The 282,802-nt window shown below is 42.1% G+C and overlaps 29 protein-coding genes and 1 pseudogene across 36 annotated transcripts in view; 10 read left to right on the plus strand and 20 right to left on the minus strand.

Annotated features, from left to right (window-relative positions):
- Positions 1 to 23,484, minus strand: part of abcc8 (ATP-binding cassette, sub-family C (CFTR/MRP), member 8) — a gene marked incomplete at both ends in the record, with an annotated part of 47,875 nt that extends 24,391 nt beyond the window's left edge. For 3 of the 5 annotated variants that reach the window (XM_079163118.1, XM_079163116.1, XM_079163117.1), the window contains 15 exons: positions 75 to 251; positions 468 to 582; positions 2,715 to 2,860; positions 3,311 to 3,351; positions 4,360 to 4,522; positions 5,925 to 6,059; positions 8,062 to 8,217; positions 8,304 to 8,468; positions 9,965 to 10,153; positions 13,195 to 13,437; positions 15,685 to 15,851; positions 17,062 to 17,183; positions 17,526 to 17,667; positions 20,296 to 20,458; positions 23,464 to 23,484. In XM_079163118.1, coding sequence (XP_079019244.1) covers positions 75 to 251; positions 468 to 582; positions 2,715 to 2,860; positions 3,311 to 3,351; positions 4,360 to 4,522; positions 5,925 to 6,059; positions 8,062 to 8,217; positions 8,304 to 8,468; positions 9,965 to 10,153; positions 13,195 to 13,437; positions 15,685 to 15,851; positions 17,062 to 17,183; positions 17,526 to 17,667; positions 20,296 to 20,458; positions 23,464 to 23,484 — 2,145 coding nt within the window. The remainder of the gene's footprint in view (positions 1 to 74; positions 252 to 467; positions 583 to 2,714; positions 2,861 to 3,310; positions 3,352 to 4,359; positions 4,523 to 5,924; positions 6,060 to 8,061; positions 8,218 to 8,303; positions 8,469 to 9,964; positions 10,154 to 13,194; positions 13,438 to 15,684; positions 15,852 to 17,061; positions 17,184 to 17,525; positions 17,668 to 20,295; positions 20,459 to 23,463) is intronic. The other 2 variants (XM_079163120.1, XM_079163119.1) reach the window with 1 other exon arrangement.
- A 1,082-nt stretch (positions 23,485 to 24,566) lies between these two features.
- Positions 24,567 to 42,520, minus strand: LOC306698100 (harmonin-like). Its single transcript, XM_079162272.1, has 20 exons — positions 42,432 to 42,520; positions 40,399 to 40,466; positions 38,573 to 38,716; positions 38,190 to 38,328; positions 37,440 to 37,548; positions 37,305 to 37,329; positions 37,136 to 37,193; positions 36,850 to 37,038; positions 36,700 to 36,759; positions 35,784 to 35,840; positions 34,706 to 34,848; positions 33,913 to 33,978; positions 33,663 to 33,811; positions 33,395 to 33,450; positions 27,933 to 27,974; positions 27,244 to 27,297; positions 27,008 to 27,107; positions 26,541 to 26,650; positions 26,279 to 26,334; positions 24,567 to 24,975 (listed from the first exon to the last, which is right to left on the minus strand). Exons 1-20 carry the CDS (start codon positions 42,465 to 42,467, stop codon positions 24,963 to 24,965), a joined length of 1,674 nt encoding a protein of 557 aa, XP_079018398.1. The 5' UTR covers positions 42,468 to 42,520; the 3' UTR covers positions 24,567 to 24,962.
- Positions 28,803 to 33,218, minus strand: LOC306698925 (uncharacterized protein; the record flags this gene model as incomplete). Its single annotated transcript, XM_079163425.1, has 7 exons — positions 28,803 to 28,820; positions 28,942 to 29,007; positions 30,969 to 31,667; positions 32,125 to 32,241; positions 32,481 to 32,645; positions 32,924 to 32,973; positions 33,197 to 33,218. The coding sequence occupies 7 exons, from the start codon at positions 33,216 to 33,218 to the stop codon at positions 28,803 to 28,805; spliced, it is 1,137 nt and encodes a 378-aa protein (XP_079019551.1).
- A 677-nt stretch (positions 42,521 to 43,197) lies between the features above and the next one.
- On the plus strand, positions 43,198 to 47,696 carry ccdc77 (coiled-coil domain containing 77). Its single transcript, XM_079163399.1, has 12 exons — positions 43,198 to 43,230; positions 43,850 to 43,898; positions 44,247 to 44,433; positions 44,529 to 44,671; positions 45,289 to 45,385; positions 45,524 to 45,614; positions 45,911 to 45,999; positions 46,090 to 46,238; positions 46,358 to 46,619; positions 46,740 to 46,865; positions 46,986 to 47,138; positions 47,411 to 47,696. Exons 2-12 carry the CDS (start codon positions 43,864 to 43,866, stop codon positions 47,555 to 47,557), a joined length of 1,479 nt encoding a protein of 492 aa, XP_079019525.1. The 5' UTR covers positions 43,198 to 43,230; positions 43,850 to 43,863; the 3' UTR covers positions 47,558 to 47,696.
- Positions 47,697 to 49,948: 2,252 nt separating this feature from the next.
- Positions 49,949 to 54,027, plus strand: hdhd5 (haloacid dehalogenase like hydrolase domain containing 5). Its single transcript, XM_079162937.1, has 8 exons — positions 49,949 to 50,232; positions 50,675 to 50,890; positions 50,974 to 51,086; positions 51,565 to 51,658; positions 51,743 to 51,776; positions 51,890 to 52,064; positions 52,150 to 52,338; positions 52,484 to 54,027. The coding sequence occupies exons 1-8, from the start codon at positions 50,122 to 50,124 to the stop codon at positions 52,869 to 52,871; spliced, it is 1,320 nt and encodes a 439-aa protein (XP_079019063.1). The 5' UTR covers positions 49,949 to 50,121; the 3' UTR covers positions 52,872 to 54,027.
- Positions 54,024 to 56,590, minus strand: rab19 (RAB19, member RAS oncogene family). Its single transcript, XM_079162938.1, has 3 exons — positions 55,931 to 56,590; positions 55,342 to 55,525; positions 54,024 to 54,577 (listed from the first exon to the last, which is right to left on the minus strand). Exons 1-3 carry the CDS (start codon positions 56,123 to 56,125, stop codon positions 54,303 to 54,305), a joined length of 654 nt encoding a protein of 217 aa, XP_079019064.1. The 5' UTR covers positions 56,126 to 56,590; the 3' UTR covers positions 54,024 to 54,302.
- Positions 56,591 to 57,666: 1,076 nt separating this feature from the next.
- Positions 57,667 to 60,196, minus strand: ccdc34 (coiled-coil domain containing 34). Its single transcript, XM_079163298.1, has 7 exons — positions 60,122 to 60,196; positions 59,504 to 59,776; positions 59,231 to 59,372; positions 58,896 to 59,003; positions 58,645 to 58,803; positions 58,423 to 58,552; positions 57,667 to 58,217 (listed from the first exon to the last, which is right to left on the minus strand). Exons 2-7 carry the CDS (start codon positions 59,767 to 59,769, stop codon positions 58,024 to 58,026), a joined length of 999 nt encoding a protein of 332 aa, XP_079019424.1. The 5' UTR covers positions 59,770 to 59,776; positions 60,122 to 60,196; the 3' UTR covers positions 57,667 to 58,023.
- A 2,663-nt stretch (positions 60,197 to 62,859) lies between these two features.
- On the plus strand, positions 62,860 to 65,611 carry slc15a5 (solute carrier family 15 member 5; the record flags this gene model as incomplete). Its single annotated transcript, XM_079162757.1, has 8 exons — positions 62,860 to 63,074; positions 63,712 to 63,881; positions 63,962 to 64,182; positions 64,283 to 64,469; positions 64,630 to 64,818; positions 65,001 to 65,132; positions 65,251 to 65,359; positions 65,470 to 65,611. The coding sequence occupies 8 exons, from the start codon at positions 62,860 to 62,862 to the stop codon at positions 65,609 to 65,611; spliced, it is 1,365 nt and encodes a 454-aa protein (XP_079018883.1).
- A 318-nt stretch (positions 65,612 to 65,929) lies between these two features.
- On the minus strand, positions 65,930 to 70,084 carry LOC306698698 (E3 ubiquitin/ISG15 ligase TRIM25-like). The gene is made up of 6 exons (XM_079163146.1): positions 69,498 to 70,084; positions 69,320 to 69,415; positions 67,545 to 67,790; positions 67,288 to 67,432; positions 67,097 to 67,174; positions 65,930 to 67,011 (listed from the first exon to the last, which is right to left on the minus strand). Exons 1-6 carry the CDS (start codon positions 70,080 to 70,082, stop codon positions 66,488 to 66,490), a joined length of 1,674 nt encoding a protein of 557 aa, XP_079019272.1. The 5' UTR covers positions 70,083 to 70,084; the 3' UTR covers positions 65,930 to 66,487.
- Positions 70,085 to 70,909: 825 nt separating this feature from the next.
- tbxas1 (thromboxane A synthase 1 (platelet)) lies at positions 70,910 to 78,919 on the plus strand. Its single transcript, XM_079163690.1, has 14 exons — positions 70,910 to 70,966; positions 71,597 to 71,733; positions 72,052 to 72,145; positions 73,338 to 73,390; positions 73,553 to 73,649; positions 73,755 to 73,871; positions 74,618 to 74,706; positions 74,784 to 74,932; positions 75,213 to 75,343; positions 75,439 to 75,771; positions 75,933 to 76,021; positions 76,576 to 76,713; positions 77,201 to 77,363; positions 77,791 to 78,919. Exons 2-14 carry the CDS (start codon positions 71,645 to 71,647, stop codon positions 77,902 to 77,904), a joined length of 1,656 nt encoding a protein of 551 aa, XP_079019816.1. The 5' UTR covers positions 70,910 to 70,966; positions 71,597 to 71,644; the 3' UTR covers positions 77,905 to 78,919.
- A 554-nt stretch (positions 78,920 to 79,473) lies between these two features.
- parp12a (poly (ADP-ribose) polymerase family, member 12a) lies at positions 79,474 to 84,829 on the minus strand. Its single transcript, XM_079162566.1, has 11 exons — positions 84,468 to 84,829; positions 83,455 to 83,590; positions 83,055 to 83,319; positions 82,796 to 82,945; positions 82,471 to 82,660; positions 82,159 to 82,327; positions 81,725 to 81,960; positions 81,515 to 81,602; positions 81,038 to 81,168; positions 80,443 to 80,594; positions 79,474 to 80,221 (listed from the first exon to the last, which is right to left on the minus strand). Exons 1-11 carry the CDS (start codon positions 84,785 to 84,787, stop codon positions 79,965 to 79,967), a joined length of 2,094 nt encoding a protein of 697 aa, XP_079018692.1. The 5' UTR covers positions 84,788 to 84,829; the 3' UTR covers positions 79,474 to 79,964.
- A 417-nt stretch (positions 84,830 to 85,246) lies between these two features.
- Positions 85,247 to 88,318, plus strand: cfap263 (cilia and flagella associated protein 263; the record flags this gene model as incomplete). The annotated part of the gene is made up of 9 exons (XM_079163532.1): positions 85,247 to 85,338; positions 85,777 to 85,912; positions 86,260 to 86,409; positions 86,493 to 86,642; positions 87,052 to 87,162; positions 87,337 to 87,435; positions 87,542 to 87,649; positions 87,825 to 87,980; positions 88,184 to 88,318. 9 exons carry the CDS (start codon positions 85,247 to 85,249, stop codon positions 88,316 to 88,318), a joined length of 1,137 nt encoding a protein of 378 aa, XP_079019658.1.
- An 820-nt stretch (positions 88,319 to 89,138) lies between these two features.
- srgap1a (SLIT-ROBO Rho GTPase activating protein 1a) lies at positions 89,139 to 164,708 on the minus strand. 3 transcript variants are annotated; one of them, XM_079163794.1, is made up of 22 exons: positions 164,140 to 164,708; positions 136,155 to 136,350; positions 130,257 to 130,419; positions 123,657 to 123,719; positions 120,326 to 120,505; positions 119,505 to 119,633; positions 117,609 to 117,830; positions 116,990 to 117,091; positions 111,465 to 111,662; positions 110,904 to 110,988; positions 109,866 to 109,893; positions 107,720 to 107,753; positions 106,409 to 106,469; positions 105,565 to 105,642; positions 105,282 to 105,416; positions 103,283 to 103,388; positions 102,849 to 103,073; positions 101,389 to 101,468; positions 97,359 to 97,539; positions 96,103 to 96,240; positions 92,530 to 92,914; positions 89,139 to 91,761 (listed from the first exon to the last, which is right to left on the minus strand). In XM_079163794.1, the coding sequence occupies exons 1-22, from the start codon at positions 164,201 to 164,203 to the stop codon at positions 91,354 to 91,356; spliced, it is 3,261 nt and encodes a 1,086-aa protein (XP_079019920.1). In that variant the 5' UTR covers positions 164,204 to 164,708; the 3' UTR covers positions 89,139 to 91,353. The 3 variants fall into 3 exon arrangements, with proteins under 3 accessions (XP_079019920.1, XP_079019918.1, XP_079019919.1); XM_079163792.1 differs by lacking the exon at positions 107,720 to 107,753 and adding an exon at positions 108,417 to 108,522; XM_079163793.1 differs by lacking the exon at positions 107,720 to 107,753 and adding an exon at positions 108,417 to 108,522 and having other exon boundaries at positions 91,658 to 91,761; positions 92,465 to 92,914.
- A 737-nt stretch (positions 164,709 to 165,445) lies between these two features.
- rxylt1 (ribitol xylosyltransferase 1) lies at positions 165,446 to 170,146 on the minus strand. The gene is made up of 6 exons (XM_079163604.1): positions 169,969 to 170,146; positions 169,642 to 169,830; positions 168,823 to 168,925; positions 168,351 to 168,665; positions 168,040 to 168,210; positions 165,446 to 166,630 (listed from the first exon to the last, which is right to left on the minus strand). The coding sequence occupies exons 1-6, from the start codon at positions 170,114 to 170,116 to the stop codon at positions 166,228 to 166,230; spliced, it is 1,329 nt and encodes a 442-aa protein (XP_079019730.1). The 5' UTR covers positions 170,117 to 170,146; the 3' UTR covers positions 165,446 to 166,227.
- A 308-nt stretch (positions 170,147 to 170,454) lies between these two features.
- On the plus strand, positions 170,455 to 177,153 carry LOC306699206 (cytochrome b-c1 complex subunit Rieske, mitochondrial-like). Its single transcript, XM_079163747.1, has 2 exons — positions 170,455 to 170,658; positions 176,431 to 177,153. Exons 1-2 carry the CDS (start codon positions 170,547 to 170,549, stop codon positions 177,039 to 177,041), a joined length of 723 nt encoding a protein of 240 aa, XP_079019873.1. The 5' UTR covers positions 170,455 to 170,546; the 3' UTR covers positions 177,042 to 177,153.
- Positions 177,154 to 177,672: 519 nt separating this feature from the next.
- Positions 177,673 to 184,491, minus strand: LOC306698820 (uncharacterized protein). The gene is made up of 2 exons (XM_079163301.1): positions 184,198 to 184,491; positions 177,673 to 179,489 (listed from the first exon to the last, which is right to left on the minus strand). The coding sequence occupies exons 1-2, from the start codon at positions 184,388 to 184,390 to the stop codon at positions 178,165 to 178,167; spliced, it is 1,518 nt and encodes a 505-aa protein (XP_079019427.1). The 5' UTR covers positions 184,391 to 184,491; the 3' UTR covers positions 177,673 to 178,164.
- Positions 184,492 to 193,225: 8,734 nt separating this feature from the next.
- Positions 193,226 to 193,824, plus strand: LOC306699032 (cytochrome b-c1 complex subunit Rieske, mitochondrial-like; the record flags this gene model as incomplete). The annotated part of the gene is given in 2 exon segments (XM_079163533.1): positions 193,226 to 193,274; positions 193,277 to 193,824. Coding segments are annotated over 2 exon segments (597 nt in total), but the record flags the coding sequence as incomplete, so codon positions are not given.
- Positions 193,825 to 194,722: 898 nt separating this feature from the next.
- Positions 194,723 to 199,356, minus strand: LOC306698294 (uncharacterized protein). The gene is made up of 2 exons (XM_079162538.1): positions 199,063 to 199,356; positions 194,723 to 196,123 (listed from the first exon to the last, which is right to left on the minus strand). Exons 1-2 carry the CDS (start codon positions 199,253 to 199,255, stop codon positions 194,964 to 194,966), a joined length of 1,353 nt encoding a protein of 450 aa, XP_079018664.1. The 5' UTR covers positions 199,256 to 199,356; the 3' UTR covers positions 194,723 to 194,963.
- A 4,039-nt stretch (positions 199,357 to 203,395) lies between these two features.
- Positions 203,396 to 207,568, minus strand: LOC306698429 (uncharacterized protein). The gene is made up of 2 exons (XM_079162727.1): positions 207,209 to 207,568; positions 203,396 to 205,079 (listed from the first exon to the last, which is right to left on the minus strand). The coding sequence occupies exons 1-2, from the start codon at positions 207,399 to 207,401 to the stop codon at positions 203,677 to 203,679; spliced, it is 1,596 nt and encodes a 531-aa protein (XP_079018853.1). The 5' UTR covers positions 207,402 to 207,568; the 3' UTR covers positions 203,396 to 203,676.
- A 1,851-nt stretch (positions 207,569 to 209,419) lies between these two features.
- LOC306699033 (cytochrome b-c1 complex subunit Rieske, mitochondrial-like) lies at positions 209,420 to 210,124 on the plus strand (the record flags this gene model as incomplete). The annotated part of the gene is made up of 1 exon (XM_079163534.1): positions 209,420 to 210,124. The coding sequence occupies one exon, from the start codon at positions 209,420 to 209,422 to the stop codon at positions 210,122 to 210,124; it is 705 nt and encodes a 234-aa protein (XP_079019660.1).
- An 825-nt stretch (positions 210,125 to 210,949) lies between these two features.
- LOC306698432 (uncharacterized protein) lies at positions 210,950 to 217,556 on the minus strand. The gene is made up of 2 exons (XM_079162730.1): positions 217,091 to 217,556; positions 210,950 to 212,404 (listed from the first exon to the last, which is right to left on the minus strand). Exons 1-2 carry the CDS (start codon positions 217,281 to 217,283, stop codon positions 211,248 to 211,250), a joined length of 1,350 nt encoding a protein of 449 aa, XP_079018856.1. The 5' UTR covers positions 217,284 to 217,556; the 3' UTR covers positions 210,950 to 211,247.
- Positions 217,557 to 218,428: 872 nt separating this feature from the next.
- On the minus strand, positions 218,429 to 223,771 carry LOC306699035 (uncharacterized protein; the record flags this gene model as incomplete). The annotated part of the gene is made up of 2 exons (XM_079163537.1): positions 223,367 to 223,771; positions 218,429 to 219,804 (listed from the first exon to the last, which is right to left on the minus strand). The coding sequence occupies exons 1-2, from the start codon at positions 223,557 to 223,559 to the stop codon at positions 218,429 to 218,431; spliced, it is 1,569 nt and encodes a 522-aa protein (XP_079019663.1). The 5' UTR covers positions 223,560 to 223,771.
- A 2,782-nt stretch (positions 223,772 to 226,553) lies between these two features.
- LOC306698435 (protein C19orf12 homolog) lies at positions 226,554 to 227,025 on the minus strand (annotated as a pseudogene). The gene is made up of 2 exons: positions 226,866 to 227,025; positions 226,554 to 226,788 (listed from the first exon to the last, which is right to left on the minus strand). The product of its transcript is annotated as a protein C19orf12 homolog (transcript).
- A 4,872-nt stretch (positions 227,026 to 231,897) lies between these two features.
- On the plus strand, positions 231,898 to 232,585 carry LOC306698436 (cytochrome b-c1 complex subunit Rieske, mitochondrial-like; the record flags this gene model as incomplete). Its single annotated transcript, XM_079162734.1, is given in 3 exon segments — positions 231,898 to 231,967; positions 231,970 to 232,282; positions 232,284 to 232,585. Coding segments are annotated over 3 exon segments (612 nt in total), but the record flags the coding sequence as incomplete, so codon positions are not given.
- Positions 232,586 to 242,068: 9,483 nt separating this feature from the next.
- On the minus strand, positions 242,069 to 246,241 carry LOC306698428 (uncharacterized protein). The gene is made up of 2 exons (XM_079162726.1): positions 245,882 to 246,241; positions 242,069 to 243,752 (listed from the first exon to the last, which is right to left on the minus strand). Exons 1-2 carry the CDS (start codon positions 246,072 to 246,074, stop codon positions 242,350 to 242,352), a joined length of 1,596 nt encoding a protein of 531 aa, XP_079018852.1. The 5' UTR covers positions 246,075 to 246,241; the 3' UTR covers positions 242,069 to 242,349.
- Positions 246,242 to 248,092: 1,851 nt separating this feature from the next.
- On the plus strand, positions 248,093 to 248,797 carry LOC306699037 (cytochrome b-c1 complex subunit Rieske, mitochondrial-like; the record flags this gene model as incomplete). Its single annotated transcript, XM_079163539.1, has 1 exon — positions 248,093 to 248,797. The coding sequence occupies one exon, from the start codon at positions 248,093 to 248,095 to the stop codon at positions 248,795 to 248,797; it is 705 nt and encodes a 234-aa protein (XP_079019665.1).
- An 825-nt stretch (positions 248,798 to 249,622) lies between these two features.
- Positions 249,623 to 256,313, minus strand: LOC306698431 (uncharacterized protein). Its single transcript, XM_079162729.1, has 2 exons — positions 255,848 to 256,313; positions 249,623 to 251,161 (listed from the first exon to the last, which is right to left on the minus strand). The coding sequence occupies exons 1-2, from the start codon at positions 256,038 to 256,040 to the stop codon at positions 249,921 to 249,923; spliced, it is 1,434 nt and encodes a 477-aa protein (XP_079018855.1). The 5' UTR covers positions 256,041 to 256,313; the 3' UTR covers positions 249,623 to 249,920.
- A 774-nt stretch (positions 256,314 to 257,087) lies between these two features.
- On the minus strand, positions 257,088 to 262,319 carry LOC306698430 (uncharacterized protein). The gene is made up of 2 exons (XM_079162728.1): positions 261,992 to 262,319; positions 257,088 to 258,471 (listed from the first exon to the last, which is right to left on the minus strand). Exons 1-2 carry the CDS (start codon positions 262,182 to 262,184, stop codon positions 257,186 to 257,188), a joined length of 1,479 nt encoding a protein of 492 aa, XP_079018854.1. The 5' UTR covers positions 262,185 to 262,319; the 3' UTR covers positions 257,088 to 257,185.
- A 3,098-nt stretch (positions 262,320 to 265,417) lies between these two features.
- Positions 265,418 to 265,920, minus strand: LOC306698434 (protein C19orf12 homolog; the record flags this gene model as incomplete). The annotated part of the gene is made up of 2 exons (XM_079162733.1): positions 265,418 to 265,683; positions 265,761 to 265,920. The coding sequence occupies 2 exons, from the start codon at positions 265,918 to 265,920 to the stop codon at positions 265,418 to 265,420; spliced, it is 426 nt and encodes a 141-aa protein (XP_079018859.1).
- A 13,663-nt stretch (positions 265,921 to 279,583) lies between these two features.
- LOC306698801 (protein C19orf12 homolog) lies at positions 279,584 to 282,028 on the minus strand. Its single transcript, XM_079163277.1, has 3 exons — positions 281,927 to 282,028; positions 281,380 to 281,540; positions 279,584 to 281,276 (listed from the first exon to the last, which is right to left on the minus strand). Exons 2-3 carry the CDS (start codon positions 281,537 to 281,539, stop codon positions 281,011 to 281,013), a joined length of 426 nt encoding a protein of 141 aa, XP_079019403.1. The 5' UTR covers position 281,540; positions 281,927 to 282,028; the 3' UTR covers positions 279,584 to 281,010.
- Positions 282,029 to 282,802: the final 774 nt, after the last annotated feature.

The raw sequence follows: 282,802 nt of genomic DNA on the forward strand, positions 1-282,802 counted from the left end.
GGAATATTTCACCTTGTTTCTGACCAGGTGACTTCTGGTGCAGGATGCCACATTTGTCCTTTTATCTTTCTCACCTTGATGCAGATGTCTTGGTTCATGTCCTGGTAGGGTCTGTCCCCCTCATGATCCCTTGGTGAGCTGTAGTTTTTCCAGTCGTCCCTCGGGGGGCGCTTCCGGTTCACCACCTTCAAGGGCTGGTGGTGTCGAGACAAAGAGGAGGAGGACATTGATGGGAGAGGTTTAGAGGATGACTAGAGGAGGGTTGTGTAACATCAAACACAAAGGACAAAGAGGTAAATGGTGATCTCAATAGGAAGACACAAAAGGTGGAGGAAGAAAACAACATTCACAGCAAAGTGAGACAGCCTGGACGCAGCAGCAGCAGAGGAAATAGTAAGAAGCACATTTTGTCTACTTTATTGCCTGATTGAATCCAACCCAAAATAAATGCGTGTACATGTACTTACCACGGCCTGGTATCTATTTTGGTTGTGATTGCTGGAGCCAGAGGTTAACATCACGCTGGGCTCTTGTTCCTCTCCAATCTCATCACTTGAGAAAAACTCGCTGAGCTTCTGAACACTGCAGATTAACCGGAGAGGAATCAAGTCACTACTCGTAAAAAATGAAATGAATCTGTAGAATAAATCTATAGAATATGTTCAAAACATGCTGATGGATGGGCCATACTGTATTCTAGTATAGCAGACAGGCACAAGCAAAATTGACTTTGAATGAACTCACTTATATTCATGCAAAGATAAGAGAATCCCTACTGTTTACTGTCATATTTCATTCAGTGAAACAGAACAGAACATGATTGGACAGAGGTTCACTACCAACAAGCTTTCACTGTCTCTCCCTACACACTCACATCTCTGAGTCAAATCACTTAGCTTCTACTTCACTACCTAAATAAGAACAAATGATTCCCCGATAAAGGCCATCTAAAGCTAATTATTAAATCTGTGCTAAATGTCAGAGCTGACACTGGGAGTCATTTCCTTTAGTTAATTAATCTATGCATCCATAAGTCTCACAGATAAAGACATTCAGTATAGACTAGAATTAAGTTTAAAGTTTAATCACCAGCAAGATTAAATGAGATTGGCACAGGAACATTGACTTGAGCTATTATTCAGCACTAAATGTCAACTTGAACAACTGAAATCTAATGAGATATATTTAAAGTTGCACAATTACTTTGTAGTCAACATATTAGTTTATTAGCTTTTTTTCTACAAAGAGACATTTTCTTATGTTGAGGTGTGAAGATAAACTGAATCTAAACTGTTAGTTTTTTTTATTTTTTATCCCTGGTGGTTGACAAATAGATATCTCAAAGGATCGCAGGCAGCTTCCACATTCAAATAAGAAAAGACACTCTACAGTTAAAATAAGGAGCTTACACCAGCACAGTCATGTCAGCTGGCCTCCTAAAGCCCCATATAAAAAGTGTGTGATGCCAGTTTCATCATCCCCACTCATTACACTCCTGCCCTGTGTTCACTTACAGTACGTGAAGCTGGAGATGATGCGATTTAAACTGACACGCTCTCATTGCCTGTACGATCTCAAGGAAAATAGATCAGCTTCATTGACTTAATGAGACATCATTAGAGGACAGTAAATCAATCTTCATCTCCGCCAGGAGAATAATGTGATCGCTCAAATGTATGCGTGTGTGTGTGTGCGTGTGTGTAAGTGTGTGTGTGTGTGTGTGTGCGTGAGTGCGTGAGTGAGTACCTCTGTCTAATCTCACATTCTGCTGCAGCAAACAGCATAACTTGGGTTGGTCAGTTGTGGCTTCATGCTCAAGGAACTCTTGTGTTTGCAGTGACTCACACTTTGTCAAAACAACTTTTTTTTATTCTGTCCTTGACTGTCTGCTAAACATTGCATATTTTTGTCTCATTTCACCGTCTAGTCATATTTGGAAAGTGAATACCTAAATTATTTTGCACATGTACACTCGTAGCTCAGGTGAAATGTTTCTCCCTTCAATATTGATCTTATAATTATCCCATAGTAGAGTACACAGAACAATTGTTGCTTTTTTCTGAACACCCAACCTTTAAGAGAGGTGAAAAAATGAATGAATTCATCCGTCATTCTCAGGTGCTCTTACTTTACTGCAAGTTATTGTCAAGACATCTTGTGCAGTTTGGCTCTCTGCAGTTATAATCAAGGACGTTTTATTTAATTGTATCCTAACTGCCTTGTAGGTCTGTAAAAATATAAGAAGTGTACACATCATCTTCATCACACGGTGGGTCATTAACTTGTGCAGCACCATTAACACAAGGAGAGAGACCTTTAACTCTGCAGCAGCCGAAACACAACAGATGGCTTGACTGTCAAACTAACTAATTGTGAAGATATTGCTGAAAATAAATAGGCACAACAGTGTCAGAGACAAGTGTGCGAAAACAACAAAGAAATTAAGCACTTTGTTACATGAACAAAAGCTGATCCAATAATGACTGCAGGAAAAGGTCAAGCATGTCATATAACGATGTTGCTTTTCAATGCTCTGTTCAGTGTTTCTGTTTCTGTTTCAACTACTAAACATTCATTCAAAATCAAACCAGTATTTCCTAGTTTATCTTGAGATCATGAAACTGTATTTTTGTTCATTTATGAAAAAGAAAAATCTGCAGTAGGATAATTAATCTGACGTTGCTCTCTTGAATGAAAATGATATTCTTTCTCACCTAACAAGAGCCTTCACGGTGGAGCGCACCACGCTGGAGAGCAGGAAGAGGGGGGTGACCAGGATGTGAAAGAGGGACAGAGAGGCAAAGGCCACAGCTGGGGAAAGATCGGCGTCCTCGGAGATGTGAACGTGAACCACAAACGTCTGCAGGATGAGAGGAAGGACAAAATGGCCGAGGTTAGTCTCAGCAGCATGGATTTAGATCCGTAAACCCTTGAGCTGCTTGACTGGCTGATAGACACTAACGGTATGTTCAAGGTGAAACCCCAGCAAAGAAAAACAGCATCGGCATCAAGTTGCTGTTGAACTTGAGTTGTCCTATGAAATGTTTGACGAGCCCGATAAAATCAAAGAAGAATCACTTGTCTTCGTCTGTTGTATAATCATCCCTCTACCTGGTATCTGTCGGTCTTTTCTCATTTGTCATCACTCAAGTCTACAACCATGAAAGACTTCTATCAATACAGGCATGGTTTAGTGTCAGAGAGCCTAACCGCTGTCCCTTTGAAATGTCACTGGACACTGTCTCTGCTCTGTCATTCACACTGGGGGAAGTCAACAGGAATTAATGATAGAACTAGAATTCAAACTCACCGTCAATACAGCTGCGATTGGAATAGCTGCATTCATGAAAACTGAAAGCAGAAAAGAAACAAACAGGAGGATGACCAAGCTTGATACCCAGTGAAAATAAACAATGTCAAGTAGAGAACAGCTATTTTTCTATGGCGTCCCTACATTCTCACTAAAAAGGCAGTAATGTGTCAGCTCACAGATATTCTGTTAACTATTACTTGGTTACATTTAGGATGAATCCTTGACTTCATCCATGACTTTATAGAAACGTTTTTGAAACCAATTAGACAGACTCACAAATAAGCGACTCATTTGTCCCGTTAGATGAGCAGTCTGCAAGTGCACACTGGGTAATCACAACATCCTGTGTAAGGACATCTGTTGCACGTCATCCCCTTTTTTTACTGCCCATTATTTTCTGTGACCCGCCGTTGTCAACTATGCAATAAATAAAAAAATGTCATAAAATATCTAAAAAAATCAATGGACGTTAAGATAAAAACAAGGTTGTTACTGTAGTGACAGAGTAGTCTCAGCTTTGCATTAATGGTGATTCAATCTTGGTTTCTATTACTGTCATAAAATTGTTCTGTTCCATTACTCTCTGTTGTCAGGGAGGAGATCATGATCGCTCACTCCTCTTCACTATGCAATCATTGATTTTAGATTTCCAACACAGTCTGTTACAGGACTGGAGCCGTGCAGCCACTGTTCACATGGAAAGTAAGACAGCAATCTGTAGAAAACAAATATGCATCATATTGTGCTGGGATTTCTTAGGTACTGTAAATGGAGAATGAATGGAAGTACAGTAATCCATGTCAGCCATGCCTCAAACATTAATTACCTTTACATCCAGTTATTTTTATACGTATGTGTTGAATTTTAGATGCTGACTGGAAATTGCGGGGTTCAATGAAGGTGGAACGACATTAGAAACACAATAATCACGTAAAAAGTGATGCACTGCAAAGCCTTGTGCCTCCCCTGTAAATGTTTTAATTTTTTGCACACACATTTCATAAGCTCAAGTGTAAGAGATCAAAGTTCAGAGCAAAGTGCTTTACTGGATATGGATGTGTAAAAAGCGAAGGCCTGCAGGTTGGTGAGCTCTTTGCTCCTGGTCCCCTCCACGCTGTCACAGAAGATGTGTTCCCAGGCGTACAGCTTCAGCAGCTTGATGCCCCGCAGCAGCTCGTTGGTCTTCTTTAGACGTTCACCGGAGTATTCCTGCAAGGGGAAAAGGGAGACTTTTATTAAACAACCATAATGGTTCATCCAGAGGGCGACATGAGAGTAATCACCTTTACATCTCTGGGTTTAATCCCAACACAAACAATCTGAGCCATCTAAGCAAGTGTTTTTCCCTGGTATAAAGCCACGCTTTATCACGCGCCGTAGGAAACAGTATCATTACGTATAGTTGCTTTGCAGCAGATGGAAGCAGCTGGAAGGCGTGAGGCAAGATGAGCATATCTTGTGCGATTGAAATTGTTGTTGTTGTTTCTTCTCTTCAAATCAAACAAATGTGTTTTTGTCTTCAAGGAAATTATTGTTTTGAGGTGTCCAGATGTTTGTGTGCCTGCGTTTGTGTGTATCTGGGTCCTTTTTTGTGAAGTCATTCATTGCCTGGTATGATGTGGACGAGCCAATATTGACCAACTCTGTTTGCAAAGTTCAGCATTAAACTGATGCAGCTCAGAGCCCAAACACATCGAAGACATCGTTTGCATTACGATTCAACGTGTGAATATATCGTTGGTAAAAACTAGGCAGTACTTTTAGTTTCTCCATGATGCATTTCATAAAGTTCACTTGATTTCAACATATTATACCAAAACAAACAGTCTGACGCTACACTAGCAGCTCATTGCAAAGTAAACCAAAGACAAACTGAAGTTTTGACCTGATGACGATGCTCGATGAACAGTTGACAAAGACCTTGTAAGTCTGCAGTAAATTGCATGGTATTCCATCTAATAGAGATTTCACTCTGAACAACAAATGTCAACCTCATGGTGGTACTACATGAAAAGTCGGGGGATCACCAAAATGATTTCATCCTCAGGGGTTGTTAATTTCTTTAAAAAAACGAATTAAATTCAGTTCAGTTTTATGTGTCTAGCCCAATATCACAAATATGCCTTAGAGGGCTTTATAATCTGTACAGAATATGACATCCTCTATCAGTGGACCCTCGCATCGGATAAGGAAAAACTCAATCCCCCCCAAAAAAAGCTTAAATGTTGAAAATCCCGTAAGAAACCTCAGGGAGAGTAAGTGAGGAGGGATCTCTCTTCCAGGATGGGCAGAAGTTAAATGTAGTAAAATTATGACAGAAATCCTACATGTAATGAAAGTATTAACAGCAGTAGTAGCACCAATAATATCAGATATAATAATTATTACTAATAATAATAACAGCATCAGTGGATATAATAGAATGTTGGTGATAATAATAGCTTTAATATTAGCATCTTATATTATTGAGACATTTCAGTCTGGACTGAAGTGTTGGACTGACCGCTTGAACGCCTGCCCGACCAAAAGATATCGCCACCCATAAATACTGGCATGGCTAAAATCATAATACGATGCTGCATCTCCGTAGAAGAACAATACAAGTGCTCACCAGGGTGCTCTTTTGTGTCTGGGACAGCTTGGTGGCCACAAAGTATTGTACAGGAGCTAACACAGCGATGATGGTCGCTCCAATCAAGGCACTGATTCCCAAGAGGTAGTAGAGCAGGATCACTCCCACGACAATCTGAGAGAAGAAAGAACATGTAATTTAACCTTGTGGAGAGAAAAATGACAAATAAAGGCAGTCTTCAGTTACACAACACAGACCATTTAAAGAAAATGTATTTCCACATTGTGAGGAGCAGTGACCTTGAGCATAATATCACACACGCAAGAATATGTCAAGCAAGGGACATACAGCTTAAAAAGAAATGTTTGATAACAACAGCCTTTGTAGAGACATCATTATTTGACTGGAAGTATACAATATGCATGTGTACAAGTGAAGGGACATGCAAAGCTACGCATCTCTATACACAACTCTAGATTTTATAGACACAACTCTTTATGCAAGCATCAATCAGCAAGTTGAACAATGAATTAAGAATTAAGAATTCGAAATGAAATATTGATGAAAGCTTTTATTCATCTTTCAAATATTCTCTCTCTCCCTCTCCCTCTCTCTCTCCCTCTCCCTGTCCCTCTCCCTCCCCCCATGTCTTTGGCATCACACTGAGCACATGTCGGATTCAGGAATCCCCAGGAGACACAGATCCAGATGGAGATGGACTTGACATTTGACATGCGCACACCCCCTCCTTCATCTGTCACAGGATAATGTGTGGGGGAGCAGGTGCGTGATGGGAAAAAAGAATAGGTTTAGATTTGAGTAGAGTCTGTAACCATGGCAATGCAAATGGTAATGTACAGTTGTGAAGCACCAACCCCCACACGGTTTCTGTCAGCTTCTCTCATGAATCCCTGATTTAAGTGCTTGTAATAGCAGGAAAAGCACAGGTGGAAGAGATAACGTTAAAAACAACTACATTACATTTAGGTGACTAATTCCAGGAATGTGGTACTGTGCATGCTGGCTCACTGGCTTGGCTTACTGGGACAATTGATGGAATTGAGCCATCGTAAACAACATGTGTTGTTTGTCAAATAAGCAGATTAGCAGATCACGTTTGATAAATTATGCCAATATTTGAATTTCAATGTATTAAGTGTTGTACAACCATTGTCCAACTGTTAAATATGTATAACAATAACGTCATTGATGTGTGTCAATCCTAACAAGCAAACTAAACCGGGGGGAACATGGCTAAAGTTAGTGAGTGAACACAGACAGATGGAGAGGAGTTGACATGTGACACAATGAAATGTGTTCTTTAAAGTCTCGTGGTCATTGGTATTTAGAAGATGTCAAAATCCTGGTATATTCTCAGTCATCTTTGCCACAGCTATGATTGTTGTGACAGCTATCTCTGGTTTCCCGGAGCTTTGATTTCCCTGCACCTCCCCCTATAATGGAGTGTTATTAAATGAACATGCAGCAGCAGCTGGTAAATGCAAATGTGGCAATTAGTGAAACTGTATTTCTGTTTCTATTATTTTACATTTGTATAAAATGAGAGAGGCTAGAGGGAAGAAAGAAACAGCAGGTATATGACAAGAACATATCTTGAATAGAATGATAACCAAATAGTTGCTGAAATTTAATTTGTATGAATTTACCATGATGTTTGGATTCAACTCTACTTTCTCCTGAGGACTTAATGAAGAACAACATTGAGTATACAGTACTGGGTCATGACATACACAATCCATTTATAGGACAGCATTACAAAGAATGAAGGTCACAGGCTTGAAATTGACTGGTCTCATTCACAATGAATCTTTTCTAACTCCCACAGGGGCTATAACACCTGACGCTCCTCTCAGCCTTCACATCTCTGTATACAATCCTTTATTTCCCACATGATCGTAAAGGGAGCTTCGCCCTACAAACCATGCGCCTGATGAGAAAAGACAATGGACGGCATGATGAAGAAATGTAGTGTCGCAAACAATTCAAAAGTTAACACAAATACAACAATGTACAACTTGATTCATAGTTGTGTGTTAAGGGATTGTGGCGTAGCTTTGGACCTTGTGAATGTAGCTGACGTGAAACTGCACAAGTCGGGGTAACACATGAATACTAAAAGAAGCCATTACTTCATGAAGTAAAACATGTTTCCTACCTGTACTGGCATGGCCCACAGGTTAGGACAGAGGAAGAAGAACCACATGAGCTGGTTGGTATCGATGGCAACCAGGTTACAGATCTGAGCAACAGTTAACTCGCCCATGGACATGTTGGAGGTGCACAGCCGCGTGATCTTGTTGTAGATTTTTGTCTGGGGAGAAGACAACCACATTCACATTCATGTGGACAAACAGTAGACCCTCAATAATCATATGTTCTATGGAATATTGCCTGTACCTGTATGGCCCCGCGCAGGTTGATGCCTGTTTCAATGGCCACATAGTAGGAGGCCTGGAGAAAGGTCCTCTGCAGGAGCAGGGCAAAGAAGAGCAGCACAGCCAGCACATATGCATTCTCTAGAAACTCCCTGGAGGATATGAAATAGATTCCCAGCAACCTCATCTGGAAACACGGACAGGTAGAGAGAGGGGGAGATAGACATATTGACCCATTTAGACAGGCAGGAGCCTCAGTAAGGTCAATCGCATAAGCTGACCTCTACAGGATTGGATTCAGCCGAGTCAGTGATGACATTCATCTAATATTGTTCCTGCAAATTGCTGCAAAAGTCGAGGGTTACCATATCCATTTAAAATGTATCATTTTGATTTCACAGCAGGCTAGAACGTTGCATATGAAACTCCATCAAACTGAAATAAAGAGGAGCCGTCAGAGTCTATCGCACAGCAGATAGTGCGGTTTGAGCTGGAAACCAAATAAGAGTCCGGCTCAGCTACCAGAGACGGATACAGTATCTCCCTCAAAGATGAATTAATTCTGCATCAAGTAGAGAGCATTCACTGACGAGGAACTACAAATTATTGATTAGAAATGTGGCTCCACTCCAGATCCAATCATCCTTGACATTTATCCGCCTTCCTTCTCATCTCACGGCCAATAACAATTTGTGACCTATATAAGTCCCAGAAACGCTATGCTGCTGCAATCATTGGCTCTATGTCACTATTTCACAAACAAGCCTATTTTCAGTCTTCTCTCCAAAATGACACACAGTCGAGAAAATGTACTTTGAGTGCATGGCCATTTCCAATTCACTTTTGATATTCCACTGGCTTGTTTTGGATGTGACTTTCAAACTAATAATTAAAGAGTTATTCTTACAGAAGGATGCCGGAGTGGAATTTAAGAAACCGAGACAGCTCCGCCAGCAATAGGTCTCATTAATATTTAATGAGAATTAAATTAATACAGGCCAGGTGAGGGCATCATCAAACTGTAACAGTGACCTTTAAGAGGTAAAACGAAGCCTTGTGATGTGTCTGTCATGTCTGCTGACGCTGTGTTTGTCTGTTTCTGAGTTCTTAAGCTCTGAATATATTATAACTAAGGATTACTTTTTCCCAAACCGTGCTGCTTATTTATTAACGAGTATGTAATGTTATACAAAAAATATGTTAGTTAACGATACGTTTTTTAATGGAAGAGATGTAGAAAAAAAACTCAGCAGCTGAGGAGAAACTTTAGACAAGCAGGTGAAACTGGTTTGTTTTTGCACAGAAAACAATAGAAAGTCTGACTGCCATTCGGTGAAAGACAATGAAACAAAGCTGAAACCGGGTTGTTGCATTTTCCAACAAACAAAAACTGATGCCATCAAATAATTTGGGCGATGCGATAATCGTGTAAAAATTCTGGGTGTGATTTGGCAGCACACACACAAAAATCTACATTTTACCTCTCTATCACACATGTGTCAAAATATTCTAAACTCAAAGTTAACTTATTAGCTCTGGAGCTTATGACCGTATCCCACAGCCTTCTTCAGGGAATGGACCATATTATGCATTTTATCACAAATCACAGGTTAGGTTAGGATAGATTAGGTTAGGTTAGGTTACGTTACTATTGTGTGCATGGCAGTATGGTTGACCCCTCACCGGCTGCTGAATGGTGCGGTTGTCCTTGCTGATGTGGTGAACGATGCCGGAGATGCACAGAGGGCCGGCGAAGCCCAGCAAGTCGGCCAGGAAGCGGAATGTGATGCTGAGGATGAGAGGTCTGCCGAATGCTTTCCTCAAGGCCTGCCAGATCAACTTTGGGCCCTGGGGAGTTGTGCTCTGAGGCCTCTGAGGGAAGATAAAAAGAAAGAGGGTCAGAGTAGGAAATATATCAGCATGCTGAGTGAATATGATTAGGGAAATGAACAGCATTCAGAGAATGTCATCAGCTGAATACAGCTTATCAGCAGTAAAAGGATAACAATTTCATCTACATTACTATAAAGGATTTTGATTATGAAAATCAAAATCACACATATAAATCATCATCTATCAGAACATTCATGTTGTTTTATTAGTGCAAATTGGTTTGTTATTTCTTTGCACCAAACAATATACACAATACAGCTTGCTAGAAAGTTATAACTTGAACATGAAAGCTGACACCATTAACTCAAGAGTCGCTCCCCCACTGCAACAGAAACCTGGAAAATTAGGTCAAGTTCGGGGCCCCTATACTGCACGTTGCCGCTGCATCATGGGATGTGATGATTAATGGTGATTTTCGCAGTGGAGCTCAGCCAGTCATGTTTAACTGCTCTTAAACTAATGATGCTAGAAAACCCTGACAGTGATGCAGAGGACGAGAATTAAACAGCAGGTCAAAACAGGCAGAGGGTTTTTTAATGACAAAAGAGAAGCAGACTGGAAGAGCTGCTGATCTTAATTAGCATAGATATATACGGTTCAAAATATATTAACTTCCCAACAAGACAACAGCTTGGTTCAGTTAGTTAGCAATAATCAGAAGAACACATCTGGACTGTCACGGTGCAGTAAACAATCCCAGAACATTTAGTGCGTTTGTGCATTTCTGCGAGCTTGCCTTATTCATTCACAGAACTGTGAGAACAGACGTGACTGATAACATGTGTCTCTATCTTTCCATGTTTTTCATGAACCTCAGCCTTCACACGGAACCTGTGTCACTGTGCGCGTCACACACGCAAATACACACCCACACATCCTTTCTTTCTACCTTGGGTTCAAAGAAGGAGGACGTTTCTTCTCACACATGCGGAGTGATTCTAGCTTCCCATGAAGCGCAGTGCTTTCACCCCCACAGGGGTCGAGATGTCGCCTCGTTCACAGTAGAATGGGAAGGATCCGCCGCCACTGGGCTTTCCTCTAAATGCCCCACCCCCCCACCACCTCTCCACTGGGATCTCTCAATCTATCTCATCCTTTGCTTCTACCGGAAGGAAAGGGGGGTTGTGTTCACATCGGACGCATATGCAGCAGTGACGAATCTCTGTGAGCTTCTAAACACTGGAAAACAATGACCTGTACAGGAGGCCCCTCACCTCTGACCACTGACACTTGCGCAAAAAGTGAGAGAGAGCGGAAAAAAAGGAGAAATGATAAGTAACGCAAAAGAAAGGAGGAAATGAAAACGTGTCAATGTTTCAATTCATAGGAGGAAGCGCTGTTTGATTTTCAAAATGCCATCTATTGCATTTTGGAACAATACTCTTCATGTATAAGGTGTTTACATATGAGGATACGCTCAGTGAACAAAACTCTTTTAAGCCTTTTTCAGTGTGTTGCATTGCATCATTTTTGTCGAAAGTGACTTTTCGTTCCATGTCATCAAACCAGCAAATCCTTGTTGTTGTATTGAACATCATTCATCCACCCACCCACCCACTTTCTATTCCAGCTTAAAGTCATCGGGTGCTCAAGTACTCCAGCATGCAATGGATGAGAGCCAACGGTACTCCGAAGACAAGAGAGTCTATCACACGTTACAGTTTCCAGTTTATTAAATCTGCATGTCTTATGACTGCAAGAGGAAACCCATAAAGTTGCAAGGACAAGATAACAACTATTACACTGGAAAAACCCCGAGCCGGTGTCTAATATTCGGTTCACCTTCGTTACATACATGGAGGACAAAACATTAGAAACACCTCACAGTACAAAGTGAGACAAAACACCACCAAACACAGCAGATTTAAAAAAGGCAACTAAGTCAACACGTCTCTGACACAACACCAACAAAGATGTTTCACAAAAGTAGTGCTAAAGGTAGAAAGCGGAGGAACCACATTCAATTTTGTGATGTGGAAATATATTTTTCAAAATAAAAGACACCTTAACAGAACCAAGATAGAAAGAATAAGCTTGAGTAATAAGCTTGAGCCTGTGTGCATGTGTGCATGTTTAAAGGCAGTGTGACATTTCAGTGTTTATATTATTGACTAATCATCTCTGTGATGTCTGAATATAGTTTGATGGTCCCAGATCAGCCAGGGATGAGTCATCACAGGACAGAGATCAACGTCTTTAATGAGAACAGCTGTATAAAAAAAGAAAACACACGAAATCTTGTAGGATTCCCAGATCCCTTCATGCACATGTCAGGCTGACTAACAGACAGCAATTCAACATAACAAACACAAGATTTATTAAGACAGTAAACTAACAAATGTGCTCAAAGTGAAGTGAAGTGGGGCCATAAAGAGCCAAAAAAGCTGCACTCTTACATAAATAATTACATCCGTATTCGTGACTGTGGGAGATCCAAGTAGATTCCTTGATGAATCACCACATTCAGAAAGAGATAGCAGTTTTCTCCTGTTTCGTGATCTGGTTTTCAGATTATGTTTGCTTAAATTAAGATAAGAACCCTTCAAATGCAGACATTTGCTGTGGCATTTGCGTATAAAAATCTTCAACATTTCACTTCTGACAAAAGCTAGAAGTCATGGGGGAATTTCCTTCCCAACATATCATCTTCTGTTACTTTCAGTTGCCATCTCCACCAGTGCTTGATACATCCATGTTTATTTATTCAGCACCAATGACGCAAGAAGTGATGCTTTTGATTTCACATCAGTTCCAAGACCTCAGATCTCAAATCAAACACATCTCCCACAGAATTCTGCAGAAAATATCAAATATTGCTAACTCTATTTCAGAAAGAATAGCGTCCAATCACTTTGGAAATGCACATGGTAAATGACACAGCATTAACTCACGTAACATTTACGTATGTGATACTCCAACGGTCTATGGGCCGAGTTGATTCCAGCATTAGGCGGCAATCCCATGTTTCCCACAAAGGAGTAAAGATTAACAACACTGAACCATTCAGTCGGTGCACTAACCTTCTGGTCTTCGAAGGCCTTCCGTAGCTTTATGTAGTTGGTGAGGGCTCTCATGGCGATGGGCAGTTTGCCGATGACTTTGAGGTCGATGGGTCGTCTGTGAGCGGCGGTAATGAAGGTGTTCATCCACCAGTAGGTGGCTTTGGACAACAGGTTGACGAAGGGTTGCAGGAAACGAACACCGAGGTCCTGGAGGTCCTCGGGGGGCTTCACCTCTGTGGGGTCGGAGTAACACATGTAGCGCTGTGATAAAAAGGAGAGAAAGACAAGTTTGATTTATTATTGGACTATCGAGGGTGAATATAAAAACATGCAACTGCTGATTAGATAGTGATTAGATTTCCTCAATACTCCATAAATTAGAGTTACAACACAATAGATATGCCAGTTTAAAACACTCTTCAAACATTTTCATCTGTTCTCCTTTCACAACCATTTGACTGGACTGAATAAAAGAAATAGAAAATAAAAGAAGTGATGCAGTAAAATGTAGCCTCACAATATAATATGAAAACAGTGAAACAGAGTCAAAGCATGTTTTTAAGCTTTATGGAAACTAGGTCAGTGACTGACGGATGAAATACAGAATATGTCCAAACACTGGTTACTATTTATAAACACAGACACAAATCACATTATTTCATTATACTGCAGGTTTCTTAATATTCTGTTTTCATGATGTTGTTGTATCAGTCAAGACAAGAATAATATTCACCAAATGTGTTTTGCAAATTCATGTCTTGTTAGATATTAATTACAATCGGAAGGATGAGCAGTTTTTGGGGATGGAAGCCAATCAAACACAGTCAAAAAGAGGATTATTGAAAATGTGATGATTGAAAATCACTTAATAATCAGTCAGAGACATTTAATCATAAAAATGTAAATAGAAAGCAACAACATGTTTTGGACTGTACAATTGAATTCCTATTAAAGAGCGTATTTAAATGTAGTTTTATAAACTTAGTTCAGGAACAGGACCACGCCCAGAACACACCTCATTTCCTCCGCACAGAGTATTTATTCCTCTTCGACTCTGTCTTCACATCCCTCACCCCCATCCCCGTTTTTTGTCCTTCTATTTTCTCTCTCTCTTGCAGGATTACAGGAACAACAGGAGACTCTGCACCACCAGAGCTTCTGAAGAGACGGCCCCCACCCTACAGTCTCCGTTCCCCCCCGTTCCCGCCAGCCGCCGGACATCAACAGTCCCTCATCGATCGCCTAACCTCCTTTCTACAACCCTCCTCATTTCTTCTTCCTTACATCTCTTCATTTCTTTATCCCTACCCTACATCCCTCTACCTCGACTCCTTCATCCCTACCCTACATCCCTCTACCTCGACTCCTACCCTACATCTCTTCATCCTTACCCTACATCAACTCCTACCCCGACCCTTCATCCCTCTACCCTACATCCCTCTACCTATTCATCCCTCGACCCCTTCCGCTTCTTAAATCTAACAATCATTTCATTAAGCAATAAACCTCTCGAAACTCATACTGTTATTGGCGTGGTCCTCGTTAGTGAAAACATACTGCTAAATGCTGCTAAAACACAGCTATGATCCAGAAAAACACTACAAATAGATAATGCTGAGTGTGCGCTTCAACAGACTAAGTGCAAAGCATGATGGGAGAATCCCTTTCTTTGCTGTTCACACCAGGGAGTTCGATTCAATAAGAGATCTGTGCTTAGTGCAGAGGTTAACAGACACAAACACACTCTAGATTGTCCAGGGGAAAATGTGTACACCAGTTTGACATTTTCTTTGTTGTGTTCAAAAAGGGTTGGATGACTGAAAATGTCAAAAAGCGATGACCATGATCGACTTCTTGTGCAATTCAAACAATACAGCCAGACAATTGATAAGTGAGTAACATGAAGCTCATGAACATAAAGATCCAGTTTAGTGTGGCAGCAGACAGGAACACCTTTGAACCTCGACTAGTACGGCAGCGGCAACTTATTATCGGTTTCATAAAGCTGAAAGGATCTGGCCTTAAACTATAATGTTGATTGTTTCATTTGTCCTTGCTTTGATGATGATTCTAGGTGTGTTTTATTTTTGCTGTGTTTTTCATGAGAAGTTTGTGCTTTTGTTCCTCTAAAAATGTTGTTAGCCATGCCAGCAGCACAGCTTTAGGAATGGCAATGTCCAGCCAGTCGGTTCACCACTTTGATTCAGACTGAAATATCTCAACAATTATTTGATGGATTACACTGGAATTTTGTATAGACATTCATGGCCACCACAGGATGAAGCCAAAGGACTTCAGTGATCCACTGACCTTTCATCCGGCACCACCATGAAACAAACAGGCAGCATCATTGCATCTAAACTGATTGTATCCCGACCTAGACAGATTTACTGACCACTGGAGCCATTTGGATTTCCGACTAAAAGGAGAAGTGAATGGAGCTAAAAATAGGCCACAATCCGCTGGATACATACAACTTAACATACAAGACAACGCACACAGACTCACCCTTCCCATGATCACATTGATCTCCACAGCCAGTAGGAGTCCATACAGCAGCACCAGCAGTCCGGTGATGCAGAAGCGTAGCTGCCTGGGGCCGATGCCATGCTCAGTGTACTTGGCAAACTTGATAGTCTTCATGATGAAGGCCAGCACCCAGTAAATCAGCAGGGCTGAGGAGATTTAGCAGGGATCAGAAAAAGATGGCAAATCACTGGGCGACCCAAAATTATAAATAACCCGACTGCAGACATGCAGACAGGTTATATTAGAGCGGGAGTTTTGTTTTGTCAGTTTGTCTGAAACTAGATTTGTTGGATTTGTAGAAAAAAGCAATATGTAGGTGTGCTTTGTCAAACTAGTCAATATGACTAGTCAAAAAAAAAATAATATATATATATATATATACAGTATATATATGTAGCCATGGCTCAATGTTTTCTTTCCCCCTGCTCTTCTACGTTTCCTCCTCTCGGCAAATGCCAACAGCTACACATCACCGATTAGAGCTGCAAGATCAACACCTTTCATCCACTAAATAGCAGGTTAGTCAATTGTCTTTACTCCAAGAAGATCTTCAATCTTCGATAAGGGAGATTCATTTCTGTTCAGGCAGTGGTGAACCCAGCACTGCTCCACCACTTTTGTCAAGACAATGACTGTGATGTCGAGATTGAAAAGTCAAAGGTGGCTGATGGACTTGATGAGAGTCGCCAGTAAGGTATTGTGAGCTGCACACTTAAGTTAATGGTGCAAGAACAGTGGAAGAGGAGCACTCAGAGTGAGCATTGCAGAAGCAAAAGATGGGACCAAAACTAATGGACTAAGGTGAAAGGTAATATTGACATGAAATAAAGTGAATTGATGTATTTCAAATGGGTGACATGAAGAGATATATCAGCTGACCAAGGATACAGTGTATGTCTTACTGTATCTCTTTTTTAACATTAAAATAACTACGTTGTTGCTATGGGGATATCTTATTACGGTGTATTATTTATCACAGGTCGTAAAGGGTCGCCATGATAACAACAAGCAAAAATATATTCTTGTTAAAAACACAGAAAACTGTGTATATCTTTCACCAAAGTAAATGTACGAATGAAAAGGGATGATTAATAACTAGCAGTGCAATTAGACTGGACGATATTGTCCTCATTCATTTTCCAGTCCTATTTCTATGTAATGACCCATTCATCAGGAAATGGTTGCACTGACCCAGTTTATAATTATATCATCTTGAAGAGCGCATGCAGTTTGAATCTGCTGTTGTTCTGACAGTAAGAGGTAAACAACATAAAAAGGGTCCGTTTTATATTATTTGTGTAATTTAAGGCAGATGAGAAAGAAAACAAAGGATAGCTGAATTTAAGAATACTGTACCCAATAGTAGTTTGGGGAAGTTGGAGGTCTCGATGTTATGATAGTAGATAATAGAGGTGATACCAGCCATGAAGGCCAGACCTGCGGGCATGTACAAGTGAAGATGGGGGGATTCGCTGAACCTGCAAATGAAAACCAGATCGGAGGAAAAAGCTTAGAGTAAGCACAAAATGATTTTTACTAATATGAAAGGCTGTCAGCACAGCACAGGCGCAGAAAAGCCTGGTGAAGAGTTGAGCAGAGCTCCTCTATTCACTTCAGTAACTATCACTGTAGTTACCTGCCTCAAGTCTGCAGAAAAACTGTTGCTGAGTTTGTGAGTTTGAGGTGAGTAAATGAGAAAATAATAATTGGAATAGTTATTGCTAAAAGCTAATAGTCACACCATCAGAGTCGGATGTTCTTGACAAAGACGTCACTTACACTTGCAGGTTAGATTAGTTATTTAGATTAGTCAAACATACCCATCGGAGACAATGCCCTCTGCAATCTCACAGACGAGGATGAAGAGCAGGACGAAGGTGAGGAGCCAGCGCAGGTTGTGACCAGGAAAGTGAAGCCAGGTGCTGTGGTGGATGTGGACCTTTGAACTCTGGCTGCCCCAGCCTCAAACACGAGACAGCAAATAAAGTGTGTCACTTTAAATACACAGCCAGAGACAGAGAAATAAAAGACGGACACCAGCAGACGGACAGAAAATGTAAAGAGAGACTAAAATGACAAAAGTTGTTTTTTCTTAGCTGTATATGTGCACTCAATAAAAGTCTTTATATAGTGCTTTCTACTTCCAGTACCACCTTGAACATCATGAGCTGCATAACAAAGTGTTCTCATACTAACAGCAAAGCTGAATGAAAAGTACACTAAAAGGAACGGTTTGCTGGGGGTAATGCCGACCAGCTGGGGTTGGGGGTAATGCCGACCAGTTAAGTTTCCCGAGTTCAGGAAACTTGTATTATTATCACATTTAGCACATCAGTCGATGTTTGGCACATAAGCCAGCTAGAGTTGCCAGATGGCTGCTGGCCTAAAATCCCACAGTAAATTATTGTAGCTCGTATTGTGTCTAAGGCTTCTTTGTCATTAGTCCCTTAAACTGATGTTTGTCTCAACTCAGACTATTATATAGCAATGATTATCGTCAAAGTGCAATTCATGTCATTAATGTGAGTCACTGCTGTCATAAAACACATCTACACATTACGTTAATGACTCCTCTGTTGTTGGCACCTTAGCTGTTGGACAGTTTATCTTGTTGAGAAGTGTTGGCACAAGCTAGCAAACACAAATACAAACACGCACACCCCCAGCATTCCAATGTTGTGCCTTACATCAGGGACATTTTCTGAGATATAAAACTAAATCTCCTTAAGTAATTCAGTTTTTGATTATAATTTACATGGACTTATTCGTATGGCCAACAGCAGGTAATCAGGAATGTGGGTTGTTCAGGGTTGTTGGTTTTGTTGGTTTGACAGTACAAAAAAGCTGAAACGATTAGATGATCAAGAGAAAAATAAATCATCAACTATTTTGATAATCAACTGTTTCAGTTGTTTTTTAGCACGAATGTCAAGGATTTGCTGGTTTCAGCTTCAGAAATGTGAAGATGGTTTTCTTAGTTTTATGTGATAATAAATGAAAAGTCTTTAGGTTTTGGACTGCTGGTCGGACAAAACTAAACATCTGAATATCAGCTTCCTCTCGCTCTCGCTCTCTGAGGTATAATAATCCTCGTCTCTGAAGGCTGCTCTTATAAAGGTGTTGGCGTGCAATTATATCCACAGCATTCCCTTACTTAGGTAACTTCGATGTGACTGTGACTCATGAGCCAGCACTCTAAAGAGCAACACTCTAACAGTACATAGCTGCAGGGCAGAGCGCAGCGCAGAATACAGTTTATGAAGGTGGACAGAAAAGTTGTCACACCCCCAAGGTTTTTCTTTGGTGACAAAGTTGTAAGTGATAGCCGTATTGCTCAAGGTGACAGGGCAGCGCGATAAATCACTGCGGCAACCTCAACTGATTTTTTTTAAACAGCTCCACACAAGAGACAGCGGACCAAAAAAGGACTAATAGTTTATAGCCAATGCTAACATGCTGACAGTTAGCAGGTGCATGACGTTTACCATGTTCACCGTCTTAGTTTTGTATGTAAGCATGCTAACATTTGTTATATAATGATGGGAAAGTCATTAGTTTAGCAGATCTTTGGTCAATGTCCTTGTATCCACAATGACAATAAAAACCTCTTTATCTTTATCTTTATAAACTATAAAATAAAGTATCGGACAAATTACATTTTTTAATTGATGACAGTTTTTTATTTTTTGACAGTTATTTCTCACCGGGAGGTTAAAAAGATTATTTTCCACCACAAACAGCATGAAAAGTAAAGGAATCCCCAAATGTGTTACAATTTTGGCTGCTGAAAATATGAACGTTAAAAAAAAGAGTTCTAATAATGGTGACAGAAACGACACTGAAAGCTAAAGTATCAGAGAATATCTTACTACAAAAACATATAAACAGGAAAATAAACACAAATTTAGAAATGTGGTATTATATGGAAGCATGTATGCATGCAGCACAAAGACACATTGGAATGAACTGGGAGTGTAATGTGTCACTGAGGAAGACAATGTCTCTGTGTGTTAGATATAATCCGATAGGTTGCATATCCAGTAAACAACAGGATCAACGATGAAGCGTCTGTGTGTGACTGTGTGCGGCGATGCAGAACTCTTACACACCAGTAATGACACTAATAGAATGGTCAGGAGCAAAGGAGGTGTAACCTAACGCCAGCATTATGGCATCTGCTGCGTCTGTACATTCATCAGGGGAGTCACATTTGCTTGCAGCTCAATAAAATGTCCTTACCACCTTCTACCATAGAGAGACTTGTATTTCTGACCTTGGCTAATGGGACAGCCAACACCCAGAGAGGGTGTTTTAACTCAGGGAATGAAAGTGTGTGAAAAGTGTTTCATTAGACTTTAGACCAAAATGAGCACTTGATAGTTCTCTAATCACATGTAGAAGTAAGCTAAGTGATATAAGCAAGAACTGAGAGAGACATTTAGAGAGCATGTTGAAGCTCATCAATCTTTGAGTCATCGTTGTGTGTGTGTGAGAGAGAGAGAGAGAGAGAGAGTGTGCTGGGTGTGTGTGGTGTGTGCAGGGGGAGGTGATGTAAAAAAGCTGAGGATCTCACCTCCCAGCGACACTCACCGATGAAGAGGATGGGGAAGGTGATGAAAAGGAGGAAGACATGTGGCACCACATTGAGTGCATCCAGGAAACAGCCATTATTCAGAACCCCCCTGTCCACGTTATAGGCCACCGAGTTATTCTCGTTCCCGCAGAACGCCAAGGACATGGTGGAACCGGGACTCTGCTGGGAACCGGCCCGAGGAGGAGGAAGAGGGGGAGGAGGGGAGGACCAGAGACAGCGGAGAGACAGAGATTTTAAATAGAGACTCTCAGAGCATGACGTCTTTTCAAAGGGAACACTGTTGGCTTCTTCAGCAGATAATTCCCAAAGTGACCTCCTTCCTGCTCCTGCTTGAATGCAGCTCCCAAATACCGGCTCCGATGAAAGAGAGGAGACAGGAGGAGAGACGGAAGGAGGAAGATGAGGGTCAGAGGGAGTCACAGTCCAGTGCAGCAGCAGCAGCTCTCTCTCCTTTCCTGCAGACTAAGCTGCTTTCCCGGCCATGCTGGTAAGAAACATCTGTATCCCGTCTGCCTGCAGTCTTCAGACATCCTCTAAAACTGAAGCTTCACTCGGCGCTGCAAAGCTCCACTAGAATGCATTCAGACACGCATACACACACGCGCACGCACACACAGCGAGAGCAGCGGTGGCATTCTGCAGTGCACCTGCTATTCTTGTCTCTATGCAAACCAGAGCTCAAAGTCGACCTTGGCAGACGAGAGCAGAGGGGGAAGACTGTGCAGGCGAGCTGGAGGACTGAGCTAGAGAGCCACTGACGGTAGGGGGGAGCCGTGAATGGTAGAGAGAGAGAGAGAGAGAGAGAGAGAGAGAGAGAGAGAGAGAGAGAGAGAGAGGAGCAAGGAAAGGGGTACAGCTGCTGAGTGAGCAGTCCAATCGTTGTACACGAGGTGCGTGTGAAGCATGAGCAAGAGCTCTAATCTAAATCCCAACGCCACGTTTTAAGCGATTACATAACTCTGCTCCCTCAGTGTATTACTTTAGTTCACATTATATCTTCAAGAGCACTAAACAAGAAAGGGCACAGCCGTGACTGAATACATATGCCACATATATAAAAAAATAGAAACATGAATTATGAATGAATTCCTGGGACGGATGCAGAGATCTCGCTGCAGCCAATGGCAGCTGACCTGCTCAGAGGGATCAGCAAAAAGCCTCATGGGATCACATTTTGATAATCCACTATATCCACGGGGACAGACTAATGGCCATTTCTTACTGGTTAAAGTGATTTATGTTTCCACGCCATCGCGACCTTCACATAACAACAGGAAGATTCGCTTGAATGTAATGAGCAGTTTACATGAGTGTTTACACACACATATGTGTGCTGAGGTACATTCAGGTCACCACTAAAAGATAATGTAGTTTTTGAGTTGTTATCAAAATGTGGACCTGTGCCTGCAATATCATTAACTAGATGGAGAACACAGATTCATAAAAGCAATAACAAATAAAAAAAAGGTGTGCTCTTGATGGGGACCCACTTGAAAGAGGCGTTTAAATGTTTGTCCCCCATTTAAACGTCTGACTTCATTCTGCATTAGATGTTATTAAATGTCCCTGAAAGACATACGGCTTTCATAGTTATTGTCATATAATATAGTGTGAAGCAGCATATCTATTGCCTTTTATCCTCAAAATGATACTTTTCCATTACTGTGCACTGTAATTCTAGTAGAATTGAAGATATAAAGCACAGCATAAATGCATGTGGTGTTCGCTTTATATTTAATCCAAGCAGAATGAAAAGGTTTTGATAGAATTGCTTTAATATTGGCTATTCTGAAATGATCTTCATGTTATGAAAAAGGATAATATGTAGATTTAAAAGCTGGATTGTTGGTGGGAATGCTGCCAAATGTCTTTGCAAGCTGTTCTCGATGGAGTTCGAAAACCAGAACAGCCAGATTTCTCTTTTAAACTTTTATACCGAGTGAAAAGAAAAAACTCCAAAGTGTTATCTTTTAAGAAGCTGGAAAATATGCAGTTCTGATATACATTGACGGTTAATGTACATCTAAGATGAGTTCATAGCAACTGCAGCCACGTCCTGTATCTTCCTCCTGTCACCCATTAATTATCTTCTTCCTCTGAAGACCATACTTACACCAGCTGACCGTAAACAGTTGAGCAGTACATGGGGGTTAGGATCAATTAAGGAGAGGGGTATTTTCCCAAACAACTGCTATCTGTTAATTGAAATGGTACAGCACAGCACAGACTAGATGACATGTCAGCAGGGGTTTTATCAACTAAATGAGAATTGATTTAATCTTGGAATGAATATAATATCAGCATCAATGCCTCAACTAAAGATAACAGTTTTATCATGCACTGTCTGTATTATCCTTTTTTACAGCTGGGAAAACTGGCTGAGCTACAGTTCTGTGGTGGCCTACATCAGAGATAAGACCTCTCCATCACTAGATTGCCTGGGGAGAGTTGAGGCTTCAGTGTGTGTAGAAAGAACAAGAATTAGTAGAAGAGCAGCGACCATTCAGATACCCTCAGAAAGAAAATAAAAAGGTTTTAGCTGGGGGGCTGACAGCAAAGATAAAAAACAATGCATTCCTAAAATCATTACAGAACAGCCACAAATATGAACTCTGCCATTTTTATGTGGTGGCATATCTTTGTTACAGAACCACAGATACAGAAAGATGCCAACTAAATATAACATGCTCTATGTGTTATGCTCTGTGATGATTTTCACTCAAATTTGTATAATGACAGAAAAAGATGGGGGGGGGGGGGGGGGTTGTCCTCCAACTCATCTTTTAGAAAATGTTCTCCATCTGGCTGTGACAGCACATGAACCACACTGTCACAGCAGCCACAAAAACCAACACGTTCAGTATTTCACACTCTCCCATATTTCGCCTCTATGAATAAATCCCAGTGATGTATTATTCCGTTACAGCAAACACGGGGATTCTTCAACCAACTGTGATGAGTAACACAATATGATAAGCTGGCCCTTCTGTAAAATGATGTATGCAATGCACGCATGGAGGTCCCAGTGGCCTATGTGTAATTGAGAAATACTTCATGATGCCTTCAATGCTATATGCTGTGCAAGAAATGCTAACAAAGCAGTGCAGCCTACTATTCAAAGTGAGAGATCAATGAGACCAGGTGACACAACCACCAGCACTTACCGGTTTATATCGTGAGATCATTGTCAGCGGCGTTTTTTCCCCGACCCACAAAGCACTCTTCAATACCGTCACATCCGTCGCTTAGATGTGAAATAAAGAAAAGAGGTAAAAAAAAAAAAATCTCCCAAATTCCTGTCTCTCATACGTTCGAGTGCGGCCGACGTCTCGCTGTCCCACTTTGTGTTTGAGCGTCCAACCACAGGCGGCGGTTTATGAGTGGAGGCAAGTAGCTGTCCACGGTACTGAACCCGGGTGCCGACGAGGAGGAAGAGGAGGAGCAGGAGAAGGAAGAAGGAGGCAGTTCCTCCACCCAAGGCCACCTTTGGTCTCGGTCATGAACCGTCGGACTGGCGGCTTTACAGGAACAGTTGGCGCACAACCAAACGCACCACAGCGGTCAATGCGACGCTGGAACTCGCAGCAGACAAGAGTCACGTATCTCATCACGGGAGTGGATGACTGCACGGAGCGCTTATGCAACAGTGAAGTGGGACGCTCCACAGCGATGCAACACACATATATTACATGGTGCCTTGCTCGGCTTTAGTGGTTTTTATTTTTTATTTTAGATAACCTAAACTGTACATTTATCGCAATGTACTCTTATGGATTAATTTTAAATCGTAATCAAGCCTATCTAATGGTATTCAGCTTTATTAAAATAATATTATATTAAGAATTATAAACACGGCTGGGATCCCCTCACTCAGTGAGGGTCGATATTCAAGAAGGCACACTATTGACTATGGACATTTAATTTAAAAAACGTATGGCTCCCCACGCTCGTAAATCGATGCAGAGCTGGTGAAATCTAGCAGAGGAGGAGGAGGAGGCGGTGATGACGGAGAGCACTGTTTATCTCAGGCTCCTTGTAAATGAGTAGCATATTGTTCAACTTTTAAGTCAACTCAAAATGGGAAAAATCCATATAACTTGAAACCTAAGTAACTCAGTGTGTCAGTTGTGGACATATAATCATGAGTTGGATGGAAATAGATTCTATTAGAATAGAGAACACCAACCTGGTAACGTCATGTTGAACAATGCAAAGTAGAGGGAGCAGAGAAACTGTATGCACAACAGAAAATCAATTCTCTGATCATGAGCAGTCCTTTAATTGGCTTTACAAATGTAGATTGGAGTGCTGCTATTGATTGCAGTTTGCCTGTTTTTCTGTGGCCTTTATTGTTATTCTGACAAATGAAACGCAGGTCTGAAAGAAACAATCAACATGGCCATGCAAGGTCAATTATACATCGGCTTGACAGAGTGGAGGAAAATGACTGAATATTGACTGGATCATCCTTTAACAAATCAAGACAGCGAGGATGCTTATTAGCTGTATGGTGTCAATATCTTGATACATGAAAAAAGAGCCTTTAGCAATGCTAAGTAAAAACAAAAAGACCATCGTTAGCTCGACAGTGAATCCTGAAGGAATCATCAGCTATGAAAAGCTTCTTCATCAGTGTGGTTTTCTCGGCAGGCTGTTGACGAGACTAGAAGAACGTTCTGCAGGTGAAGAAAGAGGAATTAACATGTAAGATAAGAATGACAGTTGCACCAAATAAATGCTGTTAAACCAGCTGTACTTTGTTAACTGGACTGCTAAGAGAGGTTTCATCAGGAAAACCTCGTTTTATACTGTGCTTGCTTCAATCACTGCACAATAAACACAACAGACCAACACACATGCAGGTGAGTTTTAGAAACCCCAAATAATCAGAGCTTAGACTAAAGCAAAGTGTTCTTGTCTTTTCGTTTTTTGGGGCTGAGAAATTGGATCTGGAAAACCCACTTCTTGTTAATCTTTATCATGTCAACCTAGAAGATAACCCTGATCAAACCCTGGGAACATTTTTACTGTAGCAGAGGAGGAACCCCCCCCCCACCACCCCTCCCTACAGTACCACCCGGTGTCACTTAATTGTCTATGGTCGTCAGAACATGTAACAGTCCTGGGGAACAACATCAATCAGAACAACTGCTGAAGGCTGGCAGGAGTCCTAAGCTGCTTTTATGAGTTGACCGCGACCTGACAACGCAGGACAATACCACAGAGGCCACACATGTGTTTATAAATGGCTCACTGGGGCGGGATTTGGCAGATATATGGTGGGATGGGTCACTGATTGTAATAGCTGTTGTCTATTCACTCGAATAGCATGGCTGTATCGCTGTAGAGCACATGTTTCAGCAATAAAGAACCATCGCCCTGAGGCATTCTTCAAATAGAAAACCCGCATACTGTATAGACTGTATACACCCACTGTCACGCTAGCTTTTCTTTGAAATAGCCAAGCTGTGACAGCAGTACATAAATCTGACAGTTTGACAAAGATGAGGTGAAACAAATACCAAAATACTCTGCTAGTTTCTTCTGATTGACAGGGAGACTGTCGCATGTGCTCAAGACAAAATAGAGGGGCCAAACAAAAACAAATGCCACACCAAGCATCCCCTCTGCAGTGAAGAGGAAGTACAAAGACTAAGTCGATTACCAAGTTGAGGGTGAGGTAGGAGGAGAGGGAGGGCTAGTGCTGAAGTAGGTAGCCGTGTCTGTACAGTGTTGCACTGCCCTCAAACACCTTTGTGTTCACAGTGGGACTGACTGATGCTGACTTAGGGCTGCTTACACATGCACACATACACACAAGCCACACGGTCATATACTGTAAAATACTGGGCCAGTTTCATTAGATTATGGCCTAAATTATAACAAAAATGTGCCAGATGTGCATTTGAATAATATACATATGATGCAAAAATGAATTAAGCACGGACTAGAAGATAAATAATGATCAGGAATACTTACACTTCATCTTCATATTGTTTCGGAGGGGAAACAGCAATCGCAACATCAATCCAGTCCTAAAAAGGTAAAAACATTTACTTTCATTTTTTACTTGACTGAATCAACAGATTGTGAAAACAACAAGCATAAACATAAATTGAGGTGGAAGTGGTTTAAGTCAAATCAATAAAACACCCTAATGTTGTAGCTACTAGGGTAAACAATAGCTTTCTTAAAAAAAAGGGAAGAATGGCATTTCAGTTTCCTCTAGTCTGAATCCTACCCCTCCACTGTTCCAGGCCCGACCCAGCGAGTGTTGCCCCTCAGTCAAGGTGGCATCAATCAGGATCTTCCCATTAACAGCCATAAGTTCATCCCCGGGTACAACGCCACCTACAAAAGACACACATCAGAGATGGCTCACTGTCAAACGTGAATATTCACAACAGTGAGTGCCAGAACCAGCTGCAGAGATAAATATAGTCCACCTGAAGAGACGCTCACAAACTTGAATTGACTTCAGTAAACAAGTTAACCCTTAACATGTTGTCCCTCACAGTGATGCACTGTTGCAGTGCGAGTCAATTTGTCCTAAAGCTTGTATCGTAACTGTATGCACAAAGGTAGGTCAGCAAGCTGGCACATTCATATTTAAATGTTTTCACTTAAATCAAATGGGCGATTTTTGCTGTTTTTATGGATTTAAAGATAATCATTAAGTTAATATCTGAAAATAGAAAATGAACTGACCGTGCTTATCTGCAGCGCCACCTTCATACACAGAAGATATCACCAACTTTCCCAGCGGAGAGTCTGCGCCTCCCTCCAGAGCCAGGTCAAGCTGTCCAGTCTTAAGAACAATGAACCAAAAGCATCAACACCACCAGCCATGATTTAGAAGATCACACTTTAAATGTGATTAGCGAGATTTTTCTCATCAATAAAGTGAGTTATCTGAAGTGAAGGCAGAAGATGCAGTGCAGCACCTTCTTGATTCTCAGCAGTCTCACATCTCGCCCGTCTATCTGGTCCGAGGAGAACTAATAACAGAGAAAGGATTGAAGAGGGAAAAAGACAACACTGTTGCTTAAAAGGAAGTAAAATAATAAATAGAGGTGCCGACATAAAGAATGTCTTTCTACTCTGAATATATGTGTATGGCAAAGCTCAGTAAAAAAACAAGAGATGTAAAATACCCTTTGGGGGTTATTAACCATTTATAACTTATGAGGAGAGAACTGCTGCTCGACAATTGTTCACTTTAGGAAAATTATTGTTCTAATAAAACAAACTGAAAATATCCCTTATTCACACAAAAGACAATTACAAAAAGTAAATTTGACTATATCTGGCTCGCTAGCAAGCTACTAGAAGTTAGCTAATTTAGCATCTAGATAAAGCACTTACGTGTAATTATTCTGTAATTTGTCTAAATTGTTGTAATGCTAGTTCTAAGGTATCTTTGATATAACATAATTCACAATGACTGCCATGGAAATCAAACATGTTATAAGATAATATAAAATGAGCTATAATGGTTATTTAATCCTAGCAGACACAAAAGGTTTACATGTATAGTTAGCTGGAGCTAAGACCTGCTAAATACCACTTTCATTTTAAACTGCCAAATATCGTTGGCATCGTTGTAGTGCGAACACTATTATGCATACGATACCATGGAGTGGGGATCAAAATCGTCCTCGTATTTCTGAAATCCCTGAAAGAGAATTAACATGTAGTTCATTAAAACGGATCAATACGTTAATAAGTGGTTAACAAACTAGACAAGAGGAAATATAAAGAAACTAAGAAATCTCAGTAAATGTCAGCAGGTCAGATTTCCTTTGACAACCAGTTTTATTATAACATTTCCATACCACCCTGTTAAATGAAAACCATGACGACAAAGTGGCTTTCAAAGCCTCCCACTTTCATTCAATAACAAGCATAGTTAACAGGAACACAGGCTCACACAGAAAATCAGTCCTAATCAGTCCTACCAAAGCCAGCAGCAATTTAATTTAATCGAAGGAAACAGAACAAAGGACATCACATTAATCCAGCTACGATGACTCGGAGAGCCGTTCCTCTCCTTGAAAAATAAAACACACATTCATTTAAATCCTCATTTCCTGTTTTGACGCAAACATAAAGAATGAACCCATTTGTAAACTTTGTTTTTATTTGTTGTGGCTAGAGAAGGCAGTTAAAATCAGCCCAAACAATCTAACTGAAGTCGTATTTGGAATAAAAGATACAGTTAATTTAAGGACACTGATGTTCTCTGTCTCTGAGAAAAGTGGAGTTACAAGAAAAGGTAAAACAACCAACTTCCTTTCTTCTAGTATTGCAAACTGAACCAACCAATGTAAGCAGACAGATTACAACCACATGGAGTAATTGATGTACAAGCCATCTGTTACCAGATCAAAACCAATACCAGCAGTGAGACTGTGACATGCATTCCCACACTGTATGTTCACAGTACTATTGTGTGCTCCAAATCAATAAAAGTGCACGCATGTATAAGCTACACAACTGGACCTTAAGGCAGTGATGCAGCCTAAAGAGAGGACAAAATCAAAGGAGGCGTAAGAGATGCACGAGGAAACCTGATGTGTGAGCATGAGCAGAAGAATAAGAGAAAAAATAAATCAATGGAAGTGGTGATTGGTATGGATTACTTGTCGTTTGCTGTTTGATTTAAAAGACGAGTTGAAAGGCACCATCCGTTTCAGCATTTCCGGAGGCTGAAACACAAGAGCAGGTATCAGCTTTAGCGAACAAATAAAAACAAATAAAAACATCCCTCACTACGATGCTGGAATTGTGTTTGCTTCGCCACTCCCGGCAACAGTGATGGCGCAATCAGCATTGTGTACTATTTTACCTGCTGTAACCACATTCAACAGTGATGTCACGGTGTACCGCCACGCCATAGAGTACACTGCTACATCACAAGGTGAGAAGTTAAACCATTCGAGGGTGAGTCAACCACGCTATGCTACTCTAGGTATAAGCAAAGAGATTTCTTTAAAAAAAAATAATATCATAAACATGCAATGTTTTGGTCCAATTCACTCAGATAAAAAACTAAGATAAGTATTGTGATGATGACTGAGACCGCCTACTTTATTTTGTTATTGTCCACAAATCCCATGAAAAGACCAAATACTAGTCTAGAAGACTTCCCTTTCATGTCTGTGGCCGTGATCAACATGTTAGTATTACAGCATACGGTACACCACAGTCCTTAAGAATATCATACGGCACAAAACATTATGTCAATACTTTCAAGTCAATATATGAAATACACCACAGTGTATTGTATTGGCACAGTCGTGTGCTGCAGCAGTGTAGACTGCTCGACTGACCATTGTGGTAAAACATATTAGGGGAAAGTGATGATGATTTGTGGCAACCCTTCAGCTCCTACAGTCAAGTGTGTGGTTGTGTTCTCAGGTCTATTAATGCACGGCAGGGGGTTACTGCAAATGGTTTCTCCAAAATAAATGCAGTTTGAAAAATAAAAAGTTTCATCAGAGCTTTTTGAAAGAAGGGATAGATGGCTTTCCCGTGTGATCTAATAACCACAGATTGTCTTTCTGTGAAACAGCTCAAAAAGGATTCAAAAAGAGGAAGTGATTAATCTCTCACCCAGATGATGGCAAGCTTTGTCAGATGTCTTAATGTTTAGTGACTCTATTGCATTGAATCAGGATGGATGGATGCAAGGCGCAAATGATTGCAGTGTGGCGTGTTTCATACCAGGCCATCAGAACGGAGTGCAGGTCTGAGTGGATCTGGTCGGTGGGTTTGGGACTGTGGCAGCATGACGGGTTTAGACATGACAGGGGCCATCTGACGCCTCTGGTTGGGGGGACTAGGAGCTAGTTGCTAGTGGGGAAAGACCATGATTCCATGCAACAGCCGAGTTCAAGTTTGGATTTAAACAGTAAGTTATTTTACAGAAAAAGCATCTTGTTTTGGGAAGATTTTTACAAATGTCTTTTTGTTTGCAAAACTTCAATCAGAGTTTTAAAGAAAGACACTCACCAAGGCGGTGCTTGAATTGGAAATACGACTGGCATGAGAGGATTTTCTCATTACCTGAACCACAGTAAAAACAAAATGAATTTCTCAGCCCCCTGGCATAGACAGAGCACTGCAGGCATATCAGTGCAACACACACCCAGATGCACTCCCATCTCTTGAGATATCACAGCATGGCTGCAGTTTCAAAAGCATCCATTGCATAACCCATTGGATGAAATGCAAATGTCCTAACGCAAGAACACACACTTTAAAAAAGAAAAGAATCAGCTCCTCTCATGAGCAATAACATGCTACTTTCATCACTTCTACACACCATGCAACACTCCACTCAATAGGACAATCCACACAGCTACACGCAAACATCAATAACAAACTGAATCTTTGAAAGTAAATTGTAAATCAATGACTGCGTAAATCAGTCATCCTATTACAGTGCGTCGCTCTCTCTTCATGCATAAAACATCCCAACACATAAAACTGAACACACTCATAAGGCTCTTCAATAAAGAGAACCGAGTCCTGCAGCTTTGAAAATGCATTAACTTTATGTGCGCCCTTCATATTTCTTTTCATAGATGAGAAAAAATAATCCTTGCCATCGATCAGTTCAACACAGCAATCCACACATCATCTCACTCACATGAGAATCTCTAACCTTTGGACTAGAGGGGTAAGACATTTCACTGGTGTTTGACGAGTAAATTCCTCCTCTTGGCAGATAGCCACCAGTCTCCCACTCGCTCCTGTGCTCTGGAGGACTGGGAGGGTGTTGGAGGTGATGGTGATGATGCTGGCGGTAGCCGCTGTGGGTTCCTACTCGTTCTCCTGAGTGTTGTGGGGGTGGGGGCGGCGGGGGAGGAGGAGGAGGAGGTGGTGGTGGAGGAGGAGGAGGGGGTGGTGGCGGAGAAGGCCGTGGAGCAGGCTGAGGGGAGGATGGAGGCCAAGACGACTGAGACGGAGGAGGGTAGTGGGAGGAAGGTGGGCGAGGGGGTTGGGGAGGCTGAGGGGGAGGCTGTGGTTGAGGCCTGCGCCCCTTGTTGTTCAAGGTAGGAGCAGAGGGAGGTTTTCTAGCGTTGGTAGGAGAATAAGGCCGCCGCTGGGGGGATGCTCGAGACGAGGGAGGGGAGTAATGGGGTATCGTGGGGTTCAGCTTGGGTGAGGGTGGAGGGAGAGGCAAGGGAGGGGGAGGCTGGCTAGTGCTGGGCTGGGTGGGGGCCAGTCTCTTCAGAGGGCCCCTCAGGCTCTGATCCACATCATCCAGGTTAATGTCATCCAGATCCGTGGTGGCCAGGTGGAGGCCGCCGGGGAAACGCTTCACCTTGGGCACCGAAGCAGGAGAGCGCGGCGGGGAGAGCTTAAAGTCACAGTGACATGAAAAATGACTCGTTTCACCTCGTGTCAATTCTCCGACACACACATCTATCCCTCCAAAACAATGTAGAAATAAAAAAAATGGAATAAGATAATTATTTTGTGGTATTTCAAAATTCATACTCAAAAACTTCCATTTTCACACATCTCCTGCACTTTTCTACTGATTTCACTTCCTGGAAATAAGCTTTAGTGGTATGAGCATCACACACACAGAAGACTTTCTGAACTGTCCTTCCTCACGTCATTTCACTCCATCACCAACTAAAAACATGGCAGGAAGGAGGTGCTTTAATGCTATTATCAGGAATGCTATGCTACTGTAATAGAGCTCTACTCATCTCCTTGCAACAGTAAAAAAGAATTGGCAGATAACTTTGTATAATGTTGAGGAGCTCTGAGTGCAGAGAGGTTTTGACAGAGGAGGTCTCACTCTGTACCTCTGGGGATTCATTCTCCACACAGGATATCTGCTCCAACCGAGTCTGACAAAGACGCTCCACCCAGTGTTGCACTTTCTCCGACTCCTCAAGGTCTTCTCTCTCCGTCTCTGAAACCTGGTACAATGGGGCAGCATCAGACAATAGGAATCAGCCCGATATACACACATTTACATGTTGAGCTTTAAAACAGCCTTTGGTGCATCAAAAACCCACAACTTGACACCCTGAGAGTTAACTGTGTCATAAAGTGCATCATAAATATTGAATGTTTTAATCCACATTGTCACTTTGTTCAGTAATTAAAAGAACAAATCCACTCCACAATTCACTTTGGTAAGCCCTTGTTTTCGTACCTCCTGCACCAGACGATTGATCTTCAGCTGCTTCTCTCGTTCATACATTTCTTCCTTCTCCTTGGCGAGTTTCAGCTCAAACTCCATCTCCTTCTTGTTCTTTCTCTGCTCCTGCAGTGTGTCCGTGTTGGACACTTTCTTCTTTTTCTTCTTCTTTTCTCCTTTCTGAGGTCGCATCAGTAAGTCAAAATAAAAAAAGCAGGGGGCCGACAAATCTGCCACTCCAAACCACGCAGCACGACATGCAGAAATAGCTAGCGACACCACACCGTGTTTGATGGATAAAAGCCCAACCAACAACTTTAAGACTGATAAATGTTTCTAAAAACAAAAGCTCTGATCTTGAATATGTAACAGCCACTTTGTCATGATGACATGAGAACTATTTCTCTTTCCTTTGTAGCCACTCTTTCACCACACTGAAGTCAGGCAGCTGACAGTACCTTGCGGAGTGACGGCAGTTTTCCCTCATAGCGATAAAACCAGCCAAATGCTAAGGATGGAGATGAACACAGGTCACTCAAAAATGTGTTAAATTACATCCAAGGTTAAAACACAGACTCAGCAAACTCCAAGCAGTGCATCTATTAAAAACAACAACAACAACACCCCAAGAGAAAAAAGAGACAAACAGATTAAGCCTGCTCCATTTAGCCACTCTGAATAACTACATGGAAAAATGCCTTTAAGTGATGCAAAAAAAGACAGCTGTCAACAGCTGGACTGGTTGTGTGTCATCATTTGCAGCAGCATCTAGCAAAAAAAATGCAACTAATTGAAATGGTACGGAAACCTCTCCGATGGTTACATTCTGGTTGTCAAAGGAAATCTAGCACTAGTCTCTGTGTGCGCTGGTTTGAACCAACATCCTCCGACAACAGCTGTGACACTGACAGCTGAGGCTCCAGACTCACTTGTCTGTCCTGATCTTCCTCCTTGTCTTCCTCTGTGAAGGAGCCGGCTTCATCAGCTTAGAGGAGAGGCCATAACAGCAACAAAGCACACAGAAGTGAGAGAAAGGGACAGAGAGAGCATGCGTAAGAAAGGAGGGAAAATGGGGTGAAATCCAGGCAAGAGCAACTTCTACAAATCTAATGGTTAAAAGAAAAGCAAATATGTAGGTTCAGGAGTAAATAGAGGATTCATGCATTTCAGGGTGAAGACTCATTCAGGTGTCCTTACGAGAACTCTTGGCTTTGGTGGTTTTTGACTCGGGTGGGGCGGGGGATGGGCTCTTTGGAGCGCGAGGGCTCTTCGGACTTTTGGGCCTGTCTTTGGCTCCCCAGTCCTCCTCCCACTCTCTGCTGTGCTTCTGCTCCACAGCCTCAATCCTACAAAGGATGACAGAGCAAGTGAGAGTCGGAAGAGATTTACAAAACAATACTGAAATCGGCACTTTAAGGACATTAAAAACACAATATTAGTTGTATACTTGTCCATCTCCTTTTTATATCGCTCCTCTTCCTCTGCGGCTTTCTGAGAGATCTCCATCTTTCTCCTGTTAAAACACATGATAGAGTTACAAAATAAAACTCTGTCAACACAACATGTGGCACAGGGCTATAAATACCATGGCCAGCAATCGCTAAAGCACAGGGCTATAAATACAGAATATATGACTTTAATCCAGTTTATGACGGCTATTAAGAATGTCAGCCTTGTTTTATCGTCTGATATTTCTGGCATCAAAGCACGGAGAAAACTGAGCGTGTCCTCCGAATTTACAAACACCTGCGAAGGATGTGCAAAATATTTAGTAGTATGAACATAAATCGATATAGTGATGTAACAACAGAGCAGCATAGGGTCCTCGGTTGGATGGAAAATCAATGTAGATTGTATTTACTTTCTGCGCAGAGTTCTCTGTTTCGAAGTAATGTCAGTCAGCTTTGTCTTGGTTGATGACTTTCAGTCTCAGATTAACCGCATGTCGGTATTTCTCAAGGTAATTAGACAAACTGAGCCATCCAGCTGGAGGAGGATTTTTGTTAAAGCCATTTCAAATGTCGGCAAAAGGTTTTTTTAATCAGTTCCTGATCTCAATTTCAGGGTAAGGATGTAGTCTTACTGTACATTTCAAGATTTTAAACCATATGTCTCCCATTCGTCACAATAGAGACACTAAAATGTCTTGGGTACAGGTACAACAAGACGGCTGTCATTTTTCTGACATGCAACAAAGACGGGGTGAATTTTAAGAACAGGAGTTTTGGCTGTTCACTCACTGCTTCTCCCTCTGCTGCTGCTCTTTAACGATTTTGTTGGTCTCCAGTGCCACCCTCTTCTGGTGCATCAGCTCCTGCCTATCCAGCTCCCTGCGGGCCTCCACTGCCAGACGCTCCTCATCTGTCATGAACAGCTCTCTGCCCTGAGAGGCGACAACAGCCAGAGACAACGATCAGGGAAAGATTTTTTTGTAGAGCAAGCATCCCCAAATGTTTTGGGCTCTGGAGACCGGCAGGCAAGCCCAAAGAGAGAAACTAAGGCACAACTTAAGAATCATTGATTCATTGTGTGTGTGAACAATTTCTAATTAGTATACAATTACTATCTATGTGCAGGAACAACAATTTATAAAAAATATACAATAAATACTGTACTGTATACATTCCCAAATATTTACTGTTGCAGGGTTCCCCGTTTATGCAGATGAAAATAAAAGAAATGCATTACTCAGGCATCAATGAAAACTATGAATCAGAGACGACTACTTGTCTCGAGGTAAACAACCTGCCGAGTGACTTTACTGATGATAAATGTTGCTCCTGCAGACAGCCGGGCTGAGGCACAGGCAGTGAGGTAATGTCATGTCTCCAAAGCACACTTAACACATTAATCTGTGCGGCGCAGGAATGCAAAGGGTAAAAGGCAGAAGTTTGTGTTCCCGCATCCAGAACAGATGATCCCTAACCCTCTGAGAGATCAAAGTATCCCAATCTACATATTATTCTACGATTCCCAACGCAATACAAACACCAATTCTAACCATTTTACTATGAAATTCCTTTTGATTTAACATTTTTAACTGGCAACACATTTTTTTTATCATCCAGACACTTGAAAATCTTTGGGATATCTATATATGTAATAAAAACACTGTTGCATAGGTGTCACTTTATCTAAGAGTGTCTCATATGCAGATGTAATCATATGCACTGTATCTTAAAAGTAGTGTTTCCTGTTGTGTTTTAGGGTGAATCTAATAATACTCACAAGAGTTATGAGTTCAAAAAGACAAGATGATATTGAATGCTCTTTAAATGATCATTTCTTTTTGTATTAAAGGTAATGCAGTGTACTTACAGCTCCTGTCAGAACAGTAATAGTCAAACTCCTGCTGCTCTTCAGGACTCTCACAGCCTGGGAATATAATAACAGACAACTTCAAAGAATGCCTTTCATTTTGAAGATATATTTTATGAATTATATTAACAGTAACAGTCTCTAAAAAAAAAATGGCCTGTGTGAAGTGTGTGTTATGTGTATTTATTAGGGTGTTAAATGATAAAAGACAGCAGGCTTTGTTTTCTCCATCAGCCACTTTGGGGAAAAAACATCATTAAGGACTCTTTTTTTTTCTACTGCAAAACCATTTTGGCTGGTGACACGCTGTTCTGGCTGGGATCAACAGAACAGCGTGTCACCAGTGTAATGGTAAAAAATATATATCAGTATCATGAAATGGTTAGAAACATTAGAAGAACAGAGTTAGACATTTAGCTCTGTCCAAACATGGGGTAAGAACAGATAGCTCTGTGTAAACATGATTTATGATCAGATCAGGAACTGAGAGTTACTGTTTACTTTAGAGGGCCGTAAAGAGAGACACAGGAAGGTCAGAAAGGGTCACACTGGGGGTTTGTTCCTGTCCTGGGGATGTTTAGGTTAATGTAAATTAATCTGACAATGAGATCAATGGAAAATGGGAGATCAGATCAACCAGCGTAAGACACCTTTGACCTGTCTAAAGGAGGAGACTGTTCCTGCTTTAGTATATAGTTTGTGAAGGTTTGAACTGATGTTGAAGAATGCTTCCAGCAGTCTCTGTGTGAAGAGCTGTGTGAAGAGAATAAATGGAACAAGACAACTTTGAATGATTTGGAGACTTGGATTATTTTGATTTGCGAATAACACTCTCTTCTCCCGATGGACATAGAAATATTCTACGACACCAGCCAAAAGTGGAAATGAACAAATACTTAAATTGTGCAAAATTCACCTCTTTGTGATCTGCATTGGTGAAATCCACCCCGTTCACCTCAGCAATCTGGTCTCCAACCTACATTTTAGGATAAGACATAGATGCAGTTTGCAGCAGTAGGTATACGATTATCACAGTTTAATAGAGGTATTCCGTTTGTGCAATCACCTCAAGTCCAACTTCTGCAGAAAGGGAGCCTGGCTTGACATTACTGATGTAGATACCAGGTTTCTGGGTTGGACCACTGGAGATACTGATGCCCATACCCTTGGTACCCACAAGGCTGAGAAAAACCTTCTTCTCCTTGATTTCTTTGCCTCCAATGGACGCCAAGCCTGCAATGCTGCCTTTTTTCTCCTGGCGCGGTTACAGAAAGTCCATAAGCTGTCTGCTAATGTGATACAACTTCTTAAACTGATAGCAACATGAAGCAAAAACTAAATATGCCTCCTACCCCAGACTGAGACACAAACTGGTCGACAAACTGCCACTTGAGTGGTTCATCTGATGAGCTGGAGGAATTAAAAAAGTAAATAAGAACAAAGTAATGTCATTCTAGTCCATAAACTCCTCATTTCACCATTCAAACAGTAGATAGAAACTGTTTTAATCAAATAAATTACCTTTTCACTGGGATCATCCCCACATCTGCACAGATGGAACAAATAATTAAAATAGAATTAATTATGCCATCGCCGTTAAACAATATTCGTCAATCCTGCTGATGTTGTTTGAAAATGAGTTTGTGTTTGACGTACGCCTGACTTTGAGTGACACAATCTTCTTCGTCTTGATGAGATTGATAACCTCCTCGTGGATACAGGAGGAGATGGAATATCCATTGATGCGCACAATCTCATCTCCGACCTATGAATCAAGACAGGATGGGATAAAAGTCATTATTTCCTCCCCTCACATCTCCATCATACCAGCAGGAATGTCGCCATGTTTTGCATTGACTGTGTCTCTCTGGGTTTAATCCAGATATTGGACAGCAGACTACCCTCACCTTGGATGTTATAATACACAATGACCCACAGCGGCCATTCAGTCTCATACGTATTAAGGCATCAATCTTTAACAGGACATTACATTTGTTTTTCATGACAGGGGTTATTTCCTTTATTTAACGTCCATCTGGGTGAAACTGGACAATCAGTGACGGACACGCAAGCTCTGTAAGAGTTTTAAACACGGTGCTGTGCCCCACCTAGTGGGTCCTGGTGTTACAGAGACACATGGCCACAGAACATTCATTTGACTGACTCTACAGACACAACAATGGCTCCCTTGCCTAATCATCACATTAATAAATATACTGATTAATGGCATATTATATACAAAAATACACTAATAACATACTAATATATATATATATATATATATATATATATATATATATATATATGCATTATAACTAATATATATATATATATATATATATGCATTATAACATGTAACTGAATAGTAACATACAAACAAAAGCCAAAACACACACATGTGCATACCTGAAGACCGACATTCCCGGCCTGACCGTCTTTGACCATCTGAGATATATAGAGGCCACTGCCAAACTCCAGCCCTCCCCGGACACTCAGACCCAGTCCATCACGATGTGTCCGATCCAAACGCACCTCTTTCAGCTTCCTACACGATCAGGAGGGAGAGGAAGATGTAAGACAGGATGTATGAGCCATATTAGACTTAGAAAAGGGAGAAGGAGGATGGTTTCAGTGTGGAAACAAGGAGAATACAGAGAGAGTGGGGATGCTCAGGGATATTATGGTATAAAATTGTCTTGGTGTTGTGTTTTCATTACGTAGGCACATACATTTGCGATACAGACCAGATGTACACCAGTACCAGGACATGGAGTCTATGCTGTACTCACCGTGACCTCTTTGGGGTGAGCAGGTCGTACTCCACCTGGTGTTTGAGTGGGATAAGAGGTCGGATGGCATCAAACAAGGGCAAGCGCTTTGGTTCGTTGATGACCAGCTTCAGGTCCCCCACCAACACCGCCAGATCCATTGACCTGAAAGAGGAGGGGCATAAAAACGACATTTTATAGTTTACGTTTTGTATGTTTTTTATACACAATGACTTCTACCTTCTGTGAAGGTACGATCCAGTACAATAAAGGGTTTCTAGTAGAAATACAGTATGAACTGCAGTTGTAAAAATTAGGAAAATAAAATGTTTTGGTATATGTTAAAAACAGAATTGAGATATATTGAGTTAAAAACCTGACAATATAATGAAATCTGATACAACACTGGAAATTGCACCTCAAAATTGACCGGAGAAATTCTTTGCTCATTTTATTCATTTGTTTATTTACATCTGATTATTTTTTCTGTAAATTAATTCTACACTTAAGGGACTACTGTAGCCCAAGGATTCCTCCACTCAAGAACACTGCAGAGTTTTAGGTCCCCCATGGTATTGTTTCAGAGGCTTTTGTACCCTGACGAGAATGTAAGTCTGGAGGAAACATTCACCAATTGTTTTTAGCGTGCACATAGCCACGCTTTATAATGCTGAATGGTCGGATTCAGAGATACTGAATGGGACATTGACTCTAGTTGAAAGTACAAGTAATTATAACGGACCTCTGATGATCTTATCTGCCACAAGATGAATAAAGTCATAATGCAACTCAACCACTGACAGCTTGGTCAGGTATTTTAATCTAGCCTCAAGCAGAGATGGAGAACGGGCTACAGAGGTCTGGAAAGCTCACTTTTTTTCTAACTCCACATCCCCAGAGGTTTTACTTTTTCAAACTTATACTCTTCACACCCAACGAATGCTGACTCAAGTCACTTGTTGAGGCAATTTATCACACTTCACACAGCTCCACTCTGGAGTGCTTTATAGAACTCTGTCACATATGCAGTATGTAGCACAGCCCCTTTAATATTTAATTTTAAACAACAATAGAAGTATAGGACTATAATATATAATTGCTGATGGAAAAACATCCAATTATCTTTCTTTCACAATTCAAAAGGAAGCCAAAAGGCAACTAGAACAGCAATTAAAGCAACAAAGTAAAAGCTACTGTGTAAAATCTGTCCACCTGGCCTCTTTAAATTATTAACTAGTGTCATTTCAGTCCTGCTTGGAGGATGAACATAAAAAGAGCTTTTGTGGGTAACTGGCCAGGCTTGTCGGAGCACAGTGGAAACTGATCAGAGGCGGCGCCGGTGGGGACACAGAGCTCTGGCTTTGTACAAAGATTAATTGAAACCTAGACCTGTAGCCCCCCCCCCCCCCCCCCCCCTCCCCCAACCTAGACCCTCTGAGACCAGGCTGTTATCAGAAAGCCTGATGCAGCACACAGTTTAAACTGGAGGTCTGTGTGCATCAGAAAGGTGTGTGACAAGATAAAGAGCTTCTAAAAACTAAACATAGTAAATAGAAGTTACGGCATTTGGGCATCATTTTTCCTGCAGCTGTCATGAAACAATTACAGCATATGAGAACAAATGTAGCCTTTTATCTATTGTTGTTTTTATATTTGCATATGTAACATGCCACAAGTATAAGGTTGTGTTTTAAGGACACAACCTATTCAATAACCATCAACATTGTATTCATATAGAGGTGTGAATATACAGATGTGTGCGTGACAAGAGATAAAACAAAAAAGTAAAAGCAACTTTCTCGCAGAACACACAAACACAACACTGACAGGTGACAGACGGTACTCACTGGTGATACATGCGAAGGACATCATACAGGTAATCCTTCTCAGCTTCATTTTCAATCAGCAACTCCACCTGCAAGAAAGAAAAAACATCTGGTGCCATCCTTCTTCTCCCAGCTGAATCATCGAACATGTCAGCCCACTGACACACACACTGTACCTCTCTCCTGTGGTCCTGTCAACGCTACAGGGGGTGAGCCGTCAGTGTGTGTGTGTGTGTGTGTGTGTGTGTGTGTGTGTGTGTGAGAGAGAGAGAGTAATACAAACCTGATGGCAGCTCAGCTGCAGCAGAATGGTTTTGAGGAAACGCTTCGGCCAATCACCGATACAACACATTTCACTTTCCCCCCCCTCGACTAAAAATGTCCCAAACTACAAGCTGCAGGCTTCAAAACCCAACCTGAGTCGCTCTTTTTGTCGGAGAGGTAGTTCAAACTATAGGCTTTGGGGATGATGAGGCTCCTTGGACTAAAGCAGGTGTCTTCTCTCACTATCAAACCACTGGGAGGGAATAACGGCAGCAGAGCTGAGGAAAGGCTGCAGCAGGAAGGTCAGCAGTGTCATCTTACATCTCAGATACAAACAGAGATGAATATTCACACCCAACATTCACACGCACCTCATCTAGAGCAGCGTGTACTCAAAGGTAGGCTAGGTCTTAAAGAGAGAGAAAAAACACATTCAGACACTACAGCCTTTTATCTAAGGATTAAAGCATTGGTACACTCACTAAAGACCTTTTTATAACTTGACAGCAAACATCCTAAATGGACCCTTTTTGTATTTCCTGTTGCAATGTTTGTTAATTCAGTTGATGACAGGAAGAAAACTTGAACCAAAGCTGTAGTCCTAGCAACAGAAAGGTAATAAAAAGGTCTATGACTGCACTACGTGGACCCTGCTGTGAGGGCGTGTCTTTATAACTGTCATAAACGTCTCTTGCTCAGGGCAGTTACGCAGTCAGCCACTGCTGCAGCCTGAACTGCATGCAGACTTTGGCACCATATACCAAAGAGATCGTTGGTCGGTCAGATTTTTTAAAAGTGCACTGTCTAGTTTAAACTTTCAGTTTCACAAAAAAAGAGCTTATATAACTTTGTAGATAGATGCAGTATGAACAATATACCCTCAGAGAACAAGACACCTGGCACTTTTAAATCAACATAACAGATAATTATGAGACGCACACTCTCAACCAGAGAGAGATACAGAGACTATGATAATGGCCCACAAAGAAACAAAGCCTGATTGTGCCATGCTGGTCCCTCAGCCTCTAATTAAACCCGTAAACTGTCCCATCACTTCCGCTCAGCGGCTCATCTCTGACACGATCTGCACGATATAACTCTAGGATGCCCTTTGTGAAGAGCCTGCGATATGTGAACACTGCCAGTCTGTGTGCAGCACAGATGGCTGCGTGGTGATCTCATATGCTCTGGGGCTGAAAATGCCCTGAACAGATCACGTTCCTTTCCTCTGTTATTCTGTATTCATAGTTACCCTTTCAGGTTGTCCTGTCCCAACACCAACCACAAAACATTGTATAACTGGTGCTCAGTTCATGGAGCCACATACCATGGATTCACATCTATTTATCCTGGACCAAAACCCTATGATAATGATGTCATCCTGGACAATCCATGAAAATAACTTATTTCAGCTGAAATGAAAACACATTCGTCTATTAGCACCTCTAGTTTTGTTTATTATTTCTCTATGGGCTGTAAATTAGGGATCACTAGTAATACATTGTATTTTAATCCTGAGGCTACTGCTACACAATTTCTAATTTGTGTTTGATTTATATAAATGCTTTGTGATTTACTCTAAGAAAAGGATTATATTGAAATACCATATTGAATGATTTTAATGTGTTGTTTATTTCGTGCGGCTGTCGACCAGGCCTGTGTGAGCGTAACGTCCCACCGACAGACACCTGAGCCAGTGAGGTGACAACCAGGTAAGGAAAAAGCTTTTTAAAGACTTACGTTTAGAGAAATGTAATCAATATCACTAGAGGACAATGGTTGAATCTTACCTTGTGCCGAAATTCCCGAGCAACTTTACGCTCCATCGCTGAAAGGCAGGAGCAACCGGAGCGACGTGAGTTCCCGGTGAGGGTGAAGTTTGTCAGGAGTGGACCAGGGTCAGCGCGTCAAGCTGGTCGTTGGAAAACGAGAGCTTCCGGTTAAGATTTTCATGGTAAGACAATGATAACAGGATACAATAGTTGGGGTAATGAATACGATCAATGAGAACATTTATAAAAACAGAACTCATCTTACTTTCAAGTAACTACCGTTAGGCCTATCATTTTTTGTATATTTCTAGTTATTTACACACTTCCAATTCAGGCCTTTATTATGAAGGATGGACGTTTACCTTCTGTATTTTAACACACTTAAATAAAACTGTGGACAGTCGCTGCTTTGCCCGTCATTTGGACAATTAACGCTAGTTATTTAAACGCTTGGTTAAACTAGAATATATTTGTATCACAGATACGCATTTTAAATCGATATAAATCACTGGACCCACAAGGAGCGCCTTTTTAACCAGAACCCTTCCAATGTTTCCCTGACCATCATATATAATGAATAACTGTTGCTTTAATCGTGAAAAATATCCAACACCACTTAGCTTAAATGCCTCATAACTGACTTTAATAATGGTGTGGTTGCTTTATTAATTGTTTCATGACACTCCACAACACCGCATGTCGCTGGTGGGAATATTAACATAAAATGTATCAACGAAGAAGACAAAGAGGCGGGACTTCCGGGTTTCAAAAGCTCGATAGTAACGACCAAACAGTTGTGCGTTTAGAAAGACAGAAGGTATGTATAATGTGTTAACGGTAGTGTGTTAAACAAACACGCCAGAGAAACATTTTTTGTAGCTATGTATCCTGTTATGTGTTGACTTTATTTTAGCTACATCTGAAGTTTCACCGGTAAATATATCAAATATGAAAGACGTTGCAAATTTGCTTTGCGACGGGAATTTTGTCATTTTGTTTTTCTCATTGAATAACGTTACAACTTCAGTCTGTCCACCTGGGTCGAGTTGTATTATGTCTGTGTGTTAAAACGTGAATACGTTTAAGCATCACGTTAGTAGACTTTGTTTTCAAACGTCCCGCTCCCCCTGGCGCCCAACCCACGCACACTGAACCACACGGTGGAGCATTTCTTTATGTCAAAGTTACTGTTCACTTTTACATTATACTAACAGTTTTGGAAATAGCATTTGCTTTAAATGTGTCAGTATTAAGCTATATAATGATTGCTCATAGGTGCTCTCCAAGCTGACGTCTCTGTATTTGCATGCATTTTTTCAAAAGCTTTGTCTGTGTGGCCTCTTTCTGCGGAAAGTACGTTATATCTAATCGTTACTACAACAAACCATGTGTGCACTATTGATGACAAGTCACTATTTTTTCGCTTATGTTGTCAGTGTTGTGTGCTGGGATGGCGTCGCCATCAAAAGATGCAACGCCACACAGGTAAGCTCCTATAGTCAACAGGAGGACAGACAGAGGAGAGAAACATACTGAGAGTGTCCATGGTGATAAAGATGTAATGCTTCTAACTGTAATCTCCCTGAATCATGCTTAGACTGATTGTGTCAGTCTGGTCCCCCACTGTTACAGTCCTAAGTCTTATCCCACATGGAATTAGTCTCACTCCTTAAGTGGGTTTAAATGCCTGGGTAATCATTTATTTAATGTCTTGCCGTTTCTCAAATATACCACAGACATGTACTGAACATGCACAGGATAAAATATGTTAAAAGATACCACGGGCCTTATAGTTGAGTCTTAGTAAAGTCTTCTTCTTTTTTTTCACTACAGAGCCAACATTCATACCCCTGGTCGAGAACCTGACTCCCCACTTCCCCCCATCCATGAGCGGCTAGCGTACCTGCGTCCTTCCAGGGAGCTGCTCGAGTTCTACAGAGAGAAGATTGCCCAGTTTGACGGAGAACACGAGGACCTGCTGCAGGTGCTCGACAAGTACAAAGGCATCACAGAAGACCAGGTGAGGCACAGCTCGGAGTCGTGTGTGATGTCGTTTTTCAGGTGCACCAGAGTATGTTTTAACTGATCCTCTCTCCAACCCGGATATCCTCTCAGCATAAATTGCAGTGGGAAGTACGACAGCGTGAGGGAGAGATTGCGGAGCTGCAGAACGCTCTGAGTGACATGCAGGTCTACCTCTTCCAAGAGAGAGAACAGTCTCTTCGGCTTTATGCAGAAAATGACAGACTAAAGATCAGGTTGGTGCACGGTTGATGATGAACCCGGATATGTAGACATGTGAATGAAGGAAAAGCACGGGTGTAATTAATACCATAAATGGGGACTTCTTTCCATCTATGTGTTCCAGATCCACGACCCTGCTATTGTGCATGTTTGATTACTGTCAAGGGTTACTGGGACACTTCAATAGAGCCATCATTAATCTTAGTAGTTATCAGGGAAGTTCCCAGGAACTCCCATAAAAAGTTTCCACCATGAATATTATTGCAACCCTAGTAGTTATACCTGTGCCTTTCCTCATATGGCAAATAAAAAATACTTGCTGTTTAGAAAAGGCCTATGAGAAGTTAAAAGTAATAGATAACTGGGCTATATGATTGGCTGCCATTGGACATACTGCTGCATATTATTTCAGATTATTTAAAGCCTGTACACACCCATGATTCATCCATGCATGTGTTTTTCTTCATAAGACACACAGTCATTAAAACATGTCATCACTGCCCTCTGCGCCTTCTTATGTAGCCTTGAACAAGCCATGTACAAGCTGAGGTGTAATCAGCCAGATTAATATCTGTCTTCAGTATTGCACTTCTGTACACACAACTATCTTACCCAACTTACTGTTGTACAGGGAGTTGGAGGACAGGAAGAAAATCCAGCACCTTCTTGCCCTGGTGGGTCCTGATGCAGGAGAGATCACATATTTCCACCGGGAGCCTCCTCACAAGGTCCATGTTTTCTTCATCATAGACTTTCCTCACAGCAGACGTTTTGGCAGTTAATCACCTTAATAAATGCTGCATTGGCTGGCACGCCTGAATGGAACAGAGGCATTGTTGATGTGATATGTGATGACTATATTTCAGGTCACTGTCACACAGAAGAACGCTGAATCCCGATTGGAGGAAACTCTCAACCTAAGGCCAACAAAGTTGAGACCTGCTGCAGCCAGGAAAGGTTTGCAAATGCTTTTCTTTATTTCATATTTTAATTTTGTTTAATGATTTAAGAAACATTTGAATATGATTTAAATATTTTGTTGTGTTCCTTAATACAAGGTATCAACAATGCTGTTGTACTTTTTTTTAAATGTCAGTATCTGATCTGTTAATGTTTCCTGTTTAGTGAAACTCAAACACAGGAAGCAATGTTTCTTGTGAAGTTTGACATGTGGGCCCTTAGTAGACAAGCAAAATGATGAGTAATTGATCCAGACAGACTGTGCCACCCTGATTTCATGTCTGTTCAAGCAGAGAGCAGCAGGAGAACAAAATCAGGAGACGGGCTAAATGGAGAGAGCCTGGAACAATACAAGAATGATAAGCAGACGTTGTTGCTACAGGTGGGAAACTTTTTGCTCCTTGCTTCTCCTGTCTCTACGTTTTTTGTGATGAGTGTACCGGGCTATTATTTGTGTGGCTCATGTTTCCAGGTGGAGGCTCTGCAGGCTCAGATGGAGGAACAGACCCGTTTGGCTAAAGAGCAGATAGAGTGTCTGCTGGAGGATCGACGGATTCAAACAGAGGAGGCACAGGCACAACGGCAGAGAGATCAGGAGCGAATCACAGCTACGACTGACCAGTGCGTCTGCGTTGTTCACCACGACTAAACAACCTAGTGTAATTTAGGAATGATGCGCCTTCCACTCCCTTTTCCTCTCAATGTATAACTCGCACCTCTTCTCGCATTTGACACCTCAGGCTCCAGCGAACCCAGAACCTGTTGTATGAGAGCACCAGAGATTTCTTACAGCTTAAGTTTGACACACGGGCTCATGAGAAGGGCTGGATGGTGGAGAAGGACCAGCTGCTGAGGGATCTGGACTCCTGCCACAACCGTCTGAGGAAGACTGGATCTGCTGGCGCGGAGCTGGGCCGAACGTGGCAACCCAGCAGCAGCACAGCCCTGCTCCTCTCCCGGACTCAGCCAGAGTTACAGCAGACACACAAGGAGGAGCTTAAAGTAATATTTCTTATTCTAAAAGAACTAAAAACATATATGTAATGTAGATATCAAAGCTCTTTTTGTTTTGGGTTGTTTGAGGTTTTTTTTATTTACCGTATTTAAATTAACCATCATCAGGCAATGCAAGAGGATCTGAAGCAAGCCCACCGACTGGCAGAGATGTACAGAGAGCAGTGTATTACATTGGAGACAGAACTGTCCCAAATCAGAGAGGAAGGGGATGTGGGCAGGGAAATATTTACGGTACCGTGGTTGGACAGATGCTTATGTCTGTAAAATCCTCACACACATCTCTGATTGTTCATATTTTATTAAGTTTCTTGTTATTGATGTATTCGTCTTACTAAATCTGAATGTGTGCAGGAGCGTTCGGACAAAATGGCCAAGCGTCTTCAGCTGATGACTCAGCGCTATGAGGCGCTGGAGAAGAGGAGGGCTATGGAGGTGGGGGGCTTCAAGACGGATCTGAAGCACCTCAGACAGAAATTCAAAGATGTAGAAAAACAACTCATCAAGGTAAAAAAAAAGACTTTCCAAATAGTTAACTAGTGTCTTAATTTGTTCTGACATTACATGTGTTTGCCCTGGTCATGGGTAAAATATTTTGTGATTTTAACACATGTGGTTTGAGCTTTTTTTCTTTCTTTTTTTTAAAATAATGAACACCGAAATATGTTATTTAAAGAAAACAAAATGAGAAATAATGTCCCTATCTTCTCCTCCAGCCTTGCATACTGCTGATATCATAGTTAACGTGTAACCTGGTGTTTATGTATCCACTGTTTCAGGTTACTCTTAATATCGGGCCCAACCAGGACTTAGCCATTCTGCATGAGGTACGCCAGACCAACGGCCGGACAAAGAAGGTTCAGGGTGAGCTGATGGCGCTGAAGGCTAAGATCTATGGGCTGGAAAACGAGCTGAGATTCAGCTGAGGACTGGACTGTAGTGTCTACTGTCTACCTTTCCAGGACAATCGATGGGAGGTTCATCGCGGTCGAGAATGTTTGTGTCACTGTGTATATTACTGAAACTTAGAGTTAATGTTATTTCTATTTTGTTTTTTGAACTAATAAAGAGGTTTTGCTACAACAATTTTGAATTAATGAACGTTATTTACAGAATGAATTCTGTAAATAGCCTAAGGCTTCTTCACAGCAGACATCTTGAATTGTCGCAGCAGGAAAAGCACAGGTGTTCTGAATACCGTTAACGATGGCTCTGTTCTATAGTGTCCCACTAAGACATGACCGTTTGATAGTGAGATAGCATGCACAGAATCAGGACCCTTAAACTGAAGCAGCTACATGCTAAATTCAGCCATCGTGCATTTTATTATATTAGCGTGTCTATTAATACTTTATTTTAGTTCATTCCTGCTCCAGTTACATTATATCATGGTGGTACCTGTAAAACTAGCACTACTTCTTCAGTGAAATAACTCTGAATTAGTTTTTTCTTCATAAATTAAAGTGTTTCTCTTATTTTAGCTCCTGTTATTCTGTGAAAAGATCTAAACTAAATATAATTTTTGGGAACTTAACACATTAGGTAAATGTAAGATGGTAAGACTCTTGGCTCAACATATTAAATAGTCCTACAAGCTACAGTCAGAGAAGCTACACGGGTTAATTGATACTCTATCATACTGTAGTTAGTAATGTATTGTGATTATTAATATGCAGTGAATTCTACATGCCTCGCATATGTTTATGATTAACAGAATGGTGCACATATATTGTATTTAACAAACTATAAGCGGTAACTGCTTACCCTCTTTGTTTTTCTTCTGTGTGCTTCTTAGTCATTGCTAACAAACATTTTGTTTTCTCTGGAAAGAAACAACATAAAATCTGTTGTGATGAGCAGTTATAATATGGTAGGGCATAATTCCTTTGTTTTCTGTACTTTAAACTACTTTTTAAGTTGACTATAAAAAGCTAATGAGTATGCTACCTCACTAAGGTGTTCTAAAATCCTTCTGAGGTGTCATTTTAGTACTAAACTAAACATATGCATTATATATGGGGGAAAACATCGCCCACCACTGAAGCTGTCAAATCAGCAGTTTCAGTTAGAAACACTTTATAGCTGAGTTTGGCTTGACAGCTTGTACAGGAATACCCTTCATATAGTTTGTGTTATGAGAATGTGTGTGTGGTTTCTGCAAAAAGAACATAATAGAAACATGCATTGGGAGGAACTGAGCGATGCACCGCTATGCATAACACTGCCACAAGGTGGAACTAAAGGGCCACAATGGTGCCAGCTACACGACATTATCCCATTAAAGGGAATAGCAGCGAGGCATCAACTAGAAGTCAAGATAACTAGCGTTAGATATAAAACCCACAAGTAGGATACCATAGCTTGTGAATATAACATGCATGTCATATTACCTGACAAAGCTTAGTGAGCATGATTATAGCAATACAACTTGTGAGTTGCAAATGAATAAACACAGAAACACAATGAATGGAGTAAGAACAGGCTCTACACAGGTGGAAGCTAATTAGTGACCAGCAGCAGGGGAGATGAGCCAGATTAACCTAAAAAGGATGAATATACTGTACATTATTCATAGTAACATGTACCTTGATGTACTTCCAGTTCAATGGTAGTAAACAACAGCCATTCAAAGGCAGTAACGTACGTTTTAGGCTTAATTGGCCTAACTACTTGAACTCAGGATAAACTCCTGTGATCTGAACTACACTGGGTGGTGAAGGTGGAACATACCACTCTGAGAGGAGCGGACATGGAATAGTTCAAGTGTTGCTGACCATTGTAACATCAAAACCTGATCAAAACATAGTTCCATTTTGTTATAACCCAAGAGTAAAACAGTGCCAATAGAAGGCACAGTCAAATTGCATTAAATCAAATATAAAATAAAAAGGAAAAAGGCAATAAAGGACAAAAATAGTAAATAAAGGAATTAATTAAACACTGAAATAGAGGCACATCGTACTATGTTCACAATATAGGTAGTCTATCATACCTATTTATGAATTATATATTTTATAAAAACATAGGACATCTTAAGAAAATTTCATTTGTGAATAAAAATGTAATCTGACTATTTTGTCATTTATTAATATTGCTACGTCACTTTACACACCATATGTTGTACTATGACATCCTACAAAGAGTCTTAGATTCTGTTTATAAACTAAAATGCGTGTTTCAGTTGTGAAGGTTGTTAAATGAGTCACTTTCATTTCTGCAAAAACTCCGATCACACTCAACGTGCAGTGTTTCCGGTAAATAACCGGCTCTGCGCATGCTCAGTCGTTGTCGTCAGAGGTTGCTGTTGAACGATGGCAGCTACACGTGAGGAGATCGCACAGAGTTGAATAGAGACTCTTACTGTTTAAGATACCATGACCCATTTCCTCCGTCGTAAGTAGACAGTTACCAGTAGCTCGGCTAACGCTAGCTCAGCTAAAGCTAGCTTAGCTCTGTCTTTTGTTTACCCGCCTGCTTGAAAACACAAGAAATGCAGAGAATAAGGACTCTGAGAACTGGTTGGCAGCTGCTGAAATCAAGCTGTGAGGGAGCAGCGAAACAAGTAAACACCTCGCCTTCGACCTCGCGATATTATAGCCATGTAAGTGGACGCTATTTTCAAACTTTATTCAATTTACGTTAAGAATGAATGAAGAAAAACTGCACTGTAACTCTTTTAACAGCCGTTGTACTTGTTTGTTTCCAACTTCAATGTTAAAAGGTTGAGACGTGTAACAGCAGGAAAGACATTTATAGATCAACATGATTAAAGCGAATCACAGCGGCACACACATGGTTACATGGTGGCACACCACACATTTACAACCTCAGTTATTACTGTCCTATTCATCCGCTCATCAATGAGTTATCTACCCCAATAAAAGTGTGCTGTGTCACTGACACATTCTGGGAACAAAGTCTCACGCGGTCCCCTGTGTCTGAAATGTCGAGATAACGAGGAGTGCTTGACCTGTAGTGTAGCAGCACGTTAATGAGCAACCCCATGTTTTCATGCTGCACATGGGCCCCCTTCTCTGGCCCAGCTCCCTCCTCAGGGCTCCGGCTCCTTCGGGCTCCTCTTTGACATCGATGGGGTGCTGGTGCGGGGCAGGACGCTGATCCCTGCAGCCAAGCAGTGCTTTAGGAACCTGGTGGACAGCAATGGGAAATACAAGGTGCCTGTGGTGTTCGTCACCAATGCTGGGAACTGCATGAGGCAGACCAAAGCGGACCATCTGTCCCACTTGCTCGAGGTGGAGGTAAATGTACATTTAAAACTTTCAAACTGTCATTGTACGTGTTTTTTCTTCTCTGACATCATTTTTTAAAATTAATTTCTCAGGTGTCTCCAGACCAAGTGGTGCTGTCCCACAGTCCTTTGCGAATGTTAACCCAGTTCCACAAAATGCGTGTGCTGGTGTCGGGACAGGGCCCCATCGAGGAGGTCGCACACAAGTATCCTGTCTTAAAATCAGGGAGTCTGCTTTTCTGCACTGCCTCAGGATGTTGACCTCAAAGTGTGCATGTTCTGTTTATTCAGTGTAATTTTGTTCATGCTCTATTTTGTTATCAGTATTTAATCTTTGCACCCTTTGTTCTCTTTGTTGTCCAACCGACTCAGTGAGGCCCTTTCACATATTTATTGCCTCTATTTTGTAATTTGTCATGACGGCTTGGTGGAGTTTATTAATTCAAGATTGGATATTAAAAGCTTTGGATTTTATTCTTACTTTCTTTACTAAAGAAATCTGTGAATCACCCAGTGGTTTACGTCTTCCTAATGTATGAAGACATATAGTAAATTATACCTCAGGAAACAAATTATAGAATGAAAATAATCCTCTTATGTTAGACAGAAGTGTTTCCTTCATTTGTGATTTGGGGCTCATCACTCTGGCTCATCTGTGTTTGACTTTAACCCACCAAACTTCAGCCTTGGCTTTCAGGATGTTGTTACCATAGATATGCTGAGAGAGGCATATTCTCTTCTAGATGTCGTGGATCACGACAGAAGGCCCAAAGACAGCGTAAGAAGTGTTAAATGTTGAAGCCAGTTTATGTTCAGCTCCGGATGACTGAGTCAACTTATCAGTTGGTATAATGTCTTACAGATTCCCTTCAGCAAAGGCTTACCACCAATAGACGGTACGTGTCCACACACAGTCAACAAGTGTAATACGTAATAATTGATTATCACAAAAAACACAGGTGTGGCTGTCTTTTATGTTCTTTCTTTCTTTGCCTGTTTGTTCCCACAGCTGTCATCTTATTTGGTGAGCCAATCCGATGGGAGACCAACCTCCAGCTTATCGTTGACGTGCTCCACACCAATGGGAACCCAGACGATGCCTGGAGCTCGATGCGGTACCCTCACATCCCGGTCCTGGCCTGTAACATGGACCTGCTGTGGATGGCAGAGGCCAAGAATCCCAGGTACAGTATTGCGTGTGTATCAAAAAAATACACGCTCTGAAACAATGTTGAAAGTGTTATTATACTAAATGTCCCCGCCTCATAGGTTTGGTCACGGCATGTTCCTGGTGTGCTTAGAGAGCCTGTACAAGAAGGCCACGGGCTACGACCTGAAGTACGAGGCTCTGATCGGTAAACCCAGCGTGGTGACTTATAACTACGCTGAGCTGCTGATTAGTCAGCAGGCCGAGAGACTCGGCTGGACCACACCTGTGAAGAGGCTGTACGCAATAGGGTGAGGGACTCGGCCGCCTCTTGACTATTAGACACACATTCTACACGTCAGAATCGTACCGTTTGTCCTTTTGTCTAGCACTAAAAGGTTGATTTGAAGAAAGAGCTCCTTTTTAATGGTGTTGTCACTCCATCTCTTTTTATAGAGATAACCCCATGTCTGACATATACGGCGCCAACCTCTACAACCACTACCTTCAGGCTTCCCACCGGTCCAAGGCCCAGATGCAGGCTAAGAGTGGCGGAGGAGGTGTAGGTCCCTTGGCAGAAACAAAAATGACATCGGCAGAACTGGGCGGAGCGTCGGTCGTGTTCGGGGCAGAGGAGGACCTCCCAGAGGGGTGCAGCTCCATCCTGGTGTGCACAGGCGTGTACAGCCGAGACCAGCAGGAGCTGCCCTCGGAGCAGCGCGTCTTTCACGGGCACAGGGACTTCCGCTTCGACCCCAGCCTCACGCAGCCGTCCTTCGTGGTGCAGGATGTGAAGGACGCGGTGGAGCTGGTGTTTCAGCAGGAAGGCTGGCCTCTGGAGTAGGACTTGTCCATGCCCCTGGTTATCTCAGGGCAGATGGAGCTGTTTCAGTGGCTTGTTCTATGAGATTTTCACAAAGTGCCATAGACTCAGTGGCAAAATGCAGCAATATGCAGTTTTAACACTAAATATATTAAAGTTACACCCATTTTAAGCCGGTCAGGCATGGTAATGTGTCTCAAACTGCTGCGCTATTTTTATTTGTTTTGTTATTATGAACCACACACATCACTGTTTCTAATGGCCCTACTTATAAACTGTGTGTCAAGGACTCAAGTTTATCAAGAGGGACGTTGTGTACTCTCTTGCCTTTTGTACGACAGTTTTCTCTTCTTTTTTTTTAAGCACATGGATTGTGAAGAAGTCTAGGTGTTGAGTTACATGCGTTTTTACTGCAATCAGACTTTTATATAGTATCGGTCAGTTCATGGATGAGAGACATAGTTCAAACATAAACTGGATGAAATTCAGATTAATCCAGGAATAGCACAGGAAGACACATCTGATGGTTTGTCTATGACACATGTTCTCTAGAGAAAAAGATAGATTTTATTATTTGCACAACCGTCTACCTAACTGGGTCATCTTGCCTTTGGAAAATATCCAACCCCCCCCCCAGCAGGTCTTCACCAGACCTGCTGTTTGTTTTTACTGCTATCATATTTCAGCTTGATGTGTTTTTAAGATGGGGCGAGTGCGTAACCACTAATGCGGATGACGTTAAGTTGCCAAGTTTCAGTTCAGTTTGGATTTAAGCCTCAATCAAGGGTACGGCCTTTTTAATTTAATTTTAATTTGTGAAATTGGAAAAAGTACCACACTTACACCACAAATTGAAAAAGGTGCTATTTTTCTGTCAAATGTTTAAAGTAATGAAAATGTTATATAGTTCATGTGAATGTAATTAAAGACTTATATTGGAGAAAAAATGTACTTACAGTTGTAGCGCCAGTGAAAATGTCTCACGGTGCAGGTTTGTTATATTTCTAACTGACGGGTATAATAACAATGTAGGATTTGCAGGTGATTTAAATTGCAGGATAAAACTGCAGAACTCTGATAATGTACTGGAAAAAAAACATACTGAATGAAAGAACAATTAAAAAGGATAAAAGACACCAAACCTTGTTATGTGAAAACATTCTGTATGTTGTAGCACATCTTAGCACAGAGTCCTCCAGCAGAGGTGCGGTTTGTAATGCTGGGGTCGCTATCACATTCAGCAGCTGTTATCCTCGGGAGGATATCACAGAACACGTTTGATGAGCAACCGCCATTTAAAAACTGTTACTCACTCTACAAACTGTATAAATATTAAAGGCCAAAATATGTACAAAACATTCACACACACAATGCGACATGTATAGTTTCTCCTAAACTGCAGACACTATTTTTCAAACAAGTCTTTAACAACACGCTCCTACTTCAGTCCGCTCAGCAACCGCACTTTTTATCCGAAGACGCGGTGCCGTGGACCGGGTGGGAGCTGTTACTCAGCATGAATTGAGGCGAGTTTTGGGAAACCTCGTCTATGATGGTCATGCCATTGCGTGCCAGCAGCTCCCGGGCCATGAGGATGAAGGCCGCATCCACGTTCTGGGCCTCCTTGGCTGAGGTTTCCAGAGCAGCCAGAACACCGTTGTTTTCTGCCAGCGTGCACGCATCCTCGAACAACACCTGCCTCTGAGCTTGAAGGTCTGACTTATTACCTGCAAGGATAAAGTTATCAACCAATATCAAAATCTGACACTTTCTTAATTTATCGTTCTGTCTATAAAATGACATAAATCGTGAATAATTATTTCTCAATCTACCAACATTTTTCACAGTTTAACAGATCCCGGTGTGATGTATTGATATTGCTTGTTTTGTCAGACCAGCAATACAAACCCCCAAATTATTGAGTTCACTCTCATATATGACAAAGCATCAAATCCTCATATTTGAGAAGCTGGAACAGATACTGTTCAGCGTTTTTGCTTGAAAAATTACGATTAATTGATTATCAAAATAGTATCAATAATTGTCTGTCTATTGACACAATTTAATCCAGGGGTTCTCAACATTTTTAGGCACAACATTCTTGTTTTATTGGTGCAAATGGTCCCGATCTGTAGATATGCACCTTTTAATTAATAATAGAGCGTAATTTCACAGACCCCCGACAGACTGCCACAGACCCCTGGGGGTCCCTGGACCCCAATTTGAGAATCCTTGATTTAGTCCACTGATTGTTTCAGCTCAACAGACCAACAGTCCAAACTCCAAACATATTCAGTTTACAATTGATGTAAAGGATGAAACCATTGAATGATCAAGCAAGTTTTTAGTTGATAAAAGACACTTTATAAATGGTCAAAATAGTTGCAGACTGTCCGTCAGAATAAAAAGGTTGGGAACCACTGGTGTATTGTGTCCTACAGTCTAGGATTTAGGGTTTACTGGCCGACCATCTTATTTTCCCTCTGCTTACCGATGAGGATCAGTACCACGCTGGACGCTCCAAACTGCTCCACCTCCCTGATCCATTGGGAAACAGATTCAAACGTGCTGCGGCGCGTGATGTCATAGGCCACCAAGGCCCCGTGGGCACTGCGGTAGTAGCTTTGAGTTATGGTGCGAAAACGCTCCTGTCCTGCAGTGTCCCACACCTGCATCTGCAATAACAACACAACTCAATCCAATATGAATTAAATGGTTACAAAGTGTGTGTTAAGTGTAAGTTATTCAGACATGCTGTGAAGTCGTTTTTAAACCATGCTGATGTGTACAGAACTCCAAAGTATTTACCTTAACAACACATCCATGCACTTAACAAATGAACACACCCAGAAAGCTAACACACAGATGATGTCAATTGAAGGAAGCAGTCAACCACTCCTCCTTCTCTAGAAGAACTGCTGATCAACTGAAGCAAGAAAGGGGAGTATATACTTTAACATAAGAGAAAGTACATAACACCTCTAATCATGCTTTTGTTAATATATAAAAAACATAACCATGATTATATTCAATGATCCCTAATGTATGTGGAATGCAAGAGCAGAGTGCATGTCACCTACCTTCACCTTCTTGCCATCAATGTCCAGGGTGCGAACAGTAAAATCCACACCGATGGTGTTTTGCTGCTTCGCGATGAATATGCCAGATTTGAAGCTCTGGACCACACAGGTCTTCCCCACATCTGAGTCCCCAACCAGGATGATTTTGAAAAGGAAGTCGAACGAGTCCTCAATCTCCGGCCCTGCAGGCTGCATGGTGGAAGGAGGAATATGTATACACTAAAAACACACAAAGAGGCTGAAATACTAGATCCAAGACCTTTGTGCCTCTGTGCGACAGAACTGGTTCCTTTTAAGTTGTGTCAATAAAAAACTGAGAGCATTTACAGGAACATCATCCTTGTCAGAGAAGGAGGCTAATCAGGTTTACAGCTGCTGTAGTATAACAGTTCAGGTGAATATGTGTGATCCGCAGGTAGTGGTCCCAGTCTGAGATTAAAAAAACACTAAAATTCCTAAAATAATCTCACTGTTAAACCCACTAAGTACCCCATTGCAGAGGATTCAAATCCCTTTTTTTTCCTGGAAGTAAAAGTCAGCATCCAAAAAGTAGTGTTTCTTCATCCTGTGCTAGTTTCCATGTCAACGCCACACAATCGGACACAATCGGACACAATCTTAAAGTCTTAAACTGAAGTTTAGTCTGCACTGCTGCGCTGTAGACTGTCACTCGTTCTGCCCTCTACACCTTTCACCTCCATTCTAAGGATATCATAGATAGACACGCCCCTTACCTGTCTTGGTAGGTGTGATCTCCAACTGCCAGCCCACTTGCACCACTGCATCTTGGGATATGGGTTTTTGGCTTTTTCTATTCAGGCTCCTTAATAGGACACAATACCTGGAAGAGGCAGAAATAAAACTCAATGACCTGAAACATTGTTCACTACCAAAGTTACTGGCTCTGGAATGTAGATGTGATAGGGTTAGATAAAGTTAGACACTCAGCTCTAGTTGGTTTTATAACTAACTGGTTATGACTCACCATTTTAGTTAGACCTCTAACTCTACCAGTTTAGAGTTAGAGGTACCCAGACAGTGCTGGAGGCTGACTTTGAACAGTTTCGTATATCTTTATGAAGACAGGTTTTGCTTTCAAGGCTCAGTGTGCAAACACCCCCCGAGCAAACAGCTTAAAGTGCTCCTGCAATTTAACTTCTCTTGACAGAATGTAAACACTTGACATTTGTCTTAACAGCTGCCCTTTGGACCCTAGAATGTTATTTGTACATTTAAAAAGGTCCTTCACTGTTAACCCCTCACTGTCAACTAACACATTCCACAGCACTCAACAACAGAAAGGGGTTAAGCGTCGCATAAGCACGAGCAAAACTCGACAGACACATTGAAAGAGTGTTGTAAAGACAGGATAAAAACAGTGTAATTTAAATCATTTTACCTCAGGCAGCATACATTGATATCACAGTATGATGTTAACACAGAATGAGCTTACTGCTCTGAATCTGAATCAGTCTCTCTCTCTCTCTTTCCACCCCCTCACTTGTTGTGTCGTCATCTCGGCCCACAGAAGAACAAGGCACAGCTGGACACAGAACAATGTGTGAGTGTGAGGGGCACTTGACCAAGCTGGGTCTATCTTTGGCTGTGACCACCAGCCACCTTCTTCCTGTTGTGTGGGCGTTTGTGGCTGATGCCTTATTAAATGCAATGAAATGTGGTTTTGTTGACCATTTAGTGATGGAACAAATGAGACGAGCACAACAGGGACAAATAACTCGGAAAACGCATTTTTATCCAAATATTAAATTGATTATATGTACAGGATAAAACAAAATAAACTCCAGGCTTTTTAGTGTCTAGCAAAGACAACATGTATGCTAAACATTGAAAGCTGACTTTATCAAATTATAATCATCTTTGTAAATTAATTTAAAAATCCCACAAAACTATAAACAATATAGCAAACCAAAATATAGATATGGTAGCTAAATTACCATATTCATATTAGAGAACAGAAATATTGCTGTGATTCAACAGAGTCTCAGCTCAGGAGCTGCGGTGGAGAGGATGAGTGGTGATGAAATCATATTAGAGCCGTAACTAAGCTACCGCATCAGTCGCAGACTGCTGTGTCATCTTCTCTGCGCTGCACTGGCAGAGTTCCTCAGTCTTAAAGCGGTGCTGGGGCTTTGTTGCCATTTTCGTTGTTTCTGAGGTTTCTTGACAGATGTCTTATTCTGTGTTATTTCCTGAGGAGGGACATGAATCGGCTTCCAGGGGATCGGATTGTAGAAGCTGGGTGATGAGTAGGATTTGTCGTAGGGACCTGAAAAAAAAAAAATCAATGCAATAGAATACTGATACATAACAAATATCAGCTGGGCAAATTAAATAAATAAGCCACAATGACATCTGATGCAGTCTAAGGCCAACGTTAAACATATTATTGCTGCTATCTATTATATGGTGCGAGTTAGTCTAAAATTATTAACGCCTAGTTAATAATTCCCAGATGACTTAAATGACCGTACTTGTTGGGTAGCAAGGTGATTTGGGATCGGCTCGGCTTTTTTCATCGGCTTTTGCCAGCCAGTCCTTAAACTTCTCCTCTGCCCTCTTGTGGCGCTCCTTCTCCTGCTCCTCCTTCAGGGCAGCTGCCTCCTGTCGAGATAAAGGGATCAGAATCTGTCTATTTCTGCTCGTCACAAATAATATTTAACAGAATAACTTAATAATAAAAAGATCCACATTACTTTGTTCTTCTTCTCCAATTCTATTTTCTCCTGGTTCTTCTTCTGCAGCCAGACTTTGTACTTTTGTTGCGCTTTCTGTTCAGTCTCCCTCTGCTTCTCCCGCTGCCTCTGGATCTCCTCCTCCTCCTTGCTCAGTTTGATGAGTTGCTCCTGCTTCTCCTGGGATCGCATGAAGAAAACAAGTGACAGACATGTCAGCATTTGATAGTGTAGCATTGCTGTGTAATTAATTTAATGTAGCAGGGGCCTACCTGTTCTGTTTTCATCTTCAGCCAGTCTTGGATCTTCCCTTCCATGACAATCTTTTTGTGTTCCCGCTCCCTTTCTTCTTGTTCTTTTCTTTCTTTCCGTAACTGCTCCTAATTTTTTAATAAAAGGATACAAAACATTTTACAACTCTGAGATTCAGACCAAACGCAATAAGAATGTATGCCTGGGAGTACGAATAAAAAAAGATATATATATTATATTTGATGAAAAGGAAAAAACTATGGCTAGCCGTATGGAAACCATAAAACATACAAAAAGCAAAGTAACAACGGCTGCAGTTATACAGTGATATAAATGATAATTAACTGTGGCTTGCCTCCTCTGCTTGTTTTTCCAATTTGAAGCGATCTGCTTTGGCTTTGTTCACCAGCCACATTTCCCATGCACTGAGAGAAGGTGCAGCTGCTGGCTTAACAGCATTCAACATCTGCACTGAAGGTGTTCTTGGTAGCTCACATCTAAAACAAAAACAGGTGTAAAATGAATACATATCCTACTGTACACTTACATTTGATCTGCCTGAATCGTGCAGTCTTTGGCCTTTAGCACGCTTCGTGAAGTAGCTTAAGCTTGAAGAAGTCCGCAGCACCTGACTGGTGAAACGCTGAGTCTGGAGGTGTCGCTCTGTCTGGGTGAAGTCTGCTGAGATGGGCTGGGCTCCAGCTCTTCATCACTGTCAAAACTGTCGTGATAGATGGGAGAAAGCAGAGAGAAGGTGTCTTCGTCGTCGGATAGGACGCCGTCGTCAAAGCCCTTCGGTGTGTTGAAGTCTTTCCCCTGGGTTGTTTTGACCGGGGTCGAGCTGAAGCCCTCGGTAACAGAGGCAGGACAGCTCGGCATCCTCCCTCCAGACATTGCTAGCCTACAAACACAACACATGAGAATGTTTTACATACGTTGTCTGTTATCCAATGTCAAACAAACATATGTAACGTTTCAGTAACACAAACTACACACACAAACACTTACTAACGCTATTGTTAGCCGATGCTCAGTTCAACAGCTCGTTTTAACAGTTAGCAAAGTGGAGGTTAACATTATCACTCACAGGAAACTAACAGCTAGCGTGGGTTAGCAAACTTAGCTTGAATATTATCTAACGTGCTGCGAAGGTTTAATACTAAGTACTATGCAAGCTAACTCCACAGTGCATGTGTGCTGTGTCTCCTGCTATATCGGAACGAACTGTGAACATTTCGTAACCCACCGTTTTGCGTATTTTTGAAGAGAAGTCTCGTTGTTGTGTTCGTCTTTTTCCCCAACGCTGGAACTGATTCGCAAACAGCTCTTTTCCCATGATACACCGCGCCACAACGCTCAGCTGAACGCAGCCTCTGTAACCATGGTGACGCTTACACGCAACACGTATGTCTCTTCAACATGTCAGGTTTTTTACGTAGATATATCTTTATCTAGAAACAAAAATTAGAATAATATTGTTTTGTAAAAATGGCATAATGTAAAAAAAAGGAATAATATAAAGGGGCTAAATGCAATTTGTTGCTGTTGCAATATATCTCATTATTTACCCTCTTCTATTTTGATTGTATAATTGGTAATTTCATATTGTACATTTGTATTTATCTGAATGATGCCTGATTGGAGGTGCAGATGCAATATTGCTGTTGGAGACAATTACAATAAAGCTTTACATTGTTTCCTCAATTTTACCTCCAATTATGAATTATTTCATTCGATTAGAAGTATAGAAGAATATTCAGGCCTTCATAAAAACAATCATGTTACAATTCATAAGCAAGGCCTGTGATTCCTCTTGTCATAGATTGTAAGATGCTAATTTAACTGCAGCTCATGTCTCTTCATGAAAGAACGCTTTAGGACATTTAGAAGATAAAAAACCTTTATTTATACTGAGGTTGTACTATATTATTCAGATTTGCTAAAATTATTTATTTGATCTTATTTTGGTGATAGTTTCTGAGTGAAAATATAATATTATTATCCCCAGATCAGGTACTGTTGTATTCCAGTGTTATGCTGTTCAGTCCTTGACTGAGTTGTGCTTTTTTGTTGTGCTTCAGACAGTGAGTTCACTCCCTGTAATAACAGGCATGTTATTCTTTGTCTAGCAGCTCTCATCCAGTTTAAGTTGACCTGCCAGTGCACTCTGTCTCACTCCCACTCAACATTATCAGTTTAATTACCAGCTGGCGTTCTAATTTGAGCGTGTACACTGAAGGGCTGCTTTCACAAAGACATGCGGCATTTTGTGAGTGTTTGTAATTACTTGCAGCACAACATGTATTTGTTGTCTTGTTCAGTGTCTCCTAATGTTAAAGCCTACTACGTAGACAACATCGTGCAGTGTCTCAGAGTTGTTGATAATCATTTAACCAGCGACTTTGTTCATTGCAAACAATTATTTAGTTTGATTAAAGTTTCAAAACAAGTGCCAGCAGTGTCCAGCTTTAGTAACTCTGTATCAGTGGTCGAAGAAGTAAAAGTATCAATACCACAGGGTAGAAATACTTTGTTAGCATTAAAAGTCTGGCATCCAAAACTTCAGTAAATTAAATGTACAGAAAGATAAAGTCTACAGACATATCTAAAGTAAAAGTACGGATTATGCATTACGTCTATTTCAGATATTGTGTATTTTATGTCAATGAGTTATTGATGCATTTATGTGTGGGGTGAATTTTAACTATGCCTCTCATGATTTAATTGTTGACAACATTTGTATTAATAATCTGAATCTGCAAAGTTACTAGTAACTAAAGTTATCAAATAAATTACGTGGAGTAAAAATGTACCTAAAATATTTACCTCTGAAATATAATGGAACAAAAGTAAAAAGTACCTGAATATTTGTACTTAAGTACTTGTGTACTTAGTTACTCTCCAGCACTGCTCTGAATAAGTCATTAATGAAAAAAGAACAACAACCACATGTCTGTATCTTGTCGGTAATACATATTTCTAGGGCGCTCTCTACATCGCTCCCATCCATCACTCCTCCTGGATACAATTTTCTATAACGAGTCACTTCCCTGTGAGGCGTCCACAGTTCTGAGTAAGATCATGACACAGAAGGATAATCAGCAGCCAGCATGAGCAGAATGCAGGTAGGTGTGTCTGATCCAATGTGTCTCCAGAGTCACACCAGGGTGAGGGATTCCAGCTCTGGCCTCTGCTGGTCCTCTCCTCGAAGGGTTCTCATTCAGAGCTCTACATGGTCCCTTACTGACTGTATCCAGCCAACCGAGCAGCCCAGCAGCCAGCTCACTGGCCAGGTGGTATGGTGACAGGAGACCCTCAGAGACTGCCAGAGCGCAGAGGGCGACTGCGTCGACTCTCTCAGGCCCCTCTTCCAGACTCTGGACCACGAAGGAAGTCCCGCAAGAAGCTTCAAGTTATCATCTGTGTACTGCTTGTGGAGCTGTGTGAGAGATTCACTTTCTTTGGCATTGTATGCAACACGATTCTCTTCTGCACCGTGAAGCTGGGCTATGATAACTACCTGGCTGCGACAGTCAACCTGTGCTTCATAGGAGCCAGCACCCTGACCCCTGTTCTGGTTGGGTGGTTTGCAGAGACCTGCCTGGGAAGGAGCAAGGTGCTCTACGTGTGTGCTTTCCTTCATTTCTTCGGTAAGACACAGTTAATAGTTAATTCATGTTGTCTGATGTGATTCAATTTGTGCTAAAACTGTAGTTTATTTCTGTTATGTGATTAGACGTATTATGTAATGAGGGTCAACTCTGCCAGTTAGACAAAATGTTATCTGTGACATGAACGAGACAGTTGCACAAATATGTGACACATTTCAACCTTTTGTGTGAGCTCATTTTATGAGCGTTAGTAATTCTATTAAGGCGCTTAGTCATGGATCTGCTTCTGTGAAGTTACACTCCTGCTTGAAATCTATAGCTGCAACCACATACCATGATCTTCACCTGTCACTTGTGCTTTCTAGGCACAGCCATGCTGCCCGTGGTGGCATTCCCGTTTGAAGATTTCTACATTGACACTCATCACATGACGCACCAGCTGGATCCTCGGGAGCAGCAAATCTTGTTCTACACCGGCCTCCTGGCTGCTGCACTGGGCATCGGCGGCATCCGGGCCATCCTCTGTCCCATGGGAGCCTACAGCCTGCAGTGCTACAATCAGCACCAGCTCCTGTCCTTCTTCAACTGGTGAGTGGTGTCGCCGTCTGAATACAAGCATTCACTTGGTTAGTCAATGATCAGACTCCAAACAATCCATTGATATTGTCACATGAGGTTCTTTACAGTTCAGTTATTCTGCATGGAGACAAGAAACAAGCACACCTTGCATGTTCTTGGTTGATTATGACGAGCAAGCAAGAACTCTAATGCCCCATAAGTGGCGCTTGGGTGATTGTGGAGGTCATTTCACAGTCATTTTGACATTAAAATCACCTAATGATGGTGCTAGACGAAAAGTCTGTAGATCATGCAATTCATGGTTAGGGGAACATGAATGTTTGTACCAAATTTCTTGAGAACCCACTCAACAGTTGTCAAGATATATCACAAAAATGCAACATCATGGTGGCACTAGAGGTAAAGTCAAAGAATCAGCAAAGTCAGTGGGGTTCCTCTTCTGGGGATCATGAATGCCTGGATTGTTTCACGGCAATTCATACAATCGTGGCCATCACTATAGCCACGCCACTAGCATGGCTAAAATGTGTCTACTTATGAGTAGATGGAAATAATGTTTCCATCTACTCATGTGTTATTTGGTAACATCTGCAAACAGTATGTTCAGGAGGGAAGTGAGAGTGATATTTGTTTTATTTATGTTTAGGTTCTACTGGCTGGTCAACCTGAATTCCACTGTTGTGTTTCTGGGTATCGCTTACATCCAGCAGTCTGTGGGCAAAAATCTGGGCTTCCTTATCCCCTTCACCTCTGTGCTGCTGGCTCTAATCGCCATACACATGATGCGGAACAAACTCACCTATAAACCAAATAAAGGTAACGTACATGAAAAAGACATACAAACTGGTATACCGGCACACTACATACAGTGCCACACACACTTCATTCTGTTCCAGGTGGATCACTGTTGACCACACTGGGAGTTTTCTTGAACTCTCTCAAGATGTGCTGCCTCCACTATCGTCACCTGAGTGGAGATGTGGGATCTTGGCTGGACCGGGCCAAAGAGAACAATGGCGGGCGTTACAGCGAAACGCATGTCGAAAACGTCAAAGTCCTGGCCAAGCTCTTCCCTCTTTATGGCCTTCAGCTGCTTTACAGAGCCTGCATCACACAGGCAGGTCACTGGGAATATTATGGGTCTTTATTATAAAGCATGAAAAAGGATCATGTCCATGTTTTATCACATGAAGGGAGACTAAGAATGTTTTCTACAGATTCCCTCAGGCTACTACATACAGACGATGAACTCAAACCTTCACCTCACCAACCTCCTGTTGCCCATCGGCGCCATGAATGTGATCAGTATCCTACCTCTGCTGCTCTTAGCGCCACTGATCGAATGTGTGACCACTTGCTACCTCTCCAAGGAAAAAACTCCTCTGGCCCCTGTAAAAGTCATCAGTGAGTATCTCCACGTGCACACACGCACACCCTCACTAATGCACACATAATTCTAATGTCTCTCTTGCTCTTCTACCTCTTTCACCCTCCCTCTGTCCTCCTGTAATTATTCTGCAGCCCCCTCTCTCATCACCCCTCCCTGTCCATCCTCCCCTTCCAGCTCTGGGCCATGCATGTGCCACCCTGTCGGTCCTGGTGGCAGGTTTGTCTGAGCTGCAGAGAAAGGCATACCCGCTGGTGGAGCAGACCCTGTCTGGAAAAGTTCTGCAAGTGTCGTCCATGCCATGTTTCCAGCTGGCTCCTCAGTACATCCTGCTTGGTCTCGCAGAGGCTCTCGTCACTCCTGCATGTATGTGACAGACTCAAGGTCCCCATAATTTCACTTGATGCCGGTCTTACATGGTGCATCTTGCCACAAACTGGCACTAAAAGGCATTTGACTTTCCCCGGTCAGAAATGCTGCCCTGTATGTCACAAATAAAGAGCAGGAAAGACGATCTAACGCTTATGCTGTCACTTCCTCTCTGGCAGGTTCCCTCATATCTTTCCAGCTGACCCCGAGCCACATCAGAGGGATCTCCCTGCACTTCCTCACCCTGTCCTACGGAGGAGGCTGCTTTCTGGGAGCCTTCATCATTCAGCTGGTGTTCTTTCTTTCTGGAGGTAAAATTAGTACAAATACTGCATTGCCTGTTTTCTATCAATAACAAATTACATTGACACGGGAATTTGATTGAAAAAACGATGCTACTGATGCTGATATGACCACGTTGACACACAGGTAACTTCTACCCAAACATATTGCATGATGGGAATCTGGAGAGGTTCTTCTTCCTCCTGGCCACACTGATGGCTGTAAATACCTTTGTGTTTTGGAGCGTATCTAACAGGTAGGCCTACAGATCATATAATACATAAAAACATGTGGAATACAAGTTAAATTAGATTATTCATTTTGCATAACAAACACTGTCATTCTCATCTCACTGATGCTGACCAGGTACAAAGACCTGACTGTGCAGGGTAAGGCTCTGACCATCAGCCCTCTGACTGAGAAGCTGCTGCATTACAAGGCCTGTCTGCGCTTCTACGACACTGTGGATTGCTCCTACACAAACCAATCTGTTGAATCTATTTTATGACCGCCTTCATTATTGTATCTGCTGTTAGTGGCGCTGGCGCTGCATGTTATTATGTTAAAGTCTGTGACTTGAGAAATTGTGAACTATATATATATAGTATTTGGAATGAACATCATTATGTTGTTTGTACAATCATAATGTAATTACAGAATTGATGCTTATTATTGAACATGTCCCAGACTGTAACTGTGGACCGTTATTTGAATTTTGTGAAAATGACCTGTAAATGAGTGAATTATGTTGAGATACATTTGCAACTCATATTTAGAACACTGAATGTCAATATTAGCACATTAGATCAAATAAATGACAGACATGTCATTAGCATGGTCCTTTATTTGAGATTGTTAAACTAGAGCAAATACACTCTGCTTGATTTACTTGTTTGATAAGTAAAAGTACAAAATAAACATCATCAATGATTAAAACAACAAATCTTAAATGGCTTATTTCCATTGTGGTCCTCCAACATACAACGAGCAACATGTAAAAAACATGAAACTCAAAGACAAAACAGCCGATATGTTCCAAGACATTTTCATAACTAAAATCAGGTTACACGTTACTGAGAAACAATCTTTTCACGGCCCCTTTGAAGATGTGCTGTGATTTGTGATTTGATCAACTTAGGCTTAAGGGAACATTATTCCATTAGAGCATAAAGAACAGAACAAAGACATTTGGTTTATCCTCATATAAAAAAGTTGTCTTTTATCAGTGATAAAACAAGGTATTTTGATCATGTATTTAGGAACATTTAAGAGGCAAAATATACCAGAAGAAATTTCCATTTTTCACTCTTTGATTCACAATAAAGATTCTCATATACTGTACGTTGTTCTTGTGGCTAACATGTTTTTACAAGCTGGCTTAGATTTAACATATTTTCAGTGTTGAACCTAAATCAACAGAAAACCCAGGATAGAGAGGTTCAGTGAAGGTGGTCTGGATTTGGAGCAGCCGTGTCAAACTGTCCGAGCCAGAAACACCGTAGAAGCCCAGTGTTCCTGCTTCGTAATCAAGGTGTATGCCCACTCTGCGAGAGAGAACCGGAGGAATCTGGCCTTTGTGAAGATTATTGTGCCAAAATGTGCAGCCGGACGAAGAGCAGGTTAATTTCCAGGAGAGCTCATTGTGGCCGAAACAGCAGCCGCTGCCTGAACCCTTTCTTTCGATGCCTCTGTAGGACAGGGCCAAGTCCACAATGCCACCATCCCACTCCACCTCCCAGTAGTGGCTGCCGTCAAGGCCCACTTTGCACAGCGCCTGGTGATAGAAGGTGAATCTGTCGGAGTGATCAGGATGAGCCTGGTCACTGTCACTCCACGATATCGCTGCGTTTTTGTCGGACAAGCAAAGACATGCAGCCACTGTGTTGGGATCCACCTCCACTGTGAAGTCTGCAGGGAAAGATGAAACATTCATTTGGCTGGGGAATCTCTTCATGTTTGATATTTATGCAAAGTGAATTAACATTGTGCTTACTCTTATATCTGTTCAAAAGGTATGTCCTTGATGTTGGTATGTCATTGATGTTGTCACACAACTTTGGCAGGTTTGACACTGAAGAAACAAAAACAAAAAACTGATGTTTCTGTCTATACAATCACAGGAAATGCACAGACTAGACCAAACTCAATTACAAGGTTTAGGGATCCGATTCTGGTCTTACTTACCCAGATTTTCTTCACAGTGACTGAATAATTCTTCTTTTTCTTTGCTGCACATATTTTTCAGTTTATCCGTTTGTGCGGAGGTAAACTCTGTCAGTCGTTCATGTGAGTCTGTGAACACGGGGAGGTCACCCAGAGCTTGGAAACCCTGCACAGGGCCAACAAATACATTGTGTGACTAAAACATTTTCTTTTAATTAAGCGGCAAAAATGAGATACAAATTGTGAGATACTTTCTAAGACTGTAAACATGTAATCACCAGCAGAAACTGAATGGGGTCCTCTGTCAGTGAGAGCTGGTGGAGTTCATCCTCTCTCCTCCTGAGCTCTAACACTTCACGCTCCAGTTGGCCGAGATGATTGTTGGTCCAGTCCACTCCAGCTTTCTCTGCTTCTCCAAATTTCTCTCTCATCTCAGAGCGCTTCCTCTCCACAGAGCGGACGAATAAACGGATGCGCTCAACACACAGTCGCTCAAGGTCATCACCCGCCTCCCATGCGGCATCCTTGTATGGGAAACAGTCAACATTTGTCCTGTTATGATTGATGACTATTTTGAGTTACAGCATATTTACAAAAACCCGGGCTACTTTAAACTCCCTTAAGTTATTATGCAGCATATCATAAGTAACTGGAATTCTGTTACAGTTTTTTTTTTGCCATTTAAAAAAAAAACACATGTCAAACACTTGACATTTTTTATAGCCTGTGATAGTGATCTAGGTCAGTGGTTCCCAACCTAGGGGTCTGGACACTCCAGACAAATATTTGTTTTACCTCCTCAGGTCAATGATGATTATTCAAAGTATAAAAATCTAAAATATAAATATATAATTTAAATGGAGTAGTTTGCATTATGGGGTGTACACTTTTTAGCCTGGAGTTAAAGGAGAAGATCGATACCACTCGCATGTCTATTTGGAAAATATGAAGATACAGCCAGGAGACGGTTAGCTTCTCTGTTCCTCCATCACTGTGTGGTTTGGATCGGCCACTAAACAGGACAGAAACAGACTACAATGGATTGTCAGGTCTGCAGAGATGATCATTGGTTCCAGCCTGCCCCCCATCCTGGACTTGTACACCTCCAGAGTCAGGAAACGGGCTGGAAAGATCACTGCAGACCCTTCACACCCTGGACACAAGCTGTTCCAACTTCTCCCCTCTGGTAGGCGCTACAGAGCTCTGTATGCCAAAACCACCAGAAAACAGGAACAGCTTCTTTCCAGTGGCTGTCACTCTCATGAACAAGTAAACAGACATATTGCATCTTCATTTGCACTACTTGCACTATTATCACCTTCTGCGCTAATATCCCGAATCCATTGTCCATTGTCATTGTGTTGTTCTTTATGCTCATATATTCTTAGATATATATTTATATTGTACATAGTACTTAAATGTTAAATGTTTATGCTTAGTTTCTCTGTTCTACTTGTTGTCTTTAATGTCCTTGTTTTTATATTTCTCTTGTTATTGTATATATTTCATGTGTGTGTATGTACGATGACAGTAATGTGTAACCGGGGTCAAATTCCATGTATGCGCACACATACATGGCCAATAAAGCTGATTCTGATATATCTGCTGCACAAAGGATTGTGGGTCAGAATAGCCAGGAAAACATGCTGGATTGCATACTGCAAAAAGTCCTGGTATTATACTATGAACGGGGACATACTAAATCTTTTTCTGGTAAACTGAATAATGTGATATATATATAAGTACAGGTATTGGAATGGTAAATATACAGTCAGCATGCACCAAGCCTGTTATTTTTTATTTTTTATTATTTCATTTTCCGTATTCATATAAGTGTGTCAGAGGCTCAATATCGTCATCATTCTTCGCTGTCAAACATATGTGCACAAAAGAGAAGTGAAACTCCACTGTTGCCCACAGTTCACACCCTTTTTCTTGTATCTTTATCTGTCCGTTAACAGCAAATGAGTACATTGACTTTCTTGTATCAGGATTTTGAAAGTAAATACATTTATTTATGAATAGTAGTAGAAGTACTTTTGTTTGCACTCACTCTTATAGAGTCTGCAGACTGCCTCAGCTCTGCCATTTTCTTCTCTGAATTCAGCACTCTGTCTGCAATTTCCTGTTTGCCTCGCTCCAGTTGTTTCTGTTGAAACACAAATCCAGGATCTTTTTCAGAACCTCAATGACATTAAAGATTACTTGAGCATGGGGATGAACTGAATTACCTGCATTTCACACTTCTCTGCCGCAACTGTCACCGTGTCATGACCTTTGTGGTCATCCATCATACACAGCAGGCATACGAACTGCTGATCTGAGTGGCAGTAGATCTCCAGAGGTTTGCCATGACGGCCACAGATGCTGTCTTTGATCCATGCAGAGGCTTGAATCAGAATGTGTTTCTGTAGTGGTGGCAACTCAAAGTGAGGCTTCAGGTGAGTCTCGCAGTAAGAGGCCAAACACATCAGACAGAACATCCAAGCTTTTCTCTTTCTCTCTGTGCAGGCGTCACATTGCACGTCACCAGGTGCAGCATAGGTGTCAGCAGCAGCAGCAGCATCATTTTGACTTTGTTTCCTCTTGTGTTCCTCGAGCAGGGCAGCCAGAAGTGTGTTCCTCTTCAGGACAGGCCTGGGGGAGAACGTATGCCTGCACTGAGGGCAGCTGTAACTCTTTCCGCTGTTACTATACACATCCCAGAAGGCATTGATGCATTGTGTACAGTAACTGTGTCCACAGGCCGTCGTTACAGGATCATCCAGTATCTGTAAACAGATGGAGCAGTCGAACAAATCCGGACTGTACGCCATTGTTCTCCCGCTCAGACTGACGGAGTTACTTTCGCTTTCTCTGAAGGAGGAGTGGCTTATTGGTGACTCACATGTGCTGACTGGTCTGTGAGTTACAGAGTAGAACAAAGTCCCTGCACTATCAGAGTCAAACATTAAGAGTTTCCAAACTTGAGTCAAAGCAACTTTACTCAATGATTTTTTTTAAACACACATAATCAATATTTCCATATTGACAATGGATTAATGAGTACTGCAATGAGGTCATACATTGTGATGAATCCACAGTAAAGTATTTGACTACTGTCCTTTTATGCTCCACAGAACATGTTGGTGACTTTCAGCTTTTTGTTTTTGTTCAACAACCTGCAACTTTACTGGCATGAACTTAATTTCCAGCAACAGCAGCTGTTTTCAAATAAAAAGTTAAAAAATGCAGGCTTTCTGCTGCCTTTAAAAGAATAAACTTCATAATTCTCAAAATTCTGACGCTTTGCTTTTTTATTAACAGCATTTACTTGTACTTTTACTTTCAATACTTAAGTACATTTAATATCAGAAAATTACTTTTGATACTTAAGTACAATAAATATCAGATACTTTAAGACTTTTACTCAAGTAGTATTTTAATAGGCGACTTTCACTTTTACTGGAGTCGTTTTCCAGTAAGGTATCTTTACTTTTACTCAAGTATGGCTTTTGGGTACTTTATACACCACTGTTTATTTGTTTCTGTATTCCTGTTTACAAGCCCACACAGTACAGGCACCAGTAAACTCGTGTTGGATGCTGTACGCTCCCATACAGTGGGTGGCAGTATGCGCCTCAGCTTTATTTTGGGTTGCGACCTACTAACAGCACGAAGAGGACATCATGACAACATGGACAAGTGAAGAGACTATTTGGTAAGCGCACTCACGTCCTTTTGTTCCAGTAACAGCTCTCTCCAGATCTAATAAAGGCGCTGACATGGTACATGATCATCATATTACATGGCGGGCAGCAAAGAGACGAACAAACGGGAGTAATAACCTGCGATACGTTGTCGTAGCCTGCGTTAGTAGCCGAGCATCACAAATGACCTACAGTCTGTGTGTCGGGGTTTTAAATACGCATTTCAACTTGAATAAATGGTAGGTTGTATGGTTAGCTGTTTAAGAGTGTGTCGTTTAGGTAACGTTACTGTTAAACTGTGGCACGTTAAACAGGTTTAAGACGCAGCATCTGTGCCAAACACAGGAAAAATAGACATGCCCCCATTGTTCAAATGAGGGGAAAGGTGAACACTCTTCTTCTCCTCTGTTTGAGAAACTTTTGAACACAACACTGTCCTCTGTTGAACTATTATGAAAGATGTGGTCTACATGTTCAGTCATCATACTGAGAAACTACAATACAACTAACTCACAGCACAGGTTTGTCAGAACAGGAATAGTTTGTAGATAATCTACTTGTACTGGTGACTAACGTCTCGTAAACAGCAGCTTTTACACTGACCTAATCTTTTTCTGTTTTATTTATTTTTTGTCTTTTAGGAGCCTTGATCTAATGCTGGCAGTGGAGAACTGAGGAGTTTTTACACTATGGAGGCTTTAGTTGACGTCCTAAATGTGGCCAGCGGACTGTCTGTGACACTCAGCCTCTTTCTCGTCTTTCTGGGTCTTCTCTACTGGTGAGTAAATGCTTCTTATCCCTGTTTGTGAAGATGCATCTGTTGTGTAAATGAAGTTATGTTATGTACTAATATATAGCACAATTCAGATATTCATAACAGTCCTCATTCATCAGAACTGACGTTTACGGTTTGGCATGTTGGGCTTTTTGATAGCATTTTATGGGGAAGCCCTTGAAGGAATATCTCAAAGTTTTCTAAGCCAGTCGGGAACAAACTAAGAGTGTTGATCATGCACCAACGAAACCCAATCAGTCAGCATTTGGAGAGCTTTTTTCCCCCTCCCCCATCAACACAACTCTACTCTTTGTCTTCAAGGTATTCAATTTACCCCTATTCGGTCCTTTCTCGATGTGGAATCAAACATCCAAAGCCAGTACCTTTCTTAGGCAACATATTCATGTTTCGCCAGGTAAGACATTGCTGCAATTTCCATCAAACTAAGAAACACCTCTGTCTCTAACCTTTTTTTTTAATCTTTAACTTCTGTTAAAAACTGATTTTAACAAGACATTTTACCCACTGAACAACATCGTTTTACAGGAATGCACTGAACTATATTTAATTGCTGTGAAAGCAGAAGAAGAAACATTCAGCAGGTTCCATTTGAAAGCATCTATTCTCTTTTCACATTCACTTGAATACAAAAATCAATTAATAACTGTATTAAATCGGTACATCAATACATTCCTAATTCAATAAATCATAATAATGTCATTGGATGAACAACTTTACAAAGTAAAAATGACTTGGAATGTCAAATACAATGGCACAGACTACTCAATCAGGGACAAAGGGAACCTCGTCAATCAAAGTGCAAACAGTGAATGAACTCGGGGCAATCAGTGCACCTGTGTCTACTGCCCAATTAGCACACCTGTGGCTGCTTCCATGGAGCGTGCTCCTGTGCGCCCCAATCCAGCAGTCATGTGACCTCCACTTTTCTACAACATGTTACTGCACATAGATCAATGTGTTAATGATTGCATCGTGTTTTAGTTTTGTTTCATATCAGCCTGTTAAAGTGATAAGGTCATAAAGTTTGTGCTGTGCTGTGTTTTACAGAGGGAAAATATAATTGTACTACTTTATCAATAATATATGTCTAATGGATGAATAATATTCTTATTTTTCATTTTTCAAGAATATAGAAAGCTGAAAGAGAATTACTTCTTAGTTAAAGATCATCTCTGTTTTTATGTAACATTAAACACTGATATTCCAGGTGTTTATGGTATACAGATGTGTCTCTGCACAGCACATCCTGATGTGATTTAGTCATCAAACAATGTTTGTGATAAATGTCTGTAGCTCCCACTACAGACATTTATCAAGCAAGTTTCAGTATCTAGAAATAAGGCAGGGCTTTTGATTAACAAGTAAGCTAACAAAAACTAGCATATATGCAGCTCCCACAGAGTCATACAGCTGATTGACATACTGTTACCTCGTTCTATAATTTACATTAAGACAACAGCTCAAATACCAATCAGTTTCTAACATGGAGTTATTTCTTTCTTTTGAAGAGGTTCTCTGGTTCCTTTCTGATGTTTTGGGATGTTATTTGTCATATGTTGTGATGTTGTTCTTTGTTTCATTTTCAGGGTTTTTTCAACCCTATCAACGACCTCATAAAGACTCATGGCAGAGTTTGTGGGTAAGTAGAAGAATTATTCTCTGCATCAGCATCTGATGAAATGATGGTCCGAAGATGTTGTTGGTTCTAATTCTTCCACACTATAAAATGAAATAAACACTTGTTTGGTAAAAACCTATTATAGCAACACTAAGATTGTTGGCTCCACGTGGTATATTTTAGGTATTATCTGGGCCGGAGACCGGTGGTGGTGATAGCGGACCCTGACATGCTCAGACAGGTGATGGTCAGGGACTTCAGCAGCTTCACAAACAGAATGGTGAGGACATTAACCAAGGCATGCACATGCACACTTTCAGTATAAGCCCCAATGATGTAACGATTACAGATGTTTGTGCATTGACTCTCCTGTCTATTTGTGCAGACTCTTCGCTTCGCTACCAAGCCCATGACTGACTGTCTGCTCATGCTGAGGAATGAACGCTGGAAGAGAGTGCGGAGCATCCTGACCCCGTCATTCAGTGCTGCCAAGATGAAAGAGGTGAGACATGAGTGGGTGCCAATTAGAATCAGCAGGTATTCATTACGAAGAATGTTATTTTGCGGTCTTAAAATTTGCCAATTAGAAAGGAGCAGATGCAAGATAGAGCTACATTCTTTGTCTAATAACTTACTGTCTGTCACAGATGGATGGTTAGAAGTGTGGAGTTGGATGATGTATTGTAAACTATTTAAATTCGGTAAGGCAAATTTGAACTTGCACAATATATAACATGATTATAATGAATTAACAGTTTCTTATATAACTAAAGCCCCAGTTTGGTTTAACTATTGAGGTTTCTTTTGGTGTCCTGGTTCTGCTGATAAACATGTCAAATTAATTTATAGTGGTGCTTCCCCACTGCTTGCAACTGTAGTAAATATCAGACCTGCATCAATTTAGAGATAGCTTCTCAGTCCAGGTGCAAGGAGGACGTGAAGGACTCCTTTGTAGAAATGGGGCATATTTCCAAGGCGTGTTGAGTTCATGGTCCATTTGTTCAAGTCCAAATTCGCTTTCCTTTCAAAACACTGTTCTGACTTTTGGAGGGTCTCTCATAAAGTTCTTTCTTGCCTTTATTAATCACTCAAAATATTGAAACATCTTGACTTTACAGTTCAATTTCAATGACCACATTGCAGTTTTTAGGTATTTATGGACTATTTTTTCGGATGTTTGTGCGTCTGTCCTTTCCCAGAAACTCTCAGCAGCTGTGACGAATATCACTGTCTTATATTTTCCTGTAGATGGTTCCTCTCATCAACACAGCCACCGATTCCCTGATGAGCAATTTGAATGTCTCCGCTGAGTCAGGAGAGGCCTTTGACATCCACAGGTAATTAGGCATGCAGTGAACAAAGGCTATTGGTATCATGGTGTAGTTTTCTGTCCTCATATCTGTGTGTTTTTCAGGTGTTTTGGCTGCTTCACCATGGACGTTATTGCCAGCGTGGCATTTGGTACCCAGGTGGACTCTCAGAACAACCCAGATGACCCGTTTGTCCGCCATGCACAGATGTTCTTCTCCTTTTCTTTCTTCAGGCCCATCATGCTGTTTTTCAGTGAGTCAAATCTGTTGGTGTTGTTATTTATATGTATGGATTATTACATGTCAGACATAATAGGAATGCAATGAAGGCAAAATAATAAAATATTATTAAAACATAGACTAGAAACGTGAGGGTTTACTATCTTCTGTTAAATAGATACGTTACGGAATAATTCATTGGACAATAAATGTGAAGAGAATTTAGCATAAAAGATGTATTTGCAGTCATATTCGAGTGTGTAAATGTGGCATTTCAAGTAGATTACATGAACAAATTTGGTTTGTGCGTCTAGTTGCTTTTCCATTCATCACGGCTCCTCTGGCGAGATTCATCCCCAACAAAAGACGAGACCAGATGAATAACTTCTTCATCAACATCATTCAGAAGATCATCAAGCAGAGAGAGGAGGAGCCTGCTGAACAGGTGAATCTCATGAGCATCTAATAATCTTAAATACAGTACAATTTATAATTTCCCATTATGTTTTTTTATTTATGTATTTTTTTTTTTGCATGTAGCGGCGTAGAGACTTTCTTCAGCTGATGTTGGACGCACGAACCAGCAAAGAGTGTGTGTCTTTGGAACACTTTGACACAGCGAGTCATGCTGATCAGCAGACACAGCACTCGTCGGATCAGGACGACCGTCTTCAGCCACAGGAGCCCTCCTCCAGGCGTCCACAGAAAAAGATGATCACTGAGGATGAGATCGTGGGACAGGCTTTTGTCTTTCTTCTGGCGGGCTACGAAACCAGCAGCAACACGTTGGCCTTCACCTGCTACCTACTGGCCATCAACCCAGAATGTCAATGCAAAGTACAGCAAGAAGTGGATGATTTCTTCACCAGACACGTGAGTGTGTCACGTTACGGTTTGATCTGATCTCATTTTCTTCAGCTACTTATGACATACGATTTTAGTTTTGGACAGTTTAAATTCAGTGCACATGGTTTTCATGGTTCAAACTTTAACTGAACTATGCTGGATTTATTTTATTTTTCCTTTTGTTGCAGGAGTCACCAGATTACACTAATGTCCAGGAGCTGAAATATTTAGACATGGTTATAAGTGAAACATTGCGCCTCTACCCTCCTGGATTCAGGTAAATTAATAACATTAAATTATAAAAGGTGCATTTTTATTAGATGTACAACAGTCACAAGGAGCACGTTCATTTATTTATGTACGGGGTGTAGTGGAGGACTCAAGCGCAGACCAGGCAGAGTAGCGTGAAGCAGGTATTTAATGAACAGAAATAGGAATCGTTACCAGAACACAACAGGGAGTCCAAGATCAAGACAAGAGACGACGGGGGAAATCCAGCAGGAACGAGACAGGGCAGGCAGACGGGGAAACCGGGAACAGCACGAGCAAAAACGGGCGGGTAGACATGAAGATGATCTGGCAGTGAGTGACTGAGAGGCAGGGGTTTATAACGTGGCTAGAACAGGTGAAGGGAGTTAGGCTGATGAGGGAGTGACTGACAGGTAGAGTGAGGAGGGTGTGGAGCTACACAAAGACACACACAGAACACAGCAGGCAAAACCTAATTGTGACACATACATACAGTAGATTACAGGAATCACATGGAGTAAAGAAGGGAAAATGAGTTCCAAGTTTATCAAACATACATCCATGGCATTATTCCCCACAAAGGTTTGCGAGAGACATCGACCAGGACTGTGTGTTGAACGGCCAATTCCTCCCTAAAGGAGCGACGCTGGAGATCCCAGCAGGCTTCCTCCACTACGACCCGGAGCATTGGCCAGAGCCTGAGAGGTTCATCCCTGAGCGGTAGGAGACTGTTCTCACTCTAAAGAAGCAAAACTAACGTGCCTGTGCTTTGTGTTTAATTATCATCTACATTTAGAAGATGGCTGAACTGGATTTGCTAACAAGTTCATTCATTACTTATGTATTTCATGTGTCTGTCAACACCTGCAAATAACGGAAAAGTAGTGTGCAGCAGCCATTCAACATATTGATATTTTGTTGTGTTGCATAAATCAAACCCGAACATTACTCATACAGCTCAAAAAATGCCACCGTAGGAAAAGCACAGGTGTATATAATAAAATTAAATGTTTTCAGTTCCTTATTGTAATACCTGTCAATGTCTTTAGCATTAACATGTAGAGTATACAGCACCTTTCTTCTGTCACTCCTGTCTACAACGGCTATAACGAAGGTAATGAAGTCCCTGTATTGTGCTAAAGGAAACCCACTATCTCGCTGATTGACTCCTGTTCTGTACTGCTTTTAATCAATCCTAAATCTCCAGATTCACACCAGAGGCCAAGGCCAATCGACATCCATTTGTGTACCTGCCGTTCGGGGCCGGTCCCCGTAACTGTGTGGGGATGAGGCTCGCTCAACTGGAAATCAAAATGGCTCTAGTGCGTCTGTTCCACAGGTTCAGCATAGTGGCCTGCTCTGAGACCAAGGTGGGTTAGACACTTTAAAACACTAAAGACAAACGATCTGTTTCAAACTACTAAAAGGTTTCATACACAGAAGATACATTTAATAAAATAAATAAAAATAAAATGCAACTGTCTGTGTATTTTACCACTGGCCGGTCACATTTAGTATTTAATCTGGTGAAAATGGAAAAATATCTGTTGAGTCAGTCCTACAGTGAAAGCAACTGTACAGTTTGCATTTATTGTTAACATCCCATCATCATGAACTCAATGGTTATATTATGATAAAGAAATTAAAATGTTAAAGCTGAAAATGATTTATGATAGTGGTCAGAATTCAGTGTGTGTCTGTCGGCTATATGTGGTTATGAACATAATCCTTCATTTGTAAAATGTAAAATATATGTAAGATGTTGCTTTTACATATAGTGCTCTTTCCTTTGTGCAGGTTCCTCTCGAGTTGAAGTCGTCAAGCACTCTAGGACCTAAAAACGGCATATTTGTGAAAATTCAACGTAGAGACCTGAGAGAAGGTCGAGTGAATTCTCCGCCAGACAATTAAAAAACTGACCGTTCATCATCATGGACGGTAGAAAAATCCTATGAACAGATACAAAGCATTCTACAGGTCCATGTTGTGACACACGTGTCAGCGTTAAGGATCTGTTCCTTTAAAAAGTATTTCATAGGTAACGTGATGAAGTAACGTGATGAAGTATACTACAAGTTACAATATACCTCAATTAAAGTGCCCGTCTTGTGCTTTTATTCGAGCTGGAGAGTGGACTGACATGAGTAAATAGAGGAGCGAATAAAAGAATAAGTGTGCATTTAGCAATATAGCTTTTTTTAATATATAGATTTTGAACAGGTGTCTGTCATAAAAAGGTTATTCATTAATCAGAAGAAGTTGTCGCACGCACTGTAGAACAAATCTGTCACCTGAACCTGAAGGTTTGCACATTCCTTCATTTAATGGCAGTCTGTTGTTAAACTGTGCTGCTCTCTTTACTACTGCTTCCTCCCATGAATGATGGTTAATTAACCTCCATGCAATCACAGATTACCACGGTCGATATAGACGGAGGTACATATTTTGGCAAGTGTTACTGATTATATTTGAATAGACTGTGTTTCATGATGCCCAACGCAGTGCTGTCGTGCGTCTGCGTCTTTTAATCTCCTCAGATGAAAGCTGCTAGTTCAGCGTGAAAGAGGTTGTGACAGGATAGGAAATCCTCATGTTTTTATTCCTGATGTCCTGAGTCAGGGTTTATCTAATGTCTCAGAACAGGAAACTGGACTTTAGTCGGCCAACTTTCTCAGGGCAAATCAAGTTCGACCTCAAAGGGTGGGAGTAAAAGCATTTCATCCCGTTTCCCTTGATGACCTCATTCATTATCCTTCAAGGAGAACATCTGCACTGTACTGAAAGGAAAACAATTGCATAACTATGTATCATGCAGGTCGATACATCTTACTTAGAATTTCAGCCAGTGTTTGGGAGTTATTCTAAGATGCTTGAGAGTAACAGCCCTGAATTATTTTTTATTATGAATGTATACAATAAAAGTGATTTACCGACGATTAATTCAAATGTATCCAAGAAAGAAAATGTATATTTCAGCAGCTGGGATTAAAGGCCTGAAAGCTCGGAGACGGAAGCGGCTGCAACTGGAGGTCGCTGCCACTCGGAGACGGGGCTCCGGGGAACCGAAGTCCATAGACTGGGGTTCAAGGGGATGGAGTGATGGCCCAGCGGGGTAAGGAACTGAGGGAGGACGGAACTCTAGAGGCTGGGGAACCAGAGGGGAACTGCACTCTAGAGGCTGGGGAACAGTATTCAGACTTCTCCGCAAGACAATTAAAAAACTAACCGTTCATCATCATGGACGGTGGAAAAATCCTATGTACAGATACAAAGCATTCTACAGGTCAACGTTGTGACACTGAAAATGTCAGCATTAAGGATCTGTTCCTTTAAAAAGTATTTCATAGGTAACGTGATGAAGTATACTACAAGTTACAACATACCTCAATTAAAGTGCCCGTCTCGTGCTTTTATTCGAACTGGAGAGTGGACTGACGTGAGTAAAGAGAGAGGAGCGAATAAAAATAAGTGTGCATGTAGCAATATTGATTTTTTTAATAGATCGATTTTGAACATAACATAACAACCAGATCATTCCATATCTGAACACCAGATTATTTGTCCCCCTCATCATCCTTCACTTGCATTAATGACCTGCAGCAGACAACATCCTAAGAATAGACATTGGCCAAGGAAAAGCATTATTTTCTTGTTAAACATTCTGCAATGAGTATTTTCTGACACAAATTCATCAAGACACACCGTAATAATCACACAGACAAATCCCATTCAGTATTTCCACTTCCAACTACTTTGCACTTCTAGTGTTAAGATAAAATATTGCAACAAAATAATGAATTGTTCTATTACTTAAGTAAGCTTTTGAATGCATTTATTTGTGGTAAAAATACTTCTCCCACCACTAAAAATCCATGAACCTTTAAAGCCACTAATTCTAGTCAAAGTGAAGCGCATCCCATAATAGGTTTTACTGCTGACCATTCGACACAGGAAAACAACAGCATTGTGACTTATGAGTAGTCGATAAGATACTCTGGATAAATCTGTTGCTTTTCAAAGATAACATAGATGCTGGGGTCGCTCTCGCTGTCAACACAGCTGTCGTAGAGGGTTTTGCCGTTTCCTTTTGTTGGGGGCCGGACAAAGCTGCTGTTCCCCTTGGTGTACTCCCCCACCAGGACCAGGGCAACAAACATAATCTTGCTCAGGCTTCTTTTGACCTTGGCATATCTGTTTGAGTAGGATGCGTCTCTGGCAAAGTAACTCCCTAAAAGAAAACAAGACAGTGTTAATACTGACACAGTCAGAGTGTGATGTCCTCTTTTCTACTGCCATGGGAAAGTATGCTGCTTTTTTTTCCTGTTCTAAAAGCCTGATGAACCTGGAATAAGAGTTAAATGCTCTCATACCAAAATACAACACAGTAAATTTGTGTAAGACATTGTATATTCATCACATGGAATGGCTGCTGAAGCTGTTTTACTGTACCTTTGCCATAGGCCGTGCCATGGACACCACACATCCTCCAGTCAAAGTTTTGCTCACAGATGGCCTCAATCAGGGACTCATCTGTCCCGTGGAATAAGTACAGCTCATTCACAGATTTAGCTGCGTTCCTCTCCTTCATCTGCTCTTTCTGCCTGAACACAATACAGGAAACATGAACGTGATGACATGCGACTGGTTATTATTTTCGCTTGATTAAATCTAAAGATCTTTTATGCTTTGTTGATTAATCTATCAGCTCTGTTTTTGGTCTACCAACATCTCGTTAACTGCTAAATGCTGCACTACGTTCATCCGCTAACTGCGTCTGTCTGCTGCTTTAGAGCATGTTCCACTGAAAACGTCTCAAAATGGTGAAAAGAGCGGTGAGAGTGAACCAAAACCGTAAAGTTGAGGGCCAGAACAGAAATGAGCTGAAAGCCACTATCAAGTTGAGGGGAAACGCAGATTCAGGTGATAATTCTCAGTAGGTTCATGACTACTAGCAGAGCGCCATCTTTCACATCGCTGTTTGATACAATGTTGTTATAAAAATGTTGATTACAGCTTCAAGCCAAAAAGGCAGATCAGGATTTACCACTGAAAGACTTTCCACAGAGAGGGGTTCTGGATCCTCTGGATGTTGTTAATTTTACCCAGGGGCATGGTGCGCTTAAACAGCGTCTCAATCATATTGTACTCCCTCACAGATTTAGAGAGAAGTACGAGCTGAAAGATAGGAGCACAGTGCAGATAAACAGGTCATTAATGCATAAATTAATATCTAATGTTCAAAACAAGAAAACAACTGAAATATTAAGCACAGTGCAGTAAAACACACACACACACACACACACACAACAGGGTGAACCCCTTTAAAATGATCATAATCCTAAACAGCAATATAACTACAAGCTTGTGTTTTTTTCTATAATCTCATTGATAATTTATCAAATAAACTGAAACATTGGACTGAAATTATTAATTAATTAAAAACAGACACACATAAAATAAAAACACTGTTATTTTTGGGGCACAGGGAGAAAGGCAACACAGTAATACATGCTTTAGAGACCTTGCATCCAAACTCCGGTTGGGCAGTCGTGTCCCAGTGGGATGGGAAACTTTCAGCTGTGGAGGAACTGGAGCCGTGTGATGATGCACTGTGAGGAGACAAACATAAGAACTGTTTGACTAGTGAAGTCACTTGAGACACAGAGACATCCATAACAGCAATGTTAGAATCCATCTTAAAATCTCCATTGAAAAGTAAATAAGAAAATACCTCTTTAGCTTCGCCTCCACATCATGAGCGGACACTAAGCGAGGCCTCCTTCTGACATCTCTCTTGGTTTTGTATTTTACATTCTGCTGATACATCTTCTGTGTTCCCGCTGCACCTTTGAAGTGGAGGATATACTGATGTTTGCCGGCACCGAAAGGAATCTCTGTTTCTCTGTCTGCCAGGTACACGTTCTCCAGAGTTAGAGAAGTGATAGAGGCTGGTGTGCCATCGTCGTTCTACAGAAAAATAAACAGAGCCGACCGTATTCCATTTAAGTTATGACGCAAGATGTGCCAGTGATAAAATGGGGGGGGGAAATCAATCAGTGAAGAGTGAAGAGAAGAGAGTGGCAAGTCAACATGTACTCGTTAACTCACACAGGTAGGATAAGAACAGAGACCCATAGCTGCATTATTGGTACTTGTCTGACTGACCTGTCCGAACTCCAGCCATTCCCCTCTGTCATCCTTCCAGTACCACAGCCACTGTGTTGTAAGAATGAAGTGAGGGGGCTTTGAGACAGAGGAGGCAGTGGACAGCCGACGAACTGGAGACCCTCCATATGTCATTGTCACGAAGTCAGCTGAGGGGGGGGAGGCAGAACTGAAAGCAAGCAGTAAAAGTAAATCAACCATTCCCTCATCCTCTAAAAGACTTCAACTACTATTTTGTTTTTGCTCTAGAATAATTTCATAAGCCTAAGAAGTGTCTGTATGTCTCTGCGGTCTGTTTCTTTATTCATGCACCTTTGGAAAGACAAGAGTCTGTAAATCCCCAAGGTGGGCGACGGTGGATCCGTGCAGCTTGTGTCATTTCTTGGGTCACAGTAGGCTTTCTCAATGTCTTCGTTATTAGGCAGGTCCTTCCATTTCACACCATCACTGTCCAACACCTGCCATCTGAACGGCAGATGCCAATGGACACGGGCACACTTGTCTGTGGAAACAAAACCCAACAATGACACAGAGGAAGTGGTATACATCATCTTCATCGTCATCTTCTCGTCACATAGATCTACACACGCATTGAGAAGAATGTATTGACTGCAGTTGTGACTAGTTTCAGTGTTACCCTTGAAGCTGCAGTGTCTGCGAATGTTGAAGAGGCAGATTTCATTCCTCTCAGCGTCGCTCATGGGTTTAGATGGTGCAGCAGAACTGGTGGGGGATCCGGGCTTTTTTTGGCAAAGCGGCTGAGAGAGGGGTCTCACCTCTGGCAGCACTGCAGGAGAAAAAACACACACACATATATACAAAATCTACCGTGTAGACTATCACTAATTTAAGATGAAGTTTTAAAAGTTCTCTATAAAATCGTCCTTGTTCTTTACCGGGAACAGCAATGGCTCCTCTCTCCCGTTGACCCAGGATGATGAATTTATTTCTGTAGATCTCCAGAAGGTTTTTAATATTCTCCTGACTGACTCCTTTGAGAGCCTTTGTTTCTCGCACATCAACAGAATGGGATCTCTTACACGAAGAGCCGAACTTGCAGTCACCCTGGAGAAAGTGCTGGCAGAGGTGAAGCTTGGTGCACGAGGTGGTGAATTTGCAGGAACCGTGCAAACCATTCCCCTTGTTGTAATGTGGGCAGATCTGGGAGGGGGTGTACATATCATTACGGCAAACATGTTTGTCAGTTCATTCAGGTAGATGTACATCACTCTCTACACAATATCAAGAGATTGTTAATTTCCACCTCTGCCTCCCAGTGTTACCAGTACAACCTACCTCAGGAAGCAGATAAGGATCATTCTGCAGTAACAGCTGGAACAGCTGTTTCTCTGTCAAATCGTGAAGCCCATTTCTTTTCAAAAGCTCTGCATTGTATTGATAAACCAGACGATGGGGATTTTTACACTTGTCTCTGAAAAATGAATAAAATATGATGTCAGTGAACGGTACTAGTTTTACTGAATCAACCACTGAATAAAATACACAGTATACATTTGGTCTCTGTAAACATGGAGGCCTCTACAGTTTTGAAAGTTAAACATTTGAGTTCTTTGAGGATCTAATCGAACTTTTCCTAGAAGCTAAATGTGGGTCATAAGCCGCTTCACTCCATAAAGGGTTATATAATGCAGCACTCTGCACTCTGCTTTTTAAATTGTCTACTTGCAGTACACTGTTAAGAGTGAGCTATTCAGGGTCATAACATGATGTGCGTCACTGCCATCTTCTGGTCCAAAAAGGACTTGCACCTAATGTAGGCTATGCACAGCCAAAGTTTGTTTTGTTTTCCGCAGAGGCCCAAACAGACGCTTTTCCTCGCACTTGATATAAACGTTACCATGTATATATAACTATAGGCCAATAAGGCCATAGACATACACAGGACCCAATGGCCACCAAACTCATTGAACCAATAACATGACAAATGTGCCCAACGGAGACAAAGCTGTCAGGAGAGTGAGAACACGCCCAGATAGTCCAGAGGAAAGAGATGACGTTAATCAGGAAACAGCAAACACAGCTGTGTATGTGGGGCTTTAATGTTTAAAACGTTTAAAACGTCTTAGCTTCTACTGCTCTTACTGCAGCACTTCTTCCTGTACAGTTGGTTTACATTTAGCCTACTGAGTCATAAAGCAAATAAAAGCCTTTCAACTTGAACAATTGTTTTAATTTGTTGTTATATACAATCATACGCAGGGCCGCTTACTACCATTAACTTTGAGCACCACAGCTTGATAAAGTACTTATAAAACCTCCAAATGTACCGTGAGCAGTGTGCTACTTACCCGAACGTGCAGTCTCCGCACACATAATACCTGCACAGGTGTAACGCATCGCACTGAGGACACTCTCCGGGTTTCCTCTGACAGATCCGCAGACTAGTTTTAGCCACTACCAGACTGTCCTGGCTGAGGACTTGTTTACCGACGACCTTCTGTCGGCCTTCCTGGATGGCTATTTTACCGTCGTCGAAGAGGACGCCCTGGAGGACGGTTTTCGCTACAGTGAAGTTCTGCGCGATCTTCTCGTCCAGCTGCTTGAAGTCCAAACATCCCTGGTGGTCGCACAGGGTCTTGATGACAAATTTAGAGATGACAGAAGTCATCCTGAAAAAGAGTGTTAACCAAATCACCTCCGCTGATGCAGAGGCAGGGCTGACTCGACTAGAGCGACGCCTAATTTCAGAGAAACGAAACTGAAACTTAAGAAGAAAGCGAAAAAAAAAGGGATGTTATGCCTGCCTCTAAAATACAATATAGTAATCTAAAATGCTTTGTTATCAACATGCTTCTTTTATATTTCAAACTGTTAGTTAAAGGGGTGGCATCCAGATGAGGTTATTATTGTCGGTTTACGCCAATATTTCCATATTGTTACATTCACATCTAATAACACACAGACACTAGTCCTCAAATCAACGAAAGACGACAGAATGCTGTGATTAAAATCACTCTAAACAACAACAGAGGTCATCTGTATGACCTCTGTTGTTGTTTACAGAGCACGTGAAGGCAACACAAGCCCCTAGCGACCGCAGCAAGCGTTTCTGTGTACCGTAGCAACCATGGAGAATGAGGTTTCGTTGGCGGAAGAAACAAGGAAAGAGATCACAGGAGACCAAAGAGAAGTCCTCTACAACCAAGTCGAAGAACTAAAGTAATGGAAATAAATATTCACAACCCTCTATGGCTCAACCGTGACGTGTGTTAACCTAAAGATGGCTTTATTACCTGGGTCGGTGCAACCTGCTAATGCTAAACTAGCAAACTGTTAGCTCTGTTGAGCAATATGCTTAAAGCAGTATTATATATATATATATATATATATTATAGCAGTTAAAGAGCTCTACTAGGTAAAGCATCACTAACTCAATCCTATAGACCATGAGCTCGAGTAACATTTAAATTAGGCAGCTAGGTCACATGTTGAAAATACCGTTTGTGGAGGCCTTTTGCATTTTAATATCAACTGTTACACAATAAGGTGAGCTCCTGTTTCCCTATAAAGGTGATCAGAGGTTAGGTTTACCTTTTAGCTTCAGGCATCTTCTTCGGCTGATTTTGAAGTTGCTGATATTCACTTCTTCCACCCAAGATGTTCCAATGCAGCCCTCCTGGCAGAGATCGACATGTTTGACCGGTTCATCGGTCGCATTGATCCTCGGGACATGGTGTCCCATGCCGGGGGAGATGGTCCGGGGGCAGCAGGAGCCTCCAGCCTGGAGGGTGGGGTAAGTGCACCCAGTGACTAGACTTCTTTAATTAAATATACAAAACTCACTCTGCACAAACAGAAAGACATTATGTAGATAAAGAGATAGACTTTTTTTCCGGGTTTCGATGATTCATTTTGCTCCAAGTCACAAAACAGGATTACAAAATCAAAACACAACCAGCTCAGAATGAACTCAAATACTTTTGGGGTTGAAAGAGTGACAACATACTGTTCCATATTAGCAATCCTTTGTGTGGCCTGCCTAAATCCTGATTCAAATTCTGTTGCCCGGACAGAAGACCTCTCTGCACTGTACTCCTGAACGCCCCACATCATTTTGTATGTGTGTATGTGTCTTGTCAGGTGCGTGGGCGGAGGTCCAACATACCAGAACCCCTCCAGCAGCTGACCTTGGAACAAAAACTTTATGTGGCGAAGAGAGAAGTAACGGAGACACAACAAGGCCAGGAGAAACTCAGACAGAGATATGAGAGAATTCAGGACAACTACAAGGTAACATACCCATGCACAAGAAACAAAAACAAACGCACACCTACAGAGCATTTCTTCCTCAGTGACTCTGCTTCTCTCTCCAGGCCTCTCTGAAAGAAGCAGAACTGAGTCTTGCCGAAATCAGTAAAGCTAAGAACAAGTTTGAAAGCAAACTGCTCAAACCTACGAAGGACAACAGGCTGGAAATGAAGGAGCCTGAGAAGGTGCTTCGGTACATCGGAGACAAGTCAAAGGTAATAATTAGGTTCGGTCTTATGACATGATCCTGTGCAAAGTATAAAACTAGACTTTAGTTTGTTGTAAATCTGTAAACATATCTCATTGTTGTCAGCTCCTGCATTAGCCTTTCCACCTTTAAAATGCCACTTTAACATTATTAATCCATATTCCAGTTTTTTGGATTGTCTGTTTAATTCACAAGTTGTTTTAATCATACTACAGAAAAAGTAAGAAGACGTCAAATATATCACTGTTATCCTGTGCTTTTGTATTCTGATGCTTTGATAATATAGTTCTTGAAACTCTCACGCTGAATTTGACTAGGGTATTTCTTGAGTAATGTTTCCTGCCTTCGCCAGTGCTCTCGTAACCCCTACTCATCTTCATCATCTTCCTCCCTTTGTCTGCTCTGTTCACAAACAGGTCGCCCAGTTGGAGAAGTTTAAATTGAAGCACCAGACGCTGAAGGCCCACGAGAAGAAGCTCCAGCAGCAGCTTCAGCAGAAAAAAGAGACGGGAAAAGCCGAGTACGAGGTAGAGCAAAGTGTTCAAGTTTTATCAATTATATCTCAATAGATTGTCAGTTGATTGTGCAGTTTGTCAATTAGACTGCTATGCGAGAGAACAGTGAATCAGTCTGCGATCAGATTTTATTTTACCGCTTGTTAGTGACAGCAACAACGTATTGGTACTGTGTGTTGTTTCTAGGACGTTTTCCAGGAATACAACGAGGACAGAATTGTCAAAGACCTGGACGAACTTCAAGTCAACAATTCGAAAGTGCTACGTGTCCTCGGTTCACACAAGGTAACTCATTCGAAATGTGCGTGCGAGAGAGATCATTTTCTCAGTGTAATTTAGTGTAGATGGGTGAAACCGCCGTTGCAGTGTCGCTTTTTGTTTGTGTCAACAGGAGGAGCTGCGGAGAGTGACATGGGAGGCCGCAGAGCTGAGCAGTGACATCACCAACAGGAAGCAGATGCTGGCAAACATTGAGGAGAAGATACAGCACGCCGAGGAGGTTTGTCATCCAAAAATTATTCAAACTTTAAGGACCCAACTCAAAGCCCAAACGCATGAATCAATTAAAACTTTAGCTCTCCCTCTTTTTCTTCCTTACACCATACTCATCTCCTGCTCTTTAAAGTAATTCAGTTTGTGTTCTTCATCCCTTCCACTTCATTTTCTCTCTTCAGGAGCGTTTAAAGGCAGAGGCCCTCAACCAACACTTGCGCCGCCAGCTGACAGATTATCAGGCTCCTGATATCACCGAGTACATGCGTGTCAAGGACAAACACAAGAAGCTGCAGCGGAGCATTCACACTTGGGAGAGAAAGTCTGGGATCGCTGAGGTAAACCACATTTTATTTCCTCAAATACAACCAGCTCTCTGCCGGATTCTCTGTCCCTGGTGTCAAAATGGGATAACATTTTGAAGTGCAATATCTTTTTTTTTATACATCGTTATTATGACACGCCTCAGTCCAGCTGCAGAAGAAAACGGTTGTGTGGCAGCATTCGAGACAATGGGCTCCCTCTTCTCTGTCGTCACCAGATGGCATTGAAGACTACAGCCTGGAGCGCACAGAGAGCCACTCTAACTCCTGCAGACAGAGCCGAGGCTGGAGCTAGAACTGGGGAGCACCAACTCACCGTAAAGCTCCCGCACATCGCAGAAAACTGCAAATAGAGAATTAGAGAATCAGCAAGCCTCCGGGATTCATAAAAAAACACATTGTGTGGCAGAAAGGAACATTTGCTACTGTTGCAAACACCCTGTTTCACAATATTACAATCACCCAGCATCTGATGTGACTATACACGGTTAATGCTTGTTGCCTTGAAGCTTTAATCCTTATCATGTCTGAGGGTTTTTTTTCACTCACTCATGTCCTTGGGAGATTTTTTACCATTCACCATAATGAAGAATGAAATGTACATCTGCGAATGTAAAACCTTGCTCCCATGATCCTTTTATTTTTTTCACACTTTATTTTTGTTGTTCCCTTACTCTTTGTATACTGAATTATGTTGAATAATTAAACTTTATGCCCAATACTATGTTGGTTAATATGCTGGCACTATGGTGTACTCCATTCAATGTTATGTAATTTATGCTCTCTTTATGATTTAACAGTTGCTAGAATTATGTTAGAATTTGGAATAAAATCTCTTTTCTCTGGTCCATCATAGTTTCACTGACTGAACTCCACAGCTATTAGTTACTTTGCAGCATTAGATTTTCAGAACCTACGTATGATTGAAGATTAAATTACAATATATAAAGTAGCTAAGATGAACTTCACTGACCTACAGCATTAAAGCACAAATTCAAGATGAATATGGCACAAGCATTTTACTATTAAAATGTAGAATTTTTATATTGTGCTTTTTTTTAAATTTCAACTTTTAACCAAGTAAAATGATCTGAATACTTCCACCACTGTCTATTAATAAACAAAAGTTGAAGTTACTTGATATAAAAAGCGGGGTAAAAAAAAATCCACCTAGATTGGACAAACTATTTCCTTTATTAGAAAGAAATCCTTGGAGGTATAAGCCCTCAAAGAACTCTAAATGTTATGATGTCACATGCCATATATACAGTTATATACATAAAAGTGCAATGTCACAATGGGTAAGCTGTTTATTTATTATTCATTCTCTCGTATAACTGTCTGGAAAATGGCATCGTTACTTATTCATGTTCTTCCTGCACTGCATCTTCTCAAATAAAAACACAGAATCCGACATGAAAATGCAACAGTACAGAATGTCCCAAGTTCCTCTAAAACATTTTTCAAAAGGCACTTTCACAAGTACATACTACAGATGTACGGGACACCACAGAGTAGCTTAAAGCCTACAGACGGCATAACTGAGTCCTACTGTTGATGATAACGTAACATAGTGACAAAAGCACTTTTTTACAACTGGATTTATACTGCATCTCTGGATATTTATTCTACATCATTTCTTCCAAGTCATTTCTACCCAGAAACAATACAAACATAACAAAAAAAAAAAAACATAAAAAACATAATGAAAGTTAGTAAGTCAGAAATTAATCGTCTTTTGACTATTATACACACAATATCTGTCAAGTCAAAGAAAGTGTAAACCTGCTGTTAGAGAGCATTGCTTTCTGTGTGTTATTACGCTAGCCAAACATTTCCAGGACATTTCTGTTACTTCTACAGTGCCGACCTTGTTTTGAAAGACAGTCGAGCTGTGCCGTCACGCGGTTGGAACTCTGGCACATACGTTTAATGGGGCTGTTGCATTCGAAAGCATTACTCGACCTGCACTGCGCGCACACACACACACACATACACACACAAGCCGTTTATCACAGACTTCCTCCAGTTTTCTGCCACATGTCGACGGAGAACGCCTCGATATCAGTCAGAGAACAATACAAAAACACATCGCTGACATTCTCACCTGAAACAGACCGGAGGGACACGGAGTGAGCGGCTGTTTTCAGAGAAGCATAGGAAGCAGGGGGCACATATTAAGGAGGCTTTCACACTAACAGTCATTAGGTCCATGGCTACCGGCAGCACTCCCACAGGGCGCTGCTATGAGTCTATACACATGAAGATGAAATATGCCCACATCATATCTGGAGGTTCACATCACACAGTCATGTCTTTGGGTAGATCAAAGCCAGGCAAGGAGTAAAAAGAAGCTGTGGCACGTCTTCCACACCGTGTAATATAGCATTATGTGTCCTATATACTGTAGGTAGGAAATGATTGGTCATAATTTTTCACACTGCTCCACCATTCCTTATACAGATGCAAAGGCATACGTTATTATGAGGCATATTTAATGCCTGCATCATGAGTTATTGATGCAGGAATTCAAGAATGCATCAAGTTCATAATGAAGTAGTGGTTTTATCCAATAGTCGTATCTCATTCCAGACAATGTGGAAGCATGGTAAAATAACTGAGTGAATCCAGCACAGAGGTGATCTTTGTACATTTCTGAGACACAACAGATGGTGTGCCTTGCCAAAGAAAGTTGCAGAGTTTACACGCTAGTGAGGAAAGCACACTGCTAATCAGCACTATTATCTATTAAAGTATTGGTAGTTGTTAGGGGCTCTTCAGGCCCGTAGTCAGTCCGACCTTCAAACCTTTTCTGTCCAGGTAGTCACAGCACCTTAAGAATGTTCTAACATGTGAAATCAGTTACATCTCAAAGTCGATAAGGCCGTACAACCAGTTCACAACACCTTAGATGGCCGTCCTACGTAAGAGCAAAACAAAAAAGAAAAGTACATCATTTAGTTGTGTGTGAGAGAGAGAGATAATGCCACTCTGGTCACTACAGTTCTCATCAAAAAGCCTTTCAGGTTCAGTGGTTAAACAGTGGAGCTACATGCAGCGTGTTTTGTTCAAAGTTACAGTTCATTAATGTCTGTAAACTAATCTAACTCGTGTACGTTTTTCTAAAACCTTGAAGGAAGCCTTTGTGATTTGTTGTTTGAATTTCTTTGAAAAAAAAAACAGGAGATTTGTTAGATAATAAACTAAGCATATTAACACATAACTGTGCACGCTATTGAGACAGAAGATTTGTCCGGCTGACAAATCTTGTCACCGCTGTAACGCTCCTACATGTTTCTAAATCTATGAAGACTCGACACTGGCGGCATTTTGCAGCCTCCTGGAAGTTGACAGGTTTTGTTTTACATCTCTGGTTCCCTTCCCAGAGTTACATGGTGCAGGACTTGTCCAGAGGGTCCTGAGCAGATGTAGCTGGAGGCTGTGAGGCCTGGTTGGACTTGGGCAGGAGCATGGGCTTGGGCCTCAAAGCCGGGGGTTTGAGTTGCACCCCCATGCGGGGTGCTACCAGAGGCTTGAAGGTGCTCATAGTATCGCTGGAGGAGCTGGTGCTCCGGCGGATGGGTGGCTCAGTGTTGGCGGTGGACCTCAGCATGATGCCGTGGATGGGGCTGAGGGACTCGCTGGAGCTGGCCGGCGTGGGACCCCCGCCGCTGCCGCCGGAGGTTTGCCGCTGCTCAAGGGTGTCCAGCACCACGTCGGGGGCGTGCTTAGCCGAGCTCTGACGCTCCAGCTCACGCAGCTCATTCAGAGCAGTGTTCATGGTTTCTTCTATGTCCTGCAGGAGACAGAGAGAGTGAGTGTAAGAGAGAGGGAGGTGGGGGGTGGATGAGGGAGATGAGTGACAGACAGAAGGGCTGGGATTCAATATGAGAGGAAACTAAAAGAGAAGGTAAGAGGGAGAAATGAAAACAGTGAGAAAGAATGAGAAAGTAGAGCACGGCACAAAAAGCGATGTTAACAGAGGACCACACTGACAGTTTGTTTTAAGGAAACACCAAGCATGCATTATACATGCAGAGTAAGTAGAGAGTATTACTTCGCACCGGCACCTCTCCCTCTGCATGCTAATGACTTTGGATAGCGTAGGAGATGCAGAGATGACAAGATATGTCCATCTGAGCATGCTCCCAGTAGGCAGACAGACAGCCCAGCACAGTGCAAAGTGCTCTCTGTGACCTCTGCTTTGTAATCGAGCGGACGCTTTACTATTACATGCAAGTATGTGATGCAAAAATGGATGTCTGCTTGAACAAAAAGTATTACCAGTTAGGCAGCGATATATTCTGAAATAGTTTTTCATATTTTTTTATTGTTTTTGGCATGCTCTCAATCAAGACTGCAAATATACTGCAATGAGTCCCAGTGTCGAGCTATGCTCCCTGCTGTCTGCCTGTGAAGCTAGTCTTTTGCGTGTATTTAGCACACGGACACAGCTGCAGCCAGAGGAAGCAGAGGACAGGGACGGACTATGTTTTTACAGGGCGGTGCAGGGCTTTGATGGTGGAGGGAGCTGCGGTCGGGTCGCTGCTCGTCCCGCGCTGACCTGTGCGATGGTCTCCGGATCCAGGGGCTTGCCGCCATGGTGATGGTGGTGGTGGTGGTGGGGGTGGGGGTCAGGGAAGCCCGTGTACTGGCCCGAGGAGGTCGAGCGGCGGATCGGGGGGCTCTCAATCTTCTTCAGCGACTCGTTGCGGCTGATGTTGGTCAGACTGCCGAGGCCGGTGCGGCGGCGGCGTTCAGGGCTGTCCATGGGCATGTGGTTGCGACTCCGCAGCATGTCCCGTGGGCTGAAGTGGCCGATGACTGGGGAGCCCATCTCCGGGGTGTGTCCTCCCTGACCATGCTGGGAGGGATGCACCATGCAGTGGACATCACTGGGGCGTGCAGGGGGCCGCCGGGATGGTGGTTCTGATCTTTTCTTGTGCCTGCTGGGAGAGACGAGTGGGGGCGGAGAGGAAACAACAAAGTTATTATTATTTAAAACTTAAAATTATTTATTTATTCCATTACAGCTTCCATCTTTTACCCATACATTGCACCTCGAGTTAAGCAGCTTGTCTTTTTACTCAAAGCTATTGTGCCACTTTACATCTCCCAAACTTTTTAGGAACTTAAAGAGAGGGCGGTCTTACTCTGAAAACACAGTAACCCTTCAGGTTTTCTATAATACAATATGTGGGCATGCATCCTCAAACATTTTCCACTGCTGGAATAAAACAAAACAATCATCAGTGGCGTGATAGGAACCCTGATGTCAGTGCCCAACAGCTCCGACCAGCTTATTTGGAGAGCAGGTAGAGAGAACCTGGCTCCCAGCCAGAGCAGGGAGGCCTGTGGGTTGTCAGAGCACCACTACAGGCTCCCTGGGAGAAGCTACAGCTGCCTCAGGAGTACAGATGTCCTCTATCTGCACCAAACACACCTGATATGACACACACACACACACACACACACACACACACACATTTTTAACGAGAAACAGCTGAACATGAATGCATATGTCGGATCAGACACGCACTCCGTCATACTTACACAGAGACACGTGCTACAAGTTATGCACAATGTTTTACCACAGTAACGTCTACTCCTTCGACGTGGTTCTATTGCCCCATAAAAGGTCAATACAGCACCACGTCCTCCTCAGTATGGCTCTAACAGGCTCTGCTCTGCATAATTATGACTAAGCAGGTAGCATCACTTTCAGTCTATAGCAGGTAGATGACTAAAAATATAAGTAAGCATGACTGGAGGCAAAGCAGTTCATTGAGAGAATCTAATAATAGAGTTACCTGATATTTCTTACATAACATCTCATTAAAGGTAAAAAAGAAACTGTGTATATATAAATATGTCAGTATCATGCAGTCACTCTTTCAGTTGGTGTAACCTTTTTCTGAAATGGCGACAACATGAAATCAATATCATCTGAAGGCTGATAGATGCCAGATTAACTATTTTCATTCTGCATTATTGGTTCTTTGTGACGCTGAACAAGCAGTGACGTACTCATCCTTTAATCACTTCTCCGGGGCAAATGGCTTCATCTGAGAGTTTGCGTCTGCCTAATGAACGCCATCTCAGCCATGATCATTAAGACTTACAGGCAGCGTCATCACGGCGCTAAACTAAAAGCAATAATGAGTACGGATATTAAGGACCGCGAGGGTCTCAGAGAACGTAATTGCAACTCTTTGTGCAAAGCCACAGAAAACTGCAAGCCTCTACATTAATTAGAAAGTCTCACGTCGATCCAAACAGCCGCGTGTGCTTATGCAACACCCTGAAACACGTACCTGCTCAAACGCTGCAAAACAGAGTGAACTAAATATCTTAATGTAATACAATGTAAAACATATGAATTAAATGGGCGAGCACAAAGCTTCTTGACAGCGCTAATAGCTGCTGATGATAGTTAAAGACTCATTGGTGGAGCGGTGTGTGCGCCCGGTGAGAGAAAAATATATATTTTTCTGACTGCAGTGAGGAATATGGATTAGTAAACAACTGCAGGAACCACTGACCCCCAGCAGGGGGAGCAGTGTACATTCACAACACCTGTGTGCCTCTGGGACAGAGCGTACAACAACAGCAACTTACTCTGAGAGCTGTCGCCACACCGACGGCTCACCACTTTGTTTTATTGGCCCTCTGCTAATTATAATGCATATCACAAGGAATTCCAGGAGTTCCTCTCCACCATAACAGAAAGCGGACCAACTCTAATACTTGGTATGACCCCATGAATGTGCATCCTCTCCACTAAAAGAGGCACTAATTTAACTGTCCTGTTTACTGACGCTCGCTTAGATCGTGATGCCAAACTCTACAAGAGGGCCCCGTCTGGTCAGTGTGTTGTTGATGGAAAATATCTAAATAAAGCTCAGGATATAAATGATTCAACACATATGAGGATTGTCTGAATAGTAGAGCAGAAAAGTGAGGAGGGGGGGGGGGGGGGACAGGTAGAGAGTGTTGTTGTAGAGGAGCTTCATTAATGCCGACGTGAAAAAGATGAGTCATTCACATATATTCTCCATTCCGCATACAAATTCCTGCAGTGGTGTAAATACCGCCTTTAGTATGAATCATCACGTTTCGACAGTGAAGTAGAGGGAGTGAGTGTGACTCTGAGTAAAATAGCATTTGTTCACGGGCTTGGCAAGAGCCGCTAACAGACGCTTCAAGGTCAGCTTACTCCACCAGCAGAAAACGCAGCAATGAAGAGGGGGAGCGGGAGACACGATCCTGGCTCGCCACCAGCAGACAGACGCTGCCAAAAAGGTCTGAGGTGTGACTGGATATGTGTGTGACTCCACTCTCTGTGCATGTGTATGTTTGTGTGACCAGTTGATACCAGCCGGGTATTAAAAACTCATAGTATATCGTTATAACATAAGAGTGGGAGAGGTGGATTTAAGCTGAGAGATGGGAGCGGAGGACACAGAATGACAGGAGGCAGCATATGCAACAATGAGGATTGGTTGCATACTGTGTACAGGTGTCTCCTGCTTCCTTACAGCCTTGCTGGTATTAACACGCAAATCAGATACATGCTGTTAAAACCACTCTCGGTGTGAGCTTGCGTTGAAGTAAAAGGTTGAAAACAAGCATCTTACAATAGTCCAAGTCCCAAAAATGTCAAGTTTGTTCATTTTCCAAGTGTCTGGAGTTGGAGCGTTGGTATTCACACCAGAAGCTATTTCAAGCATCTTAGATGATGCAACACTGACGTTGTTCCAGACACGTCAGTCGTCATTGGATTGGCCGTCTCTTCATTAGATGGAGCTGATGACCGAGATGTGTCGTGGTCACACATTGGTCACTATGGTGACAGCAGGACTGGCACTAATTAACACAGCAGGATGTGTGATGACCTTGAGAAGAAATGCGTCTCGATTTCGACTGCATTTTTGAGTGCAGTAAGAAATCCTAAACACCCAACATGTATAATGAACATAGTTATTAAAATACTCACAGAACCTAAACATCAGGTGTTTAAAACAGCAAAACCTCCGTGAACGGTTTAGAGAATGCAAAGATTTTTTTAAATGCCAGATTCCTACTTTGAGGTCCCTTATAGAAATTGTGTACATATCACAGCCGTGTGAAAACCAACCTGGTAATATAGGCCTCAGAGATCCTGGAGTCAGAGGGCGAGACGATGTCTTTTCCCAGGCCTTTCTCCTCTCCAGCGTGGCCGCTGCTGGCCTCGCTGTCAGCCTTCTGACTCAGAGTGTCTGAGAAGCTGTCATCTCTGGGACACAGAGACAGAGTGACATTGAGACATGGAAAGAGCGAGAGGAAGTGACAGAAAAAGAGACGGACAAAAAAAAAAAGGAGAAATCAGCAAATCAGTCGATCTTTCGTATTTGCACGGTTCTTCAATGACAGTATTTGATATCAGTTTCCTGCGAGTCAGCAGCAACCCCCCCCTCCCCAAGGTCCAGAGAGTCCGATGAGTCATATTCCTCGGCCTGTGATGTACTGTGACACGCAAACACCCACACACAAGCCAGCTGTATGGCTTTCAGTGAGGTGTGTGACTGGAGACTGGGTACAGTTGGTGCCTCTCAGGTGGCAGTAATCAGAGCCACCGAGCTGCACGGCTGCCTCTGATGATGTGCATTATTTGATTTGAAACACAGTCACTTATTTAGCGTATCCACATAAATGCGCACAGACAAGAGACAGAGCGAGGGCGAGCACTTCTCCGCCTGTGGAGGCGGCGGTAAACAAAATGTACAGACAGTCACGAGAAAGTTTGAGAGACACATCCTGTGCTGAAGTGGTCTCACTCAGACATCTCTCTGCATGTTTTATTCTGGGCTCTTTTATGGGACAAGTGAAGATCACAACCCTGTGAGCTCTTACACACCCCAGCCTGCTCTGTTTAAGTAGAGAGCAGGATGTTACTGCGCTCGGGGACAACCCGTGCAGCTGTAAATTCCACTGCTCTTTCATTAACTAAGAGGACACCCCATCAGCAGTGCTCCTGGTGAATTATTGATAGAGGCACAGTGGCGGGACAGCGGCAGGTTAAAGAGCAGAAGAGGAAGGAGGGGAAGGCACGCTAAATGGACCTTTTGCCAGCCAGCTACTAAGTGATTGGAGCGACTCTGTTCCCGTCCTAACGAGACAGTGAATCCAGTCCATTAGGCACCAACGGCCGCCATGGCAGTGTATGCTTGTTAGTGCTGAGAACGGGAGACTGCCAGAAAGGCTGCTGGAGCACAGTGGAGATGGAGAATGTCTGCAGCGTACCACCTGGAGCATTGCTTTTTTTTGTATTATGTTAATTCGCTCAATACTGATTGGACACATTGTTGCATTACTTGGCCGTATTTAAACTCATGCTCAATGAAAAACACTTACATGTCTTGGACCACGATATACTGATGCGGCACCAGGCCATCGATGCCGTTGTGCCGTCCCTCCCACCAGTCTTCTGACGCCCGCTGATACAGCAGCAGGGAGGCGCCCTTCTTAAAGGACAGCTCTCGGGACGAGCGCCCGACGTAGTCAAACTTGGCAATGGCTTCAATGGGCTCGCCCTCTGTCAACAGAAAGAGGATTAGACAGGTCAGGTATGTCCGACGGGGCAAAGACATAAAGTACAGACGGCTATTATCGCATGTACGGACATTGTTAATGATTGAGACAACTCGCGCAGTCTTATGATATAACAGTCTTAATCCGCATGGACAACGCAAGCACTTAAATACAAGTTGGCTCCGGTGCAGGAGAGTCTAGTCAGGTCTAACACTGGCATGTGTGTACACAAGGATGCTCATGTGTGGTGCAGTTCGTGCACATGTAGTTCAAGCGTGCTGAGCCAGTTGTTTATTGTAGTCAATAGTAACTCGGCTCTACAACACCGGGCCAGGGCAACGACGGGCCCCGAGGAGCTTTAGCAGGATATTTTTAGAAGCTGGTGAGAGGAGATCTATATGACTCAGGGGCATGTCAGTCACTGTATGGATCATTAGACTGGGTTAATACCTACTCAATAACTGTACAAGTAGAGCCCTGGATCAGTGACATGGGAAAGACCAGGAAAAGATATGACAGACAGTACTAACCAGTGGTACATAGAGCAGCTACGCTATGCTTCATTTCAATGCATTTGTACAGATTGCTCTCTCTGTCCATCATTTTTGTGAATCACTGAAAATCTGTGTTCTATCCATTTCTGTCCTGAAGAAAACATCTGTGTGTTTAACAGCAGCTGCAGTCGACTCTCGTTTTCAAAAGGTTCCCATCTCCGAGCCGATATGCACGCACTACAGCAACACGGGTCTAAAAATAGCTTCTTTATCCCTCCCTCACTCCTACCTCTGCCCTCCTCCCAACAAGTCAGACAGACCCCCTGGACAGACGTAGCCTCACACAGGCTCTCTATATACACTGCGAACAGAGTAAATGGCTAAAGCTTGTATCCGCTGTGAGACGCCATCATGGTATATCTTTCACAGGAGCTTGGAAGTGGTTGCCAGTTGAGCAGAGAGGCCACGTGATAGATGAAATCCAGGCGGGATTCTGAGAAGAGCCGTTTCTTCATTTCTCTCAGTGTCCTATTCAGCCTCATCTACTTCTATTAGATATATACAGTATGTGTTCTCCAGCCTTTAACTTGCCACCTTCCTTGCTTCACTTGGTTGTCAGGATTGAGAGGGTGCATGTGACGCAGCTCCAATAAAATGTGACAAGCAGGAATTTACTGTCAGAATTAATTGTGCTGCACTGCAGCGGACAAGGCCGTTAATAAAGTTGACAGAACCCTTATCTTTCTCTCACTTCAACCTTTCCATCCATCTATCCATCCATCCTCCTCCGGACTGCAAATGTTTATTCAAGGTGCACACACACACACACACACACACGCACACACACCACCACAGTGATGTGGCAGCTGAAAACGGCAGGCCATAAACTCAAATCTCTGTGTGGTAAAGGATCCCCTCCGTCATGTTGTGCAATTATAACTGAGAATCTCTTCAGATCCAACCAACCGAGGTAACACATACACACCTACACACTCCCACGCCCTCGGCAACTGGAGATAAAGAAATGTTGACCCTGAGTGCTGGAGCCCTGTGGTGTAAGAGATCCAAACTGTCACATGTCTTACATAGGCCAGTGGAGCAGAGTGGACGTTGCTCTACATCCATGTTCACAAACAGAAATAGGGGAGCAGAAGCCTGGTGTGAGATGTGGTTTGGATCACTACAATAGGACTTTTTCTTCCCTTATCCTTCCTATCCACCTTTTTTCCTCTCGACAAATATTTATCTCCGGTGCTTTCTGGTCCAAACAGAGCAGGAGACTTCATGCTGGACTTGGAAAGATGAAAGCGGGTTGGACGTGGCTCTTTACGGGGAAGAAGGACGACGCTCCCTGTACAGTAAAATACACCGCTTGTACAGTACATAGTGGGGCATTTGACAACAAGGTCATCATACTACTGTAAAGCGATATATAATCAATGTACCAGTTTCTTCACCTTTGAACTTTTAGCAAATTTACCAGCAGAGTACGTCAATGTATTGAGAATTGCCACTCTAGAACAGACAGTTAATCTGCAGGCACGACAGCCACAGTCCATGAGACGGCCGTGTGTGTCGGCTCGGAGTAGTCAGGGCAGCGCCGACGAGACCATTCTCCGGACAGCTACTTAAACCAACAAGTGGAATGACTTTTACTCTCCATCTGTCTTTTGTACATTTACTTTAAGGGAACACATCTTGTCAACATATAACGATTTCAGTCTGCAGAATCAAGTGCTGGTAAACAAACAGGAAAGAGGGTCGCTTGCGTGTCTGAAGTCCAAATGAGGTCACAGGGATTTAAAAATAACTGACAACAATAACTTGACCACAGTTCAAGACTCTGTAGGGAGGGGCTCAAGTCATAGAGGACATCCTCCCAGTCCGCTCAGAGAAGCTGATTTCTGGAAAACATAATCTCCCATTATTTAATCAAAGAGTTGATAGCTGTGTTTTACAGTGGGAATCCTCACAGAGAGCAGTTTCCTTGTCTAATCAGATGTATTTTTGTATTTACAAAGGACATCCAGTTGATGACTTTAATTTGGAAGCAGAGTGATCAACAGCTGATGTAATGAGAAGAGATCTACCAGATCTCCATACTCTCCTACTTTCATTTATGGGGACTGATGACGAATGGTGAGAGGGAGCCCCTAAAAATCATCTCTGGGTGTGAAAGAGAGACAGGATTGGGGCACTTGTCACCATGGAAACAGGTTTAGGGAGGTCTGTTACTAAGGTAAGATATGAAGCCTCAACTCGACTATAGGTCGACTCTTTTTTGCGTCATGTGGTCCGCTCCGTGTCTCGGATATTTGTCACTTTTAAATGAGCTGGAGGTCTTTTTCTGCTATTTTCACTGGATGTCTGACCTCGGCAGATGTTTTGGTTTCAACCAACTCATTCGCTATTTGATTTGGACCGGACCAACTGGTATTCATTTCACTCAAACAAAGACCCACATGTATGATCACACAAATGTGTCCCACCAACAGAAGTATATTGTATCCTCCAGTGTCTAAATGAGCCTGGTGGTTTTTTTAATTTCCTCATATTTCTCTTGGACACATGGAAATGTAGTTAAAACGTAGAGAAAACACAGATGTATAATAATTGGAAAGCTATTAAAACCAGACACTTTTGACACATACTCCATACATATGCTATTCTATTACAAAAGTACTGAAAAAACCCACAAGGGAATTGGACATTTTAACGAGGACTGTGACCCTTAGAAAAAAAGATTTCTCTCCCATAAGGGGTCTAGTTGGTGTAGACCACCCTGGAATTTGTAAAAAGGGGATGTGGAAGTGTATCGTGGCCCCAAAGGAGAAGCAAAATCATTACAATATGAATGGCCGTCCATCACGGTGAGCCCAGTTCCCTGGCCCTTCAAGGATACTGCATTTAACAGGCTGAAAGGCAGGATTAGCTGCAGTGAGATGCAGAGAGCTGGATTGAACCCTCGCAGCACCAGCAGCACCATGGACACAAGGGAAAGATTCAATATGGACGTGGCATATGGGACAGCCGAGTAAAGCATTTTCCTTTACGGGTCAATGTGTGTGTTGAACTTAAATTCATGTACTGTTCAAGGAATGATACGGTTTAAAAATGCTTTTTGGTGGAACATAATGGTGCAAAAAGGATAAATTCACACACACATATATATATATATATATATATATATATATATATATATATATATATATATATATATATATATATATATATATATATATATATATATGTATATGTATATGTGTATGTATGTATGTATGTATGTATGTATATATATATATATATATATATATATATGTGTTATTATGTACTACATGCACGTTTTTATTGTTACTCACCGTCCTCGCTGGTGTGCGTCTCTGTCCCTCCCTCGTTTTCTACTTCCTCCAGGGCTCCATGCTCACTGTAGGGGCTCTCACTGTGGGGAACAACATGCAAACAGCGTCGGGGGTCACGGGACAGTTTCAAAACAGGCAAAAGGCCCGCATCTCTTTTTCTTACAGGAAATGAAAGTTGTTTGAAGACACTTTATCTCCTAATTCAGTTCGAAACATAAGACTTTTGCTCAAATCCCAACAGTCAAATCTCATTTCAGTGAAGATGCCAAGGAGGAACGGAGTTTTTTTTTTTAATAATTAATAAGACCTAGAAGAAGTTCATATAGCGGTCATTATTCTGTGAGAGGCTTAGATCCTCTCTGTGGCTGGGCCTCTTTTTCTAAACGGTCTTCTTCTGGCATCATGCTGAGTTCACTGGCGGTAATGCCACACACACACACACACACACACAGACACACACACACACACACACACACACACACACACACACACACACACACAGATTAACCCTGCCAGGAACTGAGTGTCTCCTCCCATGCTAGCATGTCACCAGCCACCTCCTCTTGTGCAAGAAAGGGAAGCAGCCAAGACAACAAATCTCCCCGGGGCAACATGTGCATTGCAGGGGAAAAGGGGGGCAGGCCCGGTTGTGCGGAGACGGGTGATAAGCTCTAGCCAGGGATAAATCCCTGTCAGCTGGTGGTGATGTGGGGGCATAAGAGAGGGGAAATGGAGACCGATTAAGAGAGTAAGGAACAAGTGATAAGCACTGCTTACAGATGTGGAGCTGGCAAAGGGCCTCAGGTTTGTCTCAGGTCTGTTTGACTCCAGCATGTGCTGCAATTCACCTAATCACCCTTTCCCTGTCTCGTGACCTTTCATTTTCTTTCTGACACGATCACGGTAATCAAAGTGATTGTTTCAGCCTGTCTCACCTAAAAAACGAAAAGAAAAAAGGGGCCCACCTTTTAAAGTCAGCACTGAAACACGCTCTACCTAGTCATGATCCTGAACCACAGACACAAAATTGGTGAGTGTAATTACTCACATCAACTACGCTGACATACTTCTGACACAGCTGCAGCATTGAGAGCGCATGTTGCGAGAGTCCCTCATGAAGGAGGTTTGGCTGCTTGACTCTGTTCCATCGAGGGTACGGAAAAAAAACTGGAAGAGGCAAACCACCGGCGACTGTCCGACTCTCAAACCTACATGTTTGTTTTGGAAAATGTGTGCAGCTGCATGAAGTGATCTCATCAGAATGCTTTCCATCTTCCCCTTTTAATCCTGGATAACCTACAACTTGACCCTCTGACACCGGTGACACGGCGGCCTAGTAGCTTGACAGTGCGTGTCTCGACAAAGAGCAAAAGTTGATTTGCGATAAAGCCATTTGAGTCTTTCAAACAAGAAACAACAGCGAAACAATGGCAATACCAGCTACAGGCATCATTCCTCACCAATAGTCTCCTCCAGCCATACACTTCTCATAGGTGGGCCCTTCCAGTTCTTTGGCATCAGGAAAGATGGTTTCTTGGTGGATGATGATGGTCTTGATGATCTCGTTGACGTGGGCCTGGCAGGAGACCTGGTCCAGGCTGTCTGGTGTGGGCATGAGCGTGGGGCCGAAGCATGTGGCCAGGTTGTACGGGTCCATCATGTTCTCGTCACTGTACTGGGACAGGCTGGAGAGAGGAGGGTGGATGGAAGGAGGTAGGAAAGTAGAGATGGGGACAAGGAGACCAAGTTAAGGCCGAGTGAGAGGACGTTGCACTTGGGGCGGCATTTCAGATCAAATCATGACTGACAGAAGCGAATGCTCTTAACTCAGAGTGACATTTCATAAAGTGGTGAGAGTGAAAGACATGATGGATTTACTGGTCCATAAACTTACTGGTTGAGGAAGGCGAAGAGGTAGCGCATGACGATGAGGACGGATCTGGGAATGGTCAGAAGGATCTTACGGATGTACAGCGCTCTCTCATACAGGTTTTCTATTCCTAGAGCAGCAAAGAAGACAAAACAAAGGGAGTATGATGTAAATACAGTAAAAATAAAAATATCGTTAAATGAATAAAGACTGCTTTGCTTCCATCCATTCGCCTCTGCTGCAAGTCCAATGCACAACCTCATCTACCTGATGATTACCAGACATTCATTATCACCACAGCAAGTCCCAGCATAGAAATACAAGAGCATGTTGAAGCCATACTTATCCGGATTACTGTAAGTCTCTGGAAGACATGCAAAGGTTTACTAATGCAGATATGTAACGTGTGTGTGTGTGTGTGTGTGTTTAGAGGCCATGGGAAATGTATCAACTCTGCGGTGGTGCCCTTCACCTTAGCCTATGACACCGAAGAGGAAGAGCAGTAGGAAATAAGCACTTTTCGATAGCACCTGACGACAAGGACGCAAAGTCGTTTTTCCTACTCTAAATGAAAACAGTATCTCTGAAAGAGCATTTTACCGAGTTCTCTTATTCTTTGACTCTTTTGTTCTGACTTGCAGAAATAAGGATAATACTAACTGATGAGTCACTCTTTCTCAAACATATTTATTGTAGGAACATTATCATCACTTTTAAAAAAAACAAAGCATTAAATCTTTTTCCTTTATCAACGCAGTGGGACTGCCGACCTTCATGTCTTTCATTACTATCTCATTTGCTCCGCTGTGGCACTTGAAGCACCCTATTCTAATTGGCCGAGCTAGGGCTCCGCTGACTGCTAAAAATAGCCCTGTCACCCTCCAGCCACTTTGTGCCATCTGGGATTTGGGCTTCTGGGATACTTGTGATGCATTTCATTTTTGTTGAATACCCAAGTTGGTTTCTGCAAGGCTCCTGAGCGCTTCAGAAGCTACTGTTTGAAGAGCTTCTCCAGTGCACGTTTACACATCACCTACGAACACACGCGTGAAAACACCAGCGGGAAAATTTCCAAATGAAAGATATCAGTTGCTGCAGTATGCCGCTGTGGTGAACAACACACTGACAATGTGAAGCAGTTAAATGGAAAAGCGATCTTGGAGCTGGTCTGAGCTGCTCCATAAGGAATAAACAGAGGGTTTTTAATATGAAGCCTGCTGGGCATTCAGCCCACACTGCAATCACTGGCATGTTGAGCTGGGGAATGTAAACAGGGAATCCCCATCACTCATCCTGCACAAATGTGAATAAGTACACCCAGGACACACACACACACACACACACACACACACACACACACACACACACACACACACACACACACACACACACACACACACACACACACACACACACACACACACACACACACACACACACACACACGTTGTGTCCATGTGACTCTGTGCATGTTCAATTGTTCTTTAACGGAGCCTAACGCCCCCCCATGTCTTAAAAGATCAGAACAAGCCACACAAAGAGCTGACTGATCTGTGAACTGAGTCACAGCAAAATGACAATGTGACTATTCTTATGAGGACTTCAGTGTAGATTCAAACGTCGCTCAGTGCTGCGGACATTTAACATTCCACTGCGATCCTGTAAGCGTGGGCAGCTTTGGGCCACTTATGACAGATAATATCCTTCTCAGTGCTCAACCAAATACCACAGAGTAATCCTACCGTTTCATCGGAGGACTATGTTTGATGAGGAATACACACTGTGTTAATGATGCTAATCATGCGAACTAATAAGATCTAAAACTAAAAGATACTGTAGTCGTGGAGGAAACTGGCAAATAATAAAGAAGACTTGAGACAGTGCTTCAACCACATCATTACAAATATATAGGAAAAGCATTAGCAAGCATTCACATAAACAATTATCAAACATATACATATAAATACTACTGCATATGTTACTTTGGCAGACTGAGCAATCATGTGTGTGCGTGCGTCCTTACTGATGTAAGACAGCAGATCATTGAACCTCTCTTTGGGGAAAAGAGGGTTTTCCAGACCACGGAAGTACAGTTTGAGAACGCCAGCCACCGAGTTGATGTCATGATTGTTCTCATCGTCCGTCAGGGGGTCATTTCCTGAGACACAGACAAGGGAGCAGGTCAGCTGGATATCCTTAATTATTAAAAATGCACATGATTCAATGTGAAATACACTTAAACAACAACTCCAAAAGCCCACTGGCTAAATACGGTCAATATAACGTGATAATTAGTCAACATGTACCTCTTTCAAAAGAGTTCTTGATGTCATTGACTTCCAGGTGGGATCCAGATACACGAAATATTCCTTGATGTTGGAGGCCTGCACATGAAAGACAAAGACAGACGGTAAGGAAGAAGAGAAACAGGCCGTAAAGGACAGACACACTCAACATGTTCATAAATCCACTCACAGAAAGAAACTCCCTCACTCAGCAAATAAAACCTACTTTAGTTGGACCTAAAAGGCACATCATGGTCGTTAAGCCCCTTCACTTTTCTAATTAAAGATAATTAATGAGTCAGGGAGGTCGCAATCAAGCTGTACTAAAGCGTCTTCCGGCTGGAATTAGGATTTATTAAGGGGAGAGGTCAGGGGTCAGCAGGAAGCATGATTAGTCCGCTGTTCGACTCTTTTACATTTCTTCAGTTCGCTGCTGAATAAGACGCAGCGAACGAGCCTGCAAACCATGAAATCTCCCTACTGTCACTTCTGTAATGCCTAATGTTTGTGTTTCCATTCAGTGTCTTTGTGTGTGGTTTAAAACAAATATTATAAGTCATCACTTGTGCCAGGCTAAGCCATCCGTCTGTCACAGTATGTTTTGGAAACTGGGTGTAGAAAGGCTGCCGCCGCTGTAAACAGGATGGAATCTGCATTTTCCCACGACTGAACACAGTGAAACCCCAACATGTACACACCCAAAACAATTAATGCCTGGAAATCCCTGGAAGTGTCACATGTCACCAAAGTCACATAGACTTGGAAATGAAACAAGTGGCAGTTGGTTTATGAGAAGAATTCATCAAAGAAAATATAAATCAAGTCATGATCACTTAACTGATGTGAGAAAAACAAACCAACTCACCATACAAATTTATGCAGCGAATACAGCTTTCTACCACACGAGGGATAGCTTGTCCAGAGTCCTTTGAAGGCAACGTAAACAAAAACACCCAAATGTCAGATCACGTTTAATTTGCCATTTGTATCACATGAACAAGAGCCCGACAGATACTTAACAGATATCATTTTGAGAAGGCTATCAACAATTGGGAATGATAAAGATCTAATGCAATAAACTGCTTTTTTCGAAACATAAAATACATCATGTGATAAAGATATATCAAAGAAACAATCAACTAGTAAACAATTGCCAGTAAATATAAGACAACGCTAAATGTAATTTTAGTGTGATGTATCAAAAGTACATAATACATTAATAATAGCAGTTCACTTCTTCCTTTTGTATATCTGAAAACATATCTATCAATGCCAATGTATCTAACAAACAGACCGATGATATCGGACTGCACAAGTATCGGTCGGGCTCTCACAGACACATGATGTTAAAAGTGAACATGCACACCCGGTGTTAGTGAAGTTGGTGAGTTTACATACACAGTGAGGGTTAACTTTTTGAGATCTTACTGAGACAGACTGAGGTGACCGGCTATGTATTTGTTCGAGTCCAGCCTCCCATAAAATGTACAAACCTGTTGTCCAACACATTTCGATTGGCCTCCAGTGTTGCTAAATATACTTTAAGTGTTGTTATGCAAGCAATCAAGTGCACCCTGTGTATAAATGAAGAGGAGCTTATCTGAAGAGCCACACACTCAATATGGAGCTGGGTGCAGGAGTGGCGAGATGAGGAGGAGGAGGAGAAGCAGCACTGTCTCTTTCAGAGAATGCACATTCCTCTCACGCACTTAGAGGTGGACTGATCCAGCGGCTCAGTGCTGGACAGGGACTCCGTACATGCTTTTAATGATACAGAGGGTCCGTTTACAGCCCTCAGGTGTATTCATGCACGGTCCAAACACAGTGACCATGCCAAAATCGACTGTCGTTGGAGTGGCGCCGTGAGGGTCGAGGCCTTGGTCTAGTGCAGCAGGATTATGTAATACTATCTATTTGGATATGTGAGACTCAGGATGACTGCTAAATTCACTATTAGTTTTGAAGTTGGAGGTGGTTCATGCTGGGAAAACTAAAGACAACTTGCTGCAACATCTTGAGAAAAGCTTCAATTCAAGTCTGTCTCAGTTCACTCAAAGAAGTCAGACAACGAATACAAGATACAGACAAACACAACATAATGCTAACATGTTGTTAGGGCAGGACAGATGAAGGAAAGCACAGGCAAGCAGCAAGGGAGAGGCTTCAAGGTGTCTACCTGATGTCGAGCGTGTGAGTTCCGTCGTCCGCGGCTACAGAGACGTGTCGCAGAGAAACAGAAATAGAGAGAAAAGCAAGACCCAGATTAGGACCACAGCAGCTGCCCACCAAAGCTTCTACTAAGAGCGCGCCCTCATTCCACTCTGTGCTGGCATCAAACCCAAAAGGAAACAATGGGAAGCGGACCGGACCAGGCAGGACCGGACACAGCCACCGGTGAGAGGCGGTGAAGAGGCCGGAGGAGGAGGAGGAGGAGGAGGCAGCGCACCTTATCAGTCTGGCATCTGCTCCCTGACTGCCATTTATCCGGCTGTATTCTCTGGCCTCTTGCTCCGGAGAGGGAGACGAGAATATCTCTGCCAGAGCAGCTCAGTGATGCCAGGTCAGCAGTGAGTCAGGGAAGCTGACGGAGACTAAATGTATCCCTCCAACTGCTATTCCTCTCCTCCTGCAGCCCTCCAAATCTATCAGAGCCACCCTCTCATCTCAGACCCAGACCGCCAGAGCTCACAGACTTCATGGGGAGGGTTTCCGCAATCCAACAACTATGTTGTTGTTGTTTTTTTTGTTGGTAAAAGATAAATCAAGGCTCAAGTGCTTCGGGGGAACCCACCAAAATGACCAGAAAGCCAGAGCAAGACAGAAAATAGATAGGAGGAGGAGCAATGTCAAGCGGGCAGACTGGTGATGAGTACCTTGATAAATGACTCCATATTGCCATTAAATAACCTAACATTAAAAACAGAGCGGGGTCTAGCCCGCCGGGTGCCGGTGTGGGTTCTGAATGGCCCATTGGGATGTCTAGAATACAAAGAATTCATTAGAATAAGTAAACAATGCAGTTTTCCTTTCAGAGTGGTTTATCTAATCTCAAATACCCTTTACGTCCTTCAAAAACTAGAACTGAAGTTGAGACTGGCTAATCTTTAAAACCCTTCGACTGAAGATGATGGACGGTGAATGAGGGTATTTTCAGACACCGCTGAAACCCATGAATTAACTTTTTCTTTATAATCCTGTCTTTTCTTTCTCCACACAATATCACAAGCCAGTGAAATGTCAGACCCGCTGGGAGCGTCTTATGTGTGAGCATCTACCTCATGACAGGCCCTGGAGTGGACTGCCTCTATTAGTGTGTGTGTGTGTGTGTGTGTGTGTGTGTGTGTGTGTGTGTGTGTGTGTGTGTGTGTGTGTGTGTGTGTGTGTGTGTGTGTGTGTGTGTGAGTGTGTGTGCGTCTGTGACTTAATGTAACTTGGTTTCTTGTGACCTGTAGAACTGAGATTAAAAGATTAAGAGTCCGGGACTTTGTCCTTTTTGCTGCTCAATCATAGTGACAGATTGATTCTGCAATAAGAGCCTGAAGGTGTTTTAAATATCTGATCATGCCAACAGAAAGATGAAATATTTGCAATAAAACTGTCATTAGGCATACCACCCCAGCACTTACTGCCATTCTACTTGGTTACTAATAATGGTGTTAATCTCTACTCAAGAGCAGGGCTGCAACTCAACATTATTTCCATCATAGAGTAATCTGCAAAAATAATTTTCTAGGTTGTATTTTTTCATTAATAAAATATTGGGTTAGGGTTGTTTTGAAGAAGAACTGAAAACATTGTTATATCCTTTCAAAAAGGTACAAAAGTTAGACTAAGGAGAACTGACTCATCTGTTCCTATTCGATCCTCTTTTAAACTAAATACAACATTTAGATTTCATGCAAACTCTTTCTCCTCTCCTCTCCTCTCCTCTCCTCTCCTCTCCTCTCCTCTCCTCTCCTCTCCTCTCCTCTCAACATTCTCCGCTCTACCACCTCTAAATTCTCTTTACAGGCCTGACGAACGGTTGGCAATAGGAAGTACAGTAACCCCCGTGGCATCATACCAGGTTGGGATTAAAAAACATGGAGGTCAGCACATCTGCTCAGTGCTCTCTAGGTTTTTTGTTTTTTCAGAGTCCAACCTACTCCTCTGCTTTCATGGTCACAGAGGATGTGACACGAGAATTTCAAGAGGCAAACTGTCCTCTCCTTGCTACGATGCAACACGTCACAAATGTTTCTGTCGCTGATGAAAGAAAAGTAGACTGCATATGCGTGTCTTGGCTATGCACAGGTCCTAAAGTGTGTGTGTGTGTGCTTTACCTTGTGGTCATGTAGTCAGCTCTGTGGCCTGCGGGTGAAGAGAGAGAAGAGAAGAGATGTGAGAGGAAGTTAGACGTGTGGACATGCCAGGACCAGTCTCTAAGGTCCCTGCGGTGCATTCTGCATACGGCTAGTGAAGCATTTGAAGCCTGCCATCTGTCCACAACCGCTGGCCTCTTGAGCAGCACACACAAGCAGCACACGTGCACGCACACAAGCAGCACACGTGCACGCGCACAAGCAGCACACAAGCTTAAACAGGCAACACTTTATCTACATCACAATAGAAACAAACATCCGCTAGGCAGACAGTTTACAACTGACGTAGTCACAAAGACACACCGATCATTATAGAAACACACACGCACACAGTTACAGGTTTGGAGAGGCAAAGTAAGATTAAGCAGATAATAGCTTCCAAATGTTTTTTGAAGAACAGGTTTTTTTTGTGTGGCCATCTGTTCCCATGAACAGGATCTGACCTGTCTGTGTGTCTCAGTGAGTCATGCTGTAGTCCAGCTCATTGACAATATGATTAAGGAGCGTGTGGGAGAAGCAGGAGGCTTTCCTCTTCCTCGTTAGCACACGGCTCCATTAGTCATTAAGTGGACCACCAGGAATGCTGCTTAGAACAATGACTGACCGACACTCTCTGGGTTAACGGTGGATTAGCTGAGGCCTCGAGGAGGTCCCTCCAATGTAGTACAAGGAGAGACCGTTGTAATGACCAGCACCCCTCTAACGCACGGCGGTACATTAAGTTGGGAGCAAATCAATCACTAAGACGGATAATACAAGTTCACAATCCCCCTCAGCTCTGGCTCGCCTGGTTTAAAACTCAGATTGCCATCTAGGAGCTTTGAGTATTGGGAAAAGTTTTTGCCGCGGAAAAAATGCTGAAAATATAAGACTGTAGAAAATATAAAAAGACAAAATTAAATTAGAAATCTATGGTTATGTTGGCTGTTTGGACTCTGATTCAGGCTAATATACGCTAATATAGAGTAGAGTATCAAAGTGGAGGGGTCGTGACTGTACCTTCACCAAGTGTCCTCTTCAGCAAGTCATGTTTGGCCTGCAGTTTGGAGATGAGATTACTGCCCTCCAGAAACTCCCGGAATTTCTGTGGAGAATTGAGAGTAATTACACGGCGGCCCCGAGTGCCAGCGCACCCGCTCTTAAGACAGCAATCTACGATAAGAGAGCCAAGGGCAAAGGACACGCTGAGAGTCTTTTTAAAGCTTTTATCAGAGCATGTCCATCTTCAGACTGGAACACGATAGTAGTTAGCCTACCCCTCTGCCAGCTGATCAAAGATTTCAAAGGGGCTTACGGCATGAGATTCAGACTTTTAGGTCCAACAGAATTTACATGAACAGATTTAGCTTTTTAAGCTAGTTCAGAGTTCAGATTCTCAGATTCATTTTACAGAAATGTGTCACCAATAAACATAGTATATAATCAAACGAGGAAATGTCATAGTTCTCTCTTCTTTGAAAGTACAGAAAGCTAATCAAGCCTCCAAAGAGAGAGAGTTATTCCTATTTTCATTCAGAAATACTCCAGCATCTTCTTCTCTTGGACAACATCTCCACTCACCATGAAGTAGAACTGCTCCGTCTCCTGCTGGTTGGCCCTCCTCTTGGCGATGCTGGGCTTGCTGAGGTACGTCTCCGACACAGTGGACTTGACCGACTCCGTTGATCGGCTGTGGTGGAAACACTCGGACACGTCGTAGTCTTCAATGGTCACCATGTCCTGGATCGTGGTCAGGGTGGCCTCCGACGTCTTCTTGATCTGGAGACACGAAGAAAGAACGTGTGAAGAAGCGTTGAAGAATTGCAAAAACTAGTCCGCTTAACACCCAGATGTCATCTCTTCACTATCACAACATTATCAACCCAGCATACCAAAGCGACTTTATCATTGCACTCCCTAAAAACCTCTCTCGCTATCCCATGACACCATGAAAAATGCAGGCGATTTCTGACAAGATGCAAGTTTCTGGAAATCCAGCAACCTGAACATGACTCGCAGCCAAAGCAGTCTATTTGTATGCACTCAGAGGGGCTCGAGGTGAACAGTGTCTGCTGGAGATGGTAAATTCAGTCGCAGGCTTTTAAGATGAGTTTCCATAGCCGCCTCTTCCCTGTCAACAGGAGTGCTTCTGCCGGAGCTTAGAAACGTCAGGACTTTGCAGAGCATGCTTCCCCCCCACACACACTTACTGCGAAAGGTGTCCAGCCAGTGAATGTGCAGCAGGCCATGACTGCGTCCAGTATATGATAAGATAACATAAGGTGATAGAGGATGTGACAAAAATGCAAGATCAAATGAGCTGGTAACAGCTCCATAAAAGTTAAAGAGACCAAAGCAAATACAAATTGATGAAGAACTTGCACTCCACAGTGACGGTACAATGGAGTATTAGGCCCACTGTGGGTACAACTGAGACGTCAAGAATAAAGAATATGATAATGTTATAGGAATGAAGTTGTAATTTGATAAACAATAATAGTGTTGGAATGGAGTTGTACCTTTTACAAAGAAAGAAGAAAGAGGTGAGAACTTTCTAAAATAACAACGGGTCACGGTCACGCTAGCAGCTCCGGGAAGCTTCCCTTCAGCATTGCCGTTCTTTGAGCTAAATACGAACATCAGCTTGGCAAAAAAAGCTTCAAGTGACACTGAAAATGCTAACAAGCTGATGTTTACCATGTCCTCATCATAGATACCAGCAATACTTTGATCAAATCAAAATTGTGACCCGATAATAGATAACCTGATAATGATAGTATGTACTAAACATCATGACAATCTATCCAATTATTGAGATATTTCAGTCTGGACCAAAGTGGTGGACAGACTGTCATCATGAGGCAAAACAAATCATTATATGGAACTTTATTCTCAAAGTTGACTTCTTTCTGTCGCTAGGCTGCCTCTTATATTCAATGATATGATGGTGATCTACACAAAAAGGTAAAATTAAACAAATGTCCTTCATTTATTCTAATTGCACGTATGAGCGAAGACGTTGTGGAAAGATATAAAAATTGCAGAACAAGGAGATCTAGGATGAGACAGAGAAAAAGATGAAATAAAATAAAAGGAGACAAACAGACAAGGAGGAAGAGTCTAGAGACTGTGGAGCATGTGAGCATGAATCACTGATGTGGAAAAGCTGTAGAAGGAAAGAGGCCATGCTGATGTAGAAACACCAACTGACGGAAAAATTCAGCAAAACGCCTTCCTTCATTCAACAGAGACACTCTGGTGAGGACAGAGGCGCTGCTACCGTAGCAGCTCAGCTGTGTGTTCACCAGGTCAAGGACACCCCGAGCGACACGCAGCTGGAGGTCCTCCTAATTATCGTTAATGGTCAGGAGGACCCCCCACTCAGAGGTAGTGACCCCGTCTCTTAGTCATTAAGTAAGTCTGACCTCAGTGCTAATGAAAGAACATGGCGGATTCCTTGTGTGACTATTATACACGCTGAGACAACACTAGATTGACTTGTTTCTTTAAACCGCTTCACCTGTGACTCATTTGTGCTGAAAGGCAAGGTGGACTTCATCTCTTTCATGTGTTACACTGATGGATTACAGTGCTGACACACATGCTCGAGCACACAATGTGGATGTAGCAAGTGTCATCCATCCAAATGTGAAGCAAAAAAAAACACACACACACCGCAGGTTGGAACACGACTAATGACAGCGTGGAAAAAGGAAACGGGGGATTCTGCGATCGTAAAACTTTTTTAAAAACATCGGCTTGTCTTGAGACAACAGCTGGGGGTTATTATTTGGTGATCAAAGGAGTGATCGTCTGCACAAAAATGAAAAATGACCCGCTGCCTTCAATAGACGGGAGAAAACAGAGAAACTACACTCACACCATCACTTTACATGTATGCACTGTGGTTTTATTCACGACAGGTGCCAACCAAAGGTAACCCACTACGACGTACAGCCATTAGTTACACGCTCTGGGTGTGTTGGGCCTCTCTCTCTCTCTCTGCTGTATCCCTGGCAGTCTCATCCCGCTTGGCTCCCGTGGAGGCGAGAGGCCCAGCTGTCATCATGAAGACAGGAGCCATGCATGCGAGAGAATCGCTCCCAGTGAAAAAGCTGTTGAGTTTATCCATTATTCAGCAGACGAATAGTTACCAGTGTTCACTGCTGGGCTCAATTACAACGGAGCTCTTAGAGAGAGACTCTGCCCATTAGTCCCTGTGGCTGCACAACAGACCTGGAGAAAGTCCCCGGGATCGAATTAAAGTTGGTTTATCCTCAATAAAGAACCATGACTCGTGTATTTCCTGTGTTGCTACACAGACAGCGCACCAGTACCCGGCGCTAAGCATCAGTCGGACTTATTTACAGTCGTCAATCGCTGGACTGAAAACAACATAATTCCATTCTCCGCACTTTAAAATCGATGTTGTTCTCGGCAGCATCACTAACAGTTACTGCAACATCCATCATCACAGGTCAAAGGGCAGACTGCTGTCCATAGCGTTCAACATACTATGAAGGAGGTGTGTAATCTGTAGATCATCCCGCTATGAGCACACACACACACACACACACACACACACACACACACACACACACACACACACACACACACACACACACACACACACACACACACACACACACACACACACACACACACGCTTTGATGTGCCTCCCTGAGAGAAGACAATAACTCCCTGCAAAGGCGATGGTATTAGATTGCCGGGAAACGTCTTGAGAATACAAACGAGGAAGAAGATTAGCATGTGTGAGCTCTGGTTCACACGGAGGCAAATGAGATCTAAATGGCGAGATTATTAAACGAGATGAACCACGCCGACTGACGAGCTGAAATGAACGGCGTCCTCTGAGAGCAGACTTTTTTTAATGAAAAAAATTTCAATTGTCGTTTCTGCAGTGAGGCACCCAGCAGGGCGATGTTAACCCCAACCCGTTAGTAAGAGTGGGGATCCAGAGTCCCCCCCCCCCCCACCCACCACTGATGCAGAGTAAATTATTCAGCAATGTTTTCTTTCACTGTTTCACGGGAGTCAAAGAGGTTTGAGGAAACAGCTGCGCTTCTATTAAGCGCTGGCCTGCAGCCTTTCCTGGCCGGATAAAGACAGACTCTTTTTCTCTCTTGTACATTTGACAGTCGTGCTTGTAGGTCGTCACAGCGCTTTGAAAGTTCATTTTTTTCAAGGATGTATCTGGCACGCTGTGCCCGGGAAGAGAGGCCATCTGGTGATCCTAACACAAGGCAGCAGCGCCCTCCAATTCTGACCCACCAGGACATCCGCTCCAGTGAGGCAGGCGGACAAGGACATGAAGCAAGCGGGGCTTGTCATCATAGCCACACGCACGCACGCACGCACGCACTCACGCACGCACGCACGCACGCACACGCACACGCACACGCACACACACACACACACGTAATAAGGACAAGGCCCAAAAATACAGGTATCCTATCCACCGCCATTCATTCCATCTGATGTATTTTCAGTCAAATTCAAAGTGTCGACAATATGATCTAAAGGAATCTGAAGTAACAGTGGATGTAGAGGAAGTTGAGTGACATGCTCCCGTGTCTCTGTTAGTCTTTGTAGCTGAATAAAAGAGAGAGAGTGCACTGATGTGGAGGGAGGGAGAGAAACAGAGGATGAAGACAGACGGCAGTGAGGGCTCATAGAGGGGTGGAGGGTTAGACGGACGGGATTGCACTCTGTGAAACTGTGGCAGTAAGGCTGAGCGATAATTCAATATGATAATGATGATGACTGTGTGATGAAATCATACAGCGTGATACACAATTACGTTGTCTAAATTGATAATAACAAGCACACACTCAAATCTCTCAAAACAATCTGATTATTTTGCACTAAAGTTCTTAATAAAATGAGAAAATCCTTTTCATTTGTCAAGTATTTCATTCAAACCAGAGACTATAAAACCATGAGGTCATTCCATATAGACTATTTGTATACTTATTAAAAAACATGCTGTGCTGTGATATATATCGTTATCAAGATATGAAATCACCGTTTGATGATTTTGTCCATATCACCCAGCCCGACGGCAGTCATGGTATTTCTACCCTAACGGGTTTCATTTTAAATAAAACAAACAAACAATGTAGCGATACTCAAGCGTGCTGCAGACAGATTAAAACAATACAGCGAGAGATGCAGAGACGCAAATAAAAGCGAGAATTCTACCGATGGGAACTGAAATGGAGGCTTCACAGAGAGGGTTTGATGGCTACCTGCAGGGCATGAGAGACAGGAAAATACAGTGTGTGTGCGTGTGTGTGTGGGGGTTCATATGCAACAAAAACTTTGATTCTTCAGAGATCATCAGCAACTATTCCTCTGTCTCACCTTGGATGACTTCTGGCAGAAGTTAACTTTCTTTTTAGTAGCTTTAGAGCTCTGCAGATGTCAGCTTCTTGTAACCAACAAATAGCAGCATGACAGAACTCCTGCATCTCTGGCAGACAACAACGCCGCAGCGGCAGAGAACAGTTGTGACACATCTAAACCCCACAAGACACAAATACCTGTGTAAGCGAGATGCACCCATCAATCAAAACCGCCCCTTTGTCAGCTGATTGGTCAAGACCGCTGACCAGCTGATCAGTGTCATATATCACATTTTTTTTGACTAGTCAAATATAAGTGGTTTCATGGCGCATCATATAGCGGCACAGGCCAGAACGTCACACACACACACACACACACCGACACACACACCATGTGTTCGGTGTGGAAGTTCTTCAACATACGTGAAGGCGACATAAAGCTTGTAATTTGTAACAGTCAAAAATAAGCCATAGGAACAACCAACAACCTTTACACATTTGGAGCGACTACCTGTTATGTTATGAACATCCAATTGAATTTAAATTTTCCATGAAAGAAAATAAAATGTAAAAGAATGTATTCGCATGGTATCAAATGAAAGAAACGTTCTTAGAATGAAAGAAAATCAGAAATCGGCGGGTCAGACTTTTAAAGAATTGGAAATCGGAATTTGCCAAGCAAATTACAATCGCTGCGTCTCTGCTGCGGCATGAGTTTGATTGTTTTTGCGCTGCTTTACCTCTTCGTTCTCTATCTTCAGGGTAGCCAGGCGAGACTGAAGCTGCTGGAACCTCAGGATGAGCTCTCCGTTCACCGCTGGCTGCACTGAGATCTGACACACCTGGATTTAAAAAAAAATACAACAGAAATACATCGTCAATGATCAGGAACCCGCTGAAGGAACATTAGGCCACGTAACCTCTGGTTCAAACAAGTCGCAGGAGTCCAAATTCTTCTTCAATTGCAGAGCAGTGACTAAATGTTGTTGTGTGGCTGTCTGCAGACATGATATCAGCGTTGGTAGTGCTCGCCAAACAGTAAAACTCTGAACACATGTTGAGCTACATGACTGCAGGGGGAGAATTAACAGATGATTTGTCAAATTCTGTGGCCCATAAAACTTGATCCGGCAGCACAGACGCAGTAAAACGCTGCACTTAAGCCACAAAAATCAGACCTCATCAAGTCTGAGACTTTTTTTAATCAACTCCAAATTCACTTCCATGTTATTTTTTTACAGTGGATGACTTTGAAACAAAGCATACTCATATGAGTATGGTATATTCTTGCAGGTTTCTTTCTCCTCTTTAGTTCAGTTTCATCGTCTCAGCTAAATGTGGTCCGAGCTACGTACGTACCTCGTCTCCCATATGAGACTGGAACTCGAATTTTGCCGGTGGGCAGAAGGCCGTGGGGAACATCTCCATGAACCTCTGTCGGTCGCTCCGTGGGTCCAGACTGTCCACGGCGTTCTCTATGATGTCAAGACCCTCGTGGCGTGACGTCTCGAGGTTGTATTCGGCGGACAGGTAGGTGCGCAGGGCCCGGTTCAGACTGGAGTGGTACCCCAAATCACAGCACTGGAAGAGAGCAAAGAAGAGGGTCGACGGGATCCTACAGGTCTCATGATGCACAAACACGAGACTGATAACTAAACTATTACTTCATTATTGTCATTGACAATCTGCTGATTATTTATCTATGAAGACAAATACATTCCTTGAAGTCCAAGCTACAGCTTGTTTTGTTGATCAACTGTCCAAAACCCCAAAATGATTGATAAACAATCACGAAAGACAAATAAAAACATTAGAAAATCACACATGAGAATCTGTAACATGCATGAAAATGTATTAAATGATTAAAATGATTTTCTGTCGATGGACTTTCACTTCTCCAATCCAAGTCACTAAAGCTTTCTGTTGCTGTTTAAGGATTGTTTAAAAGTTGTTCTGTTCATGAACACAGCAGGAAAACAAGCCAATAATTCCATATGGTCAGTGCAAACATAATTAAAGCCTTAAATCATATGAGCAAATGTACCTTTAATTGACCGATATATGGTCAAAGAATAGAGATGGACCTTTAAAGAAGACAAGATTCCATCGTAAACAGTCCTGCACTTTCTGAGTCAGCAGTGTTGCCTCTGTGTTACGCAATGTTACCTCAATGTTAATGAATGTTACCTCCAGGAACTAATGCTGAGTTTTAATAACTAGAAGCTTGGCCAAGGTCTCTCCTGGGAAGACACACAGGCCCCAGGCACCCAAACAAACAAACAAAACACACACACACACAAACGTGACCTGAGTGATAGGCTAAACAATACCAGTACCAGCCACCTTGTACACTTTGTTTTTGACTATAAAAAGTCCCCTTCATCAATAAACAAATGTGTGTGAGCCTGCACAATACAGCTCGCGCATCGCCGCGCATCGACACACACCCACGCCCCCCCCGGTGCGAGGAAGGCTAGTGAGCAAAGCAGAGAGAGGGGTAATTTCACCGCACAGCATGCCTCTGAATAGAGGCTGCATTTCTCCTTCAGTCCTGTCTAGAATATAAAACCCCAAAACGCTAGCTAAAAACATGGCCTTCTCCCATTTCCTTAGAAATGCTGCAGCAGATGACACGGTGAGTTTATTTCTCTAACAAGGTGATTATTATAAATAAGTCGTGTTTATTGGTCCGGTAGCAGAATGGAGTGAGGAGCCACAGCTGTACATGACGACAACAAAGAACACTTGGTTTGAAAGTCACAGTCCACTCAAAGTCTAAGCGATGTGGAAACATATTCCAGGCAGTGACAAAGTGTCAGCAAAACACAGTAGAACTGAATATAATGTGGGTTTTCAATAATGACATGAGGAGAAGTTGTTTTTTTTAGTTTTGATCACAAAAGTTAATAAGCTGCTTTAATTTAGTCCTACACTGTAATTTCCATCCCACAGTCTGGTGTCCTCGGATCTCTTTTATAATCAGGCCTAGCTGCTAAAGTCATCAGCCTCTCCTTCTGTGATGATCTTAAATCTATTCTAAAAAAAGTCTGTGAAAAATAAAAGGCTCTCCTGCGTGAGGAGCACAGAGAAACAAAATAAAATCTACCTCAGGTGTCTGCAACTTGTGTGTTCTGTTTATGCAAGGATGTCCTCAGCAAAAACTGTTCCCCGTCTCATTGGAGACAAACAAGCCGGGGCTGAAGATGAAGCTGCATCCAGAACGGGGCTGACAAAAGCATGCGGTTTTATACTCACATCAATTAAGTCCGACAAGTCGTGGATGTAGTATTTGAAAACGGAGGAGTTCGACGCATCCAGTGTCAGCAGGTACTCGTTCCGCGCTTTGATCGACTTCAGCTTGTTCTCAGAGTACTTGGCTTGACGCTGATGAGGAGAATCAGAGGCGTAGAATGAGAAAAAGACAACAACAGAGCGAGGATGAATTTAATGAGCAGAGAATTGCCTTTTTGACAAGTGATTGTGCTTTTATGTCTCCAAGCTGAGACTGGATTAGTGGCAAAACAACAGCTTTAATAAACACTGGAGGAGAAACGAGTTGCATTATGTTTAAAAATAGCAAAAGAGCAACCAGAATGAAAAAAAAGAAAAGCCTAAACTAAAAGCAGCCTGCATCCTTCACTTCAACTAGGAAACCTCAGTGTGAGCCATCTGTCTTTATGCTACACTTCCTCACTACCAGACAAACACAAGGCTGGTAGTGAGTCACCATCCACTGACCAATGGGCTCCGACAAGTTTGTATTTTAACACTTCCCAAATGCATTCCAGGAAGAGTCGTGTTGAAAAAGCCATTGAATCATTTTGTCAGAGAGATTTAACAGAAAGCTGTTCTGAGAAAACAAAGGCGGCTCTTTGGCTGCGACAATGCTTTCAGTGTGTTTTCCTTTACTTGGGTCAGCAGGACATCGGTGAAAAGGCTGCGAAGTTTTCGAAAATCAGATATTTTGTTGTGTTCAAGACAACTCGATGAAAAAGAAAATGGTGCGTCTACTAACCAACTAAATTTCAATGCTGTTGTCCAAACTGGATTTAAAAATGTTCTCTACTAAATTCTACCTTCTCTTTCATCTTCTCGATCTTCTTCACAGAGCTGCGTCTCTGGTATTTGTCTTCCATTCGGATGCTGAAGACCTGCTCTCCCCTGCCGATCTGCTTCTCCTCTTGCTTCTCCGCCTCCTTCAGCTTGCTCTCGGCGCTGATGCTCTCCGAGTGGTACATGTGGTAGGTCTTCATCACCTGGAGACAAACAAACGTGTCAATAAGCTGCAAAGAAAAATATTTTACAAGGCCTGTCTGTAATCATTTTCCTGTTCAAGATTGGCAAAAGGCAGCGTCCTGAAACCGGCTGCGTCGGTGTGAGTTTCAGGTCACTTCCTGCGAGGTCAAAGGTCAGAGTAATCCATCTTTATAGTCAAGACCAATCTTTTATAACCCACAACTAAGGCTTCCATCCTTTGACCTTCTCATTCATCACAGATCGACTCATCTCACAGCAGGAGGTTCGCCACAAACCAGAGCCAGATTCTCTGCAGCCTCTTTATCTGATGCTCACACAACCACAACCACCGCAAATCACTGCAGCTAAATCCAACTTCACTGATCTGTGTTTGGAGAAGATTTGGGTTGGTCCTCTGGTTTTCACATGAGGTTATTAAGACAGAGGTCGACTGCTCTTTGAGTGACGATTCAGCTCTCGCCTTTGCAGTCGATACAAGTCAAGACAATGGGATTATCAGCACTTTATAATAAATGGCTTTACATTCAAATGTTTCCGTCCTGTGTTGCACTTTGCTGGCTCGAGCGTTTGGTATTTATTTCTGGTTCACATGTTGCAGCATATGCTTCTTATACACCTTCACGGTGAGCGGCTGATTAGAACTATTTCCTCAAGTTTGAGTCATCACCTCAAGAGACAGCGTTACTCATACAGTCTCCATGGACCCCTTAGACTGTGACTCAATCGTTAAGTAGCAGGTAGACCACAAAACACAAACAATGAGTTCTTCAAGAGAGCCGAGTGATCATTAATGTGTTATTATGAACACTGGCTCACGTCGTCGGGAAAACGGACACAGATGAACCACTGGCTGTGGGAGAAATGTTGTAGTCCACGATGCCATTATGAGGTCATCAGCAAGAGAACCCCAACACATGCATTCAAATGAACAATTAGCATGTATAGATGTTATATTACATAACTATACGGACTCCAGTAGAAAGTAGCGTCCCACCTAGACACTGCAGATTATTTTCCCAAACAGAATTCTGGTGTTGGGTGTGCAAGAATAAAACTTCACTATCAAGAGGAAACTGCATTAATCAAATGTTTTGGAGCCGCCAACTTGCAAAGTACCAACTGCAAAATACAAGCCAACTTCTAACATCCTTCTGTAAAGGTACACGAGCCTGGGTCCATGGCAGCTGGCAAAATGCGAAAAGGCAGAAAATACATTCAAACTCACAGGAAAAGGGGGCAATATAGAGCACCCGTGGTTTAACCTGGAATTAACCAAGTCCAACAAATTACAGCTCCAAAACCGATATATGCAGTCACTCGTCTGCACAAGACCTCAACTTCAGTACGAATAGAGACTCACCCATCTCAAAAGCTAAACATCGTTCGCCCAAACAGAGTTATTTCTGTACGAGTGGAACAACGAAGCAAAGCCTGGTTTGTCTGGAGCCCTTTTGCCTTTGGTGGGGTTTGGCCTAACTGGAACCAGTTTAGAGATGGGTGACTGACCTTGGGTCCTGTACGCCTCACTTACTGGTCTGGAGTCTGCCACTGCAGTGTTTACTTTGGTGTTCCTTTTAGAGGGACATATTTAGAGACGGAGCAGACCTGTTATTTCATTGGCGGAGGTTGACATTGGGACTGTGGCTGTCTGATGCAATAGCTACTCGGTGTGTCTGTGTGTGTGTGTGTGTGTGTGTGTGTTCACGCATGTGTCTTCCCACAGGGGGCTAAACCAGTTCAAATGTGGAGTGTGGACTGTGGTGAGAGTGACACACATTGAGCTTGGAGTAACACGTTTGTTGTGTTTGGAGCAGCGCGGCCATCGACTGGAAGTGTAACCACTGTAATCCTCTATGGCGAGTAACTGCAGGCTGTATGAGCAAGCTCAGCTGCTTCTCACTCAAACTCTGGGGAAGCGACAACAACTGCCTCCACTTGTATCTTCCCAGGTTACCATGATGATCAATGAGGAGGCTCAACACAGTGACATTGATCAGTAGGAAGGAATGACAAGATTGAGGGATGACACAAACACACAGATTAACAGCATGGCTCTAATGTATTCGTTTCTCTGTTTGTCATTGTTGATGCCTGTGAATGACCTAAAGTAGCTCAGATCACACTGTAAACCCATATTAGCCATTATATATATATATATATATATATATATATATATATATATCAACACGGCCTCTAAACCATCCAGTCATCTTGTCTAAGAATACACCAGCACCTGATTGTCCAACAACAACTTAGCCAGCAGGCCAGCAGGGCTGACTGGGGCGATTACCACAGTGGAATCAGCTATTTATTCATGGTTTTAAATACCTTTCTCCACTAAGGTCAGAGCGTCACACAGACAACTACTTACAGCAAAGGCATTGGACAGAAAAACAAGACGTTGATGGTCTGGTGAAATGTTACCAAGCCCTTCCCCCAAAATAATTCATCCTCTGGGTTCAAAGGTCTGCAGCCACTGCTACGTTTAACATTGTGCGATTCTCAATGTATATATACACACACAGCGGGTAACTCTGTAAGCCAGTGGTCCAAGGCGCATACCATGCAATCAACACATGCCTGATTCAATTCCAACTGGGGACCTTTGTTGCATGTAATCGCTCTCTCCCCAGGCTTCTCATCTGTCTCTGTAAACTTTTGAATGAAGAATGCAAAAAAAGAAGTAAGCGTCTTTTTTTTTGTTTAAGTAAATGTATCCACAAGTTGCTATTTGGCTCCAACCGCCTGGTGTGGCTTTGTAGGAGTTTGTTTTGAAGAGCAAGAAAACTAAGTTGATGAAAGCCATTCAAAAAAGAGAACATGAACTGTAATGAGTCACGCGAACATAATGTTTATACTTCAGTTTGAATTTCCGGTTCATTTGGTAACGTTTCTTTTTTTTTTTTTTTGCTGTAAAAGAGATTAGACAGACTTTCCCTACAGTTTGAGCAATCACTTTGGTGGTTGTCTATTTGCTTCAAAGTTTAATATTTGATCCTTCAGACACCTTTAAGCTCCAGGGTTTAAGACTCCAAGCTGTCGTAGATATTACAAATAGTTTGAAGTTAGGCAGCTCACAGCTGTAAACCAGTCTCAACCGCAGCAAAGACCGATGTACTTGCATTCGTTAAAAAAGTCATTACTACTTACTGTGTATAGCTCATTAAGGACCTTCATTAAGTCTTCCTGGAGCTGAAAGGCTATTTCCTTGCTCTGAAAAAAAGAAACAAACAATGAGACCATTACAACAAATCAGTAAAATACAATGAAATGCATAAAAAGAGTTTCCCCAAACTAAAAACATAGTGTATACCCCATTTAAAATCAACATAAATTAACGAATCTCCATTATAAAAACACAGAAGCAACTACTTTCATTGAACTGAAACTTGACACGTCTGTTAAAAGCACCCAGTTACTGTACATTAGGTTTTATACAAATGGGGTGGACAAGGACCAGACATTGACCCGGGGTTTGAACGGTACAAATACAAAACAGAACAGTGGATTTATCATCCTGTGTCAAATACAAGGTTGCTGAGTGGAAGTGGTATCCGTGTCACGACGGCCTTTCCACTCAAATCATCGAACGCAGCTCGAGTTTCACCGTCCACATGCTCAACTCATTATCTGGTTTCTACGCCTCAACCTGAAAGACTTTTCCCAAATATGTTAACTCAATCAGCCGCGCCACAAGGCTGACTCAGTAATACTATTACACACACACGCCCACATTAATGCACCTCACGGTTGTGGGATACAGTTTAACAGTGAAGCTGTGATGGATTTAGAGGGGCTTTAACTATTCATTTTACTGTGGAGCGCTCATATTTCCCTCACATTGACTCACATGTTTATGGGATTATGAGTCATGACAATGAATTTTTGATCTCTCTAATACAGTTGATACCACGCTCTGCTACCTGGATGATGTTACGGCCTCGTCCCGCACTCCAGGTCTTTCTCTAACCCAATTATCCTCAGACAAATCTCATTCTGGGAGCCACTCCCAGGCAAAAGGCTGTAAGAGAGTTCTGTGAGGGTATTGAACCGCCTAGTGTGGTGGGATAGATTAGATAGAGCGGTGGTGTACCTCGGATCAAGAATGGGGTGAATTGCATTTTTAAAAAGGACAATTAAAAAGGCAAGAAAGTATAAGACTACAAGCTAGCAAACATGGACGTAAATAATGCAGGTTTTAAAATATGAAACAGTGTTCACTGAGAAAGGAAATTTATTCGGTGCGGTTGCTAGATAAACACAACTTTTGTTTGTTTTTAAGAGAACCCAGCAGGGTGTCCACCGGGTCCCTTCAAGAGATGCTGCTTTACGCAGAGAGTGCACAATGGTTGGTAGTTGGGGGGGAAATGGAGGAAAACTTTTGAAAGTACATGGGGTTGCTTTTTCATAAACAGGATTTATGAAAATTGTATAATGGTTGCAAGCAGAATGTGTGAGCAGTCCAGCTAATGGTTTAAGCTGCAGGGTCCAGTGCATAGACAGAGGAAGGCTGAAGCCAACAAGCTAATTCCAGGGTCATATAATCCTAACCTCTCCAACTCAAACACACGTCTTTGTTATATTGCATGCATGTAGTTGTTCATTGCAATGATACCCCACACATTGGACATTGTAGGAGAATAGATGAGTCACCCAGCCTGTGGCCTTGCACACTTAAGGCTTCTTGTGAGTGTTGGCCACAGATAAGAGGCTCTTTAGAGGTCACACACCTCGTTGATCCAGGTCAGTTCACAAGGATTGTTCATTGTGACAAACAGTTGGACCGAATGTCTAAAAAAGGACTCTGTTGAACGGTCAACACCCAAACTGATCAAGACAAAAGCAATCTTGTGAAAAAGTGTGTGCACAAACACGAAAAATCTCCCTCTTGTTCTTCACGGGTAAAGCTGCACGATGTTCGAGAATATGAAAAGCAAAGAGGATTAGACTCAGTTACTGGCTGCCAGGCCGGTGTCTGAAATTAGAGTGTTAGAGGCAACACCTTCCCAACAACCAACACCTGGTCTGTCAGTTCCCCGATCTGTAGCTCTTACCTATTGGAGAGCTAACAGCCTGTAAGCCTGGATAACCACAGCTCTAAGCACCAAACTTGACAAGAGTCAAACTCAGGCATGTCTGAGAAAGTGAAGATACGGGAGCTACGGAAAGATCTTGGGATTTTGGTCATTTATAGTTTGATCTGGTCATTGAGTTTATAGTTGATCTGTAATTGTGTCTCCTCAAACGTGACTGTGCCACATATTAAGCCAACTGCCTATTAATTGTGGATGCTTTCACATCGTGAAGATCTTAAAGACACGGCCTCTCTCCTGTGGGGAAACCCATTAGCAACGGTCAGTTCAGAGGACAGAACCTTTGACTATCTGTCAGATCCAACACTCGTCAGCTTCTCCATTGAGAAGGCTGGGAAGTGATCCAGAGCTCAATGAAAAGCCTTCTCAGGGCTCACATGAGCTGCGAGAGAGAGAGTGAGTGAGAGAGAGAGAAGTAAAGACAAAGATGAAAGTGAAGCGACATTACATTCAAGGCATGTTTAGACCGCGCTGACCAGAAAAAGCTACACCTAACATAATGCTTTTAAGCACTCTGTGAAATAGTAGCTCCGGTCGTAGTGTCGCTACATGTAATGCACATACCTCAAATTACACGCAATGACGGCTGTTCGCGAAATGCTGTGTCGTGTAGCTCAATTCTTTGATTAAATTAGAGCGGGGGTTTCCAATTCGGTCTAATTCATTAAAAAGATCATACCATCTGTGTTCCAACCACATTAGAAGGATGAAACCGCCCCAGAGGGGAGAAACCAAGTCAGCCTTTGGAGAGTGCTGGGTTTCATATTGCCACTGACATTAATCATTGTATAAAGATGGCAGTTGTATACCCTGCGGGGCCTCTCTGTGTGTATGTGTGTGTGTGTGGTGCTCAGCATAGATCTGAGAGCCGAGTCACTGTAAAACAGTCACACGGTTAATGTACACAGTTAGCTGATGTATTTCACAAAAAACAAGCTTGGACCAAATGACATAGATCCTTTCATTTAAATGAAATAAATGTATTTGTTTTATTTCAGAGACAGCGGTCACATGGTAATGTATTGAGTAGAGAGCTGGAGTCCTTAGCTTAGTATAGAGACTGCAAACAGTGCTACACTGCTAGTCTGGCTTTGTCCAATAACTTTTAAGCAGTTTTATTTACACAATGTATCGTGTTTGTTTAACCCACACTTAATGAGGAATGTTAAAAACAACGTAAATTTGTGGTTTTAGGTTGAGGTACGCGTCCATCAGTCAACAGTTCTATGCAGCGTCTCTGGTGACGGCACAGGTTGCCAGATACCGTCATTGAGTGCAGGTTTTGGTTTCAACAACAAAAAGGTAAGGTACCAAACCTGGCAACCACACTGTGGGAAAAAGACTCGGGGTGACTGTGCACACTCATAGCTCCTGGCTGTTGATCGGCAGAAATGGCTCCATCACAAATTATTCTGCGCCAAGCTAGACACGTACTCTCTACAGAAATGAGACTAACTTAATCTCATCTCGCTCTCGGAAATTAGACGACTAAGCATATTTTTCACAATGTTTAACTGTTCCTTTGAGATGCATGTGTACCATAATCGTGGGCGAACACCCAGTGCAGGCTTCACATCAGCCATAAATGCACGCTAGGCATTTTTCATAGCAGTAATTTGGGCTCGTCATATAGGAGAAACACAGGTGTTCCTAATAACATTAAGGATGGCTCTGTTCTATTCAAGTTCTATCCCAGACAAGCCATGACATTGGGACAGTCTGCATGCACAATAACCAGCGCCCTGAAACTGAAGCAGCACATGGAAACTTAGAAAAAGTTCCAAACAGGCTGAAGCTTTGGGATCTCCACCTTGTAGCTGCAGCCACAGAACGTGACTTCCATAAATAAAACAGGGCAGAGTAAAAACAAAGAGCCGGCTGTATGAATAATGAAAACTGAATACATGTGATAAGATCTGTCCAAGCATAAAGAAAGAAAGAAAGAAAGAGAGGTCCCCTATTTGCCTTCTGTATTAAAACAAAAGAAGCTAAAATGGGGCGTTTCTAAAATAATTCGTGGCTGTGGCTTGTTTTGAAAAGCGACCACAATGCAGCCACTGAAGAAATAAATGCACATGCCCAACGGGTCAGAGAGAGGATGCTGACGACAACACCAGGGCCACTCTGGGTTACTCGACTGCTGTTCCACCTCACAGCACGAGACCTAAACATACAAGGAAGTAAAAACACAGGTCTTTGATGTGCTGGCAGGATGACAACAGTACAGCTGTCTCCTCGAAGCTGTGAGGGAGCCCACATAACACAGGGGGGGGGGGGGGGGACTTCTCTGTTGTTTGTGCCTCGTTACCGACGCTCTGCTGAGATCAAAGGATCGGGGAAGCTGTAATTAGAGGGCGAGCGGTGTCTCGGGTGTCATATGAACTGGGACCTCCCACCAGTCTGCCGTCACCTGAGGAACTGCATTACAACAACTTTAAAAAGGGGACAACTATCACACAATGGGGCTAGACACTGCAGATTCCAGAGCAATGAGGATCCAAGTGGAACAATGATAGGACTAGTGTGTGTGTGTGTGTGTGTGTGTGTGTGTGTGTGTGTGTGTGTGTACACACACTCCCCTACAGATTGTGAGCAGGGTAGTGTGCGTCTTTATTTAACATGTAAATCAGCATTGAAGGCAGTCAATCAAAGTGTGTTGAATCAGGGAAGACAACGAAAGTAACGTGTAAAACAAATGACTGAATGTGTGTTTCACATCTGGCCCCATTAGTAAAACTATAAGCCTTTAAACACTATCCAAAGGAAATGACTGCAGCAGCTTCCTGTTTGTGTGTTGGAGGGGGTCGGGTGAGTATTTAAAGACCACGCCCCCCCCCCCACATACAATCAGATGAAACCACAACCATCGAGAGACGTTAATTACTTTGCGAACAAATAAAGGAGCCATACTTTTACTTTTTGAATCTGGAGGTTACATGGTCAGGGTTTGCAGTTAAGTAGAGCGAAAAAAAAGAGAGAGAGGCGGAACAGAGATAGAAAAAGTCGCACAAGCTTAACTGACACAAAGGCGCTCCTCTGAAGGAAAGCCACTTTGTAATTTAGGCCTGTGGTCAGTTCATGGGACTCCTGTAGCATAGGAGCTCATAATCTTTTTGGGAGTTGTCGTCTTTGTGGTGGGGAAGGCAGCAGAGGCCCGGTTTCAGTCATGAAGCCACAGTCTTCAGACAGGAGAGTGGAGGCACACTGATCTGAAACTGTGGTGACCGAGGTTCTTCTGCGCTACTCTAATTCACCGAGCTAAACCGCAGGAGCCCATCAGAGTTTCATCTCATCAAACGTAAAGCTGGATAATATCTAATGTATGTATCCCGCACATCATGCAACTAAAATATACTTTGTTGTGAAATGAATGGGTTAATTGAAAGTGAAGGACTGTTTATAACACGCGAGTGACTGGAGACACCCCTGGCCGATATGACCGCCATGAGAAATCTGGATTGTGTTAGTGGAGAGTTCAAACTTCTGTTTAGTTGATCAAAGAAAAGTCACATGTGACCTCTTCTAGTCGAGGTCAGACTTCAGTACAGTACTGAGGGAGATGGAGGCAGTGAAAGAGCGACTTCAGGGGCAGAACGGATCAACAGCAGGCTACGTTCACCGCCTGTAGAGAACTGGAAATTGTATTCACTAATAAAAGTGAATGTGTTGAACATAATTCACATTAGACCAGAGTGAAATGAGGAGTGTGTTCCAATAGGTGAACGTTTAATTTGGATTCGTTATCCTTCTTGTAACCCTGCATGTTACGTCCCACATTTCTCTAGACTTTATGTTTCCAAATTCGTTGTCGTCAGCTCTTTTATTTCAAATTTCTTTCTGAATTTTTTCAGTCTGTTAATGTTTTTGGGGTCCCTGTCAGCCCAAACACCTAAAAGCCAGTTTTGTTTAACCACAAAGCACTATTTTTGACCATATTGGAAAATAACTTTAGGACCTGAAAGATGAAATCATAACTACTAGAGGTGTACTTTTTTTTGGTCATATCTCACAGATGCTTTATTCCATTATTCCTATTTTTTAGGACTTTGTCAATCAACTTGTTACTAATTACTTCATATCATTGATTTCTGTTTCTGTTTTAATTAGTGCCTTTTTTAAAATACCAATGCATTGGATCAAAAAAAGCACACAACTGTAGCCCATACAGTTTAATAGAAATAGATCAAATGTTTGTCATGGGTCCTGATTTAAAGTAGCACACACTATCATGGGGGAAGGGGCACTCTGCCACTTTAAAGGAGACAGACACTCATTTCCTCATGTGCTCTGTCTATTTTCCTTTCCCAAAATATGCGAATTAACTTTTACTTTCCTAAAACAATAATTAGATAACTAATAATATTTGAAAATAAATAATTAAATATTTCACTATGAAAGTTGTTTCTTGCGTCTACAGTAGTATATTTTGGGAGTTTACCGGTGACCCCAGTCGGCAGTCCTTGCATGTTGTTGGTAGGATGAGGGTTAAAGTGGGTTCGTTCTGGTGGTCATATAGAAATAGAAAGAATCCCCATTAAAACAAAATAGTCACGTCAGTTAGAGGTGTCACACTATTATAGTGCGTGTGTGTGTGTGTGTGTACTCCCTTAAGAATTGCCCTACCGATCATATTTAGCTGTAGTGTGATCACGCTCACCTTCTTGAGTAGCCGTGTGGAGTCCTCACTGATCTGCATGAACCTCATGATGACGTTGTTTAGGTAGATGTCACTCAGTGTTGCGTGGTCCTTACTCTCCCTCCTCACCTGGTTCAGCAGCAGGTACCAACAGTTGACGGGGGACAGCAGGTTCTGGTCTTTCCTGAATAAAAACAGGGAATCGGTCAGGTGTCAGATCAGCTGTCGAAAGATCAACGTGGAACATGAATATATCGGCTTAATCTCCGACATGTTAATAACAAGAATTAGAAACTATCCTTGTGTAGGAGAGAATTGGTTGTGTAGAATGTTTTGATGACTCAGCATTTTCTTGTGTGTCGAGTCACAATGTGCAATGCATGAATAAAGAAGAACACGCATTGTCACAGACTGAAAACCCGCTCCATGGTAATGCAGTTTAGCGGCTCATGCAGGCGCGTTCAAGTATCCGTATACGCGTTTGTGGTTCGTGTCGGTGCATTTCAACATCTCTCTGTGCGTCTGTCTCAGCTCAAACCTCTTAAGTCAATATTTGTCATTTTTGCGAGGAGATTGTGTCAGTTTCTCCACTAGCAGGAGGTCTACAAGCACCACGAGTGCACCAGGACCTGTTACAAAAGCAGAAGAGAGATGCGTCATAGGCCTCCCTTGATGTTAAATGTCCCACATACTGCTGGTTCTGGCCCTAAAAAGCTCTCCATATATTCCATGAACTACGAAATACTTTGCATCAGTGACATTTCTGGGGCAGTGCTCTTGCAATGCTCTGAGCCGAGCAGACTTCCTTCGACCAGAGAAGAGTGTGCCACAGGCTTTAAATACACTTAGTGGAATAAAGTTGGAGAAACCATGGATGTATTTCAAGTTTGAAAAGTAGAATTATGTGCGAAATGTGACAGCAGACGACAGACGAGCGAGGGAGGAGACGTCACAGCAAAGGGGAAAGATAGAGATCTGGGTGCAAAAAAAAAGGAGCGAAATAGTGGAGCATGAGAGCCGTTTCCTGTGCTGTGTGCCGGCTGCTTCCAAGCTAACTGTAGGACATTGTCCAGACCAGAGCAAACTGGGGCCCTGCATAAGCTCTGGCCTGCAGGCCGACTTCCTCTGGGTTAACCTATAACATTCCTCCTGCCTGCACAGAATATCAGTGTGTGTATATTAGGGAGAGGTGTTAAGGTGGGTCCGGGGGTCAAGTCTTGCAGGAACCATATGTAGACTCGCCTCTGCTCTCCCCTCACAGATTTAGATAGCATAGACAGGCAGCACTTGTCAACACAACAGGCGAAGCTCTGCACTCGCTCGCAAGTGACCCAGCCCTGAACTAGCATTCAGCCCATTTGCTGCAAGATAAAAATTAATAACTGACATAAACATCCCAACCAGCTGAAATGTTCCCTGAGAGTGCAAAAAAACAGGAAGCAAACTGCATTTGATAACGGCAGAGCCAAGCACGCCGACATGAAAAACATCCGAGAGCACTCGAGAGCACAGACGCTTTTCAAAGACACCAGGAAGTTGGTGGATGAAAAAAAAACTGATTTAGCTAAAAGATGCCCGGGCTACAGGACACGTGCAATGAAAGAGAAGGCTAGAAAAGGAGAAAATAAGTGGAGCAGACCCAGAGCTACAGCAGCGGGACTGCTGGACACCGCCTCACACGGACACACACAAAGAGCAATGACCATAAGTCCTTTCTGCATTATGTATCAGTTGAGTGCAATACTTACATTCCATGGCACTGAATCTAGATATGTGAAGATGGCACGCGTGTGTGTGCATATGTGTTTATTAATGCATGCTCATTTTTGCATGTGCAGATGCATAATATCCAGGTGGCCACTGACATGAAGCTGGACATCGCACATCATGAGCCTCTGCAGAAGCGCATAAAATAACCTCCTGGATTTCCAAAGCAGTCACGTGTTTAATAGATAACTTGATTGAGGACGCATAACTACCAAGGCTACATCCACACGACTACATTTCCGCATATCTTTTGGTACGTTTTACACCGAGCGCTCAAACTACTTGGGAGTATTAAAGCACCGAAAACATATTCGTGTGGCTGTAGCCTAAAACAAACCGGAGGCCTGAAGTGAAACGAGGACAGCACATGAAAACGAGGGGAGGGGACTGACATAGGCCGTGACGACAAAATAACCTCTGGGAGTTGCTTAGCCCTCATAATGGCAGGAAAATCTCTCAATGTCACCATTTCCCCCTCAGCCAGGGCAGGAACTGGGTCAGACAGACTCACAGACAGACAGGCGGTACCCCGAGGGGCTAAAACACAGGTATGAAAGAGGAAACTAATGTCCAGGGGGGACAGCGGGACGGGGCGGACACGAGTGAGGAAAAATAACTCGTTAGCAACTCTCTGGCTCCTATTAATGTGTGTTTGTGTTCTGTTCATTCACGCAGTTCAAAACCAGGAGTCACCGAGTAAACGTCATCATATGTAGCAGGATGCCGACAATGAAGGATAATCACCGCTTCAGTATGCAGGGTATTGAAGCAGCAGCCCTTATCAGCATCGGAGGCAAAATGGCAAAGTCCTCTAGTGCCCGACTGATAGTCACTGATAGGACTGAGGTCCATTAGTGAACCTCTGTGGCGGCTTTCATTGCTGCAGCACAGTGCCTGGCGTTCACCTGCAAAGTAATCGTACAGTTGCTGCTACTGTACCAAAGCAAAGTGATCACTGCTCGTCTGATTCGGGCCAATAAATCACGTAAAGAAAGGTTCAAGATGGAAATTGAAAAGCAAGCCGCAGGGTGCCAAAAGCCTGATTAGTAATTCTAATCAAGTAGTTCTGTGAATAACTTCATTCAACTGTATTCTTTGCCACTCAAGCTGAATGCGGAGGAGATTGTAACGTCTGGCTGTGTATACAGTATGCAGCCACAGCATGTTCTACAGCTTCTTTTTATCCTCGCAGACAAAGACAGGAAGTCCTTTAACCAGACACTTAATTCAGGATAAAAAGGCGCCTATTTAAGATCATCGCAGTCGCTTCCTTGGCAGTATACATAATTCAATGATTCATGTGCTCAACGTCTCCACGTCCCTCCCTAAACAAACTTTGCATAATACAGTATTTGGTTGTGTGCATGTGAGTGCATGAGTGTGTTTTTAAGAAAGAGCGAGAGAGACGGAGGAGAATGTTTGCCCACATTCGTTCCTTTGTGTGTGTGCGTGTGTGAGTTGTGCAAACAGCCACCGAAACACAAATGGACATAGCAGACCGGAATGAATGGCTCTACCACAGCCTGCCACTGAGGCCTGGACACCGAGATGTGGGTCTGTTGTTTTGTTTTCTCGCAGGAAGGAAATAGGACGACACTAGTAGAATTGAACTTTTTCCTCGCGGTCATTCACAGCCATTTATATCCAAACCCATTGATGTATCCCGCCCGAAAGCCTTTATCAACAGCTCACACAGACATGTTGCGTGTTGAACATAATGTTGAACAGCTTGTGCTTTGTAGAATTTCCTGACTCAACTTTCTAGCACCTAATTATCATTATAGTTTTAACTGGGAGTCTTTGTAGTTGTTTTTTTTTACGTCTGGTGGTAATGAAGAGGAAATAAACACACAAAGTTCTCTCCATATGTAGTTCATGTAGCGCTAGTCACATCAGTTAAAAATACAGTCTACTACATGTTACTTAAAAGGATGAGAGTGTTTTTGTCCAGGAAGCTTGACGTGTTCGCGGCTGTTAAAATGTTGTTTTGCAAACAAGTGGAGACGAACCTGCAGCAGAACAGACAGCAGTATCTTCTCAATGTGGCAAAGACACTAGGGGGCAAGACACTTGCCTAGCTGTGCCTACGGTGTATGAACGTGATAGTCTGGTGGCAGGTGTCACTTAGCCCTTGCCTTCGGTGTGTGAATGGGTGAATGTTGTAGTGTGAAAGCGCTTTGAGTGGTCGGAAAGACTAGAGAAGTGTGTGTAGTGTGTTTACACTGGACATATTATCATAGGCAATAGGCTTTATTAATAAAAAAGGAGACTCAGTCGGCTTTTTTCTGAGGCCATCGCTTTAAATATGAATCAGATTGTTAATCTGCTCTTAATATCTCCCTCCAAAACGAGTGTAATAAAATGAAAATAAGCGAGAATGCGTCTTTAAGAATATCCATCTTCACTGAAGTACAGCTCAACAAAGGGCACTTCCCATGAAGCCAGGTGAGTTCCTCTCCAGCAGTGAGCTAATGCAACGCTCCAACAGGTGGCTCAAAGCTGAACTCCTACTGGGCCAAAAAAACGTTACCACGCTGGCAGGAGCACGAGAGAGCAAAGCAGATTTAGACCTGTATGAGATAGAATGCATTTATGGCGCAGGAGAAAAAAATATTTCCCTTCCAGCAGCAGAGGCCCAGCTCTAATCTCATGAACACCAACTGACACAAATGGCAATGTTTGCAGCTTGGTGGGAAGCCAGTGTGGGATCATGTCGTTGTACCTTCAGTAGCAACATGGCCTGTATCTGTGTTACACCCTACTGGAGAAGAGTCTTCGTGGCAGCTGTAAAAAATACTCGATGTGTATCGAGAGGATGCATGTGGCTGTCTACAGAGGAACTGTAGTCTTCAAAACAAACTAAACATGGTACACATTGTGTACATTAATGCACTCTTAGAAAGGTAGAATGACATCTTGTCAGCTTGTCTCATATCCGCTATGTAAACTAGATTTAAAGAAATGCAGCTCTACTGAGAGCTATGGCAGCGGCCCCCCGTTTGAATGCAGTTTATTTTAGACTAATTACCCATGGGTTTAGCTGCTCATTTAATGCTACTTTAGCATTTTTTGCAGCTCCGCCTAGCTGACCTGTCATATGAATAGTGGCTTTAGGCTACAGTCCGTCCAATGAAAACAACGGAGAGAATACGGAGAGCACAGAAGCCTTACTGTACGTGTGGCGTTTATGCCAGTATAAAAATATAGGCCAAATTATTTAAAACCCACAGGAAGGTTTTTAATGTTATTCAGACGTCTGGTATTTACTTAAGAAATATGCTCCTAGGCACTTGCCAAATGTTTACCCTGTGAATGAAGTGACCAGACTGTGCATCACGCGATGAAAACCACAGAGCGCCACACCAGAGTCCCTGCACCAGCGCACGCAGCTGCTAGAGCCATCGGAGCTGCAGACAGAGCGCAGGAGGGCTATTTGCAGACGGCGAGGAGAAACACACGTTGTATTTTCATTCCCACCACAAGCTCAAACAATATGCTAATGCCAGCTTTTCCCATGAGCAGACTCCTACAGTGTAATACGGCCGAAAACTACAGCTCGCTTATTAATTGTGTCAAAAAGGCTCAGAGTCAAGCTGTGATGCACCACGAAGACAGGAGAGAGGTGGTGAGGGAGGGAGACCAACTTCCTCTAATCAGTTTGATGAAGAATCTTGTTTCATTAGATCATCCCCCCCCCCCCATATGTACCTCAGCCAGGTTATGAAATGAGGTCTATGAGACAAAGACCAAATCAATTCAAGGCTTAGTTTCTTCCTCCACTTCTTGAATACTTTTTTCAAAATGACACCGCAACATTGTTCTATTTTCAGTGAGCATGCACAAGTAGGGCAAGAGTATAAAATATAAAATAAATGCTCCTTCAGTAGCAACTGAAATATGTCCTAAGTATAGTATCAAAATGTAGATGTAGACACATTGCACTGAATATATTATATTGAAAGGGCGTTTTGTGATTTTCAATAGAGTGACAGCGGAGATTCTGCTGCAAATTCTACCGCACTGTACAATACAGTGCTGTGTTGTGGCACATGTGAAACGTCATAGATCATTTTTTAAAGCTCTCCAGCTAAGTCATTGAGACATAATGGGCTAAAAGCTTCGATGACCTCATAAACAAACGCGTCTCCTCACTTGTACTGCTGGTGATCCTTGGTGCTGCGCGTCTTTGCCATGAAGCGTTCGGCCAGCTTCTCCAGGTTTCTGGAGTATTCCATCTCGATCTCTGCCTTCTTCCTGAAGAAATCCTGGAGGTCCTGCAGCAGCTGGACCCTCATCTCCGTCTGCTGGTCCAGACATTTCTGCTGTTCCACCAGCTGGGCCCGGATCTCTGAGGGAGACCAAGGAAGACAACAAATAGATTAGGATGCAGCCAGAAGCTGGAGGATGAGAAATTAGAGTTTTGTTTCGACAAGGAAACCATCAGCATAAGGATTGTAGTTTTATGTTTTAGTTTGGCCAACTGGACATGGACATCAACTAGCTACAGGTGATTAAATGTGGCAGTTATCTGTTGTAAATGCAACAGACGCAGGTTTGACCACTGTTAACATTTGAAAACACTCAAAACTACTCGAATGCACAGCTCAGATTTACAAATCAGCACGCAACCATGATAAATATAAAGATATATTGGTTAAAAGACAAAGAATCAGGAAGACGTGTAGACACAGTACAGTATGTATATGTGACATCAGTACAACAGAGCAGCCCAGTGCAGCTTATTATCAGTTATAGGTCTTCTGAATGCATGTAAAGAGCAGAGGTTGACATAACTGGTCTCAGGTGTTTCATTAAGGTTGAAAATATCTCCAGGACGAATGGAACCTGATTCCCAACACACCCAGAGTTATAGCACTGGGCGGGTCAAACAGACACACACACACACATCAGTGCCTGTGACTGAAAACCCAAGCCACTTATGAAAGCAGAGGTGCGACAGCAGGCCTCACTTAAACAAGTTGCAGGTAAATTACCCTCTGAGGTCCTTTCTGAGGAATCACGCCTGTCAGAGCGCCCCTCATTGAAATTTAAATCCTCAGCATGAAAACTGGGACCTCACACACACAACTTGTTTCATCTCTGTGTCTTCTCTGGCCAGGGCCATGTATAATGGATTTGTCCTAATGGAAGGCAGACATCTTCAGCAGAGGAAACAGATTAATGAGGTGATTTAGAGCCACACAGACACCAACAGAGAGGCGCACAGAGAGATCCTTCATTTTAAAAACAAAAACACACTAAAGGCTGCAACATGCCTTCCCAAACTATTTGTACAACTCCCTGGACCAGGTGCCATTATAAAAAGGTCTTTATGGATGTTTCTTTGCCATACTGAGATCAGCAGAACAGGACGAGGATAATTGGTTCAGGGCATAGTTTAATGTGCTTCTTATTGTCCTCACTTATAGTCAGTGTGGTATTGATAATGCAAACACTAATATGTATATTAATATAAGAACAAGAACTCATAAGAGGATATTGCATCCGTTTGAGAATAGATTCAAACCTCAATAAAGTGAATTATGAGTATCTGATTTCTTAGGCATCGATCGCCTTTCTTAAGAGGAAAACCAAGTGCAGTGCAGGAGTATTAGCTGAATAAAGTTACAACGCAGCAGTCGGATCTTGCTCGTTATCGTTTGTCCACTTGAGTGTCCGTCAGTCCTCCAGTGGCTTCAACTGACCACATTAGACAATTTGGTTGTTTTTGTGACTAATAAACTGTAATTTGAGCACTGACTATTCTTCCTCCTTTGATGACTGAGATCTGTGTCACCGCTGACACACGCTGCTAGCAACATACGTTTTCCAACTTACAGTTTGTGGTCTGCTTGTGCAGTTGCTCCTGTAATTGTGCACCTTTCTATTTACAGCAATAGCACGCAGTCTGACCACCTGCTGAAATGATGAAGGACGACGAGCTGATTTCCATTGTGAACCTCCAATGATGTAGCCAACATCACTGGAACTAGAGACTTCATTAAACAAGAGCAAGTGGAACCACAACGAGTGGAATCTGGATCAACCTGCTGCTTAATGAATACTCTAATTAATATGGAAGTAAAGTGGACTGAAACAAAGATATTGTATACTATTATAGTATTTAACGAGACAATTTGACAGCAACAAATGCCTTCGCATGGAAGCCAAAACATCCCTGAGAACCTTTATGGAAGGCCATCAATTGTTCAGGATGTGGAGCTACTTCATGGCCAATCTACTGCTGACTCAATAAGAAAGCTTCCAGTCAACGGCGGGTGAGAGCTGCGTGTGTGTGTGTGTGTGCATGGGCACGCGCCCCTAATGCAGTAATCAAATTACCAACGGGCTCCGCTCCATTCATCAGTTTTAAGTCTTTTCACAATCTTGATAAATTAACGATTTACGTCTAGTAAGTAGCAGCTCCTTCCTTCTGGCACCCGCGAGGATATAAACCACTTAAGACAGAGACAGACGGGACAAAAGGAAGGCGTCTCAGCAATGCTGAATCTAAATAAAATGCTTATTACAGCAGTTAAACTCACAGTGCACCGCGGACATCAATAACCTGGACGAGAGCATTTCAACAGCAAAGCAGAGGGTCGACTGCAATCAAGAACTTTAAAACTTCCACTTCAAGAACACCAGCCTGTTAACAACACTGGGAGGCCAACAATGAGCACTGAGAATGAGGTCTGCTTTAACTGGAACTGCATTAAAGTCCACCAGGTCTGTATGACGAATGGGTGAACCTCGCAATTGCTTCCATCTCCAGAGGATGTGGGGATTAAAACGAAGCTACCGTGGGTCTGACACAAAGGAGCGTACTGGATCATTTAACACAATTACATTCTTGACTGCACACGGAAACTCATTAAATCATTCATTTTCCAACTCAAACACTGGCCGTTGAAGCTGAAGTACCAAGTTGAAGGACGGAGGAATTCCTGTTGAAAGGCAACCACCTGTCAGAGAAAATGACAGGTCTGTCACTTCCTGAAACTAGACTGTTAAGAAAATTCAGCTGCAACAACAGAGTCAAAACAGGGTCATGACCACAGTATTTGTCTCACTATTTTAAGTTTCCTATCTTTTGGCTTTTTCACCCAAATCTAAGCTTTTCAAAACTGCTTTCAATATGCCGGCATCAGCATGTTAAGAAGGAAACTTTCTGTCGCCTACAGCTCTCTGTGACGGCTGATTGTGAATTTCAATGCAGAGTCACACAACAAAATAATAGTATCCGTGATCATCAGAGGAGGTTTATAAAAAAATAAATAAAAATAAGCTTTTTTGGCTGTTGGTAATATACAATTATAAGTAGTCACAGGTCAAACTAAATGTGTAGTTTCCAACCAGTTACACCGCAAGAAAATCACTGTTTCTACATGTGCCATAGTAAGTGCGTTTTGTATCAAAATAACTACACAATACTATTAAACAGTTTAACATTTGGCATTACAGGCGTTCACTGGTGTAACCACATATTACAAAAAGATATTCTGTATCTTCTAAATGAATTCAATATGTTCAAACTTAAATACAGTGCACGGCCTAACTGCACACTTTATATTATAATATGTGAAAATAATTAAAGTTAAAACAGGAAGAAATTGCCAAATACCAATATTAATTATTATTAATGGCCTAAGGGCCCAATTAAAAGATTGCGATGCAAATAGAAGATGTAAATCTGAAACAAACAGAACAGGCAGAAATGGTAAATTATTGGTTTCTGTACCAAGAGGTTAAGACGATATCTGGTGTTTAAACTCTGCCGTTTACAAACAATATATTAGAAAGATATAGGGCAAGGCATATTGTAGTTCATTTTAAATTCACCGTGGGCCATTTAAAAACTGGCAGCAGGCCGTAGTTTGGCCGTCCTAGCCTTCGATTATGGCCCGACAATTACATAAGAGAAGTTATCTAATCCATTAGGCAAATCTTTGAATGAATAAATAAGTCACTTCAGTGTTTGAAGACAGCCAAACAGCTCCGTTTGCTCGTACTGATGCTTCATATAAACCCCCTGCCAGATCAGCTGTTTTTTTAGAGAACTAACACGACCAGACCAGCACACAGGACCTCCTCTTTGAAAAGCTAACCACAGGAAACGAAAGTTAGATCCATCTTACTGTCATAGTGAGTGTCGCTCTACTAATACATGGTGCATTCCTGTCGTTCTGAGGTCATCTGTATGGTAAACACGTGTGGAGGCCTCTGTGCCAAGGGATGTGTGTGTGTGTGTGTGTGTGTGTGGAGTAGGCATCAAAGCCCTCTGTGATCCCTTTCAAACTGGGGAGATGAGAGCACCTGTGCAATGTGTTGAGAAATGACACGACACACAGAACGAAGCAATAGAGTTATGCTGCCTAAAAATAATAACCGAATGTTACATTTCAAGCAAACAATCTGCCAAAAAAACTCCACGGACTTTTAAACCCATAATCCGGTACACGTTGACATGAGCGGACAGCGACTTGCAGAATTAAAGCAGTGGCCTATGAAGCTGTCAGCAACTATTCCAGCTGACTGAAGGACATCCAGTCAATGTGGCCCAGAGTGCACGTGATGTGGACAAAGAGAGAGCGCTGTTTGGATCTTTGTGGTGATCAGTTTGGACCAAAGACCCTTTTGTTTCTGAACTGGATGTTATCCAAAATGCTCCTTTGGAGTCCACATCGCATACTTCCCATAACCCCATTCATGGTGGCAAATATGTCCAAAGTGGCCGTTCAGAATGGCTTCTGATTTGCCAGACAGGCCCGTTCTATTGTCAAAGAGATTGCTGTGTCAGCCGGATAGGTACTGACCCAGGTTGTTGACCTACAAAGAGAGAAACCGGGCTTCAGTAAAAACAACTCAGCGACTGTCAGATATGTTTGTTTTCTTTCTTTCTTTCTCTCTTGAACCCAACAATACGCTCCCCTCCGATGCTCCCAATTAACCTCGCTATGAATCAGTTTGTCTAAAAAGCATCTGTTATTTATGCCGAGTGTTTCTCGTATTCCTCAATGGGAACCATAAAAGACCGACAGACTCTCAGCTTTTCTAGTTTCTACTCGTTGATTACAGTCTCCAACCAACCGCTATCTGGGACATGCCGTACCACAGCGCCCCCACATCAGCAGCACCTGAAATAGCGGCTGAGGCCTGGGGAGGGACGATGCAAAAGGGGTGCCCAGCCCCACCATCTGCTTCACATCTCGGGTCTGGGACTGGGGGAAGTTGTCCGTGCCTCTTCTGGAGGATACAAGACGGGATAAATACCATCAAAGGTAATTGCGAAATGGCCGATCGGTTCTTTAACGGAGCACGAGCTTTCAATTACAGCTGGAGGGGAATCACATGCCAGAAGGAGCTGAGCATCTACAGCACAGCTTCCTCTGACATTTTTTTGAGTGTTCCGATAAATCCAACAAGGCTCTGCTGCCATACTTAATTATATACGGGCCAATCATTCATCATCTTGCTTCTTTGATAAATGGATGCCATATGGCAAAAATTAAACAAAAAGTAGGTTCAGCCAAGCTATTTGATGGGTAAAAGACGGGCCTACCGCGTTGCTGTCTTCTACGGAGCACGACTTGTTCCACAGTGAGTTGGTTTTTATGTCGAGACTTGTGGTGACCAGGGATCAGTTGTTTTTTTAGCTTTTCAAACAATAGACTATACATTCATTTGCATTCCTGCCTGTGAAGAATGCCTTCTTGTTGTCAGTACATTAATGAGCTTAGATAGTAAAGAGATTAGATAATAAAGAGAAGGAACATGCAGGAGGAATCAGATAGGAATGTGGGAGTTATTAGGTTGGACTCATGCCTACGGCAGCACGTGGCACACACCTGTGCCAATGAGGCTACCAGCACAATCCATGCATGCAGTGTTCAAGAGACTCCCAATAATGAGACTCATTCCGGAGCAATCCCAGATGTCAAACACACTTCTGGAAGCGCTCTGAACCTCCGTCCACCCCTCGTCTTCTCTCGCCACCTGAAACTCTCCGTTCCTTCTCTCTCTCCACTCCGTTAACGAGAGGCAGATGGATGTGAACTGAAGGCCAGCAGGGTGACCGACTCTTTACCAGCACCGATCCACTAAGCTGCCGTGGAGTGCTTTATCACCAACACATCGCATGGCAGGCCCTGGACCAGCTGGGGAGACACTTCAGGGACCGCTACCATGAACACTGACAAGTGTCTTTTGACCAATAGAGGTAGACGATCGTACAGCTTGTAAAAAAGTGACTAGACCAACCAGAGTCAGGGGAGGACAACACCACTGCTCTTGAAAAAAATGAGTAATCTAAAACCAAATTAAATTAAAAAGAAGCACATGGAGATATGACAATACATGATTGCATTCTGTGTTTCATGTCTAGATTTTGGACATTTGCCTTACTTACGTTGTACACGTGGGTTCAAGCTCAACACACAATCATCAGATCAGTATTCTATAATTAGTTTTATCGGTTATATTATATATTACATTGTTGTTGCTTGGTCACAATAATGGAGGTCCAGATCAAGCACTGTAGTAAAAAAGGACAGCGAATGTAATTTGTCAATAAACATTTTAAAAACAGAAACATTTCACCACTTTTTATGAAAACTCAAAAACAACATTGAGCCAAAGCCCTCAGTCAATAGCGGCCTCCAAGCTAACAGCAGCTCACTGGCACTAGCGCTCACTGGTCACATGACCACTAGCATGCTAGCTGCAGCCTCCCTGACGAGAGACGTTGACATCCTGACTCATTAGGGGCCTATGAGTGAGTTACTCACACCTCATCGTGCAGTGACTAAAGCTATAGGCATCACATGGCATCCTTGTGAAGGAGGACGTGTAATGACTCCATTACGTTGGTGGGACCAGTAGGAAACTGGTCATGTGCTTGGTATGTCAGACGCTGTTGGACCGTACCGGACCCTGTGCCTTACATCTGGGCATGACTGCTAGAATGTGTCACTGATTCCTCTGTTGATTACATCACTACTACTGAGATTTAATTACTAACACCAATGTCTCCTATCTACCAACACGCCTGCTCTGTCTGGGATGAAACATAAAGCACTGAAACTGTCACAAAGCCCATTTTCGGTCTAAATAAAGCTGTCAGTTATGACTGAAGGTATGCCGACTTGCCAACCAGGCTGAACAGATTCTCTCCGATCACATCAAGCACAGCCAAACTACACACAGCATACTGCCAGCTTTGCTCAAGCATTTTATCTCAAATGTTACAGAACTGGCAACGTAGTCCCCATTACAACATCTGACTGACATGTTAGCAGCTTCCAAACCCGCAGAGAGAGCCCCAGTGGACTGTAGGCTCCTGTGATCCAGGGAACGACCGTTAAATCACAGTGGAAAAGAGCCTGGCCCACAATCCTCTGCTTCTCTCAAACACTGTGAGCTGAACCAATGTGCTCTGGGATATTTTATAGAGTGCGGGGCTCCTCGTGTGAAGTGACTTACAAGAGGTGCGTTTTACAGCTTAACTGCGCTAGCAGCTTCGTTTGTTGGTCACTGCTGCCACATCCATACAAACAGCTAAGGATGGGGAGACTAGGAGCTCCTACTAGCTGACTTAAAGCATGATTTCCTTTGACATGGACAAACGTAAGCGCTACTTCTCTCAACACACACACACACACACACACACACACACACACACACACACACACACACACACACACACACACACACACACACACACACACACACACACACACACACACACACACACGTAATATTTAAATGTGTAATTTCAATGAGTGAAATGTAATAATCTCCGCGAATTTGATTCAGCTCTGCCAAATGGCGTATGAGCCAAAAAAGCTGCGGTTGCTAAGGCAACACCCCCAAAGACGGGGAGGCCTGCAGCGAGCGGGAGAGAGAGATCAATCACCGCCGACACTACGGTGGCCTGTGAGGACCATCATTTTGATCCAAACTAAATAAAGTGAGGAGCTGAATGCTGGGAGAAGGCTGAGCTGTTTGTTCAGCTGCTGGTTAACATCTCGACATTGTGTTTGATCCGAGCACCAGTCCAGCGGACCGGCCCGGGTTTGAGTGGCTGGACGTGTGTTTGCGTGAGTCTGTTCGGGTTTTTAAGGTGGGTCCAAAAAGTCTGGAGCTGGCTCGTTCCCTAAGAGCAGAAATAAAGTCTGTTTGGGTTCACAGGAGTAACAATGGAGTCATGCAAACAAGAAATGTGTCTCAAAATGTCCCTAAAAGACTTCTCACGTCGCTCCTGCAGTATAATCTAATACTCTTGGCTAAGTATGTTTATTGAGCAACAAATATTCATACTGTTGACTCCTCTCTTATAACGGCCGGCCAACCATTCCTCTTTTTTTTGTCAGCACTGTGAAGCTGGCTTGCTTTTGGTCATTGGCATAAATGTGTGTCAAAAGGTCACCAAAGCTGAATATTAAGATCAAAACGTTGTGCAAATGCACTTTGCCTTCACAAGCGAATCGACTGATTCGGGAAATTGTTAAATACTGCTGTGGCGAGGCCTTTATACAACAGAAGCTCTTTGAAAAGTTTTCTATGGACAATTTGCTTATTCTTTCTTTCTTTTTTTGCTGTAACTCTGGGTCACCAGTGGAATCCTTTTGTAACGGCTGTGAATCAAAGCAGACCACAGCTGCTGTCCTCTGCAACGAAGCAAACTAAAACTTTTTCAGAGCCTGCACAGAGAGACAAAGAATTGAATACTAAAAATAAATAGATTTTTGGCAGAATATCCCAAATAGAACGAGTGACTAAATGATTGATGCTGCTTCACTTTAACACAGAGGATGATACAAATGTGGACGAGTAATGCAAAGAAGGACGGGAAGCGGTTACATCTGTGTGGCTCAACATCAGAGAAACGAGAATCTGTGAGAAATACGTTGATCTCTTTCAGGCTCTTGGTCAGACCTCACCCACTTCTCTCATTCATCTCTAGACCCAGCTGCTCTGAAGAGACCGGTGTGGGTGCTTGTGTGTGAAAGAAAGATAAAGACACATAATCTGTACACCGAACACCAGCAAAGGCCCTCTTGTTTTAAATTAAAAGGCCAGTCCATAAACTAACATTTAGAAAACTACATAGAACATACACCTCAGATGTACTGACCATTTGTGTTTTTTCCCCAAATGAAAAGCGACACCTCGCCTTGTATCTGGCCTGCCTTTGTCCTTTTGTTTGGGGGTATTAGTGATGGAAGAGATAAGGGGGCTGAAGCTCGTATGTCAAGACAGCCAGTCAGCCTCTCATTTTCAACAAAGCTAACCTCATGCAGAAGACTTGGCCGGGCAGGCCCACGGCTCTTACAGTTGGGATGTTTGTTTGAGGTAACAATACTATGAAAGTGCCTTTAAAGAGGGTGTTACACGAGAAACATCTGGAACGGAGGAGCACAAGCTTTTATCTTTAGGGAATGTTTACTTCCCCTCGAAGTAAACAAATGGAAAACTGAAGCGTGCTGGCAGAGACTTGAATATTACAAACTCAGAGATGAACCTGAAGAATGGAAGAGCAGTTATGTGGCCTGCGGGGGAAAGCGTTTGAAGGTGGGGTTTGTTTCTAAGAGACTGTGGATGTCCTCCCTCCTCGTGGGCCCCAAGGAGGCGGGAAGGAGAGAGAGCGAGCGTATACATGAATAGTCACACAGTGTGGCTGGTAGAGGGGGTAGAGTGTGCACCTGTGTGGGGGCCGAGCACGTTACACTGCAGGTGTGCAGACCAGAGTACGGACACATTTCCAGCGGTGGAGACAAATCTATTGGACAGCTCTATTACCAACGAGCTGTCTGCTCTCCCGTAGATCTGCTGACCTCAGCTCTCTGACCCGTCTTCCTCCCCCACACACTGGACAGTCTGGTCTCAGGTCGGGTTCAGACGGCACTCAGAGCTGCCACGGTCTGCCCTCCAGCTACGCTGCTTATTTCTGTCTTTACCTCTGTGTATTTCAGATTCAGAACTCAAAATGTATATTAAAAGAAGAGAAAACAAGCAGATACACACTGTTTAGTTGTAAAAAACGAGAAAGGTTGACACCTGGCCAACGTGTTGTAAGCATTTAAGCCCAAACAAAGAACCTGCCCACCGGCCAGAGCGAGCTTTCTCATATTGCAGCTACACAGAACACTAAAATATGTCACTGAACACAATTGATGTGATATATTGGCTACGCAGTCACAGAATCTTGATTCATATTTGCTCAGCTCTGCCTGGTTTGACAGTTGGATCACAGTTCACCAGCAGTGAACTGTGAGCAGACTGGTTGTTTTTGCTTCAGGCGTGGTGGAATCTACAGATGCCATTAGGAGCACTAAAAGAAGCAGAGGAACCAGAACTTCTTTCACAGATCATCCGTCTCGTGTAGAACCCTAGATTAATTACACAGTTTCACCATCAAAGTGTGAAATAAAGTTTTACCTCTGATCATTAATCGATCAGCATTCATGCTTTCTAGTCACTGATCCCTGATAATGATAGATGAGCTAGTAAATCTTGTAAAATTGTATTTTTGGTAAGAAATTTTACAAAATCGGGGGTGGTGAAAGTCTATAACGAACAAAATAACAAAAACGATCGTAATGGTCGATAAGGCTGATTGAGGATCTGTAAAAATAACAATTGACAGCAAAAAAAAACCTCAAACAGTGGGTTTTGTGCACCCCTCGTCAAGATATAATGACGGTTTAAAAAAAGTAATCTTTATAAAAGTTACCAACTGCAGCTTAAATATAAAACTTTAGCATGTGAATGGACCAACAATGGATGAGTTCAGTGCTCGGATGCATCCCTGGTTGTTTGAATGTTTGTCTTCATGCAGTCAGCCTTTTGCCCTAACTGCCTCTATTGTCCATCTGTCTGTCCCCATCCAGACCATCTATAGCTGCCCTCCTACGCCATCCGTCTGTCTGTCTGTCTATAACCCTGATGTGTTTGTACATCGGCCTTCTTTCACACAGCATGTCCACCTCTACTCTAAAAAGGCTTGTTCTTTTGTCCGTCTTCCCATGCGGCAGCGTGGAGACACCAGAGCTGGGCAGACAACCGGATCTGTGGCCCGCAGCCAGCTGGAGCCGCTGCCTGCTTGGGTTGACGACGTGTTGCCACAGTCGGGACACTGTGGCACCGATGGGCCAGAGGAAAGTATAGGTGGGAGAGGAGGTGACTGTACACAGATACAGCTGAGGTGTCACAGACAAAGCTGGACCACCCAGCCAACATACAACCAAAGAAGAAGAAGAATGCACGTTGTAACCTCTTCATTTGATGTGGCAGAGCTTCCTTTTTGTGTCCATACGCTGGACAACAAATACTGGATGAAGGATACCATGCAAGAGACTAAGAAGCTACAGTTATGCTGAGTGCTGACATCCAGGTTAGAACAGCCCGCCGGCTCAGAAGCTGAGAGAAACTGGTCCCAGTCTCACAGAGATGACTTTTAAAGCCTCACTACACACTATGAACACCGTCCTCAATGTGCCCCTTCATCACATATCAGAAACTTTCAGGTAGTGGGCGTCTCTCTTAAACGAATCCTACATATTACCTCAGTGGAGGAAGGGGAATCTTACCTGGGGGCTATTTTTCATTCTCCTTCTCATGCTCAGATATTGCATCTGTCGACTTAATGAAAACAAATACCAGCAAAAAGACAGGCCTGTGATTAACTTAATCCGTCTTTTAATGACTCCAAGAAAAGATCAGAAGATGAAGGGAGGCTGTGAACTTCAAAAATATGTTAATGCAGGAGCAAGTTCAAACCCGGGCTGTAAGAAAACAAACAGAAACACAAATAACACAAGACAGCAATAAAGTAACAAGCAAGCTACTCTGGGTTTGAGCTTTAATCACGGTTTGTCATGCAGTCACAGCCTGCACTATCACCGTGTGAAACAGGGAACATCTGGATGAAAACAGTATTTATGAATAGTTCAAGGCTAGTGTTTAGTGACAGTAATAATAAGTAGACCCTGTGGTTGTGCTTAAAGTCAGGAGAATGACCTTTTTCATAAGAATGCATTGTTTTGGAACAACAAATGTCTAACAAATTCTGTGCCGACTCAGCGTATAAAAGTTGAGATATTTCATTGGAAAAGTGAAACCTTTGAGCTGCTGGTGGCACCAGAATAAAAGTCAGAGGCTCACCAAAAGATTCACCCCACAACATGGATATCTGTACCAGAATTCATAGCAATCCATCTGATAAATGTTATTTCAAAGTGGTGGACCGACAGAATAATGACCAGTGCTACCAACCGTAGACCGGCTAATAGAAAACGACACGTCTAAATTAGTCCACACTGCAACTTTACCTCTACTGCTTTAACAATAACAGACACAGGACAGTTTCTGGCAACATACTAACATATGGAGCCTATTTCTTCCAAAAGGTCATAACACAACAGTCTGTATGTATGTATAGTCAGTAAATCATATTGTGTATGTGGTGATTGACCTACAGTAGGGAGGGGAAAGATTTATCTGAACCGATATGTTGTTTCATTCCTGCTCTTTTTTTCCTGTGGTTGAGTCGGTGATTGATGACAACTTCTGGACGGCCTGCACGTGTTTGCCAGAGAGAGAAAGAGCGACGACCGACCTCAGCCTTCCACAGAGGAGTACATTAGTGCAGACATCAGAGGGGATCACAAATACCCTGAATCCAGGGCAAAACATCAGCCGCTCCTTCGTGATTTGTATTGCATCCACTAAACAGCGGAGAAAAAAACATCGCCCTCCGCTCCCGTGTTTTCCTTCTCTCGCCCTGCCACAAAAAAAACAGCACCTCGCAGGATGTGTGGTTTCTGGGCCTTTGCTAGGGTAAAGCCAGCAGGAACAACCATACTATTCAGGACCAGGCCTGGAATTCCAGGAGCAAGGGCATGTGCTGCAAGCCCGCTGGGGAGAGAGAGGGAGCAAGAGAAACGGGGAGACGAGGCAAAAATGGCACACGGACGGTTATTAGCTGAAAAACAGTTAGACTGAGGGCTCTGGTAAATTCTGACAAAAAGGAGTTGCACAGTGTGTTGTTGAGACTGCGGGGAAGGCTGTACAATTATTTTTGACAAGAAAAATGTCAGAGGAACATTGTTCTAAGGTAAATACTTCCATATATATTTTAAATAAACTGACTAAAATTAACTACAGTTGGTACAATAAAGCGCTTTGGAAGGCACTTTATTGACCCTTACAAATGGTGCACTAACAATGCAGACAGACTGAAACTTTACTGCATGGTGTATCAATCAATTTCCTTGGTGGGAAAAGAGTTCAATAGAAAGTTAGCAGGACTGCACAGTTTGACGTTCACTTCACAAACAATGGGGTGTTTTCTTGATAGTATACAAAAGCCTCCATCTGTTCTCTTTTAGCTAATCTGTAAATCTGAGAAATACTAGAGGAGACTCTTCTCTTCTTGAAAAAAGTTCCCCAAATTGAATTTAAAACTACATTTTCTAACAAGAAGCCTCCGAAAGAAAAGCACAACATGGATCCCATGAAGATGACTTTAAAAACTGTGATTAGTCAAGGGCAAGTTTAAAATACACAAGGCTACTTTCAAGGTCAAAAAAGATAGAAAATGACTTATCTGCAAAGGAGCAGCTGGCTGAGACAAAGCACAGCTGAAAGTTTTTGTCATATTATGCATACTCTATGCACGCGCCACACACGGACACACAAGACCAGTCAGCCTCATCTAAAAATACTTTTACAAACCCCACTGTGTCTACACACAGGCAGTACTGATTACATGGGTAATGCCTTTAAATTAGACTAAGTAGAACACAGCAGCATCTTTGTGTGGCAGCCCTGTGAGTGTTAATAGGATGCATTAATGTTTGTTCAGTGGTGTGTGTGCGTGTGTCTGTGTGAGTCATTTGAATGTCTTCTTCTCGGTCTGTATATCTGTCATCTTTACCATTTTTTTCTGTGTGAATAAATGATGGGACAATTGGATTCTCAGGTCAAGAGAGAGGTTCGGCAGCAGTAGAGTATTGTGAAGGACACATTTACGTCCCATAATGATGCAAAAGAATACAGTAAAGTGATATTAACTGAGCCAAAATCAAGTAAGCTGTTCAACTTATCGTATAGGTAGCTGTGCATAAAGGGTAAAAAGATGGAGTAGCAATAAAACCATAGCCAGCTACCAGCTCTGGTTGAGCCAAGAGTGGCAACAGGGACAGGATAAAGAAAATCACCAACAACCGAGACGCATCGCTCCTCTTGATTCTAAACGTGGCTGAAAACATTGAACAAGAAGCAGAATCTTCCCCCAAACTCCTCTGAGGAAAAACAGTTCATCTTTTCACACCTGGTGCTCAAAGTAGTGACAGCTGAAATAATGTGCTCTTGGAGACGACTTCAGCCTCATGTAAACATATTCACTCTGGGGAATGTGGAGCCTGATCTCTGGCAGGAAGGGAAGAGGAATAGAAGCGTGGTCTTTCAAACGCACTAAAATATACAGTCTTTATTAAACCGAGAGTGGGAATAAATGTGGTTATTGAGATAATAATGAAGCAAAGTGTAATCTCAGTATTAGTACACTGAGAACACTGAAAGAAGAGTCAAAATGGACTTCGTTAGATCTCAACAGGGCCTCAAGGTTAGAGTCTGTTCACAGAGCTGAATCAAACGCCTCAGTCAGCTTCGAGGCGTCCAACCCCGTTTACTAGATGTTGGTAAGTGTCATGGCTAAAACCTGCTGAATATGGTTAACAACGTAAACCACAAATACTAAACTGAAAGCTAGTTCTACAGCGGTTCCCAGTGAGGTTACCCAAGTCACGAGTTATGCGGTCATCTCTGTGTACAGGGGATGACTTCACCTCAGTGGGACGGGGGACGGGGGGGGTGTCAGGATGAAGGCAGGTCACCCACACACACCTGACGGATCCGGACAGCTGCCGTCCCACGACAAGAACGGCAGAGCTGGAGCCAACCGGGTCAGATGAAGTCTGTTCTAGTTTCTATTTAGCTCATCTGTCTCCCTCACCTAGGTTTAGCTACGACACTGTACCTCCATCTGATTCAAAGACGGAAATGATACTTTACACTGTCATTTTTATAATTACCATGCAAGAAAATAGTTTGCCACTACCGATCCACTACCAATATTTACAACAAGATTTCACAAATCTTGACCAGTGGAGGATGATAGGGATCCTGAGAGTTGGAGGAGCATTGATGAGTAGAACAGTTGAGCTGAGGGGCTTCTTTACTGTCGTACATATTTGCAGCATTTTATGCCGCAAACCATTTTCATATGTCTGCAGAGAAAATGTTTTGATTTTCAAAACACCTCCAGAAGTGTCCAGACCTGACCTGCTGCTCCATCCGAACTAAACCGGGCCTGATCACAGACTACATAGACTCATGCATGACCTCTATGCATCATGACCTGGTCCATCGGCATCTAAACTCAGTCTGAATGTCAAGAGGAGGAGCATCAGTGTGACTTTGGTCACAGGCTGGGGATTGAGGGCACGGGGGTTGAGGGTTGAGCGTAATGAGGTGCATGGATGGGTGAGCTAAAGCTAGGATTGAAGATTGAGGGTAGGGAATTAAGGGCAGGTGGAGGATAGTGGTGTTGGGGGCTTTGCCTGAGAGCTAAAGAATGATTTCACATACACAAGAGGAAAGGACTCCCCTGCTGTGAACACACTCGCGCACAAAGCCAAATCTGATTAACTGATGTAATGATACTGTGGACGGATGGATACATATCACTTGTTCATGACTAAATGAACAGACATTTTGTTGAATTTAAAAGGCAACATAATTAGCTGAGTCGAGAAGAAAAGTATATTTAAGCTGATTTCCACCAACACAGACATCTGTGGAGGGTCTTTTCCGACAGCCACAGGAAACCGCCGCAGAAATTTTGCCGAGAGCCAAACTTCAAAGCATAATCTAAAATCAAAGAGTTCTACTTGTGCTGATATGATACACTCCAGAGTTCCACCAAATATGCACACGTGCATTTTTAATGGCTGTTTAAGGGCTGTGAATGAATCATCAGAGCCCCAAAAAAAGAGGGACCATCTAAAGCCTACAATCATTATCATGCAAGTTTCAAACATCTCCCAGAATCGAACAAAATATTAAGTAGAACCCCGTGTTCCTTGAGCTGCAACTAACCAAACTGACAGCTCGAAGCAAACTTGAAAAGAAAGAGGGAATTTAACGCTGTGCAGGAGGATTTTTGCTCTCAGTCTGACGCAACTACATCTGTTAAGGCCAAAGCCGCACTGCGAGGGCATAATAATGAGGCTGCCTCCATCGAGACGGCTCAGCGCAGTGCAGCCCAGTTTGGATGTTTAAACTGAGGCACGGAGAAATATTTGCTCCACATTCCTCTTCTCAGACCCTAAGGTCAACCTGAGAGAGCCTCACCTGACGAAGGAGGGGGGAGCCCAAACGGGCAGGATGATTACACGCTTATGTCACATTGAGGATCGCACCCTCAAACAACAGAGCAACAGAGCAAAGAGAAACTCAAGTTGTACAAACACGGAGGTTTTAGCATTGACGCCCTGAAACTTGAATGTGTGTTTGCAACTTCCCCGTGCAGTAGTGACGGAATGTTATGTTTAAGCTAAGATGGTAAACATTATGTGACCTTTAAAAGCATAATGTGTGTAGTTTGATCATTCGAAAAGGTCTTTTCTCTGCTGAAAAGGACGTAGCTCAAATGACGGCCTGGTCTTTCCCCTCACTCCGGTTTCAGGCCGAGTGTCCCGCTCTGCAGTCTGAGGCCTCATCAGTCCTCTTGTCAGAGTCACAGTCAGCAGGGATTGATTTCTCACAAAGCAGCCAAAGCAGTGAGAATGAGGAAGTCCACACAAGTGACAGCCCCGCACCCCCCTTCCTCACAGGGCACCAAAGGCCAACATGACCAGCTCCAACACACACACACACACACACACACACACACACACACACAACACATGGAAAGAATGATGGGGGGCTTCACAAAGACCTAATTTCCAGATAATTATAGTGGAAGCCAATATGGAGGAAGTGACAGAGAGTTAGGTGCTGTTATCTCCTCCGACCTGCCCTCAGGGAGGTTTTAACTGCCGATCCGCTCCCACTTTTCTAAGTACCAGGGGCTGACTCTGTGAGCAGGCTCTCAGTCTGGCTCTCAGAGGGAGAGAGAGAGAGAGGACACGTCATCCACTGGAAAAATGTCTGTCAGAAATATCTCATTAAAGGCTTTTGTCATCGTCCCTGCGTGAACACAAACTTGACAAGCCTGGACAGGTGAAATCCAACACCGGTTTTGCCTGCAGGGGGGCAACGGCACACAGATCCACCCGACGCATTCGGATTACCTCGAGATCTGAGCCCAGCGCGGCCAGAAAAATGTGAACCGACCTGAGGGCAGCTGCTCAGAGTGAGAGAGTGAGGGACAAAGAGGGAGGGAGAAGAAAAGAACAGACAGATCAGCTTTCACTGCCCTTTGTTTCTCTGCACTATGGCAAGCAAGACTGGGGCTTTCTCTTTTCTGTCCCCCACAGAGCCGGGAGATAGAGGCCATACTTTCCTAAGCGTGTGTGTGTGTATGCGTGTGTGAGAGAGACCACAGTCCAGTCGTGCATGTGTCTCACACCCAGCCAGGTTGCCATGCATCACACCCCTGTGACACGCCATTAACCGGGACAAATCACAGGACCCCAGGGGAGACGGTAGCTTCCTCCACACTGCCTGATTAAAAAGTAAGATTTATGAGGCATGCCCACAGTGTGCGTCTATGCTGGGCAGCTGACTGAGCAAGTCGCACGCGCACACACACACACACACACACACACACACACACACACACACACACACACACACACACACACACACACACACTTCGAAACAATCGTATTCCCCCTACTACAACGGTGCTCCAGCAATTTCTGCCATCCTGCTCCAAGTGCAGATCACAATCTAGAATTAAGAAGGAGATTTTTAAAAAAGTGTCCTCTGTACTATTTTCTTCATGACCATTTGTGTCAGATAGGATTTGCTCTACTTAGGGTTATGAGAAGAGGGGCAGACCAGGACAGTGTCGCGCTCGTTCTATTTCCAGACCAGTCGGATCCTAAAAACTAACTTTGCTTTGCAGCTAATGCCACTCCTATGAAGCTTTGACAAAACAGGCTGTCGGGAGTCTGCAGGGAGTTCTTGCAGAGAGCAACACGCTTCACTTCATCTTTACCTAAAAACATCCAGCAGAAAAAGATACGACACGACAAAGATTTGCAGCTACTTGCAGTGTCACCATGCTCTGCCAGGCCAGCTCCTTCACAGGATGTCCTCATATAGACATCATCACAACAATTAGTAGGCGGGTGTTGTGACAGACACCTTAAATTAATCTGTTATGCTAATTTGTATGTGGATTAACCAGGGGCAAAATCACTGGTATCAAAACTAGAACTGGGGGCGGACTTGTAATAATTATTGAAGTTATGTTGTCAGCTTCCTGACTAGTGTAAAGAGAAAGAGTGTATTTGTGAATGAGATTATCTAGAGAGCAAGCAGTGAACAAAAAAAACAAACCTTAAATTTGCCGAATTTTTCCTCCCGGTCAAGCGTCTGTTCATTGCAATCATCCACACGTCAGAGTTGTGCCACAGTAAACACAAGGAATTGGCACAATTTGGTGAAAGAAAAAGAAGTTATAATTACCAGGAACAGGTTTGCCAGTTACTTTGCAGTTAAGGTGCACATAAGAGTATAAATCTCTAACGGAAAGACATGGGATTAAAAAGCTCATTAATTATTCGTTTGAATGGCCGACGGGCATCCGTGATCCCTGCTGTCAGCAGCACAACGGGCACATCAATCTAATTGAACAGAGTTGGCAGAGCTGTGGTCTGAGGATTCAGGTCAAGGAGCAAAGGTCAGTGGTTTAGGGACCAGGGGGTCAAGTTGTCCTGGACAGAAGGCTGCCAGCAGGGGCTCAGTGAGAGGACAGAAGCAGTCGCACGTCAGTAGCCTTTTACTTATCCACCTCTAATATGAACTGACCTGAGTAGAATGTGTAAGCGTGCTAGCACACTCGGAATCCTTTCCCTCATCTGACTGTAAACCACGTGCAAGAAGAAGATACAGAGAAATCCGTTTCATCTATTGCATAATAACCGCATGACATGAGGTCTCATGACAATAAACATTATTGTGATATTTATAGAAATGGCTGACCAACATTGTGTAGCAGCTTTGAGAGTTTTCAGGGAATGTAAAAGCTTCACAAATGCGTACATAACATCGTCATCGCTCACCTTTAGTTTATCTTACGGTTTAACTTGAGCCGTTAGCCAAGGAGAAACTCTTTGAAGCTCAGAATCTGAGCGAGTGAGAAAGGACATAACGCAGCCAGAGAACGGAGACTTTCTCCATGTGGGACACAGCGAGTAGGGGAGGAGCATGGCTGACATCTTTATCCGTACATGGCTCCTTTTTTTTTTTTTTTTTACTATTTCCAAGCACCCCACATATCCGTGGATGAAACTGCAGCTATAGCTCCTGTTTGCATCTCGGGGGGAGGAGGGTGGAGGAAAGCTCTGCCTGGGGCGGCTCAGATCTGCTCACTCTGCTTGGGCCTCCTCCTCCTCCTCCTCCTCCTCCTCCTCCTCCTCCTCCTGCTGCTGTTGCTGTAACCCACAATGAGCCTCCATTGTGAGGCTGATAAGCTGAGAGCGGAGACCACGGAAAACTTTGTCCAACTCCTCTTTGCGCTACTAAAAACAGACCCGGGTGCATTGAGGGAACCGGAGACGCGAGGGAGAGGTTACCACATGACAGTGTAGACATTTTGGGATGTCCGCAGCAGCGAGACTGCATTATATTTTCAAATGAAAGGCAGGGTTGGCGTCTTGGCTTTAAGCTACAATCAATCAGGCTGGCAGACACAAAGGAGATGAAGCCTGTAGTTGACATTTCATTGACCGCTTCTTGTTTTATAATACTTCCCTCCCCTGAAACTTTTCCTCAGGGCAGCAGGCCAACATGGCAGCAGTGCCTCAAGGGGTGGTCTCTGGCTATTGATTAGGAGGGCAGCCGTGCCTCAAAGCCTTCTTCTCTCGGGTCACGAGGTCAACGTAGAAAGAAAAGGAAAACAGGGGGAGGGGACCGGGAGGAGTCGCACGATCAGTAAATTAAACTTCTGTTCATCAGAGTTACGGGTGGATGGGTAAGAGAGTTTACGACAGAAGGCGGGGGGGAGGAATTGTTTTGGAGAAACTGTGAGAAACCTTACACTGAATCGCATTTAACGCCTCTTGTTTATCAGAACCAAAACATCTTTGAGGGGGTTTTTTTTGTACGAGTGTGTCAGAAATGAATGACCTTACGGCGGCGTTTAAAAATGTTATGCAATTAGCAAGAAATTGAAGTAGTGTATAAAACTGAAAAGTAGCTTGTTGGATGCCAGGATGTAAGGTCTGCCTCAGAAGACAAACTTTAGGGAGATAAAGTCCCAGAGGATAAAACGTCTCGGTGAAGAAGTTGGATTGTTGACATCAAGAACTGATTTAGTCTGACCAGGGGTCATAACTTTGTGTCAGAATTGGATTATTTATTTAGAAAATATGGGATTGGAAATTGAAATTTTAGGAGCAGTCTTCCAATGTGAACATTTGTTTCATGAACAATACTGCATATTTGTCTGTACAATATTTACATACATTTACTATAAACCAACTCAAGCATACAGTGGGAATGACATAAGAAAACGCATTTTTGGCACGACACAGAAAGTGGCTAATGTAATTTGGCTCGTCTTTGTCAGGTGCAGGAAATATGAATAGCCATTTGATGAACGCAGACAAGGCTTGACTTGTCAGCATAATAAAAGCTGCTTAGTTGTCATTCCTGCCAAACAGTTGATTGTTTTGAATCGCATTGTGTGAGGAAAGCTGGGAAACCCGCCAGCTGAAGGCCTACAGGCACAAGTGAAAACCCGGGATCAGATAATGTGAAAACAGCCCTTAGGTTGTGACTGACCGTACATCTTTTAGCTGTTACATAGGGCATTTCTTATCACTTTGGTTTTGGATGGTTTATGTCTCACTGCTCCAATGAAGGCAAAATATTTGAGACTTCTAGCTAGTAAACACGAGTGTAAGCAATGCTGGATTTAAAATACAAAAAGTGTCTTTGTAGATGTTTTATGTTGAAGGAAATGCATTGAAAACGTTTTAGAAAAACACAACCAATGAGTTATGGTGCGTAACAGTGAGTCTAAACTCAACTGAGCACCTTCAATATCTGGAGGGTTATATGGTAATCTGGAATATAATATATGTGGACTTTAGCTGTTTAGCTGTCTCCCAAAAATATTGGCTGCATTTCTCCAACACTTAGAGCAATTACAAATTGAATGAGAGTAAGATAACTTGATTAAAGTCTTAACATGCCTGTTGCAATAATGAGAGAGGTGCCATATACTTGGCTCATAATCAAATTAGTGGAGTGGATGTATAAGCAGTGATATCCACTTAGAGAACTCCTCTCTGAGCATATCAGTAGCTGATTTGATGACTCACTAGTGTGCATCCTGTAGAAATGAAGTTTGACAACTTATTCCCACCTATCCATAAAGTGTAACCAGGAGCAGTCCCATATAGACCTGAGGAACCATCTTGAGTATATTGAGGCTTTAACAGCAGCAGTGGGTGGAGAACTTAGGACCACATAAAGCTCAGCTTCAGTTCCCAGAAGGTGAATTAGACTCGGACACCTGAGTCAAGCAAAAGCCACAGCCTGTGAACAGATTGTCGTGGTCAGTCGGAGCTTTGACACAGGAGGGAAAAGGTGAGCCGAAGTGGCAGATGTCCCATTGTTTAAGAGAAAGCAGGAAAACAGAAACGGCAAAAGACTTCGCTTAAAGCATGTTTGCGTTCTTCTTAAAAAGCTTTCGCCACCGCTAGACACATAAACGGCTTAGATTCTGCAGATGAACGGGCTGAACACACTCCGGAGCAGATTAGAACAAGTCGACCAGATCAGAGCTTATAACCTCCGTCTTCACTTACTCCTGCGCTGACCTCATACCGTCCCATCCCCCAATCTCCTTCTCCTTAATCCAGCCCCATTGGGTGGCAGACAGCAGCATGGCCTGATGGTCGAACTGTGTCTGTCTGCCTTCCTGTCTGTCCATCTGCTGGGCCCCAGCAGAGGTTCAAAGGAATTAAAGTTGTCCAGAAAGATGCCAAAATCTCTCCAAATCCCCCCCCCTTGACCCTCCCTTCCATTTCACTTTTCCAGTCCAGCTTTTAATTCGTCGGTTTTGCTTTCTCTCATCACAGTCCAGTTCCATTAACACCCTGCACCTCCTACTAGAACCGTACTGCTACACACTGGCTCTCATCCAGCTCATTACCCGGCACTCTGAATAACTCATTCACAGGTAGAACAGCCTCAGTGTGCATGTTAGAGTGGGTTTGATTTAATCAATGCAATTGAAGAAATTAAGTACCAGTGTGGGTTACAACCGGAGACAATTTACCCTTTGCCAAGTCCCACCCCTCAAACGCAGACTGGCCAATCAAACAACTAGATTTTCTTCATTTTCGGGCTGGTTTTGTAGATTTCAAGCTCGTCATGGTGTAACGTTGTAGAATAGCGACACTCGTTACCCGGAGAAGTTGAAAGGAGTTCAACAGCACTTCTATGCTATGCTAGCAACTGAAGGTTTACTGAATGTATACTGAATGTATACACATGCTGCTTTTACTTGATTGTAACAGCTCTATGGGAACAGTGTTAATCGTCTTCTGTCTCGATCATCAGGTGATGTGGTGGTTCACCTTTACACTGGGATGGAGCTTCTATCTTCATCTTTTTAGTTTTCACTGCTGAATCCGTTTCACATCATGAATGTATCCTTCAAACGATATGCTGTCTGCTTCTCTTGCCTTTTCTATTTAAAAAATTACATTGTATTAATGCAGGGAGTGCAGTCAGTGACAGAGTAGTAGCAGGGGGCGGGGCTTAGCGAAGGGTCAATTACACCACGCTTCTTGTTTTGTTTGATCTGCTACAGTGACACTTCAATTGCAGCCTTTTTGTTTGGTTTAGGGTTCCAAGGGGGTTGGTTTGGATTTTTGTTTTGAGGGGGAGGTGAGGGGTCGGTGGGGGGATGCAGTAACGTCCTGGTGGCCTTTATGGCTACAACGAAAAGCACAGCAGGGAAGGTGAAGCCTTGCTTGTGCCCAGCAGAGTATATCAAAACTGCAAAAAAAAAGGGGGGGTAAGCAGCCACAGATGGTTCCGTCAACAACCATTCACCCACCCATGCACAAACTCACACCAGTGCCACACCACCGGGTGGAAACACACTACTGACACACACAGTTTCAGAAGGAGCGGCAGTGACGACAGATGGTAAGTGTGTGGATGGATGCCTGATGTGGAGAGCCAGGGGGCTTTAGGATTCCATTAGTCTTGCAACCTGTAACCTCAACACCTCTGAGAAGCTGTTAAAACGCAGCATCATAGAGTGCCAAAAATACATATCACTGCTGTTTAGATTAGCTGCAGGCCAGAAAGAGAAGACATTGAGAAAAGTGGAAGGCCCACAACAGCAGTGGTTCCCAAGTTGCCATTCACCTTAAGGTATCTCATTTACCCCAACAGATTTCTGAATGACTTTGCATGCAGAGAGGCACTTCATCGGGTGGCTCCAGCTTGGTGTTAATGGGACAGAATTTGACCGTCACCAAAGGTCAGGTTATAGTGACAGCTGCGTTCAGCTCGGCTCACGCACATAAACTCCTAATTGGCGATATTTAATAATCAAGAGAGCAGAGGGGACCTAAGGACACCGGAGTCTGACGGCTCTTCTCAAAGTGTATGTATTCATAGAGATGGAAAAGACTGTTACAAAGCATTGTTTAGTACAATCAACTGTTATTTTCATCAATCTGTCAATCAGTCAATGGATAGAACCAATTGATAACAAGTTTAAAGTTACTGATTGAGTAAAACAAGCTCTCTAATATCCTGCTTTTCTCTGTTTTATATATTTAAAAGTTGAATACCTTCACAAGAAATTTGAGGACACAGCTTTGGACTCGAGGAAGTTGCGATGTGATGGTTTATTTTTAAGTTGAGGATGACGTTATGAATCAGTTCATTCAAACCGGGAAAAAGAAGTCCGATTGTATAGAAGTCTATGAGAAAATGACTACTTCTCACTTGATTTATTCCCTCAGTAAACATTGTAAACATGAGTTTATGGTCTCAATCATTAGTTTCACGTTTTCTTCAATACACACGATGTTCATTTAGTAAGTTATGGTCCGGTAGCAAAAAAACAACATGGCGACGGCCACAATCCAAGACGGCAAAAGGCTAAATTGCCGAACTCCAGGCTTCAAAACAGCCGTCCACAAACCAATGGGTGACGTCACGATGACTACGCCCACTTCTTATATACAGTCTATGATTCGAACAATAATTGGTAGAATAAGCAAAACAAAACATGAAACTTCTGATGTGAAATGGCTATTGGCTGTTGTTTCTGTAAAAAGCACTTTGCAAGTGTATTTATTCCACTGAGGAGACTATTTGTTTATGTATTCTAAAGTGTTCCTAGTTTATAATCCAGTAGTTTTTTTCAGAAGAACCTTCTAGAGAAGGCGGCTTCGACACACCACACTCTCCACATCATCACATGCTGAAGTCTGGTGACAAGCTGGATTTATTTCAATAAAAAAAAACATGAAAGACCGTTTCAGAGCAAAATTACAGTTCGACTCTGCATGATCCCAATCCAGATCCAGATGTCCCATGTGTGTGACATCTGGATTGTGTAATGGACAGTGATCAACATATACATGCTCATCCTCTGCCACGCAATCGAACAACGTTGACTTCCACTGTTACTGAGGTCAATTTAATGACTTTTAACCACAGGACAAATCCTATAGAGAGCAGACAACCCAGGCAAATACATAACATGTCTACCTTTAGACTAGTCCAAAGAAAACAAACATTTAGGTGTTTCTTTTTACTACCTTGTCTATTTCCGTCTGTAGATTTCTCCTACATTCACCAAAAGTTAGCACTACATAATGCTATTTAAACATAACATTTTGTTAAACTTGCACTACAAAATATGCAACAAGTAATCAACTGGGGAGGTTTCATGGCGATATCTACAAGTTATTTTTTTCCCCCACCTATTCACTTGATGGGTCTCCCCTTAATTTGAAAGATAAATAGACCATAACACCTCAGAGCAGTTTCCTGCCTTTAATCCTCCTGCATACACGCATGGGCAGACCACTGTGCTTGAGTATGCAGCGGCAGGGCTCTGATTTCAAACAGCGGTGAAGGCAGGTCACAGGGGGCCTCCTTTATGATGATCTGGGAGAGGGCCCCTGACGGAGGTTCAAGGGGTCCTGCCACCAGAGCCACGACCCACCCGGGGCCACAAAAAGCAAGCCACAGCCTGACATCAAACCAACACTCTGCCCAAGAGAGAACAGGGTTGCTATGCTCTGATCCACCCGTCCACAGAGAATACCAATGTACCCACAACCGTCCCTCAGTCGGCTTTAAGTGACTTAAATTGACTGCAACCGATGAGCTCCATAAAGCACAAACAAATTCCACTGTCTTAACCCAATCTTCTTAATGTTTTTGTTTTTCCCAAAACAGGCTGAGTCTTGATGTAGATGCCGATTTTGGCAATTAGCTAAAATGAAATCCCCTTGCTACAGAGCTTTTTCAATAGAAGAATTTCCTTCAATTGCCAGAATGACGTTGATTTTAATTTAATCTGTGGGAGGTTAAAAAAAAAAAAAAAGGCTGATGGAGGTACTTAAGAAGTAGATGTCAACTGAATGACAAGTTGGGCTTGAGAACAGTAGTGTCAGCCATCGTAGAACACTACATTAAAAACCTCACTGCTTTGAATAGCAATGCAAAAACAATAACAAAAAGATGATTCGCAAAAAACTGGAAATGTTTTGTGTACATGCATAATGCAGGATGATGGCAAATGTTATGTAAGATGAGCCCCAACTGGCCGCCAGATATTTGACTAAATAGTGTGAGAATTTAAACACATTTTTCAAACTGTGACAGCGAGGATGCAGGCCAAAAAGATCAAAAACGTCAGCTCCGGCTGTTTTCTGGGCTGCTTGTTGTTCTACTTCTTGAGTAATCAATGTCTGTTCACCACAATCTGCCTCTGGCTATCACAGCTACTATGCAGATGTGTTCCAACTCATTAACACGGCAAACTCCTAACTCGTAAAACACTTCACAGCTGCAAAATCAGGAGCAGCTCTGAAACACAATACTTAATGTTGACTGAATGCACTTTCTTCCGCTGCTATAACTCTGGCAGCTATTGTTCCAGAACAAACGGGGTCTGCATCTGCAGGAGTCATCCGACCGGCTAAAGACGGGCCATTGTTCTGCTCGACAAGAAGCATACATATTGTAGAGATTCTCCAGTGTGTCTGAATATATCCAACATGATGTCTCTCCGTGGTTAATTGCGGTGAGCAGAGTGTGATAGGCTGTCAACGCTAAATGCAACACAAAAGATGAACCTCAGGCACACTCAAAATGTCTTAGTCTAAAAAAATAAATGTGATTGATAAGAAATAAAGCAACTCTCAAACTGAATAACCGCAAGCTATTTGCGAAGCAAAAAGAACAAGTACGATACATTATGCAAATAGCTAGACACAACCTGTGAGGATAAAAATAAAATAAAAATATCCTCACAGGAATATTTACAATGCATGACAAGCCTCAGTACATAACCCTCAGAATTGAATTCTGCATCTTCAACAAAACAACACGCCGTAACATTGATTCACAGAGGATGCGGCGGCCCTTTCTAGCAACAGCTATTCTCAGTAGCAGCAGGTCGCTGTTTATCGCCCCGCTGACAAATGGGAGGCTTCGTCATGTCTTGGTCAGCATCCCCTGTGACTGAGCATCCTCCTCCATTACAGGCCGAAAACCCCTGAGTCATCCTCATAGGGTGCTGAACATTCCTTGCAAATGAGAGCTTGCGCTCAAACTACATGCGATCTTGTAATTCCTCAAGCAACACCTTTCTTCTCCAACCCCCCCCCCCCCCCCCCCCCCGACCCCAGCTAACCTCCCCCTTTCTTTGGATTTAAGGTTGCATACAGAGAACATGAATAGGTGGTATTTCAGCATGAAGAACAGAGCTGATTGGCTGGGGTCCAAATCCCCACGGTTACCCAGAAGCCTCTTTCCTGTGCTGGTCTGTCTGGGAATAAACTAACTCTGCTCTGCATGCATGGGGGGGGGGCGCTTGAAGGAGACGAGAGAAGTTAGGGTGGCATCATTACGCAGTCTTGCACTCCTCTAAATCACACATAGCAGTGTTATGCTTCAGAGTGAAGTCTGTATGAACAGAAAAGGGCATAGACGGGTAAATAAAAATGACCCCACACACAATCTAACTGCTCTTCTGAAGTGCCCCTGAGCAACGCACTGCATCTTAATACAGGTGTGCTGTCTGAACATGTGCTTTCCCCGTCCTCGGTCTCATTACCACGCTGTAATGCTGTGGGAACCGCGCAGTAACAGGTTGTTAAACACGTCAACACAATAAAATGCGCCAGACCAAGAAGCGGCAGTAAAAATGGTCCGAGTGGAAAAAAGAAGAAGATTGTAACCCGATTGGACATCCAACTAGAAGCTAGCAGATTACTTGATAGGCTTCATGTGTGAAACACGGTGATCTCCTTTATGAGCGTTCACGTGCAAAGCTGCAAAACAAAAGACTACAGGCCACTCCTGAACTGAGGCACCAGTCCTTTTACTTTGCTAATATAAGTTCACACCCTGGCAATGATCACATGAATAACGTTACCACTATATTGTTTTAAGCCCGTGAAGTAATTCTACAGAAATTCAACTTATATGAAGATATGTCCGTGTTAAACACATGATTGTTGGCCGTGCAGTAGACACCAATAGTAGGTCACATACTGCTAACTTTATTTCTATTGAACACATATCACTGGCTACGACTCATGCAGGTAATCTAACGTTAGCCTTTTCCCAATTAATCTTCCTGCGGCTCCGACGAGCATTTCCCAGAGAAGCACTCACTTACCTTTGACTTGACTCTCGTAATCCGCGATGATTTCTTTATCCTTTTTGAACCTCGACGTGGACATTTTCTGTCTTTTTTCTGTCCGAAGCTTGTTGTAAACTTCTTGAGAAAAAAAAACTGTCAACCAGCGAGGAGTCCTACAGCAGCGGTCGCATCCCACACAGGACGAGAAAAAAAATGAACGCGAGGGAAAGAAGAGGCACGACACAAAATGACACTTTGTTGCAGTTTAACTCTGCAACAAGCTCGACTTGGAGACGGAGGGAAACGTTGAACGTTAGTTGTGCCTCTTCCCTCTGGATAAACGGTGGATTTAAAGCGGGGCCGATGCGCAATGTTGCTCCAACCAATGAATCCTCTCAAGTAACAGAGCAGTCGGTGCGGGCGGCGCAACAGCGCTGCCGCTATACCACAGAAGAAGAAGAAAAAAAAGACAAGCACGCAAGTTTCAGGGTCTCCGTGACGGGTTTCCACGGCTCTCTGTAAAGTAGTGGCAACGACCCACCCGGAGGTCTTTAAAGTCGCTCTCAATCGTGCGGGTGTGTGCTTGTTGGTAGCGGTTTCCAGTTTGGGACCCGCACACACACATACACACTCACTTCCCCCCCTTGTTCGCTCTCCCTCGACGGTTTCTCTCCCCCCCCCTAACTCCCAGCAGGCTCAGAGGCAGACAAGGCCGGCCGACTGCAGCACACAGCAGCTGGAGTCAAGCAGGGAGAGGAGAGGAAGGAGAGGGAGGGATCAGCACGCACATAGAGCTAGTGGACACCAGTGGACTGACACCCCTTGCCCCCAAATATAAAGTTGTGTTTATGTGTCCATACAACAGTTTAACCGATTTAAATGTAGCAAAGTATACGTTATGATTCTCCGTAGTATTGCTTGTAATGAAAACCAAATTATTTTTTATTTATGTCTTCTTACAAACAAATACCCAAGCTTACATGTGGCATTCCACCTAAATTCACATGACAGTAAGGATTTGCAGTTGCTTTTGCCCTTAATTAATCCAAAGAAAAATCACAAACACAGGATCATTTTTTTCAAATAAACGGATATCCAGTAATAAATAAGGGCCCACAGCAGCAGAGGGCCTCTAAACATCCAGGTAAAACATACTCAGTGACCCCGTATTTCCTGGATACACCCATGCACTCATGCACACAAGTAAGCCAATATAGCTAATATATTCTACATGTATTTTATTGTCAAGAAGTTATTCATCATATATTTCAAAAAGACAATAGTTAGTCAAATGCAGATTAAAATACATTGTCTTAGTATAAGTTTAACAAAGATTCCCCCATGCGTTTGCTCATTTATTTCTGCCTAACTTCAAAAAGCTTTTACCTTCATCTGAGATCATTGTAGCCACTAAAAACTACCTGGACCACAGCGCCATCTGCAGTGTATAAAAAAGAAATGCACAGGACAAGCACATCCACTCATTTCTCTTCAAGACAACACTCCAATTTATTGGCTTGCACTGTCAAAAATAAATTTAAAAAATCCATGCAGCACACCACTAAAATAAACAGAACAAAGAAGAAAGTCCTTTGTTGTGTTTTGATCAGAACATTGTCACATGCCACAGCAACAACATCCATTTTCAAGTGGCTTACTAAATAAGAGCTCTCAGCACCATTTTCAAATGAGGCCTAAAAACACATAACATCTCATTTTACTCCTTATGTTTAGTGTTTTTTAAAAATCACAATATTAAGTGTGTAGAAACAGATATAAAACATGGTTGAAATAATCTTTGAAATAATGATCTTTCAAAATGCAAAGGCAGTATAATTTAGTATTTCTAAACGCCTGGACATTCCACTGTTGTAAACATTAACATAATAAACATGACCCATGACACTAATGTCATGGTGCCCTTTAATGACTAGTAATGGCAGCTTTACAACACACACAAATGGTTTTATAATAACCCGCACAAGAATATTACACTGAACATCATCAGGCTCACAACACCAGTAGTATGTCACATTTATCCACCAACCACAAAATAAATTAAACCAATATTGAACGTCTACCCCTGTATACCTGACATAAATGTTTGTTTGTGAAACGCTCCCGTCAGCCGCTTTTGAAGAAAGTCTCCTCGATGACCTCAGTGAACCTCTCCTTCATCTGCTGACGGAAGCTGGCGTACCACTCCAGCAGCCTCCTCCTCCTGTCCACCCTCTGCTCCTGGCTCATCGCTCTCTCCCTCTCCAAGATGGCCGGCAGTTCTTTCCAGTCACTGATGAAGATGAAGGGTGCTCCTGCAGCTTTGAGCAGACGCAGTGGGGAGCCGGACCCGGCCGAGCAGGTCCCAGGTGTCAGTACATCTTCCACCACGGGCACCGAGCCGTAGGAGCAGGCCTCGTAGATGCGGTAGCACTCCGTGTTGATTCCGACTGGGCAGAGAGTGAGCTCGCTCTGAGTCAGAGCTGTCTGATAGCCTCTCAAGCTTTCCGCTGTCTCCTGAGGGAGCCACCTGAGGCAAGGAATAAGTGTAATTAATGTGCTAAATATGTCGCAGCACTGTTCCAATCAGATGATTCCTATTGTAGATATCTCACCTCAACCCCATTTATAATTCAATAAGTAAAAAAAACGGCAACAAAAACATTTAAAATATCGAAAGACATAAAAAGGTAGCTACCGATAACACCAGGGTTCCCTGGCAACATTAACAACAAACAAAACTCTTCTCAAACTGCATTACGTACCACATACAGGAAGTCAGAGCATTTTATTTTTACCGCTGCCCTCTGTGTGCGCAGCAGCCCCTAAAATGTGTGGGTAAAGTTTGCAAACTACTTACATTTAAGTAAAGCATGTAACACAATTCCAGTATAAGTGATCCACAGTCCACATATCTGTGCAAAAATGAATTCTTAAGTTTAATAATATAAGGTCTAACCTCTTCAGCCTCTGTGATGTATTACTGTAAAAAGGGAGAGTTCACCTCAAGATGCTGTTTATCAATCTAGATTGTTTTGGTGTGAGCTGCCTGGTTTTAGAAATAGTGGCCGTAGAGATGTCGGCCATCTCTCCAATATAATGGAACTAGATACAACAATGCATTTGAAAACCTCAGCAGCAATGTCTCTTTCGAGAAATCATGACCGGGTAACTCAAGATAATCCACTGACCTTGTTGTGAGCAGTTTGAAGTAGGAACTATGGTTGAAAAAAAATAATTTCTACATGAAACTGCTTACAACAAGGTCTGTGGATTTATATTGTACATGGTACTTAACTGTTAATGTTTATGCTTTGTTTCTCTGTTCTACTTTGCTGTCTTTAATGTCCTTGTTTTTATATTTCTCTTGTTTATTGTATATTCTATGTGTGTATGTACGATGAGAGCAATGTGTAACCGGAGTCAAATACAAATAAGGCTGATTATGATTATGATTCTGATTATCTTGAGTTACCAGGTCATGATTTCTCAAAAGAGACATTGCTGTTGAGATTTTCAAATGTATTTTTTGGGGCGCTTTAAGCACCACCAGCCAAGTGACATATAGTACCATTACATTTGAGAGAAGGCGGCTGATTTTTCCAAAATTAGGCAACTTGAACCAAAACAATCTAGACTGATTTAATCTCCTTGAATTTCACCAGAAAAGACCTTGAAAATAATGTCAAAGCCCTTGAATTTGATGTCTCAGTAAATGGGAGAACCCCAATGACTGTTAGCAAAAACAGTTGTATCATAAATAATATAAATGATTTGTTATGTTTAAAAAGATACAAAATAAATATCTCAGTGAAAGGTTCTTGTTATTCTCAATATCAATCTTTTTTTTTTAAACAAGTCAATATATAAATAATATAGTCATTTAAAGAAAATAGAAAAAGTGATTTTAGGTCATATCAGTCCTAAACAATGACTTACTTCTCCCTGGCAGTGGTGATGCATTCCTTATCCAGACCAGATTGTTTCAGCACCTGCATAAGAGTTTCTCTGGATGAATTTTTGTAAACAGTTCCTAGGAAATTGCAGAGGTATGGCCTGTTGGAGGTAATCAGTTGGGCATTAGGCCTGATCATAGGAAACTGCCTGTATCTGCACAGAGACAAGCAAAACAGAGCAATATGTTAGACAAAGCTATTCATTTGAAAGTACAACCCGCAGTTTCATGTACTGATATTGAGTACACATACACTAACACACACACTGACACACACGAGTAAGAAATGACATACGTGGCGACACCAAGAGGCCACTGGAAGACATCCTTGTCGTTGACCCAGGGGCTGTCGTACACTAGAAACAGCAAGTCCACAAATCCACCATTTCTCTTTAGGTATGGGGCAATGAAGTCGTTGTTGCAGTGCTCATTCCCCAGCAGGACCACAGCCACGTGTGACACTGTGTGGGAATGTACCAGAGCTTGGACATGCTCCAGCCACCGTGTGGAGTAAGAGACCTTCTGCTGCTCGCGGCCATTCAGAACCAGAACCAGGCTGTTCATATCCACAGGGACATGACCCTGGACCACAGCAGGACCTGTGTAGAAACTAAAGATGGAGAGGCAAGAGGGGAGGGCGAACAAGTCAATTTGATAGTTGTGTCTTCTGTGGTTTGTATATGATGTGGTGTGTTTCACAGAGATGCAAAAGCAGACTACATGCTTGGATTTGGCAGTTGTTAAGTCTCCCATGTTTAACTTGTTACCTGAAATCAATCTTCCCTGACTGCAGTTCTCCCTCTCGCCATTGTGCGATCTTGTCAGTAGGGTTGAGGGGTCCCTCTAAAATATGTTCCCAAAGGTAAATCCCTGAGGAGAAGAGAAGCGTTCACAGCCATTTACTACCAGAGTTCAAATGTCAACATGTAATTAGAAATGTAATACTTTCAATGTTTACACAACTTCTCCACATCCACACCATGTACAAAATAATACTATTTTGGTTGTTCTCATCATATAAGATCTGTGATGTTTATCAATGCATGACTGCACAATGTGAGTTAGAATTGTTGGCCATGTTGCAGGTGCTATACTGACATAAGGCCAAAGCTGTCAGAGGGAACCAGAGGATTTCTCCTCAGGCTGTTAGACTTTCTGCCGGTTTTCATCAAACAACTCTAACTCTTTTATATGATGTTCAGTTTGAATCCTGTATTCCTTTATACATAACACTCAGACTGTACTGTCTATTTGTTATGTTGTATTGCCTCGTTTCTGTATTTCTTGCCCCTCATCTACACTGAGTTATCATTCTGTTCCACCGTATAATTGAATAAATGACAATACAAATGTTGAAATTAACACAACCAGAGGCCAATGAAAATCATCGATCAAAAGACTTGAAAAACAATATTTTCAAATTTGTATCTAATTCAATATAAAGGGAAACTATTTTTTAAATCATCTGTAGTTGTAAGAATGAAAATGGCACTGTGATGTCACACAATTGTCATTTCACGCCCACATCCCACCACAGACCTTCTCTGCAGGCTGTGACAGACAGATTATATAATGCCACGACTTACCTATGGCAGCTTTACCCCAGATTTGTACCCTGTATCTTTTGGGTTTGTTCTTGTCAATTCGACCCAGGTGCTGTTTGAAAGCCTCCCTCTTTTTGGTCAGAGCAGAGTTGTAGTCCACCTGTTCATCCTCCCACGGATTCCAATCACGAGCTAGGAATGGAGCAACAGCACCGCCATCTCTGACGCCACCTGCAAACACAACACACAATTTTCATTATAGCTTATAGGCACACACTTCCTCCATCTTAGTTACCATACAAACGAAACGAGGTTCTAACAGTGTATTTGCAATCGGGACTAGATAACGGTTGCGCTAAGTGTAATTACCCGAGAGTGCCCCCGTCTCTTTCTTCACCACCCTGTGAACACGGGAGATGACTTTGGTGCTGAAGAAGACATTATATGCAGCATAGAGTGAAAATGCTACATATGCAAAAATAATTAGCAGGAATAGCTTCCTTTTTGGTATTTTCATTTTTATTGTATTTTACTCTCTCAGGTTACCATTGTGTAGCTCCTCTCCATATTTTGTGTGAGGACCCTTGTTTACATCATGAGGACCCCTAGATACAGCTGCCTTAGAAAAATGCCTGTACCGAAACAGCCGTTATTTTAAATGATTGTAGGATTTCAGCCACGTTAGTCAAAACTGTTTATATATGTCAACACTGAATATATAACATGTAATTATGGCTTCATTTAATAAATGTAAAATAATAGAATTACTCAATATATAAGATAAAAACGAAAGGGACACTTCGGTCAGACCGAACTTAATGCGGAACGTTGAGAGGGCGGAGGGAGTTTCTGGTAAAGCACATCAGCGAGGTGCACGTAAGATTTTTACTGGCAAGGTCGTGTCGTGTCCGCAGTTTCGGCGTGGAAGTCCCTTATTCTGGGCAAAGATGTTGTCCATGTCCGCTCGTGCCGGGGCTCTTTCCCCTTACTTGCAGGCGACAAAACAGACAGTTAAAAGCCTGCGGTCCTCTGCTGCCAAGGACTTGGTGCCTTCTGCTGGTAAGGACGACTTGTGGCTATATAACGTTGGATGTAACGGGCGGAGTTTGTGGTGGTACTGATGTGACGATGCAACTCAATATACTGACTTCAAACTGATTAATTAACATGTTCATTTTAACAGCGTGTACATTTTATGCTTATCTATTTTATTGCCGTTCATGTCTCCAAACTAACGCTAGTACTGATAACTTGCTCTGACCAGCTGTAAATAGCTTTGTTGTAACTGACATCTGTAACCTGACAGAAGGTCAACTATGGTTAAAAAGTCTGACGTATATAAAAAAACACGAACGTTACTTTACACCAGTTACAGCGATGACATCGATCTTGACGTGTGACCCTGTACTGTATTTATGTTTAGCTTTCACACGCCAATACAGGTGAAAGGTCTCTTGTGTTACATAATACGTGTATTACTGGTTATTGTGCAGAAGAAAAAAAACTAATCTACAGATAGTTTGATTATTCAGTTCGGGTTTTATTGCCTCCAATTTAACAATTATTTTCTATGCGTCGGTTAACGGACTGATAGAAACATTGTTACGTGATCGACAGAAAAAAAACAAAAATTCACTGGTTCCAGCTCATCAGATGTGAATATGTGCTGGTTTTCAGTGATGGCAACCTGAATATCTCCAGGTTGGACTGAAATAAGCAATTGTTAGTATCAGCTAGACCAGTGGTTCTCAAACTGTGAGGCGCGCCCCTCTAGTGGGGCGCAGCGGTATTGCAGGTGGGGCGCGAGGGGAAATGCTGAATTTTATTCATACCTGCAAACTTGTCGCTTTTCGGCGAAATTCGCCGTTCATCCACGTGAATCGTGTAGATCCGTAGAGGTTTTTTTTTTTTTGGGGGGGGGTCAACTGGCCAGCCAGCGTTTCTCAGGTTGGAGTGAGACGAGGAGAAAAGGTGACGTAGTGATCTTCACAATAAAACATCTTTGATGTGTCGAGTCTTGGCCAATCAGCGTTACGATGTCTACAGCGTCTTTCCCTCCGTTACAGTTTAAGTTCCGTTATGTTCCGTTACAGTTCAGACTTGCTGGGTTAAGTTAACGTCCACTGCATGCGGAACTCTGTGGACTGTTAACGTTCGTCATTATCGCGATTTAGGAGGAAAAAACGTAACGTGATGAAACATGCAGCCCCCCGTGTTCCGGTTCAGTTCACGCGGTCACTCGTTAACGTTAAACCGGAACACGGATCTGGTTGCAGGTTGTTTGTTTTAACTTAAAGTTAAAACAAAACATGAACGAAACATGAGGCCCAGATACTGATGAGATGATGAGGTCAAAGAGCTTCAGGGAGAGGAGGCTGTTTGTGTAGCGCAGCTTGACGCAGGGCTGAGATGTGAAGGAGCTGGGCCTGGATAAAGGTGGAGCTGTGTCTGGATAAAGGTGGAGCTGTGTCTGGATAAAGGTGGAGCTGGGTCTGGATAAAGGTGGAGGTCTAAACAGACGTGAGTACAGCTTCCTGCTGTCACAGTGTTTTAAAGACATTGATAAGGCAGAGTATAATAAATGCAGCCTCTGCTCCAATGAGATGAACTACAGCAACAAGGGCTCACATGCCCTCTCATCGCACTGACAGACACTGTTCACTGTACTGACCACAGCCAGAGTACTAACAGTCCCACATGCAGTTAAATCACAGCTATTATTTTACTCTTGATAAGCTACCTTAGCCAGAGTAGATTATCATTTTAATTTAAATAATTGAACTGGATTGAATGCATATTAATTGCAAATAGAAGATAGCCACAATTCTAACAGCTGTACAGTAACAGTAGAAGTTAATATGAAGCCATACAGTAATGAAATCTAATCACTTTATTTGTACAGGTGATGGTTCTCGCTACTCTTGCTATCTTTGTTTTTATATGACTAAAACTTTTAAAGGTTAATAATAATAATAGAGCTGAAATACTGATTAATAACTGAATAATAAATTAGTTTTTTGCTTAAAGTAAATGTTTTATCACTTAATTTTCTTCTCCGAGTACACCAGCATGCTACATTTTAAAGCTCATATTTAAAATAAAATTCTCCAGGTATGTGTGAGCATATGGCGTCACAAAATGTTATTTCAATAATAGTTCAACATGGACCATTTTGTTACAATTTTGTTGGGGCGGTGGGGCATGAAAATGTTTCTTCCTCCAAAGTGGGGCGTGACAGAAAAAAGCTTGAGAACCACTGAGCTAGACTGACAGTATCATGATTTGTAGATCTAGACCTGATCAGATCTGATGTGCTGTATTGTACTTGGGGGAAGCAATCACGATTGATGAGACAATTAAAAAAATAGATCACTCTCAACATGTTCAAAACCAACGTGCTAGACAATGGGCGTCATTCGATTCTTCAACCCTGCACAAACTTCATGCATGTCAAGGAGACACAGCAGAGCGTTAGCAGGCCTGACAAGATGACAAAGAGGATGCTGGGTGACACAGTGTTCAATCGAACTGAGCACGACAACAAACTGGCTCCATCAATAGAAGACCTTATCTTCTTAAAGATAGTGGACACAAATGTCTACAGGGATGACACTAACAGTTGGGTCGCCCCACTGCCATTTAAAGAACCATGCCAGCTGCTACCGAACAACAGGGCACAGGTAGTAAACCGGTTCGCATCCCTACAACGAACCTTGAAAAGGAAACCTCGTGCAGGAACAGTATGTGGCATTCATGGAGAAAATCTTTGCTAATGGACATGCCGAGGTAGCACCGTCACTGAGAGAAGATGAGGAGTGCTGGTATCTCCCTACGTTTGGGGTCCACCACCCACAAAAACCCAATCAGATCAGGGTGGTCTTCGACTCCAGTGCCCAATACTTTGGCGTCTCCCTCAATGACGTGCTGCTCACTGGTCCCGATCTCAACAACTCCTTCCTTGGTGTCCTGCTACGCTTCCGGAAAGCGAGAGTTGCAATTATTGCGGACATCCAGCAGATGTTTTATTGTTTCTTGGTGCATGAAGACCACTGCAACTTTCTTCATTTTTTATGGTACAAGGACAATGACATCAATAAGGAAGTTGTTGAATACAGGATGAAGGTCCACGTCTTAGGCAACGCACCATCTCCCGCTGTGGCTATCTACGGGCTATGAAGGGCCATCAGAGAAGGTGCAAAGGAGCATGATGCTGATACTGTCAAGTTTGTGGAAAGGCACTTTTATGTGGACGATGGCTTGGTTTCCCTACCATCTGAAGCGGAGGCAATCGACTTGCTTCAACGAACGCAAGCATCACTCGCTGAATCAAACCTCCGCTTACACAAGTTTGCATCAAACTGTCAGGAAGTTATGGAGGCTTGAGCTTTGTGCCGCCGTCTTAGCAGAGATGGCCGATCTCATTAAAGACGAACTAGACCTAAAGTTGGATGCCACCAAGTTCTATACGGACAGCAAAGTAGTGCTCTGCTATATCTGTAACGAGTCAAAACGATTCTATGCATATGTCCACAATAGAGTTCAACGCATCCGTCAATCGTCAAAGCCTGAACAATGGTGTTATGTACGTACAGAGGAAAACCCTGCCGACCATGCATCAAGATCTTTACCAGCATCCCGCCTCGTACAAACCTCTTGGTTCACTGGACCCTCCTTCTTGCATCAGCCATCTACAGAGGAAACAAACAAATGTTAAGCTCCTTGCACCTGAAAGAGACTCCGAAATCCGACCACAAATACAAACCTGTGCTACTTGCCTGGAAGAACCAATACCAACCTCTGCCCGCTTCCAGCACTTCTCCACCTTTGCATCTCTAGTAAGAGGAGTAGCATTTCTGGTTCACATGGCAAGATCCTTCCAACACTTGAATCAAACCAGCAAATGCAAAGGTTGGCACACATGCAACTTACCTCGTACTCCAGAGGAATTGGACCAAGCACGGAATGTTATCCTTAAAGCCACACAAAAGGAAGTTTTTGCGAAAGACCTGACGGCTCTCCGAGTCAACAAAACAGTATCCAAAAACAGAGCCTTGTTGAAACTCGGTCCAAATTTGGAGGACAATCTCATCTGCGTTCGAGGCCGGCTAAAGCACTCCAACCTAGCAACTGCAGAAAAGAACCCAATAATCCTACCCAAAGATAACCACATCGCCCTACTCCTCACCTGACATCACCATGAGCAGGTGAAACATCAGGGTCGTCACCTGACAGAAGGAGCGATCAGGGCAGCAGGACTGTGGATCTTGGGAGGCAAGATGTTAATCAATTCAGTACTCCACAAATGCATAATCTGCCGCAAGCTGCATGGAAAACTGGAAGAACGCATGGCAGACCTGCCATCCGAGCATCTCAAAACTTGTCCTCCTTTTACATATGTGGGGCTCGGTGTATTTGGACCTTGGTCTGTCACAACCAGACGCACCAGAGGAGGACATGCAGAGAGTAAGTGATGGGCAATTATGTTTTGCTGTATGAGTTCAAGGGCTGTACACTTCGAGATAATCAAGTCTTTAGACACATCCAGCTTGCATAAACAACGGACCCAGACAAACCGTTCATACTCTCGCCAGCAATGCTTCTTACACAAAAGACAGGAGTTCCACCTCCACCTGGAGATTTCTCATACATGGACCTGTACACAAAGCAACAGAGACAGGTCCAGGCTCTAGCCAACCAGTTCTGGACTCGCTGGAGCCGTGAATACTTGCCTACCTTACAACACAGACAGAAGTGTACGGTGCCACGTAGAAACCTTCAAGTCGGCGATCTAGTTCTCCTCAGGGACAAGCAGACTGCCCGCAACTGCTGGCCTATGGCGAGTATCGCTGCAACGTTCCCTGGAAAGGATGGACATGTAAGAAAGGTCGAGGTGAAGACGACTGACAAGGGCAGTGTCAAGACTTTTCTTAGACCGATTACAGAAATTGTTCTACTTTTACCCAAGGACTGATTTTGAATATTGAATGTTCTTGAATCCTGCAAACTTGTAGTGACCTCACATAGGTCAGACGGGGAGTGTGTTGCCTTTTAAAGGCATTTCTACTTTGTTTAGATAATTTGTTTATGCTCATTACAAGACGAACAGATGGTTATTGTAATGTTGTCTTTCCGTTCACGTCATGATATTACTTCCGGTTTTGATAGCTTCGTTGGTTGTAGTCAAACGAGACAGAGCAGCATGCTCAGAGGAGTAATCTGCATGCATCCACCTGGAAGCGTTACTTTACTTGACATTGGACATAGTGGGCATTTTATATTGGTAAAGATTTGGTTTGATGGGTCACTTAAATAGGTTTGTATTATATGCAAGTTTGGAACAATGCCAGTGGTTTTTATGAATGCGTGTTGATGCACAAATGATCTATGTATGTTTGTATTTACAATCTGACTGAATATTTTGTATTGTTTGTATTTTTAGTTTTCACCACATGTTAAAGGAACAGAGTGACAGTAAAAAGGGTGTAAATTACAACAACTCTGTCTTTATTGACTGTGGTTTAGCTCTGTTTAAATCAGAGTTTCGACACACTGAACGAGAACACTACAATAACGACTAATGCATAGGCATACAATATATTAATCACTATACATTTAATCCAAAATGTTTATTTATAAATGTCCTTATCATTCAAATTATGATCAATTATTCGAGTCATTATATCTACTGGTAATTGAGCCTTAAATATGAAGACACAGTGTGACAGAAGCATTACTTTAAATGTTGTTTTTTTTGTAAGATACCAAATAATTTACAATTTGCCCATTAACTGCTCGTGTCTTTAAAAACTGCATCTTGTGTTTCTTCTCCAGCTCCTGGGGGGATTCGCCTTGCCCACACAGATATCAAGATTCCTGACTTCACAGACTACCGTCGCCCCGAGGTTACGGACCCCAACAAGTCCTCCCAGGAGAGCAGCGAGGCGAGAAGGTCCTTCTCTTACCTCGTCACTGGAGCGACCACTGTGGTTGGTGTGTATGCCGCCAAGACAGTGGTCACCCAGTTTGTCTCCTCAATGAGCGCATCAGCAGATGTCCTGGCCTTATCCAAGATTGAGATCAAGCTCGCTGACATCCCTGAAGGCAAAAACATGACCTTCAAGTGGAGAGGAAAGCCCCTGTTTGTCCGTCACCGCACAGAGAAGGAAATCGCAACAGAGGAGGGTGTGAATCTGGCGGAGCTTCGTGACCCCCAGCATGACAAGGATAGAGTGATTAACCCCCGCTGGGTCATCGTCCTCGGTGTGTGCACCCATCTGGGTTGTGTGCCCATCGCCAATGCCGGAGACTTCGGAGGCTACTACTGTCCGTGCCATGGCTCCCACTACGATGCTTCAGGAAGGATAAGAAAGGGACCTGCTCCTCTAAACCTGGAGGTTCCCTTCTATGAGTTCCCTGAGGAGGACGTAGTCATAGTGGGATAAACACTGGAGCTCTGTCTCAGTTCCTCCCTGTAATATGTATTTTTTAGACGGCTCCGTGTGAGAGTGACATCAAATGTGTGTATTTACTAATAAAGACATATTTCCAACTCTATGATTGAACTATTGTCTTTTCCCTCGTAAAAAAAGTGAGTTGTTTTTCTTTGATTGTTCTGCATCACTTAGCTTGACACCGCCATTTAATTTTTTAAATCTCTATGGATTTTTCATTCCGTACTAATTTTAGTATTTTCCAAACAGCATTATGCAACACAAAAAGTTTAAAGGTGAAAGAGTGCTTCACAGAAAATGGAAGCAAAGGAATGAGGGCCGGGTGTGATCAGATCCAACCCCTTTGCTGCAACACCAATCCTGATATATTGTGTTGGAGCTGTGTGATAAAGTCAAAGGTGGGGCCTGTTTCATGGTTACCTAAAGTTGAGCTGGTAAAAGTGCTCATACACATGAACAAGAGGCCTTAGGAGCACAATGATTACGATAAGATGATGGTATGATCAAGAAAAGCCACCGGGAATCTAAAACAATATCGACAAGTTGTAAACAGATTCAGGAATGTGTCAGCCTGTTAAACTGGAAGGAACTATAGATCGAGAGAAGGATGTTGGTGGTTTGTGACTCCAAAGAATGTGTAGATTGCTTTCTCTAAGGGCCCTTTTTATGAGTTTGTGTCAGACAAGATTACCATTTTATACCAGTAATGGCAGCAGCAAAGAGTGCGAACTGCCAAGATAAAGAACTATTGAGTCAGACTCCAGTCACAGATGGATTTAATCCTGATGAACAAAGTGTGCTCTGTACAACTGTATGAACCAGTGAAATACACAAACCTTTTAGTTTTTATTGATGAAATCATTTAAATACAATATACTGTGCACAGATGCAGGTAGAACCATCGTCTTAAACTTACATTACCATGAAATCAATCATCAATATAATCATCAAAACTATTTCAAACTGTACAGTTGGCGCTCATTTAGTGCATAACTTTTTGTATTGAAATATTGAAATCAGTTTAGTTGAACCACGGTTAATCATGTGTAACTTCAGAGGTGACTCGTGCTGAAAGCTTTTATCACAAACGGAAACTTTACTGCAACCAGAACAGCTAAAGGGGATCGTTTCCTGTGTGGATTCTCATGTGTTTCTGTAAATTTGAACGATGGTTAAAAGATTTCTTGCAAACTGAGCAGCTGAAAGGTTTCTCTCCTGTGTGGATTCTCATGTGTACCTTTAAATGTGGACGATTGTTAAAAGATTTCTTGCAAACTGAGCAGCTGAAAGATTTTTCTCCTGTGTGGATTCTCATGTGTCTCTGTAAATGTGAAGAACGGTTAAAAGATTTCTTACAGACTGAGCAGCTGAAAGGTTTCTCTCCTGTGTGGGTTATCACGTGTCTCCGTAAATGTGCATGATTGTTAAAAGATTTCTTGCAAACTGAGCAGCTGAAAGGTTTTTCTCCTGTGTGGATTCTAATGTGTATCGTTAAAGTTGAACGCAGGTTAAAAGATTTATTGCAAACGGAGCAGCTGAAAGTTTTTTCTCCTGTGTGGGTTCTCATGTGCATCTGTAAATGTGAATGCTGGTTAAAAGATTTCTTGCAAACTGAGCAGCTGAAAGGTTTTTCTCCTGTGTGGATTCTCATGTGTTTCTGCAAACTTGAAGAACCGATAAATGATTTCTTGCAAAAGGAGCAGCTGAAAGGTTTTTCTCCTGTGTGGGTTCTCATGTGACTCTGTAAAGTTGAACGCTGCTTAAAACATTTCTTACAGACTGAGCAGCTGTAAGGTTTCTCTCCTGTGTGGATTCTCATGTGTATCTGCAAATATGAACGATAGTGAAAAGATTTCTTGCAAACGGAGCAGCTGAAAGGTTTCTCTCCTGTGTGGGTTCTCATGTGTCTCTTCAGATTTTGACTATTGACAAATGTTTTCTCACACTCAGAGCATCTAAAATGTTTCTCACCAGCGCTACATCTTGAATCACTGACACGGATTTCATCAGGTTTCAAATAGTTTAAACCTGACTGAGGTTCTCTGGTCTTACAATCACCGCTGTCATCAGTGTCAGAAGAGTCTCCAGTCTTCTCATCAGTATCTGGTTCTGGATGTCTATCTGGATCCAAGTTCCTGTCTGGTTCTGATCCTCCACAGTCCTTTCCATCAGCTTCTGTTTCCATCTGTTCAGTTTGTCTTTGATGAAGCTGTGAGGACTGAGCTTCCTCTTCTTCATCGTCACTCTTCACAGGAGTGAATGAGAACTTGACATCAGCCTCCTCCAGACCTTGAAGCTGCTCTCCTTCCTGACTGGGGCAGAGTTCCTCCTGTTCCTCTTTAATGTGTGAGGGCTCTGGGTCCTCCTGGTCCAGACTGGAGCTCCACTCCTGCTGCTCAGAGGGAACCTCTTCTTTAACCACCAACAGCTGCTGGACGTCTGCAGGGAAACAGTAAACACACACAGAGGCGTTACAAAGACATTGGAGTATTGAGCAAATAGTCTCCTGTACATACACTTCCAGAGTATCAATAGAACCAGATAATACAATCATTTAATCAATGTATGTGACCATGAACATATGAACCAGTTTCAGGTGCTTGTCACATTTTTCACCCCCGCTTTATTTTAAATATGATTATCATTCAAATGTATCATTCTGGTGTAGTCTTAGAAGAAAATTAAGTGATAAGACATTTACTTTAAGCAAAAAACTAATTTATTATTCAGTTATTAATCAGTATTTCAGCTCTAGTTGAGCAGCTGGCTAGTTAGCTTTTTTTTATCATCAATTATTATTATTGTTATTATTAACCTTTATTTAGACAAAATCCATTGAGACCTAGGTCTCATTTTCAAAGGTTTTAGTCAAATAAAAACAAAGTTAGCAAGAGTAGTGAGAACCATCGCCTATACAAAATAAAGTGATTAGTTTTCATTACTGTATGGCTTCATATTAACTTCTACTGTTACTGTAAAGCTGTTAGAATTGTGGCCTATCTTCTATTTGCAATTAATATGCATTCAATCCAGTTCAATTATTTAAATTAAAATGATAATCTACTCTGAATAAGGTAGCTTATCAAGAGTAAAATAATAGCTGTGATCTATACACACACACCTCTGCATTAGCAACCTGCTGAAATGAAGGTACAGGCTCCTTAACCCTCTGTCTCATTACTTCAGGATCCTTGGGAGCAACTGCACGTGGGACTGTTGGGACTGTTAGTCCACTGGCTGTGGTCATTACAGTGAACAGTGTCTGTCAGTGCGATGAGAGGGCATGTGAGCCCTTGTTGCTGTAGTTCATCTCATTGGAGCAGAGGCTGCATTTAGCATACTCTGCCTTATCAATGTATTTAAAATACTGTGACAGCGTGAAGCTGTACTCACGTCTGTTGAGACCTCCACCTTTATCCAGGCCCAGCTCCACTCACATCTCAGCCCTGCGTCAAGCTGCGCTACACAAACAGCCTCCTCTTCCTGAAGCTCTTTGACCTCATCATCTCATCAGTATCTGGGCCTCATCATCGTGGTCATAAAAGTTATCACCACGAAATCGCCTCATTCTACTTTGAGTTAAAACAAACAACCTGCAACCAGATCCGCCGGTATTTTGGTTTAACGTTAATGACTGACCGTGTGAACTGAACCGGAACATGACTGCGGCCAAGTGGTCCGGCATCCGCGGAACCACGGTGACGTCAGCCGGCACTTGAAATGTAATGCTCGTCTATTCGTGGTGCTATGGTACGGGTGCTTGGATAGCCCAAAAAGCCCGGAAATAGACCTATATTTCATCAATAATTTGCCTAATTTGTTCAAAAAACAACGTCATTTTGTATATGATATGAAATCCAACAATAATAAAATCTGAAGTTACACTGCTGTATACTCTTTAATTGAAAAAGGGTTTGAAAATTATAATGCTACCTAATAATAATCTTTGATCTGTAATAAAAACATTTCCTTCATTGGTTAGCTAACATTTCCATTGGAGTTCTGTTCATGATGACCCCATATATCTCCATGTCAAATGTAATGTAATTTTACTGTACATTTTTTAAGATAACTAAAAGGCAAAGTCAACTCAAATGTAATTCCTTTTCATAAATTAAGGATTTGTTTTTTATAAAATGTCAAATATAGGGAAATTATTAATATAATATGAGCTAATTTTGCCTATATTTTCTCAAACATTGTACAGTAAAATCTCATGAAATTAGACATGTACATAGTAAAGGTCCTCATGGACAACAATCCAGTGAAAGTGTAATATAACCTCTTAAGGAATTCAAGTAATCAAAGTCCAAATATGAAGAAATTATGAAAATGAAGGCCATTTGAGTTGACTTTACCTTTAATTTTCTCAAAAACTGTACAGTAAAATATCATGAAATTAGACATGTACGTAGTAGGGGTTGTCATGAACAACAATCCAGTGACATTTTGATATAACCTCTTAAGGATTTGTTTTTATAAAATGTAAAATATAGGGAAATTATGAATATCATAATTTCATTTGAGCTAACTTTGCCTTTAATTATCTCAAAAACTTTACAGTAATAGCTCATGAAATTAGACAACTGCCTGCAGATTAATGTTGCAAGGTGTATCGATACTAAAAAGGTACCGCGGTACCCGGACGTGAAAAACGATACGATTTTGCATATTTTTAGTATCGCTACTTCATTAAAATAGCGCGCGATCAGAACGCACTCACTGTTCCGCTTCCTGTCATGCTGCCTGTACGCATTGACTGCAAGGGGGCGGGGCTGCCCAGCGCTCACACACGCAACAGGCAGCCTGCGAGTGATCGCAGGGGAGACATGGCGTCAAGTGCAGGAGCTTTTGCCGACCGTCCTCGGCTTGTTAGAAAAAAAGATGCCAGAAGTGAAATCTGGAAGTACTTTGGCTATATTGCAGACAAGTGAAGGAAAGCCCACTGACATGCAGAGACCCGTCTGTAAAACGTGTTTCAAAGCCACACAGACCAAGGGACACGTCAAACATGGCAAAGCACCTTTCCGACAGACACCCCGAACCTTTCAAAGAGTTCAGAGAACGACAGGTAAGCAAATGTGGTTATAAACATGAACACCCCCAAGCTCACCCTTAAACAGCCTAACACGAGCCGTAGCCTAGTTTGACGACAAGCCTATATGATCATGAGGTCACAATGCACACAAAAGTGTACTAAATGAAACACAATTGATGCAAAATGGCTACATGCTGGTGGATCTTGAGCTAATTATTTGTATTTTTAGTTAAGGAAAAATAATTATTCCATGAATTAAGATAAAATATGAAGTGAAAATATCAAACTCACTATGCAAGTAAATTAAGCATTTTTTATCCACCCACTCCCACAGACAGTCAAACAGATGCCAGAGAGTTCCCTTCCAGCTGTGTTTGAAAGCCAGCAGAAATATGAGAGAGGCTCAACAGATGCGAAGAGGTTAAACAGAGCAGTGGGCTGAGTTCATCTGTACTGATCAGGTGCCAATATACACAGTCGAAAAAACTGGATTTAGGAATCTTGTGCATGCGTTGGACAGAAAATATGATATGCCAGGGAGAAATTATTTCATGAACAATGAAATTCCACAGATCTACAATGAGACCAATCAGGTTATTCAGGCTCAACTTCAATGCCAGCCTTGTTTTGCTCTCACCACTGACCTCTGGACAAGCAGGGCAGTTGATGCATACATGGCACTCACAATCCAGTACGTAACCTGGGAAATGAAGTCCTGGTGTTTAAAAACCTGGGAAATGCAGTCCTGGTGTTTAAGGATGTACTCCTTTGTATTCAGACCATACTGCAGATTCTATCCATGAAGCGCTGGAGGAGATGGTGTGTGAAAAATGGGGATTGGACATGCCAAAAATGGCTGATAATACCTACTGACAATGCCTCCAACAACAAAAAGGCATTTGAAAATTACACTTGGATACCCTGTTTTGGGCATAATCTACATTTGGCAGTGGGCAAGGCTTTAGGCCTGGACAACATTAAAACAAGCTTGTCCAGGCTTTGGACAACCTTGTCTGCATTTTGCAGGTCAAATAAAATTATTTTTGTGCAACAATTAAATCCACATACAGTATTTGTTATGTTTTTTGTCTCTTTTTATATGCCCCCTTGCTATATCTGTCTGTGTGAAGAGGGTGGTCAGGTATGTTTTGCGTTTCATGTTGTGTTTTTGTCTTGAAAAACATTAATGTGCATGTGTTCCAACTGATTCCAAATACATTAGTTTTAGAACAATGCCTTTGATCACCACCACACTAAGGAAGTAGGTAGAGCTATACAGACCAAGGCTTTTACGAAGCGTAATGTCTAGATTTTCAAAATAGAGAATCGAAACAGACATACAGTAAAATGACATTACATTTTTAATGGACATAGTCCGAGTGATCATGAACAAGAATCCATTGAAAATGTACTACAACCTCTTCAGGAACTGTTTATTTAACAGTTAAAATATGAGGAAATTATGAATATCATAATTTCATTTGGGCCAACTTTGCCTTTAATTATCTCAGAAAATGTAGTCAAATTACATTACATTTGACATGGAGATATATGGGGTCATCATGAACAGAACTCCAATAGAAATGTTAGCCAACCAATGAAGGAAATGTTTATTACAGATCAAAGATTATTATTTGGTCATATTATAATTTTTGAACACCCTTTTCAATTAAATGTTTCATCAAGTTACATTTTTTCCTCCTAAATCGCGATAATGACGAACGTTAACAGTCGACAAAGTTCCGCATCCAGTGGACGTTAGCCTCAACCCATCAAGTCTGAACGGTAACGGAACTTAAACTTTAACGGAGGGAAATGAAGACGCTGTAGACATCTTAACGCTGATTGGCCAAGACTCGACACGTCACATCAAAGATGTTTTATTGCAAAGATCACAACATCACCCGTTCTCATTGTATCACTCCAATCTGATAAACGCTGGCTGGCCAGTTGACCCCCCCCCAAAAAAACAAAAGCGACAAGTTTGCAGATATGAAATCAGGGGAAGAAGAAAAAGATTAATTGCCACCGACTTTCACTCAAAACTACATTACAAGTTATCAGCCGGAGTATGAACAGTGTTTGAGAGAAGAAATAAAGTGAACCTACGTGCTCTTTGTATCCGAACTTCCGGGTTGAAAACAGCGTCCAGTAGTTCCCGTTGTCTCTTGTTCTGCTCTTTTAAACGAGAGAGTTCCTCCTCGTACTCTGCTATCGTTCTTTCAAACAGACCAAATATCTCTTCATCAGCCGCAGTTAGTCGCTGGTTGACTAAAGATCTCAGCATTTCTACTTTAGACATTTTCACTAAACCACAGAAACTTTTCCTCCAGACTAACTCCGTTAAAAACACCGTTTACTCTCATTACACTCTGACTAGCGCTCCCCGTCGGTCTGTTTCCAGTGTAGTGTATTTTCCTCAATACACATGAAACAGCATACTTGCTTGACTATGTCCTTTGTTAGGAGCAGATGTATGGAATGTGGGAGGCCCGTGTAGGAGGCATGTCCTTGATTTATGCGCCCTGTGACATGTCCAGATGTTTTATATTATCGGAGCAGGCATACGAGGAGGGGCCGGTGTGCCAGTTTAACTGGTTTTGAATTAACTGGTTTATGGTCGAGTGCGTAAAGCAGATGTGTGGTAGGAGTGGCCTTTCAGGACCCATGTTGAATAAACAGGAAATAAACATTTCTCCTCTCTCTTTCACGTAGTTTCCACGGTTTCTTATGAAAGCATATAAAGCGAACACTTTGCTGGATAATGTACTACTCGTTCGCGTGGCTGTGGTTGAGATTCTGAGGACACATAACGAGGACCAGAGTGAATGACAGAGTTGGTGGTAGGTGTCGATGCCTGTTCAAAATACTTACGTCAATAAATCCTTTATGAAACGCTCTGTTGTCCGTCTTATATTTGTATCATATATCGTTATTAATCTGATGTGGAGTCGATCTCAGACCGATAGACCTGTCCGTGCATTCATGCAGCCTGTGAGTTAAACATGTACTGAGCTCAAACACCGCATACAGATCGACGACTGTCAGCTGTGGGAAACTGTGATCCACCCAGATTATCTTGTGATTCAATTGATGTATGCTATCCACCATCGATCATAATTCATATTAAAGACTTCGGACATTCATGTTATGCTAACGATACTCTACACTGTGCAGCACACATTCATCCAGATAAGACATGACTTCAGTGTTGACAGTGATGATCTTTTTTTCAACCAAAAATGCTTTGCGCTGGTTAGGGGGTACTTGGCTGAAAACATATTTCACAGGGGGTACATCACTGAAAAAAGGTGCAGGGCCGAGATCCTTTTTGCGGCACTGGCACCCAGTGGCAGGTGTCGGAACTGTGTCAGTCAGGTGCCACAACTGTGGCAGTCGAGCGGCACTGAGCGGCACTGTTCGGCACCTGAGTGGCACTGTTCGGCACCTGAGCGGCACTGTTCGGCAGCTGCCGAGCTGAGTGGGCGGAGCCACATTTCTAGAGAACACACATTGTTGTTACGACAGGTCAGCTGCCGTAAATCAGTTTTATGATTTTAGTTGAGTCACCGGAGCCATCCGTTCTCTGTATACATCCTGTGAGTAACCATGTTGTACTTTTTTGTTTCTTATTCATTTTATTTAAGTATGATTTTGCTGGTTTTGCAACAAAAGGAAACATAATACACTCCTTCCAAATTATTACTTTTATAGTCATTTACAACAATCGGCAAAAATAATGAAACCAAATCATCCGTTTTATTATCATTTAAAAGTATATATATAAAAACGTTTTTAAATGAAAACCCATAAAATCTCCAATCCAAAAATACATGTCTGAAAATATCTGAAATGTCTCAAAACAAGCTGCCAGTGACAATAGTTGTCACAAGAGTTCCGCCAGCAGTCAGAGGGGTGTCGGAGGGTGCCAGAGAGTGCCGGAGGGTGCCAGAGAGTGCCAGAGAGTGCCGGAGGGTGCCAGAGAGTGCCGGAGAGTGCCGGAGGGTGCCGGAGGGTGCCAGAGATTGCCGCGAGCAGTCAGAGGGTGCCAGAGAGTGCCAGAGAGTGCCAGAGAGTGCCGGAGAGTGCCGGAGGGTGCCGGAGGGTGCCAGAGATTGCCGCGAGCAGTCAGAGGGTGCCAGAGAGTGCCGGAGAGTGCCGGAGGGTGCCGGAGGGTGCCAGAGATTGCCGCGAGCAGTCAGAAAGTGCCAGAGAGTGCCGCGAGCTGTCAGAGGGTGTCGGAGGGCAGAGGGGTGTGCCCCCCATGGTCCGTGTATGTTTTGATAGTCTGTTTTATGGTTTATTTGTTTTTCTTTTCAAGAGCGACGCAAAGTCAGACAGGTAGTTCGGAAGTAAGAATATGTCAAAAAAGGTAATAGAATGACCATATACAAGAAAATGGTTCGTCTATGATGCAAGCACATACCAGGGTAACATTAGGAGAAAAATACATAAATATAAATGAATAAATGTGGGCTGATGGGAGTGTGTTAGCAACAATAGTTGACTACATGCGATTTCATATTAATTTATCCATGTACACAGCAAGAATGAAGTTTTCGATTAATCTGTGGATTGTTTGATGCAATACAGTTTTTAATATAGTTTAATCAAGGTCATTTTTGTGTGTGCAGAGCTGTTGCTATTTATTCTTCCACCGTATTGCTTTGCTGCTTGAGTGAACGCAGAGCATAGCCTGTAATAGCCTGAATAAGAGTGTTTACCATTTCTACCACTAGATGGCAGTATACGTGTATTTCAACCATAGATTTGTCATATTTACTTGTGTCTTTGTTAATTGTCTAGGTTATTGATACAGATGGATTTAATGCTGATTATTTCATCTGATATTTGATGTTGATGGTTAATTTGCAACCTGGTTGTATAAATCATGTATTTACTTGTTATTTGTATATAATAGAAAAGTGAGCATGTGTTCATGAAGCAATACATAATGACAATTGGAAAATAAAGAGACGTTTGGTTCATTCTTTTCAAACACTTCGCCTAATTTACCTACTTCATTGATTTAATTGTCACACTTAAATCCTGAATTGACGAGTGAAACAGAAGAAGTTAAAACGCCAAGATGAGAAGATATAATGTTGGTCAAATACTGTGGTCCAAATTAAAGTACTTCAGTTTCATTGCCATCGATTTTGATTCTAGAATATTCAAAAAATTCCTAATCTCACAAGACAAGAGCAAAAACAAGATTAAGTTGTTCTGTGTCGGAGGGTGCCAGACAGTGCCGGAGAGTGCCACGAGCAGTCAGAGAGTGCCGGAGAGTGCCGCGAGCAGTCAGAGGGTGCCGGAGAGTGCCAGAGAGTGCCAGAGAGTGCCGGAGAGTGCCGGAGAGTGCCGGAGAGTGCCAGAGAGTGCCGCGAGCAGTCAGAGGGTGCCAGAGAGTGCCGGAGAGTGCCGGAGAGTGCCGGAGAGTGCCGGAGAGTGCCAGAGAGTGCCAGAGAGTGCCACGAGCAGTCAGAGGGTGCCAGAGAGTGCCAGAGAGTGCCGCCAGCAGTCAGAAGGGTGCCGACAGTAGTCAGAGTGTGCGGTTCGGTTTTGCTCGATTTAGGTTCTGTTTTGTTCTGTTTTCGATGAAAAGTGCTGTTGAAACTTGTTAGATGTAATTAATGTGATGGTGAACAATTCAATAATAGTCAAAATTCTGTTACACATGAAAGCATTAGTATTTGCTGAATCAATAAAGCTGCAGTTGTCATGGGTGGGAACACACAAGGAATAGAACCAGACGCAGAGACTGTCAGGACATTTTTATATATCTTAATTACAATCAAAATAAAACTGAACAAGTAAAAAAATGAAATCCACTCCAATTAAACATATAAAAACAACATGAGAATTTATGAACAAATGAACAAGACTATGTTAGGCGACCCAAACATTTGTCCCTTCTTCACTGAAAACTAATCGCACTCCTTAAATGCGCCATCCACCTTGTAGCCCTTGTCCACGAACTCCTCACAAAACATGTCATAATCGCTCTGATAATGGAATTCAAAGACGAAGACACTTTGTGGTGAGTCTTCGTCTTCATCCATATTTTCACGTTCGTCTAGCGCTTTCAGCTGGTTTTGTTTGTCCATATTTGTAACTTCTGGCAAAGTGACTGTTCCCTTGAACACCTTGGTCTGGCACCACTTGGCTGCCAACAAAGTGTGTTCGAGACGTCTTAATTTGCCATTGTTCTGCATTTGAAGAAAAGGAGCATTATAAAAAACACCATTAATTTGAAGTATATTTAATTGAAGTCACTTTGACTATAAAATATGAAACAATAACTAAATAGCACATTTAATTTCAACAAGAAAGAAGTGATACATCGTAATGCTACATCAGCACAGTAATACTTTTTCCAAACGTCTAAAAGTGATGTGCACATTTTGCTTGTGTACCAGACTGGAGGTCCTTGAGCACCATGTATGTTGTGTCAAACCAAACAAACGTTGGATCGGGTCGGTGTTATAGGAGACAATAACCAAACTTTTTTGTAATGGTGGCGGGGGATCATAAGCAGGATTTCACTGGAGTGTGAATAATGTAGTGGAACCCCAATTTGGAATTCACCATCCAATTCGGGTGGAAAATGATAAACCCTTTTGTTTAACTGTGTAATGATGTGTTCAGACATGCTATATCAGACTTGCACAATAATTACCTGTTGGTCTGTCGGGTCTTGGGCTGCAATGCTGCTGGTTTTTTGATCTGCTCCACTTGAAATTAACAGAAAGAGAATAAATTGTGACATTACTTTCAGGATTTACTTTTCTCTAAAAGATGAAAAGTTCACACTTTACAGAGAATGCTGGATTCTTAAGGCAAACTGAGCATAGGCATACAGTTAGCCATAGAAACACAGTTCTTCATTTATTTATCATTAACCTTGAAAATGTTTTGATTTATATCAATTGCATTGTCCCGAGATGACTTTGCCCTTCATCACGCAACTTGTTTGTGTCTTTGCTGTGTCTGTATTTTGTTCATTGTTGTCATTCAAATCCATAACATCTTCATTTAACACACACCACTTCCATAGCACCTCTATTTAAACAACTGCACCAGGAGAGTATCGCAGTACTGTGAGTTCAAACATTTCCTTAAACCTTACTTTATTCACACAAACATTCATTAATTTCACACTCATCAAATAACCACACCACAAATAGTCTGTCTCTAAATGTAGCCTGCAGTAGCCTCCTTAATTGAAACAACTGTTGACATTGCTTATTATTATTTGCTTTTATTGTTACTGACAATCCAATTCTATTTCCTTTTGTAAGACTTTACATTTTTTTCATTTAGCCCCAATTTTTTGTCTTAACTTGAAAATAAAAAGCATCATTTTGACCCTATACTAGGACTGTGTCTCTGAGTGAATTCACCCGCTCTCCTCACATCGCCTGGTCACATCTATACTTCAACAGGCATAAATTAAAAAGAGATATATAAATATATATTTAAATATATTTCTAGCCACATATACAGAAGGCCACATTGTTATTTTCGTTATGTTATTGGCATCACACTACTACTATACAGCTATATTAACAAGCTAAATGCACGTTAGAAGGGTGCTCTTTCAGCAACACTTAAGCCATCTGAGACTACAAAATGGACCGATTGCTTGCAGCGTGATTGAGTTCCGAGAAAGAAAAGAAAATTACGTTCAATATAGTATTACAAAATATTAAAAACGTGGCAGGAAATTGCTAATATTGTAAATGTATAACACGTTAATCTCATCACTGCACTCTATAGGTAAACAGCCTTCAGTGGACCTTGCCTCAGTTAGCACCTAGTCATAGCACCACTTGTGCTTCCCATTTTGACCTTCATTACTATATCATCACTGCACCATCATCATCAACCTCTAACCTGTTCTGTTGTAACTCTGCTGTCAGCGTCTTAGCACCTCTCACAAAATCACATCATTATGTAGGCAATTTGGTCTAAAGAATGATTTAGCACAGTGCTTGTGTGTGAACACTGTTGTAGGAGTTGACTATATGACCTATTATTTAAGACTCAAACATATAAAAATGAAATTCATGTTCATTATCTTCTTTAAAATAAAACTTAGTCAAATGAACACACTATATTCAAACGTAATGGCGTGACAGATATATACTATATATATATATATATATATATATATATATATATATATATATATATATAGTATATATATATATACTTCCCTTTCTATCCCCAAAATGTAAAAAAACACAACTCCATCCCATCTGCAACATAAACACCAGACAAGACATTTGTCAATTGAACCAATAATCCTACACTTACCAACAGCACATATAAGAAGAACTAAGAAGCCATTACTAGAATGAGGTGAATTATATAGCTTGATTATTCATACCACTGTTAATACTGTTGTCTCTTGTGTAACAATACCGCTAACTGTTCATTCCACATTATATATATATATTTGACCAATTAACAAGTAGATGGTGAGGCAAGAGACAATTAAAAAAACACATCAGTGCTGACAAAGTTTTCTTATAATATCAATCAGACATTTGAGTCCATCTCTAAAAGGTTGTGGCAGATTATTGACAGCATTGTCCAGCCAGCAGTACACCGCATCTGGGCACTGCAGAGCAAATTCTCTCTCTGCAGCTTCCTGGTCCTTTTCACTGTGAAAGGGGTTGCTGCCAAAGTGTGACACTTGGGTCAGTTAGCCCACCTCTTCCTCATACCAGTCTGCAGCCACTGATGCATCCGGCAAAAGGTCTGTGGACAGCTTTTTTGGGCATCCCTCTCTGGCAAGTAACTAGGGATCCCCTATAATGACAATTGGACGTTTAACAATAGTTTTCTCTTTGAAATATAATTATTCTAATTCTGTAGGCCCTTTGTGCTTTCGAGAAGCTGACCTAAAACCTGGATTCAAGGTGGAACTAAAATGACCACAATCAGTGATACATTTTCAAAATAGTAACACTTCTGACGGTCTCCATCCGCCTACAGCTCCAGAGATTAATCTAAGGGGTCACAAGACAGTTAACATGGTAGCAATGAAGAAAGGAGAACAACTTAATCTTGTTTTTGCTCTTGTCTTGTGAGATTAGGAATTTTTCGAATATTCTAGAATCAAACTTTCTATATCTCGATGGCAATGAAACTGAAGTACTTTAATTTGGACCACAGTATTTGACCAACATTATATCTTCTCATCTTGGCGTTTTAACTTCTTCTGTTTCACTCGTCAATTCAGGATTTAAGTGTGACAATTAAATCAATGAAGTAGGTAAATTAGGCGAAGTGTTTGAAAAGAATGAACCAAACGTCTCTTTATTTTCCAATTGTCATTATGTATTGCTTCATGAACACATGCTCACTTTTCTATTATATACAAATAACAAGTAAACACATGATGTATACAACCAGGTTGCAAATTAACCATCAACATCAAATATCAGATGAAATAATCAGCATTAAATCCATCTGTATCAATAACCTAGACAATTAACAAAGACACAAGTAAATATGACAAATCTATGGTTGAAATACACGTATACTGCCATCTAGTGGTAGAAATGGTAAACACTCTTATTCAGGCTATTACAGGCTATGCTCTGCGTTCACTCAAGCAGCAAAGCAATACGGTGGAAGAATAAATAGCAACAGCTCTGCACACACAAAAATGACCTTGATTAAACTATATTAAAAACTGTATTGCATCAAACAATCCACAGATTAATCGAAAACTTCATTCTTGCTGTGTACATGGATAAATTAATATGAAATCGCATGTAGTCAACTATTGTTGCTAACACACTCCCATCAGCCCACATTTATTCATTTATATTTATTTATTTTTCTCCTAATGTTACCCTGGTATGTGCTTGCATCATAGACGAACCATTTTCTTGTATATGGTCATTCTATTACCTTTTTTGACATATTCTTACTTCCGAACTACCTGTCTGACTTTGCGTCGCTCTTGAAAAGAAAAACAAATAAACCATAAAACAGACTATCAAAACATACACGGACCAGGGGGGGCACACCCCTCTGCCCTCCGACACCCTCTGACAGCTCGCGGCACTCTCTGGCACCCTCCGGCACCCTCCGGCACTCTCTGGCACTCTCTGGCACCCTCCGGCACCCTCCGGCACTCTCCGGCACTCTCTGGCACTCTCCGGCACTCTCCGGCACTCTCTGGCACTCTCTGGCACCCTCCGGCACCCTCCGGCACTCTCCGGCACTCTCTGGCACTCTCCGGCACTCTCTGGCACCCTCTGACTGCTCGCGGCAATCTCTGGCACCCTCCGGCACCCTCCGGCACTCTCCGGCACTCTCTGGCACTCTCTGGCACCCTCCGACACCCCTCTGACTGCTGGCGGAACTCTTGTGACAACTATTGTCACTGGCAGCTTGTTTTCAGACATTTCAGATATTTTCAGACATGTATTTTTGGATTGGAGATTTTATGGGTTTTCATTTAAAAACGTTTTTATATATATACTTTTAAATGATAATAAAACGGATGATTTGGTTTCATTATTTTTGCCGATTGTTGTAAATGACTATAAAAGTAATAATTTGGAAGGAGTGTATTATGTTTCCTTTTGTTGCAAAACCAGCAAAATCATACTTAAATAAAATGAATAAGAAACAAAAAAGTACAACATGGTTACTCACAGGATGTATACAGAGAACGGATGGCTCCGGTGACTCAACTAAAATCATAAAACTGATTTATGGCAGCTGACCTGTCGTAACAACAATGTGTGTTCTCTAGAAATGTGGCTCCGCCCACTCAGCTCGGCAGCTGCCGAACAGTGCCGCTCAGGTGCCGAACAGTGCCACTCAGGTGCCGAACAGTGCCGCTCAGTGCCGCTCGACTGCCACAGTTGTGGCACCTGACTGACACAGTTCCGACACCTGCCTCTGGGTTCCAGTGCCGCAAAAAGGATCTCGCTGTCTCTCGAAAAAAGGTTGAGAACCACTGAGCTAGACTGACAGTATCATGATTTGTATATCTAGACCTGATCAGATCTGATGTGCTGTATTGTACTTGGGACAAATAGGTCACCCTGGTTTCATAACTATAACGACTAATGCTTAGGCATACAATATATTAATCAGTATACATTAAATCCGCCTTGCCCACAAAGATATCAAGATTCCTGACTTCACAGACTACCGTTGCCCGAGGTTACGGACCCCAACAAGTCCTCCCAGGAGAGCAGCGAGGCGAAAAGGTCCTTCTTTTACCTCGTCACTGGAGCGACCACTGTGGTTGGTGTGTATGCTGCCAAGACAGTGGTCACCCAGTTTGTCTCCTCAATGAGCGCATCAGCAGATGTCCTGGCCTTATCCAAGATTGAGATCAAGCTCGCTGACATCCCTGAAGGCAAAAACATGACCTTCAAGTGGAGAGGAAAGCCCCTGTTTGTCCGTCACCGCACAGAGAAGGAAATCACAACAGAGGAGGGTGTGAATCTGGCGGAGCTTCGTGACCCCCAGCATGACAAGGATAGAGTGATTAACCCCCGCTGGGTCATCGTTCTCGGTGTGTGCACTGATCTGGGTTGTGTGCCCATCGCCAACGCCGGAGACTTCGGAGGCTACTACTGTCCGTGCCATGGCTCCCACTACGATGCTTCAGGAAGGATAAGAAAGGGACCTGCTCCTCTAAACCTGGAGGTTCCCTTCTATGAGTTCCCTGAGGAGGACGTAGTCATAGTGGGATAAACACTGGAGCTCTGTCTCAGCTCCTCCCTGAAATATGTATTTTTTAGATGGCTCCGTGTGAGAGTGACATCAAATGTGTCTATTTACTAATAAAAACATATTTCCAACTCTATGATTGAACTATTGTCTTTTCCCTCGTAAAAAAGTGAGTTGTTTTTCTTTGATTGTTCTGCATCACTTAGCTTGATGTCTTTTGATTCACAACATTTTTATTTTTTGTTTTAATCTCTATAGATTCCTTTCATTCCGCACTATTTTTGGCATTTAGTATTTTCCAAACAGCATTATGCAACACAAAATGTTTTGTGAAAGAGTGCTTCACAGAAAATGGAAGCAAAGGAATGAGGGACGGTTGTGATCAGATTCAACGTCAATCCTGATATATTGTGTTGGAGCTGTGTGATAAAGTCAAAGGTGGGGCCTGTTTCATGGTTACCTAAAGTTGAGCTGGTAAAAGTGCTCATACACATGAACAAGAGGCCTGGGGAGCACAATGATTGTATGATCAAGAAAAGCCACCGGCAATCTAAAAAAGTATCGACAAGTTGTAAACAGATTCAGGAATGCGTCAGCCTGTTAAACTGGAAGGAACTATAGATCGAGAGAAGGATGTTGGTGGTTTGTGACTCCAAAGAATGTGTAGATTGCTTTTTCTAAAGGGCCCTTTTTTCCTTTTTATAAGTTTGTGTCAGACAAGATGACAATTTGATACCAGTAATGGCAGCAGCAAAGAGTGCGAACTGCCAAGTAATATAAAGAACTATTGAGTCACACTCCAGTCACAGATGGATTTAATCCTGATGAACAAAGTGTGCTCTGTAAAACTGTATGAACCAGTGAAATACACAAACCTTTGTTTTTATTGATGAAATCATTTAAATACAATATACTGTACACAGATGCAGGTAAAACCATCGTCTTAAACTTATATTACCATGAAATCAATCATCAAATCAATCATCAATATAATCATCAAAACTATTTCAAACTGTACAGTTGGCGCTCATTCAGTGCATAACTTTTTGTATTGAAATATTGAAATCAGTTTAGTTGAACCGCGGTTAATCATGTATAACTTCAGAGGTGACTCGTGCTGAAAGCTTTTATCACAAACGGAAACTTTACTGAAACCAGAACAGCTAAAGGGGATCGTTTCCTGTGTGGGTTTTCATGTGTACCTTCAGACGTGTATTGCGCACAAATCTTTTACCGCAAACTGAGCAGCTGAAAGGTTTTTCTCCTGTGTGGATTCTCATGTGTTTCTGCAAATTTGAAGAACAGTTAAATGATTTCTTGCAAACTGAGCAGCTGAAAGGTTTTTCTCCTGTGTGGATTCTCATGTGCATCTGTAAATGTGAACGATTGTTAAAAGATTTCTTGCAAACTGAGCAGCTGAAGGGTTTTACTCCTGTGTGGATTCTCATGTGTCTCCGTAGTGTTGAAGGATGGTTAAAAGATTTCTTGCAAACTGAGCAGCTGAAAGGTTTTTCTCCTGTGTGGATTCTCATGTGCATCTGTAAATGTGAACGATTGTTAAAAGATTTCTTGCAAACTGAGCAGCTGAAAGGTTTTTCTCCTGTGTGGATTCTCATGTGTCTCTGTAGTGTTGAATGCTGGTTAAAAGATTTCTTGCAAACTGAGCAGCTGAAGGGTTTTACTCCTGTGTGGATTCTCATGTGTCTCTGTAGTGTTGAATGCTGGTTAAAAGATTTCTTGCAAACTGAGCAGCTGAAAGATTTCTCTCCTGTGTGGATTCTCATGTGTCTCTGTAGTGTTGAAGGATGGTGAAATGATTTCTCACACTCAGAGCAGCTAAAATGTTTCTCACCAGCGCTACATCTTGAATCACTGACAAGGACTTCATCAGGTTTCAAATAGTTTAAACCCGACTTAGGTTCTCTGGTCTCCTTACAATCACCACTGTCATCAGTGTCAGAAGAGTCTCCAGTCTTCTCATCAGTATCTGGTTCTGGATGTCTATCTGGATCCAAGTTCCTGTCTGGTTCTGATCCTCCACAGTCCTTTCCATCAGCTTCTGTTTCCATCTGTTCAGTTTGTCTTTGATGAAGCTGTGAGGACTGAGCTTCCTCTTCTTCATCGTCACTCTTCACAGGAGTGAATGAGAACTTGACATCAGCCTCCTCCAGACCTTGAAGCTGCTCTCCTTCCTGACTGGTGCAGAGTTCCTCCTGTTCCTCTTTAATGTGTGAGGGCTCTGGGTCCTCCTGGTCCAGACTGGAGCTCCACTCCTGCTGCTCAGAGGGAACCTCTTCTTTAACCACCAACAGCTGCTGGACATCTGCAGGGAAACAGTAAACACACACAGAGACGTTACAAAGACATTGTAGTATTGAGCAAATAGTCTCCTGGACATACACTTCCTGAGTATCAATAGAACCAGATAATACAATCATTTAATCAACTTATGTGACTATGAACATATGAACCATTTTAAGCTGCCAAATCAATGTGGTGTTATCAAAGAGAACAAACTTGTAGTCTTGCTACCTAGCCCTATTTTTAGGCCTCTGCTCGAAAATTGCACACCCATACATAAAGGAGTGCATCTCTCTAACTACAAGGTATATTTGAATAATTGTAATGGCATTACAACACTAACACTTGTGAGATTTGTTAAGATGTGTACATATCAGTGTATATGTTACTGGTAAATGCTGAATGAAGATAACACAGCTCAAATTGAAAATGTTCAGGGTCGCCTGAAAAAGTCATAAGTCACAAATCATAGCACAACATGTCAGTAGTCTCTACAAACAAATTTGTCTTTGATAAAGTGAAGCACAACAAGGTAATAGAGGCTTTTGTACAGAGAGGTCAGCCGAGGTCAAGCCGAATTCTCATTTTAGAACCAGCTGCTTATTTTATATACTATATATTTCACTTGTTTTGATCACTAATAGTGTTCAATCTATCCAAAACAGCAGTTTGGCATCATTTTGAGAGCCTGGGCCCTATATAAACCTGTAAAACATGGCTCACCCTCTGAATTCCAGTTTTACAGACTACAATTGAACCTCACACAGCCTATGATTGGCGGATTTTCGCCTATGACACCTCTTTGAATGCGGAAGTGTGTCAAGAAGGTAGTGGGTCGATCTTTGAGTTGATTGACAGAATTTGTAGCCACTAAAAATCCAAAACCATAGCGTAAAACCCATTCACCGAAAATGAAAACGACTACCCCTTCATCATAAATGCATGTAGAACCTCAGTCTTTTCACATAAGGGCAGACAGAAACCGGCAGCACATGGCTGAAAGGATTAATCTGGGATTTTTGGCGATTTTCTTCCCAAAAACCATCTCAAGGTGCGAAGCGTTTACAATTTTCTGCTGTTTGGCTGTGTGTTGTTCTGTGGCTTATGGAGTGTAACTTTTTAATGGTTTCAAGGAGATACATTTGGAAACTATGGTTGGATTCGGTGTGGAATGCTCATGCTCTGTGATATGCGGATTGTCCATGAAAGTGCCGTAGCTTTTGGTTGGTATCGTAACGGAGTACGCGGTGTCCTGGCGAAAAATATGTGAAATTGTGGTACCACTTGTACTTTATTGTATTACTTCGTGTATAACTGTGTTTCCAGTGAGTAAAATAGCTTCCATGGTCCATTTGCCCAGAATGTCTTCGTTACGTACGTTTTTTGATACATCATAAAATATCATTTTATTCGTTCTCAGAAGTGATTAGTACTACATGTGTGTACTCTGTCGCCCCCCCGAACACCCTTTGAAGGGTGCTCTCGGTAGCAAGAGGATAAGTTGAAATATTTCCTGTCATCTAGAAGCTGAGAGAACAAATTGGCATACCTGCAAACGAAGATTAAGTGATAAGACATTTACTTTAAGCAAAAAACTAATTTATTAATCAGTTATTAATCAGTTTTTCAGCTGGCTAGTGAGCTTTTTTTTTTTCATCAATATTATTAATATCAACCATTATTTAGACAAAATCCATTGAGACCTAGGTCTCATTTTCAAAGGTTTTAGTCAAATAAAAACAAAGTTAGCAAGAGTAGTGAGAACCATCGCCTATACAAAATAAAGTGATTAGTTTTCATTGAACCCTGTTACCGTATGGCTTCATATTAACTTCTACTGTTACTGTAAAGCTGTTAGAATTGTGGCCTATCTTCTATTTGCAATTAATATGCATTCAATCCAGTTCAATTATTTAAATTAAAATGATAATCTACTCTGAATAAGGTAGCTTATCAAGAGTAAAATATTAGCTGTGATCTATACACACACACCTCTGCATTAGTAACCTGCTGAAATGAAGGTACAGGCTCCTTAACCCTCTGTCTCATTACTTCAGGGCCTTTGGGTGCAACTGCACGTGGGACTGTTGGGACTGTTAGTCCACTGGCTGTGGTCATTACAGTGAACAGTGTCTGGCAGTGCGATGAGAGGGCATGTGAGCCCTTGTTGCTGTAGTTCATCTCATTGGAGCAAAGGCTGCATTTAGCATTTACCCTGCCTTATCAATGTATTTAAAATACTGTGACAACGGGAAGCTGTACTGCTCTCCCTTCACGTCTGTTGAGACCTCCACTCACATCTCAGCCCTGCGTCAAGCTGCGCTACAAAAACAGCCTCCTCTTCCTGAAGCTCTTTGACCTCATCATCTTATCAGTATCTGGGCCTCTTGTTTCAAGTTATTATCACCACGAAATCACCTCATTCTACTTTGAGTTAAAAAAAAACAAAAAAAAACAACCTGCAACCAGATCCGCCGTTGTTCCGGTTTAATGTTAACGAGTGACCGCGTAGACTGAACCGGAACACGGGGGGCTTCATGTTTCATCACGTTACGTGTTTTCCTCCTAAAACAGTCGAGAAAGTTCCGCATGCAGTGGACGTTAGCCTTAACCCAGCAAGTCTGAACGGCAACGGAACATAAACGTTAACGGAGGGAAAGACGGTGTATACATCTTAACGCTGATTGGCCAAGATTCGACACATCAAGGATGTTTTATTGCAAATATCACGACATCACATTTTCTCCTTGACTCCAATCTGATAAACGCTGGCTGGCCAGTTGCCCCCCCCCCATAAAAACCTTTACGGATCTACACGATTCACGTGGATGATATATTTTGATTCATAACAGCACATTTCGCTGAAAAGCCACACGTTAGCATGCATGAACTTCAAACTACATTAAATGTGATCAGTCGGAGCATGAACAGTGTTTGAGAGAAGAAATAAAGTGAACCCACGTGCTCTTTGTATCCGAACTTCAGGGTTGAAAACCGCGTCCAGTAGTTCCCGTTGTCTCTTGTTCTGCTCTTTTGAACGAGAGAGTTCCTCCTCGTACTCTGCTATCGTTCTTTCAAACAAACCAAATATCTCTTCATCAGCCGCAGTTAGTCGCTGGTTGACTAAAGATCTCAGCATTTCTACTTTAGACATTTTCACTAAACTACGGAAACGTTTCCTCCAGACAATCTCCGTTAAAAACTCCGTTTATTCTCATTACACTCTGACTAGCGCTGTGTTGGTCACTTCCGTCCCCGTTGGTCTGTTTCCAGGTAGCATGCTAAGCTAACTTCGATAGCTTTATAGGCTACCAGGAGATGAGTCTTCTTCTTCTTCTTCTTCTTCTTCTTCTTCTTAGAGTTTAATGGCGGACTACAAACCAACGTTTAAGGGGCCACCTACTGGACTGGAGTGTGTAACATCATGACTTTATGACAGTTATCATTTAAACACAATAATAATGTTATTTGTAAATGAAATAAACTTCATACAGAAGTTATATTCTGTGTATTGAACCCGCTCCATTCAAAATATTAAATAAAGCCCTTTTAAACTGAACTTGTTTGTCCCCTGTCTCTAACAGTCCTTTGATGCTCCACTCCCTTCCTGTATCTACCACTCTGCCCTTCAGTCTTTCTCTTTTCACCCTGAACTTCCTCCACTCTATCAGCACATGTTCATCAGTTTCTTTACAGTTGCATATCTCACATTTATCCCACTCTGTCTTTTTCATGATGTATATAACGTGTCATTGAGTCCTGTATGTCCGAACCTTAATCTGCTGAAAGTAACATCTTCTTTTCTGCTTTTACTTCTATCACTTCTCACTCTGACTGACGTCTGAATTTTGTTGTAATTTCTACCCTTATTTTCATTATTCCAAATTTCCTGCCAAGATGTAATAATTCTTCGCTGTATTACTGATTTTGCTTCTGACCTCCCAAAACTAATTTCCAAAATATCATTTTTGTTTGAAGCTCTTTTCTCAAGTTTATCTGCAACCTCATTTCCCTCTATTCCAACATGACCTTCTACCCAACAGAGATGTACATCTATTCTTAAATGTTGTGAGTTCAGTAATGACATATAAACTTCAGTTAAAAGATCCTCTCGTACTGTTTGACCAGATATACTTTGTATTGCAGCTGTAAAATGTGAACATATAACTACTTTCATGGTTTGACCTCCTCCACCCACTGAAGACTGATGATTGTCAGTTCGGCTGTGAATGTATATGCCCACTACATGATTATTATCTGAGTGTTTAGATCCATCTGTAAAGATATTTATATAATTAGAATAGCTTTTATTCAGTAAATCTCCCAACCATTTTACAGGACAGTCGCTGCTGTATTTCGGTTAAGTCCACCCTGAATTCTAATCCAGTGTGATAGTGGTAGCTTAGTTCTCCTCACATGTAATGGCAGTTCCCTGGGTTCCACCAGCAATGCATTAATGGGTGTGGTTTTGACTCGGGAGATGAGTCAGAGGAAAAACATCCAGAAAATAAGGTGAACAGATAAAAGTCCATTCAGACAGGTTCTATGAGGAACATCCGGTTCTGCTGCAACTTGGTGGGTAACCAAATAAAAGCCCTTAAACTAATAAAATAGTATATCATTATTCCTATCTTCAGTTACCTTCAATCTTGTATGTAACAGTTGTGGGTCATGGAACGAGACGACTCAAGTGATTGTTTTCCAACATTTTTTTATTGAAGACAAAATATCACCAATGAATTGCCTTCTGATCGTTTTCTGCCCCTTTGCTCCCTCAGCAACGAGTGATTTAAGTCCTTTTCTTCAAATACACACTGACCAATCAGAGTTCGGTACGTGGACCGTTCATGAATATTACATAATCACACAGTTTAATCTGACAAATGCAAACAAAGACAGCTGGCAATAAATCTCAGACTGTGTATTTGTAAATGAACAGTTTTATGACATCACTGCTTCATTTAGAGCACGATAGATCTGAATATAAGTACATGTGTGTTTTATGGTAAATTAATGTGTTGCAGATGTGTTCTCATGGTGTGTATGACAATAGTTTAGCCTTGTTCTTTCAGCTGTAGACTTAGTGGTGCAAAACAGACTTGGGAGTAAATAGAAAAAGAAATGTGTAAATATTCTCTCATCACACATTCACTGACGTGTGTCGACTTCTTGAGTCGTGTCTTACAGTCTCCGGTTACTTTAATGTTTGGTGTGGGTGATTTTAAGTTATGGAAGGAAACTTCCTAACTGCTTCGAATCATATTTCTATATATTTTTATTCATTTGCCCAAAGGTCCGTTTTACATTGCTGGGTTCTCAGCTGAAAGAATAAGAATACCTCAAAGTAAAACATTAACATGAATACACGTGTTATTATAGTCAGATCTATCGCGTTATAGATGAAGCAGTGATATTATAAATCGGTTAATTTACAGAATGACACAGTTAGTGATTTCTTGCCAGCTGTCCTTCCTGCATTTGTCAGTTTAAACTGCGTTACTTTCAGCCTGAATTATGTTCATGTTCTTGATGTTGGTCTGAAAGTGCACCAGACTGATGCATTTAACTTTAAAATGTACAATATTTTCTTCCAGGTGAGCGTGGCCCCGGCCCCCTCTAGAAAAACCAACACTAACTAGAAAATACAGACTCAATTAGTCTACTGGATCAAGCTATGACTGTACTTCCCATAATAAATGAATCCAGGTATACATCTGTTTTCACATTAACTGTATAACCTGTAACCAAGACTGTGATGGCGTCTGTGCAAATTTACAATGTGATTTCACATTTGATGAAGAGTCTCTTCGGCGTCATAAAAACAGTTCACATTCTTTTTAAAAGACTCCATCCTTCTGAGCATGTGCGCCCCTGAGTCAGGGTATCCCAGTTCTTCCACAGACCCTAATCCACGTAGTGCACCTGTAAGCTGTTGCTTCAAGGTGGCGTTGTCCATCACTAGAGCAGTTAGCTGAGCCAAATCTTTCCACTGAATGTCTCCCAGCACGGCCAGAAGACTATCATAAAGCTTCTACTGCTGCTGAGGACTGAGCTCCATTATGATCTGAGGCAGCGGTTTGAACTGTCCACTGGTCAGCCAGCAGCCCAGAAGGCCTCCGACAGCACCGCCTACAGGGGAAGAGGGTTTCAAACTTGTGGAATTATGATCTCACACACACACACGAGTAGGATAAACTGTTGCATGTCTATTTTCCCACTTACCGACTGCGATATCATGACACAATTTTATTCAATCGACCTTAGAAGCCTAGAAGATCGCTTCTCGCAGCGAGAGCTAACTCTCTCTCCTCTGTCCTGATTCTCCTGGACCTGTCTGCAGCATTTGACACTGTGAACCACCAGATCCTTCTCCAGACCCTCGAGGGGATGGGCGTCTCAGGCTCTGCACTCTCCCTGTTTGCATCCTACCTGACATGGAGGGGTGCCGTGTCGGAACCACGCTTGCTGACTACGGGGGTTCCACAAGGTTCAGACCTGGGCCCCCTTCTCTTCTCCCTCTACACAACTTCTCTGGGTTCTGTTATTCGCTGGCATGACTTCTCCTACCATTGTTATGCCGATGACACCCAGCTGGTCTTGTCATTTCCCCCCGGTGACACTCAAGTGGAGGTACATATAGCTTAGTACGCATTGCTTGGCTGACATCTCGAAGTGGATGACGACACACCACCTCAAGCTCAACCTCGACAAAACCGAGCTATTGTTCCTCCCGGGAAAGGGTTGCCCACACCTGTCCATCACCATTGACGATACCGTGGTGACGACAACTCGGACTGCGATGAACCTGGGTGTAACCCTGGACGACCAACTGTCGTTTTCAGCAAACATCTCATCGGTTACACGCTCCTGCAGATTCCTGCTCTACAACATCAGGATTCGCCCCTTCCTCACTGACGAGACGGCGCAGGTGCTCATCCAGGCTCTTGTCATCTCCCGCCTGGACTACTGCAACTCGCTACTTGCCGGAGCCCCGGCGTCGGCCATCAGACTGCTGGAGCTTGTCCAGAAAGCTGCAGCTCGCCTGGTGTTCGAGTGCCCCAAGTTCTCCCACACAACTTCCCTTCTCCGTTCTCTACACTGGCTACCTGTAAAAGCTCGCATCCAGTTTAAGACGACAATTCAAGATGACAATTTGATACCAGTAATGGCAGCAGCAAAGAGTGCGAACTGCCAAGTAATATAAAGAACTATTGAGTCACACTCCAGTCACAGATGGATTTAATCCTGATGAACAAAGTGTGCTCTGTAAAACTGTATGAACCAGTGAAATACACAAACCTTTGTTTTTATTGATGAAATCATTTAAATACAATATACTGTACACAGATGCAGGTAAAACCATCGTCTTAAACTTAAATTATCATCAAATCAATCATCAATATAATCATCAACACTATTTCAAACTGTACAGTTGGCGCTCATTCAGTGCATAACATTTTGTATTGAAATATTGAAATCAGTGTAGTTGAACCACGGTTAATCATGTGTAACTTCAGAGGTGACTCGTGCTGAAAGCTTTTATCACAAACGGAAACTTTACTGCAACCAGAACAGCTAAAGGGGATTGTTTCCTGTGTGGGTTTTCATGTGTACCTTCAGATGTGCATTGCGCACAAATCTTTTACCGCAAACTGAGCAGCTGAAAGGTTTTTCTCCTGTGTGGATTCTCATGTGTACCTTTAAATGTGGACGATTGTTAAAAGATTTCTTGCAAACTGAGCAGCTGAAAGTTTTTTCTCCTGTGTGGGTTCTCATGTGCATCTGTAAATGTGAATGCTGGTTAAAAGATTTCTTGCAAACTGAGCAGCTGAAAGGTTTTTCTCCTGTGTGGGTTCTCATGTGCATCTGTAAATTTGAATGCTGGTTAAAAGATTTCTTGCAAACTGAGCAGCTGAAATGTTTTTCTCCTGTGTGGGTTCTCATGTGTATCTGTAAATGTGGACTCTGGTGAAAAGATTTCTTGCAAACTGAGCAGCTGAAAGGTTTTTCTCCTGTGTGGATTCTCATGTGTATCTGTAAATGTGAACGCTGCTTAAAAAAATTCTTACAGACTGAGCAGCTGAAAGGTTTCTCTCCTGTGTGGGTTCTCATGTGTTTCTGCAAATTTGAAGAAATGTTAAATGATTTCTTGCAAACTGAGCAGCTGAAAGGTTTTTCTCCTGTGTGGGTTCTCATGTGTATCTGTAAATGTGAACGCTGCTTAAAAGATTTCTTACAGACTGAGCAGCTGAAAGGTTTCTCTCCTGTGTGGATTCTCATGTGTTTCTGTAAATTTGATCGACTGTTATAAGATTTCTTACAGACAGAGCAGCTGAAAGGTTTTTCTCCTGTGTGGATTCTCATGTGCGTCACTAAAGTTGAATGCTGGTTAAAAGATTTCTTGCAAACTGAGCAGCTGAAAGGTTTCTCTCCTGTGTGGGTTCTCATGTGTCTCTTCAGATTTTGACGATTGCCAAATGATTTCTCACACTCAGAGCATCTAAAATGTTTCTCACCAGCGCTACATCTTGAATCACTGACAAGGACTTTATCAGGTTTCAAATAGTTTAAACCCGACTGAGGTTCTCTGGTCTCCTTACAATCACCACTGTCAGAAGAGTCTCCAGTCTTCTCATCAGTATCTGGTTCTGGATGTCTATCTGGATCCAAGTTCCTGTCTGGTTCTGATCCTCCACAGTCCTTTCCATCAGCTTCTGTTTCCATCTGTTCAGTTTGTCTTTGATGAAGCTGTGAGGACTGAGCTTCCTCTTCTTCATCGTCACTCTTCACAGGAGTGAATGAGAACTTGACATCAGCCTCCTCCAGACCTTGAAGCTGCTCTCCTTCCTGACTGGTGCAGAGTTCCTCCTGTTCCTCTTTAATGTGTGAGGGCTCTGGGTCCTCCTGGTCCAGACTGGAGCTCCACTCCTGCTGCTCAGAGGGAACCTCTTCTTTAACCACCAACAGCTGCTGGACGTCTGCAGGAAAACAGTAAACACACAGAGACGTTACAAAGACATTGTAGTATTGAGCAAATAGTCTCCTGGACATACACTTCCAGAGTATCAATAGAACCAGATAATACAATCATGTAATCAACTTATGTGACCATGAACATATGAACCATTTTAAGCTGCCAAATCCATGTGGTGTTATCAAAGAGAACAAACTTGTACCTGAAGTTGAAATATTTCCTGTCATCTAGAAGCTGAGAGAACAAATCAGCATACCTGCAAACTCATAAGAGGTGAAAAATGTGACAAGCACCTGAAACCCTGTCGGTTCCCTGAGAGAATTTTACTTTAAATATGATCTTTAAAATGTATCATTCTGGTGTAGTGATAAGACATTTACTTTAAGCAAAAAACGAATTTATTATTCAGTTATGTTGTGGAAAATGTCTATGTTAATCGGGAGAAGAGTTATTCGCAAATTAAAACAAAAGTCTTCAAATGATTCAAAGTTGTCTTTGTTCAATTTAATTCTCTTGCAAGAGGGAAATACTCAACACAGCTCTTCAAGCAGAGTCCGTGTTGGAAGCATTCTCCACATGAGTTAAAATCTTCACAAACTTTATACTAAAACAGAAACAGTCCCCGCCTTGAGATAAATCAAAGATATCTTTTTACTCTGGCTTTTCGTTCTTCTATGATCTCATGCCAGATGCATTCACGTGAGAACCTAAACATTCCATATTAGGAAGAAAGTACAGTGAGTCTCATTCCTCACATTTCTTGGGTCTGAATGTATAGCCCGCTAAAGTAAACAGAACACTCAGTAACTGTTCTGGCAGAAAAACTATGTTTACACAGCTTTCTGTTTCTAACTCTGTTTTTCTAAGCCTAACAGTGTTTATAAACATTTCATGATACTGAGATATATTTTTTTCCATTACAGTTATTAATCAGTATTTCAGCTATAGTTGAACAGCTGGCTAGTTAGCTTTTTCTTAATCATCAATTATTATTATTATTATTATTAACCTTTATTTAGACAAAATCCATTGAGACTGAGGTCTCATTTTCAAATGTTTTAGTCAAATAAAAACAAAGATAGCAAGAGTAGTGAGAACCATCGCCTATACAAAATAAAGTGATTAGTTTTCATTACTGTATGGCTTAATATTAACTTCCACTGTTACTGTAAAGCTGTTCTGAAATGAAGGTACAGGCTCCTTAACCCTCTCTCTCATTACTTCAGGGCCCTTGGGAGCAACTGCACGTGGGACTGTTGGGACTGTTAGTCCACTGGCTGTGGTCATTACAGTGAACAGTGTCTGGCAGTGCGATGAGAGGGCATGTGAGCCCTTGTTGCTGTAGTTCATCTCATTGGCGCAGAGGCTGCATTTAGCATACTCTGCCTTATCAATGTATTTAAAATACTGTGACAGTGTGAAGCTGTACTCACGTCTGTTGAGACCTCCACCTTTATCCAGGCCCAGCTCCACTCACATCTCAGCCCTGCGTCAAGCTGCGCTACACAAACAGCCTCCTCTTCCTGAAGCTCTTTGACCTCATCATCTTATCAGTATCTGGGCCTCTTGTCTCAAGTTATTATCACCACGAAATCCCCTCATTCTACTTTGAGTTAAAAAAAAACTAAAAAAACAACCTGCAACCAGATCCGCCGTTGTTCCGGTTTAATGTTAACGAGTGACCGCGTGGACTGAACCGGAACACGGGGGGCTTCATGTTTCATCACGTTACGTGTTTTCCTCCTAAAACAGTCGAGAAAGTTCCGCATGCAGTGGACGTTAGCCTTAACCCAGCAAGTCTGAACGGCAACGGAACATAAACGTTAACGGAGGGAAAGACGGTGTATACATCTTAACGCTGATTGGCCAAGATTCGACACATCAAGGATGTTTTATTGCAAATATCACGACATCACATTTTCTCCTTGACTCCAATCTGATAAACGCTGGCTGGCCAGTTGCCCCCCCCCATAAAAACTTTTACGGATCTACACGATTCACGTGGATGATATATTTTGATTCATAACAGCACATTTCGCTGAAAAGCCACAAGTTAGCAGGCATGAAATCAACATTAAATGTGATCAGCCGGAGCATGAACAGTGTTTGAGAGAAGAAATAAAGTGAACCCACGTGCTCTTTGTATCCGAACTTCCGGGTTGAAAACAGCGTCCAGTAGTTCCCGTTGTCTCTTGTTCTGCTCTTTTGAACGAGAGAGTTCCTCCTCGTACTCTGCTATCGTTCTTTCAAACAAACCAAATATCTCTTCATCAGCCGCAGTTAGTCGCTGGTTGACTAAAGATCTCAGCATTTCTACTTTAGACATTTTCACTAAACTACGGAAACGTTTCCTCCAGACAATCTCCGTTAAAAACTCCGTTTATTCTCAGTACACTCTGACTAGCGCTGTGTTGGTCACTTCCGTCCCCGTTGGTCTGTTTCCAGGTAGCATGCTAAGCTAACTTCGATAGCTTTATAGGCTACCAGGAGATGAGTCTTCTTCTTCTTCTTCTTCTTCTTAGAGTTTAATGGCGGACTACAAACCAACGTTTAAGGTGCCACCTACTGGACTGGAGTGTGTAACATCATGACTTTATGACAGTTATCATTTAAACACAATAATAATTATAGTAATGTATAAATAAAAGAAAGAAAATAAGAGAAAAATAAACTTCGTATGGAAGTTATAGTCTGTGAATTGAACCCGTTCCATTCAAAATATTAAATAAAGCCCTTTTAAGGCGAACTTGTTTGTCCCCTGTCTCTAACAGTCCTTTGATGCTCCACTCCCTTCCTATATCTACCACTCTGCCCTTCAGTCTTTCTCTTTCCACCCTGAACTTCCTCCACTCTATCAGCACATGTTCAACAGTTTCTTTACAGTTGCATATCTAACATTTATCCCACTCTGTCTATTTCATGATGTATATCACGTGTCATTGAGTCCTGTATGTCCGAACATTAATCTACTGAAAGTAACATCTTCTTTTCTACTTTTACTTCCATCACTTCTCACTCTGTGAGATAAACCACAGACACCTTTCCTCCAGACAAACTCCGTTAAAAACACCGTTTACTCTCATTAAACTCTGACTAGCGCTGTGTTGGTCACTTCCGTCCCCGTCGGTCTGCTTCCAGGTAGCATGCTAAGCTAACTTCAATAGCTTTATAGGCTACCAGGAGATGAGTCCTCTTCTCCTCCTCTTTCTTCTTCTCCTCCTCATTTTTCTTCTTTCAGTTTAATGGCGGACTACAAACCAATGTTTAAGGCGTCACCTACTGGACCGGAGTGTGTGACATCATGACTTTATGACAGTTATCGTGTAAACACAATAATAATGTTATTTATAAATACAATAAAAAAAAACTTCATATAGAAGTTATATTCTGGATTTTGAACCCGTTCCATTCAACATATTAAATAAAGCCCTTAAGATGAACTTGTTTGTCCCCTGTCTCTAACAGTCCTTTGATGCTCCACTCCCTTCCTGTATCTACCACTCTGCCCTTCAGTCTTTCTCTTTCCACCCTGAACTTCCTCCACTCTATCAGCACATGTTCAACGGTTTCTTTACAGTTGCATATCTGTGAGAGTCATGTTTTTTGATTTCTCCAGTGCCTTCAACACCATCCAGCCTTTGCTTCTGAGGGACAAGGGACAAAGTCTCTTTGTGAAAACCATAGACACAAAATGTGCTCATAGAGGAATCTAGCTCTCCAAATGAAGCCAAATTGCTGCCTTTAATTGAACCATATTCAAGGATATTAATAACTTTCCTGCATTTTACTACTGTATTTTATTTATTACACTGCTTTTTAGTGTTTTAATAACTGTTTTTAATGTTTCAATGAATGTTCTTAATTGTTTTTAAATCTCCTTTTCTTCTGCCTTATGTTTTGATGCTTTCAATGGTTTTATGTGAAGCACTTTGAATTACCTTGTTGTTGAAATGTGCTATACAAATAAACTTGCCTTGCCTTGCCTATTGTGCAGAAGAAGAAAAAACTCATCTATAGATAGTTGTTATGATTATTCAGTTCGGGTTTTATTGCCTCCAATTTAAAAAATAAGTTCTATTAGTCAGTTAACCGACTGATAGACGCATTGTTACATGATCGACAGCAAAAAAAAACATAAATTCACTGGTTCCAGCTCATCAGATGTAGATATCTCCAGGCTGGACTGAAATAATCAATTGTTAGTATCAGCTAGACTGACAGTATCATATGTAAATCTAGACCTGATCAGATCAGATGTGCTGTATTGTACTTGGGGGAAGCAATCACGATTGACGAGACAATTAAAAAAAAAAGGTCAATCTGGTTTCATATCTATAACGACTAATGTTAGGGATACAATATATTAATCAGTATCAATTTAATCCAAAATGTTTCTTTGATTACAACTACAAAACTACATCTTGTGTTTCTTCTCCAGCTCCTGGGGGGATCCGCCTTGCCCACACAGATATCAAGATTCCTGACTTCACAGACTACCGTCGCCCCGAGGTTACGGACCCCAACAAGTCCTCCCAGGAGAGCAGCGAGGCGAGAAGGTCCTTCTCTTACCTCGTCACTGGAGCGACCACTGTGGTTGGTGTGTATGCCGCCAAGACAGTGGTCACCCAGTTTGTCTCCTCAATGAGCGCATCAGCAGATGTCCTGGCCTTATCCCAGATTGAGATCAAGCTCGCTGACATCCCTAAAGGCAAAAACATGACCTTTAAGTGGAGAGGAAAGCCCCTGTTTGTCCGTCACCGCACAGAGAAGGAAATCACAACAGAGGAGGGTGTGAATCTGGCGGAGCTTCGTGACCCCCAGCATGACAAGGATAGAGTGATTAACCCCCGCTGGGTCATCGTCCTCGGTGTGTGCACTCATCTGGGTTGTGTGCCCATCGCCAACGCCGGAGACTTCGGAGGCTACTACTGTCCGTGCCATGGCTCCCACTACGATGCTTCAGGAAGGATAAGAAAGGGACCTGCTCCTCTACACCTGGAGGTTCCCTTCAATGAGTTCCCTGAGGAGGACGTAGTCATAGTGGGATAAACACTGGAGCTCTGTCTCAGTTCCTCCCTGTAATATGTATTTTTTAGACGGCTCCATGTGAGAGTGACATCAAATGTGTGTATTTACTAATAAAGACATATTTCCAACTCTATGATTGAACTATTGTCTTTTCCCTTGTAAAAAAAGTGAGTTGTTTTTCTTTGATTGTTCTGCATCACTTAGCTTGACACCGCCATTTAATTTTTTAAATCTCTATGGATTTTTCATTCCGTACTAATTTTAGTATTTTCCAAACAGCATTATGCAACACAAAAAGTTTAAAGGTGAAAGAGTGCTTCACAGAAAATGGAAGCAAAGGAATGAGGGCCGGGTGTGATCAGGTCCAACCCCTTTGCTGCAACATCAATCCTGATATATTGTGTTGGAGCTGTGTGATAAAGTCAAAGGTGGGGCCTGTTTCATGGTTACCTAAAGTTGAGCTGGTAAAAGTGCTCATACACATGAACAAGAGGCCTGGGGAGCACAATGATTAGGATAAGATGATGGTATGATCAAGAAAAGCCACCGGCAATCTAAAAAAGTATCGACAAGTTGTAAACAGATTCAGGAATGTGTCAGCCTGTTAAACTGGAAGGAACTATAGATCGAGAGAAGGATGTTGGTGGTTTGTGACTCCAAAGAATGTGTAGATTGCTTTCTCTAAGGGCCCTTTTTATAAGTTTGTGTCAGACAAGATTACCATTTTATACCAGTAATGGCAGCAGCAAAGAGTGCGAACTGCCAAGATAAAGAACTATTGAGTCAGACTCCAGTCACAGATGGATTTAATCCTGATGAACAAAGTGTGCTCTGTAAAACTGTATGAACCAGTGAAATACACAAACCTTTTTGTTTTTATTGATGAAATCATTTAAATACAATATACTGTGCACAGATGCAGGTAAAACCATCGTCTTAAACTTACATGACCATGAAATCAATCATCAATATAATCATCAAAACTATTTCAAACTGTACAGTTGGCACTCATTCAGTGCATAACTTTTTGTATTGAAATATTGAAATCAGTGTAGTTGAACCACGGTTAATCATGTATAACTTCAGAGGTGACTCGTGCTGAAAGCTTTTATCACAAACGGAAACTTTACTGCAACCAGAACAGCTAAAGGGGATCGTTTCCTGTGTGGATTCTCATGTGTTTCTGTAAATTTGAACGATGGTTAAAAGATTTCTTGCAAGCTGAGCAGCTGAAAGGTTTCTCTCCTGTGTGGATTCTCATGTGTACCTTTAAATGTGGACGATTGTTAAAAGATTTCTTGCAAACTGAGCAGCTGAAAGATTTTTCTCCTGTGTGGATTCTCATGTGTCTCTGTAAATGTGAAGAACGGTTAAAAGATTTCTTACAGACTGAGCAGCTGAAAGGTTTCTCTCCTGTGTGGGTTCTCATGTGTTTCTGCAAATTTGAAGAACCGTTAAATGATTTCTTGCAAAAGGAGCAGCTGAAAGGTTTTTCTCCTGTGTGGATTCTAATGTGTTTCTGCAAATTTGAAGAACCGTTAAATGATTTCTTGCAAAAGGAGCAGCTGAAAGGTTTTTCTCCTGTGTGGGTTCTCATGTGACTCTGTAAAGTTGAACGCTGCTTAAAACATTTCTTACAGACTGAGCAGCTGTAAGGTTTCTCTCCTGTGTGGATTCTCATGTGTATCTGCAAATATTCACGATAGTGAAAAGATTTCTTGCAAACGGAGCAGCTGAAAGGTTTCTCTCCTGTGTGGGTTCTCATGTGTCTATTCAGATTTTGACTATTGACAAATGATTTCTCACACTCAGAGCATCTAAAAGGTTTCTCACCAGCGCTACACCTTGAATCACTGACACGGATTTCATCAGGTTTCAAATAGTTTAAACCCGACTGAGGTTCTCTGGTCTCCTTACAATCACCACTGTCATCAGTGTCAGAAGAGTCTCCAGTCTTCTCATCAGTATCTGGTTCTGGATATCTATCTGGATCCAAGTTCCTGTCTGGTTCTGATCCTCCACAGTCTTCATCAGCTACTGTTTCCATCTGTTCAGTTTGTCTTTGATGAAGCTGTGAGGACTGAGCTTCCTCTTCTTCATCTTCACTCTTCACAGGAGTGAATGAGAACTTGACATCAGCCTCCTCCAGACCTTGAAGCTGCTCTCCTTCCTGACTGGTGCAGAGTTCCTCCTGTTCCTCTTTAATGTGTGAGGGCTCTGGGTCCTCCTGGTCCAGACTGGAGCTCCACTCCTGCTGCTCAGAGGGAACCTCTTCTTTAACCACCAACAGCTGCTGGACATCTGCAGGGAAACAGTAAACACACACAGAGACATTACAAAGACATTGTAGTATTGAGCAAATAGTCTCCTGTACATACACTTCCAGAGTATCAATAGAACCAGATAATACAATCATGTAATCAATGTATGTGACCATGAACATATGAACCAGTTTCAGGTGCTTGTCACATTTTTCACCCCCGCTTTATTTTAAATATGATCATTCAAATGTATCATTCTGGTGTAGTCTTAGAAGAAAATTAAGTGATAAGACATTTACTTTAAGCAAAAAACTAATTTATTATTCAGTTATTAATCAGTATTTCAGCTCTAGTTGAGCAGCTGGCTCGTTAGCTTTTTTTTTATCATCAATTATTATTATTATTAACCTTTATTTAGACAAATTCCATTGAGACTGAGGTCTCATTTTCAAAGGTTTTAGTCAAATAAAAACAAAGTTAGCAAGAGTAGTGAGAACCATCGCCTATACAAAATAAAGTGATTCGTTTTCATTGAACCCTGTTACCGTATGGCTTCATATTAACTTCTACTGTTACTGTAAAGCTGTTAGAATTGTGGCCTATCTTCTATTTGCAATTAATATGCATTCAATCCAGTTCAATTATTTAAATTAAAATGATAATCTACTCTGAATAAGGTAGCTTATCAAGAGTAAAATAATAGCTGTGATCTATACACACACACCTCTGCATTAGCAACCTGCTGAAATGAAGGTACAGGCTCCTTAACCCTCTGTCTCATTACTTCAGGATCCTTGGGAGCAACTGCACGTGGGACTGTTGGGACTGTTAGTCCACTGGCTGTGGTCATTACAGTGAACAGTGTCTGTCAGTGCGATGAGAGGGCATGTGAGCCCTTGTTGCTGTAGTTCATCTCATTGGAGCAGAGGCTGCATTTAGCATACTCTGCCTTATCAATGTATTTAAAATACTGTGACAGCGTGAAGCTGTACTCACGTCTGTTGAGACCTCCACCTTTATCCAGGCCCAGCTCCACTCACATCTCAGCCCTGCGTCAAGCTGCGCTACACAAACAGCCTCCTCTTCCTGAAGCTCTTTGACCTCATCATCTCATCAGTATCTGGGCCTCATCATCGTGGTCATAAAAGTTATCACCACGAAATCGCCTCATTCTACTTTGAGTTAAAACAAACAACCTGCAACCAGATCCGCCGGTATTTTGGTTTAACGTTAATGACTGACCGTGTGAACTGAACCGGAACATGACTGCGGCCAAGTGGTCCGGCATCCGCGGAACCACGGTGACGTCAGCCGGCACTTGAAATGTAATGCTCGTCTATTCGTGGTGCTACGGTACGGGTGCTTGGATAGCCCAAAAAGCCCGGAAATAGACCTATATTTCATCAATAATTTGCCTAATTTGTTCAAAAAACAACGTCATTTTGTATATGATATGAAATCCAACAATAATAAAATCTGAAGTTACACTGCTGTATACTCTTTAATTGAAAAAGGGTTTGAAAATTATAATGCTACCTAATAATAATCTTTGATCTGTAATAAAAACATTTCCTTCATTGGTTAGCTAACATTTCCATTGGAGTTCTGTTCATGATGACCCCATATATCTCCATGTCAAATGTAATGTAATTTTACTGTACATTTTTTAAGATAACTAAAAGGCAAAGTCAACTCAAATGTAATTCCTTTTCATAAATTAAGGATTTGTTTTTTATAAAATGTCAAATATAGGGAAATTATTAATATAATATGAGCTAATTTTGCCTATATTTTCTCAAACATTGTACAGTAAAATCTCATGAAATTAGACATGTACATAGTAAAGGTCCTCATGGACAACAATCCAGTGAAAGTGTAATATAACCTCTTAAGGAATTCAAGTAATCAAAGTCCAAATATGAAGAAATTATGAAAATGAAGGCCATTTGAGTTGACTTTACCTTTAATTTTCTCAAAAACTGTACAGTAAAATATCATGAAATTAGACATGTACGTAGTAGGGGTTGTCATGAACAACAATCCAGTGACATTTTGATATAACCTCTTAAGGATTTGTTTTTATAAAATGTAAAATATAGGGAAATTATGAATATCATAATTTCATTTGAGCTAACTTTGCCTTTAATTATCTCAAAAACTTTACAGTAATAGCTCATGAAATTAGACAACTGCCTGCAGATTAATGTTGCAAGGTGTATCGATACTAAAAAGGTACCGCGGTACCCGGACGTGAAAAACGATACGATTTTGCATATTTTTAGTATCGCTACTTCATTAAAATAGCGCGCGATCAGAACGCACTCACTGTTCCGCTTCCTGTCATGCTGCCTGTACGCATTGACTGCAAGGGGGCGGGGCTGCCCAGCGCTCACACACGCAACAGGCAGCCTGCGAGTGATCGCAGGGGAGACATGGCGTCAAGTGCAGGAGCTTTTGCCGACCGTCCTCGGCTTGTTAGAAAAAAAGATGCCAGAAGTGAAATCTGGAAGTACTTTGGCTATATTGCAGACAAGTGAAGGAAAGCCCACTGACATGCAGAGACCCGTCTGTAAAACGTGTTTCAAAGCCACACAGACCAAGGGACACGTCAAACATGGCAAAGCACCTTTCCGACAGACACCCCGAACCTTTCAAAGAGTTCAGAGAACGACAGGTAAGCAAATGTGGTTATAAACATGAACACCCCCAAGCTCACCCTTAAACAGCCTAACACGAGCCGTAGCCTAGTTTGACGACAAGCCTATATGATCATGAGGTCACAATGCACACAAAAGTGTACTAAATGAAACACAATTGATGCAAAATGGCTACATGCTGGTGGATCTTGAGCTAATTATTTGTATTTTTAGTTAAGGAAAAATAATTATTCCATGAATTAAGATAAAATATGAAGTGAAAATATCAAACTCACTATGCAAGTAAATTAAGCATTTTTTATCCACCCACTCCCACAGACAGTCAAACAGATGCCAGAGAGTTCCCTTCCAGCTGTGTTTGAAAGCCAGCAGAAATATGAGAGAGGCTCAACAGATGCGAAGAGGTTAAACAGAGCAGTGGGCTGAGTTCATCTGTACTGATCAGGTGCCAATATACACAGTCGAAAAAACTGGATTTAGGAATCTTGTGCATGCGTTGGACAGAAAATATGATATGCCAGGGAGAAATTATTTCATGAACAATGAAATTCCACAGATCTACAATGAGACCAATCAGGTTATTCAGGCTCAACTTCAATGCCAGCCTTGTTTTGCTCTCACCACTGACCTCTGGACAAGCAGGGCAGTTGATGCATACATGGCACTCACAATCCAGTACGTAACAGAAACCTGGGAAATGCAGTCCTGGTGTTTAAGGATGTACTCCTTTGTATTCAGACCATACTGCAGATTCTATCCATGAAGCGCTGGAGGAGATGGTGTGTGAAAAATGGGGATTGGACATGCCAAAAATGGCTGATAATACCTACTGACAATGCCTCCAACAACAAAAAGGCATTTGAAAATTACACTTGGATACCCTGTTTTGGGCATAATCTACATTTGGCAGTGGGCAAGGCTTTAGGCCTGGACAACATTAAAACAAGCTTGTCCAGGCTTTGGACAACCTTGTCTGCATTTTGCAGGTCAAATAAAATTATTTTTGTGCAACAATTAAATCCACATACAGTATTTGTTATGTTTTTTGTCTCTTTTTATATGCCCCCTTGCTATATCTGTCTGTGTGAAGAGGGTGGTCAGGTATGTTTTGCGTTTCATGTTGTGTTTTTGTCTTGAAAAACATTAATGTGCATGTGTTCCAACTGATTCCAAATACATTAGTTTTAGAACAATGCCTTTGATCACCACCACACTAAGGAAGTGGGTAGAGCTATACAGACCAAGGCTTTTACGAAGCGTAATGTCTAGATTTTCAAAATAGAGAATCGAAACAGACATACAGTAAAATGACATTACATTTTTAATGGACATAGTCCGAGTGATCATGAACAAGAATCCATTGAAAATGTACTACAACCTCTTCAGGAACTGTTTATTTAACAGTTAAAATATGAGGAAATTATGAATATCATAATTTCATTTGGGCCAACTTTGCCTTTAATTATCTCAGAAAATGTAGTCAAATTACATTACATTTGACATGGAGATATATGGGGTCATCATGAACAGAACTCCAATAGAAATGTTAGCCAACCAATGAAGGAAATGTTTATTACAGATCAAAGATTATTATTTGGTCATATTATAATTTTTGAACACCCTTTTCAATTAAATGTTTCATCAAGTTACATTTTTTCCTCCTAAATCGCGATAATGACGAACGTTAACAGTCGACAAAGTTCCGCATCCAGTGGACGTTAGCCTCAACCCATGAAGTCTGAACGGTAACGGAACTTAAACTTTAACGGAGGGAAAGAAGACGCTGTAGACATCTTAACGCTGATTGGCCAAGACTCGACACGTCACATCAAAGATGTTTTATTGCAAAGATCACAACATCACCCTTTCTCATTGTCTCACTCCAATCTGATAAACGCTGGCTGGCCAGTTGACCCCCCCCCCAAAAAAACAAAAGCGACAAGTTTGCAGATATGAAATCAGGGGAAGAAGAAAAAGATTAATTGCCACCGACTTTCACTCAAAACTACATTACAAGTTATCAGCCGGAGTATGAACAGTGTTTGAGAAAAGAAATAAAGTGAACCTACGTGCTCTTTGTATCCGAACTTCCGGGTTGAAAACAGCGTCCAGTAGTTCCCGTTGTCTCTTGTTCTGCTCTTTTAAACGAGAGAGTTCCTCCTCGTACTCTGCTATCGTTCTTTCAAACAGACCAAATATCTCTTCATCAGCCGCAGTTAGTCGCTGGTTGACTAAAGATCTCAGCATTTCTACTTTAGACATTTTCACTAAACCACAGAAACTTTTCCTCCAGACAAACTCCGTTAAAAACACCGTTTACTCTCATTACACTCTGACTAGCGCTGTGATGGTCACTTCCGTCCCCGTCGGTCTGTTTCCAGTGTAGTGTATTTTCCTCAATACACATGAAACAGCATACTTGCTTGACTATGTCCTTTGTTAGGAGCAGATGTATGGAATGTGGGAGGCCCGTGTAGGAGGCATGTCCTTGATTTATGCGCCCTGTGACATGTCCAGATGTTTTATATTATCGGAGCAGGCATACGAGGAGGGGCCGGTGTGCGAGTTTAACTGGTTTTGAATTAACTGGTTTATGGTCGAGTGCGTAAAGCAGATGTGTGGTAGGAGTGGCCTTTCAGGACCCATGTTGAATAAACAGGAAATAAACATTTCTCCTCTCTCTTTCACGTAGTTTCCACGGTTTCTTATGAAAGCATATAAAGCGAACACTTTGCTGGATAATGTACTACTCGTTCGCGTGGCTGTGGTTGAGATTCTGAGGACACATAACGAGGACCAGAGTGAATGACAGAGTTGGTGGTAGGTGTCGATGCCTGTTCAAAATACTTACGTCAATAAATCCTTTATGAAACGCTCTGTTGTCCGTCTTATATTTGTATCATATATCGTTATTAATCTGATGTGGAGTCGATCTCAGACCGATAGACCTGTCCGTGCATTCATGCAGCCTGTGAGTTAAACATGTACTGAGCTCAAACACTGCATACAGATCGACGACTGTCAGCTGTGGGAAACTGTGATCCACCCAGATTAACTTGTGATTCAATTGATGTATGCTATCCACCATCGATCATAATTCATATTAAAGACTTCGGACATTCATGTTATGCTAACGATACTCTACACTGTGCAGCACACATTCATCCAGATAAGACATGACTGGACACTCCAGTCACAGATGGATTTAATCCTGATGAACAAAGTGTGCTCTGTAAAACTGTATGAACCAGTGAAATACACAAACCTTTTTGTTTTTATTGATGAAATCATTTAAATACAATATACTGTGCACAGATGCAGGTAAAACCATCATCTTCAACTTACATTACCATGAAATCAATCATCAATATAATCATCAAAACTATTTCAAACTGTACAGTTGGCGCTCATTCAGTGCATAACTTTTTGTATTGAAATATTGAAATCAGTTTAGTTGAACCACGGTTAATCATGTGTAACTTCGGAGGTGACTCGTGCTGAACGCTTTTATCACAAAAGGAAACTTTACTGGAACCAGAACAGCTAAAGGGGATTGTTTCTGTGTGGATTCTCATGTGCATCTGTAAATGTGAACGCTGGTTAAAAGATTTCTTACAGACTGAGCAGCTGAAAGGTTTTTCTCCTGTGTGGGTTCTCATGTGTATCTGTAAATTGGAAGAATGGTTAAAAGATTTTTTGCAAACTGAGCAGCTGAAAGGTTTTTCTCCTGTGTGGGTTCTCATGTGTATCTGTAAATTTGAAGAATTGTTAAAAGATTTCTTGCAAATGGAGCAGCTGAAAGGTTTTTCTCCTGTGTGGGTTCTCATGTGTTTCTGTAAATGTGAACGCTGCTTAAAAAATTTCTTACAGACTGAGCAGCTGAAAGGTTTCTCTCCTGTGTGGGTTCTCATGTGTTTCTGCAAATTTGAAGAAATGTTAAATGATTTCTTGCAAACTGAGCAGCTGAAAGGTTTTTCTCCTGTGTGGGTTCTCATGTGTATCTGTAAATTTGAAGAACTGTTAAAAGATTTCTTGCAAATGGAGCAGCTGAAAGTTTTTTCTCCTGTGTGGGTTCTCATGTGTATCTGTAAATGTGAACGATGCTTAAAAGATTTCTTACAGACTGAGCAGCTGAAAGATTTCTCTCCTGTGTGGGTGCTCATGTGTATCTGTAAATGTGAACGCTGCTTAAAAGATTTCTTACAGACTGAGCAGCTGAAAGGTTTCTCTCCTGTGTGGGTTCTCATGTGTCTCTTCAGATTTTGACGATTGCCAAATGTTTTCTCACACTCAGAGCATCTAAAATGTTTCTCACCAGCGCTACATCTTGAATCACTGACACGGATTTCATCAGGTTTCAAATAGTTTAAACCTGACTTAGGTTCTCTGGTCTTACAATCACCACTGTCATCAGTGTCAGAAGAGTCTCCAGTCTTCTCATCAGTATCTGGTTCTGGATGTCTATCTGGATCCAAGTTCCTGTCTGGTTCTGATCCTCCACAGTCCTTTCCATCAGCTTCTGTTTCCATCTGTTCAGTTTGTCTTTGATGAAGCTGTGAGGACTGAGCTTCCTCTTCTTCATCGTCACTCTTCACAGGAGTGAATGAGAACTTGACATCAGCCTCCTCCAGACCTTGAAGCTGCTCTCCTTCCTGACTGGTGCAGAGTTCCTCCTGTTCCTCTTTAATGTGTGAGGGCTCTGGGTCCTCCTGGTCCAGACTGGAGCTCCACTCCTGCTGCTCAGAGGGAACCTCTTCTTTAACCACCAACAGCTGCTGGACGTCTGCAGGAAAACAGTAAACACACACAGAGACATTACAAAGACATTTTAGAATTGAGCAAATTGTCTCCTGTACATACACTTCCAGAGTATCAATAGAACCAGATAATACAATAATTTAATCAACTTATGTGACCATGAACATATGAACCATTTTAAGCTGCCAAATCCATGTGGTGTTATCAAAGAGAACAAACTTGTACCTGAAGTTGAAATATTTCCTGTCATCTAGAAGCTGAGAGAACAAATCAGCATACCTGCAAACTCATAAGAGGTGAAAAATGTGACAAGCACCTGAAACCCTGTCGGTTCCCTGAGAGAATTTTACTTTAAATATGATCTTTAAAATGAATCATTCTGGTGTACTCTGAGAAGAATATTAACCTCTTAAACCCTAGGCCTATTTTGAGACCTCTGCTCAAAAATGTCATACCCATACTCAAAAGTGTAAATCTCTAACTACAAGGTTTATGTGAATAATTTAAATGGCATAATAACACAAATAAATGTTAGCTTTGTTAATATGTGTACATATCACTGAATATGTTACTGGTAAATGCAGGACGAATGTTACACACAGCTGAAATTGAACATTTTCAGGTTCGCTTTTTTTTTTCTCCATCTAAAAAGCACTTTTATTGATTTGAAATGATGCAGACGAAGGCCAAAACTCTCCCAAATCATATCACAACACGTCAGCAGTCCTTTGATAAAGTGAAGTATGCCTGAGAAATCAAGGCCGGTGTACAGGTCAGCTGAGGTCAGCCAACATCAATTCTGATTTTGGAAGCAGCACATATAGCTGTTTTATTGTACTTTTATATACTATATAACTATATATTTCACTTATTTTATCACTAATAGTGTTCAATCTATCTAATACAGTAGTTTGGCATCATTTTGAGAGCCTGGGCCATATAAAAACCTGTAAAATATGGCTCATTTTCGTCTGAATTTCAGTTTTACTGAATGCAATTGAACCTTACCAAAGCCTGTGATTGGCCGACTTGCGCATGTGATACAGATTTGAACCCGGAAGAGTCTGGGGAATGTAGTGATACGTTCTTTGAGTTGTTTGACAGATTTTATGCCAATAAAATAATCGAAAACAGTGATCCGCTCCCATGGGTCAAACCCATTGGCCAAAACTGAAATTATTACTCATTTGTCATAGAGACTCAGTTTCTTCGAAGAAAGGAGGACAGAAAGTTGCTGCAAATGGAGGAAAGGATTAAAACAATTTTGGGGTGATTTTCCTCCAGAAAAACATTTAAAAGGTACGGAGCGTTTCAATATTCATGATAATGCACTGTGTGTTGATCCGAGGGAGAATAATTGTAACTTTCTAATGGTTTGAAGTAGGAGAATTCGGAAGCTATTGGTTAGATTCAGTGTGTTGTCCTCGTGCTCTTGGATATGCGGTGTGTGTGTGTGTGTGAAAGTGCCATAGGTCGCGCCTGGGATCGGTAACTGTGAACATTGCTCGCGTTCTCCTTGCAAGAAATAGGTGAAATTGTGGTAGTACTTGTAGTACCTTGAAGTACTTTGTGTATATATATATATATATATATATATATATATATATATATATATATATATATATGTTTTTGAGTGATTAAAATAGGTTACATGGTCTATTTTATTAGAATTTCTTCATCATGTAGGTTTTTTAAATATTTTAAAATATAATTTCATTCGTTTTCAGAAGTGATTTGTACTACATCTGTGTACTCTGATCCACCTTTAAAAAGGGGGCTCTCGGGTGCAAGAGGTTAAGTGATAAGACATTTACTTTAAGCAAAAAACGAATTTATTATTCAGTTATGTTGTGGAAAATGTCTATGTTAATCGGGAGAAGAGTTATTCGCAAATTAAAATAAAAGTCTTCAAATGATTCAAAGTTGTCTTTGTTCAATTTAATTATCTTGCAAGAGGGAAATACTCAACACAGCTCTTCAAGCAGAGTCCGTGTTGGAAGCATTCTCCACACGAGTTAAAATCTTCACAAACTTTATACTAAAACAGAAACAGTCCCCGCCTTGAGATAAATCAAAGATATCGTTTTACTCTGGCTTTTCGTTCTTCTATGATCTCATGCCAGATGCATTCACGTGAGAACCTAAACATTCCATATTAGGAAGAAAGTACAGTGAGTCTCATTCCTCACATTTCTTGGGTCTGAATGTATAGCCCGCTAAAGTAAACAGAACACTCAGTAACTGTTCTGGCAGAAAAACTATGTTTACACAGCTTTCTGTTTCTAACTCTGTTTTTCTAAGCCTAACAGTGTTTATAAACATTTCATGATACTGAGATACATTTTTTTCCATTACAGTTATTAATCAGTATTTCAGCTATAGCTGAACAGCTGGCTAGTTAGCTTTTTCTTAATCATCAATTATTATTATTATTATTATTAACCTTTATTTAGACAAAATCCATTGAGACTGAGGTCTCATTTTCAAATGTTTTAGTCAAATAAAAACAAAGATAGCAAGAGTAGTGAGAACCATCGCCTATACAAAATAAAGTGATTCGTTTTCATTACTGTATGGCTTAATATTAACTTCCACTGTTACTGTAAAGCTGTTCTGAAATGAAGGTACAGGCTCCTTAACCCTCTCTCTCATTACTTCAGGGCCCTTGGGAGCAACTGCACGTGGGACTGTTGGGACTGTTAGTCCACTGGCTGTGGTCATTACAGTGAACAGTGTCTGGCAGTGCGATGAGAGGGCATGTGAGCCCTTGTTGCTGTAGTTCATCTCATTGGCGCAGAGGCTGCATTTAGCATACTCTGCCTTATCAATGTATTTAAAATACTGTGACAGTGTGAAGCTGTACTCACGTCTGTTGAGACCTCCACCTTTATCCAGGCCCACCTCCACTCACATCTCAGCCCTGCGTCAAGCTGCGCTACACAAACAGCCTCCTCTTCCTGAAGCTCTTTGACCTCATCATCCTATCAGTATCTGGGCCTCTTGTCTCAAGTTAGTATCACCACGAAATCACCTCATTCTACTTTGAGTTAAAAAAAAAACAAAAAAAACAACCTGCAACCAGATCCGCCATTGTTCCGGTTTAATGTTAACGAGTGACCGCGTGGACTGAACCGGAACACGGGGGGCTTCATGTTTCATCACGTTACGTGTTTTCCTCCTAAAACAGTCGAGAAAGTTCCGCATGCAGTGGACGTTAGCCTTAACCCAGCAAGTCTGAACGGCAACGGAACATAAACGTTAACGGAGGGAACGACGGTGTATACATCTTAACGCTGATTGGCCAAGATTCGACACATCAAGGATGTTTTATTGCAAATATCACGACATCACATTTTCTCCTTGACTCCAATCTGATAAACGCTGGCTGGCCAGTTGCCCCCCCCCCCCCCCCCCCCCCCATAAAAACCTTTACGGATCTACACGATTCACGTGGATGATATATTTTGATTCATAACAGCACATTTCGCTGAAAAGCCACAAGTTAGCAGGCATGAACTTCAAACTACATTAAATGTGATCAGCCGGAGCATGAACAGTGTTTGAGAGAAGAAATAAAGTGAACCCACGTGCTCTTTGTATCCGAACTTCCGGGTTGAAAACCGCGTCCAGTAGTTCCCGTTGTCTCTTGTTCTGCTCTTTTGAACGAGAGAGTTCCTCCTCGTATTCTGCTATCGTTTTTTCAAACAAACCAAATATCTCTTCATCAGCCGCAGTTAGTCGCTGGTTGACTAAAGATCTCAGCATTTCTACTTTAGACATTTTCACTAAACTACGGAAATGTTTCCTCCAGACAATCTCCGTTAAAAACTCCGTTTATTCTCAGTACACTCTGACTAGCGCTGTGTTGGTCACTTCCGTCCCCGTTGGTCTGTTTCCAGGTAGCATGCTAAGCTAACTTCGATAGCTTTATAGGCTACCAGGAGATGAGTCTTCTTCTTCTTCTTCTTCTTCTTCTTCTTCTTCTTCTTCTTCTTCTTAGAGTTTAATGGCGGACTACAAACCAACGTTTAAGGTGCCACATACTGGACTGGAGTGTGTAACATCATGACTTTATTATCATTAGTTATCATTAGTTATCATTTAAACACAATAATAATGTTATTTGTAAATGAAATAAACTTCATACAGAAGTTATATTCTGTGTATTGAACCCGCTCCATTCAAAATATTAAATGAAGCCCTTTTAAACTGAACTTGTCCTGTCTCTAACAGTCCTTTGATGCTCCACTCCCTTCCTGTATCTACCACTCTGCCCTTCAGTCTTTCTCTTTCCACCCTGAACTTCCTCCACTCTATCAGCACATGTTCATCAGTTTCTTTACAGTTGCATATCTCACATTTATCCCACTCTGTCTTTTTCATGATGTATATAACGTGTCATTGAGTCCTGGATGTCCGAACCTTAATCTGCTGAAAGTAACATCTTCTTTCCTACTTTTACTTCTATCACTTCTCACTCTGACTGACGTCTGAATGTTGTTGTAATTTCTACCCTTATTGTCATTATTCCAAATTTCCTGCCAAGATGTAATAATTCTTCGCTGTATTACTGATTTTGCTTCTGACCTCCCGAAACAAATTTCTAAAATATCACATTTGTTTGTTGCTCTTTTCTCAAGTTTATCTGCAACCTTATTTCCCTCTATTCCGACATGAGCCAGTACCCAACAGAGATGTACATCTATTCCTAAATGTTGTGAGTTCAGTAATGACATATAAACTTCAGTTAAAAGATCCTCTCGTACTGTTTGACCAGATTGTATACTTTGTATTGCAGCTGCAGAATGTGAAGATATAACTACTTTCATTGGTTTGACCTCATCCACCCACTAAAGACTTATGATTACTGCTGTCAGTTCGGCTGTGTACACTGATAACTTTTTACAATTTTTGTAACAATGCTTAACAATTCCTTTGTTGAATTCTGGAATGTATATGCCCACTCCTACATGATTATTATCTGAGTGTTTAGATCCATCTGTAAAAATATTTATATGATTAGAATAGCTTTAATTCAGTACACCTTGAACCAAGTATCCGATATTAACATTCCTCTCACACCATTCTCTTCTCTTTTCTAATATCTCTAGATTTACCTTGGGTTGTGGAAATATCCATGGAGGAATGTTGCTCCTAATAACTGCCATACCATGTAGTATGATATCTAATTTGAACTGTTTCACTTTCCTGTTAACGTCCCATCCAAAGCTCTTACCAGAGAATGTCGAGTACTCCCAACCATTGTACAGGACAGTCGCTGCTGTATTTCCGTTAAGTCCACCCTGAATTCTAATCCAGTGTGATAGTGGTAGCTTAGTTCTCCTCACATGTAATGGCAGTTCTCTGGGTTCCACCAGCAATGCATTAATGGGTGTGGTTTTGACTCGGGAGATGAGTCAGAGGAAAAACATCCAGAAAATAAGGTGAACGGATAAAAGTCCATTCAGACAGGTTCTACGAGGAACATCCGATTCCGCTGCAACTTGGTGGGTAACCAAATAAAAGCCCTTAAACTAATAAAATAGTATATCACTACTCCTATCTTCAGTTACCTTCCATCTTGTCCTTATGTAACAGTTGTGGGTCATGGAACAAGACGACTCAAGTGATTGTTTTCCAACATTTATTTATTGAAGACAAAATATCATCAATGAATTGCCTTCTGATCGTTTTCTGCCCCTCTGCTCCCTCAGCAACGAGTGATTTAATTCCTTTTCTTCAAATACACACTGACCAATCAGAGCTCAGTACGTGGACCGTTCATGAATATTACATAATCACACAGTTTAAACTGACAAATGCAAACAAAGACAGCCGGCAATAAATATCAGACTGTGTGAATTTGTAAATGAACAGATTTATGACATCACTGCTTCATTTAGAGCACGATAGATCTGACTATAAGTACATGTGTGTATTATGGTAAATTAATGTGTTGCAGATGTGTTCTCATGGTGTGTATGACAATATTTTAGCCTTGTTCTTTCAGCTGTAGCCATAGTGGTGCGAAACAGACTTGGGAGTAAATAGAAAAAGAAATGTGTAAATATTCTCTCATCACACTGGTGCGTGTCGGCTTCTTGAGCCGTGTGTTACAGTCTCCGGTTACTTTAATGTCAACCTGAATTATGTTCATGTTCTTGATGTTGGTCTCAAAGTGCACCAGACTGATGCATTTAACTTTAAAATGTACAACATTTTCTTCCAGGTGAGCGTGCCCCCGGCCCCCTCTAGAAAACCAACACTAACTAAAAAATAAAAACTCAATTAGTCTACTGGATCAAGCTAAAGACAGAACCAAATCTGAGCGTGGACTCAATGAGCGATGCTCTCAAATTGAAAGAACACGCTCTTGGATAAAGATAGGATGAAAGCTCCATCGTTCCTCCCCTGTGTGATGTTTCATGTGGTGTGTCAAATATATTTTATACATTTTGTATAAAACCGTTATCACAAACAGAACCACTATGTCTCTTATATGATTAACAGTGCCATTGATGAATAAATAATTCCTTCATCTGATGAGTGTACTTCCCATAATAAATTAATCCAGGTATACATCTGTTTTCACATTAACCGGATAACCTGTAACCAAGACTGTGATGGCGTCTGTGCAAATTTACAATATGTGATTTAACATTTGATAAAGAGTCTCTTCAGCGTCATAAAAACAGTTCACATTCTTTTCAAAAGACGCCATCCTTCTGAGCATGTGCGCCCCTGAGTCAGGGTATCCCAGTTCTTCCACAGACCCTAATCCACGTAGTGCACCTGCGCCTGGAGCTCCTTGGAGATGTACCCGAGAAGGGTTGCCGTCAGCTGCTGCTTCAGGGTGGCGTTGCCCATCACTAGAGCAGTTAGTTGAGCCAAATCTGTCCACTGAATGTCTCCGAGCACGGCCAGAAGACCGAGCCAAGACTGATCTGAGGCAGCGGTTTGAACTGTCCATTGGTCAGCCAGCAGCCCAGAAGGCCTCCGACAGCACCGCCTACAGGGGAAGAGGGTTTCAAACTTGTGGACTTATGAATGCACAGAAACTGTTGCATGCATTTTTTTCTCACTTACCGACTGCGATACCAAGAGGTCCCCCGACTAACCCTCCAGCGAAGACCAGACCGCCCGCTGCTGCTGCTCCCTTCCCTGAGCCTTTCACTGTGGTCTGGATTTGCCGATTGGCAGATAACTCACAACACAGCTTCATGACATCATCAAGTCGATGGCACATACTGTGGATCAGATTTATACATTTAAGGAGACATGACAGAAATTACAACTGAAAGACACCCAGCTGTTCTTGTCATTTCCCCCCAGTGACACTCAAATGGAGGCACGCATCGCTGCGTGCTTGTCTGACATCTTGAAGTAGACACACCACCTCAAGCTCAACCTGGACAAAACCGAGCTACTGTTCCTCCCGGGGAAGGGTTGCCCGCACCGAGACCTGTCCATCACCATTGACGATACCGTCGTGACGCCAACTTGGACTGCAAGGAACCTGGGTGTGACCCTGAATGATCAACTGTCATTCTCGGCAAACATTTCATCGGTTACACGCTCCTGCAGATTCCTGCTCTACAACATCAGGATTCGCCCCTTCCTCACTGACGAGACGGCGCAGGTGCTAATTCAGGCTCTAGTCATCTCCTGCCCGGACTACTGCAACTCGCTACTTGCCGGAGCCCCGGCGTCGGCCATCAGACCGCTGGAGCTTGTCCAGAAAGCTGCAGCTCGCCTGGTGTTCGATCGCCCCAAGTTCTCCCACACAACTTCCCTTCTCCGTTCTCTCCACTGGCTCCCTGTAAGAGCTCGCATCCAGTTTAAGACTCTGGTGCTTGCCTACAGGGCAGTAAAAGGAACAGCTCCTTCCTATCTCCAGAAAAAATGAAGACGACAGTGGTGCCAAACCCCCCCAAAAGTCTAAATGTGTGCACAAGTACAATCCTGACTTCCTTAAGTACGGCTTTGTGAACGGAGGCCATAAGGCAGAGCCGAGAACCCAGTGTGTGGAGTGTGGGCTAATGCTATAAAACGAAGCACTGAAGTCTTCGAAACTAAAGCGACACCTCGCGACGTGGGAAACGCACTACTGCTAGTTTTTCTTCGCTTTTGCTGGGACAGTAGTTTGCACGAAGACATACTGTTTTGTGGAGAGCTACCAACACCGAGCTACGGCTCAAGAATGTTTTTCCGCTGCATGGATAACTACTTCGCTGAGAACGGCCTGGACTAGCAAAACTGTGTTGGGGTGTGCAGTGATGGTGCAGCGTCAATGACTGGCAGGCATAAGGGCGTCGTCAAGCAGATACTTGATCGTTCACCAGAAGCTAAATGGACCCACTGTTTTCTCCACCGTGAAAGCCTTGCAGCAAAAAATATGTCACCAGAGTTCCATGAGGTGATGGATGTGAGTGTGAAAACCATCAACTTCATTAAAAGTAGAGCTGTGAACTCCAGATGTTTTGCCAAGCTTTGTGAGGACATGGAAGCAGATCATGTCCAGCTGCTCTATCACAGTGAGGTGAGATGGCTCTCAAGAGGACTGGTCCTCAATCATTTGAACTGAGGAATGAGGTCTTCTCTTTTCTCACTGAGGAAAAATCTCCTCTGGCACATTACTATGCCAAAACGAAGGTCACAGCTAAACTTGCCTACCTCTGTGACATGTTTTCACCGCTGAACCAGCTGAACATCTCACTTCAAGGGAGAAAGAGCAACATATTTGTGTGGAAACTTGCTTCGTGGACTAAGAGGGCCCAGGAAAAGAGGATGGACATGTTTCCACTTTTGTCTGACATTTTGGAAAACTCTCCTCAGGTGCAGATCAGTGACTCAGTCTCTCAGCACCTCTCACAACTGGCAGAGAAATTTGATGAATACTTTCCTGAGGATCCCAGAGACGGACACATGTGGATTTTGGACCCATTTTCTGGGGATCCCACTGAAGATGATGTTGCTTTGCCCTCACATCTGGAATTCCAGCTTCTGGAAGTTTCCACCGACAGCACTTTAAAGTTGCAGTGGGGCAAACTGGACCTGGGCTCCTTCTGGATTGCTGTCTCAAAGGAGTACCCATGTCTAGCACTGAGGGCTGTGAAACTCCTTCTCCCATTCACGACTACATACCTGTGTGAATCAGGATTCTCTAGTGTGGCCACAACTAAGATCAAAGCCCGAAACAGACTCAGAGCAACACTGGAGGCTACTCTGAGAGTGAGCCTTTCCCCCATTCCACCCAGACTGGATCTGATCGTGTCTGAGAGAAAGGCCCCAGTGTCTCATTAAGAGGTGGACATAAAAAGGGAGTTGTAGCTTGTCAAAAAATGGACTGTTGTGACTGTTGTTATTGTTCATTTGTCACAGAGTTGAAGAGCAACTTCTGGTTCTGCCATGCAAAAATGAAGACTGCTGAAGCATATAACTCCCAGATTATAAGGCTATATTTTCATTTGCACTTTATTTAAATTGTATTTATAGTTTATTTAATTTGAAACTTATTATTTTGAATGTATTTATTTTATTACCACATTATTATTTTATAAATAATATTATTATTATTATTTATAAAATTTCCATTTTTTTCTCCGTTTTTTGAGAGTCCCTCCTTTTTTTCTGTAGTGAAATCTAATTATTAATAATTTTTGTGTTAATAAGCCTGACTTGAGCCTTTAAATTTGTTCTTGTATTAGCTTGATTTGTTCCATGAATTGTTAGCCTGTTGTTGTATGTGCAGGTTTATATACACATGATAAATAAATGTCTTTGTGATCATCACATTGTATCATCTCATTTATTTGACAAGCTTTTTGCTTGTTAAACTGTAAGTGGATTTGATTTAGTTATTGAATACAAATCAAACCAAGAGTGAGATAAATTAGTTAAACTAATACTGTGTTAATATTTGAATATTAGTACCATGTGGCCCGGGTCAAAAAGGTTAAGAACCCCTGGTCTAGATTACCTTGGATGTGCGTTGCATCGGGTACATCATCACAGCCAAGTTGGTTAAATGATAGTTTGTTTATTTTCTTCAGCGTGGAACAACGTAAAGACAGTCCCGTTCTTTCCACCGACACCGAACGCACCAGTTGCATAAATACATCACACGTTATCGTATAGCAGTCAAAACCCTTTGCCCTTCCGGGGTCAAACACCTGACAACCACGATGTTTTTAGAATCTATATACCTGAGCCCAGGACATTAATACAGCGCCACCCAATGTATATACGGAGAAATACAGTTGTATTTACAACACCATATTTGGCTCTAACAGTTGGAGATAAAACGTAGCTGAATTTCAGGAGCAGGACCACACCTCAGCCACTCCCCCACTTCCCCAGAGGCCACCCGTACAGCCCAGGGAAGCACTCGACCTGCCGCCCACTAGACGCCGCCAACCTCCATCGAGAGGGTCCAGGCAGCTCAACGCAGCCAAACCCGCCGATCTCCATCACGCCGACCAGCTACATCCAACCGCCAGAATCCAACAATACGAAGATTCAGACCCACATGCCGTCCTCCAATAACTCACATCTCGGTGGCAGAGGGAGACCTGCCACCTCCAGACGTAAACAACGGAAACGTAAATCCAGCCCTCTCCTTCTTTGATCACTCCAGACCCAGCTCTCGGGAACGAGTCTCCGACGATTCCGGCTCCCTGGCACGCCGCGCTCAAAGCCGCCGCCACCGCCGCCGCCACCGCCGCCACCGCCGCCACCGCCGCCACCGCTCCCGCGCTCCAGCCAGGTCCCCCATCAAAGACGCTCCAGCTAAGATCTCCGACTGGACCATAGTCCGCCTGCTAAGAGCATCTTCTTCCAGTGACAGACCAACAGAATTGGTCCACACAACGATGCCGCTTCCCCTGCCGTTTTTGGGGGGTTTCCATGACAGAAGACGTTTTGCCATAGATCAGCCCTCGGACCTCGCAAGCAAATGCCAAGCCACTTTTCCTTCATGCTACCAAATCTGACCAATAGTAGCCGCAGCCATTACGTGGGGCCGCAATCGGCCCAGCGAGTCCATCTCTTAACTCCTGACAACCTAGCGGTCGTTTACCCAATCACCAAAGGACGCTGGGACACCCATCCATCAAGGGTGCGTTCTTGACGCAGCTCACATGTCCGGGCCACCACAACGCCGTGGCTTTCTCATTTCTCATCGCAGAAGTTCAGAAGATCCGCCCTCCTGCAGACAACCGTCCGACATCGGTTCCGCCACATCCAACGCCGTATTTAAACCCATAAATCCACTTGATTTTGCCGACCATCGATCAGCAGAACTCAAGTGTTGAAAACCTATCCTCCCACGCCTTTACAATCACCACAGCTTCAACGACCTGCGCAACGTGCAAGCAACCCTGCTTCCTTAGGAGGGCTTCTTTGGGGGTCTGCAAGGCCCGGGAGCCGCAGTGGATCCTAAACTAAGCCTTTCCCCAAACTGCTTTCATCCAGGCTAACCTCCACCAACCATTCCCCAACGCTCCAAACAACCGACGAAGGCTCGCCCCGGCTGAGGTGGGAACCTAGCTAGTGAATTGGAGAAAAAACGTAGCTGAATTTCAGGAGCAGGACCACACCTCAGCCACTCCCCCACTTCCGGCCACACCCCTATAAATACCTACCCACTCTAAACGCCGGCTTACTTGCGACTTCCGCATCCCAACCTCCCTCCGTCTTGTTAAACCATTTCAGTCAAGGTTATCTTCCCCCATAGTCACCATCCTCCTGTCCCACATGGAGACCGGGGGGTCTGCAAGGACCGGGAGCCGCAGTGGATCCTCAACCAAGCCTTTCCCCAAACCACTTTCATCCAGGCTAACCTCCACCAACCATTCCCCAACGCTCCAAACAAATGACGAAGGCTTGCCCCGGCTGAGGTGGGGCCCTAGATAGTGAATTTATTTGATAAATGTCCTTATCATTCAAATCATGATCAATTAATCTAGTCATTATTACATCTAGCAGTAATTGAGCCTTAAATAGGAGGACACAGTGTGACAGAGAAGCATTACTTTAAATGTGTTTTTTTTGTAAGATACCAAATAATTTACAATTTGCTCATTAACTGCTCGTGCCTTTAAAAACTACATATTGTGTTTCTTCTCCAGCTCCTGGGGGGATCCGCCTTGCCCACACAGATATCAAGATTCCTGACTTCACAGACTACCGTTGCCCGAGGTTACGGACCCCAACAAGTCCTCCCAGGAGAGCAGCGAGGCGAGAAGGTCCTTCTCTTACCTCGTCAATGGAGTGACCACTGTGGTTGGTGTGTATGCCGCCAAGACAGTGGTCACCCAGTTTGTCTCCTCAATGAGCGCATCAGCAGATGTCCTGGCCTTATCCAAGATTGAGATCAAGCTCGCTGACATCCCTGAAGGCAAAAACATGACCTTCAAGTGGAGAGGAAAGCCCCCGTTTGTCCGTCACCGCACAGAGAAGGAAATCACAGCAGAGGAGGGTGTGAATCTGGCGGAGCTTCGTGACCCATGACAAGGATAGAGTGATTAACCCCCGCTGGGTTATCGTCCTCGGTGTGTGCACTCATCTGGGTTGTGTGCCCATCGCCAACGCCGGAGACTTCGGAGGCTACTACTGTCCGTGCCATGGCTCCCACTACGATGCTTCAGAAAGGATAAGAAAGGGACCTGCTCCTCTAAACCTGGAGGTTCCCTTCTATGAGTTCCCTGAGGAGGACGTAGTCATAGTGGGATAAACACTGGAGCTCTGTCTCAGTTCCTCCCTGTAATATGTATTTTTTAGACGGCTCCGTGTGAGAGTGACATCAAATGTGTGTATTTACTAATAAAGACATATTCCCAACTCTATGATTGAACTATTGTCTTTTCCCTCGTAAAAAAAGTGAGTTGTTTTTCTTTGATTGTTCTGCATCACTTAGCTTGACACCGCTATTTAATTTTTTTAATCTCTATAGATTTTTCATTCCGTACTAATTTTAGTATTTTCCAAACAGCATTATGCACCACAAAAAGTTTAAAAGTGAAAGAGTGCTTCACAGAAAATGGAAGCAAAGGAATGAGGGCCGGGTGTGATCAGGTCCAACCCCTTTGCTGCAACACCAATCCTGATATATTGTGTTGGAGCTGTGTGATAAAGTCAAAGGTGGGGCCTGTTTCATGGTTACCTAAAGTTGAGCTGGTAAAAGTGCTCATACACATAAACAAGAGGCCTTAGGAGCACAATGATTAGGATAAGATGATGGTATGATCAAGACAAGCCACCGGCAATCTAAAACAGTATCGACAAGTTGTAAACAGATTCAGGAATGTGTCAGCCTGTTAAACTGGAAGGAACTATAGATCGAGAGAAGGATGTTGGTGGTTTGTGACTCCAAAGAATGTGTAGATTGCTTTCTCTAAGGGCCCTTTTTATGAGTTTGTGTCAGACAAGATGACAATTTGATACCAGTAATGGCAGCAGCAAAGAGTGCGAACTGCCAAAGATAAAGAACTATTCAGTCACACTCCAGTCACAGATGGATTTAATCCTGATGAACAAAGTGTGCTCTGTAAAACTGTATGAACCAGTGAAATACACAAACCTTTTTGTTTTTATTGATGAAATCATTTAAATACAATATACTGTACACAGATGCAGGTAAAACCATCGTCTTAAACTTACATTACCATCAAATCAATCATCAATATAATCATCAAAACTATTTCAAACTGTACAGTTGGCGCTCATTCAGTGCATAACTTTTTGTATTGAAATATTGAAATCAGTTTAGTTGAACCGCGGTTAATCATGTGTAACTTCAGAGGTGACTCGTGCTGAAAGCTTTTATCACAAACGGAAACTTTACTGAAACCAGAACAGCTAAAGGGGATTGTTTCCTGTGTGGGTTTTCATGTGTACCTTCAGATGTGCATTGCGCACAAATGTATTACCACAAGCTGAGCAGCTGAAAGGTTTCTCTCTTGTGTGGATTCTCATGTGTATCTGTAAATGTGAAGAACTGTTATAAGATTTCTTACAGACAGAGCAGCTGAAAGGTTTCTCTCCTGTGTGGATTCTCATGTGCATCTCTAAAGTTGAATGCTGGCTAAAAGATTTCTTGCAAACTGAGCAGCTGAAAGGTTTTTCTCCTGTGTGGGTTCTCATGTGTCTCTGTAAAGTTGATCGACAGTTAAAAGATTTCTTGCAAACTGAGCAGCTGAAAGGTTTTTCTCCTGTGTGGGTTCTCATGTGTCTCTGTAAATGTGATCGACAGTTAAAAGATTTCTTGCAAACTGAGCAGCTGAAAGGTTTTTCTCCTGTGTGGGTTCTAATGTGTCTCTGTAAAGTTGATCGACAGTTAAAAGATTTCTTGCAAACTGAGCAGCTGAAAGGTTTTTCTCCTGTGTGGGTTCTCATGTGTCTCTGTAAATGTGATCGACAGTTAAAAGATTTCTTGCAAACGGAGCAGCTGAAAGGTTTCTCTCCTGTGTGGGTTCTCATGTGTCTCTTCAGATTTTGACTTCTGCCAAATGTTTTCTCACACTCAGAGCATCTAAAATGTTTCTCACCAGCGCTACATCTTGAATCACTGACACGGATTTCATCAGGTTTCAAATAGTTTAAACCCGACTTAGGTTCTCTGGTCTCCTTAAAATCACCACTGTCATCAGTGTCAGAAGAGTCTCCAGTCTTCTCATCAGTATCTGGTTCTGGATGTCTATCTGGATCCAAGTTCCTGTCTGGTTCTGATCCTCCACAGTCCTTTCCATCAGCTTCTGTTTCCATCTGTTCAGTTTGTCTTTGATGAAGCTGTGAGGACTGAGCTTCCTCTTCTTCATCGTCACTCTTCACAGGAGTGAATGAGAACTTGACATCAGCCTCCTCCAGACCTTGAAGCTGCTCTCCTTCCTGACTGGGGCAGAGTTCCTCCTGTTCCTCTTTAATGTGTGAGGGCTCTGGGTCCTCCTGGTCCAGACTGGAGCTCCACTCCTGCTGCTCAGAGGGAACCTCTTCTTTAACCACCAACAGCTGCTGGACATCTGCAGGGAAACAGTAAACACACACAGAGACGTTACAAAGACATTGTAGTATTGAGCAAATAGTCTTCTGGACATACACTTCCTGAGTATCAATAGAACCAGATAATACAATCATTTAATCAACTTATGTGACTATGAACATATGAACCATTTTAAGCTGCCAAATCAATGTGGTGTTATCAAAGAGAACAAACTTGTAGTCTTGCTACCTAGCCCTATTTTTAGGCCTCTGCTCGAAAATTGCACACCCATACATAAAGGAGTGCATCTCTCTAACTACAAGGTATATTTGAATAATTGTAATGGCATTACAACACTAACACTTGTGAGATTTGTTAAGATGTGTACATATCAGTGTATATGTTACTGGTAAATGCTGAATGAAGATAACACACAGCTCAAATTGAAAATGTTCAGGGTCGCCTGAAAAAGTCATAAGTCACAAATCATAGCACAACATGTCAGTAGTCTCTACAAACAAATTTGTCTTTGATAAAGTGAAGCACAACAAGGTAATAGAGGCTTTTGTACAGAGAGGTCAGCCGAGGTCAAGCCGAATTCTCATTTTAGAACCAGCTGCTTATTTTATATACTATATATTTCACTTGTTTTGATCACTAATAGTGTTCAATCTATCCAAAACAGCAGTTTGGCATCATTTTGAGAGCCTGGGCCCTATATAAACCTGTAAAACATGGCTCACCCTCGGAATTCCAGTTTTACAGACTACAATTGAACCTCACACAGCCTATGATTGGCGGATTTTCGCCTATGACACCTCTTTGAATGCGGAAGTGTGTCAAGAAGGTAGTGGGTCGATCTTTGAGTTGATTGACAGAATTTGTAGCCACTAAAAATCCAAAACCATAGCGTAAAACCCATTCACCGAAAATGAAAACGACTACCCCTTCATCATAAATGCACGTAGAACCTCAGTCTTTTCACATAAGGGCAGACAGAAACCGGCAGCGCATGGCTGAAAGGATTAATCTGGGATTTTTGGCGATTTTCTTCCAGAAAACCATCTCAAGGTGCGAAGCGTTTACAATTTTCTGCTGTTTGGCTGTGTGTTGTTCTGTGGCTTATGGAGTGTAACTTTTTAATGGTTTCAAGGAGATACATTTGGAAACTATGGTTGGATTCGGTGTGGAATGCTCATGCTCTGTGATATGCGGATTGTCCATGAAAGTGCCGTAGCTTTTGGTTGGTATCGTAACGGAGTACGCGGTGTCCTGGCGAAAAATATGTGAAATTGTGGTACCACTTGTACTTTATTGTATTACTTCGTGTATAACTGTGTTTCCAGTGAGTAAAATAGCTTCCATGGTCCATTTGCCCAGAATGTCTTCGTTACGTACGTTTTTTGATACATCATAAAATATCATTTTATTCGTTCTCAGAAGTGATTAGTACTACATGTGTGTACTCTGTCGCCCCCCCGAACACCCTTTGAAGGGTGCTCTCGGTAGCAAGAGGATAAGTTGAAATATTTCCTGTCATCTAGAAGCTGAGAGAACAAATTGGCATACCTGCAAACGAAGATTAAGTGATAAGACATTTACTTTAAGCAAAAAACTAATTTATTAATCAGTTATTAATCAGTTTTTCAGCTGGCTAGTGAGCTTTTTTTTTTTCATCAATATTATTAATATCAACCATTATTTAGACAAAATCCATTGAGACCTAGGTCTCATTTTCAAAGGTTTTAGTCAAATAAAAACAAAGTTAGCAAGAGTAGTGAGAACCATCGCCTATACAAAATAAAGGGATTAGTTTTCATTGAACCCTGTTACTGTATGGCTTCATATTAACTTCTACTGTTACTGTAAAGCTGTTAGAATTGTGGCCTATCTTCTATTTGCAATTAATATGCATTCAATCCAGTTCAATTATTTAAATTAAAATGATAATCTACTCTGAATAAGGTAGCTTATCAAGAGTAAAATATTAGCTGTGATCTATACACACACACCTCTGCATTAGTAACCTGCTGAAATGAAGGTACAGGCTCCTTAACCCTCTGTCTCATTACTTCAGGGCCTTTGGGTGCGACTGCACGTGGGACTGTTGGGACTGTTAGTCCACTGGCTGTGGTCATTACAGTGAACAGTGTCTGGCAGTGCGATGAGAGGGCATGTGAGCCCTTGTTGCTGTAGTTCATCTCATTGGAGCAAAGGCTGCATTTAGCATTTACCCTGCCTTATCAATGTATTTAAAATACTGTGACAGCGTGAAGCTGTACTGCTCTCCCTTCACGTCTGTTGAGACCTCCACTCACATCTCAGCCCTGCGTCAAGCTGCGCTACAAAAACAGCCTCCTCTTCCTGAAGCTCTTTGACCTCATCATCTTATCAGTATCTGGGCCTCTTGTTTCAAGTTATTATCACCACGAAATCACCTCATTCTACTTTGAGTTAAAAAAAAACAAAAAAAAACAACCTGCAACCAGATCCGCCGTTGTTCCGGTTTAATGTTAACGAGTGACCGCGTAGACTGAACCGGAACACGGGGGGCTTCATGTTTCATCACGTTACGTGTTTTCCTCCTAAAACAGTCGAGAAAGTTCCGCATGCAGTGGACGTTAGCCTTAACCCAGCAAGTCTGAACGGCAACGGAACATAAACGTTAACGGAGGGAAAGACGGTGTATACATCTTAACGCTGATTGGCCAAGATTCGACACATCAAGGATGTTTTATTGCAAATATCACGACATCACATTTTCTCCTTGACTCCAATCTGATAAACGCTGGCTGGCCAGTTGCCCCCCCCCCCATAAAAACCTTTACGGATCTACACGATTCACGTGGATGATATATTTTGATTCATAACAGCACATTTCGCTGAAAAGCCACACGTTAGCAGGCATGAACTTCAAACTACATTAAATGTGATCAGTCGGAGCATGAACAGTGTTTGAGAGAAGAAATAAAGTGAACCCACGTGCTCTTTGTATCCGAACTTCAGGGTTGAAAACCGCGTCCAGTAGTTCCCGTTGTCTCTTGTTCTGCTCTTTTGAACGAGAGAGTTCCTCCTCGTACTCTGCTATCGTTCTTTCAAACAAACCAAATATCTCTTCATCAGCCGCAGTTAGTCGCTGGTTGACTAAAGATCTCAGCATTTCTACTTTAGACATTTTCACTAAACTACGGAAACGTTTCCTCCAGACAATCTCCGTTAAAAACTCCGTTTATTCTCATTACACTCTGACTAGCGCTGTGTTGGTCACTTCCGTCCCCGTTGGTCTGTTTCCAGGTAGCATGCTAAGCTAACTTCGATAGCTTTATAGGCTACCAGGAGATGAGTCTTCTTCTTCTTCTTCTTCTTCTTCTTCTTAGAGTTTAATGGCGGACTACAAACCAACGTTTAAGGTGCCACCTACTGGACTGGAGTGTGTAACATCATGACTTTATGACAGTTATCATTTAAACACAATAATAATGTTATTTTCAAATGAAATAAACTTCATACAGAAGTTATATTCTGTGTATTGAACCCGCTCCATTCAAAATATTAAATAAAGCCCTTTTAAACTGAACTTGTTTGTCCCCTGTCTCTAACAGTCCTTTGATGCTCCACTCCCTTCCTGTATCTACCACTCTGCCCTTCAGTCTTTCTCTTTTCACCCTGAACTTCCTCCACTCTATCAGCACATGTTCATCAGTTTCTTTACAGTTGCATATCTCACATTTATCCCACTCTGTCTTTTTCATGATGTATATAACGTGTCATTGAGTCCTGTATGTCCGAACCTTAATCTGCTGAAAGTAACATCTTCTTTTCTGCTTTTACTTCTATCACTTCTCACTCTGACTGACGTCTGAATTTTGTTGTAATTTCTACCCTTATTTTCATTATTCCAAATTTCCTGCCAAGATGTAATAATTCTTCGCTGTATTACTGATTTTGCTTCTGACCTCCCAAAACTAATTTCTAAAATATCATTTTTGTTTGAAGCTCTTTTCTCAAGTTTATCTGCAACCTCATTTCCCTCTATTCCAACATGACCTTCTACCCAACAGAGATGTACATCTATTCTTAAATGTTGTGAGTTCAGTAATGACATATAAACTTCAGTTAAAAGATCCTCTCGTACTGTTTGACCAGATATACTTTGTATTGCAGCTGTAAAATGTGAACATATAACTACTTTCATGGTTTGACCTCCTCCACCCACTGAAGACTGATGATTGTCAGTTCGGCTGTGAATGTATATGCCCACTACATGATTATTATCTGAGTGTTTAGATCCATCTGTAAAGATATTTATATAATTAGAATAGCTTTTATTCAGTAAATCTCCCAACCATTTTACAGGACAGTCGCTGCTGTATTTCGGTTAAGTCCACCCTGAATTCTAATCCAGTGTGATAGTGGTAGCTTAGTTCTCCTCACATGTAATGGCAGTTCCCTGGGTTCCACCAGCAATGCATTAATGGGTGTGGTTTTGACTCGGGAGATGAGTCAGAGGAAAAACATCCAGAAAATAAGGTGAACAGATAAAAGTCCATTCAGACAGGTTCTATGAGGAACATCCGGTTCTGCTGCAACTTGGTGGGTAACCAAATAAAAGCCCTTAAACTAATAAAATAGTATATCATTATTCCTATCTTCAGTTACCTTCAATCTTGTATGTAACAGTTGTGGGTCATGGAACGAGACGACTCAAGTGATTGTTTTCCAACATTTTTTTATTGAAGACAAAATATCACCAATGAATTGCCTTCTGATCGTTTTCTGCCCCTTTGCTCCCTCAGCAACGAGTGATTTAAGTCCTTTTCTTCAAATACACACTGACCAATCAGAGTTCGGTACGTGGACCGTTCATGAATATTACATAATCACACAGTTTAATCTGACAAATGCAAACAAAGACAGCTGGCAATAAATCTCAGACTGTGTATTTGTAAATGAACAGTTTTATGACATCACTGCTTCATTTAGAGCACGATAGATCTGAATATAAGTACATGTGTGTTTTATGGTAAATTAATGTGTTGCAGATGTGTTCTCATGGTGTGTATGACAATAGTTTAGCCTTGTTCTTTCAGCTGTAGACTTAGTGGTGCAAAACAGACTTGGGAGTAAATAGAAAAAGAAATGTGTAAATATTCTCTCATCACACATTCACTGACGTGTGTCGACTTCTTGAGTCATGTCTTACAGTCTCCGGTTACTTTAATGTTTGGTGTGGGTGATTTTAAGTTATGGAAGGAAACTTCCTAACTGCTTCGAATCATATTTCTATATATTTTTATTCATTTGCCCAAAGGTCCGTTTTACATTGCTGGGTTCTCAGCTGAAAGAATAAGAATACCTCAAAGTAAAACATTAACATGAATACACGTGTTATTATAGTCAGATCTATCGCGTTATAGATGAAGCAGTGATATTATAAATCGGTTAATTTACAGAATGACACAGTTAGTGATTTCTTGCCAGCTGTCCTTCCTGCATTTGTCAGTTTAAACTGCGTTACTTTCAGCCTGAATTATGTTCATGTTCTTGATGTTGGTCTGAAAGTGCACCAGACTGATGCATTTAACTTTAAAATGTACAATATTTTCTTCCAGGTGAGCGTGGCCCCGGCCCCCTCTAGAAAAACCAACACTAACTAGAAAATACAGACTCAATTAGTCTACTGGATCAAGCTATGACTGTACTTCCCATAATAAATGAATCCAGGTATACATCTGTTTTCACATTAACTGTATAACCTGTAACCAAGACTGTGATGGCGTCTGTGCAAATTTACAATGTGATTTCACATTTGATGAAGAGTCTCTTCGGCGTCATAAAAACAGTTCACATTCTTTTTAAAAGACTCCATCCTTCTGAGCATGTGCGCCCCTGAGTCAGGGTATCCCAGTTCTTCCACAGACCCTAATCCACGTAGTGCACCTGTAAGCTGCTGCTTCAAGGTGGCGTTGTCCATCACTAGAGCAGTTAGCTGAGCCAAATCTTTCCACTGAATGTCTCCCAGCACGGCCAGAAGACTATCATAAAGCTTCTACTGCTGCTGAGGACTGAGCTCCATTATGATCTGAGGCAGCGGTTTGAACTGTCCACTGGTCAGCCAGCAGCCCAGAAGGCCTCCGACAGCACCGCCTACAGGGGAAGAGGGTTTCAAACTTGTGGAATTATGATCTCACACACACACACGAGTAGGATAAACTGTTGCATGTCTATTTTCCCACTTACCGACTGCGATATCATGACACAATTTTATTCAATCGACCTTAGAAGCCTAGAAGATCGCTTCTCGCAGCGAGAGCTAACTCTCTCTCCTCTGTCCTGATTCTCCTGGACCTGTCTGCAGCATTTGACACTGTGAACCACCAGATCCTTCTCCAGACCCTCGAGGGGATGGGCGTCTCAGGCTCTGCACTCTCCCTGTTTGCATCCTACCTGACATGGAGGGGTGCCGTGTCGGAACCACGCTTGCTGACTACGGGGGTTCCACAAGGTTCAGACCTGGGCCCCCTTCTCTTCTCCCTCTACACAACTTCTCTGGGTTCTGTTATTCGCTGGCATGACTTCTCCTACCATTGTTATGCCGATGACACCCAGCTGGTCTTGTCATTTCCCCCCGGTGACACTCAAGTGGAGGTACATATAGCTTAGTACGCATTGCTTGGCTGACATCTCGAAGTGGATGACGACACACCACCTCAAGCTCAACCTCGACAAAACCGAGCTATTGTTCCTCCCGGGAAAGGGTTGCCCACACCTGTCCATCACCATTGACGATACCGTGGTGACGACAACTCGGACTGCGATGAACCTGGGTGTAACCCTGGACGACCAACTGTCGTTTTCAGCAAACATCTCATCGGTTACACGCTCCTGCAGATTCCTGCTCTACAACATCAGGATTCGCCCCTTCCTCACTGACGAGACGGCGCAGGTGCTCATCCAGGCTCTTGTCATCTCCCGCCTGGACTACTGCAACTCGCTACTTGCCGGAGCCCCGGCGTCGGCCATCAGACTGCTGGAGCTTGTCCAGAAAGCTGCAGCTCGCCTGGTGTTCGAGTGCCCCAAGTTCTCCCACACAACTTCCCTTCTCCGTTCTCTACACTGGCTACCTGTAAAAGCTCGCATCCAGTTTAAGACGACAATTGAAGATGACAATTTGATACCAGTAATGGCAGCAGCAAAGAGTGCGAACTGCCAAGTAATATAAAGAACTATTGAGTCACACTCCAGTCACAGATGGATTTAATCCTGATGAACAAAGTGTGCTCTGTAAAACTGTATGAACCAGTGAAATACACAAACCTTTGTTTTTATTGATGAAATCATTTAAATACAATATACTGTACACAGATGCAGGTAAAACCATCGTCTTAAACTTAAATTATCATCAAATCAATCATCAATATAATCATCAACACTATTTCAAACTGTACAGTTGGCGCTCATTCAGTGCATAACATTTTGTATTGAAATATTGAAATCAGTGTAGTTGAACCACGGTTAATCATGTGTAACTTCAGAGGTGACTCGTGCTGAAAGCTTTTATCACAAACGGAAACTTTACTGCAACCAGAACAGCTAAAGGGGATTGTTTCCTGTGTGGGTTTTCATGTGTACCTTCAGATGTGCATTGCGCACAAATCTTTTACCGCAAACTGAGCAGCTGAAAGGTTTTTCTCCTGTGTGGATTCTCATGTGTACCTTTAAATGTGGACGATTGTTAAAAGATTTCTTGCAAACTGAGCAGCTGAAAGTTTTTTCTCCTGTGTGGGTTCTCATGTGCATCTGTAAATGTGAATGCTGGTTAAAAGATTTCTTGCAAACTGAGCAGCTGAAAGGTTTTTCTCCTGTGTGGGTTCTCATGTGCATCTGTAAATTTGAATGCTGGTTAAAAGATTTCTTGCAAACTGAGCAGCTGAAATGTTTTTCTCCTGTGTGGGTTCTCATGTGTATCTGTAAATGTGGACTCTGGTGAAAAGATTTCTTGCAAACTGAGCAGCTGAAAGGTTTTTCTCCTGTGTGGATTCTCATGTGTATCTGTAAATGTGAACGCTGCTTAAAAAAATTCTTACAGACTGAGCAGCTGAAAGGTTTCTCTCCTGTGTGGGTTCTCATGTGTTTCTGCAAATTTGAAGAAATGTTAAATGATTTCTTGCAAACTGAGCAGCTGAAAGGTTTTTCTCCTGTGTGGGTTCTCATGTGTATCTGTAAATGTGAACGCTGCTTAAAAGATTTCTTACAGACTGAGCAGCTGAAAGGTTTCTCTCCTGTGTGGATTCTCATGTGTTTCTGTAAATTTGATCGACTGTTATAAGATTTCTTACAGACAGAGCAGCTGAAAGGTTTTTCTCCTGTGTGGATTCTCATGTGCGTCACTAAAGTTGAATGCTGGTTAAAAGATTTCTTGCAAACTGAGCAGCTGAAAGGTTTCTCTCCTGTGTGGGTTCTCATGTGTCTCTTCAGATTTTGACGATTGCCAAATGATTTCTCACACTCAGAGCATCTAAAATGTTTCTCACCAGCGCTACATCTTGAATCACTGACAAGGACTTTATCAGGTTTCAAATAGTTTAAACCCGACTGAGGTTCTCTGGTCTCCTTACAATCACCACTGTCAGAAGAGTCTCCAGTCTTCTCATCAGTATCTGGTTCTGGATGTCTATCTGGATCCAAGTTCCTGTCTGGTTCTGATCCTCCACAGTCATTTCCATCAGCTTCTGTTTCCATCTGTTCAGTTTGTCTTTGATGAAGCTGTGAGGACTGAGCTTCCTCTTCTTCATCGTCACTCTTCACAGGAGTGAATGAGAACTTGACATCAGCCTCCTCCAGACCTTGAAGCTGCTCTCCTTCCTGACTGGTGCAGAGTTCCTCCTGTTCCTCTTTAATGTGTGAGGGCTCTGGGTCCTCCTGGTCCAGACTGGAGCTCCACTCCTGCTGCTCAGAGGGAACCTCTTCTTTAACCACCAACAGCTGCTGGACGTCTGCAGGAAAACAGTAAACACACAGAGACGTTACAAAGACATTGTAGTATTGAGCAAATAGTCTCCTGGACATACACTTCCAGAGTATCAATAGAACCAGATAATACAATCATGTAATCAACTTATGTGACCATGAACATATGAACCATTGTAAGCTGCCAAATCCATGTGGTGTTATCAAAGAGAACAAACTTGTACCTGAAGTTGAAATATTTCCTGTCATCTAGAAGCTGAGAGAACAAATCAGCATACCTGCAAACTCATAAGAGGTGAAAAATGTGACAAGCACCTGAAACCCTGTCGGTTCCCTGAGAGAATTTTACTTTAAATATGATCTTTAAAATGTATCATTCTGGTGTAGTGATAAGACATTTACTTTAAGCAAAAAACGAATTTATTATTCAGTTATGTTGTGGAAAATGTCTATGTTAATCGGGAGAAGAGTTATTCGCAAATTAAAACAAAAGTCTTCAAATGATTCAAAGTTGTCTTTGTTCAATTTAATTCTCTTGCAAGAGGGAAATACTCAACACAGCTCTTCAAGCAGAGTCCGTGTTGGAAGCATTCTCCACATGAGTTAAAATCTTCACAAACTTTATACTAAAACAGAAACAGTCCCCGCCTTGAGATAAATCAAAGATATCTTTTTACTCTGGCTTTTCGTTCTTCTATGATCTCATGCCAGATGCATTCACGTGAGAACCTAAACATTCCATATTAGGAAGAAAGTACAGTGAGTCTCATTCCTCACATTTCTTGGGTCTGAATGTATAGCCCGCTAAAGTAAACAGAACACTCAGTAACTGTTCTGGCAGAAAAACTATGTTTACACAGCTTTCTGTTTCTAACTCTGTTTTTCTAAGCCTAACAGTGTTTATAAACATTTCATGATACTGAGATATATTTTTTTCCATTACAGTTATTAATCAGTATTTCAGCTATAGTTGAACAGCTGGCTAGTTAGCTTTTTCTTAATCATCAATTATTATTATTATTATTATTAACCTTTATTTAGACAAAATCCATTGAGACTGAGGTCTCATTTTCAAATGTTTTAGTCAAATAAAAACAAAGATAGCAAGAGTAGTGAGAACCATCGCCTATACAAAATAAAGTGATTAGTTTTCATTACTGTATGGCTTAATATTAACTTCCACTGTTACTGTAAAGCTGTTCTGAAATGAAGGTACAGGCTCCTTAACCCTCTCTCTCATTACTTCAGGGCCCTTGGGAGCAACTGCACGTGGGACTGTTGGGACTGTTAGTCCACTGGCTGTGGTCATTACAGTGAACAGTGTCTGGCAGTGCGATGAGAGGGCATGTGAGCCCTTGTTGCTGTAGTTCATCTCATTGGCGCAGAGGCTGCATTTAGCATACTCTGCCTTATCAATGTATTTAAAATACTGTGACAGTGTGAAGCTGTACTCACGTCTGTTGAGACCTCCACCTTTATCCAGGCCCAGCTCCACTCACATCTCAGCCCTGCGTCAAGCTGCGCTACACAAACAGCCTCCTCTTCCTGAAGCTCTTTGACCTCATCATCTTATCAGTATCTGGGCCTCTTGTCTCAAGTTATTATCACCACGAAATCCCCTCATTCTACTTTGAGTTAAAAAAAAACTAAAAAAACAACCTGCAACCAGATCCGCCGTTGTTCCGGTTTAATGTTAACGAGTGACCGCGTGGACTGAACCGGAACACGGGGGGCTTCATGTTTCATCACGTTACGTGTTTTCCTCCTAAAACAGTCGAGAAAGTTCCGCATGCAGTGGACGTTAGCCTTAACCCAGCAAGTCTGAACGGCAACGGAACATAAACGTTAACGGAGGGAAAGACGGTGTATACATCTTAACGCTGATTGGCCAAGATTCGACACATCAAGGATGTTTTATTGCAAATATCACGACATCACATTTTCTCCTTGACTCCAATCTGATAAACGCTGGCTGGCCAGTTGCCCCCCCCCATAAAAACTTTTACGGATCTACACGATTCACGTGGATGATATATTTTGATTCATAACAGCACATTTCGCTGAAAAGCCACAAGTTAGCAGGCATGAAATCAACATTAAATGTGATCAGCCGGAGCATGAACAGTGTTTGAGAGAAGAAATAAAGTGAACCCACGTGCTCTTTGTATCCGAACTTCCGGGTTGAAAACAGCGTCCAGTAGTTCCCGTTGTCTCTTGTTCTGCTCTTTTGAACGAGAGAGTTCCTCCTCGTACTCTGCTATCGTTCTTTCAAACAAACCAAATATCTCTTCATCAGCCGCAGTTAGTCGCTGGTTGACTAAAGATCTCAGCATTTCTACTTTAGACATTTTCACTAAACTACGGAAACGTTTCCTCCAGACAATCTCCGTTAAAAACTCCGTTTATTCTCAGTACACTCTGACTAGCGCTGTGTTGGTCACTTCCGTCCCCGTTGGTCTGTTTCCAGGTAGCATGCTAAGCTAACTTCGATAGCTTTATAGGCTACCAGGAGATGAGTCTTCTTCTTCTTCTTCTTCTTCTTAGAGTTTAATGGCGGACTACAAACCAACGTTTAAGGTGCCACCTACTGGACTGGAGTGTGTAACATCATGACTTTATGACAGTTATCATTTAAACACAATAATAATTATAGTAATGTATAAATAAAAGAAAGAAAATAAGAGAAAAATAAACTTCGTATGGAAGTTATAGTCTGTGAATTGAACCCGTTCCATTCAAAATATTAAATAAAGCCCTTTTAAGGCGAACTTGTTTGTCCCCTGTCTCTAACAGTCCTTTGATGCTCCACTCCCTTCCTATATCTACCACTCTGCCCTTCAGTCTTTCTCTTTCCACCCTGAACTTCCTCCACTCTATCAGCACATGTTCAACAGTTTCTTTACAGTTGCATATCTAACATTTATCCCACTCTGTCTATTTCATGATGTATATCACGTGTCATTGAGTCCTGTATGTCCGAACATTAATCTACTGAAAGTAACATCTTCTTTTCTACTTTTACTTCCATCACTTCTCACTCTGTGAGATAAACCACAGACACCTTTCCTCCAGACAAACTCCGTTAAAAACACCGTTTACTCTCATTAAACTCTGACTAGCGCTGTGTTGGTCACTTCCGTCCCCGTCGGTCTGCTTCCAGGTAGCATGCTAAGCTAACTTCAATAGCTTTATAGGCTACCAGGAGATGAGTCCTCTTCTCCTCCTCTTTCTTCTTCTCCTCCTCATTTTTCTTCTTTCAGTTTAATGGCGGACTACAAACCAATGTTTAAGGCGTCACCTACTGGACCGGAGTGTGTGACATCATGACTTTATGACAGTTATCGTGTAAACACAATAATAATGTTATTTATAAATACAATAAAAAAAAACTTCATATAGAAGTTATATTCTGGATTTTGAACCCGTTCCATTCAACATATTAAATAAAGCCCTTAAGATGAACTTGTTTGTCCCCTGTCTCTAACAGTCCTTTGATGCTCCACTCCCTTCCTGTATCTACCACTCTGCCCTTCAGTCTTTCTCTTTCCACCCTGAACTTCCTCCACTCTATCAGCACATGTTCAACGGTTTCTTTACAGTTGCATATCTGTGAGAGTCATGTTTTTTGATTTCTCCAGTGCCTTCAACACCATCCAGCCTTTGCTTCTGAGGGACAAGGGACAAAGTCTCTTTGTGAAAACCATAGACACAAAATGTGCTCATAGAGGAATCTAGCTCTCCAAATGAAGCCAAATTGCTGCCTTTAATTGAACCATATTCAAGGATATTAATAACTTTCCTGCATTTTACTACTGTATTTTATTTATTACACTGCTTTTTAGTGTTTTAATAACTGTTTTTAATGTTTCAATGAATGTTCTTAATTGTTTTTAAATCTCCTTTTCTTCTGCCTTATGTTTTGATGCTTTCAATGGTTTTATGTGAAGCACTTTGAATTACCTTGTTGTTGAAATGTGCTATACAAATAAACTTGCCTTGCCTTGCCTATTGTGCAGAAGAAGAAAAAACTCATCTATAGATAGTTGTTATGATTATTCAGTTCGGGTTTTATTGCCTCCAATTTAAAAAATAAGTTCTATTAGTCAGTTAACCGACTGATAGACGCATTGTTACATGATCGACAGCAAAAAAAAACATAAATTCACTGGTTCCAGCTCATCAGATGTAGATATCTCCAGGCTGGACTGAAATAATCAATTGTTAGTATCAGCTAGACTGACAGTATCATATGTAAATCTAGACCTGATCAGATCAGATGTGCTGTATTGTACTTGGGGGAAGCAATCACGATTGACGAGACAATTAAAAAAAAAAGGTCAATCTGGTTTCATATCTATAACGACTAATGTTAGGGATACAATATATTAATCAGTATCAATTTAATCCAAAATGTTTCTTTGATTACAACTACAAAACTACATCTTGTGTTTCTTCTCCAGCTCCTGGGGGGATCCGCCTTGCCCACACAGATATCAAGATTCCTGACTTCACAGGCTACCGTCGCCCCGAGGTTACGGACCCCAACAAGTCCTCCCAGGAGAGCAGCGAGGCGAGAAGGTCCTTCTCTTACCTCGTCACTGGAGCGACCACTGTGGTTGGTGTGTATGCCGCCAAGACAGTGGTCACCCAGTTTGTCTCCTCAATGAGCGCATCAGCAGATGTCCTGGCCTTATCCCAGATTGAGATCAAGCTCGCTGACATCCCTAAAGGCAAAAACATGACCTTTAAGTGGAGAGGAAAGCCCCTGTTTGTCCGTCACCGCACAGAGAAGGAAATCACAACAGAGGAGGGTGTGAATCTGGCGGAGCTTCGTGACCCCCAGCATGACAAGGATAGAGTGATTAACCCCCGCTGGGTCATCGTCCTCGGTGTGTGCACTCATCTGGGTTGTGTGCCCATCGCCAACGCCGGAGACTTCGGAGGCTACTACTGTCCGTGCCATGGCTCCCACTACGATGCTTCAGGAAGGATAAGAAAGGGACCTGCTCCTCTAAACCTGGAGGTTCCCTTCAATGAGTTCCCTGAGGAGGACGTAGTCATAGTGGGATAAACACTGGAGCTCTGTCTCAGTTCCTCCCTGTAATATGTATTTTTTAGACGGCTCCATGTGAGAGTGACATCAAATGTGTGTATTTACTAATAAAGACATATTTCCAACTCTATGATTGAACTATTGTCTTTTCCCTTGTAAAAAAAGTGAGTTGTTTTTCTTTGATTGTTCTGCATCACTTAGCTTGACACCGCCATTTAATTTTTTAAATCTCTATGGATTTTTCATTCCGTACTAATTTTAGTATTTTCCAAACAGCATTATGCAACACAAAAAGTTTAAAGGTGAAAGAGTGCTTCACAGAAAATGGAAGCAAAGGAATGAGGGCCGGGTGTGATCAGGTCCAACCCCTTTGCTGCAACATCAATCCTGATATATTGTGTTGGAGCTGTGTGATAAAGTCAAAGGTGGGGCCTGTTTCATGGTTACCTAAAGTTGAGCTGGTAAAAGTGCTCATACACATGAACAAGAGGCCTGGGGAGCACAATGATTAGGATAAGATGATGGTATGATCAAGAAAAGCCACCGGCAATCTAAAAAAGTATCGACAAGTTGTAAACAGATTCAGGAATGTGTCAGCCTGTTAAACTGGAAGGAACTATAGATCGAGAGAAGGATGTTGGTGGTTTGTGACTCCAAAGAATGTGTAGATTGCTTTCTCTAAGGGCCCTTTTTATAAGTTTGTGTCAGACAAGATTACCATTTTATACCAGTAATGGCAGCAGCAAAGAGTGCGAACTGCCAAGATAAAGAACTATTGAGTCAGACTCCAGTCACAGATGGATTTAATCCTGATGAACAAAGTGTGCTCTGTAAAACTGTATGAACCAGTGAAATACACAAACCTTTTTGTTTTTATTGATGAAATCATTTAAATACAATATACTGTGCACAGATGCAGGTAAAACCATCGTCTTAAACTTACATGACCATGAAATCAATCATCAATATAATCATCAAAACTATTTCAAACTGTACAGTTGGCACTCATTCAGTGCATAACTTTTTGTATTGAAATATTGAAATCAGTGTAGTTGAACCACGGTTAATCATGTATAACTTCAGAGGTGACTCGTGCTGAAAGCTTTTATCACAAACGGAAACTTTACTGCAACCAGAACAGCTAAAGGGGATCGTTTCCTGTGTGGATTCTCATGTGTTTCTGTAAATTTGAACGATGGTTAAAAGATTTCTTGCAAGCTGAGCAGCTGAAAGGTTTCTCTCCTGTGTGGATTCTCATGTGTACCTTTAAATGTGGACGATTGTTAAAAGATTTCTTGCAAACTGAGCAGCTGAAAGATTTTTCTCCTGTGTGGATTCTCATGTGTCTCTGTAAATGTGAAGAACGGTTAAAAGATTTCTTACAGACTGAGCAGCTGAAAGGTTTCTCTCCTGTGTGGGTTATCACGTGTCTCCGTAAATGTGCATGATTGTTAAAAGATTTCTTGCAAACTGAGCAGCTGAAAGGTTTTTCTCCTGTGTGGATTCTAATGTGTATCGTTAAAGTTGAACGCAGGTTAAAAGATTTATTGCAAACGGAGCAGCTGAAAGGTTTTTCTCCTGTGTGGATTCTAATGTGTTTCTGCAAACTTGAAGAACCGATAAATGATTTCTTGCAAAAGGAGCAGCTGAAAGGTTTTTCTCCTGTGTGGGTTCTCATGTGACTCTGTAAAGTTGAACGCTGCTTAAAACATTTCTTACAGACTGAGCAGCTGTAAGGTTTCTCTCCTGTGTGGATTCTCATGTGTATCTGCAAATATTCACGATAGTGAAAAGATTTCTTGCAAACGGAGCAGCTGAAAGGTTTCTCTCCTGTGTGGGTTCTCATGTGTCTATTCAGATTTTGACTATTGACAAATGATTTCTCACACTCAGAGCATCTAAAAGGTTTCTCACCAGCGCTACACCTTGAATCACTGACACGGATTTCATCAGGTTTCAAATAGTTTAAACCCGACTGAGGTTCTCTGGTCTCCTTACAATCACCACTGTCATCAGTGTCAGAAGAGTCTCCAGTCTTCTCATCAGTATCTGGTTCTGGATATCTATCTGGATCCAAGTTCCTGTCTGGTTCTGATCCTCCACAGTCTTCATCAGCTACTGTTTCCATCTGTTCAGTTTGTCTTTGATGAAGCTGTGAGGACTGAGCTTCCTCTTCTTCATCTTCACTCTTCACAGGAGTGAATGAGAACTTGACATCAGCCTCCTCCAGACCTTGAAGCTGCTCTCCTTCCTGACTGGTGCAGAGTTCCTCCTGTTCCTCTTTAATGTGTGAGGGCTCTGGGTCCTCCTGGTCCAGACTGGAGCTCCACTCCTGCTGCTCAGAGGGAACCTCTTCTTTAACCACCAACAGCTGCTGGACATCTGCAGGGAAACAGTAAACACACACAGAGACATTACAAAGACATTGTAGTATTGAGCAAATAGTCTCCTGTACATACACTTCCAGAGTATCAATAGAACCAGATAATACAATCATGTAATCAATGTATGTGACCATGAACATATGAACCAGTTTCAGGTGCTTGTCACATTTTTCACCCCCGCTTTATTTTAAATATGATCATTCAAATGTATCATTCTGGTGTAGTCTTAGAAGAAAATTAAGTGATAAGACATTTACTTTAAGCAAAAAACTAATTTATTATTCAGTTATTAATCAGTATTTCAGCTCTAGTTGAGCAGCTGGCTCGTTAGCTTTTTTTTTATCATCAATTATTATTATTATTAACCTTTATTTAGACAAATTCCATTGAGACTGAGGTCTCATTTTCAAAGGTTTTAGTCAAATAAAAACAAAGTTAGCAAGAGTAGTGAGAACCATCGCCTATACAAAATAAAGTGATTCGTTTTCATTGAACCCTGTTACCGTATGGCTTCATATTAACTTCTACTGTTACTGTAAAGCTGTTAGAATTGTGGCCTATCTTCTATTTGCAATTAATATGCATTCAATCCAGTTCAATTATTTAAATTAAAATGATAATCTACTCTGAATAAGGTAGCTTATCAAGAGTAAAATAATAGCTGTGATCTATACACACACACCTCTGCATTAGCAACCTGCTGAAATGAAGGTACAGGCTCCTTAACCCTCTGTCTCATTACTTCAGGATCCTTGGGAGCAACTGCACGTGGGACTGTTGGGACTGTTAGTCCACTGGCTGTGGTCATTACAGTGAACAGTGTCTGTCAGTGCGATGAGAGGGCATGTGAGCCCTTGTTGCTGTAGTTCATCTCATTGGAGCAGAGGCTGCATTTAGCATACTCTGCCTTATCAATGTATTTAAAATACTGTGACAGCGTGAAGCTGTACTCACGTCTGTTGAGACCTCCACCTTTATCCAGGCCCAGCTCCACTCACATCTCAGCCCTGCGTCAAGCTGCGCTACACAAACAGCCTCCTCTTCCTGAAGCTCTTTGACCTCATCATCTCATCAGTATCTGGGCCTCATCATCGTGGTCATAAAAGTTATCACCACGAAATCGCCTCATTCTACTTTGAGTTAAAACAAACAACCTGCAACCAGATCCGCCGGTATTTTGGTTTAACGTTAATGACTGACCGTGTGAACTGAACCGGAACATGACTGCGGCCAAGTGGTCCGGCATCCGCGGAACCACGGTGACGTCAGCCGGCACTTGAAATGTAATGCTCGTCTATTCGTGGTGCTACGGTACGGGTGCTTGGATAGCCCAAAAAGCCCGGAAATAGACCTATATTTCATCAATAATTTGCCTAATTTGTTCAAAAAACAACGTCATTTTGTATATGATATGAAATCCAACAATAATAAAATCTGAAGTTACACTGCTGTATACTCTTTAATTGAAAAAGGGTTTGAAAATTATAATGCTACCTAATAATAATCTTTGATCTGTAATAAAAACATTTCCTTCATTGGTTAGCTAACATTTCCATTGGAGTTCTGTTCATGATGACCCCATATATCTCCATGTCAAATGTAATGTAATTTTACTGTACATTTTTTAAGATAACTAAAAGGCAAAGTCAACTCAAATGTAATTCCTTTTCATAAATTAAGGATTTGTTTTTTATAAAATGTCAAATATAGGGAAATTATTAATATAATATGAGCTAATTTTGCCTATATTTTCTCAAACATTGTACAGTAAAATCTCATGAAATTAGACATGTACATAGTAAAGGTCCTCATGGACAACAATCCAGTGAAAGTGTAATATAACCTCTTAAGGAATTCAAGTAATCAAAGTCCAAATATGAAGAAATTATGAAAATGAAGGCCATTTGAGTTGACTTTACCTTTAATTTTCTCAAAAACTGTACAGTAAAATATCATGAAATTAGACATGTACGTAGTAGGGGTTGTCATGAACAACAATCCAGTGACATTTTGATATAACCTCTTAAGGATTTGTTTTTATAAAATGTAAAATATAGGGAAATTATGAATATCATAATTTCATTTGAGCTAACTTTGCCTTTAATTATCTCAAAAACTTTACAGTAATAGCTCATGAAATTAGACAACTGCCTGCAGATTAATGTTGCAAGGTGTATCGATACTAAAAAGGTACCGCGGTACCCGGACGTGAAAAACGATACGATTTTGCATATTTTTAGTATCGCTACTTCATTAAAATAGCGCGCGATCAGAACGCACTCACTGTTCCGCTTCCTGTCATGCTGCCTGTACGCATTGACTGCAAGGGGGCGGGGCTGCCCAGCGCTCACACACGCAACAGGCAGCCTGCGAGTGATCGCAGGGGAGACATGGCGTCAAGTGCAGGAGCTTTTGCCGACCGTCCTCGGCTTGTTAGAAAAAAAGATGCCAGAAGTGAAATCTGGAAGTACTTTGGCTATATTGCAGACAAGTGAAGGAAAGCCCACTGACATGCAGAGACCCGTCTGTAAAACGTGTTTCAAAGCCACACAGACCAAGGGACACGTCAAACATGGCAAAGCACCTTTCCGACAGACACCCCGAACCTTTCAAAGAGTTCAGAGAACGACAGGTAAGCAAATGTGGTTATAAACATGAACACCCCCAAGCTCACCCTTAAACAGCCTAACACGAGCCGTAGCCTAGTTTGACGACAAGCCTATATGATCATGAGGTCACAATGCACACAAAAGTGTACTAAATGAAACACAATTGATGCAAAATGGCTACATGCTGGTGGATCTTGAGCTAATTATTTGTATTTTTAGTTAAGGAAAAATAATTATTCCATGAATTAAGATAAAATATGAAGTGAAAATATCAAACTCACTATGCAAGTAAATTAAGCATTTTTTATCCACCCACTCCCACAGACAGTCAAACAGATGCCAGAGAGTTCCCTTCCAGCTGTGTTTGAAAGCCAGCAGAAATATGAGAGAGGCTCAACAGATGCGAAGAGGTTAAACAGAGCAGTGGGCTGAGTTCATCTGTACTGATCAGGTGCCAATATACACAGTCGAAAAAACTGGATTTAGGAATCTTGTGCATGCGTTGGACAGAAAATATGATATGCCAGGGAGAAATTATTTCATGAACAATGAAATTCCACAGATCTACAATGAGACCAATCAGGTTATTCAGGCTCAACTTCAATGCCAGCCTTGTTTTGCTCTCACCACTGACCTCTGGACAAGCAGGGCAGTTGATGCATACATGGCACTCACAATCCAGTACGTAACAGAAACCTGGGAAATGCAGTCCTGGTGTTTAAGGATGTACTCCTTTGTATTCAGACCATACTGCAGATTCTATCCATGAAGCGCTGGAGGAGATGGTGTGTGAAAAATGGGGATTGGACATGCCAAAAATGGCTGATAATACCTACTGACAATGCCTCCAACAACAAAAAGGCATTTGAAAATTACACTTGGATACCCTGTTTTGGGCATAATCTACATTTGGCAGTGGGCAAGGCTTTAGGCCTGGACAACATTAAAACAAGCTTGTCCAGGCTTTGGACAACCTTGTCTGCATTTTGCAGGTCAAATAAAATTATTTTTGTGCAACAATTAAATCCACATACAGTATTTGTTATGTTTTTTGTCTCTTTTTATATGCCCCCTTGCTATATCTGTCTGTGTGAAGAGGGTGGTCAGGTATGTTTTGCGTTTCATGTTGTGTTTTTGTCTTGAAAAACATTAATGTGCATGTGTTCCAACTGATTCCAAATACATTAGTTTTAGAACAATGCCTTTGATCACCACCACACTAAGGAAGTGGGTAGAGCTATACAGACCAAGGCTTTTACGAAGCGTAATGTCTAGATTTTCAAAATAGAGAATCGAAACAGACATACAGTAAAATGACATTACATTTTTAATGGACATAGTCCGAGTGATCATGAACAAGAATCCATTGAAAATGTACTACAACCTCTTCAGGAACTGTTTATTTAACAGTTAAAATATGAGGAAATTATGAATATCATAATTTCATTTGGGCCAACTTTGCCTTTAATTATCTCAGAAAATGTAGTCAAATTACATTACATTTGACATGGAGATATATGGGGTCATCATGAACAGAACTCCAATAGAAATGTTAGCCAACCAATGAAGGAAATGTTTATTACAGATCAAAGATTATTATTTGGTCATATTATAATTTTTGAACACCCTTTTCAATTAAATGTTTCATCAAGTTACATTTTTTCCTCCTAAATCGCGATAATGACGAACGTTAACAGTCGACAAAGTTCCGCATCCAGTGGACGTTAGCCTCAACCCATGAAGTCTGAACGGTAACGGAACTTAAACTTTAACGGAGGGAAAGAAGACGCTGTAGACATCTTAACGCTGATTGGCCAAGACTCGACACGTCACATCAAAGATGTTTTATTGCAAAGATCACAACATCACCCTTTCTCATTGTCTCACTCCAATCTGATAAACGCTGGCTGGCCAGTTGACCCCCCCCAAAAAAAACCAAAAGCGACAAGTTTGCAGATATGAAATCAGGGGAAGAAGAAAAAGATTAATTGCCACCGACTTTCACTCAAAACTACATTACAAGTTATCAGCCGGAGTATGAACAGTGTTTGAGAGAAGAAATAAAGTGAACCTACGTGCTCTTTGTATCCGAACTTCCGGGTTGAAAACAGCGTCCAGTAGTTCCCGTTGTCTCTTGTTCTGCTCTTTTAAACGAGAGAGTTCCTCCTCGTACTCTGCTATCGTTCTTTCAAACAGACCAAATATCTCTTCATCAGCCGCAGTTAGTCGCTGGTTGACTAAAGATCTCAGCATTTCTACTTTAGACATTTTCACTAAACCACAGAAACTTTTCCTCCAGACAAACTCCGTTAAAAACACCGTTTACTCTCATTACACTCTGACTAGCGCTGTGATGGTCACTTCCGTCCCCGTCGGTCTGTTTCCAGTGTAGTGTATTTTCCTCAATACACATGAAACAGCATACTTGCTTGACTATGTCCTTTGTTAGGAGCAGATGTATGGAATGTGGGAGGCCCGTGTAGGAGGCATGTCCTTGATTTATGCGCCCTGTGACATGTCCAGATGTTTTATATTATCGGAGCAGGCATACGAGGAGGGGCCGGTGTGCCAGTTTAACTGGTTTTGAATTAACTGGTTTATGGTCGAGTGCGTAAAGCAGATGTGTGGTAGGAGTGGCCTTTCAGGACCCATGTTGAATAAACAGGAAATAAACATTTCTCCTCTCTCTTTCACGTAGTTTCCACGGTTTCTTATGAAAGCATATAAAGCGAACACTTTGCTGGATAATGTACTACTCGTTCGCGTGGCTGTGGTTGAGATTCTGAGGACACATAACGAGGACCAGAGTGAATGACAGAGTTGGTGGTAGGTGTCGATGCCTGTTCAAAATACTTACGTCAATAAATCCTTTATGAAACGCTCTGTTGTCCGTCTTATATTTGTATCATATATCGTTATTAATCTGATGTGGAGTCGATCTCAGACCGATAGACCTGTCCGTGCATTCATGCAGCCTGTGAGTTAAACATGTACTGAGCTCAAACACCGCATACAGATCGACGACTGTCAGCTGTGGGAAACTGTGATCCACCCAGATTAACTTGTGATTCAATTGATGTATGCTATCCACCATCGATCATAATTCATATTAAAGACTTCGGACATTCATGTTATGCTAACGATACTCTACACTGTGCAGCACACATTCATCCAGATAAGACATGACTGGACACTCCAGTCACAGATGGATTTAATCCTGACGAACAAAGTGTGCTCTGTAAAACTGTATGAACCAGTGAAATACACAAACCTTTTTGTTTTTATTGATGAAATCATTTAAATACAATATACTGTGCACAGATGCAGGTAAAACCATCATCTTCAACTTACATTACCATGAAATCAATCATCAATATAATCATCAAGACTATTTCAAACTGTACAGTTGGCGCTCATTCAGTGCATAACTTTTTGTATTGAAATATTGAAATCAGTTTAGTTGAACTACGGTTAATCATGTGTAACTTCGGAGGTGACTCGTGCTGAACGCTTTTATCACAAAAGGAAACTTTACTGGAACCAGAACAGCTAAAGGGGATTGTTTCTGTGTGGATTCTCATGTGCATCTGTAAATGTGAACGCTGGTTAAAAGATTTCTTACAGACTGAGCAGCTGAAAGGTTTTTCTCCTGTGTGGGTTCTCATGTGTATCTGTAAATTGGAAGAATGGTTAAAAGATTTCTTGCAAACTGAGCAGCTGAAAGGTTTTTCTCCTGTGTGGGTTCTCATGTGTATCTGTAAATTTGAAGAATTGTTAAAAGATTTCTTGCAAATGGAGCAGCTGAAAGGTTTTTCTCCTGTGTGGGTTCTCATGTGTTTCTGTAAATGTGAACGCTGCTTAAAAAATTTCTTACAGACTGAGCAGCTGAAAGGTTTCTCTCCTGTGTGGGTTCTCATGTGTTTCTGCAAATTTGAAGAAATGTTAAATGATTTCTTGCAAACTGAGCAGCTGAAAGGTTTTTCTCCTGTGTGGGTTCTCATGTGTATCTGTAAATTTGATCGACTGTTAAAAGATTTCTTGCAAATGGAGCAGCTGAAAGTTTTTTCTCCTGTGTGGGTTCTCATGTGTATCTGTAAATGTGAACGCTGCTTAAAAGATTTCTTACAGACTGAGCAGCTGAAAGGTTTCTCTCCTGTGTGGGTTCTCATGTGTCTCTTCAGATTTTGACGATTGCCAAATGTTTTCTCACACTCAGAGCATCTAAAATGTTTCTCACCAGCGCTACATCTTGAATCACTGACAAGGACTTTATCAGGTTTCAAATAGTTTAAACCCGACTGAGGTTCTCTGGTCTCCTTACAATCACCACTGTCAGAAGAGTCTCCAGTCTTCTCATCAGTATCTGGTTCTGGATGTCTATCTGGATCCAAGTTCCTGTCTGGTTCTGATCCTCCACAGTCATTTCCATCAGCTTCTGTTTCCATCTGTTCAGTTTGTCTTTGATGAAGCTGTGAGGACTGAGCTTCCTCTTCTTCATCTTCACTCTTCACAGGAGTGAATGAGAACTTGACATCAGCCTCCTCCAGACCTTGAAGCTGCTCTCCTTCCTGACTGGTGCAGAGTTCCTCCTGTTCCTCTTTAATGTGTGAGGGCTCTGGGTCCTCCTGGTCCAGACTGGAGCTCCACTCCTGCTGCTCAGAGGGAACCTCTTCTTTAACCACCAACAGCTGCTGGACGTCTGCAGGAAAACAGTAAACACACACAGAGACGTTACAAAGACATTTTAGAATTGAGCAAATTGTCTCCTGTACATACACTTCCAGAGTATCAATAGAACCAGATAATACAATAATTTAATCAACTTATGTGACCATGAACATATGAACCATTTTAAGCTGCCAAATCCATGTGGTGTTATCAAAGAGAACAAACTTGTACCTGAAGTTGAAATATTTCCTGTCATCTAGAAGCTGAGAGAACAAATCAGCATACCTGCAAACTCATAAGAGGTGAAAAATGTGACAAGCACCTGAAACCCTGTCGGTTCCCTGAGAGAATTTTACTTTAAATATGATCTTTAAAATGTATCATTCTGGTGTACTCTGAGAAGAATATTAACCTCTTAAACCCTAGGCCTATTTTGAGACCTCTGCTCAAAAATGTCATACCCATACTCAAAAGTGTAAATCTCTAACTACAAGGTTTATGTGAATAATTTAAATGGCATAATAACACAAATAAATGTTAGCTTTGTTAATATGTGTACATATCACTGAATATGTTACTGGTAAATGCAGGACGAATGTTACACACAGCTGAAATTGAACATTTTCAGGTTCGCTTTTTTTTTTCTCCATCGAAAAAGCACTTTTATTGATTTGAAATGATGCAGACGAAGGCCAAAACTCTCCCAAATCATATCACAACACGTCAGCAGTCCTTTGATAAAGTGAAGTATGCCTGAGAAATCAAGGCCGGTGTACAGGTTAGCTGAGGTCAGCCAACATCAATTCTGATTTTGGAAGCAGCACATATAGCTGTTTTATTGTACTTTTATATACTATATAACTATATATTTCACTTATTTTATCACTAATAGTGTTCAATCTATCTAATACAGTAGTTTGGCATCATTTTGAGAGCCTGGGCCATATAAAAACCTGTAAAATATGGCTCATTTTCGTCTGAATTTCAGTTTTACTGAATGCAATTGAACCTTACCAAAGCCTGTGATTGGCCGATTTGCGCATGTGATACAGATTTGAACCCGGAAGAGTCTGGGGAATGCAGTGATACGTTCTTTGAGTTGTTTGACAGATTTTATGCCAATAAAATAATCGAAAACAGTGATCCGCTCCGGTCAAACCCATTGGCCAAAACTGAAATTATTACTCATTTGTCATAGAGACTCAGTTTCTTCGAAGAAAGGAGGACAGAAAGTTGCTGCAAATGGAGGAAAGGATTAAAACAATTTTGGGGTGATTTTCCTCCAGAAAAACATTTAAAAGGTACGGAGCGTTTCAATATTCATGATAATGCACTGTGTGTTGATCCGAGGGAGAATAATTGTAACTTTCTAATGGTTTGAAGTAGGAGAATTCGGAAGCTATGGTTAGATTCAGTGTGTTGTCCTCGTGCTCTTGGATATGCGGTGTGTGTGTGTGTGTGTGTGTGTGTGTGTGAAAGTGCCATAGGTCGCGCCTGGGATCGGTAACTGTGAACATTGCTCGCGTTCTCCTTGCAAGAAATAGGTGAAATTGTGGTAGTACTTGTAGTACCTTGAAGTACTTTGTGTATATATATATATGTTTTTGAGTGATTAAAATAGGTTACATGGTCTATTTTATTAGAATTTCTTCATCATGTAGGTTTTTTAAATATTTTAAAATATAATTTCATTCGTTTTCAGAAGTGATTTGTACTACATCTGTGTACTCTGATCCACCTTTAAAAAGGGGGCTCTCGGGTGCAAGAGGTTAAGTGATAAGACATTTACTTTAAGCAAAAAACGAATTTATTATTCAGTTATGTTGTGGAAAATGTCTATGTTAATCGGGAGAAGAGTTATTCGCAAATTAAAATAAAAGTCTTCAAATGATTCAAAGTTGTCTTTGTTCAATTTAATTATCTTGCAAGAGGGAAATACTCAACACAGCTCTTCAAGCAGAGTCCGTGTTGGAAGCATTCTCCACACGAGTTAAAATCTTCACAAACTTTATACTAAAACAGAAACAGTCCCCGCCTTGAGATAAATCAAAGATATCGTTTTACTCTGGCTTTTCGTTCTTCTATGATCTCATGCCAGATGCATTCACGTGAGAACCTAAACATTCCATATTAGGAAGAAAGTACAGTGAGTCTCATTCCTCACATTTCTTGGGTCTGAATGTATAGCCCGCTAAAGTAAACAGAACACTCAGTAACTGTTCTGGCAGAAAAACTATGTTTACACAGCTTTCTGTTTCTAACTCTGTTTTTCTAAGCCTAACAGTGTTTATAAACATTTCATGATACTGAGATATATTTTTTTCCATTACAGTTATTAATCAGTATTTCAGCTATAGTTGAACAGCTGGCTAGTTAGCTTTTTCTTAATCATCAATTATTATTATTATTATTATTAACCTTTATTTAGACAAAATCCATTGAGACTGAGGTCTCATTTTCAAATGTTTTAGTCAAATAAAAACAAAGATAGCAAGAGTAGTGAGAACCATCGCCTATACAAAATAAAGTGATTCGTTTTCATTACTGTATGGCTTAATATTAACTTCCACTGTTACTGTAAAGCTGTTCTGAAATGAAGGTACAGGCTCCTTAACCCTCTCTCTCATTACTTCAGGGCCCTTGGGAGCAACTGCACGTGGGACTTTTGGGACTGTTAGTCCACTGGCTGTGGTCATTACAGTGAACAGTGTCTGGCAGTGCGATGAGAGGGCATGTGAGCCCTTGTTGCTGTAGTTCATCTCATTGGCGCAGAGGCTGCATTTAGCATACTCTGCCTTATCAATGTATTTAAAATACTGTGACAGTGTGAAGCTGTACTCACGTCTGTTGAGACCTCCACCTTTATCCAGGCCCAGCTCCACTCACATCTCAGCCCTGCGTCAAGCTGCGCTACACAAACAGCCTCCTCTTCCTGAAGCTCTTTGACCTCATCATCCTATCAGTATCTGGGCCTCTTGTCTCAAGTTAGTATCACCACGAAATCACCTCATTCTACTTTGAGTTAAAAAAAAAACTAAAAAAACAACCTGCAACCAGATCCGCCATTGTTCCGGTTTAATGTTAACGAGTGACCGCGTGGACTGAACCGGAACACGGGGGGCTTCATGTTTCATCACGTTACGTGTTTTCCTCCTAAAACAGTCGAGAAAGTTCCGCATGCAGTGGACGTTAGCCTTAACCCAGCAAGTCTGAACGGCATCGGAACATAAACGTTAACGGAGGGAAAGACGGTGTATACATCTTAACGCTGATTGGCCAAGATTCGACACATCAAGGATGTTTTATTGCAAATATCACGACATCACATTTTCTTCTTGACTCCAATCTGATAAACGCTGGCTGGCCAGTTGCCCCCCCCCCCCATAAAAACCTTTACGGATCTACACGATTCACGTGGATGATATATTTTGATTCATAACAGCACATTTCGCTGAAAAGCCACAAGTTAGCAGGCATGAACTTCAAACTACATTAAATGTGATCAGCCGGAGCATGAACAGTGTTTGAGAGAAGAAATAAAGTGAACCCACGTGCTCTTTGTATCCGAACTTCCGGGTTGAAAACCGCGTCCAGTAGTTCCCGTTGTCTCTTGTTCTGCTCTTTTGAACGAGAGAGTTCCTCCTCGTACTCTGCTATCGTTTTTTCAAACAAACCAAATATCTCTTCATCAGCCGCAGTTAGTCGCTGGTTGACTAAAGATCTCAGCATTTCTACTTTAGACATTTTCACTAAACTACGGAAACGTTTCCTCCAGACAATCTCCGTTAAAAACTCCGTTTATTCTCAGTACACTCTGACTAGCGCTGTGATGGTCACTTCCGTCCCCGTTGGTCTGTTTCCAGGTAGCATGCTAAGCTAACTTCGATAGCTTTATAGGCTACCAGGAGATGAGTCTTCTTCTTCTTCTTCTTCTTCTTCTTCTTCTTCTTCTTAGAGTTTAATGGCGGACTACAAACCAACGTTTAAGGTGCCACCTACTGGACTGGAGTGTGTAACATCATGACTTTATTATCATTAGTTATCATTTAAACACAATAATAATGTTATTTGTAAATGAAATAAACTTCATACAGAAGTTATATTCTGTGTATTTAACCCGCTCCATTCAAAATATTAAATGAAGCCCTTTTAAACTGAACTTGTTTGTCCCCGGTCTCTAACAGTCCTTTGATGCTCCACTCCCTTCCTGTATCTACCACTCTGCCCTTCAGTCTTTCTCTTTCCACCCTGAACTTCCTCCACTCTATCAGCACATGTTCAACAGTTTCTTTACAGTTGCATATCTCACATTTATCCCACTCTGTCTTTTTCATGATGTATATAACGTGTCATTGAGTCCTGGATGTCCGAACCTTAATCTGCTGAAAGTAACATCTTCTTTTCTGCTTTTACTTCTATCACTTCTCACTCTGACTGACGTCTGAATGTTGTTGTAATTTCTACCCTTATTGTCATTATTCCAAATTTCCTGCCAAGATGTAATAATTCTTCGCTGTATTACTGATTTTGCTTCTGACCTCCCGAAACAAATTTCTAAAATATCACATTTGTTTGATGCTCTTTTCTCAAGTTTATCTGCAACCTTATTTCCCTCTATTCCGACATGAGCCAGTACCCAACAGAGATGTACATCTATTCCTAAATGTTGTGAGTTCAGTAATGACATATAAACTTCAGTTAAAAGATCCTCTCGTACTGTTTGACCAGATTGTATACTTTGTATTGCAGGTGCAGAATGTGAAGATATAACTACTTTCATTGGTTTGACCTCATCCACCCACTAAAGCAGGGGTGTCAAACTCATTGTTGCTCTGGGGCCGCATCGGCATCATGGTTGCCCCCAAAGGGCCGGTTGTCGGCGGGGGGGCTGCTGCTGCCACATACGCTGGTGGAGGTGTGTGCGCGCGGATCGGGGAGGAGCTCCGCCGTGCGCGATTTCCATTTTTTTTTTTTGCTGGTAGATTCGCGGGCCACATAAAATGACGTGGCGGGCCGGATCCGGCCCGCGGGCCGTATGTTTGACACCCCTGCACTAAAGACTTATGATTACTGCTGTCAGTTCGGCTGTGTACACTGATAACTTTTTAAAATTTTTGTAACAATGCTTAACGATTCCTTTGTTGAATTCTGGAATGTATATGCCCACTCCTACATGATTATTATCTGAGTGTTTAGATCCATCTGTAAAAATATTTATATAATTAGAATAGCTTTAATTCAGTACATCTTGAACCAAGTATCCGATATTAACATTCCTCTCACACCATTCTCTTCTCTTTTCTAATATCTCTAGATTTACCTTGGGTTGTGGAAATATCCATGGAGGAATGTTGCTCCTAATAACTGCCATACCATGTAGTATGATATCTAATTTGAACTGTTTCACTTTCCTGTTAACGTCCCATCCAAAGCTTTTACCAGAGAATGTCGAGTACTCCCAACCATTGTACAGGACAGTCGCTGCTGTATTTCCGTTAAGTCCACCCTGAATTCTAATCCAGTGTGATAGTGGTAGCTTAGTTCTCCTCACATGTAATGGCAGTTCTCTGGATTTCACCAGCAATGCATTAATGGGTGTGGTTTTGACTCGGGAGATGAGTCAGAGGAAAAACATCCAGAAAATAAGGTGAACGGATAAAAGTCCATTCAGACAGGTTCTACGAGGAACATCCGGTTCCGCTGCAACTTGGTGGGTAACCAAATAAAAGCCCTTAAACTAATAAAATAGTATATCATTACTCCTATCTTCAGTTACCTTCCATCTTGTCCTTATGTAACAGTTGTGGGTCATGGAACAAGACGACTCAAGTGATTGTTTTCCAACATTTATTTATTGAAGACAAAATATCATCAATGAATTGCCTTCTGATCGTTTTCTGCCCCTCTGCTCCCTCAGCAACGAGTGATTTAATTCCTTTTCTTCAAATACACACTGACCAATCAGAGCTCAGTACGTGGACCGTTCATGAATATTACATAATCACACAGTTTAAACTGACAAATGCAAACAAAGACAGCCGGCAATAAATATCAGACTGTGTGAATTTGTAAATGAACAGATTTATGACATCACTGCTTCATTTAGAGCACGATAGAGCTGACTATAAGTACATGTGTGTATTATGGTAAATTAATGTGTTGCAGATGTGTTCTCATGGTGTGTATGACAATATTTTAGTCTTGTTCTTTCAGCTGTAGCCATAGTGGTGCGAAACAGACTTGGGAGTAAATAGAAAAAGAAATGTGTAAATATTCTCTCATCACACTGGTGCGTGTCGGCTTCTTGAGCCGTGTGTTACAGTCTCCGGTTACTTTAATGTCAACCTGAATTATGTTCATGTTCTTGATGTTGGTCTCAAAGTGCACCAGACTGAAGCATTTAACTTTAAAATGTACAACATTTTCTTCCAGGTGAGCGTGCCCCCGGCCCCCTCTAGAAAACCAACACTAACTAAAAAATAAAAACTCAATTAGTCTACTGGATCAAGCTAAAGACAGAACCAAATCTGAGCGTGGACTCAATGAGCGATGCTCTCAAATTGAAAGAACACGCTCTTGGATAAAGATAGGATGAAAGCTCCATCGTTCCTCCCCTGTGTGATGTTTCATGTGGTGTGTCAAATATATTTTATACATTTTGTATAAAACCGTTATCACAAACAGAACCACTATGTCTCTTATATGATTAACAGTGCCATTGATGAATAAATAATTCCTTCATCTGATGAGTGTACTTCGCATAATAAATTAATCCAGGTATACATCTGTTTTCACATTAACCGGATAACCTGTAACCAAGACTGTGATGGCGTCTGTGCAAATTTACAATATGTGATTTAACATTTGATAAAGAGTCTCTTCAGCGTCATAAAAACAGTTCACATTCTTTTCAAAAGACGCCATCCTTCTGAGCATGTGCGCCCCTGAGTCAGGGTATCCCAGTTCTTCCACAGACCCTAATCCACGTAGTGCACCTGCGCCTGGAGCTCCTTGGAGATGTACCCGAGAAGGGTCGCCGTCAGGTGCTGCTTCAGGGTGGCGTTGCCCATCACTAGAGCAGTTAGTTGAGCCAAATCTGTCCACTGAATGTCTCCGAGCACGGCCAGAAGACTATCATAAAGCTTCTGCTGCTGCTGAGGACTGAGCTCCATTATGATCTGAGGCAGCGGTTTGAACTGTCCATTGGTCAGCCAGCAGCCCAGAAGGCCTCCGACAGCACCGCCTACAGGGGAAGAGGGTTTCAAACTTGTGGACTTATGAATGCACAGAAACTGTTGCATGCATTTTTTTCCCACTTACCGACTGCGATACCAAGAGGTCCCCCGAATAACCCTCCAGTGAAGACCAGACCGCCCGCTGCTGCTGCTCCCTTCCCTGAGCCTTTCACTGTGGTCTGGATTTGCCGATTGGCAGATAACTCACAACACAGCTTTATGACATCATCAAGTCGATGGCACATACTGTGGATCAGATTTATACATTTAAGGAGACATGACAGAAATTACAACTGAAAGACACCCAGCTGTTCTTGTCATTTCCCCCCAGTGACACTCAAATGGAGGCACGCATCGCTGCGTGCTTGTCTGACATCTTGAAGTAGACACACCACCTCAAGCTCAACCTGGACAAAACCGAGCTACTGTTCCTCCCGGGGAAGGGTTGCCCGCACCGAGACCTGTCCATCACCATTGACGATACCGTCGTGACGCCAACTCGGACTGCAAGGAACCTGGGTGTGACCCTGAATGATCAACTGTCATTCTCGGCAAACATTTCATCGGTTACACGCTCCTGCAGATTCCTGCTCTACAACATCAGGATTCGCCCCTTCCTCACTGACGAGACGGCGCAGGTGCTAATTCAGGCTCTAGTCATCTCCTGCCCGGACTACTGCAACTCGCTACTTGCCGGAGCCCCGGCGTCGGCCATCAGACCGCTGGAGCTTGTCCAGAAAGCTGCAGCTCGCCTGGTGTTCGATCGCCCCAAGTTCTCCCACACAACTTCCCTTCTCCGTTCTCTCCACTGGCTCCCTGTAAGAGCTCGCATCCAGTTTAAGACTCTGGTGCTTGCCTACAGGGCAGTAAAAGGAACAGCTCCTTCCTATCTCCAGAAAAAATGAAGACGACAGTGGTGCCAAACCCCCCCAAAAGTCTAAATGTGTGCACAAGTACAATCCTGACTTCCTTAAGTACGGCTTTGTGAACGGAGGCCATAAGGCAGAGCCGAGAACCCAGTGTGTGGAGTGTGGGCTAATGCTATAAAACGAAGCACTGAAGTCTTCGAAACTAAAGCGACACCTCGCGACGTGGGAAACGCACTACTGCTAGTTTTTCTTCGCTTTTGCTGGGACAGTAGTTTGCACGAAGACATACTGTTTTGTGGAGAGCTACCAACACCGAGCTACGGCTCAAGAATGTTTTTCCGCTGCATGGATAACTACTTCGCTGAGAACGGCCTGGACTAGCAAAACTGTGTTGGGGTGTGCAGTGATGGTGCAGCGTCAATGACTGGCAGGCATAAGGGCGTCGTCAAGCAGATACTTGATCGTTCACCAGAAGCTAAATGGACCCACTGTTTTCTCCACCGTGAAAGCCTTGCAGCAAAAAATATGTCACCAGAGTTCCATGAGGTGATGGATGTGAGTGTGAAAACCATCAACTTCATTAAAAGTAGAGCTGTGAACTCCAGATGTTTTGCCAAGCTTTGTGAGGACATGGAAGCAGATCATGTCCAGCTGCTCTATCACAGTGAGGTGAGATGGCTCTCAAGAGGACTGGTCCTCAATCATTTGAACTGAGGAATGAGGTCTTCTCTTTTCTCACTGAGGAAAAATCTCCTCTGGCACATTACTATGCCAAAACGAAGGTCACAGCTAAACTTGCCTACCTCTGTGACATGTTTTCACCGCTGAACCAGCTGAACATCTCACTTCAAGGGAGAAAGAGCAACATATTTGTGTGGAAACTTGCTTCGTGGACTAAGAGGGCCCAGGAAAAGAGGATGGACATGTTTCCACTTTTGTCTGACATTTTGGAAAACTCTCCTCAGGTGCAGATCAGTGACTCAGTCTCTCAGCACCTCTCACAACTGGCAGAGAAATTTGATGAATACTTTCCTGAGGATCCCAGAGACGGACACATGTGGATTTTGGACCCATTTTCTGGGGATCCCACTGAAGATGATGTTGCTTTGCCCTCACATCTGGAATTCCAGCTTCTGGAAGTTTCCACCGACAGCACTTTAAAGTTGCAGTGGGGCAAACTGGACCTGGGCTCCTTCTGGATTGCTGTCTCAAAGGAGTACCCATGTCTAGCACTGAGGGCTGTGAAACTCCTTCTCCCATTCACGACTACATACCTGTGTGAATCAGGATTCTCTAGTGTGGCCACAACTAAGATCAAAGCCCGAAACAGACTCAGAGCAACACTGGAGGCTACTCTGAGAGTGAGCCTTTCCCCCATTCCACCCAGACTGGATCTGATCGTGTCTGAGAGAAAGGCCCCAGTGTCTCATTAAGAGGTGGACATAAAAAGGGAGTTGTAGCTTGTCAAAAAATGGACTGTTGTGACTGTTGTTATTGTTCATTTGTCACAGAGTTGAAGAGCAACTTCTGGTTCTGCCATGCAAAAATGAAGACTGCTGAAGCATATAACTCCCAGATTATAAGGCTATATTTTCATTTGCACTTTATTTAAATTGTATTTATAGTTTATTTAATTTGAAACTTATTATTTTGAATGTATTTATTTTATTACCACATTATTATTTTATAAATAATATTATTATTATTATTTATAAAATTTCCATTTTTTTCTCCGTTTTTTGAGAGTCCCTCCTTTTTTTCTGTAGTGAAATCTAATTATTAATAATTTTTGTGTTAATAAGCCTGACTTGAGCCTTTAAATTTGTTCTTGTATTAGCTTGATTTGTTCCATGAATTGTTAGCCTGTTGTTGTATGTGCAGGTTTATATACACATGATAAATAAATGTCTTTGTGATCATCACATTGTATCATCTCATTTATTTGACAAGCTTTTTGCTTGTTAAACTGTAAGTGGATTTGATTTAGTTATTGAATACAAATCAAACCAAGAGTGAGATAAATTAGTTAAACTAATACTGTGTTAATATTTGAATATTAGTACCATGTGGCCCGGGTCAAAAAGGTTAAGAACCCCTGGTCTAGATTACCTTGGATGTGCGTTGCATCGGGTACATCATCACAGCCAAGTTGGTTAAATGATAGTTTGTTTATTTTCTTCAGCGTGGAACAACGTAAAGACAGTCCCGTTCTTTCCACCGACACCGAACGCACCAGTTGCATAAATACATCACACGTTATCGTATAGCAGTCAAAACCCTTTGCCCTTCCGGGGTCAAACACCTGACAACCACGATGTTTTTAGAATCTATATACCTGAGCCCAGGACATTAATACAGCGCCACCCAATGTATATACGGAGAAATACAGTTGTATTTACAACACCATATTTGGCTCTAACAGTTGGAGATAAAACGTAGCTGAATTTCAGGAGCAGGACCACACCTCAGCCACTCCCCCACTTCCCCAGAGGCCACCCGTACAGCCCAGGGAAGCACTCGACCTGCCGCCCACTAGACGCCGCCAACCTCCATCGAGAGGGTCCAGGCAGCTCAACGCAGCCAAACCCGCCGATCTCCATCACGCCGACCTGCTACATCCAACCGCCAGAATCCAACAATACGAAGATTCAGACCCACATGCCGTCCTCCAATAACTCACATCTCGGTGGCAGAGGGAGACCTGCCACCTCCAGACGTAAACAACGGAAACGTAAATCCAGCCCTCTCCTTCTTTGATCGCTCCAGACCCAGCTCTCGGGAACGAGTCTCCGACGATTCCGGCTCCCTGGCACGCCGCGCTCAAAGCCGCCGCCGCCACCGCCGCCGCCGCCGCCGCCACCGCCGCCACCGCCGCCACCGCCGCCACCGCTCCCGCGCTCCAGCCAGGTCCCCCATCAAAGACGCTCCAGCTAAGATCTCCGACTGGACCATAGTCCGCCTGCTAAGAGCATCTTCTTCCAGTGACAGACCAACAGAATTGGTCCACACAACGATGCCGCTTCCCCTGCCGTTTTTGGGGGGTTTCCATGACAGAAGACGTTTTGCCATAGATCAGCCCTCGGACCTCGCAAGCAAATGCCAAGCCACTTTTCCTTCATGCTACCAAATCTGACCAATAGTAGCCGCAGCCATTACGTGGGGCCGCAATCGGCCCAGCGAGTCCATCTCTTAACTCCTGACAACCTAGCGGTCGTTTACCCAATCACCAAAGGACGCTGGGACACCCATCCATCAAGGGTGCGTTCTTGACGCAGCTCACATGTCCGGGCCACCACAACGCCGTGGCTTTCTCATTTCTCATCGCAGAAGTTCAGAAGATCCGCCCTCCTGCAGACAACCGTCCGACATCGGTTCCGCCACATCCAACGCCGTATTTAAACCCATAAATCCACTTGATTTTGCCGACCATCGATCAGCAGAACTCAAGTGTTGAAAACCTATCCTCCCACGCCTTTACAATCACCACAGCTTCAACGACCTGCGCAACGTGCAAGCAACCCTGCTTCCTTAGGAGGGCTTCTTTGGGGGTCTGCAAGGCCCAGGAGCCGCAGTGGATCCTAAACTAAGCCTTTCCCCAAACTGCTTTCATCCAGGCTAACCTCCACCAACCATTCCCCAACGCTCCAAACAACCGACGAAGGCTCGCCCCGGCTGAGGTGGGAACCTAGCTAGTGAATTGGAGAAAAAACGTAGCTGAATTTCAGGAGCAGGACCACACCTCAGCCACTACCCCACTTCCGGCCACACCCCTATAAATACCTACCCACTCTAAACCCCGGCTTGCTTGCGACTTCCGCATACCAACCTCCCTCCGTCTTGTTAAACCATTTCAATCAAGGTTATCTTCCCCCATAGTCACCATCCTCCTGTCCCACATGGAGACTGGGGGGTCTACAAGGACCGGGAGCCGCAGTGGATCCTCAACCAAGCCTTTCCCCAAACCACTTTCATCCAGGCTAACCTCCACCAACCATTCCCCAACGCTCCAAACAAATGACGAAGGCTTGCCCCGGCTGAGGTGGGGCCCTAGATAGTGAATTTATTTGATAAATGTCCTTATCATTCAAATCATGATCAATTAATCTAGTCATTATTACATCTAGCAGTAATTGAGCCTTAAATAGGAGGACACAGTGTGACAGAGAAGCATTACTTTAAATGTGTTTTTTTTGTAAGATACCAAATAATTTACAATTTGCTCATTAACTGCTCGTGCCTTTGAAAACTACATATTGTGTTTCTTCTCCAGCTCCTGGGGGGATCCGCCTTGCCCGCACAGATATCAAGATTCCTGACTTCACAGACTACCGTCGCCCCGAGGATACGGACCCCAACAAGTCCTCCCAGGAGAGCAGCGAGGCGAGAAGGTCCTTCTCTTACCTCGTCAATGGAGTGACCACTGTGGTTGGTGTGTATGCCGCCAAGACAGTGGTCACCCAGTTTGTCTCCTCAATGAGCGCATCAGCAGATGTCCTGGCCTTATCCAAGATTGAGATCAAGCTCGCTGACATCCCTGAAGGCAAAAACATGACCTTCAAGTGGAGAGGAAAGCCCCCGTTTGTCCGTCACCGCACAGAGAAGGAAATCACAGCAGAGGAGGGTGTGAATCTGGCGGAGCTTCGTGACCCATGACAAGGATAGAGTGATTAACCCCCGCTGGGTTATCGTCCTCGGTGTGTGCACTCATCTGGGTTGTGTGCCCATCGCCAACGCCGGAGACTTCGGAGGCTACTACTGTCCGTGCCATGGCTCCCACTACGATGCTTCAGGAAGGATAAGAAAGGGACCTGCTCCTCTAAACCTGGAGGTTCCCTTCTATGAGTTCCCTGAGGAGGACGTAGTCATAGTGGGATAAACACTGGAGCTCTGTCTCAGCTCCTCCCTGTAATATGTATTTTTTAGACGGCTCCGTGTGAGAGTGACATCAAATGTGTGTATTTACTAATAAAGACATATTCCCAACTCTATGATTGAACTATTGTCTTTTCCCTCGTAAAAAAAGTGAGTTGTTTTTCTTTGATTGTTCTGCATCACTTAGCTTGACACCGCTATTTAATTTTTTTAATCTCTATAGATTTTTCATTCCGTACTAATTTTAGTATTTTCCAAACAGCATTATGCACCACAAAAAGTTTAAAAGTGAAAGAGTGCTTCACAGAAAATGGAAGCAAAGGAATGAGGGCCGGGTGTGATCAGGTCCAACCCCTTTGCTGCAACACCAATCCTGATATATTGTGTTGGAGCTGTGTGATAAAGTCAAAGGTGGGGCCTGTTTCATGGTTACCTAAAGTTGAGCTGGTAAAAGTGCTCATACACATAAACAAGAGGCCTTAGGAGCACAATGATTAGGATAAGATGATGGTATGATCAAGACAAGCCACCGGCAATCTAAAACAGTATCGACAAGTTGTAAACAGATTCAGGAATGTGTCAGCCTGTTAAACTGGAAGGAACTATAGATCGAGAGAAGGATGTTGGTGGTTTGTGACTCCAAAGAATGTGTAGATTGCTTTCTCTAAGGGCCCTTTTTATGAGTTTGTGTCAGACAAGATGACAATTTGATACCAGTAATGGCAGCAGCAAAGAGTGCGAACTGCCAAAGATAAAGAACTATTCAGTCACACTCCAGTCACAGATGGATTTAATCCTGATGAACAAAGTGTGCTCTGTAAAACTGTATGAACCAGTGAAATACACAAACCTTTTTGTTTTTATTGATGAAATCATTTAAATACAATATACTGTACACAGATGCAGGTAAAACCATCGTCTTAAACTTACATTACCATCAAATCAATCATCAATATAATCATCAAAACTATTTCAAACTGTACAGTTGGCGCTCATTCAGTGCATAACTTTTTGTATTGAAATATTGAAATCAGTTTAGTTGAACCGCGGTTAATCATGTGTAACTTCAGAGGTGACTCGTGCTGAAAGCTTTTATCACAAACGGAAACTTTACTGAAACCAGAACAGCTAAAGGGGATTGTTTCCTGTGTGGGTTTTCATGTGTACCTTCAGATGTGCATTGCGCACAAATGTATTACCACAAGCTGAGCAGCTGAAAGGTTTCTCTCTTGTGTGGATTCTCATGTGTATCTGTAAATGTGAAGAACGGTTAAAAGATTTCTTGCAAACTGAGCAGCTGAAAGGTTTTTCTCCTGTGTGGGTTCTCATGTGTATCTGTAAATTGGAAGAATGGTTAAAAGATTTTTTGCAAACTGAGCAGCTGAAAGGTTTTTCTCCTGTGTGGGTTCTCATGTGTATCTGTAAATTTGATCGACTGTTATAAGATTTCTTACAGACAGAGCAGCTGAAAGGTTTCTCTCCTGTGTGGATTCTCATGTGCATCTCTAAAGTTGAATGCTGGCTAAAAGATTTCTTGCAAACTGAGCAGCTGAAAGGTTTTTCTCCTGTGTGGGTTCTCATGTGTATCTGTAAATTGGAAGAATGGTTAAAAGATTTTTTGCAAACTGAGCAGCTGAAAGGTTTTTCTCCTGTGTGGGTTCTCATGTGTATCTGTAAATTTGAAGAATTGTTAAAAGATTTCTTGCAAATGGAGCAGCTGAAAGGTTTTTCTCCTGTGTGGGTTCTCATGTGTCTCTGTAAATGTGATCGACAGTTAAAAGATTTCTTGCAAACTGAGCAGCTGAAAGGTTTTTCTCCTGTGTGGGTTCTCATGTGTCTCTGTAAATGTGATCGACAGTTAAAAGATTTCTTGCAAACGGAGCAGCTGAAAGGTTTCTCTCCTGTGTGGGTTCTCATGTGTCTCTTCAGATTTTGACTTCTGCCAAATGTTTTCTCACACTCAGAGCATCTAAAATGTTTCTCACCAGCGCTACATCTTGAATCACTGACACGGATTTCATCAGGTTTCAAATAGTTTAAACCCGACTTAGGTTCTCTGGTCTCCTTAAAATCACCACTGTCATCAGTGTCAGAAGAGTCTCCAGTCTTCTCATCAGTATCTGGTTCTGGATGTCTATCTGGATCCAAGTTCCTGTCTGGTTCTGATCCTCCACAGTCCTTTCCATCAGCTTCTGTTTCCATCTGTTCAGTTTGTCTTTGATGAAGCTGTGAGGACTGAGCTTCCTCTTCTTCATCGTCACTCTTCACAGGAGTGAATGAGAACTTGACATCAGCCTCCTCCAGACCTTGAAGCTGCTCTCCTTCCTGACTGGGGCAGAGTTCCTCCTGTTCCTCTTTAATGTGTGAGGGCTCTGGGTCCTCCTGGTCCAGACTGGAGCTCCACTCCTGCTGCTCAGAGGGAACCTCTTCTTTAACCACCAACAGCTGCTGGACATCTGCAGGGAAACAGTAAACACACACAGAGACGTTACAAAGACATTGTAGTATTGAGCAAATAGTCTTCTGGACATACACTTCCTGAGTATCAATAGAACCAGATAATACAATCATTTAATCAACTTATGTGACTATGAACATATGAACCATTTTAAGCTGCCAAATCAATGTGGTGTTATCAAAGAGAACAAACTTGTAGTCTTGCTACCTAGCCCTATTTTTAGGCCTCTGCTCGAAAATTGCACACCCATACATAAAGGAGTGCATCTCTCTAACTACAAGGTATATTTGAATAATTGTAATGGCATTACAACACTAACACTTGTGAGATTTGTTAAGATGTGTACATATCAGTGTATATGTTACTGGTAAATGCTGAATGAAGATAACACACAGCTCAAATTGAAAATGTTCAGGGTCGCCTGAAAAAGTCATAAGTCACAAGTCATAGCACAACATGTCAGTAGTCTCTACAAACAAATTTGTCTTTGATAAAGTGAAGCACAACAAGGTAATAGAGGCTTTTGTACAGAGAGGTCAGCCGAGGTCAAGCCGAATTCTCATTTTAGAACCAGCTGCTTATTTTATATACTATATATTTCACTTGTTTTGATCACTAATAGTGTTCAATCTATCCAAAACAGCAGTTTGGCATCATTTTGAGAGCCTGGGCCCTATATAAACCTGTAAAACATGGCTCACCCTCGGAATTCCAGTTTTACAGACTACAATTGAACCTCACACAGCCTATGATTGGCGGATTTTCGCCTATGACACCTCTTTGAATGCGGAAGTGTGTCAAGAAGGTAGTGGGTCGATCTTTGAGTTGATTGACAGAATTTGTAGCCACTAAAAATCCAAAACCATAGCGTAAAACCCATTCACCGAAAATGAAAACGACTACCCCTTCATCATAAATGCACGTAGAACCTCAGTCTTTTCACATAAGGGCAGACAGAAACCGGCAGCGCATGGCTGAAAGGATTAATCTGGGATTTTTGGCGATTTTCTTCCAGAAAACCATCTCAAGGTGCGAAGCGTTTACAATTTTCTGCTGTTTGGCTGTGTGTTGTTCTGTGGCTTATGGAGTGTAACTTTTTAATGGTTTCAAGGAGATACATTTGGAAACTATGGTTGGATTCGGTGTGGAATGCTCATGCTCTGTGATATGCAGATTGTCTGTGAAAGTGCCGTAGCTTTTGGTTGGTATCGTAACGGAGTACGCGGTGTCCTGGCGAAAAATATGTGAAATTGTGGTACCACTTGTACTTTATTGTATTACTTCGTGTATAACTGTGTTTTGAGTGAGTAAAATAGCTTCCATGGTCCATTTGCCCAGAATGTCTTCGTTACGTACATTTTTTGATAAATCATAAAATATCATTTTATTCGTTTTCAGAAGTGATTAGTACTACATGTGTGTACTCTGTCGCCCCCCCGAACACCCTTTGAAGGGTGCTCTCGGTAGCAAGAGGTTATAAGTTGAAATATTTCCTGTCATCTAGAAGCTGAGAGAACAAATTGGCATACCTGCAAACGAAGATTAAGTGATAAGACATTTACTTTAAGCAAAAAACTAATTTATTAATCAGTTATTAATCAGTATTTCAGCTCTAGTTGAGCAGCTGGCTAGTTAGCTTTTTTTTTTTCATCAATATTATTATTATCAACCGTTATTTAGACAAATTCCATTGAGACTGAGGTCTCATTTTCAAAGGTTTTAGTCAAATAAAAACAAAGTTAGCAAGAGTAGTGAGAACCATCGCCTATACAAAATAAAGTGATTCGTTTTCATTGAACCCTGTTACCGTATGGCTTCATATTAACTTCTACTGTTACTGTAAAGCTGTTAGAATTGTGGCCTATCTTCTATTTGCAATTAATATGCATTCAATCCAGTTCAATTATTTAAATTAAAATGATAACCTACTCTGAATAAGGTAGCTTATCAAGAGTAAAATATTAGCTGTGATCTATACACACACACCTCTGCATTAGCAACCTGCTGAAATGAAGGTACAGGCTCCTTAACCCTCTCTCTCATTACTTCAGGGCCCTTGGGAGCAACTGCACGTGGGACTGTTGGGACTGTTAGTCCACTGGCTGTGGTCATTACAGTGAACAGTGTCTGGCAGTGTGATGAGAGGGCATGTGAGCCCTTGTTGCTGTAGTTCATCTCATTGGAGCAGAGGCTGCATTTAGCATACTCTGCCTTATCAATGTATTTAAAATTCTGTGACAGCGTGAAGCTGTACTCACGTCTGTTGAGACCTCCACCTTTATCCAGGCCCACCTCCACTCACATCTCAGCCCTGCGTCAAGCTGCGCTACACAAACAGCCTCCTCTTCCTGAAGCTCTTTGACCTCATCATCTCATCAGTATCTGGGCCTCATCATCGTGGTCATAAAAGTTATCACCACGAAATCGCCTCATTCTACTTTGAATTAAAACAAACAACCTGCAACCAGATCCGCCGGTATTTTGGTTTAACGGTAATGAGTGACCGTGTGAACTGAACCGGAACATGACTGCATTTTGTACATTATATGAAATCCAACAATAATACAATCTGAAGTTACACTGCGGTATACTCTTTAATTGAAAAAGGGTTTGAAAATTATAATGCTACCTAATAATAATCTTTGATCTGTAATAAAAACATTTCCTTCATTGGTTAGCTAACATTTCCATTGGAGTTCTGTTCATGATGACCCCATATATCTCCATGTCAAATGTAATGTAATTTTACTGTACAGTTTTTAAGATAACTAAAAGGCAAAGTCAACTCAAATGTAATTCATTTTCATAATTTCATAAATAAGGATCTGTTTTTTATAAAATGTCAAATATAGGCAAATTATGAATATAATTTGAGCTAATTTTGCCTTTATTTTCTCAAAAATTGTACAATAAAATCTCATGAAATTAGACATGTACATATTAAAAGGTCCTCATAAACAACAATCCAGTGACATTTTGATATAACCTCTTAAGGATTTGTTTTCATCAAATGTCAAATATGGGGACATTATGAATATCATAATTTCATTTGAGCCAACTTTGCCTTTAATCATCTCAGAAAATGTAGTCAAATTACATTACATTTGACATGGAGATATATGGGGTCATCATATTATAATTTTTGAACCCTTTTTCAATTAAATGTTTCATCAAGTTACGTTTTTTCCTCCTAAATCGCGATAATGACGAACGTTAACAGTCGACAAAGTTCCGCATCCAGTGGACGTTAGCCTCAACCCATCAAGTCTGAACGGTAACGGAACTTAAACTTTAACGGAGTGAAATGAAGACGCTGTAGACATCTTAACGCTGATTGGCCAAGACTCAACACGTCACATCAAAGATGTTTTATTGCAAAGATCACGACATCACCCTTTCTCATTGTCTTACTCCAATCTGATAAACGCTGGCTGGCCAGTTGACCCCCCCCCCCCCCCAAAAAAAGCGACACATTTGCAGGTATGTAATCAGGAGTAGAAGAGAAAGATTAATTGCCACCGAGTTTAACTACAAACTACATTAAAAGTTATCAGCCGGAGTATGAACAGTGCTTGAGAAGAAATAAAGTGAACCCACGTGCTCTTTGTATCCGAATGTCCGGGTTGAAAACAGCGTCCAGTAGTTCCCGTTGTCGCTTGTTCTGCTCTTTTGAACGAGAGAGTTCCTCCTCGTACTCTGCTATCGTTCTTTCAAACAGACCAAATATCTCTTCATCAGCCGCAGTTAGTCGCTGGTTGACTAAAGATCTCAGCATTTCTACTTTAGACATTTTCACTAAACCACAGAAACTTTTCCTCCGACAAACTCCGTTAAAAACACCGTTTACTCTCATTACACTCTGACTAGCGCTGTGTTGGTCACTTCCGTCCCCGTCGGTCTGTTTCCAGGTAGCATGCTAAGCTAACTTCAATAGCTGTATAGGCTACCAGGAGATGATGATGATTCTTCTTCTTCTATCTTCTTCTTCTTCTTCTTCTTCTTCTTCTTCTTCTTCTTCTTCTTCTTCTTCTTCTTCTTCTTCTTCTTCTCTATCTTCTTCTCTATCTTCTTCTCTATCTTCTTCTTTCAGTTTAATGGCGGACTACAAACCAACGTTTGATGCGCCACCTACTGGACTGGAGTGTGTAACATAATGACTTTATGACAGTTATCATTTAAACACAATAATAATTATAGTAATTTATAAATAAAAGAAAGAAAATAAGAGAAAAATAAACTTCATATAGAAGTTATATTCTGTGAATTGAACCCGTTCCATTCAAAATATTAAATGAAGCCCTTTTAAACTGAACTTGTTTGTCCCCGGTCTCTAACAGTCCTTTGATGCTCCACTCCCTTCCTGTATCTACCACTCTGCCCTTCAGTCTTTCTCTTTCCACCCTGAACTTCCTCCACTCTATCAGCACATGTTCATCAGTTTCTTTACAGTTGCATATCTCACATTTATCCCACTCTGTCTTTTTCATGATGTATATCATGTGTCATTGAGTCCTGTATGTCCGAACCTTAATCTACTGAAAGTAACATCTTCTTTTCTACTTTTACTTCCATCACTTCTCACTCTGACTGACGTCTGAATTTTGTTGTAATTTCTACCCTTATTGTCATTATTCCAAATTTCCTGCCAAGATGTAATAATTCTTCGCTGTATTACTGATTTTGCTTCTGACCTCCCAAAACTAATTTCTAAAATATCATTTTTTTTTTGGTGCTCTTTTCTCAAGTTTATCTGCAACGTCATTTCCCTTTATTCCAACATGAGCCTCTACCCAACAGAGATGTACATCTATTCCTAAATGTTGTGAGTTCAGTAATGACATATACACTTCAGTTAAAAGATCCTCTCGTACTGTTTGACCGGATTACTTTGTATTGCAGCTGTAGAATGTGAAGATATAACTACTTTCTTTGGTTTGACCTCCTCCACCCACTGAAGACTGATGATTACTGCTGTCAGTTCAGCTGTGTACACTGATAACCTGTTTGAAATGCTTTTAACAATTCCTTTGTTGGATTCTGGAATGTATAATTCCACTACATGATATTTTGAGTGTTTAGATCCATCTGTAAAGATATTTATATAATTAGAATAGCTTTTATTCAGTAAATCTTGAACCAAGTATCCGATGTTAACATTTCTCTCAGACCATTCTCTTCTCTTTTCTAATATCTCTAGATTTACCTTCGGTTGTGGAAATATCCATGGAGGAATGTTGCTCCTAATAACTGTCATACCATGTAGTGAACTGTTTCACTTTCCTGTTAACGTCCCATCCAAAGCTTTTACCAGAGAATGTCGAGTACTCCCAACCATTGTACAGGACAGTCGCTGCTATATTTCCGTTAAGTCCACCCTGAATTCTAATCCAGTGTGATAGTGTTAACTTAGTTCTCCTCACATGTAATGGCAGTTCTCTGGATTCCACCAGCAATGCATTAATGGGTGTGGTTTTGACTCGGGAGATGAATCAGAGGAAAAACATCAGAAAATAAGGTGAACAGATAAAAGTCCATTCAGACAGGTTCTACGAGGAACATCTGGTTCCGCTGCAACTTGGTGGGTAACCAAATAAAAGCCCTTAAACTAATAAAATAGTATATCATTATTCCTATCTTCAGTTACCTTCCATCTTGTCCTTATGTAACAGTTGTGGGTCATGGAACGAGAAGACTCAAGTGATTGTTTTCTAACATTTATTTATTGAAGACAAAATATCACCAATGAATTGCCTTCTGATCGTTTTCTGCCCCTCTGCTCCCTCAGCAACGAGTGATTTAATTCCTTTTCTTCAAATACACACTGACCAATCAGAGCTCGGTACGTGGACCGTTCATGAATATTACATAATCACACAGTTTAAACTGACAAATGCAAAAAAGACAGCCGGCAATAAATCTCAGACTGTGTATTTGTAAATGAACAGATTTATGACATCACTGCTTCATTTAGAGCACGATAGATCTGAATATAAGTACATGTGTGTATTATGGTAAATTAATGTGTTGCAGATGTGTTCTCATGGTGTGTATGACAATATTTTAGCCTTGTTCTTTCAGCTGTAGACTTAGTGGTGCAAAACAGACTTGGGAGTAAATAGAAAAAGAAATGTGTAAATATTCTCTCATCACACATTCACTGACGCGTGTCGACTTCTTGAGTCGTGTCTTACAGTCTCCGGTTACTTTAATGTTTGGTGTGGGTGATTTTAAGTTATGGAAGGAAACTTCCTTACTCCTTAGAATCATATTTATATATATTTGCCTAAAGGTCCGTTTTACATTGCTGGGTTCTCAGCTGAAAGAATAAGAATACATCAAAGTAAAACATTAACATGAATACACGTGTTATTATAGTCAGATCTATCGCGTTATAGATGAAGCAGTGATTTTATAAATCGGTTAATTTACAGAATGACACAGTTAGTGATTTCGTGCCAGCTGTCCTTCCTGCATTTGTCAGTTTAAACTGCGTTACTTTCAGCCTGAATTATGTTCATGTTCTTGATGTTGGTCTCAAAGTGCACCAGACTGAAGCATTTAACTTCAAAATGTTCAACATTTTCTTCCAGGTGAGCGTGCCCCCGGCCCCCTCTAGAAAAACCAACACTAACTAGAAAATAAAAACTCAATTAGTCTACTGGATCAAGCTAAAGACAGAACCAAATCTGAGCGTGGACTCAATGAGCGATGCTCTCAAATTGAAAGAACACGCTCTTGGATAAAGATAGGATGAAAGCTCCATCGTTCCTCCCCTGTGTGATGTTTCATGTGGTGTGTCAAATATATTTTATACATTTTGTATAAAACCGTTATCACAAACAGAACCACTATGTCTCTTATATGATTAACAGTGCCATTGATGAATAAATAATTCCTTCATCTGATGAGTGTACTTCCCATAATAAATTAATCCAGGTATACATCTGTTTTCACATTAACCGGATAACCTGTAACCAAGACTGTGATGGCGTCTGTGCAAATTTACAATATGTGATTTCACATTTGATAAAGAGTCTCTTCGGCGTCATAAAAACAGTTCACATTCTTTTCAAAAGACTCCATCCTTCTGAGCATGTGCGCCCCTGAGTCAGGGTATCCCAGTTCTTCCACAGACCCTAATCCACGTAGTGCACCTGCGCCTGGAGCTCCTTGGAGATGTACCCGAGAAGGGTCGCCGTCAGGTGCTGCTTCAGGGTGGCGTTGCCCATCACTAGAGCAGTTAGTTGAGCCAAATCTGTCCACTGAATGTCTCCGAGCACGGCCAGAAGACTATCATAAAGCTTCTGCTGCTGCTGAGGACTGAGCTCCATTATGATCTGAGGCAGCGGTTTGAACTGTCCACTGGTCAGCCAGCAGCCCAGAAGGCCTCCGACAGCACCGCCTACAGGGGAAGAGGGTTTCAAACTTGTGGAATTATGATCACACACACACACACAAACACGAGTGGGAGAAACTGTTGCATGCATTGTTTTTCCCCCACTTACCGACTGCGATACCAAGAGGTCCCCCGACTAACCCTCCAGCGAAGGCCAGACCGCCCGCTGCTGCTGCTCCCTTCCCTGAGCCTTTCACTGTGGTCTGGATTTGCTGATTGGCAGATAACTCACAACACAGCTTCATGACATCATCAAGTCGATGGCACATACTGTGGATCAGATTTATACATTTAAGGAGACATGACAGAAATTACAACTGAAAGACACCCAGCAATCAATAAGCATAGAATAAGAAAGCAGGAAAATACTGTCAGTTTGTTAAAATACAATATTAACTCATCTATTCACAAATCAACAATGTACAATATACTATAATATCACATCAGACACTGACACACATTGTCCTGCATATATTGAATAGTCTGGCACACAGTGATTTTCTCATGCAATCATCTACAGATACCAGTGTGATAGCTCTGATTGCATCAGAAAGCATCAGAAGCCAAAAAGGTTGACATCTGTAGCGCCAGTCAACAAAATAAAAGCCCTCCGGCAAAGCGTATCGTAGTAACCACAGTAAACAGCACTAACGTACCTTGCTGTGTCATGAAATCCTCATCGGTATTTGCAAGACTTATTTTATAATGCTATTATTATATCAACTATGCTAGCCGGTTCCTCCTGATTTCTGATCTTGCGTGACTGTGCACGCAATGCCTGATGGGAAAAACAAAAATGCTGCGTTCAGGGACATTCGATTAATCCCGGACTCCCTGCGTTTTGGGCCAAAAATAAAACGCAGTTGCTGTCAATCAACCAACAAACGTTTAAACTTTATTAGATCATGTGACAGTGAGTCACTGAACATACTCATCACATTATACTGATGATATACGCGGATAAACCTAACCTACTACCTACCTGGCTATACAGAAGGTGTTTTGTTTTCATGGGGTAAATTAACCATTAATAACATCAAACTTTCTTGGATCAATGTGTAATTTGTGGGGGAACTCACGTACCCCTTAAATTATTCTTGATTTGCTGAGCAAGGCCTTTTTTAAATTCACTCATTAATGAATATCTGGCTCCCAAACCCAATACAATAGGTAAATTATGAATTATCAGACTTGTTTAAGGGGCTCATATTAGTGCATTATTTGCTTTATCTATTGTAACTAGAATAACGATAATAATGATATTTCCGACGGTAAATAAAGGCAACACAAACAGCCAATGAGCGTCCAACAAGAAGTGGGCTGGAACCACGGCTGGATTATATTAATTAAACCAAACTTGTTTACCACAACTGACCTGCCTGAACTAATTAATATGTACAGATAGATATGTGGGCTATTTTATGGATATGTTTGTGTCTAAATATGATCTGTAACTACGATATCTGTGCAGCTACAGAAAGAGTCACCTTGCCAAATGACGAGGAAACCCACTGCTACTCTTCTAATAGATA

Source organism: Pholis gunnellus (assembly GCF_910591455.1).
Source record: "Pholis gunnellus genome assembly, chromosome: 7".
Taxonomy (NCBI): domain Eukaryota; kingdom Metazoa; phylum Chordata; class Actinopteri; order Perciformes; family Pholidae; genus Pholis; species Pholis gunnellus.

What these genes read in the sequence shown, in the direction of transcription:
- LOC306698820 (XM_079163301.1), bottom strand. Translation starts at nt 184,390, where the DNA reads ATGTCTAAAGTAGAAATGCTGAGATCTTTAGTCAACCAGCGACTAACT. An exon ending in AGTTCGGATACAAAGAGCAC is followed by an intron (nt 179,490 to 184,197) that starts GTAGGTTCACTT and finishes GTTTCCCTGCAG; the next exon opens with ACGTCCAGCAGCTGTTGGTG.
- LOC306698431 (XM_079162729.1), bottom strand. Translation starts at nt 256,040, where the DNA reads ATGTCTAAAGTAGAAATGCTGAGATCTTTAGTCAACCAGCGACTAACT. An exon ending in AGTTCGGATACAAAGAGCAC is followed by an intron (nt 251,162 to 255,847) that starts GTAGGTTCACTT and finishes GTTTCCCTGCAG; the next exon opens with ATGTCCAGCAGCTGTTGGTG.
- LOC306699206 (XM_079163747.1), top strand. Translation starts at nt 170,547, where the DNA reads ATGTTGTCCATGTCCGCTCGTGCCGGGGCTCTTTCCCCTTACTTGCAG. An exon ending in GGACTTGGTGCCTTCTGCTG is followed by an intron (nt 170,659 to 176,430) that starts GTAAGGACGACT and finishes TTTCTTCTCCAG; the next exon opens with CTCCTGGGGGGATTCGCCTT.
- LOC306698698 (XM_079163146.1), bottom strand. Translation starts at nt 70,082, where the DNA reads ATGGCGTACAGTCCGGATTTGTTCGACTGCTCCATCTGTTTACAGATA. An exon ending in TCACTGTGAAGAAAATCTGG is followed by an intron (nt 67,175 to 67,287) that starts GTAAGTAAGACC and finishes TTGTTTCTTCAG; the next exon opens with TGTCAAACCTGCCAAAGTTG. An exon ending in CCTTTTGAACAGATATAAGA is followed by an intron (nt 67,012 to 67,096) that starts GTAAGCACAATG and finishes CTTTCCCTGCAG; the next exon opens with ACTTCACAGTGGAGGTGGAT.
- srgap1a (XM_079163792.1), bottom strand. Translation starts at nt 164,203, where the DNA reads ATGTCCACGTCGAGGTTCAAAAAGGATAAAGAAATCATCGCGGATTAC. An exon ending in GCTGACTACATGACCACAAG is followed by an intron (nt 108,523 to 109,865) that starts GTAAAGCACACA and finishes TTTGTATTCTAG; the next exon opens with ACATCCCAATGGGCCATTCA. An exon ending in GACGCACACCAGCGAGGACG is followed by an intron (nt 97,540 to 101,388) that starts GTGAGTAACAAT and finishes TTCTGTTGACAG; the next exon opens with AGGGCGAGCCCATTGAAGCC.
- LOC306698294 (XM_079162538.1), bottom strand. Translation starts at nt 199,255, where the DNA reads ATGTCTAAAGTAGAAATGCTGAGATCTTTAGTCAACCAGCGACTAACT. An exon ending in AGTTCGGATACAAAGAGCAC is followed by an intron (nt 196,124 to 199,062) that starts GTGGGTTCACTT and finishes GTTTCCCTGCAG; the next exon opens with ATGTCCAGCAGCTGTTGGTG.
- rxylt1 (XM_079163604.1), bottom strand. Translation starts at nt 170,116, where the DNA reads ATGAAAATACCAAAAAGGAAGCTATTCCTGCTAATTATTTTTGCATAT. An exon ending in AGAGACGGGGGCACTCTCGG is followed by an intron (nt 169,831 to 169,968) that starts GTAATTACACTT and finishes TTGTGTTTGCAG; the next exon opens with GTGGCGTCAGAGATGGCGGT. An exon ending in TGGCCTCTTGGTGTCGCCAC is followed by an intron (nt 168,211 to 168,350) that starts GTATGTCATTTC and finishes GTCTCTGTGCAG; the next exon opens with ATACAGGCAGTTTCCTATGA.
- hdhd5 (XM_079162937.1), top strand. Translation starts at nt 50,122, where the DNA reads ATGCAGAGAATAAGGACTCTGAGAACTGGTTGGCAGCTGCTGAAATCA. An exon ending in CCCACTTGCTCGAGGTGGAG is followed by an intron (nt 50,891 to 50,973) that starts GTAAATGTACAT and finishes TTAATTTCTCAG; the next exon opens with GTGTCTCCAGACCAAGTGGT. An exon ending in ACAGAAGGCCCAAAGACAGC is followed by an intron (nt 51,659 to 51,742) that starts GTAAGAAGTGTT and finishes AATGTCTTACAG; the next exon opens with ATTCCCTTCAGCAAAGGCTT.
- rab19 (XM_079162938.1), bottom strand. Translation starts at nt 56,125, where the DNA reads ATGCAGCCTGCAGGGCCGGAGATTGAGGACTCGTTCGACTTCCTTTTC. An exon ending in TTGATGGCAAGAAGGTGAAG is followed by an intron (nt 55,526 to 55,930) that starts GTAGGTGACATG and finishes TTGTTATTGCAG; the next exon opens with ATGCAGGTGTGGGACACTGC. An exon ending in CGTGGTACTGATCCTCATCG is followed by an intron (nt 54,578 to 55,341) that starts GTAAGCAGAGGG and finishes TTATCCTTGCAG; the next exon opens with GTAATAAGTCAGACCTTCAA.
- tbxas1 (XM_079163690.1), top strand. Translation starts at nt 71,645, where the DNA reads ATGGAGGCTTTAGTTGACGTCCTAAATGTGGCCAGCGGACTGTCTGTG. An exon ending in TTTCTGGGTCTTCTCTACTG is followed by an intron (nt 71,734 to 72,051) that starts GTGAGTAAATGC and finishes TTTGTCTTCAAG; the next exon opens with GTATTCAATTTACCCCTATT. An exon ending in CTCTACCCTCCTGGATTCAG is followed by an intron (nt 76,022 to 76,575) that starts GTAAATTAATAA and finishes TTCCCCACAAAG; the next exon opens with GTTTGCGAGAGACATCGACC.
- parp12a (XM_079162566.1), bottom strand. Translation starts at nt 84,787, where the DNA reads ATGACTTCTGTCATCTCTAAATTTGTCATCAAGACCCTGTGCGACCAC. An exon ending in CAGACACTGCAGCTTCAAGG is followed by an intron (nt 82,661 to 82,795) that starts GTAACACTGAAA and finishes TTGTTTCCACAG; the next exon opens with ACAAGTGTGCCCGTGTCCAT. An exon ending in TGGCACGGCCTATGGCAAAG is followed by an intron (nt 80,222 to 80,442) that starts GTACAGTAAAAC and finishes GTTTTCTTTTAG; the next exon opens with GGAGTTACTTTGCCAGAGAC.
- LOC306698100 (XM_079162272.1), bottom strand. Translation starts at nt 42,467, where the DNA reads ATGGAGCGTAAAGTTGCTCGGGAATTTCGGCACAAG. An exon ending in CTCGGGAATTTCGGCACAAG is followed by an intron (nt 40,467 to 42,431) that starts GTAAGATTCAAC and finishes TCTTTCTTGCAG; the next exon opens with GTGGAGTTGCTGATTGAAAA. An exon ending in ATTTTGATCCCCACTCCATG is followed by an intron (nt 27,298 to 27,932) that starts GTATCGTATGCA and finishes CTCTGTTATTAG; the next exon opens with TTCTCCTCGGACCAGATAGA.
- LOC306698428 (XM_079162726.1), bottom strand. Translation starts at nt 246,074, where the DNA reads ATGTCTAAAGTAGAAATGCTGAGATCTTTAGTCAACCAGCGACTAACT. An exon ending in AGTTCGGATACAAAGAGCAC is followed by an intron (nt 243,753 to 245,881) that starts GTGGGTTCACTT and finishes GTTTTCCTGCAG; the next exon opens with ACGTCCAGCAGCTGTTGGTG.
- ccdc34 (XM_079163298.1), bottom strand. Translation starts at nt 59,769, where the DNA reads ATGTCTGGAGGGAGGATGCCGAGCTGTCCTGCCTCTGTTACCGAGGGC. An exon ending in TGAAGATGAAAACAGAACAG is followed by an intron (nt 58,804 to 58,895) that starts GTAGGCCCCTGC and finishes ATGCGATCCCAG; the next exon opens with GAGAAGCAGGAGCAACTCAT. An exon ending in AATTGGAGAAGAAGAACAAA is followed by an intron (nt 58,553 to 58,644) that starts GTAATGTGGATC and finishes TTATCTCGACAG; the next exon opens with GAGGCAGCTGCCCTGAAGGA.
- LOC306698430 (XM_079162728.1), bottom strand. Translation starts at nt 262,184, where the DNA reads ATGTCTAAAGTAGAAATGCTGAGATCTTTAGTCAACCAGCGACTAACT. An exon ending in AGTTCGGATACAAAGAGCAC is followed by an intron (nt 258,472 to 261,991) that starts GTGGGTTCACTT and finishes GTTTTCCTGCAG; the next exon opens with ACGTCCAGCAGCTGTTGGTG.
- LOC306698429 (XM_079162727.1), bottom strand. Translation starts at nt 207,401, where the DNA reads ATGTCTAAAGTAGAAATGCTGAGATCTTTAGTCAACCAGCGACTAACT. An exon ending in AGTTCGGATACAAAGAGCAC is followed by an intron (nt 205,080 to 207,208) that starts GTGGGTTCACTT and finishes GTTTTCCTGCAG; the next exon opens with ACGTCCAGCAGCTGTTGGTG.
- ccdc77 (XM_079163399.1), top strand. Translation starts at nt 43,864, where the DNA reads ATGGCGTCGCCATCAAAAGATGCAACGCCACACAG. An exon ending in AAAGATGCAACGCCACACAG is followed by an intron (nt 43,899 to 44,246) that starts GTAAGCTCCTAT and finishes TTTTCACTACAG; the next exon opens with AGCCAACATTCATACCCCTG. An exon ending in ACCGGGAGCCTCCTCACAAG is followed by an intron (nt 45,386 to 45,523) that starts GTCCATGTTTTC and finishes ACTATATTTCAG; the next exon opens with GTCACTGTCACACAGAAGAA.
- LOC306698801 (XM_079163277.1), bottom strand. Translation starts at nt 281,539, where the DNA reads ATGTGCCATCGACTTGATGATGTCATGAAGCTGTGTTGTGAGTTATCT. An exon ending in ACCTCTTGGTATCGCAGTCG is followed by an intron (nt 281,277 to 281,379) that starts GTAAGTGGGGGA and finishes CTTCCCCTGTAG; the next exon opens with GCGGTGCTGTCGGAGGCCTT.
- LOC306698432 (XM_079162730.1), bottom strand. Translation starts at nt 217,283, where the DNA reads ATGTCTAAAGTAGAAATGCTGAGATCTTTAGTCAACCAGCGACTAACT. An exon ending in AGTTCGGATACAAAGAGCAC is followed by an intron (nt 212,405 to 217,090) that starts GTAGGTTCACTT and finishes GTTTCCCTGCAG; the next exon opens with ATGTCCAGCAGCTGTTGGTG.